This window comes from Mya arenaria, chromosome 17 (assembly GCF_026914265.1).
Source record: "Mya arenaria isolate MELC-2E11 chromosome 17, ASM2691426v1".
Taxonomy (NCBI): Eukaryota; Metazoa; Mollusca; class Bivalvia; order Myida; family Myidae; genus Mya; species Mya arenaria.
In genome coordinates this window covers 34,850,692-35,139,049 of record NC_069138.1, presented here as the reverse complement: position 1 = coordinate 35,139,049, position 288,358 = coordinate 34,850,692, and the positions used below count along the sequence as shown (strand labels likewise).

General features: G+C 36.1%; 16 protein-coding genes, 1 long non-coding RNA gene and 1 other non-coding gene across 28 annotated transcripts in view; 11 read left to right on the top strand and 7 right to left on the bottom strand.

Annotated features, from left to right (window-relative positions):
* Positions 1 to 3,820, top strand: part of LOC128224354 (uncharacterized) — a 4,091-nt gene extending 271 nt beyond the window's left edge. The window contains exons 2-3 of the mRNA XM_052934171.1: positions 618 to 1,525; positions 2,186 to 3,820. Of these exons, the coding sequence (XP_052790131.1) occupies positions 625 to 1,525; positions 2,186 to 3,009 (1,725 nt within the window). The 5' untranslated portion in view covers positions 618 to 624 and the 3' untranslated portion in view covers positions 3,010 to 3,820. The remainder of the gene's footprint in view (positions 1 to 617; positions 1,526 to 2,185) is intronic.
* A 3,762-nt stretch (positions 3,821 to 7,582) lies between these two features.
* On the top strand, positions 7,583 to 16,805 carry LOC128224530 (uncharacterized). The gene is made up of 3 exons (XM_052934407.1): positions 7,583 to 7,746; positions 13,165 to 14,072; positions 14,744 to 16,805. The coding sequence occupies exons 2-3, from the start codon at positions 13,172 to 13,174 to the stop codon at positions 15,565 to 15,567; spliced, it is 1,725 nt and encodes a 574-aa protein (XP_052790367.1). The 5' UTR covers positions 7,583 to 7,746; positions 13,165 to 13,171; the 3' UTR covers positions 15,568 to 16,805.
* An 18,610-nt stretch (positions 16,806 to 35,415) lies between these two features.
* LOC128223055 (uncharacterized) lies at positions 35,416 to 39,378 on the top strand. Its single transcript, XM_052932292.1, has 3 exons — positions 35,416 to 35,588; positions 36,299 to 37,206; positions 37,934 to 39,378. Exons 2-3 carry the CDS (start codon positions 36,306 to 36,308, stop codon positions 38,758 to 38,760), a joined length of 1,728 nt encoding a protein of 575 aa, XP_052788252.1. The 5' UTR covers positions 35,416 to 35,588; positions 36,299 to 36,305; the 3' UTR covers positions 38,761 to 39,378.
* Positions 39,379 to 42,980: 3,602 nt separating this feature from the next.
* On the top strand, positions 42,981 to 45,796 carry LOC128223420 (uncharacterized). Its single transcript, XM_052932700.1, has 3 exons — positions 42,981 to 43,059; positions 43,374 to 44,269; positions 44,973 to 45,796. Exons 2-3 carry the CDS (start codon positions 43,381 to 43,383, stop codon positions 45,794 to 45,796), a joined length of 1,713 nt encoding a protein of 570 aa, XP_052788660.1. The 5' UTR covers positions 42,981 to 43,059; positions 43,374 to 43,380.
* A 5,154-nt stretch (positions 45,797 to 50,950) lies between these two features.
* On the top strand, positions 50,951 to 55,048 carry LOC128224463 (E3 ubiquitin-protein ligase TRIM71-like). Its single transcript, XM_052934303.1, has 3 exons — positions 50,951 to 51,145; positions 51,856 to 52,763; positions 53,492 to 55,048. Exons 2-3 carry the CDS (start codon positions 51,863 to 51,865, stop codon positions 54,313 to 54,315), a joined length of 1,725 nt encoding a protein of 574 aa, XP_052790263.1. The 5' UTR covers positions 50,951 to 51,145; positions 51,856 to 51,862; the 3' UTR covers positions 54,316 to 55,048.
* Positions 55,049 to 58,017: 2,969 nt separating this feature from the next.
* LOC128223419 (tripartite motif-containing protein 45-like) lies at positions 58,018 to 60,895 on the top strand. Its single transcript, XM_052932699.1, has 4 exons — positions 58,018 to 58,137; positions 58,453 to 59,348; positions 60,051 to 60,343; positions 60,680 to 60,895. Exons 2-4 carry the CDS (start codon positions 58,460 to 58,462, stop codon positions 60,893 to 60,895), a joined length of 1,398 nt encoding a protein of 465 aa, XP_052788659.1. The 5' UTR covers positions 58,018 to 58,137; positions 58,453 to 58,459.
* A 10,618-nt stretch (positions 60,896 to 71,513) lies between these two features.
* On the top strand, positions 71,514 to 111,338 carry LOC128224573 (hemicentin-1-like). 6 transcript variants are annotated; one of them, XM_052934470.1, is made up of 29 exons: positions 80,368 to 80,385; positions 81,057 to 81,328; positions 83,665 to 83,899; positions 84,309 to 84,478; positions 85,268 to 85,429; positions 87,977 to 88,099; positions 89,377 to 89,534; positions 90,052 to 90,190; positions 91,685 to 91,806; positions 92,194 to 92,329; positions 92,731 to 92,856; positions 93,122 to 93,283; positions 94,108 to 94,259; positions 94,479 to 94,599; positions 95,732 to 95,866; positions 99,741 to 99,878; positions 100,288 to 100,481; positions 100,801 to 100,891; positions 101,200 to 101,460; positions 101,892 to 102,134; positions 102,653 to 102,973; positions 103,332 to 103,427; positions 103,875 to 103,982; positions 104,321 to 104,431; positions 105,684 to 105,882; positions 106,823 to 106,948; positions 107,753 to 107,819; positions 108,130 to 108,506; positions 108,779 to 111,338. In XM_052934470.1, the coding sequence occupies exons 3-29, from the start codon at positions 83,718 to 83,720 to the stop codon at positions 109,425 to 109,427; spliced, it is 4,869 nt and encodes a 1,622-aa protein (XP_052790430.1). In that variant the 5' UTR covers positions 80,368 to 80,385; positions 81,057 to 81,328; positions 83,665 to 83,717; the 3' UTR covers positions 109,428 to 111,338. The 6 variants fall into 6 exon arrangements, with proteins under 6 accessions (XP_052790432.1, XP_052790426.1, XP_052790431.1 ...); XM_052934469.1 differs by lacking the exon at positions 80,368 to 80,385 and adding an exon at positions 80,420 to 80,455; XM_052934467.1 differs by lacking the exon at positions 80,368 to 80,385 and adding an exon at positions 80,690 to 80,835.
* Positions 111,339 to 113,141: 1,803 nt separating this feature from the next.
* LOC128224220 (protein SET-like) lies at positions 113,142 to 125,130 on the bottom strand. The gene is made up of 7 exons (XM_052934007.1): positions 124,972 to 125,130; positions 123,945 to 124,126; positions 118,194 to 118,316; positions 117,664 to 117,777; positions 116,529 to 116,696; positions 115,991 to 116,101; positions 113,142 to 114,136 (listed from the first exon to the last, which is right to left on the bottom strand). Exons 1-7 carry the CDS (start codon positions 125,039 to 125,041, stop codon positions 114,080 to 114,082), a joined length of 825 nt encoding a protein of 274 aa, XP_052789967.1. The 5' UTR covers positions 125,042 to 125,130; the 3' UTR covers positions 113,142 to 114,079.
* A 1,654-nt stretch (positions 125,131 to 126,784) lies between these two features.
* LOC128224268 (interferon-induced protein 44-like) lies at positions 126,785 to 131,307 on the bottom strand. The gene is made up of 3 exons (XM_052934072.1): positions 128,341 to 131,307; positions 127,536 to 127,707; positions 126,785 to 127,225 (listed from the first exon to the last, which is right to left on the bottom strand). Exons 1-3 carry the CDS (start codon positions 128,611 to 128,613, stop codon positions 126,921 to 126,923), a joined length of 750 nt encoding a protein of 249 aa, XP_052790032.1. The 5' UTR covers positions 128,614 to 131,307; the 3' UTR covers positions 126,785 to 126,920.
* Positions 131,308 to 133,369: 2,062 nt separating this feature from the next.
* LOC128223418 (uncharacterized) lies at positions 133,370 to 135,680 on the bottom strand. Its single transcript, XM_052932698.1, has 3 exons — positions 135,675 to 135,680; positions 133,996 to 134,167; positions 133,370 to 133,674 (listed from the first exon to the last, which is right to left on the bottom strand). Exons 1-3 carry the CDS (start codon positions 135,678 to 135,680, stop codon positions 133,370 to 133,372), a joined length of 483 nt encoding a protein of 160 aa, XP_052788658.1.
* A 9,136-nt stretch (positions 135,681 to 144,816) lies between these two features.
* On the bottom strand, positions 144,817 to 151,692 carry LOC128222726 (interferon-induced protein 44-like). Of its 4 annotated transcripts, none has more exons than XM_052931819.1 (7): positions 151,639 to 151,692; positions 149,603 to 150,166; positions 148,247 to 148,296; positions 147,842 to 148,039; positions 146,948 to 147,085; positions 145,885 to 146,056; positions 144,817 to 145,664 (listed from the first exon to the last, which is right to left on the bottom strand). In XM_052931819.1, the coding sequence occupies exons 2-7, from the start codon at positions 149,712 to 149,714 to the stop codon at positions 145,381 to 145,383; spliced, it is 954 nt and encodes a 317-aa protein (XP_052787779.1). In that variant the 5' UTR covers positions 149,715 to 150,166; positions 151,639 to 151,692; the 3' UTR covers positions 144,817 to 145,380. The 4 variants fall into 4 exon arrangements, with proteins under 4 accessions (XP_052787779.1, XP_052787780.1, XP_052787782.1 ...); XM_052931820.1 differs by having other exon boundaries at positions 151,613 to 151,689; XM_052931822.1 differs by having other exon boundaries at positions 151,672 to 151,689.
* Positions 151,693 to 151,715: 23 nt separating this feature from the next.
* LOC128222725 (uncharacterized) lies at positions 151,716 to 157,117 on the top strand. Its single transcript, XM_052931818.1, has 2 exons — positions 151,716 to 151,815; positions 153,778 to 157,117. Exon 2 carries the CDS (start codon positions 153,797 to 153,799, stop codon positions 155,129 to 155,131), a length of 1,335 nt encoding a protein of 444 aa, XP_052787778.1. The 5' UTR covers positions 151,716 to 151,815; positions 153,778 to 153,796; the 3' UTR covers positions 155,132 to 157,117.
* A 10,713-nt stretch (positions 157,118 to 167,830) lies between these two features.
* Positions 167,831 to 213,992, top strand: LOC128222966 (neuronal calcium sensor 1-like). The gene is made up of 7 exons (XM_052932161.1): positions 167,831 to 167,982; positions 169,559 to 169,583; positions 177,107 to 177,155; positions 209,013 to 209,102; positions 209,876 to 209,954; positions 211,520 to 211,686; positions 212,735 to 213,992. Exons 1-7 carry the CDS (start codon positions 167,919 to 167,921, stop codon positions 212,840 to 212,842), a joined length of 582 nt encoding a protein of 193 aa, XP_052788121.1. The 5' UTR covers positions 167,831 to 167,918; the 3' UTR covers positions 212,843 to 213,992.
* On the bottom strand, positions 188,997 to 206,310 carry LOC128222965 (uncharacterized). Of its 3 annotated transcripts, none has more exons than XM_052932160.1 (3): positions 206,291 to 206,310; positions 196,272 to 197,606; positions 188,997 to 191,632 (listed from the first exon to the last, which is right to left on the bottom strand). In XM_052932160.1, the coding sequence occupies exons 2-3, from the start codon at positions 196,991 to 196,993 to the stop codon at positions 191,056 to 191,058; spliced, it is 1,299 nt and encodes a 432-aa protein (XP_052788120.1). In that variant the 5' UTR covers positions 196,994 to 197,606; positions 206,291 to 206,310; the 3' UTR covers positions 188,997 to 191,055. The 3 variants fall into 3 exon arrangements, with proteins under 3 accessions (XP_052788120.1, XP_052788118.1, XP_052788117.1); XM_052932158.1 differs by lacking the exon at positions 206,291 to 206,310 and adding an exon at positions 200,997 to 201,121; XM_052932157.1 differs by lacking the exon at positions 206,291 to 206,310 and adding an exon at positions 198,964 to 199,022.
* A 3,000-nt stretch (positions 213,993 to 216,992) lies between the features above and the next one.
* Trnas-uga (transfer RNA serine (anticodon UGA)) lies at positions 216,993 to 217,065 on the top strand. The gene has a single exon. It is a non-coding gene; the product is annotated as a tRNA-Ser (tRNA).
* Positions 217,066 to 244,254: 27,189 nt separating this feature from the next.
* Positions 244,255 to 248,507, bottom strand: LOC128223417 (adhesive plaque matrix protein-like). Its single transcript, XM_052932697.1, has 3 exons — positions 248,471 to 248,507; positions 246,034 to 246,825; positions 244,255 to 245,555 (listed from the first exon to the last, which is right to left on the bottom strand). Exons 1-3 carry the CDS (start codon positions 248,505 to 248,507, stop codon positions 244,255 to 244,257), a joined length of 2,130 nt encoding a protein of 709 aa, XP_052788657.1.
* On the top strand, positions 248,502 to 251,776 carry LOC128224620 (immediate early response gene 5-like protein). Its single transcript, XM_052934544.1, has one exon. It carries the CDS (start codon positions 248,628 to 248,630, stop codon positions 249,564 to 249,566), a length of 939 nt encoding a protein of 312 aa, XP_052790504.1. The 5' UTR covers positions 248,502 to 248,627; the 3' UTR covers positions 249,567 to 251,776.
* Positions 251,777 to 260,071: 8,295 nt separating this feature from the next.
* LOC128224490 (uncharacterized) lies at positions 260,072 to 265,663 on the bottom strand. Its single transcript, XR_008259490.1, has 4 exons — positions 265,464 to 265,663; positions 262,337 to 262,539; positions 260,970 to 261,176; positions 260,072 to 260,491 (listed from the first exon to the last, which is right to left on the bottom strand). It is a non-coding gene; the product is annotated as an uncharacterized LOC128224490 (long non-coding RNA).
* Positions 265,664 to 288,358: the final 22,695 nt, after the last annotated feature.

The window sequence follows — 288,358 nt, the reverse complement described above, 5'->3', positions numbered from 1 at the left end:
ATATCACGCACCTAGAGCGTATTGAGTGCTCGAAGCTGCTAAGGAACGACACAAACAACGCTACCGTACAGACATGTTCCGCACCCAGAAAAAAAAGGTGGTGCGAATGGAGCAGTTGTTGTTGATGTCATGGTGACCTTCAGCAGAACGGCGCTCTCAATAAGCAATGAATCCGATTCATGGAGTTCTAGTTGATGTAAACACAATAAATCATTAAAGACAACTTGATTTGATCGTACCATTAAACTAAATATCTTTTTCGAAATACCTCATGCATGAACACTGGTATTGATTCTCTTTTTGAAGTAGGATCATTCAATTTGCTTACTTCCCCTGGCGCGTTTTGTGTGCGTGATTGAAATGAACCCTATGGTGTAATATGATATTATTAATGTTCCGTCTGTCCTTTAGAGATAATATAATGAACTGTAACTTAAACAATTACTTATGACGATATATTTATACATAAAATATGTGTGAATCTTCATTGTGGCACTGATATTTATCGTTCAGAATACTTTGAATGACTTTGATCCCTATCCTCATTGTTAAATGTATGCCTGTTTGGCCTGTTCCTACAGTCACCTGTGTGTAATCAACGGAAACGATTTTTACAGGTAAATCATGGAAGTTGATGGAAGAAAGTCAGACAATGACAATGAGAATGCCTCAACAGAGTTCGTTTTACATTGTCAGCCGTGCCTGAAAGACGGTAGGGAGATCAGCGCCAATGGTTTCTGCAATATGTGCAAGGAGTTTATGTGTGATCCTTGTATATCTGCCCACAAGAGGTTCGCCATGTTAAGAAATCATGTAATCCTAACGAAAGATAAAATGCCTTCTTTTTATATGAACAAAGACAAAGCTGATTTTCTACCTACCGACCCGTGCCATAAACATAGTAGTGAAATGATAAAGTTTTATTGTCCAACCCATGATGACCTTGGATGCTCAGACTGCGTTGTGTTACACCACAGAAACTGTAAGGTTGAGTATTTGTCAGAGACAGCAAAACAATACAAAGACTCCGAGGAGTATAAAACACTAAACGAAAACATTGAACACATGAAAACTGTGCTTTCCGCTTTACACAACGAAGTAAATTATTCCGAAGCGTTCATATCAGAAAACATACAAGAAGAAATACAGAAACTGAGGACATTTAGGGCACACATAAATCTTGTTCTGGATACAAGAGAAAATATGTTGCTGAAAAGTATGAAAGAAAATGAGATCAAACAAAAAGAAATACTTTCAAAATTGAGAGATGGAATAAAAGGCTTAAAACAGACTCTAGCAGAAACGACAACAGACATGCAAACGACAGAAAAACAGTCACACCAGCACTTCATTCATGCGAAAATGGCCAAGAAGCAACTTGTGAAGCTGCAAGGAGAAATCAATAAGATCAACGCAGACATAATTTTGGACACGTCTGTTTGTTGCACATTTTGGACAGACAAACACACTGAAGCTCTGATCAACTCTTCAGACTTCTTCGGACGTGTCGACTTCTCCAATAAAGGTTTAGATCTTAGAAGTATCAATAGAAATCTGCATTTAAAATTAATAATTGTGACGTCGTCTGCCAAAATGAGTCATGAAGTGGCAGTCATATAATTATCAAAAACTAGATTTAAACAAGCGACAGGATTATAACATGAAACAATGAATTACATTCGAATAAGAGATAACTCCCAAATACTTATAATCCAAATAGTATAGTCAAACACCGTTGGCTCGAATTCCTCTTTGGCTCAAATTGGATGTAAAGGACCGATTTCTTTAAACCGAATGTAAGCATTCCGGGTTGGTTCGAAATTTCCAACGGGGTTTGACTGTACTGATTGTCTGCTTATGAGACACAATAGTTTGCAAAAGTGAACATGCTGCCGCTGCAGGACTCATTTGAGCGGTCGATGTCACGTATCTGAAAAGCATCATTGGACATCTGCATTTTAAATACATGTATATCTAGTACGAAACAATTCTTATAAAGCGGAGAACTCGGACTATAATATTGTTTCAATACGCACCAGTCGATCTCCGTCAAATGGGGTCGTTCGGCGAATGCTGATTGAATTTCTGCAAGAAAGCCTCTAAATATATAACGACCTTTCAATTTCATTTACTCGTGAATTTTTCTTACTTTTAATTGAATTGTCTACGCTTTTTTTAATTACAGGAATAACATCAGAGACAGACATCGATCTATCTACTGTGGAATGGACAAAAGATGCCGAGCTGGACATTTTATGCACAGAAGACATACTCAGACCCGGGATAACAAGTTCCGCTCTTGTGGAACCAGGAAAATGTCTTCTGGTCGACGCTTTTAATAAATGTCTTAAACTTGTAGATATCAACGACAACAAGATCTTGTCACGCACTGAACTGCTTGGATCCCCCTGGCAGGTGTGTGCCCTCCCTAGCGGCCACGCAGCTGTTGCTCTTCCAGATAAATGCAAAGTACAATTTGTGAGCCTTAAAAACGATTCAGTAGTTGCTGGTATACATTTTGACGTATCCGGTTCATGCTATGGACTAGCTTACACTGATAAAAGCCTTTTTGTGTCCTACAGACAAAAGAAAAATGCACCAGCACGCTCGTATGTAGAAAGACTATCGATGACTGGAGAAGTGTTGCAATCGATGATAACAAATGCTTCAGCTCCGCGTTATCTAACCGTTAGCTCTTCTTCAATTTACTTGTCTGATTCTGCTGTTCAACAAATCTATCAACTTGATTTCAATGGAAGTTTGCTGAGCATGTATGACGACCGGTTACTAGCATTGCCATCTCAATCCATCAACGTCGGAAAGGAACGAATCCTAGTGGGTGCTCGCCTTTCTGATCGTATAGTTTTGATAAATGGAAAGAAGAGGAACCTAAAAGTTATCATATCTTTAAAAGACTTTGGGTCCCAGAATGACCCGCGCAATTTATCATTCTGTCCAGTGAGCAGAAAACTTCTGGTTGGATTGGAGGTCTTCAGTGCTGTTATTTAAACGTATAATTAAAACTACTTTGATTGGTTCCGTATGACTGTACATGTAGGATGGTTGGTACGTTACCGATTGTTTTAATGTTTGATGTTAATGGAAGATACAATGCAACGAAATTTTGTATTCCATTTATTCATCTACATATGTACAACAAGAACGCAGCAAGTCAACTGTACGTCTAGCAGTATAACAGTATAATTAAACTCTAGAGAGGGGAGTACATGTATCATATTACTTAAGCTAAATATTAAATATCAGAACACCGATCATGTTGGGAAAAGGACATGTTACGCATCATCGTAAAACCGTACGTTAAGAAGAAAAGAAACGTGAACTATCAGATAATGTTATTTATCTCTTTCAAAAATACACAAAAAACATGCCTTTGTTTGAAAATAAAATAAAAAGAAGATATAGCTTATATTAACAAAGTAAATCTGCGACATCAATGATGTTTACCTGTTTCTTGACTTTTAGAAAATCATTTATATTTCTCTAGAAACTGAAGTGTTTATTATGCACAGAAAACATCTGATAGTGTGTCGATATGTAAGGACACAGTGTAAATAAGCGTATAATATCTAGACTCTAAGTATCACTTATTTCGTTCATGTTTTCTGTGAATTGAGGTGTTTTATCAGTGAAATTAAACAGTGAACATTTTCACTGCCAACTAAGAAGCGAAAATAACAATTTTAAGAACTACTTTTAAAATCAATTGCTGTTACTTCCCTTTGATAAAAACTAAGTATCTCATTTTTAAAACAGCAAATTATGTCAAAAATAATAATTATATAATAAAATGAGCATTGCTTACATTTGTTACATAATGGGTTACCCCTTTTCCAAACGTTTTCATGAAGCTGAATACTCGAACATTAGCTTATGTACACAATCAGGACAAACGAATACAAGTGCTCGAAAATAAATTAAATTTACCTCGACTTTTCGAAGAATTATGGGTGCGCAGTTTGGTTATTAATTTTTATCCACGTGTCTTGTTTACCCACAGTGGACGAGAAGATATCGGAGGCGGAGTTCATCACCATCTGGTTCACCCTCTCCACGTGACCACTCCAACCCTCCGACCACATATCACATGTTACGTTTTCAATCTATAAACTTGATATGAACTAACCATTATAAGTGTATCTTTTTAAACCTGTCAGGTAATCATTACTGCTAAAGAGAATCCATGAAACAAACTTAAACACGGCATGTTCAAGTATGAATTAATCTAATTTAGTTTGCAAAAAAAGAAGATATTGACGTCATTACCAAACGTCTAAAAACGGCGATGTCAAATAGGCGATGCATTTTAACATTACACCGATGCGCAAAACTCACCAATCTCATTAATATAGGCTTTCCAATTTTCGCTTTAAAACGTAGTCTGTATGCTTCGATGCGTTACGCAGCGTAAATAAAATGAAGCAAACTTCACCATTTGATATTAATAAGATAACGAAGGTCAAACCGCATCGAACGTCAGTCTAACGTCATGCGCAAGTTCGGCAAGGTTTAATGCGTACCCCTTTTAGTAGTTCGACACTTTCGTGAGTTTTGCACATTAAGTAAGGTTAACAAAATGTTTTACTCGATATATATTTTAAACCTGACTTTAGAGTGTTTTCTTTGTTTTCGATTATTTATATTACACCAGTTGGCGGAGCTAAATGTTTGCAAGTTAAACAGATGGACATCAATCACGATCATATTCAGCATTATGTCTTTACGCGTTTAAATTCATCAGAAGTACAAATGTGAACCTGAGCGTTCTGAATTTGTTTATTTTTTAACAAGTATAAGGTAATGGGCTTTTGTTCAGAAATGTGTTAAAGTTAATAACGTAATTAACTACATCCCTGTAAACGTTTAAACGTGGAATGTGTGATGATGAGCTCACATTCACTTTGGGCCTCTTCTAACCCGACACTTATATTATTCGATATAACTAGATCATTTGTGAGTGGGCTACGTCCGAATTTGGAATATAAGTAGTTTAACTCATCGCACGTACTTCATAGAAATTAAATTAAATTGACGTACTTCAATTGATCATTAAATACATATTAAACTAAAACCAAATTCACAAAATGACAAAACAATTTAAAAAGTCACTCAACCACAATCATATCCGTACACCAGAGTAAATAATTCCTTGTGTGTCTTCCCATGACGTTTTTACACGTTTGTCTCGTTGGCATTATGTAGCTTCGTAATGGGTATGAATCTTTGAGAATATTCCTCCGTTCAAGATAATTGCGAGGGGATGCCGGTCGCCTCCGTACTCGCCTGTCTGGTTCGTTCCACACATGCTCAGTGACGTTGAAATCTAGCGACGTGGAAGGGAAAGGCAGCCACCGAACATTCTGCTGCTCTAGTAACGCCTATGTCGCAAGCGCTGTTCGGGCCGAGGCCATCCCGCAGCAAAATACCATGCCACATCCACCGCCTCGTAGGTGAGGAATAACAACCGGTATCAAAATATCATGTTTATATCTAGCGGTGTTATGGTTCTCTTGAACAAGCTTCAAGTTTTTCTTTGTGTGTTACAGCACTCCGGCCAATGTATCAGCCAATAAGGTTGCATTTTTAGTAAGTTAGATGACCTGAAGTAATACCTTAATGACCAAGAATGGCTCGTTCGCTACGCTCAGTCCATCCATTTTTAATTAAAACGAAATTACTTCACGCCATCTAACTATTAAATAATGAAGTTTATGTGCATATAATGAAAATTGAGACATCATAGACGTTATATTAACTTGGTTCATGTACATTGATGTAGTTGCTTGTATATTGTACTACAGTTTCGTCGTGCCTTGTCCAAAACTGTATAATGTTGAAAAGCCTTTTTTGAGCATCAGAGAATCATGAACACCACCATCGTATGCACACATAAGGTTGTATAAAGTTATATTTTTCTAGATCTAAGACCTTGTTCCTGCGTAGTCACGGTGAAAGTGCGTTCTCTCAAATCTGTATAATTGTATACTAGTACCATTTTTAGATATAAGAAAATCAACAGCAGCTGAGCTGATCTATTTGTTGATTATAACATTTACCCATCCAATGAAACATAATCAAATTGATTTATTTTGTGATTATTAATTTCCGTATTAATATTAAATAATAATTGGGTTACCAATCATTGGACAAAATAGTCCCAATGAGATTTACTTATGACTATATGAAGTAAAAGCCTGAGTGAGTAGGCCGCTGCACTTGACGCTATTGTTACTTGAATAAAAAAGGTTTATTAGAAAATAAAACAGTCAGTGTTGGTATCAAGGTTAATTTATCTCCCATTCTTAGTTGTCCACAATCAGAATACCTCGGCCATTATCCAACAGAATTGACAGTAAAGTTCTGCCAACTTAGCTAACTCGGCTTTGGTACACTACCCATTAAACTAACTGGGTGACTAGTCCCCGCCCCGTCCCCACCCACCCCCACTTGACTCGGTACACCAAACATGTTCAGTATGCAGCCCAAACCGCTTTTAATACTGAATCAAACACATGAATGGCAATAAAGCTAACTGGGCAGCTAGCTCACCCCGACCAACAACCACAAGTCACACAGTTCGAATAGTAATGTTGTTTTCATGGCAAGGAAAGCTGAAAAATAAGCAAACTATGACTTAAACCCACAGTTTGAAGAGTATTCCTACTCAAATTGACAGAATGCTGACATTTATTCCATATATACATGCATTAAATCCGATGTTTTATTTAAGCTTAATACAATTAAAAGTACAGGGACTATGAGTTTGTTTTATGCATGCTATGGACGGTTGATTTCGATTACTGTCATGTACATTTTGTGTGTGCTCACGATTTTACTTGTGAAAACAAAGTGCTTCAAGTAAAAGAAAAAAATAATCTGAAAATTAAAATTCGAACATACATTGATGTTACAATTAATATCTTCTCTAAAACAAGCACATATAATATATTAATACAATCCATTTCCTTGTTGTTTATAACAGTACAATGGGCCTTCTTTATGGGGATTGAAAATGGTATTTATCGCCGGCGGCCTCATCATATTTTCCATTCGGAGCTCCTCGGCCATTTTTTCCAAAAACAACCTCGGATGTATTTGGACGGTTTACATACTAAAAAAGTGGTACGTTTAAGTCCGCTGCAAGTAGATCGCGTAGTAATTATATTTAGCAGTTAAACTTTGTGACTTAACTCTTGTGATATTTAATTATGTTTGCAATAATACAATTCAATGACAATCAATTTAAACTTAGATCAATAAATACAACTATAACACACTACATTTAATTAATGATATAATTCAAAATTTTACGAACTACTTCAACTGATATACCTGCATACATCCGAGGTTGTTTTTGAAAAAAATGGCCGAGAAGTTCCGAATGCATATTTTCGTATAACCTCACTACTATTTACGGGGTCTATCTGGAAGCTTGCCGGAGATGGCCGATTTGTTACGATTCAGTTGCACCCTCCGGAAAATACCGAGTAGCTACGAAGCAAAGATTTTTATATCGACCAATGAAATCGTTCATAGTACAAACAGGTGACGTCTGTTTGTTTTGTCGTGTCTATGTGCGTAGTTTCTAGTTGTTTAAGCCAAAATTACAACACGAAATAATTAATTAAAATGATTATTACATGAAAAGTGTGTATACATTTGTAAACTGAGTGGAAGTGTACTAGTGAGCTATCTGATATAAGTGATCTATTTGCAGATTGAAAAAAGGTAAACAAATTTACTTCCTGCTTGATATTGCTGAAGTCTAAGTTACAGTTTATTTTACACTTTAATGTTTGTCTTCAGAACGGGAAGCCATTCCAATATCACGCACCCAGAGCGTATGGAGGGCTCTTAACTGCTAAGGAACGACTCAATGCTACGGACGTGTTCCGTTAACTAGAAAAAAGGTTGCGCGAAAAGAGCAGTTGTTCTTGATATCATTGTGACCTTAAGTACAAAGGCGCTCAAAATAGGCAACGGACCTGATTTATGGAGTTCTAGTTTATTGAAACACAATAAAACATAAAAGACAACTTATTTATTTAATTTGACTACACCATTTTACTTAATAACTATTTGGAAATACTCGTCACGCATAAACACTGATATTTATTCTCTTTTTGGGGTAGGATCATTCAATTAGCTTACATCCCCTGGCGCGTTCTGAGTGCGTGATTGGAATAAACCCTATTGTGTAATACGATATTATTATTGATGCACTTTTACTCCTAAATGATATTTACCACAATTAATACAAATGTTTTAATCTACTAAAAAGGATGAATAAATGTCAAAAACAATGGTTCTTATGAAACGGACAATCTTGAAGCAGTTTGGGCTGATATATTATTACCAAAACCAAACCTATTTTAATAGGCTCATGCTATCGACCACCTAAACAAACTGATTTTGTTGATATTTTTGAAAATGTTTTGTCTATGGTTAGATCTGACACAGAATGGTACATCCTAGCTGGGAGTAAGATTACATGGAGAGGAAACCAAGCTATACAGCATAAGTCAGTCTGAATATGCTGTTGATTTTATCACTGATAACAATGATTCGATCGATATCAGCGCGAGCTTTAAGATTTACAGCGATGTGGTATCGAGTGAAATGTGCTTGCCTTCACAAAAAGTGTCATTACTTAAGTATTAAACTTAACATTTTTACAATTTATACACCGATAAAAAGCTGAATACATTACCTTTACTTTGATATCAAATGCGTTAATAAAAAAATGCATGGCGTTAAAACGGTGAATTAAAGAGAGGCGTTAAATAAAAATCGGCAGTATTTGACCACCAGAACAGGTTTAAAAACAAGGAGTAGTCTAACGAAAATCATCATTTATTTAGTTTTAAAAATGATATTTCAATAGTTTATACGTCGATATAAAGCAGAATATTATTATTATTATTATCTGTATTATTGGTCCCAGATCCTAGGTGATTTTAATATTTGTTGTTGTTTTTTTTGCAAAGAAATCAGCTCTTTTTAAAAGGTTTGAACAAGTTCTAAATATCTTTAATCTAAAACAGATCATAAATTACCATACCAGAATCTCGGAGTCCTCCTCTTCTGTGTTAGATCACATTTTATGTAGCCATCAAGACAAGATTGTTCAGTCTCGTACTCTTCCGATAGGTCACAGTGATCATTTGCCTGTATTTTGTACGCGTAGAACACAGAAAGTGACGTATAATATGCATAAGAATGTTGCTATCAGATCTTTGAAACATTACAGTGTAGATAATTTTATTCATGGCTATCTTTCAAAGAAACATTTCTGTCAGTTTTGAACACTGTTGCTCCTGTTTAGGAAGTCAGACTGAAACAAAGAAGTGAACCATGGCTAGATTCTAACATTCTGGAACTCATCAGCAGAAAAGATGCTTTTTATTTCAAATTCAAAAACCACAAAAACACAGAAACCTTGTTCAGAAAGAAGTCATTAAGGCCAAATCAGAGTATATGTCAAACAAGCTGGAAGAAAATAAAAATGATCCAAAAAAGCTGTGGTCAGTATGTTATGGAGGATTTCCTATAAATATAAGAACGACACTAAATGTGCTCTAACTATTTATTGCGACAAGTATTGTACGATATCTAAGCTAGAACTGATAAGCATGTGGCTGTGCCTAGGTATTTAACTCACTAGGGCATATAACCCTTAGATGATAAAGCTATTATGTAACAAGATTTAAAAAATCTTGGATATAGTAGTAAAAGTAAATCTTCTCCAAATACTGTTTTAAACATTGATGATGAAAACTGTTTTGAACCATGTAAGATTGCAAATCATTTTAATACTTTTCTTATTACCTTAGCCTCAACTTTAGTAAAAAAAACTTTGCCCTTCAATTTGTTTAACTATGAGTCTGACTGTTTTAAACGATTTTAAGATAGAAATCCTGACTCGGTTAAATTTAAACTTCACACTGCTAGTGAAGAATACATTTACAAGGAACTATGTAAACTAAATTGTTCAAAAAGCACAGGGTTAGATAACATTCCTGCAAGATTTTTAAAAGATGCTGCACTATTTTTAAAGATACCAGTTACATTTCTGATAAACAGCTCTATCACAAGTAACATTGTACCATCTGAACTAAAAAATACTCTAAAGTTAAATCATTGTTTAAGAAAAACAACAGATCTGATGTTTGAAACTATCGACCTGTAAGTATACTATGTATAGTTCCACAATCTTAGATAGAGTTGTATACAACCAACTTGAATCTTTTCTTGTTAAACAGGGACTATTATACGAACTTCAGAGTGGTTTTAGATGTAAACATTCAACTAACTCCTGCCTAATTCATTTGACTGACCATATAAAACAACAAAATTCCAAAGGATTATATACAGGGATTATTATGTTGGATCTCCAAAAGGCGTTTGATACTGTAGATCATACACTTATATGTCAGACGTTAAAAGAAATTGGTGTGGATTCAATTGATTTGTTTCAATCATATACATCTGGACGTAAACACGTTGTCAATGTAAATAATACTACGTCTGAATTCATGAACATCTCTTGTGGCGTTCCACAAGGAAGCATACTTGGTTCGTTACTGTTTTTATGCTATGTCAATGATATGAGTATAAGCATAAGTGAAAAATGTAAATTAATTTTATATGCAGATGATAGTGCTATCCTTTTCTCACACAAAAGATCCTTTTGTTATAAATAATGAACTCGGCAAGGAACTTGACCACTGTAGTAAGTGGTTAGTTGACAACAAACTGTCTTTGCATCTTGGAAAAACAGAATGTATTTTATTTGGGTCTAAAAGGAAACTAACAAAAGTTGATAGCTTCAATGTTAACTGCAATGGCCATATCATAAAACCTATAAAATCTGTTAAATATCTTGGAAGTATACTGGACAATGATTTCAGTGCTGCATCTATTGTTAACAATATTGTCAGTAAAGTTAATTCTAGGTTAAAATTTTTATATAGACAAAGTCGTTATTTTAGATATGAATCTAAGAAAAATGTTATGTAACTCCTTAATACAATGTCATTTTGACTATGTATCTACATCATGGTACAGTGGTATATCTAAAATATTCAAGAATAGATTACAGGTCACTCAGAACAAAGTTGTCAGATTCATTAATGGCTATGATTGTAGAACTTCCCTAAAAGCCTCGGCTTTCAGTGATCTTGGATGGCTTCATATAGAAAATAGGATAAAGCAACTCAGACTTAACCTTGTACATAAAATCTTTAATAGTAAATGCCCACCATACTTACATGAACATTTTACTTTAGTCTCATCTATACATTTTTACAACAGTAGACATAGTGCTGGCAATTTTAAAGTGTCGCAGGCTGACAGTTTTATATTAATTACTTTCTTTTATCAAGCAATCCAGGACTGGAACAGTCTTCCACTAAAGTTAAAAGAATTGAAAAATAAAAATACTTTTAAGAAAGAAATGAAATCACATCTCATTGCTGGTATGAAGTGTGCAGAATTAGAAAAAATTATCTTTTATTAATTGTTATTCATTTAAGCTTGCATATCTGTTATAATTTTTTTGTCATATTATGCTAAAGTGTCAAATAGTTTTTACAGTTGGTTGCATTACATTGTATAACTGTAAAAGAATTACGATCTCAAAACATTAATCATTCTTTAACTAGTCAGAGTACATGTATGTTATTTTTGTATTATAAAACCTAATTTAAACAGCTTACAACTGAGATTTTGGCAAATAATTATATATGTCATAAGGACCCCATTGGAAATGAGTTGAATAACTTTAATGGGTTATCCGGTGTTATATATTTGTCACATTGAATTAAATCTTTATTAACGGACGTACACGTATCCAACGCATTCTAATGATGTTGTGAATTAGTAAAGATATCATCACTAATACCTTGTTAATCAGTCTGTGATATAACTTTAAATAAATATTTGGTTTGTTACTATGACATATATATATATATATATATATATATATATATATATATATATATATATATGCACGAATAAATCTGAGATGTGTGAAGTTGGCGCGTAGCTCGTAGAGCGTGCATCAACTTAAAAATAAATAAATTGGTCGACCTGGATCGTAGATCGTAGATCAACAATGCATTGTTGACCTAGATCATACATCGTAGATCGACTAAAAAACGGAAATATGAATCAGTTGATCTGGGTCATAGATCGTAGCTCGTCAAACTAAAATACATGAAATATTGTCGACGTGGATCGTAGATCGTAGATGGACAACCTGTTATACATACAAATATTGTTCACCTGTATCGTAGATCGACAACCTGTTATACATAGAAATCGATTGACCCGGATCTTAGATCATAGATCGACAACCTGTTATACATAGAAATATTGATGACCTGGATCGTAGATCGTAGATCAACAAAGTAAAACAGCATCAAAAATATTGTTGACCTGGATCGTAGATCGTAGATCGACAACCTGTTATACATAGATATATTGTTGACCGGAATCGTAGATCGTAGATCGACAACCTGTTATACATAGAAATCGGTTGACCTGGATCGTAGATCGTAGATCGACAACCTGTTATGCATAGATATATTGTTGACCTGGATCGTAGATCGTAGATCGACAACCTGTTATACATAGATATATTGTTGACCTGGATCGTAGATCGTAGATTGACAACTTGTTATACATAGATATATTGTTGACCTAGATCGTAGATCGTAGATCGACAACCTGTTTTACATAGAAATCGATTGACCTGGATCGTAGATCGTAGATCGACAACCTGTTATACATAGAAATATTCTTGACATGGATCGTAGATCGTAGATCGACAACCTGTTATAGATACAAATATTGTCGACCTGGATCGTAGATCGTAGATCGACAATGCATCATAAATATACGATCCAGGTCAACAATACAATTGATGATGTTTTAATTTTATTATCGATCTACGATCGATGATCTAGGTCAACAATGCATTGTCGATCTACGATCTATGATCAAGGTCAACAATACTTTTGATGTTGTTTTAATTTTATTGTCGATCTGAGCTGTTAGAAAAGAAAGTGCTCATTGCTAAATGTATGACTGTTTGGCCTGTTCCTACATTCCCCTATGTATAATCGATTGAAACGATTTTTACAGGTGAATCATGGAGGTTGGTGGACGAAAATCAGACGATGCCAATGAGAATGCCTCAACAGAGTTTGTTTTAAATTGTCAGCCGTGCCTGAAAGACGGGAGGGAGATCAGCGCCAATGGTTTCTGCAAAATTTGCAAGGAGTTTATGTGTGATCCTTGTATATCTGCCCACAAGAGGTTCGCAATGTCAAGAAATCATGTAATCCTAACGAAAGATAAAATGCCTTCTTTTTATATGAACAAAGACAAAACTGACGTTCTGCCTACCGAACCGTGTCATGAACACACTAGTGAAATGATAAAGTTTTATTGTCCAACCCATGATGACCTTGGATGCTCAGACTGCATTGTGTTTCATCACCGAAACTGTAAGGTTGAATACTTGTCAGAGACAGCAAAACAATACAAAGACTCCGAGGAGTATAAAACACTAAACGAAAAGATTGAGCACATGGAAACTGTGCTTTTCGCGTTGAACAACGAAGTAAACGATTCCGAAGCGTTCATATCAGAAAACATACAAGAAGAAATACAGAAACTGAGGACATTTAGGGCGCAAATAAATCTTGTTCTGGATACAAGAGAAAATATGTTGCTGAAAAGTATCAAAGAAAATGAGATCAAACAAAAAGAGATACTTTCAAAATTGAGAGATGGAATAAAAGGCTTAAAACAGACTCTAGCAGAAACAACAACAGGCATGCAGACGACAGAAAAACAGTTACACCAGCATTTCATTCATGCGAAAATGGCCAAAAAGCAACTTGTGATGCTGCAAGGAGAAATCAATAAGATCAACGCAGAGATCATTTTGGACACGTCTGTTCGTTGCACATTTTTGACAGACAAACAAACTGAAGCGCTGATCAACTCTTCAGACTTCTTTGGAAATGTCGACTTCTCCAATGAAGGTTTAATTCTTAGAAGTATCAATAGAAATCTGCATTTAAAATTAATAATTAAGACGTCGTCTGCGAAAATGAGTCATGAGGTGACATTCATATAATTATCAAAACTTATTTAAACAAGCGATTAGATAATAACATTAAAATGTATGAAACAGTACAGTCGAAGCCCGTTAGCTCGAACTCGCTTGGGGCGAATTCGTCGTTGGATCGAACTGGATGTAAAGGACCGAATTCTTTATACTAAATGTAAGCATTCCCGCTTGGCTCGAAATTTCTTACGCTCGAGGTATTTTCGCCAGTCCCTGGGAGTTCGAGCCAACGGGGTTTGACTGTACTGATTGTTTGCTTATGAGACACAAAAGTTTGCAAAAATGAACATGCTGCCGCTGCAGGACTCATTTGAGCGGTCGATGTCACGTATATGAAAAGCATCATTGGAGATCAGATTTTAAATACATGTATATCTAGTACGACACAATTCTTTTAAAGCGGAGAACTCGGACTATAATATTGTTTCAATACGCACCAGTCGGTCTCCGTCAAATAGGGTCGTTCGGGAAATGCTGATTGAATTTCTGTAAGAAAGCCTCTAAATATATAACGACCTTTCAATTTCATTTACTCGTGAATTTTTCTTACTTTTACTTAAATTGTCTACGCTTCTTTCATTGCAGGAATAACATCAGAGACAGACATCGATCTATCTACTGTGGAATGGACAAAAAATGCCGAGCTGGACATTTCATGCACAGAAGACAAACATGGACCCGATATAACAAGTTCCGCTCTTGTGGAACCAGGAAAATGTCTTTTGGCCGACTATCAAAATAACTGTGTTAAGCTTGTAGATATTAACGACAACAAGGTCTTGTCACGCAGTGAAGTGCTTGGAGACCCTTGGCAGGTGTGTGCCCTCATTAGCGGCCACGCAGCTGTTGCTCTTCCAAATAAAAGCAAAGTACAATTTGTGAGCGTTAAAAACGATTTAGTAATAGCTGGTACACATTTTGACGTATCCGGTGCATGCTATGGACTAGCTTACAATGATAAAAGCCTTTGGGTATCCTACAAACATAACGAAAATTCATCAGCAAGCACTTGTGTAGAAAGACTATCGATGACTGGAGAAGTGTTGCAATCAATTACAAAAATGGCTTTAAAGATAAGTTATATAACCGTTAGCTCTTCTTCAATTTACGCTTCTGCCTGTCCCGGAAGGCGTATCTTTCAATTTGATTTCAACGGAAGTTTGCTGAACACATATAACGACCCGTTACTGTCATTGCCATCTGAATGCATCAACGTCGGAAAGGAACGAATACTAGTGTTTGCTCGCCGTCCTGCTAGTGTAGTGTTGATCAATGAAAAAGAGAGGGACCTGAAAGTTATATTATCTGTAAATGACCTTGTGCCCCTGTATAACCCGTACAATTTATCATTCTGTCCCGTAAGTAGAAAACTTCTGGTTGGACTGGAAGTCTTCAGTGCTGTTGTTTAATGTTAATTAAAACAACTGATTGGTTCCGTACCACTGTAGGATGAATGGTTCGTGAGCCCGCATGCGTGAAATGTACGTTTTACGTGATTTCGTAAAATCAACGTTAAAGGTCTTGTTAAAGCCTTCTATAAGTGCCCCCCTCCTCAAATCCGTGTATAGTACACAACCTGTGTATTGATCGTTATCTTAATTGCCTTGTACTGCTTATCAGATCACCGATATGAGTGTCCAGCTTTGCAGTTATATAGAAATGGACAATACAATCTTCTCTTTTAGTTGTTGTTGTTGTTTTCAAATGATAATAATATTATTATTACAGTACCTTTGAATAAGAATACGAGTTATATGGTATATAATAGCCCATTAATATAATTTAACAAGGATGCTTCACAATTTTGATATTCCAATTGTGACTTCATTTCAAATGGAGTTTAATATTAATGTTACATAACTATTTTAAAACTTAACACTCTTATTTGTTTATTTTTTATATCCAATCGGTTTTATTAATAAATGCATTAGTAATGCATATTGTTTATATGTTTTAGTGAGTCTATGAGATTATCTTACTCGAAAAGTGTACACCCTTAATGGCCCTAAGCCAATAATCAAATGATAAAGTTACCCCCCCCCCTCCTACCCTTAAAAAACCCAAAAAAAACCAGTCCAATTTGCAGGAGATGCACAGCAGGGGATTGTCATGCCAAACAGTCCATAAACTAGGCCTTTAAATTAAAAGGAAATTTGTTTGAAATGAAATGAATAAGAAAATAATGTTGAAAATAAATAAAGCTGTGACATCAATTCTGTTTACCCTTTTCCTTTTTTTGGAAAATCACTTATATTTCTATAAAAACTCTGTAAGCCATCTTTTAGTTTTTTGATGGTTTATCGTTTTAATAAGATGCACAAAAACAGCCTGTTACATGTAAAGTGTTCATGGATAGTACTTAATACTAACTATAGTAAAGTAAATTGAAAATGAACGATCCAAGTATCACAGCAAACAAAAACATCTAAAAGTGCGTGGTCATATGTAAGGGGACTGTATAAATAAGCGCACTGTAGACCATCTAGACTCTTAGTAGATCCTTCTTCCGTTCATGTTTCTTCTCTATGAAATAACGTGTTTTATCAGTGAAATTAAAAAGTGCAAGCTTTCTCTGCAAGCTAAGAAGCGAAAATAACAAGTTTAAGAACAACTTTTAAAATCAATTGTAGTATATTACTTTTAACACGGAAAATTATGTTAAAAAATTATAACTACATAATAAAATGAACATAACTTACCATTTGTTTCGTATTGGTTATCCCTTTTCCAAACGTTTTCTTGAAGCTGAATGCTCGAACATTTGCTTTCGTACACAATCAGGACAAACGAATACAAGTGCTCGAAAATAAATTAAATTTACTTCGAATTTTCGAAGAATAAGGGGTGCCCAGTTTGGTAATACTTTTTTATCCACGTGCCTTGGTTACCCACAGTGGACAAGGATATATCGGAGGCCGAGTTCATTACCATCCGGTTCACCCTCTCCACCTGACCATTCCAACTCCGACCCGACGACCACATATCACATGTTACGTTTTCTATCAATAAACTGGAAATGAACTAACCATTATAAGTGTATCTTTAAAAACCTGTCAGGTAATCCATACTGCTAAAGTGAATCCATGAAACAAACTTATACACTGCATGTTCAAGTATGAATTAATCTAAAATAGTTTGCAAAAATGACAAGATATTGACGTTATGCAAACGTCTGAAAACGGCGACGTCAAATAGGCGAATCATTTTAACATTACACCGATGCGCAAAACTCACCAATCTACTTAAAATAGGATTCACAGTTTTCGCTTTAAAACGTTACACTTGGCGCTTTGAGGCGTTTAACTGCGAAATAAAATGAACCGAACTTCACGATTTGATATTAATTAGATTTCAAATTAACGAACGTGAAACGGAATCGAACGTCAGTCTTACGTCATGCGAAAGTTTCGAAGTCATACCCCTTTTAGTAGTTCGGCACTTTCGTGAGTTTTAAACTACATGTTTTACTCGAATGTTTATTTAGAGTGTTTTCTTTTTTTCGATTAAATATTACACTAATAGGCGAAGCTAAATATTTAATAAGTAACGGAATGTATATTTATATAAAGTTGCAATTTATCTGCACTCTACATACTATTTTTAATGATGTTTTTATTTCTGAAATCCAACTAAGAAAGAAATCAAAGCAAAACAATAAATAGTTTCTTGTAACTCTACGGTCGACCGACAGTTCAACCACTAGTAACTGATTTCTTACCGTTCATTAAGTATCGTGTGTAACTCGGTATATTGGAATATCGCTTTAAGTTATCCACACGTTAATCCAATATGTTGCAAATGTTTTTTAGTCACAGTAACTTATTTATTTATGTGTCCATGAATTAAAGCTCGTTTAATAATTGTTACTTTTAAGGTCATTCCAAATTAATTACGAGATATTCCTAAAGTCTGGGTGAGGTCGATTAATGTTTTGTCTATCATTCACGTAACGTTTTACAGATGGTCAACAAACACGATCATATTTAGCGTTATGTCTGTACGCAGGCAAAGTCAACAAGAGTACAAATATGAACCTGGGCGTTCTGAATTTATATATATTTTTTAATAATAAGGAGATGATGGGCCGATTGTTCAGACTTTTTGTTAAAGTGAATAATGTGATTAAAGACATCGCTGATAACTTTTAAACGTGAACTATTTGGTGATGTAGTCACACACGCATTGGGCCTCTTCTAACCCGAGACTTATATTATTCGGTATAACTAGATTATTTCCCGGCGAATAATGTCCTTTTTGGAAATGTAAAAAAAGAACATCACTGTAAAATCCAAATTCACAAAATGAAACTAGAACAATGGGAAAGTCACCGAATCACAATCATATCCGTACATCCGAGTAACGTATACCTTGCGTGTCATCGAATGGTTTACGACGTGCATATACCTTTTTCTCACACCTCAGATAAGTAGATCCCTAGACACCCTACTCTCGGGTCGGAATGAACCTATCTTAGGGCGTCTTTGGGCGCTTGTTTCCAGGATAGAATCGAGTCGATTCGGAACGTGTAACTCGAGTAAAACGCCCTAACATCGGGAACCGGTAGTAGAGTTGTTCGCTGTAAATCATACTCGCGTCGTTCTTACATTAACTTTCCGCCATTTTGTTCTCGTGTAGTTCTCGGTCCTCCCGGTTTGTAGGTAGTGTGGAATTTTGACCCGAGAACAATGTTCTTGAACCTTGTTCGTGTCGTTAGGGCGATTGTATCAAGGATCGGACACAGTAGAACAAGAAGAACGAAGCGCCCAAAGACGCCCTTACACTCTCGGCCATGGAAGATACTTATAGTCTCTTTGTCTCATGGACATTATGTAGTGCAGTTATGGGTATGGAACTTTTGGTTCCAATCACGTAAACTGCGAGAGGGTGCCGGTCGCCTCCTTAGTCGCCTGTCTGGCTCGTCCACACACATGCTCAATGACGTTGAGATCTGGCGACATGGAAGGGAAAGGCAACCGCCGGATGTTCTGCTGCTCCAGCAACGCCTGTGTTGCACGCTCTCTTTGGGCCGCTGCCCGCCAGTAGCAATACCATGCCGCATCCACCGACTCGTAGGTGACACGATTTCTTGAGGCAAAATGGATCACATTTGATAAACAGTTAAGCATGAAACTGTATTCATAGGCCAAGAAAAATAATCTGTAATTTATCATGCACCTATTTTAAAAACGTCGTTCATGGTTTAATAATAATCTTTGCATATACTTTAAAAGCATGTTTTGGTTGTAGGTATCTGTTTCGTCTCAATGAAACCTTGAGTTAATACGGTAAACAGCGGATATATAAAATAATGAACAATGAAAAACCATCCAGCGCCAGTTGCAAATTGTTTATATTGATCGTGGCGAATTCCGTCAAAAAGGGTAATTTATGAGAAGTTTTATGACACAGGTATATATAAACCCTTACTCAAGTCATTTACGACAAAACTATTATTTAAGAGTAAGGAATGCGCCTATATAAGTTTTACCCACCTGGTAAGAGTCGGGGCATTGTGTGTTTGGCATGAACTCATAGGATATTTAGACAACCTGATGAATGCGTAAAACGTCTAAGCACACAGAAAGTCCAAGGATGGCGTTCTCAACCCCGACCGTGGTCACTTTTTCGGTTAGCTTATTCATACATCTGAAAATCTTTAAAAGTAATAATAATAATAATAATAATAATAATAATAATAATAATAATAATAATAATAATGATAATAATAATAATAATAATAATAATAATAATAATAATAATAACAACAACTTTATTTAACGAAGGTTACATACTAAGTGTATAATCATTACAGACATACTACTTATTTCCAGCATAGCCTTCACACAAAAAGTATTACAAAAACACAAATACTAACTTACATATTAAGCAACATACAAAACATACAAAACATACAATCACACTATCCCTATCATACTTTTCTCATGTAATTCAACATAATTACGCATGTATTCAACATTTCTTCTTCAAACACAACTCAGTATGATATGATGATTATAATTTACTATAATTTCATCTGTAAATAATGTCGATATATTCAGTAAACACATTCAATCAATAATTTTCAACATTTACACATTTGGTAGTATCCATCACAAGTTGTTGCAAGAATGTCATATACGTACATTAACACAATTCTTTGAAAGCGTTAATGAGACAACAACGTCAAAACATGAACCCTTTTTGATGTAAAAGAAAAAATTACAGATGCTTTTCATGTCGATCTCAATATCAATTACATAAATGCAGAAAATAATATTCAATTTAGTTTTTCGACCACCCGTTTCAAAACCATTCCGTCCTTGGACTCTTAACGGAATTCCGATTTGGCAATTCCAGATTTAAAATCCTTGCATTGTGTACGGTAAACATTAATTCTCTAATCATAAAAAAATCGTAATTGAGTTAAAACAAAATACGCACTGTCGGTATTTGGATTTTATGAGTCTTTAGATTGAGGAACAAGAACCAAACCTCCTCGCTTTAGTTCACGTGGTCTAAGTCGGACAGTCACCTCGAGGACTTATCTATGACAAATATACCCTCGCTACGCTCGGGTATATATATAGATACGTCCACGCGTTGTTTATCCTATACGTATCTCGCTATTGGTTATTCATTCGAACACATAAATACAATTATTTACGTTTCGAAAAATATATACATTATTGATTTCATGAGATTGGTTCAAGTACCAAATACTTCAGTATCCAGGTGGATTAGTTTGGCGGGACACGAGTAACATGATTTCCTCGTGTTTTTGTTGGTTATATGGGGAAAATTATTCTGTTTTCGTCACTCGAGGTTTTGTATTTGGTGACATTAGAAGGTATTTTACGATGTCTGAAAGTGAAGATATAAATTTGAAAAGTTCTTTGGTTAAAGAATTGCAGGGTATTTTGACAAGAAATTTGACCAGCTGAAAAGGACTGTGGAATCAGAAACGGAATGGGCGGCTGAGTCGGCTAGAAAAAAGGTGAGAGTTGAAAATTCTGTCTCACTTAAAAGACCTGGCAACAAAAAACAATATGAATTTAACTGGGAAGTTCTCGATTTAGTTGACTCTTGTGATAAAGCTATTACTTTGAGAGAAGCTGACAGAGCTCATCAGTTCATAAAGGAAATAAAGTCTAAAATTGAGAATCGAAACAAAATTATTAGAATTGCCGATAACTCCGCTGCCGGGAGGAACACTATTGCCGAATATCAGTTGTATGATGTTGCTAGTGATTCCGATGATGATAAGAGGATTCGAAAGGCTGAAGAGAAAGCTCTCGTTAAAATGGAAAAATCTAGAAAGCAGTCGGCTTCCTTTGTTAATAATGGCCCTGCTGGGCAGCCTTCTTCTTTTCGAAGCTTTCGAGGAGGTCGAGGCCGTGGATCCCTGGCTGAAGGACGTTTCGTTCAGTGTGGAACAGTCATCTGTTTCAAATGCGGCTCAGAGGGACATTTTGCCAGCGGTTGTGCCGCAGACCTGCAAGGAACCACCAACTCCCTGGGTGTCGGGCGTGGCCGAGGAGTTACCAGACCGGTGGCTACAGCAACCGCCTCTCAACAGACGCAGCAGTTCTTCCCAGCCAATGGCGGACAGTGACTACGATAAGTATTGGTTATTATCAAATGAAAACTGTTTCACACCGACTGATCTGCAGACTCTTTTTTCTGAAAATTTTGAAAACTCGGTTGATATTTCACAACATTCTGTTAAAGGAAGACTAAAGAATTGTTTTATATTTTGGAAAGATATTTTAAAGGCTGATAATGAAATATTGGCTATTATAGAAAATGGATACGTCTTACCTTTTATTATTAAACCACCAAGTTTTATAATGAAAAACAATCAATCAGCGTTACGAAATAATGAGTTTGTTACTTCAGCAATTCTTGATTTGATTGGGAAAAAAATGTGTTTACGAAGTTCCTTTTATTCCACATAATGTTAATCCTCTTTCGGTTGCAGTTAATTCTTCGGGTAAAAAGAGATTAATTTTGGAGAGAGTGTTGTGAACACTTTCTTGAAAGACGAAAGAGTAAAATTTGAAGATCACAAAATAGCAAAAGAGTACGCTGTTCCGGGGGGTTTCATGTTTAAATTTGACTTAACTAGCGGTTACTATCATATTTCAATCAAACCAAATCATCACACGTTTTTGGGGTTTTCTTGGAGGTTTGGGTCTGAAACCAAATATTTTGTTTACTCAGTTTTAGCTTTTGGTATCAAGTCAGCCCTGCGTACATTCACAAAATGTCTTCGTCCTTTAGTAAAATATTGGAGGAAAAACGGTCTAAAAATAGTTGTGTTTTTAGATGATGGTTGGGGAATTAACACTGATTTTGAGAAAACTTTAACAGACTCAAACTTCGTTTTAAAAACACTGAATGATGCCGGTTTCATTGTGAATTTAGAAAATCTATTTTTAACCCCACACAAAGTTTAGAATAATTAGGATTTCTTTGGGATTTAAAGAATGGGTGTCTAAAGATCCCTATTAGGCGTATTGAAAATACAATTCAATGTCTGGGATACGTTTTGAGCAACGTCACTGTGGTATCAGCTCGAAAGCTAGCTCAGTTATCGGGTAAGATAATTTCCATGTCTCCAGTTTTAGGAAACGTTTGTTTATTGCAAACGAAGCCAATTTTCAAACAAATTGAATCAAGGAATAGTTGGTATGCCAAAATGGACTTTTCTTCTTGTATTACTTTTTTAAATTTTTGGAAAGATGTTTTGCAGAAACCTTTTTCAAAGAGCATGTTTCAAGATTTTTTGCCGGAAGTATTTGTGTTTTCTGACGCCTCAGCTGTTGCCGGCGCCGCCTTTATAGACCACGAGGGTTCTGTGTCCCATAAAACTTGGTCGGAATTTGAAAAAGCTCAAAGTTCAACTTATAGAGAATTTTTGGCTATAAGGTTTTCCCTTGCCAATTTTCTTGACAAATTAGCAGGTAAAACTGTTCAGTGGCATACAGACAGTCAAAATTGTGTGAGTATCGTTGAAAAGGGTAGCACAGTCAGTTCCCTTCACGAAATAGCGTGTGATATATTTTCAATGTGTGCTTCTAAAGGTGTTTCATTGAAAGTTGTATGGATACATAGATCACTAAATTCGTTGGCCGATGAGTTAAGTAGAATTGTTGATTACGATGATTACGGGATTTGTCAGGACTTTTGTAATTATCTCAATACTTTGTATGGCCCGCATGGTATAGACAATTTTGTTAATTATTACAATCATAAGTTGCCAAGATATAATTCATTGTTTTGGACCCCTTTCACAGAGGCAGTTGATACTTTTACTGTTTTTTGGGGAAAAGACAACAATTTGTTGGTACCTCCAGTTTATTTGATACCAAAAGTGTTGAATCATTTGGCATATTGTAAAGGTGTGGGGACCTTAGTTGCACCCTATTGGCCTTCGAGTCCCTTTTTTTCTATGTTGATAGGTGAGAATGCTTCATTTAAGAAATATTTTTATGAAGTTTTGGTGTTTAGAAGAGACAATATTTATGTTCAAGGTAGAAATACTTCTACAATATTTGGACAGAAAGATTTACAAGTGATGTTCTTGTAGTAAGATTGGATTGTGATGTGTAATGCGTACTCATGGAATGTGTAATCCTAATGTATGATCTATTGTTAAAGCCAACTGATTATAATTGATAATATCATATAATAGTTGTTTTATTTGTAATAAGATTTGTTTTTGTATACAGGTTGTATATTCGAATCTGTTAGATGGCAGGAAACAGCCAGCATTTGTCAGACTGTCTCAAACAACTCAAGAGGAGCTGTTCACAGAAGTTAAAGATGTTATTTCATCTGGGAGAGAACATTCTACTGTTCGTAACTATTCTTTAGTGTTTAACAAATTTAGAGCATGGTGTGAAAAATCAAATTTAAAAAGTTTACCAGCTTTACCTGTATCGGTGGCATTATATTTAGTGACCGTTATTCAGGAAGATAAAGTGAGTAAATCAAAACTGAATTCTATATTTTATGGTATCAATTGGGCTCATGTTGTTGCTAATGAAAACAATCCTTGTGATGATTTTTGGTTAAAGCTCTGTCTTTCCGGTTGCATAAGGAAAGTGGTAAAACCGGTCAATAAAAAGGAGCCTAATACAAGTAAAATTCTAAAAAAATTGATTTTAAAATACGCTTTAGTTTCTGAGAACCGTTCGCTGGGAGACTTAAGAGATATTACTATTTTCGTGCTTGCATTTGCAGGATTTTTTAGGATTAATGAAGTTCTTTCTTTAAGACGTTCTAATATAGTATTTTTGGACACACATTGTGAAATTTGCATTGAAAAGTCCAAGACTGACGTTTATAGAGAAGGAAATAACGTTGTTATAGGTAAAACCTATACTGAATTTTGTCCAGTTCAATTGTTAAGTACTTATTTGTTAAAATCTGGCATAGCCAGTGATTCATCAGAATATGTTTTTAGAGCTGTGCAAATTTGTAGAAAAACTAATACTTATAACTTGAGAAGTCTGGATAAACCAATTAGTTACACAACTGTACATGATTCCTTTAAGACAAAATTAGTTGAATTAGGTTTAGATGCCAGTCAGTTTTGTTTACATTCTTTTCGTTCTGGTGGTGTCACAGCTTGTGTTGAAAAGAAACTATCCGAAAGACTATTACAAAAACATGGACGGTGGAAATGTGCGTCTTCCAAAGACAATTATGTAAAAGAAACCTTAAAAGAAAGGTTGTCAGTGACACTGAATTTAGATTTATGATATGTTTATTTGTCATTTACAGATATTCATTCAAGGTTTAATGAAGAGAGATATTAAGAAATTACTTTATTATTTGTGTTTTCTTTAGGAATGTAGAATAAAAAGTTAATTTAATATAATTATGTTTATCTCTTTTTGTGATATTTGGCTTGGATAGCCAGGGCTAGCTGCCCTTTTGTGATACTTGGCTTGGATAGCCAGGGCTAGCTGCCCTTTTGTGATATTTGGCTTGGATAGCCAGGGCTAGCTGCCCTGTTGTGATAGTTGGCTTGGATAGCCAGGGCTAGCTGCCCTTTTGTGATAATTGGCTTGGATAGCCAGGGCTAGCTGCCCTTTTGTGATAGTTGGCTTGGATAGCCAGGGCTAGCTGCCCTTTTGTGATAATTGGCTTGGATAACCAGGGCTAGCTGCCCTTTTGTGATATTTGGCTTGGATAGCCAGGGCTAGCTGCCCTTTTGTGATATTTGGCTTGGATAGCCAGGGCTAGCTGCCCTTTTGTGATAATTGGCTTGGATAGCCAGGGCTAGCTGCCCTTTTGTGATAGTTGGCTGGGATAGCAAGGGCTAGGTTAAGGCCGTTAGATGATATCTACCTGATATAGCTAGAGTTTGAGACCTTTTGTGATAATTAGCTTAGACAGCCAGGGTTGGGAGAACATTGTGATGTTAAGCATAGTAAGGTCAAAAACGCTTTTTGTGAGCGTTAGCTTAGATAACTCTGGATAAAGGTTTGGATAGTCAAAGCTAAAGGACCATTTGTGGTATCTTGCTTCGGGTTAGAGTCTCTTTTGTGATATGTGATGTAAATAGTTAGTTAGACGCCCATTTCAGATATTTAGCTTTGATAGCTAGGGATAAAGACACTTTGTGATATAAAGTTGATATTATTAGGGATAGAAACCGTTTGTTATACTTAGGTTAGATGTTAAGTTATAGAGACAATTTAGTGATATCTAGGATAGATAGTTTAAAGGTATGGATACACGTTTCTCGGGTTATATAGGTTGAAGACTGTCTTGAGGATTTCGATTTGGTATGGACGTTTTTAAAGGTAGTATTTGTTTTTATTTTTAAATGTTATACATATGTATTTATTTTTAACATCAATTATAAGAAAATATAATACAATAATCGATTAAATAGTACCCTCTTTGTTTGTCTCGACATGTTCACCAAATACATTGCCAATTCCTAAACTGTTTGTGTTGTTGTATTTTGAGATTAGTGAATAATTAGTTTACTCACGTATTGAGTGAGTAAATGGTTCTTTTTACGATGGAGTAATATACAGATAAAATAATTCGAAAGTTATGGTCACTTACATTTCCTCGTGCAAAATTTGGAAATCGTACCTCCACCACGTGTAAAACGGACCCGATCGTCGCAGTTGAATGACTTTACAGTTTTGTATAGCTAAATATCTTGAACAATATTCGAGAAAATCGAATTCAAAATACAGATTCAGGAGTTATAGCTGAATTGCGAACACAGCCAACATTTCAGCCAATTAAATCGCAGATAGGCAATCATTAAGTACTAGACATAATCATTAAGAATTTTAACTTTCTCGGGTGTTTAAAGATCCGCCATCTGCCACTCATCCGATACACACTCCTGCGTTAGATTTTGCGTTGACGATGTATCAGCCAATGAGGTTGTAATCTAAGTCAGTTAGATGACCTGAATTTATATCTAAATGATTAAGAAGGGCTCATTCGCTTCGCTCAGTTCGCCCCTTCTTAATCACTACGAATTTACTTCACGTCATCTAACTATTAAATAATGAAGTTTATGTGCATATAATGAAAATTGAATGTATCATACAGGATAGACGTTCTATAAACTTGTACATTGATGTAGCTGCTTGTAATTGTACTACTATTGCGTAGCCTCGGTAAAGTGCCTCGTCCAAAACCTGTACAATGTTTGAAAAGCCTTGTTTTAGCAGCAGAGAATCATGAACACCACCAGCGTATGCACACATAAGAAAGTACTCAGTTAGATTGTACTATATCACAGACCTGGTTCCTGCGTAGCCATGGTGAAAGTGCGTTGTCTCTAACTGTTCAATAGTGTGCTAACACCATCTTCAGACATAAGAAAGTCAATAACAGCTGAGCTAATTTATTTGTTTGTAATTACATTTACCAATCGAATAAAACAACAATCGAACTCGATTGATGTTGTGATTATTAATTTTCGTATAAGTATTAAATAACAATTGGACAAAATAGTCCGAATGAAGATTATTTATGACTCCATGAAGTAAAAGCCTGAGTGAGTAAGCCGCTGCACTTGACACTATTATTACTTGAATATATTATTTTATTTAATAGAACAGTCATTGTCAGGAGCGGGTCCAGGAATTGACATTAGAGGGGGCTATATTTACGGGCACACCTTGGACATTCGCCCCTCTCAAAACCTTAATTGAAATAGTCCTAAACGTTTGTAGGGTGACTTGGAGGTATTCAGCCCAGATAATTTAAACCTTTTTCCTATCCGTAGTGTTGAATTTTGCGCCATTTTTATTACTTTTTTCTCCGATATTGACTTTGACTCCAAAGTTAACTTGGAATTCTTTTTTCCTTATTTTCGGTGAGGGAAGAGCATTCTCACCCCCCCCCCCCCGGTCCGCTAGAGACTGTTGCTGTCAATTTTAATGTATCTCCCTCAGATGGCTACATTAGAGTCGGCATTCGAAACTCCTCGACGATTTTCTACGAAATTAACCTCGGATATTTATGGACGGTTTACAATGTCAGAAATCGGGACACTTTAACTACGCTGCTAGTAGATCGCTAAGTCATTTCATTTTCACAGTTAAACTTAATGACTTAACTCTTGTGAATCTTTTGTCGTGTCTATGTGCGTAGTTTCCAGTTGTTCAAGCCAAAATACAACTTAATATAATATATAAAAATATGTATCATATGAAAAGTGTGTATACATTTGTAAACTGACCAAAATCAGACGATGCCAATGAGAATGCCTCAACAGAGTTTGTTTTACATTGTCAGCCGTGCCTAAAAGACGGAAGGGAAATCAGCGCCAATGGTTTCTGCAAAATTTGCCTGTTCCTACATATCCCTATGTATAATCAATGGAAACTATTTGTACAGTTGAATCATGGAGGTTGGTGGACGAAAATCAGACGATGCCCATGAGAATGCCTCAACAGAGTTTGTTTTACATTATCAGCCGTGCCTGAAGGACGGACGAGAGATCAGCGCCAATGGTTTCTGCAAAATTTGCAAGGAGTTTGTGTGATCCTTGTATATCTGCCCACAAGGGGTTCGCTATGTAAAAAAATCAAGTTTTCCTAACGAAAGATAAAGTGCCTTCTTTTTTTATGAGCAAAGACAAAATTGATTTTCTGCCTACCGAACCGTGTAATGAACACGCTAGTGAAATGATAAAGTTTTATTGTTCAACCCATGATGACCTTGGATGCTCAGACTGCGTTGTGTTACACCACCGAAATTGTAAGGTTGAGTATTTGTCAGAGACAGCAAAACAATACAAAGAGTCCGAGGAGTATAAAACACTAAACGAAATCATTTCACACATGGAAACTATGCTTTCCGCTTTGAACAATGAAGTAAACGATTCCGAAGCGTTCATATCAGAAAACACACAAGAAGAAACACAGAAACTGAGGAATTTAAGGCCACAAATAAATCTTGTTCAGGATACAAGAGAAAATATGTTGCTGAAAAGTATGAAAGAAAATGAGATCAAACAAAACGAAATGCTTTCAAAGTTGAGAGATTGGATAACAGGCCTAAAACAGACTCTAGCAGAAACGACAACAGACATGCAAACGACAGAAAAACAGTAACACCAGCACTTCATTCGTGCAAAATGGCCAAGAAGCAGCTTTTGAAGCTGCAAGGAGAAATCAATAGGATCAACGCAGATATCATTTTGGACACGTCTGTTCGTTGCACATTTTTGACAGACGAGCACACTCTTCAGACATCTTAGGACGTGTCGACATCTCCAATGAAGGTTTGGATTTTAGAAGTATAGATAGAAATCTGCATTTAAATATATCTGATACGAAACAATTCTTATAAACGCAGAGCTCAGACAATACTATTTATTATTGTTGCAAAACGCACTAGTCGACCTCGGTCGCATGGGGTCGTTCGGCGAATGCTAATTGAATTTCTGTAATAAAGCCTATAACTATATAACGACCTCTCAATTTTATTTACTCGTTTATTTGTCTTACTTTTATTTAAATTGTCTACGCTGCTTTCATTACAGGAATAACATCAGAGACAGACATCGATCTATCTGCTGTGGAATGGACAAAAGATGCCGAGCTGGACATTTCCTGCACAGAAGACGCATACGAATCCTGGATAACAAGTTCCGCTCTTGTGGAACCAGGAAAATGTCTCTTGGCCGACAATAACAATAAATGTGTTAGCTTGTAGATATTAACGTCAACAAGGTCTTGTCACGCAGTGAACTGCTTGGAGACCCTTGGCAGGTGTGCGCCCTCCCTAGCGGCCACGCAGCTGTTGCTCTTCCAAATGCATGCAAAGTACAATTTATGACTGTTAAAAACGATTCAGTAGTTGCTGGGACAAATATCGACGTGTCCAGTTCATGCTATGGACTAGCATACAATGATAAAACCCTTTTTGTATTCTGCAAACACCACGAAGAAGCAAACTGGTATGTAGAAAGATTAACGATGAATGGAGAAGTGTTGCAATCATTTAAAACAAAGGCTGTATATGCACAATATATAACCATTAGCTCTTCCTCAATTTACGTTACTGATTCTTGCGGTATGCATATCTTTAAACATGATTTCATCGACAGTTTGCTGAATACATATAAGGACCCGTTACTAGCATTGCCATATGAATCCATCAACGTCGGAAAGCAACGAATCCTACTGTTTGCTCGCCGTCCTCGTCATATAGTTTTGATAAACGGAAAGGAGAGGAACCTGAAAGTTATCTTATCGTTAAAAGACATTGGGTCCCCGTGCAATTTATCATTCTGTCCAGTAAGCAGAAAACTTCTGGTTGGTTTGGAGGTATTCAGTGCTGTTATTTAACGTTAATTAAAACCTATTCCGTATGACTGTATGATGGTTGGTACGTTACCGATTGTTTTAATGGTTGGTGTTTATGTAAGAAACAATACAACGAAATTTTGTATTCTATTTTTTCATCTACATATGTACAATAAGAATGGAGCAAGTCAATTGTTTGTCTACCAGTATAACAGTATAATTAAACTCTAGAGATGGGAGTATCATAAATAATGAATACCAAAATACCGATCACCAGGAAAAGGACATGTTACGCATCATCGTTAAATCACGTTAAGATGGAAAGAAACGTCTGATAGTGTGTGGTCATATGTACTAAAGGAAACTATATAATTTAGCGCACTGTGTACTATCTAGACTCTTCGTAGATTATTCTTTCGTTTATGTTTTTCTGTGAAATAAGGTGTTTTATTAGTGGAAATAAACATTGGAAGTTTCACTGCACTGCAAGCTTAGAAGCGAAAATAACAACTTCAAACACTACTTTTTAAAACAATTGCTATTACTTCCCTTTAATCAATTGAGTATCTCACTTTTAACAAGGAGAATATTGTACAAAATATAACTACATAACAAAATGAACATTACTTACCATTTGTTACGTTTTGGCTATCCCTTTTCCAAACGTTTTCTTGAAGCTAAATGGTCCGGAACATCTCCTTTTGTACACAATCATTTCAAACATAAACAAGTGCTCGAACATTTATTTACCTCGACTATTTGAAGTATAATGGGGGGTTATACTCCTCGACCTGGTGTCAGCGTCAGCGTCCGGTTAAAGTTTTAGAGCTTATTGGCATTTTCAATACATTGATAACATCACGTGATAATGTTAATCAACCAATCATGCAACACGCAACAACGAAGCGTTCAAAGCCGTTATAAAAGCTGCATTCTCACAGATTGAACGCTATTTTTTTTCTTGAAACGAGCCAATTTATGTGAAAATTTATGATCGCTTGTTATACATGCAAACTCCTTGTTACAATACGAAGTAGTCATCAGAACTTCAAATAATAGTCCTTTTGTTCTAACTTATTTAAAAATATAGCAAAACGATTTCATCTTGCCGGAAGGGAAGGTTTGGGTTGGATTAATAAATTCCCGTTCAAAAAATTATATGTCACTTTAATATGGTAACCCGTGTCTAAGTGTATGTTCACAGATATCGATAAGGTAACTCATTTAGAACACGTTTTGATATCAATTATAGCAAACATGAACTCTGTGAGGGCTTATCTTTAAAGCTGCACTTTCACAGATTGAACGTTTTGACAACTTTTTTTTTATTTTTTGTCTTGGAACTAGCCAATGTTTGCGAAAATCCATAGAAACCAGTTATATTAGACTGCTGACAAAAAAAAGATCGCAGATTTTTATATGTACGTTCAAAAATTGATGTTTTATGCATTTTTCTTAAACCGTTAGTAACGGTTTAAGCCATAACACATTAATTTTCGAACAGAAATATGAAAAACTAATTATTACTGATTATTTGTCAGCAATCTTGTATCATTGGTTTGAAAATATTTACGCAAAAATGCTCTTTCCAAGACAAAAAATAAAAATAAAGTTGTAAAAATGGTATATCTGTGAGAGTGCAGCTTTAAAGACCGTGGTTTTACTGAGTGCACGATTCTGAGAACTAGTTTATGTCCCCTCTATACATGTCTTCTTCATAAACCACCATGTTATATTTTAATTATACCCAAAGAGGCCACTGTGTGACCGTCCATGCGGTATCATTTCGTGCCCCCTTTTCATGGCTTCTTCATAAAGCACTATGTGGCATTTTATTCTCTCAAAAGGGACCACTTTGTCCATATGCCCGTCCATCCGCCAACCGTTTGATGTCCGCTCTATAGCCCCTTAACCGATTGAAGAATTTCAGATTGACTAAGCAAAAAGGTCCTACCTGTCGAGCGGACACTTCAAGGTCTAGGCCACACATAAGTATCAAAGGGTGGGCCACTTTGTGACCGCTTCATAAATACTCATAAATACAGTGTTTCAGTCACACATCTTCAAAGTTATGGTCAGACGTCATATATAGCCATTTCAAAATATCATTTGCCTTAGGTTACCTATAACCTGAACACTTTCCCAAAACTTGTACTTAGTATTGTGTGACAAAAATTGTTCAGATGTGGGGGTTTTCTTCGTTCTAAATCTGAAACCTCGGGGAGCATACACACACAGTTTTGAGTGTAAGTGGTCAAGTGGTGTATGTGTACGCCTCTTAGCCAAGAGCCTAGGTGTTCGAGCCCGTTCAGTGAAAATGTATCTTTACTTCTGAAAAAAATGTCACCAGTTCTGGCTTCTATGCATCAAACAATGAATTGAGAGTGACGCCAAGTACAAGTATAGCTGTCGTTCACAATTGACCTTATAACAACTGAGGCCCCAAATTGTGTTATTATCGAAAACACTGTGATCCTAGACTCTGACAAAGCCGGTGCCAAATTTGCACATATTGTATAATCCATGTGCCATGTTTACCCACAGTGGACGATAAGATATTGGAGGCCGAGTTCATCACCGTCTGGTTCAGCCTGTCCACGTGACCACTCCAACCCGCCGACCACATGTCATATGTTACGTTTTCTGGCAATAAACTTGATATGAAATAACCAATCTAAGTGTATGTTTTAAAACATGTAAGGTAATCATTACTGCTACATGTGCTATAGTGAATCCAAAACTGATACACTGCATGTTCAAAAAATAAATCTAAATTAGTTTACAAAAAATGACAATATGTTTACGTCATGTAAACGTCTGATAACGGCGTCGTCAAACAAACGGTGCATTTCACCGATGAGCAAAAATCAGAGAGGATTCGGGTCGCCTCCTTAGTCGTCTGTCTGGCTCGTCTCACACATGCTCAATAACGTTGAGATTTAGCGGCTTGGAAGGGAAAGGCTGCCGCCGGACAATCTACTGCTCTAGTAACGCCTGTGTCGCACGCGCTGTTTGGACCGGTACCCTCGTGCGGCATTACCATGCCACATCCACTGCCTCGTAGGTGCGAAATATCAACTGGTACCAAAATATCATGCTGATATCTAGCGGCGTTAAAGTTCTCTTGAACAAGTGTGGCTAGGTGTAATGACATTCCGGTCCTCACCATCACCGAACCACCACCATGCTTTTCTCGCTCTTGATTATTTATTTGAACACACAAATGATTCTATATTTTTACGATAGAAAAACTTAAATGAGAACAAACTTCGATATGTTTGCTCACCTACTTTTCCTCGTGCAAAATTGGGAGATCTTTCCTGCACCACGCGTAAAACTGACCCGATCGCCACAGTTGAGTGAGTTTATAGTTTTTGTTTAGCCAATGTTGCCAAACAATAGTGTGTTAAATTAAAACTATTTTTCTTGAACAATAATCGAGAAAATCGAATTTGAAAATACAGAAGTTATACATGAATTTAGAATACAGCCAACATTGTCAGCCAATGAAATTGCAGATAAGCAATTGTTAAGAACTAGACTATATCATTAAGATTTTCAACTTTCCCGGGTTTTTAAAGGTCCGCCTTCTGCCATTCATCCGATACACCTTTCCTGTGTGAGATTTTGCGTTGACAATGTATCAGCCAACGAGGTTGTATTCTTAGTCAGTTATATGACCTGAAGTATAATCTTAACGATTAAGAAGGGCTCGTACGCTACGCTCAGTTCGCCCATTCTTAATCACTCTTTAATTTACTTCACGTCATCTCACTATAACATAATGGGTATATATTGAAAATTGAATGTATCAGACAGTATAGACGTTCTATAAACTTGGTACATTGATGTAGCTGCTTGTATATTGTACTACAATTTCGTAGCCTCGATGAAGTGCCTCGTCCAAAATCCGTACAACAGTTTAAAAAACCTTGATTTAGCAGCGGAGGATCACGAACACCACCAGCGTATGCACACATTAGGTTGTATAAAGTTACATTGTATTATATCACAGACCTGGTTCCTGCGTAGCCACGGTGAAAGTGCTTTGTCTCAAAACTGTATATTTGTGTACTAACACCATCTTCAGACTTTAGAAAATCAACAACAGCTGAGCTGATTTATTTTTTGGTTATTACATTTACCTATCCAATAAAACAACAATCAGACTTGATTCATTTGGTGATTATTAATTTTCGTTTAAGTATTAAAGGGGCTGTCTCACGTATGATAAAAAAGCGGGATAACAGAGAAAATTGTCGAAAACTGACATAAACTTGGCATCGTGAACAATGTATTGAAACTTACTAACTAAGTACCACATAGTTTACAATTTATATAAGTTTAGCAGTTATTTCGTATTTTTCCATTAAATTTCCATTGAGTATGTCTACCTGGTAGAATTCATTCCTTATGCGTGATTGGCTAGTCGGTGTTATCACGTGATATTACCGAGGTAGGTTTATTAGCTTAATTATGTCACCTGATTAGAATAAGCCTATGTAGCGCAGTGAGTAAGAAGCTAAACTACAATTTTGGCGACGCGGGTTCGAACCCGGTCTCCGACACCATTTTTTGTTTTACATTTTGGTACTTTTTTACAATTATGATAACAAAGCGTAACACATTCTATTAGATAATTGTCCTGAGATTCGTTACAGAAAAAAACTGGTGCCAATCTGTGACACAGTCCCTTTAATTAACAGTTGGACAATATAGTCCCAATGAAAAATATTTATGACTTTATGAAGTAATAGCCTGAATGTCAGAGTAAGCCGTTGCACTTGACACTATTATTACTTGAATAAAAAGGGTTTTTTAATAGAAATAAAAACGGTCATTGTCTGGAGCGGGTCCAGGAATTGACATAAGAGGGGGCTATATTTACGGGCACACCTTTGGACATTCGCCTCTCCCTCAACCTAAATTGAAATAGTTTTGAACGTTTGTAGGGTGACTTGGAGGTACTCACCCCAGACAATTTAAACCTTTTTTATCAATAATGGTGAAATTAGCGCGTATTTTATTACTATTTTCTCCGATATTGACTTTGACTCCAAAGTAAACTTGGAATGTTTTTTCCTTATTTCCGGTGGGGGGGGGGGCATCGCTAGATCGCTAAGTCATTTCAATCTAGCAGTTAAACTTAATGACTCAACTCTTGTGAATCTTAATTTTGTTTGCAATAATACACTTCACTGGCAATCAATTTAAACTTAGATCTACAAAAACAACCTAAAACACTACAATTTATTAATAATATAATTCAAAATTTTACGAACTACTTCTACTGATGTACCGGCATACATCTGAGGTTGTTTTCGTAAAAAAGGCCGAGATGCTCCGAATGTAGAGTCGGAGTTGCCAACCCCGGAAATTACCGAGTAGCTCCGATAGCAATGATGTTTATATCGCCCTATGAAATCGTTCATAGTACGAACACGTGACGTCTGTTTGTTTTGTCGTGTCTATGTGCGTAGTTTCCATTTGTTTAAACCAAAATTACAACTTAAAATAATACATAATAATGTTTATTACATGAAAAATGTGTATACATTTGTAAACTGAGTGGAAGTGTACTAGTGAGCTATCTGATATAAGTGATATATTTGCAGATTGAAAAAAAGGTAAACAAATTTACTTCCTGCTTGATATTGCTGAAGTCTAAGTTTCAGTTTATTATACACTTCAAGGCTCATCATTAAAATGGGAATCCATTTCAATATCACGCACCTAGAGCGTATTGAGTGCTCGAAACTGCTAAGGAACGACACATACAACGCTACCGTACAGACATGTTCCGCACCCAGAAAAAAGGTGGTGCGAATGGAGCAGTTGTTGTTGATGTCATGGTGACCTTCAGCAGAACGGCGCTCTCAATAAGCAATGAATCCGAGTCATGGTGTTCTAGTTGATGTAAACACAATAAATCATTAAAGACAACTTGATTTGATTATACCATTAAACTAAATATCTTTTTTGAAATACCTCATGCATGAACACTGGTATTGATTCTCTTTTTGAATGAGGATCATTCAATTTGCTTACTTCCCCTGGCGCGTTTTGTGTGCGTGATTGAAATGAACCCTATGGTGTAATATGATATTATTATTGTTCCGTCTGTCCTTTAGAGATAATATAATGAACTGTAACTTAAACAATTACTTATGACGATATATGTATACATAAAATATGTGTGAATCTTCATTGTGGCACTGATATGTATCGTTCAGAATACTTTGAATGACTTTGATTCCTATCCTCATTGTAAAATGTATGCCTTTTTGGCCTGTTCCTACAGTCACCTGTGTGTAATCAACGGAAACGATTTTTACAGGTAAATCATGGAAGATGGTGGACGAAAGTCAGACAATGACAATGGGAATGCCTCAACAGAGTTCGTTTTACATTGTCAGCCGTGCCTGAAAGACAAGAGGGAGATCAGCGCCAATGGTTTCTGCAAAATTTGCAAGGAGTTTATGTGTGATCCTTGTATATCTGCCCACAAGAGGTTCGCCATGTCAAGAAATCACGTATTCCTTACAAAAGATAAAATGCCTTCTTTTTATACGAACAAAGACAAGGCTGATTTTCTGCCTACCGAACCTTGTCATGAACACACTAGTGAAATGATAAAGTTTTATTGTCCAACCCATGATGACCTTGGATGCTCAGACTGCGTTGTGTTACATCACCGAAATTGTAAGGTTGAGTATTTGTCAGAGACAGCAAAACAATACAAAGAGTCCGAGGAGTATGAAACACTAAACGAAAACATTGTACACATGGAAACTGTGATTTCCGCTTTAAACAACGAAGTAAACGATTCCGAAGCGTTCGTATCAGAAAACACAAAAGAAGAAATACAGAAACTGAGGACATTTAGGGCACGCATCAATCTTGTTCTGGATACACGAGAAAATATGTTGCTGAAAAGTATGAAAGAAAACGAGATCAAACAAAAAGAGATACTTTCAAAATTGAGAGATGGAATAAAAGGCTTAAAACAGACTCTATCAGAAACGACAACAGGCATGCATACGGCAGAAAAACAGTTACACCAGCATTTTATTTGTGCGAAAATGGCCAAGAAGCAACTTGTGAAGCTGCAAGGAGAAATCAATAAGATCAACGCAGAGATAATTTTGGACACGTCTGTTCGTTGCACATTCCTAAAAGACATACAAACGGAAGCTCTGATCAACTCTTCAGACTTTTTCGGACGGGTCGATTTCTCCAATGAAGGTTTAGATCTTAGAAGTATCAAATCTGCATTTAATTAATAATTGTGACGTCGTCTGCGAAAATGAGTCACGAGTTGGCATTCACATAATTATCAAAAACTGAATTTAAACAAGCGATTGGATTATAATATAAAAAAATGTATACAATTCGAATAGGAGATAACTTTTAAATACTAGTAATCCAAATAGTACAGTCGAACCCCGTTGGCTCGAACCCCGGTTGGCTCGAACTCACTTGGCTCGAATTCCTCGTTGGCTCGAACTGGATGTAAAGGAGCGATTTCTTTTTACTGAATGTAAGCATTCCAGCTTTGCTCAAAATTTACGACGCTCGAGGTATTTTCGCCGGTCCCTGGGAGTTCGAACAAACGGGGTTTGACTGTACTTATTGTCTGCTTATGAGACACAGTAAGTTTGCACAAATGAACTTTCTACCGCTGCAGGACTCATTCTCGCGGTCGACGTCACGTATCTTAAAAGTATCATTAGACATCTGCATTTTAAATATGTCTAATACAAAACAATTCTTATAAAACGCAAGCCATAGGGCAATTATATGTAATAGTGTTTCAATACGCATTAGTCGATCTCTGTCAAATGGGGTGTTCGGCGAATGCTGATTAAATTTCTGTATCAAAACATATAACTTTATAACGACCTTTCAATTTTATTTACTCGTGTATTTGTTCTTACTTTTACTTAAATTGTCTACGCTTCTTTTATTACAGGAATAACATCAGAGACAGACATCGATCTATCTACTGTGGAATGGACAAAAGATGCCGATCTGGACATTTCCTGCACAGAAGACACAAACCGATTCTTGATAACAAGTTCCGCTCTCGTGGAACCAGGAAAATGTATTTTGGCCGACATTGAGAATGAATGTGTTAAGCTTGTAGATATCAACGTCAACAAGGTCTTGTCACGTAGTGAATTGATTGGAGACCCTTGGCAGGTGTGTGCCCTCCCTGGCGGTCACGCAGCTGTTGCTCTTCCAAGTGCATGCAAAGTACAATTTGTGAGCGTTAAGAACGATTCAGTAATTGCTGGGACAAATTTCGACGTTTCCGGTTCATGCTATGGACTAGCATACACTGATAAAAGCCTTTTTGTATCCTACAGACATAAGAAAAATGCACCAGCATGTTCGTATGTAGAAAGACTATCGATGACTGGAGAAGTGTTGCAATCGATGACAACAAATGCTTCATCTCCACGTTATCTAACCATTAGCTCTTCTTCAATTTACTTGACTGGTGATTCTGCTGTTAAACGAATCATTCAACTTGATTTCAACGGAAGTTTGCTGAACACATATGACGCTCCGATACTATACTGGCCATATGAGTCCATCAACATCGGAAAGGAACGAATACTAGTGTTTGCTCGCAGTCATTGTCATGTAGTTTTGATAAACGGAAAGGAGAGGGACCTGAAAGTTATCTTATCTTTAAAAGACCTTGGGTTCCAGAATGACGGGTACAATTTATCATTCTGTCCAGTGAGCAAAAAACTTCTGGTTGGATTGGATGTCTTCAGTGCTGTTATTTAACGTTGATTAAAACTACTTTGATTGGTTCCGTATGACTGTAGGACGGTTTGTACGTTACCGATTGTTTTAATGTTTGGTGTTAACGGAAGATACAGTACAACGAAATTTTGTATTCCATTTATTCATCTACATAATAACGCATCATCGTTAAACCTACGTTAAGATGGAAAGGAACGTGAACTAATAATTGGTTCCGTATCACTGTAGGCTGGTTGGTACGTTACCGAGTGTTTTAATATTTGGCGTTTCACGAACTAAATTTTTTATTCCATTGATTCATCTACATAATTATGTACACCAAGAACGCAGCAAGACAACTGTATATGCCTAGCAGTATAACAGTGTAATGAAACTCTAGAGGCGAGAGTATCATATTACTTACTCTATACATTAAATACCAGAACACCGATCATGCGGGAAAAGGACATCTTACGCATTATCATAAAATCTGTAATAAGATGAAAAGAAACGTCTTATATGTGTGGTCATATGTACTAAAGGAAACTATATAATTTAGCGCACTGTATACTATCTAGACTCTAAGTAGATTATTATTTCGTTCATGTTTTTCTGTGAAATAAGGTGTCTTATCAGTTAAAATAAACAGTGGAAGTTTCACTGCAAGCTTAGAAGCGAAAATAACAACTTCATTTACTACTTTTTAAAACAATTGCTTTTACTTCCCTTTGATCAACTGAGTTTCTCACTTTTAACACGGAACATTTGTACAAAATTATAACTACATAATAAAATGAACATTACTTACCATTTGTTACGTTTTGGCTATCCCTTTTCCAACGTTTTCTTGAAGCTGAATGGTCCGGAACGTCTGCTTTCGAACACAATCATAACAAACATAAACAAGTGCTTAAACATAATTTTGTACCTCGACTATTCGAAGCCTGAATAATGGGGGTTATACTACTCGACCTGGTGTCAGCGTCAGCGTCGGTGTCCATTTAAAGATTTAGGGCTAGCCGACATTTTCAGTTATAACTTCAATATTATAGAAATAAATGCGTTAACCAAAATTTATCGGTAAATTAAAATGTTAATAAAGTATCTCATCTGAAGCGTGAGGGGCGTCCCATGAGTAGCATTATGCGTGAGGGGCGTCCAACAAGTAGCACTACGCGTGAGGTGCGTCCCACGAGTAGCAAAGAGGTATGCCATAATGGGACGTTTTGAAAAATAAATTTAGCAACTAATATATTATCTCATAACTTGATAAGCATGAACGGAACTAGAAATTTGTTTTTTTTTCAGTGTACATCGTATAATATTTTGACTCGTGATTAATCGTGGATTCACTAATCGTGAAAAAGTGTTTTTTTATGAGACTCATGAAATAAATGACGATCTTACACTGAAATCAACGAATATCTTCTATATGTATTATCTTTGTATTACTTAATCATTACAAGCTTTTGAGCGCCCATGCAGAACATGCCTGAAATTTATTTGAGAAAATAACTCCAGAAAGGGGCTGTTTGGGACCAAAAAAGTATACATGGTAAGGTATTTGAAAAAAAAAAACCTAATTTTATCATTACTTTATGATATCGAACCTGTAGAAAAAAGTACAATTGTAGTATAAAAAGTATTTTGGTTTTGCAAACCAATGCCGGTAAATTCAAGAGAAAAAGAAAACAGACGTTTTTACCCACTGGGCCACTAAGACTTATACGAAGAACATGGACGTCAATACATTGATATTATCACGTGGAACACGGAACACGCAACAACGAATCGCTCAAAGCTGTTTGCTAATGAAAATTGTGGTCTCCAAAGATGATAAATGAGCAAATATTAACATTTACTGAAGGGTTCGAGCTTAGTTTTAACACTAACACTCATAATGATTTGCTACACTTTATTTCGTCATACAAAACGTGCCTTTTACAAAAAAAACATTAGCGAATCCCTTTAAAGATCTACACTTATTCCCTAATAAGATTTACAACAATTAATACTATTGTTTAATATTCCAAAAAGGATGAATAAATGTCGAAAACGATGGTTCTTATGAAGGATGCCGAGTTAAATTTGAAACAAATGAGCATAAAACACGGTATTTCTACCATATGTGACTATAGTTGACCACAGTCAATCTTTTAGCATTCACCATTCATTTAATATTTTTACGCTTTCTGCTGTTAAAAAGACGGCTACAATTGTGTTATCGGTTAATATATTTTCAATAAATGCATTATTTAGTAAGATGTTAAAGGTTTATCAGTCAAAATTTATGTTGTTATACATGTGTATATATTGATTTTAAATAACAGTGTCACTTTAATCTCTGACTTCCTTGTGTTTTTAAAGATACTACTTTGTTAACTAAACATATTTTGATGTTATTTTATTTTTCATACTCATCAATAAATGAAAAATCGCTTCGTGGATGGTTCATCTATTGAGTGATTCAGGTATTTACTTAAGATAGGGAATGGCAGGGGTAAGAGTAATTACAATTGTGTAAACAAACAGTATGCTATACTGTTTATATTCAATGCGTACAATGTAATGCTTAAAAGCACATGTTTTTACTCCTAGTGGCACAAATACTTTAACAAAGACTAGCATTTCGGAGCATTCAAGTATCTTGCAGTATTTTCTAAAAAACATGTGTGCATTGTAGCATATTGCAAAAATATGCACATTGTAATATGATACACAAAATGATCATGCACTGCTGGGTGCTGACTATATAAAATGACAGATAAGAGAGGTATCAATATTAGCTCTAGCTATTTGCTCAACCCGTACTTATTATGTATGTACTTTTTGTCTTTGCCTAATGTACTTATATACATTAAATACGGTTTAAACCAAAATTATCATCGTAGAGATCTAAAATCAATAGATATATATTTATATAATAAATACTATATGTATCTATACTAAAGTTAATAAATATATATTTATATAATAAATACTATATGTATCTATAATAAATACTATATGTATTTATACAAGTAAGCCCTTTTCGTAATGTAAATCACTGTATTTCAAATCAGTGCTTCTTTTGTCGCAATGTAAGTTAACACATGTATACTAAACTATTCAAGTTTTGCAGACTTCAAAATCAGAATGCAACAAATGCAACATCCATTTCATATTTATAAGATTTTTTTCTAATGAATTTAAACAAATCACATAGAAACGTTACTAGCTATAACCAATCAATGAGTGCGATTATCGATAAAAAGTTCATGTACTGGTTCCAGATTAACATAGAAGAATAATGCACGGTTTTTGTAGCATATACTTATTTGGTAAACGGAACGCATTTACATGTTTATGAATTGCCCCGGCAGATTATGAAAGGTTGTGAATATGTCACTCCTGTGGTCAGTCTTTGTAATGGGATATTCAAAGTTGAAATGGCTGAATCTATTCCTCGTGGTGGATCCCGGGTCACAAAATAAAACGTGCAACTTTAATGAATTTATCATTGCCTTTCCTTATGTTAATGAAAGAACTTCGGAAGAGCAGTTACCACTATGCAGTTCCTTGAATATTGTACTACAATGATAACCTGGTACATGCATAGCCTTGGAGAAACATGTCTTGTCTTAAACATGTACAATGTTGTAGAAGCGCCTACTACTAGCATCAGATGATCATAAACAGCACCATCGTATCCAGACAATAGTCAGTTGCATAAATTGAATTAGATCACAGACCCGGTACATCGAAAGCCTCGGTCAAAATTTCAATGTCTCAATAACTACAATAATGAACTAGCACCATCTTTAAATATACGATGGACTTGGACAGATGAGCCGATTTATGTTCTAGTAAAAATAATGAGCGCTCATGAATACTTTTTTATCATTTTGACATTTGTTATTGTATTCCTGTATCTCCTTTGTACGCTCGAGTCTGCCAAATACAAACATCGTGTGAATTCATAAGTAAAAGAGTGAGCCAGCGGCTGCAGTTTACAATTAAAACATTTCATTAGACTTGAACACAGTCATTGCAATATAAAGTTTAACCTCCCTTAATGTAATATTTCCCTTTATCTAATCAGAGACCGGAAATTGCCGAGTAGCTACAAAATAAACGATGTATGAATGTCATATTATCGACCAATAAAATCGTTCATAGTACGAACATGTGACGTTTGCATGTTTCGGCGTCTCCTTGTTTTGTAGTCTCCAAGTGTTATAGCTTTAAATACAACACTATATAATTGGAAATGTTTATTATATGAATCGTTTGTATACGTGGAAATGTATTAGTAGTTAGTGAGTTATCTGAAAGAATTGGTATATTTGCAGATTGAAAAAGGTAATCAATTTTACTTCCTGCTAAATCGCTTAATATTTCTAAAATCTAAACTACAGACAAGATAGCAAGTAACCCAGTTAATTTCTCAAAGATAAACTCACGACCGGACGGTGTACGTCAAATAGATCTGACACTAAAATATTCCTTTTCAGTGCTAGTCTCTGTTTAAATAGAAATAATAATACTATCTAAACAGTATCAAAGGATTGAAAGGCCTTATTTTAGTGTCCAGGCTATGTGTCGAACACCTGTTGTTAAACTGTATGACTGATTGGCGTGCCTGTGCATATTATCAACGTAAACAAATTTTACAGGTGGATAATGGAGGTTGCTGGACGAAAATTAGACAATGCCTCAACGGAGTTTGTTTTACATTGTCAGCCGTGCCTGAAAGACGGGAGGGAGATCAGCGCCAATGGTTACTGCAAAATTTGCAAGGAGTTTATGTGTGATCTTTGTATATCTGCCCACAAGAGGTTCGCCATTTCAAGAAATCATGTTTTCCTAACGAAAGATAAAATGCCTTCTTTTTATATGAACAAAAACAAAGCTGATTTTCTGCCTACCGAACCGTGTCATGAACACAGTAGTGAAATGATAAAATTTTATTGTCCAACCCATGATGACCTTGGATGCCCAGACTGCGTTGTGTTACACCACCGAAATTGTAAGGTTGAATATTTGTCAGAGACAGCAAAACAATACAAAGAGTCCGAGGAGTATAAAACACTAAACAAAAACATTGCACACATGGAAACTGTACTTTCCGCTTTGAACAATGAAGTAAACGATTCCGAGACGTTCATATCAGAAAACACAAAAGAAGAAATACAGAATCTGAGGAAATTTAGGACACATATGAATCTTGTTCTGGATACAAAGGAAAATGTGTTGCTGAAAAGTATGAAAGAAAACGAGATCAAACAAAAAGAGATACTTTCAAAATTGAGAGTTGGGATAAAAGGCTTAAAACAGACTCTAGCAGAAACGACAACAGACATGCAAACGACAGAAAAACAGTTACACCAGCACTTCATTCATGCGAAAATGGCCAAGAAGCAACTTGTGAAGCTGCAAGGAGAAATCAATAAGATCAACGCAGAGATCATTTTGGACACGTCTGTTCGTTGCACATTTTTGACAGACAAACACACTGAAGCTCTGATCAACTCTTCAGACATCTTAGGACGTGTCGACTTTTCCAATGAAGGTTTAAATCTGAGAAGTATCAATAGAAAATTAATAATTGTGACGTCGTCTGCGAAAATGAGTCATGTAGTGGCATTCATATAATTATCAAAAACTGAATTTAACAAGCGATTTGATTATAACATGAAACAATAAATAAAATTCGAATTAGAGATAACTTTCAAATACTTATAATCCAAATAGTACAGTCAAACTCCGTTAGCTGGAACTCGATAGGCTCGAATTCCTCTTTGGCTAAAATTGGATGTAAGGCACCGATTTCTTTATAATGAATGTAAGCATTCCGGTATGGCTCGGAATTCCCGACTCTCGAGGTATTTTCGCCGGTCCCTGGGAGTTCGAGCAAATGGGGGTTGACAGTACTGATTGCCTGCTTATGAGACACGATAGTTTGCAAAAATTTGCCTGCTACCGCTGCAGGACTCATTTTCACGGTCGACGTCACGTATCTGAAAAAGTATTATTAGACATCTGCATTTCAAATATATCTAAAACGAAACAATTCTTATAAAACGCAGAGCTGGGACAATAATATGTAATAGTGTTTCAATACACACTAGTCGATCTCTATTTCGGTCGTTCGGCGAATGCTGATTGAATTTCTGTATGAAAGCCTCTAACTATATAACGACCTTTCAATTTCATTTACTCGTGAATTGTTCTTACTTTTTCTTCTTGAATTGTCTACACTTCTTTCATTGCAGGAATTACATCAGAGACAGACATAGATCTATCTACTGTGGAATGGACAAAAGATCCCGAGCTGGACATTTCATGCACAGAAGACAAACATGGACCCGAAATAACAAGTTCCGCTCTTGTGGAACCAGGAAAATGTCTTATGGCCGACAATAATAATAAATGTGTTAAGCTTGTAGATATTAATGTCAACAAGGTCTTGTCACGCATTGAACTGATTGGACGCCCTTGGCAGATGTGTGCTCTCCCTAGCGGCCACGCAGCTGTTGCTCTTCCAAATGCATGCAGAGTACAATTGGTAAGCGTTAAAAATGAATCAGTAATTGCTGGGATAAATATCGTCGTATCAGGTTCATGCTATGGACTAGCATACACTGATAAAAGCCTTTTTGTATTCTACGAACACCACGACAAAGCACCAGGATACTCGTATGTAGAAAGATTATCGATGGCTGGAGATGTGTTGCAATCATTTTCAATGCAGACTAGAGCTGCACGATATATAACCGTTAGCTCTTCCTCAATTTACGTTATTGAGTCTGGCAGTAGTCGTGTCTTTCAAGTTGATTTCAACGGAAGTTTACTGAACACATATGAAGACCCGTTGCTAAACTTGTCATCTGAATCCACCAAGGTCGGGAAGGAACGAATACTAGTGTTTGCTCGCAGTTCTCGTCATATAGTTTTGATAAACGGAAAGGAGAGGAACCTGAAAGTTATCTTATCGTTAAAAGATTTTGGGTCCCAGAATGCTCCGTTTAATTTATCATTCTGTCCAGTGAGCAGAAAACTTCTGGTTGGATTGGAGGTCTTCAGTGCTGTTGTATAACGTTTATTAAAACCTACTCCGTATTACTGTATGATGGTTGGTACGCTACCGATTGTTTTAATGGTTGGTGTATATGTAAGAAACAATACAACGAAATTTTGTATTCCATTTTTTCATCTACCTATGTGCAACAAGAACGCGCCAAGTCAACTGTATGTCTACCAATATAACAGTATAATCAAACTCTGGAGGCGGGAGTATCATAGTGTACACAAGAACACCGATCACTGGGAAAAGGACATCTTGTGCATGATCAGAAAATCTACGTAAAGATGAAAAGGAACATCTTATAGTGTGTGGTCATATGTACTAAAGGAAACTATATAATTTAGCGTAGTGTATACTATCTAGACTCTTAGTAGATTATTATTTCGTTCATGTTTTTCTGTGAAATAAGGTGCTTTATTAGTGGACATAAACAGTGGAAGTTTCACTGCAAGCTTAGAAGCGAAAATAACATCTTCAAACACTACTTTTTAAAACAATTGCTATTACTTCCCTTTAATCAATTGAGTATCTCACTTGTAACACGGAGAATATTGTACAAAATATAACTACATAACAAAATGAACATTACTTACCATTTGTTACGTTTTGGCTATCCCTTTTCCAAACGTTTTCTTGAAGCTAAATGGTCCGGAACATCTCCTTTTGTACACAATCATTTCAAACATAAACAAGTGCTCGAACATTTATTTACCTCGACTATTTGAAGTATAATGGGGGTTATACTACTCGACCTGGTGTCAGCGTCAGCGTCAGCGTCCGGTTAAAGTTTTAGAGCAAATTGGCATTTTCAATACATTGATAACATCACGTGATAATGTTAATCAACCAATCATGCAACACACAACAACGAAGCGTTCAAAGCCGTTAGAAAAGCTGCATTCTCACAGATTGAACGCTTTGACAACTTTTTTTATTTCTTTTCTTGAAAATAGCCAATTTATGTGAAAATTTATGATCGCTTGTTATATACGCAAACTCCTTGTTACAATACGAAGTAGTCATCAGAACTTCAAATAAGAGTCCTTTTGTTCTAACTTATTTAAAAATATAGCAAAACGATTTCATCTTGCCGGAAGAGAAGGTTTGGGGCTTCGATAAAATAACTCATTTAGAACACGTTTTGATATCAATTATAGCAAACATGAACTCTGTGAGGGCTTATCTTTAAAGCTGCACTCTCACAGATTGAACGTTTTGACAACTTTTTTTTTATTTTTTGTCTTGGAACTAATTATTACTGATTATTTGTCAGCAATCTTATATCATTAGTTTGAAGATATTTACGCAAAAATTTGCTCTTTCCAAGACAAAAATAAAAAAGTTGTAAAAATGGTATATCTGTGAGAGTGCAGCTTTAAAGACCGTGGTTTTACTGAGTGCACGATTCTGAGAACTAGTTTATGTCCCCTCTATACATGGCAACTTCATAAGCCACCATGTTATATTTCAATTATACCCAAAGAGACCACTGTTTGACCGTCCATTCGGTATCATTTCGTGCCCTCTTTTCATGGCTTCTTTATAAAGCACTATGTGGCATTTTATTTTCTCAAAAGGGACCACCTTGTCCATATTACCGTCCATCCGCCAACCGTTTGATGTCCGCTCTATTGCCCCTCAACCGATTGAAGAATTTCATATTGACTAAGCAAAAAGGTCTGACCTGTCGAGCGGACACTTCAAGGTCTAGGCCACACATAAGTATCAAAGGGTTGGCCACTTTGTGACCGCTTCATAAATACTCATAAATACAGTGTGTCAGTCACACATCTTCAAAGTTATGGTCAGACGTCATATATAGCCATTTCAAAATATCATTTGCATTAGGTTACCTATAACCTGAACACTTTCCCAAAACTTGTACATAGTATTGAGTGACAAAAATTGTTCAGATGTGGGTTTTTTCTTCGTTCTAAATCTGAAACCTCGGGGAGCATACACACACAGTTTTGAGTGTAAGTGGTCAAGTGGTGTATGTGTACGCCTCTTAGCCAAGAGCCTACGTGTTCGAGCCCGTTCAGTAAAAATGTATCTTTACTTCTGAAAAAAATGTTACCAGTTCTGGCTTCTATGCATCAAACCGTGAATGGAAGGGGACACCAAGTACAAGTATAGCTGTCGTTCACAATTGACCTTATAACAACTCAGGCCCCAAATGGTGTTATTATCGAAAACACTGTGATCCTAGACTCTGACAAAGCCGGTGCCAAATGTGCACATATTGTATAATCCATGTGCCATGTTTACCCACAGTGGACCATAAGATATCGGAGGCCGAGTTCATCACCGTCTGGTTCAGCCTGTCCACGTGACCACTCCAACCCGCCGACCACATGTCATATGTTACGTTTTCTGGCAATAAACTTGATATGAAATAACCAATCTAAGTGTATGTTTTAAAACATGTAAGGTAATCATTACTGCTACATGTGCTATAGTGAATCCAAAACTGATACACTGCATGTTCAAAAAATAAATCTAAATTAGTTTGCAAAAATGACAATATGTTTACGTCATGTAAACGTCTGATAACGACGTCGTCAAACAGACGGTGCATTTCACCGATGAGCAAAAAACAGAGAGGATTCGGGTCGCCTCCTTAGTCGTCTGTCTGGCTCGTCTCGCACATGCTCAATAACGTTGAGATTTGGCGGCTTGGAAGGGAAAGGCTGCCGCCGGACGATCTACTGCTCTAGTAACGCCTGTGTCGCACGCGTTGTTTGGACCGGTGCCCTCGTGCAGCATTACCATGCCACATCCACTGCCTCGTAGGTGCGAAATAACAACTGGTACCAAAATATCATGTTGATATCTAGCGGCGTTAAAGTTCTCTTGAACAAGTGGGGCTAGGTGTAATGACATTCCGGTCCTCACCATCACCAAATCACCACCATACTTTTCTCGCTCTTGATTATTTATTCGAACACATAAATGATTCTATATTTTTACGATAGAAAACTTAAATGAGAACAAAATTCGATATGTTTGCTCACCTACTTTTCCTCGTGCAAAATTGGGAGATCTTTCCTGCACCACGCGTAAAACTGACCCGATCGCCACAGTTGAGTGAGTTTATAGTTTTTGTTTAGCCAATGTTGCCAAACAATAGTGTGTTAAATTAAAACTATTTTTCTTGAACAATAATCGAGAAAATCGAATTTGAAAATACAGAAGTTATACCTGAATTTAGAATACAGCCAACATTGTCAGCCAATGAAATTGCAGATAAGCAATCGTTAAGAACTAGACTAAATCATTAAGATTTTCAACTTTCCCGGGTTTTTAAAGGTCCGCCTTCTGCCATTCATCCGATACACCTTTCCTGTGTGAGATTTTGCGTTGACAATGTATCAGCCAACGAGGTTGTATTCTTAGTCAGTTATATGACCTGAAGTATAATCTTAACGATTAAGAAGGGCTCGTACGCTACGCTCAGTTCGCCCATTCTTAATCACTCTTTAATTTACTTCACGTCATCTCACTATAACATAATGGGTATATATTGAAAATTGAATGTATCAGACAGTATAGACGTTCTATAAACTTGGTACATTGATGTAGCTGCTTGTATATTGTACTACAATTTCGTAGCCTCGATGAAGTGCCTCGTCCAAAATCCGTACAACAGTTTAAAAAACCTTGATTTAGCAGCGGAGGATCACGAACACCACCAGCGTATGCACACATTAGGTTGTATAAAGTTACATTGTATTATATCACAGACCTGGTTCCTGCGTAGCCACGGTGAAAGTGCTTTGTCTCAAAAATGTATATTTGTGTACTAACACCATCTTCAGACTTTAGAAAATCAACAACAGCTGAGCTGATTTATTTTTGGTTATTACATTTACCTATCCAATAAAACAACAATCAAACTTGATTCATTTGGTGATTATTAATTTTCTTTAAGTATTAAAGGGGCTGTCTCACGTATGATAAAAAAGCGGGATAACAGAGAAAATTGTCGAAAACTGACATAAACTTGGCATCGTGAACAATGTATTGAAACTTACTAACTAAGTACCACATAGTTTACAATTTATATAAGTTTAGCAGTTATTTCGTATTTTTCCATTAAATTTCCATTGAGTATGTCTACCTGGTAGAATTCATTCCTTATGCGTGATTGGCTAGTCGGTGTTATCACGTGATATTACCGAGGTAGGTTTATTAGCTTAATTATGTCACCTGATTAGAATAAGCCTATGTAGCGCAGTGAGTAAGAAGCGTAACTACAATTTTGGCGACGCGGGTTCGAACCCGGTCTCCGACACCATTTTTTGTTTTACATTTTGGTACTTTTTTACAATTATGATAACAAAGCGTAACACATTCTATTAGATAATTGTCCTGAGATTCGTTACAGAAAAAAACTGGTGCCAATCTGTGACACAGTCCCTTTAATTAACAATTGGACAATATAGTCCCAATGAAAAATATTTATGACTTTATGAAGTAATAGCCTGAATGTCAGAGTAAGCCGTTGCACTTGACACTATTACTACTTGAATAAAAAGGGTTTTTTAATAGAAATAAAAACGGTCATTGTCTGGAGCGGGTCCAGGAATTGGCATAAGAGGGGGCTATATTTACGGGCACACCTTTGGACATTCGCCTCTCCCTCAACCTAAATTGAAATAGTTTTGAACGTTTGTAGGGTGACTTGGAGGTACTCACCCCAGACAATTTAAACCTTTTTTATCCATAATGGTGAAATTTGCGCGTATTTTATTACTATTTTCTCCGATATTGACTTTGACTCCAAAGTAAACTTGGAATGTTTTTTCCTTATTTCCGGTGGGGGGGGGGGGGGGGGGGCATCGCTAGATCGCTAAGTCATTTCAATCTAGCAGTTAAACTTAATGACTCAACTCTTGTGAATCTTAATTTTGTTTGCAATAATACACTTCACTGGCAATCAATTTAAACTTAGATCTACAAAAACAACCTAAAACACTACAATTTATTAATAATATAATTCAAAATTTTACGAACTACTTCTACTGATGTACCGGCATACATCTGAGGTTGTTTTCGTAAAAAAGGCCGAGATGCTCCGAATGTAGAGTCGGAGTTGCCAACCCCGGAAATTACCGAGTAGCTACGATAGCAATGATGTTTATATCGCCCTATGAAATCGTTCATAGTACGAACACGTGACGTCTGTTTGTTTTGTCGTGTCTATGAGCGTAGTTTCCATTTGTTTAAACCAAAATTACAACTTAAAATAATACATAATAATGTTTATTACATGAAAAATGTGTATACATTTGTAAACTGAGTGGAAGTGTACTAGTGAGCTATCTGATATAAGTGATATATTTGCAGATTGAAAAAAAGGTAAACAAATTTACTTCCTGCTTGATATTGCTGAAGTCTAAGTTTCAGTTTATTATACACTTTAAGGCTCATCATTAAAATGGGAATCCATTTCAATATCACGCACCTAGAGTGTATTGAGTGCTCGAATCTGCTAAGAAACGACACATACAACGCTACCGTACAGACATGTTCCGCACCCAGAAAAAAGGTGGTGCGAATGGAGCAGTTGTTGTTGATGTCATGGTGACCTTCAGCAGAACGGCGCTCTCAATAAGCAATGAATCCGATTCATGGAGTTCTAGTTGATGTAAACACAATAAAGCATTAAAGACAACTTGATTTGATCATACCATTAAACTAAATATCTTTTTTGAAATACCTCATGCATGAACACTGGTATTGATTCTCTTTGTGAAGTAGGATCATTCAATTTGCTTACTTCCCCTGGCGCGTTTTGTGTGCGTGATTGAAATGAACCCTATGGTGTAATATGATAGTATTAATGTTCCGTCTGTCCTTTAGAGATAATATAATGAACTGTAACTTAAACAATTACTTATGACGATATATGTATACATAAAATATGTGTGAATCTTCATTGTGGCACTGATATTTATCGTTCAGAATACTTTGAATGACTTTGATCCCTATCCTCATTGTTAAATGTATGCCTTTTTGGCCTGTTCCTACAGTCACCTGTGTGTAATCAACGGAAACGATTTTTACAGGTAAATCATGGAAGTTGGTGGACGAAAGTCAGACAATGACAATGAGAATGCCTCAACAGAGTTCGTTTTACATTGTCAGCCGTGCCTGAAAGACGGGAGGGAGATCAGCGCCAATGGTTTCTGCAAAATTTGCAAGGAGTTTATGTGTGATCCTTGTATATCTGCCCACAAGAGGTTCGCCATGTCAAGAAATCATGTATTCCTTACAAAAGATAAAATGCCTTCTTTTTATACGAACAAAGACAAGGCTGATTTTCTGCCTACCGAACCTTGTCATGAACACACTAGTGAAATGATAAAGTTTTATTGTCCAACCCATGATGACCTCGGATGCTCAGACTGCGTTGTGTTTCACCACAGAACTTGTAAGGTTGAGTATTTGTCAGAGACAGCAAAACAATACAAAGAGTCCTTGGAGTATAAGACTCTAAACGAAAACATTGTACACATGGAAACTGTGATTTCCGCTTTAAACAACGAAGTAAACGATTCCGAAGTGTTCGTATCAGAAAACACAAAAGAAGAAATACAGAAACTGAGGACATTTAGGGCACACATAAATCTTGTTCTGGATACAAGAGAAAATATGTTGCTGAAAAGTATGAAAGAAAACGAGATCAAACAAAAAGAGATACTTTCAAAATTGAGAGATGGAATAAAAGGCTTAAAACAGACTCTATCAGAAACGAATACAGGCATGCAGACGACAGAAAAACAGTTACACCAGCATTTTATTTGTGCGAAAATGGCCAAGAAGCAACTTGTGAAGCTGCAAGAAGAAATCAATAAGATCAACGCAGAGATCATTTTGGACACGTCTGTTCGTTGCACATTCCTAAAAGACATACAAACGGAAGCTCTGATCAACTCTTCAGACTTTTTCGGACGGGTCGATTTCTCCAATGAAGGTTAAGATCTTAGAAGTATCAAATCTGCATTTAATTAATAATTGTGACGTCGTCTGCGAAAATGAGTCACGAGTTGGCATTCACATAATTATCAAAAACTGAATTTAAACAAGCGATTGGATTATAATATTAAAAAATGTATACAATTCGAATAAGAGATAACTTTTAAATACTGGTAATCCAAATAGTACAGTCGAACCCCGTTGGCTCGAACCCCGGTTGGCTCGAAATCGTTTGGCTCGAATCTCTCGTTGGCTCGAACTGGATGTAAAGGAGCGATTTCTTTTTACTGAATGTAAGCATTCTCGCTTGGCTCAAAATTTACGACGCTCGAGGTATTTTCGCCGGTCCCTGGGAGTTTGAGCCAACGGGGTTTTACTGTACTTATTGTCTGCTTATGAGACACAGTAAGTTTGCACAAATGAACTTTCTACCGCTGCAGGACTCATTCTCGCGGTCGACGTCACGTATCTGAAAAGTATCATTAGACATCTGCATTTTAAATATGTCTAATACGAAACAATTCTTATAAAACGCAAGCCATAGGGCAATAATATGTAATAGTGTTTCAATACGTATTAGTCGATCTCTGTCAAATGGGGTCGTTCGGCGAATGCTGATTAAATTTCTGTATCAAAGCATATAACTATATAACGACCTTTCAATTTTATTTACTCGTGTATATTTTCTTACTTTTACTTAAATAGTCTACGCTTCTTTCATTTCAGGAATAACATCAGAGACAGACATCGATCTATCCACTGTGGAATGGACAAAAGATGCCGAGCTGGACATTTCATGCACAGAAGACAAAGATGGACCCGAAATAACAAGTTCCGCTCTTGTGGAACCAGGAAAATGTCTTTTGGCCGACGCTTCTAATAAATGTCTTAAACTGGTAGATATCAACGACAACAACGTTTTGTCACACATTAAATTACTTGGAAAACCTTGGCAGGTGTGTGCCCTCCCCAGCGGCCACGCAGCTGTTGCTCTTCGAGTTAAATGCAAAGTACAATTTGTGAGCGTTAAAAACGATTCGGTAATTGCTGGGACAAATTTCGAAGTATCCGGTTCATGCTATGGACTAGCTTACACTGATAAAAGCCTTTTTGTATCCTATCGACACTACAAAAAAGCACCAGCATACTCGTATGTAGAAAGGATGTCGATGGCTGGAGAAGTGTTGCAATCATTTACAACAAAGCCTACAGATGTACGGTATATAACCGTTTGCTCTTCCTCAATTTACGTTATAGAGTCTGGCAATAAGCGTATCTTTCACCTGAATTTCAACGGTAGTTTGCTGAACATATATAAAGACCCGTTTCTAAACTTGTCATCTCAACCCATCAACGTCGGAAAGGAACGAATACTAGTGATTGCTCGCAGTCGTTGTCATATAGTTTTGATAAACGGAAAGGAGAGGAATCTGAAAGTAATCTTATCCTTAAAAGACTTTGGGTCCCAGAATGCTCCGTTTAATTTATCATTCTGTCCAGTGAGCAGAAAACTTCTGGTTGGATTGGAGGTCTTCAGTGCTGTTATTTAACGTTGATTAAAACTACTTTGATTGGTTCCGTATTCCTGTAGGACGGTTGGTACGTTACCGATTGTTTTAATGTTTGGTGTTAACGGAAGATACAGGACAACGAAATTTTGTATTCCATTTATTCATCTACATAATAACGCATCATCGTTAAACCTACGATAAGATGGGAAAAAACGTGAACTAATAATTGGTTTCGTATCACTGTAGGCTGGTTGGTACGTTACCGAGTGTTTTAATATTTGGCGTTTCACGAACTAAACTTTGTATTCCATTGATTCATCTACATAATTATGTACACCAAGAACGCAGCAAGACAACTGTATATACCTAGCAGTATAACAGTGTAATGAATCTTTAGAGGCGGGAGTATCATATTAACACCGATCATGCGGGAAAAGGACATGTTACGCATCATCATAAAATCTACGTTAAGAAGGAAAGGAACATCTTATAGTGTGTGGTCATATGTACTAAAGGAAACTATATATTTTAGCGCACTGTATACTATCTAGTGTCTTAGAAGATTATTCTTTCGTTCATGTTTCTGTCAAATTAGGTGTTTTATCAGTGAAAATAAACAGTGGAAGTTTCACTGCAAGCTTAGAAGCGAAAATAACATCTTCGAACACTACTTTTTAAAACAATTGCTATTACTTCCCTTTGATCAATTGAGTATCTTACTTCTAACACGGAGAATATTGTACAAAATATAACTACATAATAAAATGAGCATTACTTACCATTTGTTACGTTTTGGCTATCCCTTTTCCAAACGTTTTCTTGAAGCTAAATGGTCCGGAACATCTGCTTTCGAACACAATCATAACAAACATAAACAAGTGCTCGAACATATTTTTTACCTCGACTATTCGAAGAATAATGGGGGTTATACTACTCGACCTGGTGTCAGCGTCAGCGTCAGCGTCCATTTAAATATTTAGGGCTAGCCGACATTTTCTGTTATAACTTCAATATTATAGAAATAAATGCGTTTACCAAATGTTTCGGTAAATGTTAATAAAGTATTTTATCTGAAGCGTGAGGGGCGTCCCATGAGTAACATTAGGCGTGAGGGGCGTCCAACAAGTAGCACTATGCGTGAGGGGCGTCCCACGAGTAGCAAAGATGTATGCCATAAGGGGACGTTTTGAAAAATAGATTTAGAAGATGACCAATCTTCTAAAAAAGCATAAACGGAACAAAAAATATTTTTTTAGTGTAACATCGTATAATATTTTAACTCGTGATTAGTCGTGGATTCGCTAATCGTGAAAATGTGCTTTTCTATGAGACTCATGAAATAAATGACGATCTTACACTGAAATCAACGAATATCTTCTATATGTATTATCTTTATATTACTTTGTCATTACAATCTTTTGAGCGACCGTGCAGAACATGCCTGAAATTTATTTGAGAAAATAACTCCATGAAGGGGCTGTTTGGGACCAAAAAAGTATACCTGGTAATGTATTTGAAAACACAACTTATTTGATCATTACTTTATGATATCGAACCTGTAGAAAAAAGTACAATTGTAGTATAAAAAGTATTTTGGTTTTGCAAACCAATGCCGGTAAATTCAAGAGAAAAAGAAAACAGACGTTTTTACCCACTGGGCCACTAAGACTTATACGAAGAACATGGACGTCAATACATTGATATTATCACGTGGAACACGGAACACGCAACAACGAATCGCTCAAAGCTGTTTGCTAATGAAAATTGTGGTCTCCAAAGATGATAAATGAGCAAATATTAACATTTACTGAAGGGTTCGAGCTTAGTTTTAACACTAACACTCATAATGATTTGCTACACTTTATTTCGTCATACAAAACGTGCATTTTACAAAAAAACATTAGCGAGTCCCTTTAAAGATCTACACTTATTCCCTAATAAGATTTACAACAATTAATACTATTGTTTAATGTTCCAAAAAGGATGAATAAATGTCGAAAACGATGGTTCTTATGAAGGATGCCGAGTTAAATTTGAACCAAATGAGCATAAAACACGGTATTTCTACCTTATGTGACTATAGTTGACCACAGTCAATCTTTAAGCATTCACCAGTCATTTAATATTTTTACGCTTTCTGCTATTAAAAAGACGGCTACAATTGTGTTATCGGTTAATATATTTTCAATAAATGCATTATTTAGTAAGATGTTAAAGGTTTATCAGTCAAAATTTATGTTGTTATACATGTGTATATATTGATTTTAAATAACAGTGTCACTTTAATCTCTGACTTCCTTGTGTTTTTAAAGATACTTCTTTGTACTAAACATATTTTGATGTTATTTTATTTTTCATACTCATAAATTAATGAAAAACGACTTCGTGGATGGTTCATCTATTGAGTAATTCAGGAATTTACTTGAGATAGGGAATGGCAGGGGTAATAGTTATTACAATTGTGTAAGCAAACAAACAGTATGCTATTGTGTTTATATTCAATGCGTACCATGTAATGCTTAAAAGCACATGTTTTTACTCCTAGTGGCGCAACTACTTAAACAAAGACTAGCATTTCGGAGCATTTCAGTATCTTGCAGTATTTTCTAAAAAACATGTGTGCATTGTAACTTATTGCAAAAATATGCACATTGTAATAAGATACACAAAATGATCATGCACTGCTGGGTGCTGACTATATAAAATGACAGATAAGAGAGGTATCAATATACTACTAGCTATAACCAATCAATGTGTGCGATTATCGATAGCATGTTCATGGACTGGTTCCAGATTAACATAGAAGAATAATGCACGGATTTTGTAGCATATACTTATTTGGTAAATGGAATGCGTTTATATGTTTATGAATTGCACCGGCAGATTATGAAAGGTTGTGAATATCTCACTCCTGTAGCCAGTCTTTGTAAGGGATATTCAAAGTTGAAATGGCTGAATCTATTCCTTGCGGTGGATCCCGGGTCACAAAATAAAACGTGCAACTTTAATGAATTTATCATTGCCTTTCCTAATGTTAATGAAAGAACTTCGGAAGAGCAGTGATCACTAGGCAGTTCCTTGAATATTGTACTACAATGATAACCTGGTACATGCAAAGCCTTGGAGAAAAGTGTCTTGTCTCAAACCTGTACAATGTTGTAGAAGCGCCTACTACTAGCATCAGATGATCATAAACAGCACCATCGTATCCAGACAATAGTCAGTTGCATAAATTGAATTAGATCACAGACCCGGTACATCGAAAGCCTCGGTCAAAATTTCAATGTCTCAAACTACAATAATGAACAAGCACCATCTTTAAACATACGATGGACTTGGACAGATGAGCTGATTTATGTTCTAGTAAAAATAATGAGCGCTCATGTATACTTTTTTATCTTTTTGACATTTGTTATTGTATTCCTGTATCTCCTTTGTACGCTCGAGTCTGCCAAATACAAAACATCGTGTGAATTCATAAGTACAAGAGTGAGCCAGCGGCTGCAGTTTACAATTAAAACATTTCATTAGACTTGAACACATTCATTGCAATATAAAGTATAACCTCCCTTAATGTAATATTTCCCTTTATCTAATCAGAGACCGGAAATTGCCGAGTAGCTACAAAATAAACGATGTACGAATGTCATATTATCGACCAATAAAATCGTTCCTAGTACGAACATGTGACGTTTGTATGTTTCGGCGTCTCCTTGTTTTGTAGTCTCCAAGTGTTATAGCCTTAAATACAACACTATATAATTGGAAATGTTTATTACATGAATCGTTTGTATACGTGGAAATGTATTAGAAGTTAGTGAGTTATCTGAAAGAATTGGTATATTTGCAGATTGAAAAAAGGTAATCAATTTTACTTCCTGCTAAATCGCTTAATGTTTCTAAAATCTAAACTACAGACAAGATAGCAAGTAACCCAGTTAATTTCTCAAAGATAAACTCACGACCGGACGGTGTACGTCAAATAGATCTGACACTAAAATATTCCTTTTCAGTGCTAGTCTACTGTTTAAATAGAAATAATAATACTATCTAAACAGTATCAAAGGATTGAAAGGCCTTATTTTAGTGTCCAGGCTATGTGTCGAACACCTGTTGTTAAACTGTATGACTGATTGGCGTGCCTGTGCATATTATCAACGTAAACAAATTTTACAGGTGGATAATGGAGGTTGCTGGACGAAAATTAGACAATGCCTCAACAGAGTTTGTTTTACATTGTCAGCCGTGCCTGAAAGACGGGAGGGAGATCAGCGCCAATGGTTACTGCAAAATTTGCAAGGAGTTTATGTGTGATCCTTGTATATCTGCCCACAAAAGGTTCGCCATTTCAAGAAATCATGTATTCCTAACGAAAGATAAAATGCCTTCTTTTTATATGAACAAAGACAAAGCTGATTTTCTGCCTACCGAACCGTGTCATGAACACAGTAGTGAAATGATAAAATTTTATTGTCCAACCCATGATGACCTTGGATGCCCAGACTGCGTTGTGTTACACCACCGAAATTGTAAGGTTGAATATTTGTCAGATACAGCAAAACAATACAAAGAGTCCGAGGAGTATAAAACACTAAACAAAAACATTGCACACATGGAAACTGTACTTTCCGCTTTGAACAATGAAGTAAACGATTCCGAGGCGTTCATATCAGAAAACACAAAAGAGGAAATACAGAATCTGAGGAAATTTAGGGCACATATGAATCTTGTTCTGGATACAAAGGAAAATGTGTTGCTGAAAAGTATGAAAGAAAACGAGATCAAACAAAAAGAGATACTTTCAAAATTGAGAGTTGGGATAGCAGGCTTAAAACAGACTCTAGCAGAAACGACAACAGACATGCAAACGACAGAAAAACAGTTACACCAGCACTTCATTCATGCGAGAATTGCCAAGAAGCAACTCGTGAAGCTGCAAGGAGAAATCAATAAAATCAACGCAGAGATCATTTTGGACACGTCTGTTCGTTGCACATTTTTGACAGACAAACACACTGAAGCTCTGGTCAACTCTTCAGACATCTTAGGACGTGTCGACTTTTCCAATGAAGGTTTAAATCTGAGAAGTATCAATAGAAAATTAATAATTGTGACGTCGTCTGCGAAAATGAGTCATGAAGTGGCATTCATATAATTATCAAAAACTGAATTTAACAAGCGATTTGATTATAACATGAAACAATGAATAAAATTCGAATTAGAGATAACTTTCAAATACTTAAAATCCAAATAGTACAGTCAAACTCCGTTAGCTGGAACTCGATAGGCTCGAATTCCTCTTTGGCTAAAATTGGATGTAAGGCACCGATTTCTTTATAACGAATGTAAGCATTCCGGTATGGCTCGGAATTCCCGACTCTCGAGGTATTTTCGCCGGTCCCTGGGAGTTCTAGCAAATGGGGGTTGACAGTACTGATTGCCTGCTTATGAGACACGATAGTTTGCAAAAATTTGCCTGCTACCGCTGCAGGACTCATTTTCATGGTCGACGTCACGTATCTGAAAAGTATTATTAGACATCTGCATTTCAAATATATCTAAAACGAAACAATTCTTATAAAACGCAGAGCTGGGACAATAATATGTAATAGTGTTTCAATAGACACTAGTCGATCTCTGTTTCGGTCGTTCGGCGAATGCTGATTGAATTTCTGTATGAAAGCCTCTAACTATATAACGATCTTTCAATTTCATTTACTCGTGAATTGTTCTTACTTTTTCTTCTTGAATTGTCTACACTTCTTTCATTGCAGGAATAACATCAGAGACAGACATATATCTATCTAATGTGCAATGGATAAAAGATTACGAGCTGGACATTTCATGCACAGAAGACAAACATGGACCCGAAATAACAAGTTCCGCTCTTGTGGAACCAGGAAAATGTCTTATGGCCGACAATAATAATAAATGTGTTAAGCTTGTAGATATTAATGTCAACAAGGTCTTGTCACGCATTGAACTGATTGGACGCCCTTGGCAGATGTGTGCTCTCCCTAGCGGCCACGCAGCTGTTGCTCTTCCAAATGCTTGCAGAGTACAATTGGTAAGCGTTAAAAATGAATCAGTAATTGCTGGGATAAATTTCGTCGTATCAGGTTCATGCTATGGACTAGCATACACTGATAAAAGCCTTTTTGTATTCTACGAACACCACGAAAAGGCACCAGGATACTCGTATGTAGAAAGATTATCGATGGCTGGAGATGTGTTGCAATCATTTTCAATGCAGACTAGAGCTGCACGATATATAACCGTTAGCTCTTCCTCAATTTACGTTATTGAATCTGGCAGTAGTCGTGTCTTTCAAGTTGATTTCAACGGAAGTTTACTGAACACATATGAATACCCGTTGCTAAACTTGTCATCTGAATCCATCAAGGTCGGGAAGGAACGAATACTAGTGTTTGCTCGCAGTCCTCGTCATATAGTTTTGATAAACGGAAAGGAGAAGAACCTGAAAGCTAGATTATCGTTTAAAGATTTTGGGTCCCAGAATGCTCCGTTTAATTTATCATTCTGTCCAATGAGCAGAAAACTTCTGGTTGGATTGGAGGTCTTCAGTGAAGCCCAGTATTACAGGATAATTAATCCTTAGAGATGGGAGTATCATAAATAGTGAATACCAAAACACCGATCACCAGGAAAAGGACATGTTACGCATCATCGTTAAATCACGTTAAGAAGGAAAGAAACGTCTTATAGTGTGTGGTCATATGTACTAAAGGAAACTATATAATTTAGCGCACTGTTTACTATCTAAACTCTTAGTAGATCATTCTTTCGTTTATGTTTTTTTGTGAAATAAGGTGTTTTATCAGCGAAAGTGGAAGTTTCAGTGCAAGCTTAGAAGCGAAAATAACAACTTCGAACACTACTTTTTAAAACAATTGTTATTATTTCCCTTTAATCAATTGAGTATCGCACTTTTAACACGGAAAATATTGTACAAAATATAACTACATAATAAAATGAACATTACTTACCATTTGTTACGTCTTGGCTATCCCTTTTCCAAACGTTTTCTTGAAGCTAAATGGTCCGGAACATCTCCTTTCGTACACAATCATTACAAACATAAACAAGTGCTCGAACATTTTTTTTTTACCTCGACTATTTGAAGAATAATGGGGATTATACTACTCGACCTGGTGTCAGCGTCAGCGTCAGCGTCCGGTTAAAGTTTTAGAGCTAGTTGTCATTTTCAATACATTGATAACATCACGTGATAATGTTAATCAACCAATCGTGCAAAACGCAACAACGAAGCGTTCAAAGCCGTTATAAAAGCTGCATTCCCACAGATTGAACGCTTTCACAACTTTTTTTATTTCTTTTCTTGAAACGAGCCAATTTATGTGAAAATTTATGCAAACCAGTCATATAAGACTGCTGACAAAAAAGATCGCAGTTTTTATATTTATGTTCAAAAATTGATGTCTTAAACCGTTGGTAACGGTTTTAGCCATAAAACATTAGTTTTCGAACGGAAATATGAAAATCTGCGAAATGATCTTTTGTCAGCAGTCTTTTATCACTGGTTTGCAGATATTTACGCACATATTTGCTCATTCCAATACCAAAAAAAATGTAAAAACGATCGTGAATCTCTGAGAGTGCAGCTTTTAGGCCTTATGAAAATTGTGGTCTGCTAAGATGATATTTAAACAAATATCCACATTTGCTGAAGGGTTCCAGTTTAGTTCTGATTCTAACACTCCTAATGTTTTGCCACACTTCATTTCGTCATACAAAACGTGCATTTTACAAAACAAAACATTAGTGAGTCCCTTTAACTCCTGACTTCCTTATGTTTTCAAAGATAATAGTTTGTACTAATTATTTGTTTGATGTTACATGTATTTTCTTTTTTATACTACAATAAATGAAAAATGACTTCGTTGATTGGTCATCTAGATACTTACTTTAGACATGAAATGGTGGTGTAAGAGTAATTACCAATATGTTAACAAACATTATGTTTATGGTAAATTTTTTTTATTTAGGTGTACATGTTTACTATTTTATACTTAAAAATACGACTCAGTTTGCTGAATGAAAACATGTCACTTTGCCAGTAGCAACAATGCTTAAAGAAACACTAGCATTTCGGAGTATCAATTATTTTGTAGTAATGTGTAGAATACATGTATGCACATGCTACATATTGCAAAACAATGAAATGAAACACAAAATGATCATAGGAGAGATCTAAAATCAATAGAAAATACGTTATGTTTGATTTCCTTATTCATACAAATAATTCTTTTTTTCCATGTTAGTACATATACTTGTATTTTAAATCAGTGCTTCTGTTGTCACCATGTAAGATAACACGTGTAAACTTAACTATTCAAACTTCAAAATCAGAACGCCACAAAAGCACCATCTATTCGATGTTTATCAGATGTTATTTTCGAATAAATTTGAACAGCTCACTTAGAAATGTTACTTATTTCGACCAATCAATGTAAGCGATTATCGTGTCGATGACATGTTCTAAAATTAAACACAGAAGCAACTGGCTCCAGATTTTCACCATTAGTTTTTAGGCTTGAGCGCTAGGTCAGGACTTTTGTAATAGACCACAAAACTCCACTGAGTACATGTGGAGTTGAAAATCATACTCGAATGAACCAGGTTTCAATGAAAATCAATTCATGAAACATACCTGGAAAATCCTTCATTTACAAAATAAGTTCATGTTTAGTTAAAAGTAAGAGTGTGTAATATTTTGCGTATATTAACAGAAAAAAACATTTATAAAACAAGGATATGAAAGGGAACTCTTATTAACTGGAAAACTCATGGCAGTTCTGGGTTTGAGCTTATTGGAATAAGATTACATAATAATTCTAAAAATAAGTTACTACAGGGGATGTAACTCAGATATACAGTACATAATTAATTCAATGCGATTTTCTCCCTTCTGTACTGCTCTAGCAGTAAAATAAGCTGAATGGTGAGTGAGTGAGTGAGTGAGTGAGTGAGTGAGTGAGTGAGTGAGTGAGTGAGTGAGTGAGTGAGTGAGTGAGTGAGTGAGTGAGTGAGTGAGTGAGTAGTGAGTGAGTGAGTGAGTGAGTGAGTGAGTGAGTGAGTGAGTGAGTGAGTGAGTGAGTGAGTGAGTGAGTGAGTGAGTGAGTGAGTGAGTGAGTGAGTGAGTGAGTGAGTGAGTGAGTGAGTGAGTATTGCGGGAGCGCGGGCGAGCGAGTATCCAATAGAAGGAATCGTCGCTCAAACCGTTCAGCACTATCCGTGCATTCATTTACTATGAAATCAGAAATAAATCATTAAGGTATAAGTAGTTAAAACATTTATTCTTTTCTTTCCAAAAAAATAAAATAAAAAATAAACAACAAGAACTGTTTTCTGAAGAAAACCCCCCCACAAATCATGAATAGCCGTTTATAACAACCGTCCCCTACTATGAGCAGAAAGATGTATCATTCCATAAAGGCGCCAATTGTGAATTGGATACACATGTTCGAGCATTTACCTATATATCGGACTTAACATATGCTATTTATGGTATTTTTTTTTCAAGATTCAACGCATTTATTAAGTAATTTGAACACGATCATATTACATGATCAAAATATAATTTTATTACATGTATACATGTATACAATGATAACACAGTAAGTTTGAATGTGAGACACGACAGATATAATATGATCACTATTGATCAGTATTTTACACATTAAATATGTATTAAACAATTATTGAAAATGTTAGAAATGCTTTGCAATATTGTTTTCCAATGTTGATGAATCGGAAAAAGTGCTCAAAACAATTAGTATAACAGTTGAGATCCCGTTGGATCGAGACTATTCTATATTCCAAGAAACGATACTGACCAAAAACTATCAGAAGCAATTGTTCCGACCAGTTTAATTGTTTATACTCACGAAAATACAGGAATGGACACTAGAGTGATCGCTTTTTAATTCTTATTACACAAATACTTGAATTTTGGTATGATTTTAAAGGGACTAGACACAAGATGATACAATTACAAGAAAAAAAGAAAATTGTAAAAAAGTTACATGAAATTGATAGCATTGTGCACAACTCATTGAATCTTACTTACTTATGTTTCGCATCCATAAAGGCATAGTTTAAGGAATGTTAATTGCACTGATGTCACAGTATGGACCAATTCCCTGTTTATTCGTTTATTGGCTCAGGGCCATTTAGGGTCCACTTTTATAATAAAACTTCCAAAACTGCACAGCAGGATATTCAGATCAGAGCTCTGATAAGACAATAAGGCAATTCGATTAAGATCAATACACAGAGGTTGTGTACAAATACACGGTTTGGAAGGAGGGTGGGAAGGAGGGTTTGGGGGGGAGGGGGGGAGTTCACTTATAGAAGGCCTTTAACGCCACATGTATCTTTCGCAGTTTTTTGCGTATTCTTCCAATTTGGAATTAACTCTGTTTGTGCCACGTAGATACCAGCATCTTTTAAAAATAGCGTAGGTATATTTATCTGTACTAATCACGTGACTTTCAAATGCTAAATTTACACACTTTAAACGGGGAAGCCGTTATTTTCTTTAAACGGATAATCTCAGCTGAGACAGCGACACAATGTTGTTTTTATAATGTTATTAGTGATGTATTATCGGCCTTATACCAGCCCGTATTGACAATTATAGAACATTTTGAAGAAGTAATGTATTTTTCGATTTAGGGACTATTAGGTGTCTAACCCCTTTAAGAAGATTTAAGATGTTAATGGCATGCTAAATCCATGAGTCAGTTCCGTCTCTTGTTTGCGATTGACAGTAACTTGACCTGGAACCAAGTGATACATTATCACAGTGACTAAAATAGGCCTTTAACCCCTAATTTGTCCGTTATTTGTCGATTGAATAATTTTAGAATTAGAGATCTCAGGCAATTGACTCCCCCGCCCTTGAATTACAATGAGCCACGGAGTTGATACTCTGTGGAAGTAATTTAAGATGGATTGGGGTGAATCACTATGTGCACGATATCTATCAGGTAATAGGTTTTGTTACAAGCGTAAGAATGGTAAATAAATCAATGGATATTTTTTTTGCTTCTATATTCTACAATTGTAATTTTGAAACCTGAACGGCACGCAATATGATATAATTACATACTAAGTATAATGCAATGCAATGTGTTATATCATATAGCATTATAATATAAAAACATAATAACAATAATAATAATAATAATAATAATAATAATAATAATAATAATAATAATAATAATAATAATAACAATAATAATAATAATAATAATAATAATAATAATAATAACGATAATGATAATGATAATAATGATGGTGATACTACTACTACTATTACTACTGCTACTGCTACTGCTACTGCTACTGCTACTGCTGCTGCCACAGCCACTGCTGCTACTACTGCTGCTACTACTGCTGCTACTACTGCTGCTACTGCTACTGCTACTGCTACTGCTACTGCTACTACTACTACTACTACTTCTAATAATAATAATAATAATAATATTAATAATAATAATAACAATAATATTAATAATAATAATAATAATAATAATAATAATAATAATAATAATAATAATAATAATAAATAATAATAACAATAATAATCAAATTATAAAAAAAAAAAATATCCTGTAAAAGTATCCTGTAATTTATTTGAAAAAAACTATGATAGTTTAATCGGTGATCTGAATTAATTTCTAACACTAGAGTTTCAAACATCAATTTGAATTAAATAATTATCCGAATCACGCGTAACCCGAACCCGATACAGATCAGAATGTGACGTTTAAATAAATGGAAATTCATTTAAGCATTAGATTTAGTGGTTGATCCCAATTTTCTGGGCGATTAAATAATTAGTCTCCTGATACCGGAGGTCTAGACTTTACGTATGCAACAGGGTGGTCCGTCCACATATGTCCCAGGGTACTTGTATATCAATCAATGTTGGATGTTTCTTCCAGTCTTGACACGTTCCTGGTAACATTTAAAATATTTTGGCCGAGGATGCAGCGTTATACAAGGGACACTATTGGAATGAAGTGTCACCTGACTGGAGGGATCATGCCCCCCCCCCCAAACACACACACGCACACATACACAAACAAAATACATTTACGTGTCCCCCTTTTTCTATGCACCAATCAATTGTAACCACGCCCCCCCCCCCCCCGGTCCGGGGCTATACCGGGGATGGCGGGGGAAATGGGCCGGGTTGTTTTTTACCTCCGAGGTGGGCCCACACTGCCGAGTGAGTGCGGTGGTTTTGTTTTCGCGCCGAAAATAGCAGGGAATGCTTATCTAGGATTTCCCGGGTGTGCGGTGGTCATTTATCGGGGATTTTACCAGCAGTGTGTCCCCGCAGGGCGGGGATTTTATCAGGGATTGGCTGGACCAAAAGTCAAAGTCCCCACTATTCCCCGGACTTGGGGGCCGTGGTTGCGTAAGGGTAATTATGAATTCATCTGCTGTGAGAGATGGGCAGAAGACAATCTAGGGCGGCGTCCACTAAGTTGTCCGCATTGTTACTTTATAACCTTTTATCCGATCATCACCAAAGTATGGGCAGAATAGGATTATCTCTGCAAAATACGATAACCAGCCATATCACTTCAGAGGTATGGCCTTTAAATATTATAGTTATAATTCTTCATAATAACCATTCACCAAATGGCTCGATATGGACATGACACAGGTGAATAACAATTTGCCACAAGGTGTTTACACCGTTGTACGATTCACAACAAGGTGTGCGTGCTAGCGTTTTTAATTTGGAAGTTGGTATTTTCACTGTTTGAAACAGTAAAATATATTTTATTATCGCACTACTTAATCTCCATACCCCTCCCCCCCCCCCCCCCATATATAATGATTAGAAATACATTATAATTATTTCAGATTTGACAAAAAAAATTGTTGGCTGTAACCAATAATCAACATAGTCGCTTCCCTTGTTTCGAAGTAAGCCATGAACTCTCCAAGAAATCAAGAAAGTGATTGACAGATTAAGCGTCGTTAGAAATGTGAGTTTACACACAACATTCGATCAAACATAGTGCAAGCATCTTAGACTTTTTCGTTCATTTGGCTCCAGACTAAAAAGCTTACATCAGGCCCAAGTACATAATATGCAGGGGCGGTTTCAGGATTGGCGTTAGACTTAGAAGGGAGGCGGTATGAGAGTGCTTATTCCCAATAAGTAGGAGCAATTCATGATTTAAATGAGTTAATTGGGGTTTGAGGTCGTCCCAAAGTAAAGATTCAGCCATTTTAGTCTGACATAGTGCATTCAATTGCATTTTCTACAAATTGTTGCCTGGAAGTAAACTTGTATAATTTTAAAATCCTTGCTAGTGATATATAAACCATTTATATGTCTGTGTCACGACAAGTCCATAATTGACGGCAGGAGTCTTTATACAATTTTTGGTTTGGCAGACTCATGTCAGGGAAACATGAAAATGTCTGAATGATTACGTTGGTATCCTTGAACATCAATTCATATAGTTGCTAGTGTCACAACTAGATTAAATTAAGATTATTTCATTTTAAAATAGCAGTATCAATCAAATTGCTAGTCATACATGGGAGACATTGATTGAGCATGTTTCCATTCAAGTTCTTCATTAGCAAGTCTCTAGGGCTTATCAGAAAAGAACGCCACTTATCAGCCCAGCCTGATAATGAACTGGCCAATTAGCTGATTACCTGTGGGATTTATTGATGCTTCTTAGTTCATTAACAGAGCTGCCTATACACCTTATGATCAGTAATAATGTGTGATTCATTAGAAAAATGATACTACAATCTATTCTACCAAACCTATAAATATAATAATGTGTATATGTCTGTGATGATTTTATGCAGTGGATCCTGTTTTAAGCAGCATTAAGTTATTTTAATTTAAGCAAATCAATAATTGTAATTCTGCTGATGTAACGCACATTGTTATACCGTTTGCTATTCAGTCCTGACAGTATGCGTATTTTCTATATTAATACTTTGTATAAAATAATTAGAAACTTGGCTGTAAAATGATCATAAAGTTATCTGATTTGCTTACAAATAAATCATTTAGCTGAACATGAAACTGTGAAATGTATTATTCTTTCCTGCTTTCAGTGTGGCTGTAACATAATCCCTGGTTTCAATAATCACCATTACCTTGGAATAATGGAAGACAACAGGCCAGGTACTGATAATTGTGAGATTGTCAAGTGATGCAGGTGAATTAATTAGGCACCCAGCTGTGAAGTATACCCTCCCCCTGCCCACATAGAGGATAGACTGGTGGTATAAAAGGTGTAACTTCACAGAGGCTCTATAAGAATGGGCCACACATTTATATTTACAAATGGTATGTTTTAAATATCAATTTTGAATTGAATATGCCCAAAAATATTCCTGTTAAACCCATTCTGGAATAAATGTTTTCCCATGGGACTCTCCTACTAGGTGAGCCCTACCATGTCACTCATTGTCTTTTCTATTCAAGCCCTGCTCTGAGATGTTGACAATGGCAAACAGACGCGCATGTGTCATTATGGCTCAGGGTAAATAGAACTGTACTACTCATATAAGCCCAGCTGTTGCATGGAGTTCTTTTATAGCATAATTGATTGGTAGAATCATGAATCATTATGCCTGGTGTATAATATAATTTAAGATATAAATACTGGTGCCATCAGACCCCAATTTCTCGAACCTTCTTAAGCTTAACAGGCTTAAGTAGCTTATTGCAATTGGCCGAAATACATACTTAAATTAAATTTTGATAAACGAAAAAAGATTAATTGTGATTATCATAAAGATAATTCCTTTCTAAAGTATACACTCATAAAGAAATAAACATTAAGCATATTATTGAAAAACAAAAATAGTGAGCTTAGCTTAATGCTTTTATAAAAGACTTCTTTTTTTTATATTTCATTTATTGACCACTATATAATATACAATGAACATCATAAAATTAAACATTATCATGTGTAAGATACAATAATATTAAAAAAGACTTGAGAAGTTTCGAGAAATTGGGGCCAGACGCTTCTCTGAGTCCATTTTGCCACTTCTTGAAAATTTATTCCTATGTACATGTATCCTTATCAGTGGCGGATGATTGAGATACAAGATTTAGGGTTAGAGGGGGTACTTTCAATGTACACCCCTTTCCTGAAAAATGTACAGCTTGAATATGGTTAGGGGTCATCTCCTGAGAAATATTTTGCTATTTCAAGTATTAAAGGGGCATACTGGTGTAATCAGTACATATTTTTTCGGATATTGATATAAAAATGTTCATGATAATTTTAGGGGTATAAGCTAGTTCTTATCAGCTTAAATGATAAAAAGCTTATTTGAGGTAAATGATTTTGTATTGATGTTGTTAAATCATGTCAATCTTCTTCAGTGTTAGATATTTTTTATATGTTTGTTTTCAATCTTCAGTTTTATGAACATACTCTCGTTTGCTTTGAAATTCCACTTCACTACAGTACTAAAACCTAAAACAATACTTATCTTTTTCAGCCTGGTTGATGTTTTATGGCCATCCCCTGCAAAATCAACTTTGTCACCAAAGGTAAAGTAGCACAGTAATTTATATTCACTTCAAGAAGTACTGTGCATTAATCACACACAGGTAACCAGTCTATATTGGTCAACATGAGTAATATGCTGTTGCCACAATTCTTGTGGTTTCCTCACATTTAACAGATTTAGGACACCACTTCTACTACTAGTGAATGCTTTAATAGAAATAAATGAGTCTTATATTATAGCTTTTCACAGGTTCAAGTGATTCACAGATTTTTTTGTGGTATTTTTTTCTGAGTTTTCAAATAGTTGTGGCTACTTTCATCTAATATCTTCGAAAGAGCAAACATTAAAGAAAGAGCAAACGATTAAAGAATACATATGAAATAGGGAATAAAAAATACTACAAGGTAAACTTTTTTCATTGAAAATTTATTTTTATCTGATAAATGAAATTTCATCATATGTCATTCGCGAATAATTATAAAAATAGTAATAATATACAATTTGACTGGGTTAAAATAATTCTCATATATTTAAAAAAACTCTTATGTTTTCTTTTCATTGTTTTAGATGAAGTATTCTTGTGTTCAATTTACATACAGTATACGTTTTTTATAGAATTTTACACTCCCAAGAGTACATTGCCTACATCTTATGTTTTAGACATTTTTTTAATAATTGATATCAAATTATAAAGAGTTCTGCTGAATTTCTTATCTATATTTGCAGATGTATGATAAATTGTTTATCAGTTCATCGCCATAGAGTAATAATAAATCATGTGCAGTTCTGCAGAGAAGGTTAATACTCCATAAAAACTACATATTAAAATACCTCTTCATATTTAGGTATGAATTGAGGCTGCTAGTTTATAGTTGATAATGAGATACCTTCTTCTTTGTTTTAATAAAATAGAGATAAAATATAGGAAAATACAGAACTTGTCATTTTGTACAAACATTTATGAAACAAATTAAGGAAATGATATAAAGCAAGCCTTTGGCAACGAATGTAAAATTATTTTTATCACATGACACACTCGTCGTCACAAAAAAGGAGGATTTAATTCATTTTATTCGATAAAATGTTAGATGGGGGAAATGATGTAAATTCAAGTTAGATTGCACTAGTGTAATACAAAAAAATATGCATTGTTTATATACTACACTCGAAACAAGGAAGGTCATTTGATTAAAATTTAAAGATGGTTCTTAGGAAAGATACAGAGTTTAATTTGAAAGAAAGGTGCAGAAAACACTGTATTTTTACAGTAATTGAGACAATAGTAGATCACCGTAAATCTGTTAGCTCTCACCAATCATTTAATATGTTTTCAGGTATTAAATTAGAATGTTGTTATCAGTAATTAATACTTTCCATAAATGCATTATTTAGTAAGACGTAAAAGGTGTATCACTCAAAATTATGTTTGTTATACATGTGTATGTATTGATTTTGAATAAGAGTGTCACTTAAAGTTCCTGCTTTCTCATTTGATTCTAAAGGCTATATTGGTATTTTTGTATTGCATAGTTGATGGTATCATTTTAATTTATTTCATTTTTATTACTTTTTTTTACTTTAAAATATGAGCAGACTTATTTTTTTTTCCTATAAAAGGAAATTTTATATAACAATCAAAAGTTTAATTGATGATGGGGAACAACCTGGTTATAAATATTCATAACTGTTAAACAAATTTGCTAGTGATGGAATGGCATGCGACAAACGAATGCATGTGGAATTGGATCCAATATATAATTTGGTTAACAAAGCAGGTAATTATAGAGGGCTATTTAAATCTGATTTAGTGTCATGTCAATTACCTGTAATTTGTTATTTAATTTGCTTTTAAATTTGTAACTTGCCCAATTTCGTTGTTTTGAATTTGAACAAGTCTTGAAACATTTAAATAATGCGGGATTGTCTAGTTAGTAATAATTTGACCACTGTATTTAACTTTAAAATGCATTATTATCATTAGAAAAAGTACTTTTTTTAATTTTATTTTTTATGGAACCAATTAAATTGTGAAATATCTTAAATAAAGTATTAATCTACCAAAATAGGTATTGCAGATTACGGAAGAGTGCACTAGTGATAAGTTTTCTGCCTCTTAGCCAAGAGGTCATAGGTTCAATCCACAAAACTGTAGGACATGTTCTCATGGCCTTTCATGGAGGACACCCATAATGGTTTCTACCCAGGACACAGGCTCCAGAATGATCCACATCAGCTTATAACAATTTTCATGATAAGCTTGAATTGACTGATAAAAACTAACATTTTGTTTGAAGTTTTCCAACTGATAATGAGATATGAAATTAAGTTAGTGATTTTTTCATTCATAAAGATGATAACAGCTTGACCTGACAGTTCAAGGAAAATGTTGAGTTCTGGCTATCAGTACCAGGGTATGATATCCCATGTTTATTGTGATTGGAACAGGCATGTTTATGGGGGTAAAGTGCACAAACATCTGCCTGCTATCAGGACGGCATCTCCCAAGGAGATGTTTCTTGTCAGTCTTGCTTATGTCAACCCCGAAAAATGAGCAAAAAACCCTTCCTGATGAAAATGTGCACTGGGCAGGTTCATGTTTTATCATGTTACAGGAAACATGCATGATGTGTGTGTGTGTGGTGGGGGGGGATTGGCATTACCTGTACATGCCTGTTGGAGATTTTTGTTTCATTCTTGTTAAATTACTTCACCAGGAAACATTGCATAGTTAATATCAACCCTCACTGGACTATATTCTTGGACTGTGTATATAAATGTATACATGGTTAAAGGATTCTAAAATTCATATAACAAGAAACTGAAATGTCATTAGTTATTGTCTATTTTTTGTATGGTTCTTTTAAACCAGTTCAATAAAGTTGGTATGTGTTTTTTGCTAGAGTTTACAATGGTCGGCCACTTTGATTTCTAATATTTAACCATTCATAAATCAAAAAACAATTAAGGAAATTTATGTTATTATTATTTTAGGGTTAGGGTAAGGTGAGTTATTGCAAGGGTTTAGTTGGGGGTAGAAAAGGGTTAGTTGAAAGGCATACAAAATGTGAAGGATCAAATGTTAAAGCTGCACTCTCACAGATTAACTGTTTCACTTTTTGTTTTGGAACGAGCATTTTTTTTGCGTAATATCTGGAAACCAGTCATATTTAACTGCTGACAAAAGGTCTTTTTCTTGATCACACTATTTCATATTTACGTTTAAAAATTATTAAGTTTTATGGCTAAAAGTTTCTACTAAACGCTTTAAGAAAAATGAATTTTTGGCAGTATCTGAAACAATTCAGATCTGTTCTATTGTGACATCTCTTATATGACTGAATTGAAAGCATTTATGCTAAAATCAGCCGATTCTGACACAAAAATAAATAACAAAAAATACAAAACTCCCAATCTGTGAGAGTGCAGCTTTAAATTACTCCTTTTGTTGAACAAACTTTAATCAGCATCTTAAGTTGTCACAGACAAAGGAGATTGCTTTTTTTGCTTATGAATGGAATAAAAAAAGAGACACATTATCACTTTTAAGCTCTCTCTTCTCACAGAAATGAGTTTTACCTGGAAGTAATCAATAAGCAATCATGTCACATGGTCTATTGATTGTCACCAGCATCTCTGTTTAATGTCAATCAAATTGTAGAATAATTACTTGGAAAACTTATACTTCAAAAGGACTTGCTTGGAATGATGGAATGATTTTCTTCATTCATCCACTCACAGGTGATTGGTTTTGTGGCACTTTTGAATGTATTGCATGCATAGATTATCATAACACATTAGAGAACAAGGAATTTATTTAATGAAAGCGAAATTTATAAAAGGTATGTCTTTATGTTTTGAACACATAACTTCCAAAATTTGTATTATTTTGACAAATATGTGGATATTTTTTATTTTTTTATTTTTAATATTCTGTCACAAAGATAATTTCATGATCAGTCCACAGATGCCAAATTATCACACATTCTCGGATATCTTTCATGATTGTAACTTAAAATGAGCTGAAAGAAAGCAAATAATAATACACTGTTTTGTTGTCATGGTAGCACTGTTGTCATTTCAGTGTCATCGTTATCGTCAGGCAAACGTTTTAATGTTGGGCTTAAATATAAGGATTTTAAAACATGTATGAATGTTCGCTGTGACAATATACTGACTTAAGCAAGTCTAATAATATTTTGACTAAAATAGTCATTGACTCAGCTTTGGTCAGCTTAGAAAAATATAAAGTTGTTGGCATGTTTGGTGGATTCTCACAGTTATGTAATAATACACAATTTGCATGGTTGGTACATTCTCACAGTCATGCAATAATACACATTTTGCATGGTTGGTACATTCTCACAGTCATGCAATAATACACATTTTGTATGGTTAGTACATTCTAACAGTCATGCAATAATACACATTTTGCATGGTTGGTACATTCTAACAGTCATGCAATAATACACATTTTGCATGGTTGGTACATTCTCACAGTCATGCAATAATACACATTTTGCATGGTTGGTACATTCTCACAGTCATGCAATAATAAATATTTTGCATGGTTGGTACATTCTAACAGTCATGCAATAATACACATTTTGCATGGTTGGTACCTTCTCACAGTCATGCAATAATACACATTTTGCATGGTTGGTACATTCTCACTGTCATGCAATAATACACATTTTGCATGGTTGGTGCATTGAATTTCTCACTGTCATGTTATAATACACGTTTTGCTGGATTCTCACAGTAAAGTTTATAATATTCGTCAGCAGTCATTAAGAAAAAGCACCACCAAATCTCAAAATCATAAAAAATAAAAATGTTTACATCTCAATCTAAATCTGCACTGATCCACTGCAATGTAAACCATCTTTTCCAAGCAATCTGCCACAAAAATGTTTATATAAATAAGAATTTATGTAATGGAGTGCCACTGCCTTGCTGCGTTCTAACCCTGGACTGTTTTTTTCTTAGAATGTAGTGCCTGTTATAGCCTTGGTGTTGACAGCACTAGTAGATGTTATTGTGCAAAATCTTCTGTTGGCTGTGCAACATCAAAATTGGAGCCAAGGGGACACAGAAAGCGTGTGCACCCCCTAAAAATGTCTTAGTGAACAATTCATGTCAATATGGTAGAGAGATTATGCATAAAACACCAAAATGTATCATAGACTAAAATGAACTCAAATCTCCCTTTGCTTACCATTTTGCTATTTAGAGCCATTTTGAGGGTTCCTTAGGAAGAGTGTGCATCACATGTCTTTTGCAGCGCACCTCTGAAACATCAAATTCTAGACCCGACCCTGAAATCTGCAGGTTTGTTTGTACAGGATGTATATTGGTGGTGTTTTTTTTTGCTTTCTGACTTGCAGTCGTTTATTCCCCTCTCGTTAGCATTTGTAAAGTAACATCTTAGGATTTCATGCCGGTATCCATTAAAAGCTTTTACTGTAAGTTTATACCCTCTGCTTCACTTATTGTGGTTTCCTTTTCAAACCATAAAGTTGTTTTATATTTCTTAAAGTATCTGGGCCATTTTTGCGTGTGAGTGTTTTCAGGTGTTAAATATCTGAATTTTGCATGTCTGATATTTATAATAAAATCAGATCCGCAGCAAATTTTCAAAACAAGTAAAAGGGAGAAATAAAATATCAGTTTTCAATTTATTGGGAAATATAATATTAGTTATCTGTGCTTGCTTTCATTTTAGTGTATATCATGTGTTAATTTAATAGCTTTTGTGTGGTTTTCATTTTTCTTCACACTTTGATAAGAATTAAAATTTAACAAATACAAGTTTTATATTAAATAACTATTTATATCTGCAATGCATGAAAATAAAGAGTATTCTTTCTACCTAATGTGATTGTATTCGTACAATTTCACCTCATTTCCATTCCGAATGTATAACTCGATGCTCCAAGGCAGATGTGTCAATTTTGACGAAATTAATTTACATTTTACTCATTGCCGGCCCATATTTCCATATTTAAACCCTCTTATACCTGGTACTTTTGCCGGTCAAATTGTTTGATGTAATAGTTGAGGGGAAGATCTAGTATCAATATAGGAAGTATCAACAATCTGTGAGGGGTGACTCATATTGAGAGTTTAAGCTAGCTAGGTATTTGATAACCAATTAGGGTCTGAGTCAAGTGCCCGATCACTTTTAACTGGATTTGATGGAGCTAATGAGGGCTTACTGATCACTGTAAGTATATTTATTTGACACTTAATCACTTTCTAATTTATAACCCAGTGTTAATTTACATATCTTGTCTATTATTTATTTTATTTACATTTTTTAGGTATTATCCAATTTTGGACATATAACTTTTACTGATTTTATTATTTATTTTAATTTTGTACCTAAATATATTCTCTCAAGAGATCATTTGCCTGTTGATGACAAATGAGGCAATGGCCCAAGCATAAAATTATGTGCCATTGTCTTCAACTACTAGTCATGCTAAAACTATCCCCACCCCCACAATGTTATTATGTATACACCCTGGGGTGTGTTTGTTATGACACTGGTCAGCTCATGAGAGGTTTATGAAGTGTTTATAAGGCTGGAATGATCCTACCATCTCTGTACATTCTCACCATGGATTGGCACAATAGTAAACACTTCACTCTTAGACAGGAGCTAAGGAGCAGGTTCCTCAGATAGAGCCATCGACAGTTTTATTTAAAATTATAGATAACATCTTTACTAGATAGTGAAATACTATTCAGCCTTCATAACTTCCATGACAGAATAGACTTCTGGGTTAACTTAATTGTGAGCCTTGAAAATAGTATAGAAAGTGGTATAGACTATGCACTCTGCCCTTCTTTTAATTTATACTGAATGATTGTGGGAGGAGAGGGGTGTGTAAGATTGTTAGTCATTTTAGGTTTTTGGAGCATAGTGCACAGACAATGTAACTCTGGTTAGAGCTACACTGGTTGCTTTAACTTGCACCAGTGTAAAGCACTGTCAGGCAGGACCCCCATTTAACCTCCTTCTCAGACAATTAGTAATTTTTAAGTGGTGGGGCGGGGAATCAAACCTGCTACCCCTGGATTAACAGTTAAGTGTGTTATCACTAGACCACAAATCTGCCACCTGTGGGAGTATAGGGGTGTGGATGGGTTATATATCAATTACATTACACCGATTTCATCTGTGCACTTGACTCATTGACAGGCATTTAAATTTTGTTGCTGATATGGTTTGCTCTTGCCCTATTTTTTCCAATATAACTGATGTGCAAAATGGACCTCTTGTAAAACCAATTTCTATGGTCAATTGACAGCAGGTCTATATATGTTGTAGTGTTGAGAGAGGAAGATTAATCTTATTGACATTGTGTAATTTCCCTTTGTTTCTTATACACAAATGTCTGAAGTTATCAGAAACAGAGATGACAGCATTTATCAAGTCAACTCAAAATATAGGAATTCTTTTGTGTTTTAGCATTTGCTTATATTATTTGTTGAAATATTCTGATTGTGATATCAGTAATGTACTCACATTGTTGATAAGTGTACCATCCTTTATTAAAACACCAGATCAAAGCTTGCTTTTCAAGACCTATTAAAAAAACAGTGTCTTTAGACAAAGGGAGGGGTTAGAGCGATATGGGAACCGTGGACCTACAATAAAACTCATGGTAAGGTAAACTCTGAGAGGCTGATACATCTATGAGTGTCGCTACAGCTCTAGTCTCGGCAGTGGCTTGCACGAAAGCTCCAACAAATCATTTTAAGAAAATCAAGTGGAACAGAAGTTAATAGTGCACTCAGATTGCACCATCCTGTGTGAATATACAAAATAAATGCAGGTAACTCTTTTTGTTTATTTTTTTACAACTGAAGGATTTAAGATAATAAAAGGTAAGGAACTGGATAACAGAAACTTACCGTGTTAAGTCGAATGCAACTGAAGTATTTGAAAGAGAATAAAAGAGAGAAAATGGAAATCATATTACCAACTTATAACTATTACTAAATAAAGTTATTAGATAAAGGTATAGTCATTGTATATAATTTCAATTATCAATATTTGTATTAATGCAATCTTTACATTTTTTATCACACTTAAAGTTTGATTTTTTTTTAATGTTTCAATTATTATTATCAATTGTATTTACAGAAACTTATTTGTAAGCACTATTTGATATGTTCTTAATGCAAAACATATTCATGTGACATAAAAAGTCATCTTAAATGGTATAAGAAATACTGCGAGTTGACATAATGTCATTTATTTGATTAATTAGAAAATAATTGCATAATTGATTTTATTCTTAGATTTTGCTTTTGAAATAATTATATTTTATTCATATAGAGAAGTAGGTGACTGCAAGTTGCATGCCATGTTTTTCTTTAAAGATGCACTCTATAATAAAATACTCCCAATTAAGATGTTCCACAATTAATACAATTGTTTTAATTAACTGGAAAAGGATGAATAATTATTGAAAACAATGATTCTTATGGAGGAAACCATGTTTACTTTGAAAGAAAGGTGCAGAAAACATGGTATTTCTACATTATGTGACGATAGTTGATCACTGTAACTCTTTTGGACCCACCAGTCATTAAATATTTGTGCATTTTTAACTATTAAATACATGGTAACAATCTTGTTATCAGTAATTAATATTTTCCATAAATGCATTATTTAGTAAGTAGTTAAAGGTTTATCACTCAAAATTTATGTTTGTTATACATGGTTATGTATTGATTCCAAATACAAGATCACTTTAATGTTCTTCTCTTGTAAATGGTGATTTTTATGCCAAAAGAGCATATGAAAAGCATGGTTATACAATTTCTGAAAAAAAGTGCATGTTACTTCAATGCATAAAACACTTGAGAACAAGGCTGTGGGTGTTAGGGTGTGTGCGAGCCAACCTAAATCCTGGTACTCATTACTCTAACAAGGCAACAAGCATCCTGGCTCTGGGCTGGAAATGGATACACTTCCGACCAAATGTTGGTGCAAAATCCTTCCTAAATGGTGGCAACTTTAGATGGAGTTACATGCTTTTGGTGTTTGTTGTTATGTGTCTTAAGTGCTGCTTGTTTTGTCTGGACAAGAAAACATGTACTGCATTTTTCTGTGACTACATATACACTGTAAGATTAAATGCAAGATTATGGCACATGTTCTTGGGGAATAAATTTCAGTGTTTGTGCTTTGGATTCTATGCAGAATTAAATGTTGTTTGGACATTATTTGACCATCAATTAAAAAGCAGCTGAAAAGGTTGTTCTTTTTGTTCTTGGCTATGTAATATAATGATAAATTTGATTGTTAGTGGAAACTTGCTTGGTATAACTCGCAAATTAAGAGCAGAAAATCTAAATCAATTTTGAAATCATGGTCCTTCTCAGCATCTGTAGCCATGCAGCATTGAAATGTTGTTTGACCATGTGCATAAATTGAAAAACAATTGAAACGGTTGTTTTTTATTCTTGTGTATGATAAATTTGATTGTTAACGGAATCCTATCTGGTATTATAAGCATGAATTATAAGAGCAGAAATCTAAATCAATTATGAAAACATGGTCTTTCCAGCATCTGTTACCAGGCATGGTCAATATAAACTGTTACGCCTCTGGTCATGGGGCGGTGATAATATTTAATATTGCATTGATTTAACATCAGTCATGCTTTATATCGCAGGATAAGGATCCAGCATTCTGCTTTTTAGTATTTTTAAATGTCATTTATCCTATGTATGACTAAAGATGGGTTGGATTTTTTTTCTGAGAACCGTATTTTGAAAACCTAAACCAAATGCAAGTTTTATAGCTCTTTAAAGGCATACATGCCATGGTTTTCAATAAGCTTGCGTGTACACTGTAAAACAATGAAAGCTTAGCCTTAAAGGGACTAGACACCGGATGAAACAATTGCGAAAAAGAAGGAAATTGTTAAAAACTTACTGATATTATTGTGATATCATTGTGAACAGCGCGTTGAATCTCACTGAATGATGTATTTCATCATTTTTGACACATGCATCTTTCGCAGCAAAAACTGCGTATTTATCCAATTCGAAATTTACTGGGTTTACCACAAAAATTCCTGAAAATTAAAAAATAATGTTGGTATATGTACCTGAACTATTCATGTGATTTTTACATTCTAAATACACCTTTAAACGGGTAGACACAGCTGAGACAGTGACAAAAAAATTCTTTTAATCATATTAATTATGTATTATTGGCCTCATACTAGTTCGTATTGATAAGTCTTAAGGCTGTTTTAAGGAAATACAGTATTTGTTGATTTTTGAACCATCCCTTTAACTTGATAAATATTCAATATTGCTGAGAACCAAGTCTTGGCAATAAAACAAGATATTTCTCTCCATATAAGCCTATTGCATGACTTTCCGATGACAGCTTGTTTCAGGTTTAATACTGAATAACTTACCTCCATGGAAACTGGATGGAAGTTATTATTAAGCCATGATTTCTCCAGCATTGGTGTTATGTAACACACCACTATTGTTTTGCCAATCTGTGACGTACACTAATATTTATTATTTGTTTTCTGGAAATTTATGCACATATATTGCATGCTCTGAGAGTGTCTATGTAAGAGCTTTCATTTAAGGATTTTGAAAGATTTATAAATGTTATTTGTCTGGTTTTTGTGTTGTTGTTTTTCAGAATGATTGAAAGATAGATAATAGACAATAAGTGTTTTTTTTGTAGAATTATCGATGGAATTTTATGTGTACAGTGTAGGAATTATATTGGTGTAAATTGTTGTTGTTGTTTTTTCATATCTTTATCAGGAACACATCAAATATTATTTAAATTTAATTTACTTTTTTGTTCTAAAATATGTGTATATGTTTAATACTTCTCTGAATGAAATCAATTCCTTATGCATGACTTTGTATAAGATTCAATATTATATATACCTATGATATGCTTTTAAATTGAGTCAAAGGAATTCATCTCAAGTACTGGTATGCTAAATATTTGGAATTATATTTTACTATATTGTTATAAATACTTTGACATATCATTGTTAACTCTTTAAATAACTAACGTCATACTGGTATTAAATTGAAAATTATAATAATTCAATATTTTGTTATGAATTTGGAAAGTAGATTATTAATAGTTTTTCGTTAAAAATATTGAAAAAAAATAGTCACTGTTTACAATTTTACATATTTTCTATCAGGGTTGAGAATTTAAGACTATTTAATTCTATAGACGTCATCTTGTTTGTTTTTTTAAACTTGATGTGAAAATACGGAGAAGTTAAAAACATGAGGTCAGCAACATATATCTGAATAAAAACGGAGTCATATTTCATCTGGACCAGTGAATTGTAACTAAACTGTGACCATGGTTTTGATATTCATTTACATGAAAAAATTAGTGAAGTTTTCCTCGGAGTTAGGTTTAGAAAAAAGTTAAAAGGAAATCAAAATATTTAACATCAAATTAAAGGTAAGTTGTGTTTGGAATGTAAGAAGTTGATAAAATGTATTTATCTTTTTTTTGCTTTCCAGTCAATATTTAAATCTATAACTTTTAGAATGTATTTATCTTTTTTTTGCTCTCCAGTCAATATTTAAATCTATAATTTTATTTCTCCTTTTTTCTATTTTGTGAATAAGGGAAAATATAAAAACTGTTGTTTCAAGTCAAGCCAAGTCAACACCTTTATTTTCTAAATTTCATGTACAGTAGGAAAATATTGATGGAAATAATAACAAACTTGTTACGGGTCAAATGAATCATTGAAACTGTAGGATGTTAACAGATTAACATATATCTGTATCAGAGATGTTTAAAGCTGCACTCTCACAGATATACCATTTTTACTTCTTTATTTTTTGTCTTTGAAAGAGCAAATTTTGGTGTAAACATCTTCAAATCAATGATATGTGAATGCTGACAAAAAATCAGATCATAGTTTTTCATATTTCCGTTCAGAAATTAGTGTTTTATGGCTTAAACCGTTACTAACGGTTTATGAAAAAATGCATAAAACATCAATTTTTAAACTCAAATATAAAAATCTGCGAACTATAGTTTTGTCAACAGTCTTATAACTGGTTTCCATGAATTTTCGCAAAAACTGGCACGTTCCAAGACATAATATAAAAAAGTTGTCAAAATGTTCAATCTGTGAGAGTGCAGCTTTAAAGTAATGGTTAAGGATTGTTAGTATGTTCTTACAAAAATAAATGGTTTGAAGCCACACAATAGCTTAACCATTTATTATGTGTTAGTACATTATACTAACAAACCTTTTAATTAAGTGTTCTTTATCATATTGTGTAAACACCCACTAAGTAGGCCAGCCACTGTTTATGTCTACCACTTCACTTGATTAAAATTTATAGCAGATGACTGCTGATTTACTGGATTAATGTATTTGAAAACTTGAGAAATACTCACAGCCTTCTCATTGGACAAAATAGAATGTTGACCACCATACCAGTGTTATATTGATTTCTTTCAGATAGTTACTTATCAGTTATGTTAGTAGTTGTATTTGCTATACGCATGGTTTTATGTTTTATGCAATAAATTGAGTTGAGTTGACTTGTGGTTGGCTAAATTATAAGGTATATATAAATGAAACACATAATTGTATGAAGTGGTATATCAAATATCCTCTAACCATTTAATAGAGTTTTTCAATTAAGCAATTAACATGCTGTTATATGATAATTAATGAACACATTCTAAATAAGCCAGAATATAAATGAACAGCATTTACTTTTTTGTCGTTTTTCCCCAATGTTATTAATAACATTTCCCAGCAGTTGGTCTACTTTAAAAACTGTCACCAGGAATTTGAGATAAATAATTAATTGCATGAAACTTTAGCAGATCAAGGAAACAGGCACTAATGTATGGGTATTACATGGTTTAGGGGGATAATTGTTCATTAGTTAAAAGTGCTGTTTGTACGCACGTGGCACGTGCCGTTTGTACGCACAAGTTACTGTTGTAAAGTGTTGTTCAATTATGTGCCAATGAAAAAAGAGTGTGAGGTACATTGTATGTTACAGTCATGTGCTAATTTTGTTAACGGAAATACTTGACTTGGGTTGGCCTTGTGCATGTAATGTGGTTTGGGGAGGGGGTTGAGTGGCTCTTAAAGTCTGTCACTATTTTGGAAAATGTCATGGAAGTATGTGTTCTTTTTGTGACGAAGTGGATGAACGAGATATTATTGGCTGCAAAGAGACAGCCTTGGTTTTAATGGATATTCTGCATTTGATATGACAGCTGAGGCACCCAGATATAAATATTCATATTAACTGTTAATTTTAATTATGGAAAGATTTACTTGTCACGTTATAACCCTGGACAAGTAAATGCACGAGGAGTTGAATTCAATAATTAAAAGAAGTTTATTATTGAGGGCAGTCTTAATCTGTTTTAGGGTCATGTCAAATGCTCCAGATTTTTTCCATTTTGCAGACATTTATGGGTCAATTGTTCAGAACTTTGTTTCAGTTAACAATGATCTTGGTTAACAACTTCATTGTTAACTTTTAAACGTGAACTATTTGATGATGTGATCACATATTAAAATATAAACAAGTACAGCTGTAACAGCTGTCTTAAATCTTGTTATAGATACATCAGATAACAAGTGTATCCATTAATCTTCCAGAGCAGTAAAGATTTGAAAGTAAACAAAGATGATGTTAACTTTTATATTTTAGTTCTGAAAAAAAAGCCCTCTGTATCCAGTTCTGTTTGAATATTGTTAAAATCCAAGTTGTACCTTAAATAACAACTCTGTTCAAATCTTTTTTCAGGTTACAGAGTAAAGGTGCCTCATTCCATAGTATGACAGTGATATTAGCTGACCATGTGCCCAGCCTTGTTCATCACCATGGTAACCACACTCCCCACCCTGGTTCTCCTGTCCCTGGTACCTGGGCTCATGGCGCTGCAGTTCCTGGAGGAGCCCACAGGCGCTGTTGTAGAGTTTAACAAGCCTTTCTGGCTGCACTGTAGAGCTGAACACAATGGTTTGGAAATCACTTACAAGTATGTAATTTTTCACTTTTGTTTATTATTTTTAGCTTTCTTGAAATTATAACTATCTGCATTGGAATTGCTCAAGTCTTAAGCGTTCTTTTCTATTCTGAAATACCTACGCATGTCCATTATGCATTTTTCTATGTCTAATTTGTTTAAATATTTTTTCGCTGTATTTGCATGATCAGGTGTAATGGTTGTATTTGTCTCATGTACAATTTATTTAAATAAATACTGTTTAAACCAAAACTAACTGTATTAAAATATATTTATACACTGAAATACTATAGAAAATGGAATGCTTGAAACACATAAAATAATAATTGACTGAGAGACAAATGGTAGTCCATGGAAACCCTTTTTTCTTTCAGATATTTATATCCAAAATATAAATCTAATGTCCAATTTTTCTTGACAGCTGGGAACACAACGCTCGACTTCTTCCGTTTCATGAGAACCAGGTTATTTATAGTAACGGGACCCTGTACCTCCGCCGTGTAACATATGATGATGTTGGCAACTACACCTGTTCAGCAAGATACAATGGGGTATACATCCGCAGTAGAAATGCTTCATTGGATATTGCCAGTAGGTCCTTGTTTGGTTATTGAACTTTTTTTTCTGGAAGAAATATTGAGGTGTTGTCATAGGCTTTGTGTTAGTGCCATTTGTCAAGAAAATCTTGGACTATTAAAACTTTAAATGATTTTTACAGATTGCTTAAAGCTGCAGTATCACAGATTGACCATTTTGACTTTTTTTATTTTTTGTCTTGGAATGAACAAATCTTTGTATAGATATCGTAAAACCAGTGATTTAAGACTGGTGACAAAATATCAGATCACAGTTTTTAATATTTACGTTCAAAGATTGATGTTTTGTGGCTAAAAGCGTTAATAGTAATGCTTTAATTGAGAAAATGAGTTCTTTAGCATAAAAAATCATATTTCTGACGTAAATAAATATGAAAAACTGAGATCTGATCATTTGTCAGCTGTCTTATATCACTGGTAATCTAAGACATTTAAGCAAAAATTGGCTCAATCTAATACAAAAATTAAAAAAGTACTCAAAACGGCACATCTGTGAGAGTGAAGCATTAATGCACAAAATATAGTCATACATGCATAAAGGCTATGAAATTGAAAGCCTAATACTGACTGGTTAAAATGTTTCTGGAATAAATCTCCATCTTCTCGGAAAAAAATGAGTGTTTGAATATGCTTGTTGTTGTTGTTAATTCTTTTATTTAGGTTGTAACATTGTTCCAAAGTTCATGGAATTAATATAACGCATATAGTTTATACAGAATATTACTAATTCTTGTTCTGAAAAATTATATTTTTAGAGATATATTTCAATTTCACTATTTTCCAGCCATCAGTCCCACATTCAACATCCACCCGGTGTCACGGACTGTGTTGCTAGGCGACCGCGTGGAACTTGTATGTGAAATCACCAGTCTGCCACCTGCAAATATTACTTGGACACTCGATGGTGAACTAGTTTCACAAGACACAGTCAACATTGGCAACAATGGTAGGGGGAATCTGTCCATTTTTTCGTAATCTTTTGCAATCATATTTTATGCCACCATCTTATTTTGATAGCCAATGAAGATGAATCTGTTTTGGTGTTCGAACATTAATAGGATGAATGTTCACCAAAGGCTTTATGGGTTTCAACTTTACCATGGCTTCTTAATTTAGTGTCATTTTACTTGATTTATGCATGAAATCAAGCTTGATAAAAAATTATAGCTGTCTGAAGTTAATCATTGTCTTTCTTCTGTTTTGGTAGAAAAGTCAAAACATTCAAGATATTTAAATGAAACTTTGTTCACATATTGCGAGAGAAAACATGCATGTGTACAGGCCCATAACCCTTGGGTTAATAAATATTTAGTGAAGCCACTTCCTGGCTGAAAATTGACAAAAGGCGATGGTGTTCATTCTGCGGCACTATTTTGTGCCTCAAAAATGAACACCAGTCAAAATGTACTCACAATATTTTATTTTTGTATAATTAAGTTATTCTTTGGTTTAAACATTTTATTTCAATAAAGCATTTTTAAGATACACAAAGTTTCAGCAAAATCAAAGAATTCACTTTGGTAATAATACGTGAAAAATAAACATATGATAAATTTTGTTTATGCACAAAACAAAATAATCATGACGGAATTGAGAAGGGAGCTTTGAAAGTTATACTCTTGACTGATGCTTTTTGTACATTCTTTCTTTTTCTACATACTTTTCTTCACATTTATTAACATAAAGCTATAGAAGGAGAACTTAAAATGAAATTGATTAAATTGGAATATGAGAGTTGTTAGTTTAATAGTCTTTTGTGAAAGATGTTTATAGGAATATCAGGGTTATTTTGTTTACTGAAACCTAGCAAGGTAACTGATATCAAAAATCAAGTATCATAGGATATGATACATACAAACGTTTATTATATTTCAAACATGAAACTGAAGTGATGAAATCCAGAAGGCCTGAGTCTCACTTTTTACAGTTACTCATAATACTTGAATTTCTTTTGTTCTGTTCACCTGATATATTGCTAATGTCAGGCACCATGCTCCCCTCCTGCTATCTGGTTTTATCTCATTTCATGAAGAATTATGATAAAAAGGAAATACTTCAGGGCGGCTACCATTTTTCTGTACACTTGATCTATTGGGGCTACCATCTTGTGACCACAAATATGTAGAAATCATGGCCTAGAATGTCATAAAGGAATTAGTTTACCACAGGTGTCGATAACCGGTCATGAAACAGTGATAAAAGTGAGGAGATGCATGAAGGCTGGGTCGAGTAGGGGGATATTTTCATCTGTTACCTGGGGTGGGGGGTTAACAAGATAGATAACCCCTCAGATAGGGCTGATATGTGTAATAAGAAGTATCTTGTTGAATAACTTGTTATATCACCTGTTTTTATCACCTTGTTGAGAGCGCCTCTTCAATTAACCATTATTTATGGGTGGTTCATGTGATTTTTTCATGGTTTTATGATGAAATTGATGTTTATTTTATCTACCTTAATGAAACAGGAATGCAGAATAATATCTCAAAATTTAATGTATTTATATCTTCTGTCATTTTAACAATTTAAAGAATATTGTTATTGATTGAATTTTAATTGTATATATCATCAGAATTAAATATAAAATTCCACAAACTTAAATCCCTTATAAATAATGGAAATGCAGTGCACCAGCTTGGCCTAAATAGCCAGGCCCTTGAATATGAAAATATATACATTATTTTAACACTAAAGTAAAGATAACAGCTAAGAAAGTCATAACATACTATTTATAGTATTGAAAGCAGTTTAAATACAACATACACAATAATAATTGAACATTGTCCCTTGCAAGTGTCAATTCATATCAAGAATGCCCTTTCGGTCACCTAGCTTATAAAATCATGATTTAGGTGACATCGATGTCTGTAACATATTATTTATTGGGTGCTTCCATATATATACCAGCTCTGGTGTCCTTTCTGGTAGGTCAAGAGAACATGTTCCTGGTGGGTTCAACCAACAACCTCTTAAATTAGTAAAAGGCTGACACTTACACCTATACAACTAAACCACATCAAGAAGATTTGTGGGTAATATAATCAATAACATCTGGAGTCTCAGTCTAAAACTCAGAAATGCTTTTTTTTTTAGATGTAATGAATGGTTAAACAGGGCACCAATTTCTCAAAAAAAGATCTTATTGCATTTATCCAAATGACTTACTTAAACTTGATTGCCTATTTCAGGGGAGAGCATCATTGTCTTGTATCCATTCATGTATGACTGGGGATATAAATTACTGAGAGTCCACATTGTCCGTTTCAGGGGAGAGCATCCATGCCTTGTCATGTATGACCAGGGATATGAATGACATTGTCCTTATTGCCTATTTCAGGCGAGAGCATCCATGCCTTATCTCCAACTATGTATGACCAGGGATATGAGTGACATTGTCCTTATTGCCTATTTCAGAGGAGAGCAACCTTGTCTTGTCTCCGGTCATGTTCAACCAGGGATATGAATTACTAAGTGTCCACATTGTCCGTTTCAGGGGAGAGCATCCTGGTCATGGATCCGGTCATGTACGACCAGGCAGGCCGGTACAAATGTATGGCTACCAACTCTGTGAATCACGTGCACAGATTTAGCTTGGAGGGGAAACTCACAGTGCAAGGTAGGTGAATTGAGTTGAGTTGAGTTGAGTGGCATTTGAGTTATTGTGATACGACCTCTTGTCACCTTGCATTCAGAATTCGGAAACTATGTAAGCCACTTAAACATATACAGCAGAAAAAAATGGAACACTTAAAATAAAGGCTGGGCAACCCATGGGCTAGAAATTGTATTTTTACTGTTTGTGGTAAGTTCATGTTGATTTCTTGACATTGGTTATACACAATTCTGCTGGCTGGTACAAATGCTTTGGCAGGTATACATAAAAAATTATAAGACCTTTCCTAACTTAGGTCATTTCCTAATTTACGTAATTCCCATTACTGAAGTATCTATAGTTTCTTGATTATGTTAAGAATGATTTATTTTCGTAGGCTTTAATCAAAATTATTACTTTTACATGAAGAAAAACACTTCTGCCTATTTCTTTTTAAATTGACTTAAGAAATAAGAAATAACTTCTTGTGAATCTCGTGGGCAGCTATTGTAAGGAAGGGACACTCAAAGGAGAGCCAATGTTAAAAAATTGTGGAGATAAAAAAAGAAGTTTCGTGGAGTTGGGTGGCAATTTATAGAATCACTTTTTGTCGATTGTCATGAAATAGTCAGTATGTAATGAGGTGACATCATTTGCACAGGGACAGAATGAAGTTTAGGGAAGGTGGAACTGTAAAGTTAGAATAGTAAAGTTGAGTTGGATTTGGTGACAGCTGATTAAAATTTTTTTGTCACTGTCAACAAACATGGTGGCTGAAAATGCCGGACAATTTTGACATTTTTTCTATGCGTCTTTTAACCAAAAACATAGATTAAAAGTTTTTTTTCTCGGACTTTTCACAGATTTTTTTCCCTGCGTCTAATACCCCCTATCGTCTTATACCCAGTCATTTACGGTATCACTGTTTAGCTCTAACCCTAACCCTGTTTAGTTGCTAAAACTGACAGTAGTCATTGGATATAGTTTCTTGATGGTGTGGACATTACTGACAAAATTAAAGTGTTGGTTTATTCAGTTACATATCGGTTCAAATTTAGGACATGGTAAAAATTGAAAATGGCTTAACTATGAAAATAAAAAGTATATAATTATATAATGAAATTTTTATATAAATGGCCACATTTTATATTAACTGAACAGAGAGAACTTTCAGCAGTCATTGAATGTGAGTTTGTTTTCTTCAAACTTAAATAATAATTTAAGGAAAAATATTTTTAACATCAACTTACTATTATGCAGACTTTTTGTAAAATTTCTCTATTAAAAATATTTCGTCCCAGGCCAGCCTGTGTTTCTAGCGTCCCTGAAGGCTGTGAGTGTTCCCCTTGGATACACGGCAACCTTCACCTGCAGTTACCATGGCAACCCCGACCCAGATATCACATGGTACCGGCACGACCTCAGCGACCTTGGTGATGTCACAAGCATGCGACTGAATGTGAGGGCTGTTGTTAGCTTGTTTGTTTCTACAAGAGAAATGTCAATGAATTGTCATAATAGTTTACAGTGTCATAGGAACACTTTAAAGGCCTGAAATAGTTTCAGTGAATACAGGATCAATATTCACAATTGTCTTGAGTCTCAGTTTGAGGCTCAGAAAAGCGATTTTTTTCTAATTACAATAATTATCTTTGATAATTAAATTGATATTTTTCAAGAAATATTTTTTTCATACTTAATGACACAATTTAGATCAATCGGTTTAGTTCTTGTATTGTAAACTGTTTAAAATACAGGAAAGGTGGCCTTCTTCTGCTTTCCACTCTATTATACTACTATACCATACTCTGTTATTCTCTTGAAACTTGGTACACATAATGCCAATGAGATATGCTGTATCTGTGTAGCAAGTGCCATTACTTGCTGAGTTATCCCCTTTGCCAAATGAAATGACATTAATGTCTTAAGAATCAAACATTTCTGCCATATTTTGAATTAATCATTCTAACATTCAGAACTCCTCGAAATATGCTGTATACCCAAATGGAACACTGCAAGTCTATAAAGCTACATATGAAGATGAGGCGTTCTACACGTGCACCGCTGGAAATGTTTTCGGAGAATTATCTGACTCAGCAAAACTTAATATAACTGGTAAGATTTCTTACTGTAGGCCTGTTTTGTGGTGAATATATATACAATTGAACACCACTATTCGGAACACTGTTGTTCCGAAATTATCGCTATTTCAAAATTATTTTTCGGTCCCGAATTTAGTCCTTCTAAGTTTAATTTCAATTTTAATCTTTAATCCAAACTCACTAATCTGAAAAATTAATTCAAAGTAAAAATTACGGTCCCAATTTGGTATTTTTGGTATACCTATTGATCAATCCTTATTTCAAACTCCGTCATCTCATAGTTTTTTACATCATACTGCGAATGCACTCAGGCATCGGCTTGAGGTTACAATGGAGTACAATTAGCGTTTTAAAAAAATGACATTGGGCATGAGTATGTTACAGACATCGATGTCAGAAAATGAGCAATTCATTTAGGTGATGTAGTGTTATTGCTGGTTAACACGACCCAAATATTATTTGAAAATGTCTATCTCATCAAATTTGAACGCCGCTTTGTCACTCAAACCGCTACCGTACCGAGAAGGGCCCGGTAACCAACTGTCCTATGTTCCGAATGCATACATGTGCTGTCATTTTGTTTTAAATGTTTAATATTGTTTTAAGTAGTATAAATGTGGTAATGTGTAACCAAGGTCTTCACAACTGAATATTTCAAACCATCTTTTATTCGCGAAAGTGAACGCTGTCATTTTCTGAAAATTGTTAATCTGAAATATTGCAATTTGGAAATAAAATTTTGGGTCCCTATGATTTCAGATTAACGGTGTTCAGCTGTATAAATTGATTATGGCATAATTTTGGAAAGAAAGGTCAAGGAAGTGTTAAAGCCTTGGTGTTGATATTGGAGATGAGATGTAACCATGAAATTCAGTAAACTTGATACCAAAATAATGACCCTATGTGTAACGAGGTCTTTCACTCTGGCAAAATACATTGTTAAAGATGCACTCTCACTCCAAAACGATGTACTACAATAATACAATTGTTTTCATTTACCGAAAAGGATGAATAAATATTGAAAACAATGTTTCTAATGAAGAATACTGTGTTAAATTTGAAAGATAGGTGCAGAAAAAACATTTTTTCTACCTTATAAGATGATAGCTGATAACTGTAGACTTTAAGCATTCACCAGTCATTTAATATTTGGGCGTTTTCTGTTATTGAATACATGGTTACACTCTTGTTTTCAGTAATTAATATTTTCCATAAATGTATTATTTAGTAAGTAGTTAACGGTTTATCATTCAAAATGTATGTTTGTCATACATGTGTATGTATTGATTTTGAATATGAGTGTCACTTTAAGTAATGCCCCTTGGTTACTAAAAAAGGAGAGAAAGGTGAACGTTGGCACCCTCATGTTTTGCTCGTGTGTGAACCTCTACTACATCTATATGTGTATATTTACAGGTTTCAATATCTCATAATTTTATCTTAAAGGTTGTGCTTATTCTTTTTGATTGCACTTAATATCATATAATAAGATGTACAATGTTGATAGGTAAGGCCGAAGCCCCGCTGTTTATCCAGGTGCCGCAAAATGTGACTGTAACTAAGGGAGATGGGGCTAGTCTTTACTGTGACTGTGGAGGGAAACCTGACCCCCTCATAACATGGCGGAAGGTAGGAGGAGTGTGTGGGCTGATCTTGTTTATTAGGTAGACATACTGCTAGGGAATTAACAAAGGTTATATAGCTGGTTTTTAATGTAACTGTTGCTAAATTCCGACCCAATCATAGCCTAGAGGAAAGTATGTTTGGGGGAGGGGGTTGATGTGTGATTTTGTAGTCATGGAATGCAATGATGACTGAGAAATATGTCTGGTATTCAGTGTGACTGTTTTGAAATTCTGACCCTCTCATTAACAGAATGAAGGTTCACATTTCATTTAAGGTAGTGGTAATAAAATGGGGAATCCTTGTATTACAAGTGCTAGTTTTGGTATAGGCAATAAAATTATGATATAATATACCTATACTATATCAGTAACTGTATACTCTTCTTTTCAGGGCCAGAAGGAGGTACCATCAGACAACGGAACTCTGACAATACAGAGTACCCAGTCTACTGACACAGACTGGTATACATGTGTCTGTGCAAATGGAGAAGGTTCAGTGAACCAGTCTGCTTTTGTTGATGTACAAAGTGAGTACCCTATTTTATTTTTTTCCTATTTTCATTACTTTTTCCAAAAATCCTTGTGAGAAAGCAATTTTAACTTAACTGTATTGTCTTTTTTAACATGTTCAGACTTCTGTTTTTAAATAATTGCATTATTGAAGAAGGTTTTGGTACCTAAATATATAGTGTACAGCAGAGGGCCACCACATAACATGGCATGCTCATAATAACGAAAGACCTGAAGTGACATTTCAATCTCATTATCCAATTGTTTTACAATTTCAATTACTGTGAATTACTGAAATTAAAATCTTGAAATTTGAAGTAGATATGTCCCCACAGATCTGTCATACAAACTTGTGTTTTATAAATGATATTTTTTTTAATATTCAATTACTTTTATTGTTTACAATTTTCTCTTTCAGCCCATCCAAGTTTCCCCTCCTTACCCCCGGCTAGCCAGATTGTCCTTAAGGGTGAGGAGTTGACCCTGGATTGTGTTGCAGAGGGAAACCCGACACCGACCATAACCTGGGACACACCTAGCAGAGGTAAGGTGGGAGTGTTCAGTACACAGTGGTTCAAGGTTTATGTCAATTAACTTTCACTTGCTTTTTGAATAGTACTTTATTTTCAACTTTAAATTATGTGAGTTCCCTTGCATTTTGCCTTTCAAACCAGTGTCATTTTGAAAGACCCTAAACCTGAACTGACTTTACAAAAAGGGTACAATGTTTCACATAGAGCTAAAAAAAAGGGCACTTATCATGTTTTTTCTGATGCTATGATCTAACTTCCACCTGATCCTTATTTCAGGTCAGTCTTTGACAATGGCTGATTCCACTGCCAGTGTGACCTTGACTTCAAGTGGCAGTTTGAGAGTGAAGGTTATGACCTTGGCTGATACTGGGGAGTACACATGCACTGCCAGCAACCATGTGGGAACTGCCCTGGTTTCTACATTAGTAAGAGTGGAAGGTATGAAGAAATGTTACAAATAAAATATTCTATAATGCTTAAAGGTGACCTTGACCCTTTAAGGCTGTGTAAAAGGTAAAGTTGTGACCTTGACTGATACAGGGAAGTAGGCATGTACATGTACTACCAGAAACCATTTGTGAACTGTCCAATCCTCGACCTATGTTACATTTCAAGGTATATGTAGTTGTTTTAAAGATGTTTATAGATGGAGATATTGTGACCTTGAGCAGCCTTGACACATGATTTATAGCCAATAACCACATGTCAACCAAGGTCACAGTGGAAGATTTGGAGTTCTAGAGGTGCTGAATGTCTAGAACTAGTTAAATGTGACTGGTTTCATTTGCCCTTCTGAAATTTGAAAGGATTCTTCAGTGAAGTATTTGTCTATTCATACCAAATATTGCTGGACATGCCTTCTTATGAGTTTTCATGCATGTTCTTTGGTTGGTTTTAAAGTTAGGATCTTAGGCACATGATATATCTCATATGAACATTCCCAGGATGCATCTCATTATAAATTGCAGCTCCTTCAGTGACAAAATCAGGGGCATACCTAGGCATACTCCAGTATGCCCAGACGTACAAATGAATTAAGGTTCCCGCAAAAATGGCCAGTACAAAAGTCACATGTCAAGGGATATCGGTCCCGCTCTAACTCCATATATCATATTGGGACTAAAATATAGAAATACCTTTCCTTTTTTCACTGCTCTCAAGTGTACAGGCATACATTTCAAAATGCTTCAGGTACGCCCCTGAAAGTTGACAAGTTAATCAGGGTTAACCAGTCTAGTAACACTAGCATTTCCCCATTACAGCACCTCCAGTGATGACAGTGCGACCAGTCAGCCAGGGTGTTGTTGTGAACCAGTCTGTATATCTTCACTGTAATGCTAGTGGAGTGCCCTCTCCAGTGATTAAATGGTCAATTGATGGCCGAGGGGACATTTTATCAACTATTCACACACAGGTTTGCTTCTTAAATAGATTAAAGACTATATTGTTTCTTTGACTGATGGTTTTAAATACAATGTAGTACTTAAGTTGAGAATCTGAACATGACTGACAAGCTTTATAAGCTGTTGAATTTTGTAGGAAAAATAGTTTTCCAACTGTTGTAAGATATTGATAAATCAGATTCGACTAAACTTAAATATTCGACTAAACTAAAAAAAATATTTTGCTATAGGTGTTTATGAACCACAGCCTGGTTGTACGAGATGTCGCTGTGTCAGACAGCGGAGTATACAGATGTACAGCCTCTAACCCTCATGGCCAGGCACAGGCTGTGGCTACTGTCACCGTCACAGGTAATGTATGATTATGTCCTGCCAAAAGTAAGATTGAAATTTTTATTGGGTTTTTGGTAGAAGAAAAACATTACCGTACATTGTCATACAAAATCTTAAGATTTCCTTTCATTAGTCCCATAAAAATTCAAAGCATTCCCATGAAACTAAGTAGACATGTTACTAATGGTGCTTAAGCCTAAGTCACACATTCAGGATTTTTACTGCCGTCCTTGATAGGACCATTCCCGATTAAAATGTGTCAAAAGTCTGATCAAGATCCTGTGATTCGTGGCTGGAAATTCAAACTTTTATTAAAATTTGTAAAAACATTTATTTAATCACGACAACATATTGTTCAGGAGGCGTCCCGATCCAGCCGTTTCCAGCAGAATTCGTCCAGATTATCCCGTTCTAAATCCGATTCTGATCCGATTTGTATCTTTGTCATGGTAAAAAACGACCGAATCTGTCATGACATAGTCACGATTGTAATCCGACTAGACAAAATCGGCTAAGTTTCCCGAATGTTACGGGACGCACCTAACTGTCGGGAGTGCTTGGCCGACCTCTCCGGACCATTCCCGATCTGTAGGACTCTGTTACGAACATATACGACTGCGTTCAGACAATGATAGGACATTCCAGATCATTGAGGATAGTAATCCGACTTTTTCGCTTTTCGTGTCGTAGCGCTGTCTGATCTCAAACGGGAGCCATAATCAGCACTGTGTGAACGCCGCATTAGAAAGGCCCATCACTCTTTAAGAAAATATACATTATTTTATACAGATGAATGTTGGAATGCACTGGCACTACTTTTGTTGTATTGCATGTGTTGCCTTGCAAATATACAGACATCATTTCTTTGTTGTCGTCAATCTGTATTTACCATGTAAGGGTCTTCACAGTGACCTTGTTTTGTATAGAGTATTTTGAAATAAATTGGTGCAAATGTTCATCAGAATCCAATGATGCCACTTATTTACAACCTGTATTTAAGTTGCTTACTTATTAGTCAAGATCATACATAGAGGTCAAAACCTTATGTAGTCCTGTATATGGTTCATGCAGTTTTGCTGTTGACCATTTTGAAACAAAAGTGCACAGATCTCACAAGCAAGATCAATTTTTACTGTATGCTTGTTTTCAGTTCCCCCAAGCTTCAGTGTGGTTCCCAGCAATGCTACAGTTGAAGTTGGAGAGAGTGTTGCCCTGCAGTGTCGTGCTGACGGGGAACCGGTACCAGACCAATGGTGGACCAGAGATGGACGGCAGCTTGTGCTGGGTGAGTTATTGGTACATCATACCCATCATTTCCCAGGTTGGGGCAAATGTGACCCTACAGTAGTTAACGAACAAGGGACCAGTACCAGAACAGTGGTGGACCAGAGATGGACGACAGCTTGTGCTGGGTGAGTTATTGGTACATCTTACCCATCATTTCCCAGGTTGGGGCAAATGTGACCCTACAGTAGTTAACAAACTAGGGACCAGTACTGGACCAATGGTGGACCAGAGATGGACGACAGCTTGTGCTGGGTGAGTTATTGGTACATCTTACCCATCATTTCCCAGGTTGGGGCAAATGTGACTCTACAGTAGTTAACGAACAAGGGACCAGTACTGGACCAATGGTGGACCAGAGATGGACGACAGCTTGTGCTGGGTGAGTTATTGGTACATCTTACCCATCATTTCCCAGGTTGGGGCAAATGTGACCCTACAGTAGTTAACAAACAAGGGACCAGTACTGGACCAATGGTGGACCAGAGATGGACGACAGCTTGTGCTGGGTGAGTTATTGGTACATCTTACCCATCATTTCCCAGGTTGGGGCAAATGTGACCCTACAGTAGTTAACAAACAAGCGACCAGTACTGGACCAATGGTGGACCAGAGATGGACGACAGCTTGTGCTGGGTGAGTTATTGGTACATCTTACCCATCATTTCCCAGGTTGGGGCAAATGTGACCCTACAGTAGTTAACAAACAAGGGACCAGTACTGGACCAATGGTGGACCAGAGATGGACGACAGCTTGTGCTGGGTGAGTTATTGGTACATCTTACCCATCATTTCCCAGGTTGGAGCAAATGTGACCCTACAGTAGTTAACAAACAAGGGACCAGTACCAGAACAGTGGTGGGACAGGGACAGCAGACAGCTTGTGTTGGGTGAGTTATTGTTACATGTAGATGATTCCTATTCCTGAAGTTAGTGGTCATTGTGTTCCTGCAGTATTATGCAGACAGAGAACAAGTATCCAATAAGTGGTGTACTTGCATACATGCCATATCCCCCGGAGGGGGAAAAAATCCCCCGGAATTTCGGTCCATCCCCCGGTCTCCCGGCGGGAGATGCAAATCCCCCGGAGTTTCCAAAAAAAAAAATATTTTTTTTTTAAACCTCCGCTTACGAGTGTGTTGTCACTGGTTTTATTACCCGAGATTTGATCCGCGTGTTTACGGTAAGGAATTTGATGCGCTGTATTTTACATCTGGATTATCCATTGATGGTGTGTATACAGCCTTGCACAAACTGCCAATCAGTAGGGTACATGTTTTGATTGTTACACAGTGTGCCATAATAGCGCCTTTGATCTCTGCGTTATACGAAAGGTCGCAATAAATTTGTATAGGTGTCACTAATTGTTTGTTTGTTTTAACCCTGTAAGGGTGTTGACATTAAATTACAAATGAAGATATTAACACGCAACTATTGGACAATTTTCCGACGTGTGAAAATGTTACGGTATACTGTACTGTTTCTGATAATGATGGATTATTCTAAATTCATATCAGTACAGTCACCATCAAACTGAAACGCTGAGCGTTGTTTCAGCATATTGAGAAAAATTCAGACAGACTCAAGGTCAAGATTGACTTCAGAAACAATTCACAATCTGCTGAGTGTAAAGTTTAATAAACATAACATTTGCAGCTCATTTGTTCCTTCCAAGGACATGCTATATAAATCAACCAATTCATGCAATTAATTGTGCATGTGTTTGCTATCATGATTGTCATGTGGACCTAGTGCTGTGAAGTGCCTAAAAATGAATTTTTTTAGTAGTGCTTACTGTGAAGTGCCTAAAAATTCATTTTTTTAGTTGTGCTTTTTGTAAAAATTTACTTTTTTTATTATTTAACATTTTATATAAATACATTGAAGTGTTATATGCATAATATATTATGAATTGATGTTAGTTCAGTGGTCATTGCAATATTGAATGAATATTTTTATATAATTATGTGAATAAAATACAAAAATTTGATATTTCGAGAACTTATAATTTCGATATAAAATCCCCCGGAATACTTTCCAAATCCCCCTAAATTTTAAGCCTTTTGCCCAAATCTCATGGAATGGTCTCCAAAAAATATGGCATGTATGTACTTGGGATGGTAAATACCGTAAATGACTGGTTATAAGACAAACATTTTTTCCATCACATTTCGATGTTAAAAGAATGCCTGCGTCTTACAAACAGTCACTAGCTTTTGACATATTTTTCTGAGGACTATTTCAGGCCGAAATTGACTCTTCAGAGAAAAAAATGGTGAAAAAACTAGTTTGTTTAGATTTATTTAGAAGGGATGTCACTCACATCATCTCGTTTGAATTTATATGGGTTAAAACTGCAGTTTAAGGTCTGGATACTGTGTATCGTTAAACGTTTATTATTTTAAATTTTCATTATTGTATGATTAAAATTATTCAATTTTTTTTGTAGGTGGTATAATAAGGGGTGAAAAATTTGCACTGCCTTTAAGCAATTAACATACCAATAGTACAAACTGATGCGATAATAGTCTTTGTTTTTCGCACACATTGTCACGTTCTTTATATCTTCCAGTAGGTGTTGACATTTTGAGAACAAACACGTACAATACAAGGTTTTTGCTTTAGAAAACTTTTCATTCTCGACAGGTTATCGTTTAGGATGCACCGTCAGAAAAAATATTTTGCTTTGTATACATGTAAGTGTTGCATGGTTTAAAATAACCATTGCCATTTGCTCGAAAAAAGTAATACTTTGTCACTGTAAACAAACATGATGGCCAATGGTGGCAGAGGATTTAAACATTTTTTCAATGTGTCCTATAACCCATAACATTGATATAAAAAAAAATCTCGAGATTTTCATGGATTTTTTTTGTTGCGATTTATAATCCCTATCGTCTTGTAACCATCGTCATTTACGGTGGCAAGTGCTGGTACATGATACCCTCTCAAGTTTGAGGGTGAGTGTTGCCCTGCAAGTCATGATCAGCATAATTATGATCCTTGATTTTGAGGTGATTATTTCAAAGGTCACAGAAGCATTGACCTTAAAAAACTTTGGTGTATTTGATAAAAAGAATGTGCTAAAGTCCTGTAGCTTGTTGGAAGGTTGGTCAGGACAAGCAGACCCTTATTGAAATTTAGATCAGTGAAAGGACACATTCACCATGACCTTGAACACACCTTGTCTGATTGATAACTACAGTAAGCTATGGCCAAAAGTCCACATACTTTGTTGGGAGGTTGGTTACGATCTGAGGATGATTTTTTAACAGGTCATAGGTCAAGGTCACTGTAACCTTCAACACAAAACCTTTTTATCATCAAGAAAAAGGGAGCCCTTGCACATAAGGGCCTTGTGGGGAGGTTGGTCATGACCTGTAGATCCCTACTGTTGAACCCTCTTGGATTTAACATCAAAGAAAAGTCGAAGGCCAGTGTAACCAGTTTGTATTATACTTCTACTACAAGAGGATGCATAAATGATTAACTGGAACCTATTACTCATCAACCCCACATACATTAATTGCAAAAGTACTAATTGGCTGCCAAAAGGGGCATGGTAAAACAAACATCTCTTGATAAAGGTAAGAGCTCAATTTACCAAGTACATCGAATCAAGAGATATATAGAAGAGAACATGTTTCAGGTCAGTGCCAGACTGACAAACTTTATGTCAATTGATCATTTCTGCATCCACTGTTAAGCTGTTAAAACTGCATAAAGCTGCAAAGAATTTTACCACATGAAAAAAAACCTGCAGAGCAGAAGTGTCGTGTTCCAGCAAGGTTGCTGCAAAGGATCATACTGTTACTGGATGTCAAGGTTTAGGTTCATGTATGTAAATTGTTTAACCCAACTTCTGCTTTTTTCAGATCACAACATGATAATGTCTGTTGACAAGACTGGTCTGGTTATCCTTGCCATCCAGCCAGGTCAGTTTGGTCAGTACAGCTGTCAGGCTTCAAACCTCGGCGGAACAGCCTCTGTGTCTGCATGGGTCACAGAGTTCGGTAAGGGGAATATTATTTTGATCAATGTTTAAGTCCTTTCGTGTATGCAGCAGCTTACTAAGACTGTCATGTTGACCATTGATTTGAAACTTACATAACAAAACATAAACATGGGAAATAATTCACGTGTTTAGCAAGTCACATAACTATTTTCTAATGCATTTGTTGAGTTATGCTCTGTTAGTGACTGAAAAAAATCAGCAAGCATTTGAATCCACTTGTGCCACTTTTGTATATTCTATCAAGCATGTTTGTATTTTACAGATTTAATAAGGGCATATAATTTGTTGATTGGACAAAAAGTGGGTACTGCCGGAGGAAAAAAATAAGTCGACTGTTATTGCGATATATATTTTTTTGCACGAAGATTGTACAAGTACATGTAGTTTGTTTGCTTCCTTTCTTACAGATGTTCCTGTGTTCATCAGCCCTCCTCAGAATATGACTGTGAACCAGTCTGCTAGTGTTACCTTGACCTGTACCGGAAGTGCCCGGGAACCGCCCTCCACAGACTGGTTTAAGGGACAATTAGGGCAGGCTATCCAGAGCCAGGATGCTGGGGGCAGAGTTACTGTTACTGGAGAGGGAAATTTAGTTATTCAGGTATTGAAGCCAGAGACATGTTCATCTTTTTTATGCTATCCATACAAATAAGCCGTAATTCTAACCTACTGGTGACTTGTTCTGTGGTTTGGTATTTTAAAAATAAAATGACAATGGACTATACATGTATTAGTTTCATCGTTTATGAGGTTCAAGGAATTGAGATAATTCTGACTGTTTAAAATTTGTTAGTAAGAAAACCCTAAGATCAAAAATGATAATAAAAAGCCTTATCCATTACAGTCCATTTGTATGCATGGCAATATTCAGAAAGGTATCACCCTAATATTAAAAGAGGAAAACAATTGATATTTTCCAGGGTGTATTGAAGTCTGATGAGGACTGGTACACATGTGTGCTGAGAAACTCTGCAGGCAGTGTAAACCAGTCTGCCTTCATACATGTACAGGGTATGGTAATATCTGCATCTTCATAATGACATGGTTGGTGCAACATGTGAATAGGTTGAATTATTTTCCAAAGGAGCTTCTATGTAATCAGTTAATAATTTACATGACTTCTTTACATGCGTTAAAATATTCTGAAAGGATTTTCACTAAGCTGTGTTCGATGACATTCACAGTAACCCAAAAGCACCTTTTGTTAACATTTCATTGTGTTAAAGTCATGTGTTATACCTGCTTTTCTAACTTACATGTATATGAACATTGTCCAAAATCAGAGATAAATTGATTATACTAATTTCCATTTTTTTTAGTTCCTCCAAAAATCACAAGCACAAACACCCCACAACTCACAACTGTCCAATCAGCAGTCACCCTCACCTGTCAATCATCTGGTGATCCCGTCCCCACATATGAATGGCTCACTCCCATTGGTCAGCTGGCCACATCCACGCGTGTTACACACAACACGCACACCATACAGGAAGTGAGACAGGAAGATGCTGGTGACTGGACTTGCCGGGCTTGTAACCTGCTGGGCTGTGATACAGCTGTGGTGGCCATCATTATTGAAGGTACTTAAGTAGTCTCTTGGCTTTTTGAGTTAACAGAAAGTAATTTATATTCATTGAGTTACAGTGTTTGACTGTGTTAAATTTGTTTTTTTTATTTTTATTTCATTGCAATACGTTGAATCTGGACAAGCAAAAATAGGTGTCACATAAAAAATGATGTACTGTAAGTAGAAAATATGGTGAATTGCCATGTGGTGGTATAGAATGTGGCTGCCTGGCATTTCATGTTTTGAAGGTCATTGATGCTTTCCTTGTAGTTTTTGGGAGGGTCACACTTAGGCTTATTGCCAAAAACTGCTTTTTGGGGTTCAGGTCAAATGTTTACCAGAACCACAGTGACATTGCAATGGCTTTTTTTGCCCAAGAACAAGTATGCATAAATTGTGTTATAAGCTACAGACACCTTAAAAAATTGCCTGATACAATTCCAGGACTGCCAGAGATCCAGGGCCTCACAGGTGAGAGGTCAGGTAGTCAGGTGATATTGGAATGTTCTGTTGCTGGGCAACCACCTCCAGCTGTGACCTTCACCTCCGGGGCTCAACTGGTGACCTCTGACACGGATAGTCATGCTGTCGAGGGCAACAGACTGGTTATAGAGGGAGAGAGTGTGAGGGAGGAGTATACATGTGTTGCCACTAACAACCAGGGAACAGCTACCAGGGCTGTGTCAGGTGAGGTGATCTTAGTTTTGATTGATATCATCACAGAGCTGGTTTATAGGTCCGTGATATCATCATCATCATTGTTCTAGAAAATATTTATTAATGATAAGAATTTAAGATGGTCATATTTGTTGGGATCATTTTCAATATATTTTCCATAAAAAGAAAAAGAAACTATCTAAGAAATACCCAAGGCTTCAGCATGTCCAACAATGAATGCCTTCATTGATTTGCAGTCCCAGGAAACTATGATGTCATAATTCCTGCTTACACGTATTTTCTTATTTATGCTTGTCATGGTTTAATTAGTACCCAGTACTTTCTTTGTATCTGAATAATGTTCATGTATAAAGTTACTCTTATAATAATGACTATTGTTCTTCATTATCTGATAGTTTGCAAATTTCACATGCAACAGTCTGTTTCATTAATAAGGTAAGTCTACTTACATCTTTTTATGTTTATTATGTGTCAATATAGAATGACAAAAGCTTATAATATTTAAATGGCTTTTTTGTTGGTTTTAGTGGCATCAGAAACACCAGCCCCTAAAGTGTTGGACAAGGGCTCAAGTTGGGTAACTGTGCAGTGGACCTTGCCTGGGAGTGAGGGTAACCTCCCATTATTGCAGTTTGTTGTACAATATTCCTCCAACGGAGGCAGATCTTGGACCGATGCCATGACTATGCCCTACAGTGGTGGTCAAGGTGGAAGAAACCTTGGTCAGTGGGAAGGAAATGTAACAGATCTGGGCGCCTACACAGAGTACAGTTTTCGAGTGCTGACTGAAAATGTGCTGGGTAGAGGACAAGGCAATGCTTCCTCTAGTGTTCAAACTGTAGCTGGAAGTAAGTAGTTGAATGGTGTTCCTGTGTCTTTAGGTCCAGATGGACTTTCTGTATTAGCAAAGCTTCATTTTACTGATTAGCTGTTATGTTTACAAAGCACTGATGTTGTTGTTTTTGTCATTGTTCAGGCTGAGTCGCGAAAAGATATTAAAGCTACAATAATCTTTCAAGGTATGCACATGAAACATAGGCAACATGTTTTCAATGTATTATTGTATATTTGTGTCAAGACCCATAACTTTGGCTAAGAGTATTATTGAGTTAACCTCCTTTACCTATATGTGGATATGAACAAAGTTAGGTAACTCTGATATACAATAAATATATTTCTATCATTATGTGTATGTGTGTATTCCAGCGCCTTCCCCACCCACCAATGTCCTGGGCCTGGAGATCAAGCAGGGAACCATCCTCTTCATGTGGGACCCACCGGCCAAGCTGAATGGACCCAAAGGTTAGGAAAATTTTAATCACATAGATGTTACAATAGAAAGCTCTGTTCAGCTTAAATGTAAGTTACTTGAGTATTCAATACACATACAGTAGCTTTTATATTTTCTAGCTACTGAATCAGCTTTTTTAGTCAAGCAAAAGAGAGTCAGTCTCTGATGCAAAAAGGTGTTGGTATTGATTTCCATGAGATGCGCATAGTAACCATTGTTAAAAAACAACTCAGTCCCACAATCCATGCCCTAGTACAAATCACATGTTTTATGTATTTGTACTACTGTTTCATGGACTGGACAAATTCATTGTCAATGTCATGGTGAAGTATTTGACAAGCTTACTTTTCAAGAGGGGTATTGTAACAGTTTTAAAAACAAGTAGGTACTATCAGAATTTGGTCTTAATTTTTATGAGTAAGCAAAGTATGTTTACACGGGTTACATCTCTGCTACAGGTGACATCCAGTTCCCATACACGGTGATTGAGGTGAGGGAAGGGAGGCGACTCTTGTTGGCACAGGGAGTAGTCAACAGTAACCAGACATACCAGGTTGAAATCAATGGTAATTTTTAAACATTTGTTTCTTTGTCACTGTTTAATAATTTGAGGTGCTGCAATAAATCCAATATTTTCCATGTTTTAAAATACGGCGCCTTTTACTGATTTCAGGTGGCATAAAGTCAATACTCAGAGTAACTTTGAAGACAACATGTTCACCTTAGTTTACACCTTTCTAATTTATACAATCAAAAACTATTTCTTGTCACTCTTAAAAAACATCAGATCTTTTATTACTAGTCCATCAGTATGACTTAAGATGTGTGTATATCTTCTTATAAGTAGTGGTTGCCTCATAGATGCTAATTTAAGTGTTGATATAATTTTTTATATATCCTCTAGGTCTTGGGGAGTCCACCTACAAACTGTCAGTGTGGAGTCACAACACGGCACTTAACCTCTCCAGCGAACATGTTTCGTTTGACCTTGACATGTCCTCCGGGGTTATTGTTAGTAAGTATTCTTTCAACTTTGACCATGAAATGACCTCCAGGATTATTGTTAGTAAGTATCCATTCAACTTTGACCATGAAATGACCTTGACATGTCCTCCGGGGTTATTGTTAGTAAGTATTCTTTCAACTTTGACCATGACATGACCTCCAGGGTTATAGTAAGTAAGTATCCATTCAACTTTGACCATGACATGACCTCCTGGATCATTGTCAGTGAATTTTCAATCCATTTAAATTTGACCTGAAGGTCATTTTCTGTAATTATCCATTCAACTTTGACCTTGACATGATTTGAGGGGTCCTTATCAGTAGGCATCCATTCAACTTCGGCCTTTACTTGACCTCAGGGGTCATTGTTAGTGAGTTTCCTATCTATTTAACTTTGACCTTGACACGACCTCAGGGATCATTAATAGTGATTGGCATTGAACTTTGATATGTCCTTCAGGGTCATAGCTAGTAAATAGTCATTTAACTCTGACCTTGACATGGCCTCAGGGGTCAATGTCAGTTTGTATCCATTCAACTTTTCAACTTGACAATGAAATGACCTCAGGGGTCATTGTCAGTAATCATTTATTCAACTTTGACCTTGACATGACCTCAGGGATCATTGTCAGTAAATATCATTTTACTTTGATCTTTACTTTTTCTCAGGGGTCATTGTCAGTATCCAGTTGAAAGTTTCCATTCATTTTCGACCTTGGTATGCTCTAAGGGTCAATGTCAGTAACTGTCCATGTCTTATGTACAATTATGTGAATTTTGAATGTTGTTGTATACCTATTACTCTGTATCATTTGAGTTTTATGAGTAATGAAATAAATGTAAAAAAGGGGAAAATGAATAATATTACAAACTTGAAAGAATGCAAAATAGGTAATTTCACATCAGATTTAAGTTGAATCAAGAACACAGTACAAAAAGCTATTACTATTTATAGTGTATTTTTGTATGTTTATTTTATTTATTTGTAATCAACAAGCACTTCACTTTCAAATGATCACACTAGTTTATGCAGTCACCAGGCAGCCAAATATAACAGTATTATCAAGGGATGAATCAATGAAATTTATATTTACCAATGTTGCTTTTGACAAATTTTCACATGTTAAGCATTAATAAAGGCTTTAATAACTGTTGAGTAATACTCATTTTTTGTCGTTTTTTTTAGTGCTTTTGATAAAACTTAAATCATAAGTGAGGTCCCTTGACTAGTGAAAAGCAGTTATTTTATTTGAATTTCCTAGATCCCAATTCTACCCCTGGTCAGTCCACTCTGCCTGCAGAGAAGATTATAGCCATCATATTTGGTGGACTAGGCGGGCTGATACTGGTTGCCGTGGTTATTTTCATCATTCTACGTGTCCGACACCAGCGCAAGTCCAAGTCTCTGTCACTTGTGAACCACCAACTCTCGCTGGACCAGTTCTACATGGAAAACCCCAGGTGAGGCTTTGTTTTAGCTTTATTTTGTAACGTTTTATTAAAACAAACAAATTATTGCTGGCTGTCAACTGTAAAGAGAAATGAAATTCCATGTTGATTTAAAACTTGACGGAGCTGATGTTGATTGTAATCTTCAAATAAAATTTATGTTTCCGAATACATGTGCCTTTAGCACTATTACATTAGCCATTCTAGCTAAAGTGGTGTTGAAATCGACCAATCTTTGTAATGTGAGGGTTATACATATACCAAGTAATGGTACGTTTGCATCACTTTGCGAACTTTTGTTTGCAAGAGATTTGTATAAAATATAAATAAAAGTTCTTGCAGTTTGTCGCAAGTATATTAATATTTTTTCAAATAACATTATATGCTTAAACATTTATAATGCTGCCAATAGAGATGAAATCACTCATTTCTAGGAGGTATTTATGTTGCATGTGGTTACAGGAATAGAAATATATTTTTCTAATGTTACTCTGTTTATAATTTCAAACTTTATTTTTAGTTTTCGTTATGGGACTATGTTACCTTTTCAGTTTTATTTGGCAAAGCTTTGGCGTAGTTATGTAACACTTGAAAGGTGTCGGGGGAGTTTCAATATTGGTTTGATTAGTGATGTTTTGAAATAAAGCACAACAAATGCAACATAGACGTTAATGAATTGTCTACATTGTACTTACAACTTTCCACTATTATCTTTTAAAATACACTTATACTAGAATGTACTACACTATTTTTTGAAATTATTTCATAAAAATATGAAACACTAGTTTCATTGTGATAGTGTTCTACATAATTTATATCACCTAACTTGGAAGTCTTTGTCATATAGCGCACACTAGCATGTAATCCATTAACAGTTGGATGTATTAATAAGTTATTGAATAGATATATATGAAGCATTGACCATAAGCCCTGACTTAACTTTTTATTCCAGATCGCTGTATGATGAAGACACCAAATCATCAAAACGAATCAGCCGTATCAGCTTCTACAGTTTTGACGAGAACTTCCAGAGTAATAGATCCCTAAACAAGGCAGGGAAGGGATCACCACATCGAGAGTAAGTTCAGAATAGTTTCAAGCTGTTGTTTTTAGTTGTATGCCTAAAATAACTGCCTATACAGCTCATAATAAAGCACATTTATGCTTTAGAACGCCTATGAGAATATACGCCAAAAGGTGTCGGTACACTACAGAATTGGAAGAAACAGAAGGAGAAGTTAAAATTGAAAATACATGTGTAATGATTCCCTATATGCAAAGCTTTTTGCATAAAATGGTTAATTTGTTAAATTGGTTATAATAATATTAAAGTTATTAACTAAATTACGATGTTTATCAATTGGTCAATATTTATCCATCAATATTTACCAATCTAAGCAATTTAATATGCAAACTAGCCTAAAGATAACGTATGTGGACAATTTGTCATCAAAGTGACATGCTACTGGCTGATGCTGCCCTTAATTGGTTCAAGATTTGTAAGTTTGGTAATGTTGAAAGTTCAAAATGAAATGCTGTTCTGTTGGTTGCATTAAATAAGACTATTGGTAAGCTTAATAGAGCCACTGGTTTGCATTGATAGCTGTCAGTTTCTTAGGTCAAGCAGTTGTTTTTCTAGTCTACGCTTTTTGCTGCTAATGCCGTAGCAATGATTGCAAAATCATGTGAATAGATTGCTGGATTAAGCTTTTGTTAAATGTCTGCTAGGAATTTTAGTTGGTTTACTAAATTTTGTTATAGATTTTCTATTTAATGCTATTGACTTGCTAGTTACTGCTATTGGTTGGCTAGTAATGCTATTGGCTTGCTATTATACTTCTGTTGGTTGGCTAGGTAATGCTATTAGTTTGTTTGTTTTCAGCTCTTTGATACAAACTGACGTACAGCTGATCTCAAGGAGTCCCCTACAAAATAACTATGATAAACAAGTAAGCAGGATTGTATTCCACAGAAATGAAATCCTTTGTTCTTACAAATATAAGTTACTATATAATAATTATGTAGTCATTACTTTTTGAGACGACAATACACGATGCCAAAAAGCAGCTATTACGTGAGGCTTCCTTTACTGTGGATATATATATATTCAGTGAATGTCAATATCTTAACTTAATAAATGCCAGACCCTTCTTACTTCAGTGATTTTAAGATTGACTTAATTCTGAATGAGATACATGAAGGGTACACGTTAAAAGGATATTCACTGTTGTTTTTTCTCAAAGACAATTTTATTTCCAGGCATCATTGAACAAAAGCATTTCATCCCTTGTTGAAGCTTCTACCTCTACAAATGGCCGCAAGCCAGCTCACCGACTCTCATGTACGCCTCAGAAATCCCTGGAGAGTATTCCAGACACCAGTGCAATAGAAGAAACAGATAGTAAAACATTTAGTGTCTCAAATGTGAAAAGCTCAACTCCATGTAGTAAAGCATTGAGGTCTACAAAGAGACCCCTCAGCCTACCTGTGGAGACCATTAGGTATGAGAAGTATGGGGAGAAGGAGGGGGAGTCTATTTGTGAAGAGTATTCAAAGGGGGATCACTCTGAGAGAAGGAAATCATTAACTCCCCTGTCTGCCAAAGATCTGGAGGAGGACCTGTCTAATATATATGGGTAAGTTCTTAAAAGTCAGAAATAAGACATTTGTCAATTTTATTCAGATCATCTAAATCCTCCATCATTGTGCTTGGATTGTGCCACAACTTGGAAGCAATGGGGCTAGGATTTGTATCAAGCTTCACATACTATGTATAAGCAAGACATAATCACTATAATGAACCTATTTCTTGTTTATGCCTCTAGACCAATATTGAAAAACATTAAAGTTCTAGAGCTCTTCATTCCAAATAAATGTAGAGGATGTTATATTAGAGCCTAAATTTCAGATCCGTTCAAGAAATCCAGTCTGTGAATGGAGTGAACAAGTCCCTGGAACATATTTATTCCAGTGTCCATAGCAACAGTCCTGTGACTTCAGTGCCTATACCTAAATCAGTGCCTGATGACCAATCAGAACACTCAAATAGGTCATGTGATCCAAAACCACCAATCAGAGTCATTTCACCAGCATACTTAAATGGTTCAAAGAAAACTTCTCAACTTTCTCAAAGCAAAACAGACAAAAATAGTAATTACAAATACGCATCAAACAAAGTGAAAGATATGGACTCAAGATTTCCCAGGGAAACTAGATCCATGTCTCCAAAAGGAGAGTATTTGAAAGATAAACTTCCAGTCAGAGTTGTTTCCCTTGAACATGTTGGTGATGAGGGTTGTTATGCCAAGATTGAGAAAGGGCCGATAAAAAAGCACTGTGCTTTTGATGGAAACTGTGATTTAGGGCTGCACTTTCACTGTTATGGCAAGAGGCAAAGTGGTGCTAGTGATGAAAAAGATACTGACGTGAGAGAACGTTTACTAAATGGCAACAATGTTGAGGACAAAAACAAGAAAAACAAGAAAAATGTGGTAGATGACAATTTCCTTTCTGAGGAAGAGATTCAACTTGAGGTAGAAAGTGCACAATTGTATTAGTGGGTAATAGTGTCTTTAAATGAAAAAATATGTGCAATTTCCCAGATTGAATGCTTAATTCTGTCACATTTATGTTCAGCATAATCCTAGTATATATTGATATTGGTACATTTATTTTGTTAATAATACTCAAACAATTACAATAGAAAATGAATACAAAAAGCTGTTCCAGGATTATGCTCAGCCATGTTCTTGCTTACAGTCCTTGCAATGTGTTCAGGATGCTGAGATTACTATATGGTGTTCCGAGTGGCTCAAAAGTTTACTATCAACAAGAGTAAGACAAAAGATACAACTACAGTTTAGGCTATAAATAGAATACAACAACAGTCATACATTACAGCTGAAGCTATATCCATAGCTATAATTAAAATCAATCTGTAGTGAATATACAGCAGTAGCTGGTGGCCTTTGTCAAATAAACGTATGAAATTGAATTGAATACAGCAGTAGCTGTATTTCGGCGCCAGACGATAAGCTATAGCTTTTTTTCATTGTTCTTGCTTTACTTGAAAATACAACAACAGCTACACACTACAGCCATGGCTATAAATAAACAGCTGTAGCTGTATGCCAGCTGTAACTGTATGCTCTATATTCTATCGGTCAATGTTGTAATTTTGTAACTTTTGGGCCACTCACTACACCATATTACTGGGTATTAAAAACTGTTGTTTTTTTTTAGTTTATTTGATTTGTAATTAATTTCATATACATTATATACATCTCTGATCATGTTAGTGCTCATTTACAAGAAATAGAAGTTTTATCTGTATATCCATTTTAGAATGGTATTATTATTGTTTACATTCTCATTTTACATGAACTTTTTCATTCAGGCATGTCTTTTTGAGATTGCAAAATTGTGCATTGTTTAAATGTATGTATATAGGCTGTGATAACATTATTTTGTATACTATTGACTTGTTTTGATCAGATGTTATAGTTTGTATTTATTGATTATTGACACAGTTATTTATTGTCAAGGTTAATTTATTTCTGGACATGAGAAAGGTTTTGGGCTTCTTTTAGCCCACCAGTGTATGGATACAACCTAGTTTTGAAGTAATCAACAAGTTTTATACAGTCATCCAGATAAGACTTTTGTATGAAAAAGCTCAAATTCTTTCATTATTGCTTGGCATCAAATTTTTTGAAACAAGCCCTGCTGTATAAAATCCAGAATTTGAGCAAGCCAGGAAAGCATTTTACCAGTACAGGGCTTATGTTCTTGTGCTAATTTCAACCAGTTTATGAAGCTTTAAATTAAATGAATTGTTTATAAGAAACATGTATGTTGTAGTTTGCATGCATTACTATAAACAGATTTCCCAATTAACTGGGACATGAATTAAGTATCATTCAATCAAGAGTTATGGTACCCGATTAAAAACTTGCACAAAGCTGTTAATGAACCAGGTAACATCTCTCTTCATTTAATCAAGTTCAAATTATTGCCTTAAGTACATGTCAGGCAAAATGACATATACGCAAAATCCATTAAGATTGGCCTCGTTAATTACCTACTTTGTTTTACCAAAGAATGTATTTAATTTTATTCCATGTGCGTTTGCTTATCAAGGGTTAGCATGTGACTAGTAAATATCTACATTAGTTCAACAGTTGAGTTTTAATATCAGGGTGCTTCCACATCATGTCAATTAATTTTTGTAGCAGTGAAAAAGTGCAGCTTCTTTTTTCAAACAGCTGGTTTTCTGTTCAATTCAAAACAGTGTTTCAGTGCATGTACATCCCACTTATTTACATAAATTATTTTTTGATGAGCATAATATATTGATAAGATCATGTAATAGGTAATTCAATGCCTGCTTCATGTAAAATAATGGTTGTTGAAAAGTGATTATTTTTGTACTTTCAAGAGAATTCAATAAAATACTCCTCAATCACAAATGACTCCAGTTTTGTTTTTAATAAATCAAAATAACTGGTAATTATGTTTCCAAAAGCCAAAAATGTCTGTTTTGTTCTAGTCGAGTTGATTCACCACATACTATTACACATATTACAACCTCAACATACCCCCTCGTATGGACAGCATTTCATTCTAGTTATCAGCCTGCTTTGCATGGCATATATTTAAGGGTAGTCCTTTGCATCAGATTTATGTCCTCTTACAATATAGGTTGCAGTATCAAAATTCACTCTCATATCACATTCACCTATCATGTCCATTCTTTGAATTGAGGCAGTATTCATACTTCAGAATCAGTATAATATTATGTGCGTGGATGCATCTGTCCATCTAATGTTGGCTATCAGGGCTGTCACTCCGCAATGCATTGGGAGATTTGAAAACATTGGCACAAATGTTCACCAGGAGTATCTGGTGTCGCGGGCAAGATGCAGGTCCATCACATTTGGGAAACTGGTCATAACTCCTGCTTTTTTGTGTCAGTGTTTAAATACGACCTAGTATTATGGTATAATAAGAGTATTTTGACACAAATGTTCAACATAAGAAGCCAGCATGTCACTTGCAACCCTGTCTGTAGGTCAAAGGGAACACTTGAAAAACATAGGCCAAAATTTCTTTGATCTGGCTTGTCCAGACTTTGCTAAATTTTGAATAACAAGCATCAGTCAATCTTAGTATCGCATAATATTAACATTGGTCGCAGTACTCATCAAATTATCTAAGCTGATAAAGGTTGTTGATTGACCAAAATTCCAATGTACATACTCGGACATGTCCGATTGAAAACAGTTTGAAGAAAACTTCTTGGATGGATCAAGTCTGCATGTGCTTGCAAAAGGTATGTGATTATCGATCCAATGTTGAACTTTTTCAAAGTTGTAGATAACTTTCCTGAAGTATTTGCATCTTTAATTTCAATAAATTGCGATCCAGCAGCTGCAGCAGACATGTTTGTCTACTAGCACGAATTCTAACAGCATTGGACTGGCGAATAGTCATGTGATAATTTGCCAGGTGACTAACTACCGAATTTCTCCCAAGTTTTACGGAACCACTGTGAAATGGGCTATGCTGACCATAGGAAGGGGGTATGTTGAGGTTGTAATATGAGTAACACTCCAATAGTTGTAGCCCGGAATGATATTCAGGTTTTCTCAAGGTAATCCCCCGGTACAAACAAAATTGTTCCGTTCTAGTATACACGTTATTTTGGAAACAACAGAATCATTGATCTGCTACATTAAATTCAATAGCTTGTATTTCACCTTTTTGTTTGTACCGCCAGGGGATGACCCAGTTATGTGAACTCTGAGTAAAATATATTATCTTCAATCTCTACGATCGTCACATATGGCAATACACGTTGGCTCATGAATAAATAACACAAATATGTAGCAAAATAATGAAAATACAACACTGAGATAATTTGAATTTACAAACAAATCAACTTCGATCTTTATTGAAACAGCCCCTAAAGGGTTGTACTCAATCTAGTTCTTATCCTTAGACATGCCTCAGTGATTCAATTCGGTCTTGTCCAATTAATTATACAGTCAAATCACTCAGATTCTACTCTTAAATTTAAGATCGATCCAAGTTGTTTATTGAATATGGCGCCTGGACTTATTATTCAAAACAATTATTTCTTCCTTTTAATTTCAATTACTTATTTAATTGGGAACCCTAAAACCAAGAATCCACTTGATCATATTAAGGTGAAGCCTATATTGGCTGTTGGCGCTACAATAAGGGTTTAATGTGAAACAAGGACAAATACATAGGCTACCTAGATTTTATTTCTGCTGCTATCCATTTAGAAGTGGCAGTTCCATCTACATAACACATTCACTTAACAACACATTGTGATAAAATCGTTCGCATGATCTCGGGTAAACATAAATAAAGGTCAGATACAAAAACAATATAGTCACAATCCTTTCCAAGGAATGGTTACCCAATGCAATTTGATGATGAAATAATGTAAAAATGATGATGATTGTAATTATAATGATGATGATGGAGGTGATGATGATTGATTATAATGGTCACTGATTGGTGATGATTGATTATAATGGTCAATGATTGATAATGATGATGATGATAATGGTCATTAACTGATGATGCGAATTAACTAATCATGATGATGATTATGTTGAGCCAAATAAACATGAAATTACTTTTGACTGACAGAGGTAACTTCTGGTACTTATATGAAGATCTGATGCAACAAATGACTTAAATACACACAGGAGAGAAGCCATACAAGTATGAGGACCTGAATCATTTGCGAAAAAAACCTTAAAGATATGCCATACATCATTATTATATATATATAAATATAATAAGAAGTCATATAATTATTATTTAGAAATATAATAAAAATACTTTTTTTTTAATTTAATAACACACCTGTCTGACAGTCAATTAAAAAAGAATTATGAGTATGGTAAAATAACATGAAGGATGAGATGAATGCATTGATACCAGTATATAAGAATGAATATTGAGAATTTTGATGTCACATGAATCATTGTACATTTTTTATATTTAACACAAGTCTTGTCAAGTGCAATTTCAATATAAGTCCACCTGCAAAAATTGAACTGTTAACTTATAAACTGGGGCATAATGTAGCATCTGTCTCCATTCTGCTTTAGAGGCCCGGTTTCCCAGGTAATGGTGTAATGTAACTGTTGAGCGTACAGTAAGGTATGATCTATCCTTCATCCTCTCCCTCATCGTCCTCACCACCTTCGTCATCCTCCTCTCCCTCCTGAAATCATGAGTACCACATTAGTCAATAAACTGCCATATAGGCCTTTAATAAATAAGAGTTTTTCCAAGAAAAAGAAGTTCCAAGTACGGTACTTTGTGTCATGCAAGAACTTCTGACACCAGTTTAAAAATGTTTAACACTTTTTTTATCGTAAGGTCGAGCCAAGTTTTGTTGACCCAATCACATGACTGTATAATGATATAACAGCCTTCAATTAGTTAATAATGGTGTCAGGAAATTACACTCCTATATCAGAAACTTTTTTTTCATCTCTGCTGTCAGTGAGAGAGTTCAAGTATCATCATTTACACCTCATAACATGTATTATAATTCTGGTCCCTTGCTTGACAAAGCCAGTACAACAGTTCCTCTTATTTTAACAGTATTTGATTCAAAATCAGTAAGAATTTTTGAAAACAACAAAAATTGGTACCAGTATCTACATCCTTATCATTAAATTTCTTTGCTGTGGAATCACTTCGATTGGAGTTTGGTATGGTGTTAAGTAAATAATTTAAGTGAATTTGGTGATGGTGGTGGAAGTAAACAATTAAAGTGAATTTGGTGATGGTGGTGGAAGTAAACAATTAAAGTGAATTTGGTGATGATGGTGGGCTTAACAATTATTGCATCTGGTTGAAAAAGACACACTTCAATGTGGGTTTAAAGACAATGGGCCCATTGTTCAGATCATTATAAAAGTTAACAAATGATTTAACCTTCCAGAGAATTTAAGATTTGAAAGTTAATTTCAAATCTTTGATTCTCTGGAAGTTTAATGGATAAACATGTAATCTGCTGTATTTCCAACAAAATTATAGACAACTGCAGGGATAATTCTATGTCATATTTTTAATGAGAGAATTGCTCCCATTTGTCCAGAATAGGTGAGAGAATTTTAATTTCAGTGAGATTTTTATAATACATGGATTGCAGTGATAAACACAATGGATAACAGTAACTTGTTTCATGAATATCAAAATATTAACAAATTTACAATATATAGATATAATATATATACACTTGTTTGCCTAGAAGGAAACACTTGTTAACAAGTCAGATAGCATGGACATTTATACTCATTATACTTCAGTTGAGCAAAAAATAGGATTTAGCCCTTTTTGCTGAAAGGTGCATTGACTTTTTTCGGGAAATGAAGGCTTTCCATTGTTGTTTTTCATCTGAACCTGGTATTTTATTTTGGTCCAGAGGTTTTTTTCAAGAAATGCAAACGTGACTACGATGCTTTATTATGTAAAACAACAAAAGGGAAAAGGCACAAAATACACAAACTGCGATCAAGCGCGAGAATATCTCACATTTATGTGATTTGGATGCGATTTGAGCGATTTTTATGCGAGAAATCACGGAAATCGCTTACTAGAATTATCCCTGCAACTGTTTCAGCTGTACTCATTTTGAGCACATTATCAAAAATTTCATGTTTAAAAGTTAATTAATGACATTGACAATATAAACAAAGTTTTGAACTATCTGTCTATTCTAGATAAAGGAATGTTCCACAACACAAAAATTTAAACCAATTTGCAAAATCGGATGCAAATACTATGCGTTATTTATATTTGCAGATATTGCAAATCGAATGGCATTCCCTGTCACTTCAATACATGATCAAAGTAACTGTGAAAAAATGAATGACAAAATAAACCAGATTAGAATTAAAAACAGTAATATTTTGTGTACAATGAAGCCTTTGTATCACATGATAAAAATACTCTTGCAATTTTATTATTTTCCAAAATCTTGCCATTTCCCAAAGTCTGAATGTGGAAAGCACATGTGGTTCACCAATATCTACCAAAATCGGTACCTAGATATACTAATGCTCACCTCATCTGGATCCTCCCCCTCAAGACCATCCTCATCCTCCTCCTCATCAATATCCTCGAGATCTTCCTCACCACCAGTTCCCATACCACCCTCCTCGTCAATTTCAGAAGCCTGCAAGTGATAAGGTTTTTATATATCATTTAGATATTCCCTTCCACTAGTTTCAATCCCACCCTTCGTATCTAAGAAGCCTTCCATCAAATTATAAAAGTATTGTATGCATCTGCCAATTTAATTTATCTCGCTTGTTTTTAAAACATAAACATTAATTATCCTCGAGATCTTTTCATCCCTGCCAGTTCCTGTCGACCCTCCTAATTGCAGATATTTGAAAAAACATTTAAACCAACTTTGAATTTCAGATATGAACACTTTGAATAAGTTAATTATAAATCAAATAATGTTGTTCTTAAAAGATTCCCAAGGCTGCTCCAAATTTAAATAGCTGGCCTGGCCACCAAGACTGCTACTTCAATCAGATCCTAACAAAACGCATAGCATCTAGGGAGATTTTCGCACACATTGTCTCTGCACCTACCAGGTAGTACTGTAGAGGGTTTGGCCAAATATCATCCTTGATCACCTCTCCCAGTTCGTCTGCGCCAGCATCACCATGGTCAGAAAACCAGCAAAAGAAAGACTCCTGGTCCTCGGGGCTGCGTTTCCGGCCTCCCTTGGCAGGTGAGGTAGCTTTTTTTGTCAAATCCTGAAGGGATGAAACAGCTTCCTTATAAATGGTTTAATACAAATACCATCAATTTGCTCTTGTCAAGGCAGAACTATGCCTTAAGGTTTGGACACAACACATGGGTTTGAACAAACTAAATTTCACAGAGATCCCCAAGGGACACCACAAATTAAAATAAAGTATCCCATGACAAATTGAAACATTATAAGCTCTCTTTTCGTTTTAATCCGATTCATTATCAGTGATTTATTGGAGGATTATTTTTTACTGCCTGTACCTTGCAAATTGGGGGAAAAACGTCGACTTTAGGAAAAATACAAAATCGGGCCAAAATGGCTAATATAATGGCAAATATACATGTTTTAACTTTTTTATGCATACATGATGCTGTGAAAGAGTAAGTCTTGTCAAGATTTTGTTTATATTTCAAGAAATTCATTGCTTTTTTAATCATAAATGTCATCTGCATTTATCAAATTGGGATTTTTTTTTTATAAAATTTTGGGAAACAGCCTTTAGAAGGCATTAAATTGCATAAAAAAAAATCACTGATTATGTCCTGTATATAATATCATTCCAAGTTGCAATGTATGATATTGTTGAATAAAATATGTTTTAACTAAGTGTGCCATATTGAAGTCAGGAGTCCATTTAACCTTCTGTGCTTAATGTTTGTCCATTTATTATTCTGTTCCACCATAGTTTTCTGCTTCTTCAATTTAACATGTATTTTGGGTTCCTATTAATCTTTCTGTTAAAAGAATTATGGTGTCCTAATGGGACACCTGACTTGGGAACATCTGGTGTACCTCCATGAAATGTGGTGTCTTCGGGATCCCAGGACACCAGAAGTGTCGAGTGCTTATCATAGATAATACAATGATTTTGGGCTTGTTGCTGAATATTCCGATGTCGATGACGTCTCCCAGAGTTGCACATAATTGTTAGTATTATCTTACAGTATTGATATAGAATAACCACTCACCTTGCCCGCACACCATTTGATGGGTGTTGACTTTGATGAAGGCTCTCCAGTGTCGTTCAAGTGAAATTCTTTAGAGATGACGTCATTCTCAAAATACTGGTTTTGGTCGAAGTACTGCAATTAAAAGATCCGGTGTTTAAAATTCATTTCTGGTTTCTTGCAGTAATATGCTGTAAAGCAATGCAATATTCCATATCTACAGCAATATTTAAAGCAATAGCAAGAACTAAAAGTATTTTATTGAACTAGAGATAAGGTGACATCAGCAACTTGTTTTCATCTCTGCTCTCAGTGAGAAGGGTTCAAGTGTCATCATGATTATCATTTCTATGTTAGCTGTGTATTCCTGTCTGAGTACCTATTTTTTCTCAAAAACATGTACATCATCAGATTGCACTGTTTAAAAATAATATGTGTATTAATTTATGCACGAGACTCACAACTTATACCCTGGACCCATTTCTGACTTGGAAGAAAGTCCAAGGGACGCATTCTATCAAATTTCAAAACAAGTAACTGGTTGTACTCACGAAGTTGATCTTGTATCCTGACTTGATGTCCTCGAACTCCTGTACCTCCACCTTGGTGAGGAATTGTAATGCCTCCTCATCCTCCTCGTTAAGCAGGGCAGACACCTGTGGGTGGTTCACGAACTGACCCGAGTTAAGGTTTAAATTTACAGTACGAATGTTTGTTGCTTTAAATTCACCAGCTCAAGCACAGACAGGTGAATTTGAGTGAACTTCAATGCTTAGATTAACTATTTACTAAAAAAATGCAATTCTACTGAAACCATGCATAAAAGCTATACTCTAAAGTATAAGTTGTGTTACACACCACCAATAACAGAGCAAAACATGTCTCATTTTGTTTGAAGTTGTGTTAAGATATATTACAGTCACATGTCCCTAAGTGTAAGTTATGTTACACACAACTAATAACAGAGCAAAACATGTCTCATTTTACCAAAAGTTGTGTATTGATATAATGAAGTCACATGTTAAGTGTACCATTTTATTGACTTTCACACCAGGGGGTGTATACACCAACTGATAAGCCTTAAGGTGATGAGTAATTGCAACAAGCTTAGTAGGTAATTTATATTTAGGGCTATATGACTGAATTTTTTAGCCCAGTTTCAAGTTTGCTGAACAGAGAAAAGTTTCTTTTACAGCGCATGGGCTCTTAGACACGCACAAAGAACATCTGATGGAAAATTTATGGTACTTTGTGATAATCTTGGTACATGATCATGCATGATTTTCAGAACAAAGACTTAGAAATTTATCATCAGAAACTTGTTTTCATCCCAGCATTCAGTGAGAAGGGTTCAAGTGTCATCATTCGAATTATACTAAATTCTGGTAAACCACAATAGTTCAAATCAATAAAACACAAATTACCGGTAATTTAAACCAGACCATCAGAAACTTGTTTTCATCCCTGCATTCAGTGAGAGAGTTCAAGTGTCATCATTGAAATTCTGGCACAAAAATCATCATAATAGTTCAAATCACAAAAAAAAATGTCAGCGGTTGAAAGTTTGTTGACAAACAATTATCAGACATCTTGTTCAGGTTTTTCTTTAGCTATTCACTTAAAAAATAAGGACTTAAATTATAAAATCACTCGTGTCCCGAAAGATTACATGAATGGGGAGTTTTGGGTGCAACTCTGGATCCCAGGACCCTGTTTGTGCCAAACCCTGATTATTTTACCAGGTTAAATTGACTCATCAGAAACTTATTTTCATCTCTGCATTCAGTGAGAGAGTTCAAAGTGTCATCATTCAAATTTTGACAAAGAACCAAAGGTTACCATAATTATTTTTTTGGTTATTATAATTTCCAAGGTATTCAAAAAGTACAAGTCAATTGATTACTGTGAACAAATTGAAACTTAATACTCCTAATTAGTCATCAGAAACTTGTTTTCATCCCTGCATTCAGTGAGAAGGGTTCAAGTGTCATCATTCAAATATTCATAAATCACAATGCTTGTGGTTACTGCCAGAAGGAAACTAAGCAACATTAAAATAAAGATTTAAGTACAAAAGTCCCTCAGGCTCTACCAAACTTATGATTCCCATCTAGCAATTTAAACTTTGAAATATAATGGATAATATCACCAATAAATAATGCATTTTAGATTTTACAACAATTAAAACTTATTTCTAAATAAGCCTTGACATCAGTAACTTTTTTCATCCTTAGGCCTAAAAAAAAAAAATTGTTTGGTTAGGGTTACATCCTTAAAAAAAATAGGTAGGGTAGGTAGGCTTTTTATTTTTTTTTATTTTTTTTTTTTATTAGGTTTTATATAAGAAAATAATTTTCATCATTGGAGAATGGTGTTAAAGCTATCTTCTGTATAAGCATTTAAGGTTTAAACTTAATATTAAAAAGCAATTTAAAAAAAAAAAACGAGATTTTTTTTTTTTTTTAATTTTTCATTTTTTTTTTTTCAAATTGACTATAAAAACGGTAGGGTCGGCGCCTATTCCGTAGGTAGGGTCGGGTAACCCGAACCAAATGTATTTTTTTTTTAGGCCTTACATGCAGTGAGTTCAAGTATCACCTTTCAAATATTGATAAACCACAATAGACAATGCCTGCGGTCCATGCCAGAAGGTAACCAAGAGATATTAAATTATATATTAAGGATCTGTCTGAAGTCATTCTGACATTTACTCGAATTTAACAGTGTTCGAAATTCGCGGTAGCCCGATAGCCCGAGGCTACCAAATTTCAGCTGGGGCTACCGATTTTCCACAGAAACTAGCCCGACCGGGCTACCGTTTTTTCCTTGTGATTTAAAAAAAAACTGCCAATTAAACGTGTTACGCATCGTGTTTTTTTATATGCAAAGCCTTATTATTCAAGAATGCGTCCTTCAAGGCGACTGGAGTGACAACGGCGTAGTCGGATTCGCCGAAATTTACGATGATAAAAAGCTAATTGCTCTGCTATTCAGGGCTCAAGCCATGTGCTCAATGTTTGTTTATTTAATCAATAAATATAAACATATGTCAAAATTAATTAACGCCAAAAGTGACAAGTAATTATCGATCAGTTTCTAACCAGTAACTGCGTCTAATAGCAGCAGTCAAACTCTATGACGTCATTGAAACTCCGCCCATTATGTAAATTAACGGATAAAGTCGGCAGTTTTTGACAACAACGATGGCTATGAAAATCAACAATGCTAAAATAGCAATATCAACATTGATATTTTGTTTATTTCATTTAAATATATTTTATTTATTAGCTAAAATAAAAAGAAAGATATTGAAGTTTTTAATGCGAACAGAACATAAAACATTCTACAAAAGTTGTCTGAAATGCGGAGGAAACAGGTGCCCGCTTACTTCCTGACAAATTTAATCAAAGTGAAAGGAGAACTGTCGGATATAGTTAACTCGTTGTCTGTGTACAGTACAGTAGGGTTTTACGTGTTGTATTTTATACCTTTGAATAGCTTTGCCATTAATTTTTAAAGAACAATTATAGGAATATTGGCAATATGAACATCCATATATTTTTGTTGATATTTGTGAAACTTGAAAGTGAAACTGAAAGTTGAAAAGAGAAAAATGTCATTGCACAATCGCTGGTGCATATCGGATTTGACAAAGATGCATTGGATAACAGAACTTACAGTACATGCATAACTCTTTCCATTAAATAAATGATATGTTCAGAAAATATTTTTCTCTTTTTTCTCGTAATACCTTTTTGAAAACTTTATTAGTTAATGAACTTTTGATGACTACACTAATATAAGTATGACTATAATTTATTTTTGACACATTGTTCAGATTGGGGAGCATTTATTGATACTGTATGAGCGTGCTAGATTAGATGATCGGACTCGTTGCGGAATCGTAATTAAACTTCCAAAAATTATTCCGAACGAGTGAAATTTTTAAGTGTTTAAGTTTGGGCTAGTGAAATTGGTTTCGGGCGAGTAAAATTTCCTATCTGGTAGCCCGAATGGGCTAGTGGATTCAAAGCCGAATTTCGTACACTGGTATAAATGATTTTCATGAAAAAATAATACATGTTCTTAATCCAATTAACAGTTTTACACCACATCGGGGTTCATGTATTTTGTATTTTAATTTAAATGTTGTTACAACAATTTCAAAATGCACATCAAATTAGCTCATCAGAAACTCGTTTTCATCCCTGCGTTCAGTGAGAAGGGTTCAAGTGTCATCATTTATTTTTTTGCAAGAAATAAAAGTTTTTATATCAAATTAAAACATTCTGTTCAGTTCTTAACTGTTTCCAGACAATCATTCCCGACACACAGTCTACTTATCATGTATAACTCCATTTAATACTCGTGGCAAATGACAGTAGAATCATCTGATCATATTTATGAAATATTGATGAAGTAAAATCCGGATTTTTGATTTGATGCCCAAGACGCACACACTGCAGGCAATATGGAAATAGCCGAGAAAATAAGGATGCATATGAATATTCACGCAGTACAAGTTTCGCTAACCTTTTTCCATGATAGTTTGTAAAGAAATAGGAATAATGTAGTATTGGTTTAGACGATGCAGGATAAAATGCATCAAATGAAACTTTGTAACAATTAAACAATTATCAAACTTACTCATCAGAAACTTTTTTCATCCCTGCTTTCAGTGAGAGAGTTCAAGTGTCATCATTTATTTTTTTGCAAGAAATAAAAGTTTTTAAATCAAATTAAAACATTCTGTTCAGTTCTTAACTGTTTCCAGACAATCATTCCCGATACACAGTCTACTTATCATGTATAACTCCATTTAATACTCGTGGCAAATGAGAGTAGAATCATCTGATCATATTTATGAAATATTGATGAAGTAAAATCCGGATTTTTGATTTGATGCCCAAGACGCACACACTGCAGGCAATATGGAAATAGCCGAGAAAATAAGGATGCATATGAATATTCACGCAGTACAAGTTTCGCTAACCTTTTTCCATGATAGTTTGTAAAGAAATAGGAATAATGTAGTATTGGTTTAGACGATGCAGGATAAAATGCATCAAATGAAACTTTGTAACAATTAAACAATTATCAAACTTACTCATCAGAAACTTTTTTTCATCCCTGCTTTCAGTGAGAGAGTTCAAGTGTCATCATTTATTTTTTTGCAAGAAATAAAAGTTTTTAAATCAAATTAAAACATTCTGTTCAGTTCTTAACTGTTTCCAGACAATCATTCCCGATACACAGTCTACTTATCATGTATAACTCCATTTAATACTCGTGGCAAATGAGAGTAGAATCATCTGATCATATTTATGAAATATTGATGAAGTAAAATCCGGATTTTTGATTTGATGCCCAAGACGCACACACTGCAGGCAATATGGAAATAGCCGAGAAAATAAGGATGCATATGAATATTCACGCAGTACAAGTTTCGCTAACCTTTTTCCATGATAGTTTGTAAAGAAATAGGAATAATGTAGTATTGGTTTAGACGATGCAGGATAAAATGCATCAAATGAAACTTTGTAACAATTAAACAATTATCAAACTTACTCATCAGAAACTTTTTTTCATCCCTGCTTTCAGTGAGAGAGTTCAAGTGTCATCATTTATTTTTTTGCAAGAAATAAAAGTTTTTATATCAAATTAAAACATTCTGTTCAGTTCTTAACTGTTTCCAGACAATCATTCCCGATACACAGTCTACTTATCATGTATAACTCCATTTAATACTCGTGGCAAATGACAGTAGAATCATCTGATCATATTTATGAAATATTGATGAAGTAAAATCCGGATTTTTGATTTGATGCCCAAGACGCACACACTGCAGGCAATATGGAAATAGCCGAGAAAATAAGGATGCATATGAATATTCATGCAGTACAAGTTTTGCTAACCTTTTTCCATGATAGTTTGTAAAGAAATAGGAATAATGTAGTATTGGTTTAGACGATGCAGGATAAAATGCATCAAATGAAACTTTGTAACAATTAAACGATTATCAAACTTACTCATCAGAAACTTTTTTTCATCCCTGCTTTCAGTGAGAGAGTTCAAGTGTCATCATTTAAATTTTGATAGAACCCACAATATAAATAATGTTTTTTCCTATTTTATCAGATCAACATTAAATTAGCGCATCAGAAACTTGTTTTCATCTCCGCATTCAGTGAGAGAGTTCAAAGTGTCATCATCTAAACAAAAAAAAAAAAAATATTCAAACAACAATACTTTTAACTAGAGCACCAACTAGTCAGAAGTCTTGGCAAAGTATGCAAGGATACAGCAGTCACCCAGAAGTTGGGTATTTTAGCAATGAGATCAGATCGCTTCTGGAAAAATGGCTGTCTTAATTTGTTGTATTTCTGTTCAACTTTTAAAATCTCTTCACTCGCTTGTTCGTTCAGTCGGTCGATTTCGTTCTGGACCTCGTCAATTTGCTCAATGGCCTCCTGTTGTTCTTTGTCTGCAAATGTAACATTTACAGTGGGGAATACAAGATAGCTCTTACTAAACATGTGTTTACCCTAACATTTTGGGATGATTTTCAGGGCCTTTTTGATGGGAAAACTGCTTCATTTTAACAAAAATCAGAAAATCAATTTTGTCCTACAAATGAACAAAAAACTTTAAAAGAAAAAAATGAAATGATTTATAAGGTTTGTTCCTTTCATAACGCCCAATATTTTCAATACAAATTCATGGGGGGGGGGGGGGGGGGGGGGGGGGGGGGGGGTATCAAGAGAAAAAAATGAGAATAAATATTTTCAAAATTTGCTGCTCAGGCATCACACCACAGTTCTGCAATAAATGCAGTCTAAACTTTAGTACCAAGAACACAAAAAAAATCTAAATAATATGGCCTTAATCTAGTAATACTTTATTAGAAAATATAACCGTTATAAATTAAAAATGCAAAAACACGATTTTCTTTGTTTTTTCTTTGGGTTTATAACGCCATGTGTTTTGTGACGTCATTTAACAATTTTTCAAACGCTACTTTCGGTTTGATAAAATCTACAAATGATCTCTTTTTTCGATGAAAAATACCAGTGATTGTTAAAAGCAAAAGGCAAAATCAGTATAAACCATTCAAACGCATGTTTTTTGCCGGATCCGACCCAACACCTAAGTTATCTTTTACTACACGACCAAAAACAAAAGAAATCGTGGTCGTCGTTTTCTCGTTCAGAAGCCATCTCTATTTGTCGAACGATTTTTGAAGTACCTACACGCCTAGGTCCACAAAATGTTGTTAAGAAAATCAAGAAATAGGATAATGTAAGGATTTCAATCAATTTAAGCACTTACCGGCCTGTTCATCGGCATTTTCAGCCCCGTTCTTTTCTTCGGTCTTAGCTTGTTTAGCAGCGGTAGCCATCTTTTCGCGAAAGAGAATGAAGTGGGCATGCGCGCTGTGAAATTTCGCATTTGGCGGCACTGAGCGGAAAGAGATCGTGAAATTCCGATTTTTGTGACAACCAATGATATTGTTCGGCAAGAAACGCTGAAACACGGATTGCGATTTTGTAGACCGGTTACCTGAATGAAAATTATTTAATTTACCGATAGCGCCAATCTGTAAATAGATTTATACACTGTAGACAAACTATCTCGCTATAGATCTAGGAATAATATATTCTGTCCGTTTCCATTATTTTTTTAAAACGGCATACGACGAAAAAATGGTATGTTTAATATATTTACCTTATTAAAAAAAATAGACTGGCTTATTTGAATAGAACGTCTCTTTCTCAGTCGTGGGTGCGGGGTTGATTTTCGTGTAAACCTCATAAAAATGAAATCCACTAATATCTTCTTTTTTAACAAATCATTTTCTTTATTGTACACAAATTGGAATATGCTTCATAAATGACTGATAAATTCAAATTTTATTGAAAATGATAAAAAATGTAGAAATTTTAGTTCTAACCGGTTTTGAAAAATGATTAGAAATCGACGCGAAATCCAATTTTGTAGAATTGAAATCCACTCATAGCCATGATAGGGCATCTATTCTTTTAAAAAAATATTGAACATACATTGGAAGATGCTACAAACTTTTGTTTTATTGCATAAATGTAAGACAAGATAATATGGGGATTGACGATTTCAAAATACACATAAGAAAGGCGAAATCAGTCCGAAAAAAATAGCATTATAAAAATACAGAAACTTGATGGGTGTCGATTTATTCCCAGAATTGGTTAGTGCCAGATCAGTACAATATCTGAAATGGGCTGGACGATTATCCCGATATCTGGTCAGAAATGGCTACTGATCTAATGACCCAGTACGTTTACGGGCTGTCAATACTAATAATAGCTGTCAGTTATGGAGTAACTAGCCAGTCCTAGGCAATTATAGGACACACATCTGTCGGTAATGGTCAGTAACGGGCTGCATCGGGCCAGTGACCATTCCGGTAATGACCCGAACACGAACGTCGTTATTTGAATTAAGGTTAGCTAACCTACCCCCGTGCACCCGACTCCATTCTAGATCCGCAAGTGAATATTTAACTTTGTATTAATTTGATAACATGTAAACAAGGTATTTCCTCCTTTTGTTCGAAATTCAACTGTCAAGGGACTGCGGCTCATTTCACCTTGAGAAAAATTAAATGCGTTCTTCGTTATAGTTGAAAAAACAAACACGCACGCACGCACGCACGCACGCACACACACACACCCGTTGTATATAAATCTTATCATCAGATAACTAGTCGTACAAGGGTGCTAATGAAAATCAAATCAACACCACTTTCGCTACCTCCACCACTTGTCTTCGCGCACGTGGGGTAAGGTCGCACAAATGCTACGTGACGCTGGCTGGGAGACGTGTGTCATTAGCCACTTAAAGTAGATCATATTTGTTTTACAAACAATCACTATTACGCTTCGGAATTATTCGCCGTTATATTTTAATGATGAATGATTATCCAAATAACACTGGTTAGAAACAAATCGTGCAAGAGTTATATATCTCTAAAAATAGAACTAACTTCAATGGTCTGTCCATTAAGTTGGACTAGGAATAAAAACACGGCGTCGCGTTCTTTGTAATAACCTCAATGTCGTTAATTCATAAAGCCTGGGATAACGCGAGTTATCAATCTAAAATGAACACGATAAAAAGGGTCATTTATGGCACGGCACTGTAATCAATATATGTACTCGCTGCCATTCTTACTACATACAGAAACTATAATATAACTGCACATAGTCATGCTTTTTTACAAATTTGCATGTAACGAGTGTTTAAAGTACATCAGATTCAGTCGTTTCCAAAGCAGCAGTGTGGGTACACTGGTCGCCGACAGGCTCCATTCCATCCAGTGCGCGATAAATGATGTGTTTCAGTATGATGAACGCCATATTATTAACGACCTCGTCAATTTCTACTTCGTCTTCGTAGTTTTTCAATGGGAATATATTGTTACGAGATATGCCGAGCAAAGACGAAGCAGTGTCCACAGCCTCTTTCACATCACTGTTCTTGTATACACGGGAAGCATCTTTGCACAATTTGTCCACTTTTGTAAGAACGACGACGCTTGGAATCCCTGTAATTTCAAAGTATTTCTTTTTTCTGATAATCAATAATAATGTTGCATTTAAAACATCACATCGAATGCAAAGGGAACTCAGTCACTTGAGCAAAGTTTGTCGAAGATGATGTTAAAGGCCAACTATATATTACGTGTAATGCCTTAATAAAATATTGAATTGAATGTTTAATGTGTTCCCTTGTATCGCTATTAGAGAAACGCAGTTATGTTGCCCTTGGTGATTCAAGGCTATAGTTATTGCCCTACGGTACAAGACAATCTGATATGAAACTTATTACAACAAAAAACACACACTAAAATCTACCTTTCTCTTCCATCAGTTCCTTTTGACTGACAATTTTCTTAAATATTCCACGTCTGTCATCTTCTAGATCTGCTGCTGCAATCACAAACACTCCACATCTGACTTTGTCCCCCGGCTTTGGGCTCACAACAAAGTCACCAGAGTCCGTCTGGATGTGCTCCCGGTCGGAAAACTGTTCATAAAAGAGTTTGTTAACTTGAAATTAAATGCTTAAACTTTTAGTTTTTAACACGATGTTGTTGCTAGCATCCTATCACAAAAAGGATAATCAAAATAATCTCTTGGTCAATACTAAATAACAGAACAGAACAGAACAGAAAATATATTAAGACGTATCAACAAAGCATCGTCTTTATACATATAGGTACAAATATACTGTTGCCAGGTGTCAAAATATATACTATGAATTCTTTAAATATATTTATATAAATAAAAGGCATGTTCTGAAGCTATAGACGACAGATAAATAACCATACAAGTATTTCAAGTTAACAAAATTAATGCAGTGTGAAAAAAAATCAACATTCGTTTTTATTATGGGGAATTGAATAACCTGTATATATATATATATATATTTCAATTATTCCAAATTTGTGTCAAATATTTAAATTTTCTGTCTTGTCAGCTATAGAGTCAGTTATTTATCAACGTAAACGTAAAACGTAATAAACATTGAAATAGCATTTCATAATAGATTTTTCGTAGTTAAAAATAACATCGATACATGCATAACATACTATGATAGTATATAGAAATACGTTGTTCTTTTTCAGTCCTATTATACCTTATACCTTACTATTAATACCTTAAAATTCTCTTTAATGTGGCCATCCAGTATGTAGTTGCACTCGATTGCATCAGGTCCGAAGTCCTCCGAGTATCCGGAAGTGTCACACAGTCGGATTGGTAAGCAATATCCAAAATTCGTCCGAGGAATAAACGATGTGTACTGAAATAGTGCATTGCAACGCGAGAAGCAAATTCGAATGGTTTTGCAGTATGTGAATAGTAAGGAGCTACTTAAAGTTTCACTCTCACAAATATTGTCAGTTTTGACGCTTTTTATTTTTTGTCTCATAATCAGCTTATTTTGGCATCAATGTTGTCATTTCAATCATATTCGACACCTCACAATCGAACAGACCTCAATTGTTTGGTAAACTGCCGAAACTTTCATTTTTCTATTAGATACTCTTTTAGCCATAAAACACATGAATTTTGTTTAACGTCAATTGGATAAACTGCGATCTGATCTTTAATCAGCAGTCTTATATTACTGGTTTCCAGAGATTAACGAACGCATTGGCTCATTCAAAGACGAAACAAGTTGTCAAAACGATCAATCTGTGAGAGTGCAGCTTTAATGTAAACACAATTGAATACATATATTTATTTTACATTTATTTCATTTGAATGCGACCCAGTTTTCATCTACGAACAAAAGTGTATAAAAATGGATTGATCAACATAAACATGAGCGTGACATAAATTAATATCAAGTAAATGTCTACATGTATGATCTTTAAAAAGGACGGGCAGCATTATGGTTTTGACAAACAACAACTTCAAGCACTATCTTTTTTGGCATAACAGCATTTTTCAGTATTAGAGTATCAACATGAACTGTAAGATATTATCTGTAAACGCTGTGATTTATTTATGTATATTGTACCGTACATTAATGTGTCCCTTCTTTGTGTATAAATTTAAAAGCTTTAAAGCGGTCCGTATATCAATGTATTTGAATAAAAAAAACAGTTTGTATGACGTCAGCGGTCTAAATCATGTTTTTAGTCGGTCCGGACCCCGCCAAAAACATAACATGGACCGCTAACTTCATATAATATGGACCGCTGACGTCATAAAAACTGGTGAGTGCTGCTTGCAATTTTCACAACGACATTGTTGTCGCAAGTAAACACTATTAGATGTATTCAATAAAACACATCAAAAGCGAAAGAAATATAACACACCACTTCAGGTCATATGGCATTGTGGGGTATTTCCTAAAACATCAGTGAATATACAATTGAAAAGTTGACTGTACATACGCTTCCGATAAAACAAAAATTCGATGTACATTTTCAATGTATTTGAGCCCTTAATTATATTGTTTTAAGCCATTTTTAGGTCATTATCAAACACATTTTAAATTGCAACTTTGTAAACAAACTATCCCTAACTATTGCATATCGGAATACAGTAGATTGAGATGTTGCAGTATAAAAACATTATATTAATCACTCTAACACGATTTTACGCGAGAGTGTGGTCTTGTATTTTGGGAGAAACTAGAGTACACGGAGAGCACCCACATGTCCGGCTTGGTGACCACATACCAAACTCACATTAGCACAGGCCGGGGATCAAACCCGGGTCGCCCAGGTGAGAAGCGAATGCGCTAATCACTGCGCTAACAAGTCAAGTCAAGTCAACACATTTATTCACTCAAATTCATGCACAACATGAAAAAATTGAGGTAATTGATAAAGATAATACATTTCAGCTAACCGAACAAACCATTTACTTTGGTGACAGGGCATGTGGTGCAACGCCTAAGAAAATACCCAAAGGACTTACAAAACACCGTCATTGGAGGAATAATCAATTTTGGCGACGATGGAACACATTTTTTTAGCAATACCTTATTAATGACTTGGAACCAAATATATTATATAAACAAACATTATACGCTGTGGTTTAATAGAAAGATGTTTAAAAAATCACGTAATTTTAGAATGTTCGTGGCCTCGCGACATGAAAAATAGTCCACCATATCATGGTTTAATTAGTGGCCTCGGATTCAGAAACACCAGTTTAAAGTCATTTTTCATACATCACCAATTTGCTGAAGACTCCATTTTCATCAATAATGACATATACATTTATTCTATATTCGGGCAATTTTCCACATTTTATAAATGGCTTTATACTGGCGTCAAATTTGTATCAATTATTTGAAACTAGTTGCTTCTATAGTATCGTCGATAAGTGAAGCATACACCACAAATAGTCTAAAATAATAGACGTGTTATACGGGATTCTTCCAATCCCTAACGTCTAAACGGGAATGTGCAAAAAACGGGGGTGTTTTAAAAATATTGAAATTGTTTTAAGTGAAGTATTTTATGGTTGAAATTGATCATAAAGAGTTATATTCATATTTTACCATGTAAGTGAAATGTTATTTTGCACAAAACAAGCATTTAGTGCATTAAAACAAGTTGTTTACCTTTCCAATAAAACGAAAGCTGATTGACACAGACAACAATTATGCGAAGGGGAACAACTCGATACAATCGTAATAGCTCGGCCTCCTCCGACAAAGCTTCGAGATAGACCTCGTTATACAATCGTAACAACTCGGCCATGGCCGAAATGTTCCGAGCGATTTAAAACTGTGCCCTAAAGCCTTGCAGGTGCCCTTCATGTATATATCGTTATGTTTTGACAGAATGAAATGAAAAAAAGCCGTCAAACTCATAATTATAAGTTGGATATTTATTTTTTTGTGTACGGAACTAATATAAAATAACATTATCTGGTAATATTTCTTGTTTTTATGATATTTTATAGACGCTATATGCTTTAACCCGGAATCCTGATCGGAACAACTACCCACTTTTGATACTAAACAATTTGTACGTGAAGGATTTGCCATATCAAAAATCTAAAAAAAATCCGTCAACGTACAATTATTTGGACTAACACCACAAACAGCAAAGGGTGGAACCAGGAATCGACGCCAACATACAGGGGGTGTAACTTAGGGGAGCGTCCTCTTGACGTGCGCCCCTCACTCAGATCAGAAATTTAAAACGGGAAAAATATAGGCCGTGGGGTGTCGCGGTACTCCCCAAATTAACTTTTATGGACATCGGTTAACATTAGCGAAGGTTGCATCATTCATGAACGGAAAACGAAAGTAGGTTAATATTGAATAAATCATTTCTTACACCATCTTAACGTTTGGCAAACGTCACTCAAATACAAAGGAATAACTATGTAACAAATAATACAAACTAATTAAAACGATGACACAAACTTAATTTGTCGCATATCATTTTTTAATTGTATTTTTCGTACTTCACACCTCCTTCTGCGTAGAAAAAAGGGGAGTTATTACTATCTCCCGGGACCTGGGACTGATAATCAGAAAAAAACGGGACTTATGATATCCGTCCCGGTCGGGACTGACCAATAAAGAATATACATATATATGCCGGGATCGCTACAGTCGGGACCTTTTCCCCGGGACGGAAACAACAAAGTGATATATCCCGGGATTGCTACGGCGTAAGCTCGGTGGTTAAACACCCGCTTCAGAAACAATAAAGTGATTTATCCCGGGACCGCCCCGGAATCACGGTGATAAAACATCCGCTTCGGATGCGAAGGTCCCCGGATAAATGCGGGACTGTTTCACACCAAAAGACGTGCAATATGGTAGCAGTTGCTCGCTTGCCTGGCGTTAAGCATTGGAAGGTAGTACAAAGAAGCTTGTAGTACTTAGTACTGGGTCAACTCACAGGTTAAAAAGTTGTTTCCTGTGTTAACACATTTACTTTGACCGCTCACTTATAATCATTCTTTGTCCATTTTATACTACAACTGGTAATACTGTTTGAGGTGGGGTTTTTTCTCAAATAAGTTTGATCCTTAAGGTGTCAAACATTGACCAAGTTCATATGCAATTGCCTGACCACTTATTCTCAAGCATGTTTTACCCCTCCCTTTTCAAATGCGTATAACATCTCCTTTGATTTTCGCAAACAATCATATTGTTTTATTTATTCTAGAGTTAAGGTCCATAAACTTGAAATTCTTCGCAAAATTCACTTTAGTAGACAATGCCATACAATCAGGACCATTTTTCGATTACATCCCTTCACCAAGCAATGTTTGACTAGCAATGGCACACTGATGACAGCTGCATTGTACTGTTTTGTCTATGTTATTACAAAAATGTATTACAGAACAGAACATAATGTTTATTTAACTTAAGCATATACAGCTCATCGTTTTAAACACAGAATGAAAACAATGAAAAAAGCATGCATGTGATAAATAAGTAATGCATGTAACAAGTAAATAATGCATATGGATGTTTTGGTAACTACACCAACAATACATATGCTATAGATCACGCTTTGGCAAACACATACAAAACATCTCTAACACATGGGGCACCTACTCCAACCGGCTCCTCATGTCCCTCGTGCACGCCTTACACACATGTGGGTGTGGCCATTCGGAACTTTTCGTGGCCATTTTCCATCGAGAACAACCTCGGACGTATGCCGGTTTATCAGTAGAAACAGATCGTAACATTTTAAACAATACTACTAAATAATAGTAGCGTTTTAACGTATATTGTGTATTATTTAGTTTAAATTGATTGCCATTGAAGAGTATGATTGCATAAATAAGATTCCCAACAGTAAAGTCGTAACGTTTAACTACATACATTTTGTAATTGAAATCTCTACGCGATCTTTTGCATTGTAGTGAAATGTAAAGATTACTGGTATTCTTAACCGGCCATATACACATATATACAGGTTCGATAACCTGCTGCATTACTACAAAAATAATAATCGTCTTCCGGGAGAGACGTTAAATAGGGGTCCCATGTGACAGAGCTGTACACTGGTGCACGTTAAAGAACCGGGGAAGCTCTAACCTGTGTAACAATCTGTATCTGCACTATGTTCCAACCTAAAATGACTAACACTCTCATCTGAGCACTCGCCGAATGGCACCCCTAATTAAGTCTACTGCAAATAGTAGTGCTTTGTTTCTTTTTACATTTTTTCTAAAATTACTCCATGTGTTTAAAGAACATCAGATTCGGTCGTTTCCAAAGCAGCAGTGTGGGTACACTGGTCGCCGACAGGCTCCATTCCATCCAGTGCGCGATAAATGATGTGTTTCAGTATGGTGAACGCCATATTATTAACGACCTCGTCAATCTCTACCTCGTCTTCGTAGTTTTTCAAAGGAAATATATTGTTACGAGATATGCCGAGCAAAGACGAAGCTGTGTCCACAGCCTCTTTCACATCACTGCTCTTGTATACATGGGAAGCATCTTTGCACAATTTGTCCACTTTTGTAAGAACAACAACGCTTGGAATCCCTGTAATTTCAATGTATGGCTTTTTAGTTTTTACTGAGAACAATAAACAATACCGATGTTGCATTTAAAACATCACATCGAATGCGAAGGGAACTCAGTCACATGAACAAGATTGGTAAAAGATGATGTTAAATCCAAATAAAATCTTAATGTACGCCTAAATAAAATATTGAATAGAATAATCAATGTGTGACCTTGTATCGTTATTAAGAGAAACGCGGCTACGTCGCCATTGGTGATTGAAGGCTATATATATTGTCCCTTTGGTGCATGACAATCCGAAATGAAATTTATTACAAAAAACATTCTTTAAAAATCTACCTTTTTCCTCCATCAGTTCCTTTTGACTGACAATTTTTTTAAATATTCCACGTCTGTCATCGTCTAGATCTGTCGCTGCGATCACAAACACCCCACATCTGACTTTGTCCCCCGGCTTTGGGCTCACAACAAAGTCAGCAGAGTCCGTCTGGATGTGCTCCCGGTCAGGAAACTGTTCATAAAAGTGTTTGTTAACTTTCAATCAAATGCTTAAAGTTTCATTTTTTAAGACGACGTTCTTGCTATTATCCTATCACAAAAAGGATAAGCAAAATCATCTGTTGGTCAATACTAATTAACAGAACAGAACATGTTATCAAGACGTGGATCGACTTAATACTCATGTGTATACATATATTCTTGCCACGGGTGTCTACAAATATAATACAACTCATAGTTAATATAAATACATGTAAAGTGAATGTTCTAATGGTATAAACTACATATAAATAAATTATTATAAACATGTATGTGTTTTTGTTCACAAAGGCAGTGAGAAAAATCAATGTAACTTAGTTCCATTAACTTGTATTATTAGTAATTGAATGTTTTCATTATATATTTACAAATATCCAAATGTATGTTGAAGTTGAAACCAGTTATTTATGAAACTGAAACACCGATGGGTTAACATAGAAATGACGTTTCATATAGGGTTTTCGTGGTTGAAAATAACATCTACATATTCTGTAAAATAACATGTACGATTAATTAATATGATTACACTTTATTATTTTGCGGCCCTATTAAACACCTTAAAATTCTCTTTAATGTGGCCATCCAGTAAGTAATTGCACTCGATTGCATCAGGTCCGAGGTCCTCCGAGTATCCGGAAGTGTCACACAGTCGGATTGGTAAGCAATATCCAGATTTCGTCCGTGGAATAAACGATGTGTACTGAAATAAAGCTTTGCAATGTGAAAGCAAAGTCGAATGGTAATGCAGTGTGAGAACATAAAGAGAAACCCAAAAGCAGTAAAGTTTGATTTATAACACATCTATTTCATTTTAAAGGCATTGTTTAAGGAATGTTTGGCATGATAATTCCCTGCTGTGCACCCCTCGTTTATTGTACTGGTCTCACAGCAGGTGTCATTTCCTGTGTATATGTTTATTGGTTCAGGGTCATTTAGAGTTGATAATCTCATAATACCTATCGAATTCTTGAACATACAATATATTTGAATTATTAACAATTTAAACAGACTATAAATATGTATATATAACTGATATATTTCAATCTACTTTAAATGTAATATCCATTTTATGAGGCATCATGTATAATCATATTAATGGGCTATTCTATATAGCATATCACATTATTCTTATTCTAAAGCATTGTTATAATAATCTGATTATTATTTGAAAAAGTAAACCTAAAAAATAACATTAGCTTATCATTATATCATTTCTATAATACAACCTCCAGAACTGCACAGCAGATCTTATATATGATAGATAGCAGCCAGCAATTATGATAAAGATCAATACACATAAGTTGTGTACTATACACGGATATGTTTTTTTAAAGTAGACTACCAGCAACAACAACCTTATTTGGTATAAGGTCTTTTGAGGTATAAAAGTATCAACATCTACTGTAAAAACTATCGGTAAACGCTTCAATTTATTTAATTATGACTCCACATCGGCCATCACCTTCTGGATATTTATTTACCCGCATCTTGAATCTATATCAACAAGCACCGTATCTTGGCATTTACTTACCCTTCTTGTGACACTGTGCCTTCCAGTGCCACAGATAGCCTTTTGTACAATTCGCCCCAAAACCGCGGAGCAGGAAGTGTTGATAAAGCTCGATTTTCCGCTTCCAACTGGACCCAGCAAAAGAATCCGATTTTCGATCCAGGCTGATCTTTATCTAGTTTCAGTGACGATATCTCATCAATAAAACCGTCCACTGTCTTTGAAAAAACTCTGATAATAAATCAAAGGATGACACAAACCAAAGGTTTGGCTATATCAAGTCTGGAATGGGTGAATTCTGATGCATTCTATATACATTTTTTTACTGCGATATTTTAATAAAAAAAGTTCACTTCGATTTTTTTAAAGGCAGCCATGCCTTCAACAATTTACCTGATAACACATATTATTACAAGAACATCATGTTCCTTCATTGAACATATTATTACCAGAACAACGTGTTCCCTAATTGAACATATTGTTACCAGATCATCATGTTCCCTCGAAGAATATATTGTTACCAAAACGTGTTCCCTCATTGATCATACTGTTACCAGATCATCATGTTCCCTCAAAGAATATATTGTTACCAAAACGTGTTCCCTCATTGAACATATTGTTACCAGATCATCATGTTCCCTCAAAGAATATATTCTTACCATAACATCGTGTTCCCTCATAGAATATATTATTACAAGAACATCATGTTCCCTCGAGAATATATTATTGTTACCAAAACATCAAGTTGCCACATAGAATTTATTATAACCATAACCACATGTTCCCTCATATATAAGAATAATAAATAATCTTACGTCGTTGGATATCTTCCTCCACGAAGTGTCGATGGCTTGTCTAGACTCTAAATAAAACATTGCATAGCGCCATTAATGCAAATATAACACAATAACACCGTAAATAAAACATGTATATAACATTTATCAACAAATAAAATGTTTTTACTCTGAACTAACATATATGAACGTTTCTTCTGACAATTTGACACGTGACATATATGACATACTAGTATGGTATATGGCATAAAGCTCAAATTACCTGTAACAAGGTAAACTTCCATATCAAAAACTGTCATATTGTTATTGCAAACGTCAATTGTGCTTGTACCTCCGCAATCAAACGTGGAACCAAATGAATACATTGAACCGTTTCGCAATATTCCCCGTAAACGTTGAGAAATCCGCACCTTTTTCCCCAAAAGATGGACCTCGATCGTTGCCGTCGTAAACTGCATTATTTTTATCATTGACTGGGAACTTATTGGCTGTAGCCTTTCCATCAACATAGAGTTGAAACAAAAAAGCGGCGTTATCTTGTACTTGCCGGTAATCGTAAAAAGAATCCCGTGAAAAACTGACACTTGTATAGCCTCCAAATACCGACCCTTGTGTGTTGTAAAGCACGGTCACAGTCGGTCCTTGATTGTCGCACCGCTGATGAAATGTGGCAGGGCTACACCCATCTCGAAAGATGCTATGTATCAACGTAAAGTGTTTTGATCCTGTTTCTATCCATTCTTCGAGTTGTATCATATCTTCCTCTTTCAATCTTCCAGGCATTGCGTTTTTTTTTCTGAAAGGCATTGTCATTTAAAAGTATTGAATATACCGTGGCATTTTATGGCTATACATATATACTATTCATTTCTTGATTGTGACATTCACTGTGAGAAAACAATAGTTAATGTACCTTTTCAATGTAAATAAGCGCCTATTTTCCTGCATTCTCAAGGCCATTTAAGAACACATTTTAAACAGCATTTTTGTAAACAAATTAACCATAATTATTGCATATCAAGTCAAAGTTTTATTAGCAAATTCAATTAGAACATTGCCAGTACACAAAGAACATACGAGATGGCATTAATGACAACAAAATAGAGTGAAAATATGAGATCATTTTTACAACATTTAATCTTAAGGAGAAAAGTATGAACTATAACTATGCATGCAATGTATTTAGACATGTTAATTATGCTAAGCAGCATTTCTTCTATCCGTAGCGAATGATAAATAAGTAGCAATATTATTCAATATTTTATCATTATTACAGGACATCAAGTTATTAAATTTGGTCATATTAGGCCAGTGAATATAATACCTGGGTATATATTTTGTACGTAAATCCAAATAATGAGGACACACTAATAAAAAGTGATATTCATTTTCTACCACATTCATATTACATTTATTACCTTTTCTATCTTCTCGGTTTATATTTCTATATCTTCCTTCTTCAATATTAAGGTTGTATGCCGAACATCTAAATCTAGTAAGAAGTATCCTTAACTTATTGCTATTATTGCAAATTATATATTTTTCAATTGCAAAATCTTGTTTAAAATTAACATAACACTGTAGCTTGTCTGAATTTCTAACATTTGTATACCATTGTTGTAAGTAAGTATCATATATTCTTCTAACGACAGCTTCTATCTGTATATTCGTTACATTATCACATGTAAATAAATAAGCAAATCCAAGCTCGTTCAACAACTGTTTCAGATTAACTGTCCACGTGTTTATATATTCGCCATTAACAGATTTCATATTAAATACCTTATACATAAGAGACTCGGGATAACGTTTAACCTTGAACCAGTACGTGATAATTCGTATTTTCCTAAACAAACTTAATGGGAATCTTGCTAATTCACCATAAACTGCAGCATTGCATGATTGCTGTCTTACACCTAAAATTTGTTTTAAGAATTTTAGTTGTACTCTCTCGATATCTTGGGCTTTATGAAAGCCCCATACTTCAGAACCATAATTAAGAATAGGAATTATCATACAATCAAATAGTTTCAGTTTATCACGTATATCTAAAAGCATAACATCAAAAAGATTATTCAATGAAAACAAGGCACGAAGTGCCTGCTCCGATAACTTCGTTTGCGCTTGCAAATAGGTTCCATTTTGTGATAAAGTAATACCTAGATAGATAAATTTGTTAACAGCATCCAATTTATGACCATCATATTGCAAATTAACATTTTCTATTCTGTTTCCCTTTTTACAAACCATTACGAAACTTTTGTCTATATTTACAGATATACCCCAAATATTACATCAGTCGTGTAATTTGTTAAGTAATTGTTGAAGTCCATTTTCTGTATATGAAAATAAAACAGTATCATCTGCAAACAACAACATGAATAGTTGGATTTCTTCGATAGTGATAAAGTCAATATTATCTATTTTTAGATACTCTTCCATATCATTTATAAAAAACAGAAATAAAAGTGGTGAAAGGGGTTCATCTTGTTTGACACCCATATTACTGTTAAAATAATCACTATATTGCGATTTAACACGTACACATGACTTTACTTCTTCATAAATCTTTTTAAGCATTGATACAAGTTTTGTAGATGCACCATATTGTAATAATTTGTACCATATACCATTTCGACATCGAATGCCTTACGAAAGTCAATAAAGGCACAGTACAACTTTCGCTTATCATAGTGTATAACCTTATTAATAATAGATGACAATACAAAAATAGCGTCTACAGTACTTCTTTTGCCTCTAAATCCATATTGACAATCTGTGAGAAGGCTAACATCATCTGCCCATTTCCGCAATCGGTTATCCAGCAATATAGAAAATAATTTAGAAAATATACTTGTAAGGGTTATTCCTCTATAATTGTTAACTTCATTAAGATTTCCCTTTTTAGGCAATGGTACAATTATACCTTTTGTCCAGCTTTGGGGGTAAACACAGTTTACATACATATAATTAAAAAGTTTACAGAAAATTGGTGCGAAAACATCACTGCATTCAATAAACATTTCAGGCGTTAAATCATCCACACCACCGCTTTTACCTCTTTTTAATGAACTTATTTCTTTTACAACTTCTTCTAACGTAAAATCATCATCTAACTGATCTATATTAACGTTTTCATCATTTTGACCGTTATCAATGACATCATTTGAGAATGTTTCACCATCAAGAAGATTTTTAAAATGATTCATAAAATCATCGGAATTATCGGAATTTGATACAGTGGATTGAAGTTTTGCAGTTTGTATATATTTAACTGCTGAAGGCATATAAATACTGGCTTGGTATCTGTATCCACAAAGACAAAAAATATCGTTGCGGAGGAATAACAAAATAAAAAATAAACGAGCTTTAAGCATTCAACAAAGAACACGCGGGTACCAGGGCATGTGGTTCAATACCTAAGATAATACCTGTGGTTTATGTTACTAGTGCAAATGACCTACAAGACACGTACACTTATGGGAGAAACAACCGATTCTGACGAAATTGGAACACTTCCCTGTTTGGAAACAGATCTATAATATTAAAAACAATATTAGCCGTATAACAAAAGTAATCGATGATTAATAAATAAATAAATAAATTATAGAATTTTACCTCACAAAATGCAAAAAAGTAGCCCTTCCAAGACCTATACTACACATGCATGTACATAAAAGGTCTAGTCATTCTAAAATGCCGTCCAGGCTTTTTTTATGATGGTTAGCCTAGTCATTCTTAAATGCCGTCCAGGCTTTTATTTATGATGGTTAGCCTTACCATCATAAAAAAAGCCTGGACGGCATTTTAGAATGACTAATAAAAGGTCGTGGATAAAAAAATTACTTTTTGATGTCACTTTTAGTATAGCAGCAATCGGCTGAAGTAAAGGTTTCCATTTCATTCCAACATCGCACAAAACATCGGGAAATATTTTCAACAACTTGTAATAAAATAGCGTCAAATTCGTATATATTTTTTTTTAAATTCGGCTGTTGCTATGGCAACCTCCACGATTGCAGCAAACAGAGGTCATATGAATATCATGTATAAACACGTTAACAGTGATGGGTTTTGCTGCATAAAAGACGCTGATGAAGAAGTATGGAGACAATGGAGATCGGTTAACATTGGCAAAAGGTTGCACCCGTCTTCGTCGAAATCGAAAGTAGTTTAAACAACAAATCAAATAGTTGTTTTCATAACCTTAACCCCGAGCCTGGCAACATTTGTCAATTTCAAATTCAGAATAATGCGTAAACACTGAAAGGAACAATTTTAAAACGATCAGATAAACAGCATTGCACTGCACTTGCCCTCAATGAGATGTATCTAGCTATGAAGTTTCAAGTTGATACCTCTTATATTCTTCAAGATATGCCCCGGACAAAACTTTAAGCATGATAATTAACAAAGGGCAATAATTTTAAAAATATGGAAGCAAGAGTTACTGTTATTGTGCACTGCACTTGCCCTCAATGAGATCTATCTACATATGAAGTTTCAAGTTGATACCTCTTATATTCTTCAAGATATGCCCCGGACAAAACTTTAAGCATGAAAATTAACAAAGGGCAATAATTTAAAAAAAAAATGGAAGCAGGAGTTACTGTTATTGTGCACTGCACTTGCCCTCAATTAGATCTATCTACATATGAAGTTTCAAGTTGATAACTCTTATATTCTACAAGATATGCCCCGGACAAAACTTAAAGCTAAAAAATAACAAAGGGCAATAACTCTAAAAATATGGAAGCAATCGTAACAGTTCTTGTGCACTGCACTTGCCCTCAATTAGATCTATGTACATATAAAGTTTCAAGTTGATACCACTAATAGTTTAGGAGATATACCCCGGACAAGCGAAAATGGGACGCGGACGCCGCCGCCGACACCGCCGACAAAAGTAACCCCTATATGTCGTCTTTTCAGGCGACACAATAACACACCATACATGTGAACGCAATTTTATTTTGCTTTTTAATCAACAACATTTAACAGGTCAGCAAATCGACATATTTTTTTTAAAGGGAAAGTAGTCACTTATGTCATAAATAACTTGTGGGCCAACCGCTTTTTGCATAAACACAAATTTGATTTAAATCCGGATAATTTAAATGAGATGGAAATAATGTTGTATGTATGTGATTATTTTATATTTGTACAATACCATCTTATTTATTATTAGATATATAATTTAATTTTGACAGTTGCTTTCCTCATTGCATTTTTGTTTCTAATATATTCGGAAAGTTGTCTGCCATATTATCCGCCATATCAAATTATCCAAATATTCATACTTCTAAAGACCAAAACTTTCATACATCCAAACCATCCCCTCCCCTTCAAGCCATACCGCCACTCATAATTAAATCAATCTTGAATCATGTGACATAGTCTCGTGAGTCTGGTGCCTTTTTCGATGGTTTATCGGTTTACAAAATTTATAAGATGTAATTAACTTTGAGACATCATTACTTGCTTTAGTGACAGGCAAAGAACTTAGGACGGAATCTAGTGTTTTATATTTATTGATAACAGGCAACTAACAACGTACTCTGCTTAAAATACTGATTTAAGGTTTACAAAATATTTTGAAATAAACCGTGCAAAAGCATTATTACATAATATATGGATCCAGACAAAACACAAAAACAAATATGTCTGTAAACATATTAATACAAAATCATTAGTATGCACATGATCAATGTCGTATGGAAAACATCAGGGTCCGTATCCATAAACTGTCTAAAGTCATTTCATAAAAAAGTACCTCTTGTTTAAGTATAACCCTTGCCAAATGCTTCAATGTTTTCAATATGTCAAAAAATACTTTCTTTTCATAGACTTTAATCTAAATAACAGAAAAATCAAACAATATTTCTTTACTAGTATCTAGTAAAAACTTTTAAAAATGACTTAAGCTGTTTAATGAATACCAGCGCCGTACAACCAGTTTAACAGTTATTCTAGCTATGGAAAACACACTATTTCATCAGCAACTGTTCATACACTGAATGAAATCTACAAATGTGTCCAAACGACAAAGATGCCTCACTTCCCACCTTTGTAACAAAAGCAAAGGCCATAATTTCGCCCATACTGCATAGTCGATGAATGTTCATCAAAAGTACAGGTTGTACTTAGAAACAGTAACATATTATTTACAAAACTATCACGGGAAATAAATATACTTTCAGAGCCACAAACTCAGATCAACAACTTCATAACCGGTAAACATTCTTCTTAAGATTCATAGGTTCCATGATTGTTATGCAATCTTTAAGTCAATGCCATAACACGACTCTTAAGACGCACCCAGACGCAATAAACCAGGTGGTGAGTTAAAACAGTTACCAAGAATAACGCTTTGGCAAAAACATAATTCTTACAAAAAACACAATTCACAAGAACACTGTATATTACTCAGCTGGAACCCGGGTTAAAAAGCATAGACAGTTTAAAAATAAATAAATAACGCTATAACAAAGACATCATTTGAACACAATTATTCACAAGAACACTGTCCTATACTCCAGTATTGTTCTCTGACACACGGGGCACCTGCTTCTCCCGGACACCATCACATTCCTCGTGCAGGCCTCGCACATGTGGGTGTGACCGCACGGGAAAACGGCGGCGGCCCGTTCATTGTCCAAACACACCACGCACAACCCATCGTCAACGTCATCATCTAACATTGGTGCAGTAGGAGTCCTTGGTCTATGGTTTCCATGGTAACGGTTGCCATATGTATCCTCATTATATCCGTTCGTATCTCGGTTACCATCAACATTTGACAGATCTGGATACAATCTTTGGTGTCTGTTCCTTAAATTAGTATCATTATTTTGCACATCACCATGGTGATGATCATTGTTATTTTCGTTAACCACCGGGCCTTCCTCTGCTGGTCCGTGTGTATGCCCATTGCCGTAAATTAACAATGAACAAAAAGCTAAAGCTGCCGCCCATGCACCTAAGAAGTATTCCGGTGTATATCTAATACAATTCCATATTTCCACCCGTACGAAGTTTAGCCAACTGAAGATTACCTGCACAATAATAGGCGCTGCTTCACACAGTTTATTCCAGGCACGAGAAAACTGAGGACTAAGCACTTGACATATACGGATTGTATGCTCTACAATGTCGATACACACACTGCCCAAAAATATAATTATTTCAAACCAGAAGTACACAAGTTGCTTAAGAAATTCTACTATATATAGAAGAATCGTGCACAAGTTTTGAACCAGTCCTGGTACCATGAAAACGGCAGACAGGGCAAGTGTAGAGACTGATACGAAAAGGAACATGAATGAACAAAACAAAAACACAATCATGTTTGGAAATGAACTGATTCCAGGAGAATTCCAAAATTAGAATAACAGTTATAGTAATATATAACCCAGTCCGGCGATTATTTTATAATTTCCTTTCTGTCTATTTTAACGCGTTCCATATTATATAAAGTTATTTTGAATAAAGACTCAGAATGCTTCTTTCGATTGTATGCATCGTCCGTAAATCTAAAATGATCCTGACGAATTTCTATTTTTAATCAATTCCTACGTGTCCCTCCATGATTTAGTGTACTGTAGCCTGCAAAACACTGTGTCATTAGCCACTTCAAGTAGGTCAGATGTGTTTACAAATAAACAACGCTCAAGGTATGCTTCATTTGGCTTGAATATTCCTTTAACCACAAAATACTACCCGTCAGAAAATTTTCACGAAGTACAATATCCTGAATTCATACAAATCGTCAAATATTTCGACAAGAATTAAGACGGAACTGTTTCCTTGTAACACTGATCTGCGTCGCTAGACGATTGAGTGGGTCTATAGACACGGCGCATATACTAAGTCCAAATAATTGAACGTGGAAGGATTTATTTACGAGTTTTTATATTGCAAATTCTTCAAAGGTTATATCCTGTGTTTAATGCATTTTATGCTTGTTTCGTACATAGTACTCTTGCACATACATGGAAAAATATGAATATAACCCTTTATAATCTATTTCAATCATCAAATACTTCACTAAAACAATTTATACCCCCCACCCCACCCCCACCCCCTCTGTTTTAGCACAAACCCGTTTAATAGACGTTAGGAACTAGAAGAATCCCATATTCAACGTCTATCATTTTAGACTACGTATAAAACTATGACTGACTTTACTTTTTCTAGAGAAAGTGAGAAGTATATAGTACTCACTAGTTTACATTGAATAACCGGGCATTTATCTTAACAGTGACCAAAGATGTTAAAATTAATTGTGGTGGGGCGTTCGAATAACAACCAACATTTCACATAGTTCACGATCAAAGTTTTATTTTAGTATCCAGTAAAAAAAGTTGGTATAATTTACTGCCTTATAAAGGCTGTTTCCCCTAGTGAAAATATGTTCATTTTCCACAAAAGTTCATAATAATTTCCAATTCATTGAATATTGATCCTGTGAATGACAAAACAGCAATGAATTTATTAACAAATAAACAAATTTCTTGATAACTTTAGCTATTGAACAGCATATGTGTGCATGAAAAAGTAATAACATGTTTATTTGCTACTGTATTTGCTATTTTAGTATGATCTTGTAACTTTCCCAAAGTAAAAAAAATCCCAATTGTGAAAAACAGGCGGTGAAAATAATTCCCCCCAAAAATCACTGATAAATGTCATACAAACAAGTCTTAAATACACTTTCTTACTCTAATTCGTAGGAGACATATTGTGGTGATATATGCCGAGCGAAGATAAGAACGAACTTTAATACAGCCTTAAAAAAACTGGACACACGATACTTGTCACTATAACCTGGGACTAATAACATTAAATCCTACTCCCAGCTAAAACGTGTCATTATATCACTGTTTAAATCACATCAGACTCGGTAGTCTCTCCAGCACTCTCCGCGTCACTGGCATCTGCCGCGCTGTACAATATATGCTTCAATGATATCAAGGCAAGAGCTCCCACGTGTTCGTCGAGTTCAACCTCGTTCTCATAATTCTTAACGGGAAATACGGTATTGCGCGATACCCCTAGCTTGACAGCAACTTTTTCCACCACCTCTCCGACGGCTGCGCATTTGTAGATGTCTTCTGTGTTTTCACATACTTCGTCGATCTTTGTCAGAACAGTGTTGTACGGTATACCTGTAAGATAAGGGGAAAGTATACTTTCAATATAATTTTTATTTCATAAAAGGGAGGATATCTCATATCATAGCAAATTGGGATCTTGGCCGTCTATTTAAGCAATTTCTAAATACAGAATCGCAGGATGGACCAAAAATCCAAATTATGATGAACTCAATTTTCGGGACCGTAGTCCGTGTAATATATGTGTGTATTTCGGTTTGTTGTTAGTTGTTACCCTTTCCATTTAACATGGTCTTTATTTCCATCAGCTTTTCAAAGAGACCCGTGCTCGGATCATTGACGTCACTAACAGATAACACAAAGACGACCGAGTGGATTTTGTTTCGTGGTTGTGGCTTCTGTACAAAGTCGCTAGACTCGACATCTATCTGGTTGGCAGCAAAGAACTGAAATCAAACAAGAGCACGCTGAAAGAACGACAACGCTTGTATGTAATTTTCATTAACAAAACAGCATTACTCGGCGATAATCAAAGCTGGAGTTATGGTTCTTGTTATACATGCAGGGCTGTTTCCAAGCATAATTTGGGGGGGGGGGGGAGTCTCCGTCAGTAATATTAAAGTATCAGTCAACACGTACCATGTCCTCTTCAGGATGGTATTTTATATTCATATATATTAAACAAAATGTGTGATTGGTAACAATCTCTAATGATTGGGTAACATTTAAACTTGATTGCTTTAAGACATGCTGCCGATATTCGGCACTTATAAAAGGGCCGAAAAAAACCCGGACATGTGCCTATCCATGGTCTCTGGCAACTTGGAACGAAATTTCATTTGAATAACTGGAAACTCAAAGTGTTTGAGTTAGTACAAAGGTTAACGTTTTTGCACTTCGATGACGACGACGCCGCCAACAACGATACCAAGGCAATACCACGACTTTGTTTCTGCGATTATTTTGTTTTAGAAAAAGCCTAATAAAAACCCCTGCCATACTAGTGTTTATATCCATAATACAATCTGAAAGTTGAATTAAACAAAATTGTCAAAGATATATTCATGTGAAATGAATACATTATTTTCACCATCACTACAAAGAGTAACATAATTCCGAGCTCATAGTAACTGAAAATAGACACTTTATATAGAATCTAGTGCGTTAGTGAACGTTTGATATTTTACGTCATCTATAATTCGCGAACGCTGTCATTTTCTATGAATTGTTAGTCCGAAATATCGTTTTTTTAGAAGTTTTTATCTGGGTCCCGACGAGTTCGGATTAACAGTGTTTAAATGTATATTCGAATACTATAATTATGCAACTAAACTCACCTTATGGTGATCTTTCACATGTCCCCCTAGTAGAAAGGCAACATCTACAATTCCCAGATTTTCTGTGAGTCCCGGAGTGTCACACAGGCGTAGGCTTAAATTTTTTCGATCCTTTGTCTGCACAGTGTATGGTGTGTACTACAAGCAAAAAGGTCAGTGATAAGCAGATATATAAGCAGATATATAACAGGGGCGGATCCAGGATTCGTCATTAGAGGGGGCGTAACTTAGGGGTGTAACCTTTTGACTTGCGCACCAACCTCAGGACTGAAATTTATTTGGTACAAAGTGGTGCATTGGTGCATTATGAGCGTATTTTATTACCTTTTTCATAAGGGAAATGATCAAGAATGCCGCGAGACGGAGTATTACTTGTCCTTAAATGAGAGGTTTCAGAATTTGCGTTTTAAAACATATCCGAAACAACATGCCTAAACAGATTGTAACATAAGATCTAGAAATCATGCCTTTACCTTGGTCAAGAGTCGATGTTTTATTTAGGGAGAGGTCAGTGCTAATTTCTCAAAAACAAAACAAAAACAATAATACACAGTGTGCATCGACATCTTTGAAATTACGACTGAATTATTGGTCCGGGTTTTACCAGTTTTAGGTAACCAGTAACCACCCAACACTGTTTGGAAAATTTAGCCCGTTTTGCTTTCCAAATCATCATCTGGGCATAGGACTGGGACTGGGCATAGGACCCAGCGCATAGGACTGGGACACAATATCATCGACGTCACCAACGATCGTGCTGGAATTTTGTAATTCATCGTCAGAAGGCCATGGTCTACTAGTTTTGGGTATACCACGTGGTAAGGTCACGGTCTTGACAATTTTTCTATCAAAGCATCCAAAGAGTGAGACCAAGTTCATGGTGTATGTACTTACAGCAAGGGTACAGCCTCTTGGACCCAACCCACAAGCCGCCTTTTGCGACAGCCGACCCATGAAAGTAGACCGGACCGTGTTTACAAAGCTGGACTTCCCGCTTCCTGTCGGACCAAGCAGCAAAACCCGAAAGTCAGAAACACCCTGCTCTTTGCATGGCTTTAAAGATCCGATCAATTCTGACTGGGCTTCCAGTGACTAAAAAATGGGAATCGATCACATTTTGAAGCTATAACATTGTTAAACCAAAAAATCGGCGAATGGAAATTTAATGTTTATAATAAACAGGCGTTACAATTATATATTCAAATAGAAGTACAATACATACATGAATACACTTACATTCTTATGTGTTCAAACTAAACATACACATTATTTTATTAAAACAATAAATCAATATCTCACCTCCTCTTTAATCTTACGCCATGGAGCGGGCGTTAATGCCTGTAACTGTTCTGAAAAATTATTGACCTTCATTAGACAAGTGGTGTATAAACTACTTGTACTATGGGTAGTGTACGTGGACAACGTTTGGTGCACTATGTTATCCAGGGGGGAGGGGGCATCTCACCAAGAATCCAAGGAGCGTGTTCGAACCTAGTAGAGATTTAAACTAGTTATGATCCTTCCTATGTACATACTTGCTCCTATGATTATTAATGAAACGCTCCCCTGGTATATGTACATTGAAAACGTTTATGAAAACGTTTTGTTAACTTGATAAAATAAATACTAACATAATCTCACAAACAACTTTTTTCTTAAAATGCCACTCTTATTCAAAACCAATACATACACATGTATAACAAACATACATTTTGAGTGATAAAGTCATAAAACTTTAACTACAATTTTGAGTGATAAACCTTTAACTACTTACTAAATAATGCATTTATGGATAATATCAATTACTGATTAAAAAAAGTTTGTAATAGTGTATTGAATAGCTGAAAGCGATTTTTTTTTAAATGTTTGGTGAGTGCTAAAAGATTTACTATGATTTACTGTCGTATCATTAGGTAGAAATACCGTGTTTCCTGCACATTTCTTTCAAATTAAACTCGGTATCCTTCATAAGAACCATTCTTTTCTACATTTATTCATTATTTTGGTATATTAAAACAAATGTATTACTTGTGGTAATTTTACGTGCGAGTGAGAGTGCGTCTTTAACATACACAACGCTGGTTATCATTCGATCATTGATTGGTCCAATAAAAGGATTATATGTCGTCAATATATAATATCACGTGCTTGTATAATTCAATTGATTACTTTGACCACCTCCGACAAACAACCTCCGACAAGTAACCAGACGGAGCTAGGCTTTCATTCGCATCACGTTAACTGCGAATTCTACATGCAAACGTAGCCAGGGACCATGCTTACGAAAATTCTCAAGTCCAAGTCTAGACTCTAATTTACTGAAATGCATTTTCATTAAGTGGCGAAATACAAAATATATTTGAATAATAAAAAATAACTTCAAAAAGAATTTTACTTCAGCAAAGTGTATCACCAATGCTCTGTTAAAAGGAAATTATCAATGACATGAACATTTGCAGTTTTTTGTCTTGAGTCTGGACTCAGACTTGAGACTATTCGAAAACACGACCCCAGAATATGTTCAAGCACGGGTAGAGTGTCGTATTGTATAAGTACTGTCGGTCATGAAATCGGACCTGTCTATTACAAACCAAAGTAATCAAAACTGCATAATTTCTTAAAAGAAATATATAAAGGATGCAATTAGTACGGTACCTGTTACTTTATACACTTCCAGTTCAGTCACATGTAGGTCGTTATTCATAATGTCTCCCTTCGATAGAACACCTTTGTTGCCATAGTCTAACCAGTCTTGTGGAGTTTTCATATACCCATCCAATTTAAATTTACCATTCTCTTTGGATATATGACTATCAAACGTAGCAAAGTCACGATTAGACCCAAATCCGGGGCCTTTGGTTGCACAGGCTTTCAATGCCTTTGGGGAGTTTTTTACCGGAAACTTTTTTTCCGTTCTTTATCATTTAAACGCAGTTGAAACAAAAATGCATTTTCATCTTGCACTAATGTATCCTTTGGTGGGTTTGTCCAGCTACTGCTTGCATATCCCCCGAACACAGACCCATGCGTATTGTATAAAACGGTCAATGTTGGTCCCTGGTTGTCGCAAAGCTTGTGAAATATTTCCGGACTACACCCATCCCGGGAAATGCTATAAAGAAGCTCAAAGTCCCTTGGCCCTAATCCTATCCATCTCTCAAGTTGCTGCCGATCTTCCTTGCTGATTTGACCACTCATCGTACGACCGTGTGACTTGTTCTAAAACGCATAGAACAACACGTACAACATATAAATAAGTTTCTTCTTGATTGCTTTCATATGTGGACGCTTTTTCGATGACCACAAATGATATTTTACATACAGCATGATAAAACGATGCTACCAGAACTATCATATTATTAATTGAAAACCCTGTACACAATATTTGTATTGTTTTGATCGTAAAAGAATTACTGATGCTGTGTCCGCATGGCTTGCTAGCAATTAAATCTAGCTAGTGAGGTTTTGATAGACACATTGACATATCTACACACTAAAGTAAACCCGGAAGAAGCAGAAACCGGGCGGTATACAGCCTTACGGTTTAAGCAAAGTTGAAGAAAGTGGTGAGACATACACGGAGATCCGGGCCTTTTTAGGTCCGGAAAAAAGACGAGTATTAAAGACTGGTCGGTCTGGAAGGTGAGTTAAAATAGGAAAATATGTATTGTGCTGTGAAGTGCAGTTAAAAATCGAATGCAATTTGTAAACAATACGTTCAAGTTAACGTTATGCAACAACTGAATGTCGTCTGTTTTATGTATACTAATTACAAATGATCAAAGATCGGTTGCAGATAATGATAGCAAAACTTTAGTAATAAACAAAAGTGATACATTTGAACAATTATTACTTTTTAAACGTAGTGGTTCCGTGAAATACAGTAAAGTAATTTGCGCCAAATGTGTTATTGATCATTGCTTAATTGACTTGTACATTTATGTGACCTATTTTTGATGTACCTTTCTCTGTATGGCTTTTTTTAGTGTTATACTGTTACACGATGCCTTACCAAAACATTAACAAGAATTATATGTAAGTTATGTTTTATGTATTTAATGATAATATGTAATAAGTTGTGAATTGTTGTTTGTTGTTGTTATTATTATACTTTTAATAACCTGGCATAATAAAGTTTACATATTATGATTTGATACAAAGATAATAAATTAAATGATACATTAATAAAATACCCGTAAAACAGATAAATGCGTATTTGTGGTTTGGTACGGAAATGGTTTGGTCCGACCAACCGGCTTTCCGAACGATTTCCGGACCGGTACGCACATATCCGTTAGCCTGGACATGGTCCGGTCCACCCAACCACTGCGTGATAAATTTCCCAGTACTACACCGCGCTAGGCGGGGGAGTCTCCAGTACCAATTTTAACGTCCTACGGTAACTACCAGTACGCTGCCTTCAGATGCGGTTCAGCAATATACCGCCTGAGATAACCACGTAACAAATTCTACAACCCGTTTCGCCTACTGTAACGTTTCAATAGCAATGGTCTCAAAACCGAAAGTAGAACATATTTCCTTCATTTTGGAAAGGCATGAAACAAATCTATACCTAATATCCGGTCTACACTGTACCAAGTAAATCAAAGTTCACAATACGACTAAATTATAAACTCACGTTTTATCACCATATTATAAACTTACGTTATATCACCATATTATAAACTCACGTTTTTTATTGACAGAAATTATTCGCTACCTACTTGAACCGACCCACTTCGATTTATCTCTGCGTGGAAATAGCCGAGGGAAACCCGCGTTTGGACGACATAGATCAGCCTTTTGCAGGAGAAAAAATGTCGAATCGAAATTACAACTGGTTGTAAATGCAGCTTCAAATTTACTCGGTAATAATGCAAATAATTCTTTAATAGTGATATTTTTATATAGTTTTACTCATCAACTACACTCAGATTTGAACGAGAGGATATTTTACCACAAAGTGTGTAATTCGGATACAGTATTTTCGGATACTGATATCTAGTGTACTTACTTTAATGCTAGATAAATGTCAGTGTGTTTAAACTTGAAATATCCTCTTAAATCATAAAAAAAACCCACATCTTTCATGAGTTTTCATATTAAACACAAATTTATTTAACAATTTTAGAATACTTGTTGAGCCTTTGCTGTGCTTACTAACTGTATTTCGTGGAACTTGGACAGAAGAGTTGAATAAAATGATGGATGCTATGATGTCTGGTTGTTTTTAACACAAGTCCAACTTAATGGCCGTTAACGAGTCTTTTGACGATTTCTTTTACTATGGCAGACCCATGACGTCCACCATCCCAGCAGAGTAGCCAACAGTCCTTGCGCAGAGAATCCTCGCGGCCACATTTTGATTTTATCTCTATTATAAATTCAAATTTCTATGAAAATATTATTGCCTGCTATTAAACACATATTTATATGTGTCATTATGCCATAAAACATGTTCAGATATAAAAAAACCCACTTAATACATGTTTATCAAGTATCCCGATATTTATCTGCAAATCTGGTCGGACAAATCTGACAGGTTGTGTACATGTATAAAAGGACATTTGTGACCTAGTATATATTTATGTGAAAATAACGACTCAATTGACAAATTCAACCAGTTTAGATCACTATCTGGTATATATTGAATAATTTTGTCATTATTATTCAACATCGATGCATAATATTACTATATATTTTTTCACCCGGTGTTAAATTGTAGAGAGTTGTAGTGTTACGAAGATACATAAGCAATGACAATGACAGCTATTTTTCATACATGCTTTTTCCATTAAAAAATAACAAAAAAGACCTTCCTGTCTCACCTGCGCTGATGATGCATCGAATACAACAAACTGAAAAAGCAATGCCACTTTCCATGCAAAGTTTGATGCCAAAATGTAGTACCCTGGATATTTTTAAAGATATCTTTCTGGTCATAATAATTCTGTTTGAAATTTTCAGATGATATCCAGTAAGAATCACAACATAAATACTGTGCCTTTTCTTTTATTTGCATTCTTTCAAAAGGTGATTTTACATTCAGTAAGGTGACATCATAATTTTGTTCACAACATTATTTCCTGTTTAAATTCAGAAAGCGTTGAAAGTTTCAAGTGTTTTACATGAATTGGAGAGGAATCATCATTTTTTCCGCTTTGATTAAAAAGGATAAATTTGATTTATTTGAATCAATCTTGATTATAAAATTGTGAAAAACATGTATGACTGGAATATAACAAATTATTAAAGCAATTATTGTTTTCAATTAAATTGTTAACAAACATGTGGAATGATAATGTTGTATAACACGTGTGCAATTGACAGAAAAATATATAATACACAAGGATAGCAGAGCGGTTAAGTTTATGCTGGTACACAAGAATTTCACACAACTTTGGTTCGACTTATTGGATGTGCATCCCCTCCCCCTGAATCATAACAATATATAGTTTGGATGATGTAGGAAGGTTTTGGGGTCCCAACCTCCTTTGAGCAAATGTTGGCTATTTTTAGGGTGAAATGGTGCAATCTAGTGTGTTTATTTATTCCGATGTTAAACATGTTCACTTTGATTTTTATTGGGGGGGGGCGAGGAGGTGTGTGGGGGGATGCTGTGCTAAATCTGCACTAGTGCACATTGCACATTAAACTTTTACATGTACTGAAAAGATCATGCTATTGATTCAAAATTAATAGCTCTGATAATTAAAAATTTAAAGTACTGGTTATTGATGTTAATAGGAATCAATCAAACATTACTTAATTATTTGTTGTTAACTTTTCGTTATTTATGATGTTGTACATCTATGTGTCTACTTTTTCAGGAATGAGGGAAGCTGTAACATGACTACTGGCTACATTGTAGATACTTTCATTAGTCTAGTGAATGGAATATCAGAAACTATAACAGCTGTTAAAGAATTCCTAAAAATCATTCTTGAAGTCAACAACAACGTCATGGCCATCCTCATTCAAAGCACCGCAAACTTCTTGTCTGGCATTTGGGCAGTGCTAAAATTCATATATCTTGTGATCTATACTTTAACCGTTTGTGTAGGAGACTTTGTAATGGAACTTGTAAATTTTATGTCTGCATTTCTTTACCTTCTTTGGAAAGTTGTGCTTTTGTTCTACAGTTTGCTCGACTTAGCATTCCATTTTGTAGAATGTTTGTGCTACTTCATATGGACTGGTGGCAAATGGACAGCAGAAACAATTAAAGTGTCCGGACAGAATCTGACAGAAAACGGTCTTAGTACCTGGAAGTATTTTGTGCTATCACTACAAGAATTTACTTCATCCATAATCGGTGGTTTTGCTATGATAGGTGCCTGTGTTCAAACTTCTGCCATTCATATTTTCCAAGGCTTTTGCCTGTCATACAACTACGTATGTGAACTGATGTATGATATAGATGGTAAAGTTAAAGATATGGTAAGATTATGCACTGACAATATTTACTTTTTTGTAAAGGACTATTTGCTCAACATGCCAAGGGAAGCATATTTAGGGATGTTGGTAACAATATTGTGTGGCATTATCTGTACAAATATTTACCGAATACTTTCATCTGAAGGACTGACATTTCCAATGCAAGGATGGTTTCAGACCAGCATTATCAGTGATTATGATGATGATGATGATGATGATGTTGAGTATTATGATGCCAATGCACGAGCAGAGTTTTCTGACGATGAAGATATTTGGGATATAACTGTACGTGATGTAGATGATGAGTTTAATGATGAGTATAATATGACCACTGATGTCAGTGATAGTTCAGATAGCAGTGATGGGGAATTCTCAGATGAGGAGTTAGAGATTGATTCTGATTCAGATATCGACAGTATTGCAGCTAGTGAGAGCGAGATGAGTGAAATTAACATCCAGCTTCCAGATGTGAGCAATCGTAAAAACATGCAACGATCAGCCACACCAGCTAGGTTTAACAAGGAAATGTCACCTGAAGACCTTAAAAGATGTATTGCTTTGGAAAAGGAAAAACGTATTTGTGTAGTTTGTCAGGACCAGAATAAATCAGTGCTAATTCTACCTTGTCGACATATGTGCCTGTGTGTAGATTGTGGGGACCAAATAGCTAGGTCAAGGTCAAGGTCAAGGAGAGTATGTCCTCTGTGTCGGACAAAAATCAACACTATCATGAATGTTTACATGTGAAGGTGGTGATGTGAAAAAGTTACCAGTGATCTTTGTGATGTTCCTTATTTACTTACTGTTGAAATGTAGGAAATTTCATATGGCGACCTTTAAAAATACATTGATTCCAAGATGGAATAACATTTGTGTGTGCTCTTTCAGGACCAGAGTAAATCGGTGCTAATTCTTCCTTGTAGACACATGTGCCTGTGCGTTGAGTGTTGGAACCAAATAGCTTGGTAAAGGTCACGGGCAAGGGACCTTTATGTTAGACAAAAATCTACTCTATCATCTTTCATATATTGTTAAAATGTTTTATAAAATAAAAGCACATGTACTGTTCACACACAACTGTATGGTACTCATCAGTTGTTTGAAGCAACACAGTTGAAACTATCAGAATCTCTTGAAGCAGTTTTGACAGTGTTTTATTGGGCATTTATTGTATCATTACAGAGCCATAATTACAACTTCTGCAGCCAATTGTATAAGCTTTTTAAAAGTTATATTTTGATAAGTTGATACATTAAAACAAATTGATTGGTTAGTTATCTTATTTTAGCGTTTAGATTGGTTAGTTGACTCATTAAAACATTTTGATTGGTTACTTATCTCATTGAAACAATTTGATTGGTTAGTTATCTCATTAAAATGATTTGATTGGTAAGTTTACCCATTAAACCGATTTGATTGGTAAGTTGACTTATTTAAACGATTTGCTTGGTTAGTAGTTATTACTTGGTAAATATATTCACCAATCGATACAATTGGCTACTGAGGATGTTTTATCAAGCAGTTCATTCACATTTCACGTGAAATCTTTTGCATTGTCTTCCCTTTAAAATCTTGAGAGAGTCCTTTTTATTAAAGATGTTTGATATAATATATATGGATATTTTGCTATAGTGATGTTCTAACAGCATTGTAGCTGTATGGTGTATGGTGTATGTTGTGAATGTTTAACATTTATCTTAAAAGCTAAATTTTTGTATTGCCAGTATGTTTAAGTATAAATTATTATGTAGCTTGCCATAGCCTGTTTGTGTATTATTGTTTAGTATTATTTTTGATTGGGAAAATGACATTTTGACTAAAATTAGGAAATCCAAAGATGTCAAGGAATGAACAAGAATGGTTATTAAAAATAGGCAGAAAAGATAAATGTGTAACAAAGTTTATTTTTATAAGAATACACCAAGTCTTCCTTTATGAAACAGTTTGAGGGTCGAAAACTTTTATAAAATAAAAAAGAATAAAAAAGAAAATGGGATTATTTTAACATTTGGGAGAAAAGTTGTTTTTTATAGCATTTTAAATGGGGTTGAATTTGGTGCTAAATTCTTCAGAAAAAACAACATTTTTAGTGTTTTTATTTTAAAGCATATAACTAATGATTATGGAAGAGGGAAAAGGCAGCTATAATGTCTCCTTTAATGCATGTTAATAAAGGTGTCAATATGTTGGGCAGATTTTGTTCACCTTGTTTTCATATTTGCATGCTGTAGTGCACAATGTATGGACTACATTCTGTACAACTGTATATTGTGACTTTGTGTAAGTATTTCATTGAAGTGCACAAATTGAAATTAAGTGAAATATTGATATGATAGATATGCTCTACTCTCACTAGATGTTAATAAACCACTTGATATTTTTCATGTTTGATCAAATTGCTGTTTCATTACCCACAATAATAACACCCCTACCAATCTCATTTATTTTGTACATGATATATCGTAAAGATAAATCAGAGCTTACCAAATAAAGATGAAAGGAAGGATTTTGATTCATTAGATGGTTTTATATGAAGACTAGTTGTAGTACATTCACAAAATGAAGTAAGGCTTAACATCGTTTTTTGTTAGTTTTGAAAATGTTTCCAAAACTACACATATTTTTACCACCTATTTTTTAAGACATAACTCTGTTTTAATCTGACCATTAATTTTTTCTGTATCTTTCGGTATATCTTTTTTTGGTAGTTTTGGTATTGGGGGAGGGGGTATTGAAATCTGCAACCAACATTTGGGGGTGGGGGGGAAGGGGGGGCTGGCTGGAGGGGGTGGAAAGCCACTGAGTAGTTTTGAAGTTTTTCACTATGTTTTTATTTCTTTTTAATTAGGGAGTTCATTTGTATTTTCCCATTTGATTTAGATGATAACAATGCTTTTTTCCATTTGTCATGCGAGAAATGCTAGTTACAAATGAGATTAAAGCAGTATTTTAACTTTTTATCAGATATTGCAAGAAAAAAATAGATGATATTTTGTTTTGTTGGAGTTCCTGATTTGATACAGTTTTTGTTTATATTTTTTATGCCCCCTTTTGAAAAAAGTGGGGTATATTGTTTTGCACATGTCGGTCGGTCTGTCTGTCGGTCGGTCGGAATACCAAATGGTTTCCGATCAATAACTTGAGAACGCTTTGACCGAGGGACCTCATACTTGGTATGTGTATTGGTCATCACCAGCAGATGAACCCTATTGATTTTAAGGTCAGTGGGTCAAAGGTCAAGGTCAGTGTGACCTTTACATGAAAAACGGTTTCCGATCAATAACTTGAGAACGCTTTGACCCAGGAACCTCATACTTGGTAGGTGTATTGGTCATGACCAGCAGATGAACCCTATTGATTTTGAGGTCAGTGGGTCAAAGGTCAAGGTCAGTGTGACCTTAACATGAAAAACGGTTTCCGATCAATAACTTGAGAACGCTTTGACCCAGGGACCTCATACTAGGTAGGCTTATTGGTCATGACCAGCAGATGAACCCTATTGATTTTGAGGTCAGTGGGTCAAAGGTCAAGGTCAGTGTGACCTTAACATGAAAAACGGTTTCCGATCAAAAACTTGAGAACGCTTTGACCCAGGGACCTCATACTAGGTAGGCTTATTGGTCATGACCAGCAGATGAACCCTATTGATTTTGAGGTCAGTGGGTCAAAGGTCAAGGTCAGTGTGACTGTAAGCTGAAAAAAGGTTTTCTGATTGTCCATATTTATGCCCCCTTTTGAAAAAAGTGGGGTATATTGTTTTGCACATGTCGGTCGGTCGGTCGGTCTGTCTGTCTGTCGGTCGGTCGGAATACCAAATGGTTTCCGATCAATAACTTGAGAACGCTTTGACCGAGGGACCTCATACTTGGTATGTGTATTGGTCATCACCAGCAGATGAACCCTATTGATTTTGAGGTCAGTGGGTCAAAGGTCAAGGTCAGTGTGACCTTTACATGAAAAACGGTTTCCGATCAATAACTTGAGAACGCTTTGACCCAGGAACCTCATACTTGGTAGGTGTATTGGTCATGACCAGCAGATGAACCCTATTGATTTTGAGGTCAGTGGGTCAAAGGTCAAGGTCAGTGTGACCTTAACATGAAAAACGGTTTCCGATCAATAACTTGAGAACGCTTTGACCCAGGGACCTCATACTAGGTAGGCTTATTGGTCATGACCAGCAGATGAACCCTATTGATTTTGAGGTCAGTGGGTCAAAGGTCAAGGTCAGTGTGACCTTAACATGAAAAACGGTTTCCGATCAATAACTTGAGAACGCTTTGACCCAGGGACCTCATACTAGGTAGGCTTATTGGTCATGACCAGCAGATGAACCCTATTGATTTTGAGGTCAGTGGGTCAAAGGTCAAGGTCAGTGTGACTGTAAGCTGAAAAAAGGTTTTCTGATTGTCCATATTTTATTTAAGTGTCCAAATCCTACTAACAATTTGGCTCCCAAGGGGGCATAAATGTTTCACTAACATCTCTTGTTTATTTTTGTAATACAAGGGTCAGTACCCTCGGTACCTACAGTTTTTGTAGTTGTTTAGATTGCAGTTTTTATATGATTGCTAAAATTTATGCATAATATTGTATTTGTTTTGTATACATATATGCATTTCAGTACATGGCATTATTATGTTCCTGTATTGAGATCAGGCGTGTAACCTTTGTGTACTCTACACTAGGCCGATTGTTCAGAAGTTAACAATGTGATTAGTGACATCTTTGTTAACTTTGTGATATATTTTGATGATATGCTCAAAGGTTTAAATAGCACAAGACTTTAGTACACCTGGAACAGGTTGTCTGAAAGTGTTTCCATTTTACTTCCAGAACACTAAATATTTGAAAGTTAACGATGATGATGTTAACATAATTGTTAACTTAAACAAAGTTCTGAACAATCGGTCCATAAAATAGGTTTTTTTTTTAAGATTAAAATACTTTAAGCAGACTTTGTCTAAAATCATGTTGTTTTTGTAATTACAATCTGTTATGTTTCATACAGGCTCCCAAATTTGATTTTTTATTAGTTTAAGTTTTAGGTCCATGGTTATATATTAACTACGCATTTTGCTCTCTGTTTTGTTTTCTTGTGTTTAGATGAAAAATTCTCTCAATAGTTTGTTTTCTTATACAAAGAAATATTTAAACTCAAAGAAATTAATGAAAAATAAACAAATTCTGTCTCTAAAATTATGTTTGAAAAAACTAATATCTTATAACTGTAACAATGAATGATTGGATGGGACGCAGGCATAATTGCTGTAATTATTTTTTTTCTGTTGAAAAAGTTGAAAATCAATCAGTAAAAAATTGAACCGAATCGTTTGAAAGTTTTTATATCTGAATTTTTTTATGTATTTTGTAATAGATATACAGTTTATTTAAGCATAATATTTACATAAATGACCCTTTGACTTGTTAACAAAGGTGAGATATACATGATAAATCAATTTAACACGACAGTCTTACATTCGGCTATCATCGTGATGACAAACCTGCTTGTTTTAATTGCAAGATGAGTGACAGGTACTTTCTTTCATGTTGAGACATATTAACTTTATTTAGTCTTAAATAGTTCATTACCCTTTCATATGAAAATGAAAGAAGACCTGAGGCCTCTTTCAAGGAAGGATTTTAGTCATAACTTCAATTATCTAAAATCTGTATAAACACTAAATGTCACATAGGCAACATTTGTTCTGTTTATTTCCTTAACTTTGTGTTCATTTATGATATTGGCTAAAGTTCAAGTTCACACATTCACATAAACAAGCAGCAAAATATTATTATTTTTTTATATATTTTTTTCATGGAAGTATATTTATTATTTCAGCAAATATGTTATCACATTATTATGTAGCATAATATTGAATCTATGACACTACGATAATAATTTCAATTTATGACTAAAATCGACATGGATCTTTATCGAAACGTTCCCTTGTTGTTTTTTTGTGTAGGAAAAAGATATCTTTAAGTTTAATAGCTATTTAAGTTCAACTTAATATTTTTATACATTACCTAGCCAGCCAATAACATAAATAGCAAGCCAATAACATTAAAAGGAAAACCTATAAAAAATAAGATATCTTTGTTTGCTATTTAAGTTCAACTTAATATTTTTATATATTACCTAGCCAGTCAATACCATAAATAGCAAGCTAATAACATTAAACAGAAAACCTTTAACAAATATTAGTAAACCAACTACTTTGGGGCCATATCATCATTGTTAATGCTACATTATATCACTACGTCAAGATTTTCAGTTAAATTCTTTGTTTATTCACAACTAAAAACAAAACGTTTTTCTTGCAATTTCACTTGCAAAAATAATCAAGTTTTTACTAAGAAATACACCTATAAATTATTACTACACAAAAATAACGTTTGAAGAAATGATTCTAGGATACAATCATTGATTAGATGGGGCCTGTTTTTGAAACTTTTTCTGATCATATCTTTAAATTGCATACCGTATTTTCTCGACTATAAGACGGGGAAATTGGGTCCCGATTTTTACCCCAAAAGTAGGGGACCCGTCTTATAAGCGAGTCGATAAAATATTAAAAAAAGATTCAAGTCAAAATCAGTAAATGTTTACATAGTGTATTCGTCTATCCAGTATATCGTCTGCTGATACAAGTATGGGGCAATTAAGTAAACAACAACACGAAATCTCTTCACCGCGCGTGCTCTGACGTCACACAGTGTACCGTTATATCTGCATTTTTTCTCATGGCGCGTGTCAGTATAATTAGTTTGACAGATATATCAAATCAATAAATTGGAATCTTAATATGATGTAGGTACCTAACTGTCAATTTGATTAAGCAAACAAATGACAATGCGAATATGAATCCTTTATGTTCGTCGCCAATCAAGGGACACTATTGCCTAAAGCATTATTGCTAAACAAACACCTATTCATGCCTCGGCTTTTCGCAGTTATGTTTTTGAAGCCATTTATTTTGCCGAAGAACTTCATTGGTGTCTTCAATAAAAAAATAAACTAAAACAAACATATGTTGTTATTGATTAATTATTAAAATTCCGATAAGTAACGACCTGCAAACTTAAACGCGTAACCATGTACTCATTTTTAACCTACCTCCAAATAGAGAGCTCACACGCCATTTTCTTTGAGTAAAACAAAAACAGTTACCGCGAAAGTCGATAATTGTCCGTTGAGCTTGAACATTTTTACACATTAGGAAGAATTTTAGCATTTTAGATTTGCTTAAAAATTGACCCCGTCTTATAAGCGAGTCGAAACAAAAAGCACCAGATTTCATGGGCAAAGTTAGGGGGCCGTCTTATAAGCGAATCGCCTTATAGTCGAGAAAATACGGTATCAGAAGGAGAGAAAAAAAATCATGTTTTGAGAAGATTTCGAAAGAAATCCTCTATAATATATAGATGACCCAGCAAATTAAAGGTCAACACAAATGACCTTTTATCATCCAATTCACAAAGCATTCATTTCATTTGTTGATTTAGTACTGTCATATTTAGAAAAACAGAACCTACTTGTATTATTACAATTAATGATATCATGTATATGAAGGAAACAACATCATTATTGCCATGTATGTTATGGACAAAACTTTGCTTTCACGTTAAGTCATTCATTTAAATGTATGCAATATTATATATAAAAGAACAATTACAAAATTTCTGCATTGAGAAATGTAAATAGTGTTTGAACAATTTGGTTATTCTTCTGTTCGATGTATTCAACAAATAATATCCTGAATCTAAAGACTTAACTGATTTATTAATTTTAATGCAGGCTGTCCAGCGGCCCTAAAATTCCTAAAAATTCCAAATTTGTTTTAGTTTTGCTAGCTAATAAAACTCAAAATTCAAAGGGTATTCCTAAAAAAGCTCTTATTTTTATGTCAATTCCTACTTTTTTCATTTTTCTTCTCTAATTGCCTTAACAGTTTTGAAAATACAAACTAATACACTCACTATTTTATGTTTAATGTGTCTTTAATGTAGTTTACAGTTCTTATTCAGAGTATATTCAATACAGTGAATGGCAGATGACCAGTGGATCCATGTCAGCCAATTAACAGCTGAGACAATGGAACCCTGGTGTCATTCCTGTACTTAAAGTATGTGAGTTTGTTTCTTGTTAAATTTGCAGAGGTACGTCCATTATGATGTTTACAAGCACCATATTTAGCCCCTAAATGTTTAATTTTAGCCCTAAATTAGCCCTAAAGTTTCTCTTTTTTATACGCCCGAAGGGTCGTATTATGTTATGGCCTCCATCGTCTGTCTGTCTGTCTGTCCGTCCGTTAGCAATTCCGTGTCCGGGCCATAACTTGGTAACTAATAAAGCGATTTTCAAATAACTTTATACAAATCATCACTACATTAAAAGGATGTGTCGCGCGCAATTTCCAGGTCCATACCTCAAAGACTAGAATCACCATGGGGGTGCATTAGCAAATCCGTGTCCGGGCCACAACTTGGTCACTAATAAAGTCATTTTCAAATCACTTTATACAAAGCATCATTACATTGAAAGGATGTGTCGCGCGCAATTTCCAGGTCCATACCTCAAACACTAGAATCACCATGGGGGGGGGGGCGTTAGCAATTCCATGTCCAGGCCATAACTGGGTTACTACTAAAGCAATTTTCAAATAACTTTATACAAATCATCTCTACATTAAAAGGATTTGTCAAGCATGCTTTCCAGGTCCGTACCTCAAAGGCTAATTTCACTGGGGAGCGTTAGCAATTCCATTAGCAATTCCGTGTCCAGGCCACAACTTTGTGTTACTACTATTAAAGGAATTTTTAGAAAACATGTCCTAGCCACAACTTTGTAACCAATAAAGCAATTTTAGATAACTTTATACAAATTATTGCTACATTAAAAGGATGTGTTGTGACCACTTTCCTAGTCCTGCTACTTTTAAACTTGTATTCTCAGATTTTCTAAGGAAGTTTCAGATATTCTATTTTTTTTATAAAAATATTTCATTTCATAAAATCTGATTCCATATTTGTACATCCTTCATTGCACTACTTACCAGTATGTATGTTGTTTTACAATTATTCTATGTTGTAAAAAAATACTGTTGAACAAAGGTTTTTTTTTATTAGCACTGCTAACTTAAGTATCATTAAAGTTTCAATATTGGAAGTTTAAGCCTTTGTTGTAAACACTTCACACCTAGTAAGCAGTATACTAGCATAACCTAAATGTTTATTAAAGACCTCAAGCCGAATCTTCTTCGAGCGTATAATGCTCCGTTTCGCGGTTCTCTGGTTTATCCCTAAAATTAGCCCTTATTTCTTGCCAAAAAGTTGCTGGACAGCTTGTTTAATGTTGTGAATGGCCATTTTGCTTAAGTAGCGAGAAAACCATCTCGTACACTCAACATGAATGTGAAAAACTTCTATCTCAGACTATCTACTTGTTTTCTTAATTTAATTAGTCAAATCATGAGTCATTGAACCTAATCACTGCATAGTTAGCAGTATCAGTTGGGGTTGGTGAAAATTCATAGGTTATTTAACATTGTTCTATACAATATGGAGATATATTTGGACTTTGTCAGCTGGGAAAACAATTCAGCTGAGAACAAGTTCAAATATATCCTGTATAGTATAAAACTATGTTAAAAAACTGATGTATTCTATACCTTCATTATTTCAAATATTTTGAATATATTTTATAAATGGATTGATATCAGGTTTTTTTACAACATTTTGACGTTTTGTTTGCAAACAAAGGAGAATTCATCATTGTTATAAGAGGGTTTGTGTCACTCTAACTTTAGAGCGTCTGTCAATCCGGATTTTCATTAAGAACCATTTCATACGTTTTGGTCGTTATTGTAGGTTTAACATGGAACATATGAATTATACAATGCAGAATTTTTTTAGGATTTTTTGTAAGTGCCTGCGTCCCGATACAGAAATATATTGTACTGTCACATGTTGAAAATGAGAGTCTACGCTAAGACGTATAAATTAGGTATAGAATAATAAGATATATTTGTATCATACACGCACAGACTTATAAACCATCCATGATACATGTTATAAGTATATAAAAGTAAAAAATGACCATTCCTGAAACTGAGACATGTTAATCAATGTGGATTTGATATTACTTATATTACAGTCATTAATCCTGTAGAGTAGTATTAATTCTTAATTATTCACCATGACAGCATTTATTGTGATTTGTTAAGACATGATGAATCAGGGCCTGTATTCTCTGTCACATCTGGAGTCTCAGTTGCCTCGGACTCAGAAAGCAAAGATTTTGTTGTAAGAACGCTTTGATAGGAGCAAAAATGGAAAAAAAAAAATAATGCTGTATATGTTACAAATAATCTGTTACAAAATCAGGCACACTTCTTTAGTCAAATTTAGTAGTTTTATTTATATTTTGTAACATATAAGAATTCACTTTTCTGAGCCTGAGTCGAAACTTAGACTCAAGACGTTGGTGAATTTGGACCCTGCCCTAGCTAGTCATAATTTATTCGTACATATTTAGTTATGTTCAAAATATATGTTAGCAACATTTATCTGGAACCAAAAAAATACCTTATGGTAGGGTGTCAGTGTTAATAAATGTTATTAATTGTAGAAAATATTAGTTGCCTTGGAAACAATGAATACCTCATTATAATTATGAACAAAATCTGCGGCTGTAATAAGTATTCAAACTTTTAAAATAGCAGCTGTAAAATTGTGTTATAAAGGAATGGTGGATTTCTTTCTGAATGCTTGTTTTTCAAGTAAAATACAATTGTACTGTTAGTGTATTTTTGTTTAAGTTCCCATGTTAATTATTGTTGATATTATCTGCTAATGGTTCTGCACATTGTTTAAACTGTTATCTGTTAATTGTTTAGCACATTGTTCAGCTTTGATAATCGGTTTAGCAGCAACATACATGCTGCCTTTAGTTCTTTAAACTGGGAAGCACCTAAATCCCTCCCACACCTTGTTGAGCGCTTCTGAACTGTGGAATCATTCATATTTAAGCAATACTAACACAGAGAGAGTGTGTCAAAACATGTTTAGATCAGCTTGAACATCTTTCAGTTTGTTCTTACTTCTTTTTTGAGGATCCAAAGATTGTCATGCCAATTTCACTGGAAGAATGTTTAAGAAATAAATAATCAAATTGAACAAAAACAACGAAAAGTGGCCGGATTTAGGTACGCGACCAGATTTGTATTATCCAAACTGTTTATAATAATTGTGATATCCATATATATGTTAATTATTGGGCTTGATTGGCTACTTGATTTTTATTGTGTGTTTTTATGTTTTCTGCTTCATGTACCAGGTAGTACAGAGTTTGGGGCTTTATAACAATTACTTTAAAATCATAATATATATTTATAATCTTGTTCCCAAGCAATATTGTGTTCATTTAATTTCTGCTTGTTAATTATTAAACTGTTTTTGCGTTGCTTTCTGTTTCCATAGGATGGAAGAAATAATAATTATTATTATAAGAAATAAAAGTTTTAAAATAGTTTATTACTGATTTTCTACCAAAGAAAGACAACCGAGAATTAAGTTTGAAACATTATTCTGCAGTTGTGTCCCTTGACCCAGACGATATGCTAGACAGTAGACATATATGTCTTATTGGAGAACACAATTATCAGAGAAGTAAGATTTCTTTGATCGTAAGACAAACAGACAAACATATATGGCGGACATACATGCATTGCTGTAAAGACGAGGTAAGGCTTACATGTTGACAGACAGACAGTGACAACAAATACTCAAGTGATGTGACACACAGGTTTTGCTAACCAGAATATTGCAGGTCAAGCTCCTTAGCGTCTTCGACAAAGTGACCTCCGTCTGCTCTACCGAAGACTCCTCTCATTACAGAACGTTGTCGCTTATTGAGCGTGGGATCCCGCCGCTGTATAAGTGATCATTTCCCAGGCGATTTTTTTAAACCAAGATTTTTTTTTTCGTCAGCCACCGCTATTTCTTCGTATTTAAAGACGATAAATTGGTGCCGTATAACACCAGCATTAGAAGAGAAGAAGCGCCTATGGCGGGAAAGATATGAACTGTGTTAAATTGAAAGGTTTAAGCACTCCTAGGCCGGGAAAATTACCGTATTGTCCGTCTGTTATATCGTCCGTCCTTATATCGCTAGAGCATTCGATGTGTGCTCCATAACTCCATATTTTCAAATAAATGCGCATGTTCCAGGAACATCGGTTCAACCTCATGGCTCTACTTTTAGCCTCGGAATCAGCGTGCATTTTAAGGTTTCGACATAACACGGTAGGTTGTTTTCGTAAATAAATGAAAAATTGGCAGTTGTAATCTGCTTAATGGATTGTTGGCTCTTGTAAATGATTCGATGTGAACCTGTTCGAGGATCCCATTGACGGTTGCCTGAGCATTTACTTAAATAATTAATATATTTAAGTAGTAAGAGTGCAGACATGAACATGGATTAATGTAACATTTATCCATTTTCATTTCTGCACTCTTACTACTTAATTATATGCATTATTTAGGTAAATGCTCAGCCAACCGTCACTGATTGGGTCCTGTAACAGGTTATATCATGGTACACGTGTAGGTTTGATCCCACCATTCCTGACGACGATGTGCCGGGCGTATGTTTCTTTGAAGTAGCTTCGGATCGTCGCATCCCAGGTACGGACACGGCAATCTATTTAAATTCGAAATCACTGAATTGCGTACATTATAATGAATTGATTAATTTGTTGCCTTCTAAGAAAGATACGTCTGTACTCGGTGATACGGATGCCGTGTTTTGTAACAGAAAACAGGTCAATGCCGCGGTATAAAATGGTCTATTGATCGTGGACATTTGATGAATGTTTCGGGAAAAATCTCTTCTGTTACTGATACTAGGTAACAATCTTCCGACAATGATGTATGCCTCATACTATCCTCACCTCTCCGCCGCCCTTTATGTAGTTCCATCTTAATTGTCCACTCTTCCGCTTGGCGACAAACTCGCGCTGTCGTGGTTTGCGGCCTAATCAATGTTTACCGATGTCTCATAGACAGAGAAACGCACATTTCTCATGCGTGTGAGGCTGCTCTCTTGTGTTCAAGGAATTGCTACGTGGGAAGGTATTCTATTACATTGGAAACGGGAGATTGCTTTTCCACAATATGACAATACCATATTGACAGATTCTCGCGTTCTCAGACGGATATTTTAGATTCCTTGAAAGTAACTAGCAATAGATGAAAAATAGAACGACGTTACAGTAACTGAAATATTTGGAATATTCGTGTAGTGTCCGCTCAAAATTACTTTTTAATGTTTGTTCGCGAATTGACAGATTGGCGGGAAAGTGCACGCGCTTTTAGCTGCTGAGCCAGGTAATTTGTCACGTGACTGTCATATGATCAATAGTTGACAATTAAAATGGCTGCAGGTGGCCAGGAAACCGACGGCCGTCGTGTGGAATGGCTGGATAATTAATCTGTTCTGCGTGTTCCTGGCGAGAAATGAAGTCATAACATGGGGAAACGCGCGAGTAAATTAAGTTCCTCAGAAATCAAGGATCTCATAAGCTGCACATACTGTAAGTTGTTCCAATGATGCTCGTTTTAATCTCTTGCTAATTGCCAATTATGGTGAAGTATAATTATCAGAAAAAGGTTAATCGGAATATAAGCGACACAATATAATAAAGTATGCCCTCCAACTGGGAGTAGGATTTGTTATTGGTCAGAGCCTCAAATGAATAATTCATAGTCTTTAAACTTAAACAGTATCTCTGAGTATTTGCTGTTTCACTCCTTTTTGTCATACATTCATTCACCATTTATTATTTAAAAAAAAATACATATCAGACATATATATTTATGTAAAATAAATATAGATATTCCAGTAAATGCTTTGTTTTTACATACTTTTGAATGTATGTATACCATTGAGAGTAGATTTAGCCCTAGCATATTTTTTGGATGTGTTTATATACAAATTTGGAAAACAAACAACTTTTTTAATTAAAAGTCAATAGTTTGTTTTGAAAAAATATTGATCAAGATATTATAAGTGACTTGTAATAGAAGTTTATTTATATTTCATACTGTTTTTATTTTCACATTATATCTTGTAGACAATTAAGAGAAACCAATATCAAAGTCCTGTGTCCTCTTATTGAAAGATTGAGAGAAAACTTTAAATTTAAGCTGTTGTTAGAATTTTTTTATTAGAACAAAATAAAAATCTAATATTTTTTTTAAATCATACATGCCATTTCCCCAGGCAGAGGGAAAAATCCCCAGAATTCTGACGCATCCCCTGGTCCCCCGCCAGGGGATCCATATTCCCTGGAATCTAAAAAAAATAAAATAAACATTTTTTTTTTTTAAACTAGCAGATTAGGTTGACAGTGGAAAGCATCCATAATATTATGAATGTGAAATTCCATGAAGGACCATGATGACTAAGTCCAAAAATTAATTGTAATTTAAGTGAGTTTCTGTATTTATTTCTATATCATAATCGTAGATATTGTGCAAAATTTCGCTGTGTAAAAATGTAATCAGAATCAAAATCCCTTGGAACTCAGACCAAAATCCCCTGGGAAGCCTCTCAGAAATATGGCATGTATGTGAAATGCATTTGATGAATTAAGGGCTTTTAACATCAAACAGATCAAATATCTTAATACCAAAAAAGAAACAGTCTATTATGATGCTTTATTGACGTAAACATTTTATTAAAGCTGCACTCTCACAGATATACCATTTTTACAACTTTTTTATTTTATGTCTTGGAAAGAGCAAATTTTTGCGTAAATATCTGCAAACCAGTGTTAAAGATTGCTGACAAAAGATCAGATCCAGTTGTTCATATTTCCGTTCGAAAATTAATGTTTTAAGGCTTAAACCGTTACTAACGGTTTAAGAAAAACGCATACAACATCAATGTTTGAACTTGAATATAAAATTCTGCAATCTATTTTTTTTTTAAAGTTGTCAAAATGTTCAATCTGTGAGAGTGCAGCTTTAAAAAAGTATCGGTCGGATTTTGAGAAATATTTTGCATGGGAATTTCAACAAAAAACATAGTAGGATAAAAAATGATGTATTTATAACATTGAGAAATTCACTATAAAACAACATATATATATTTTTTTTTAATTTCAGTTAACAAGAAAGAACTACAGCATTGGTAAGTCCATACTTGATATATCATAAATCTTGATTATAATGCCTCAATCTCATAGGTTGGATGGGTGGGGATGGGGTAGGGGTTGGAGGGGGGGGGGGTTTGGTGCTGGGAAAGCATCCAATTTACATAGAGCTGCTGTGTGTGAAACATTAATTTTTGCTTAGATTATTTCTACATATATCCAATGAGAGCATGTATATTAAGTTGAGATTGTCCAGTTTGCACAATTGTTTGTGCACTCGCTTCTCACGAAGGTGACCCAGGTTTGATTCTTGGCCTGTCACTCTTTGATGAACAAGCCCAAATTCTTACACTTGTTTTAACGGTGGCATCATTTTTTTTAACAAGCTCTGTGATATAAAATTCAAAATTGGACCAAGCTAAAATAAATGGAGAGCATTTTACCAGTGCAGAGCTAGTGGGCTTCTGCTAATTTTGAGCACGGGAAGTGTTCTTCAAATCATTGTTGCTGTATGTCAAAAAAGGTTTGACCAAAGCTCATGAAACTATGAAGGTCAATTGTTCAATATAGGAAGTTGAATAATGAGTTATACAGTTATGGCCCTTAACTCTGCACTCTCACAGATTTACCATTTTAACAACTTTTTTCTTTGAAAAAGCAATCTTTTACGTAAATATCTACAAACAAGTGATATAAGACTGCTGACAAAAAATCAGATCGTACATTTTCATATTTCCGTTCGAAAATTAATGTTTTTTGGCTTAAACCGTTACTAACGGTTTAAGAAAAATGCATTAAACATTAATTTTTGAACTTAAATATACAAATTTGCAATCTGATCTTTTGTCAGTAGTCTTATATCACTGGTTTCCATGGATTTTCGCAAAATTTGGCTCGTTCCAAGACAAACAATAAAAAACTTGTCAATACGTTCAATCTGTGAGAGTCCAGCTTTAACTCTGAGAGAAAGCATGGCTTTTTATAGGGTTAATACACCTTTTTGAGGTTGTTACCATCGGCAAAGGTCCGCAAAAAGGTTTACAGCCAGAGTGCGTAGCCATGAGTAACTTATGTGTTAAAACAAGCTGTTAAATGTCACAAAAATACAAAAACAGTTAGTTCAAAATAACCTCAATAACAGGTTCTTGTGTGAAGTCATGAGTGATGTCATTGAAAAAGTTTTACATTAAGCTCGATTAGAGCCGCAACATAACTAGACAGTTTCATTTCTGTTTCGACGCCATTTTTTTCAGTATTCAGTCAATTTGAAAGTGTTTTTTTTTTAGAAATTTACTTGATTACTTGGATTATCTACACAATACCTATCGGGTAATCGAATAATTACCGATATATTCCTACTTTTACATTTATATGTGTTGGCAACTTATTTAAACCGGAAAAAAGTAAAAATGTTCTGGATAAAATGTACAACATCTTCAGCATCAGAGAAAAAAATATTTTAAAACTCTTTGTTCATTGCATACGACGTAATGGAATAAAATCATCAGAAATTACTAAAATTAGGAGGAGGTAAACGTTTTAGACTTAATTTAGTGCTTTTGAAGCAAACAAATAGTCAAAACAACTGCAGCAAGTACTATCTAGTAAACACACCTCAACTTGCCAGGAAAAGACAACTCAGAAGTTATATTTATTATTATAGCTGGTTTATTTCATTTCTTTAATATTTGTATACAGCTATATATGCTGAAATATGTTTTTGTGCAAAAGTTTGCTTTGTTGACCCACTTTCGGTCAGAAACCAGGTCGCTCAGTCTCCATTGTTATGATGCGGGCCCTGATTGCGCTTATGTAAAACAAAAAGCCGGGCATTAACGACATTTTCTACCGATAACGCCCGGGTTTTTGAGTTTTAACACACCACGATAACGGACCGAAAACACATATTTTATGCAATAATAATAATGATATTTAATCACTTTTAGCGAAAAACCTTAATGTGGGGTCACCGTGTGTCTATTTTATTTTGTATACTTATTAAAGCTGCACTCTCACAGATTAAATGTATTGACAAGTTTTTTTATTTTTTGTCTTGGAACAAGCCAATTTTTGCCTAAATCCATGGAAACCAGTTATATAAGACTGCTGACAAAACATTAAATTGCAGATTTTTATATTCAAGTTAAAAAATTGATGTTTCATGCATTTTTCTTAAACCGTTAGTAACAGATTAAGCCATAAAACATTAATTTTTGAACATATTTCCGTTCAAATATTGGCTTGCAGATATTTACACAAAAATTTGCTCTTTCCAATACAAAAAATAAAGTTGTAAAAATGTTATATCTGTGAGAGTTCAGCTTTAAGCTTTCCAATTCCGTTCTTTTGGAACAATTTGTTTGGTTGACCTTGACTACTGTTTGCAAAATAAACTTAGCAAAACATACTTCATCAATTAGTTAAACAAAGCAAGATGACAATGCAGTTTTGCACCCTTGAGATGTCAATTTTACCATCCAACAGCGGCTTCAAAGAGTTCCAGCACTTCAAAGAGTTTTGCTTGTCATGGCGCAGTTCTCTTGAGCATTAAATCAAAGCTACAATTATTATTAGTCAATTTAAATGATACAATGTACTGTGTTGCTTTGCAGATGTATGAGTTGCCCTTCAGTAGGTAGTTCAACCTTATATTTTGAAGTGTATTCCACATTGCTGAGGGCTTTAGTTAAAAAAAAATTATGTGGAGCTATAGATCTTGTACTTGATTTAAATTCACATTATGGATAAGGTTGACTTCAAGCCACAGTCTTTCAATGCTTCAGAAACTTGAATGCTAAGTTCATTTGCAAACAGTTGTATTGTTAATGAAGTTCTTACTTCAAAGGTCAAGAACGTAAACCAAACCATTTGTCTTTCATTAATTAAAGCACAAACAAACTGTCTGTCTGATAAAAGACAAATTCTAAAGGTTCCGCAAACATTTAATTAATAGAATTCTCCCAAAAACGTTGTTTTTAGTAACATCCAATCAGTTCTGTTGCCACAACACACAGATGCTCAATTTCCATTGTTTGCATGAAGGAGGTGGACATCTTGGTTTAGGATTGTCTGTGTGTGTAGGAACAAATATCATGAAATATGTAATCTTACAGTGCATCTTAAAGGGACTCGCTCATGAGATGGCTGCAAAAATAATTTTTCCTGGTGATGCTTCTGAAAACAATTATAATATAATTATTTTACTCTTTGATACTGAAATTGCAGCAAAAATACAATTATACAGAAAAAATGGTTGTAGTGGAGAGCGAATCTATGCAAGTGCAATCAAGAAAAACACACAAAACAGACACCTTATCCACTCGCCCACACGGACTCATATTAAGCTGATGGATATCTAAACCTTTATTGAAAACATTGGTTGCATCAAATGATAATGTCAATCAAACAACAACCTTTTGTTGAATCGTGCTTGTAATACATTTCAAAATTGTGGACTTTAAAGACAATATTTGAGCAAATATCAACATTTGTTGAAGGGTTACAGCAGTCAGAATTTTAATTTTAACACTCCTAATAACTTTCCACACTTTATTTGGTAATTAAAAAATGCATTTTACAAAACATAAATGACAGAATGACTCCCTTTTAAGTCTTAAATATCCCAGAGCCGATTTTTCAGAACTTTGTTAAAGTTAACGAGGTGATAAACGACGTCATTATTAAATTTAAAATGGGGAGTTTTTGATGATGTGCTTATATGTAAATATCAACAAGAACAGCTGAAACCGTTGTTTCAAATCTTTTTATAGATACAGCAGATGGTAAGTGTATCCATTAAAAATCCATGGCAGTAACCATTTGAAAGTTAACAACAATAAATGATGTTTATAACATTGTTAACTTTAAAAAGTTCGGAACAATTGCCCATTGTTTGTTAAGATTTATACTAATTTATTGATTGTGTATTATTCGTGAATTAAAGACAGTTAAAAGTCTCTTATGTCAGAGTGTTATCTAGGCAGAAACAAGTACTGGTACTGTGTCCTTTTTGGAAAGCAAAGAAGAGTAAGTTTCTCTGGTGGGGATTTAAACTGTAACTTCTGGGATGAGAGGCAGACGCCTTACTATAAGACCACTCTCACCCCTAACAAAATATTTTATATTCTAGAGTTTCTGTGTAATTCATGCCAACCTCGTGAGTTCCTAATACTCAGTAATAACCTCTTGAACTCAATGATGACATATAAGCTGCTTACTCTGTATGTAATATATTATTATGTTTCAGAGGTTCTTCATCCAATCTTAAAATTATATATCATTGCATACTGTCTGCCTAGCATACTACCTATCCTAGCATACTACTTACACTGCATAATATCTATCCTTGCATACTTTTTATTTAAGTGTAGAATATATCCTAGCATACTATCTTTCTTAGCATACTATCTTTCTTAGCTACTATATATCCTAGCATACTATCTATCCTAGCATACTATCTATCCTAGCATACTATCTATCCATGCATACAATCTATCCAAGCATACTATCTATCCTAACATACTATCTATCCTAACATACTATCTATCCATGCATACAATCTATCCAAGCATACTATCTATCCTAGCATACTATCTATCATAACATACTATCTATCCTAACATACTATTTATCCATGCATACAATCTATCCAAGCATACTATCTATCCTAACATACTATCTATCCTAACATACTATCTATCCATGCATACAATCTATCCAAGCATACTATCTATCCTAGCATACTATCTATCATAACATACTATCTATCCTAACATACTATCTATCCATGCATACTATCTATCCAAGCATACTATCTATCCTAACATACTATCTATCCTAACATACTATCTATCCATGCATACAATCTATCCAAGCATACTATCTATCCTAGCATACTATCTATCATAACATACTATCTATCCAAGCATACTATCTATCCATGCATACTATCTATCCAAGCATACTATCTATCCAAGCATACTATCTATCCATGCATACAATCTATCCAAGCATACTATCTATCATAACATACTATCTATCCAAGCATACTATCTATCCATGCATACAATCTATCCAAGCATACTATCTATCCATGCATACTATCTATCCAAGCATACTATCTATCCAAGCATACTATCTATCCATGCATACTATCTATCCAAGCATACTATCTATCCTAACATACTATCTATCCATGCATACTATCTATCCTAACATACTATCTATCCTAACATACTATCTATCCTAACATACTATCTATCCATGCATACAATCTATCCAAGCATACTATCTATCCTAGCATACTATCTATCCTAGCATACTATCTATCATAACATACTATTTATCCATGCATACAATATATCCACGCATACTATCTATCCTAACATACTATCTATCCTTACATACTATCTATCCATGCATACAATCTATCCAAGCATACTATCTATCCTAGCATACTATCTATCATAACATACTATCTATCCAAGCATACTATCTATCCATGCATACTATCTATCCAAGCATACTATCTATCCAAGCATACTATCTATCCATGCATACTATCTATCCAAGCATACTATCTATCATAACATACTATCTATCCAAGCATACTATCTATCCATGCATACTATCTATCCAAGCATACTATCTATCCATGCATACAATCTATCCAAGCATACTATCTATCCTAGCATACTATCTTTCTTAGCATACTATCTATCCATGCATACAATCTATCCAAGCATACTATCTATCCTAGCATACTATCTATCCTAGCATACTATCTATCCAAGCATACTATCTACCCTTGCATACTATCTATCCTAGCATACTATCTATCCTAGCATACTATCTATCTTGGCATATTATCTATCCTTGCATACAATCTGTCTGAGCTTATTATCTATCTTAGGGTAATATCTAGCCTATCCTACTATATATCTTAGCATACTATCTATCCAAGCTTACTATATATCCTAGCATACAATCTATCCAAGCATACTATCTATCCTAGCATACTATCTATCCTAGCATACTATCTATCCAAGCTTACTATATATCCTAGCATACTATCTATCCTAGCAAACATCTATCCTAGCATACTATCTATCCTAGCATACTATCTATCCTAGCAAACATCTATCCTAGCATGCTATCTGTCCTAGCAAACATCTATCCAAGCTTACTATATATCCTAGCATATTGTCTATCATAGCAAACATCTATCCTAGCATACTATCTATCCTAGCATACTATCTATCCAAGCTTACTATATATCCTAGCATATTGTCTATCATAGCAAACATCTATCCTAGCATACTATCTATCCTAGCATACTATCTATCCAAGCTTACTATATATCCTAGCATATTGTCTATCATAGCAAACATCTATCCTAGCATACTATCTATCCTAGCATACTATCTATCCTAGCAAACATCTATCCTAGCATGCTATCAGTCCTAGCAAACATCTATCCTAGCATACTATCTATCCTAGCAAACATCTATCCTAGCATACTATCTGTCCTAGCAAACATCTATCCCAGCATACTATCTATCCTAGCAAACATCTATCCTAGCATACTATCTATCCTAGCAAACATCTATCCTAGCATACTATCTATCCTAGCATACTATCTATCCAAGCTTACTATATATCCTAGCATATTGTCTATCATAGCAAACATCTATCCTAGCATACTATCTATCCTAGCATACTATCTATCCTAGCAAACATCTATCCTAGCATGCTATCAGTCCTAGCAAACATCTATCCTAGCATACTATCTATCCTAGCAAACATCTATCCTAGCATACTATCTGTCCTAGCAAACATCTATCCCAGCATACTATCTATCCTAGCAAACATCTATCCTAGCATACTATCTATCCTAGCAAACATCTATCCTAGCATACTATCTATCTTAGCAAACATCTGTCCTAGCATACTATCTATCCTTGTATACATCTATCCTAGCATACTATCTATCCTTGTATACATCTATCCTAGCTTACTATCTATCCTAGCATACATATATCCTAGCTTACTATCTATCCTAGCATACATCTATCCTAGCTTACTATCTATCCTAGTATACATCTATCCTAGCATACTGTCTATCCTTGTATACATCTATCCTAGCTTACTATCTATCCTTGTATACATCTATCCTAGCTTACTATCTATCCTAGCATACATCTATCCTAGCTTACTATCTATCCTAGTATACATCTATCCTAGCTTACTATCTATCCTAGCATACATCTATCCTAGCATACTGTCTATCCTTGTTTACATCTATCCTAGCTTACTATCTATCCTTGTATACATCTGTCCTAGCATACTATCTATCCTTGTATACATCTATCCTAGCTTACTATCTATCCTTGTATACATCTATCCTAGCTTACTATCTATCTTGGCATATTATCTATCCTTGCATACTATCTGTCTGAGCTTATTATCTATCTTAGGGTAATACCTAGCCTAGCCTACTATATATCCTGGCACATTATCTACTGTAGTATTTGGTAATGACAAGGCTGTTTTACTTTTCAAGGTACAAGGATTTTCTACGAGAATGTCCAAACGGAGCCCTGAAACAAGAGGTTAGTGTTGCTGTGTAAGTCTAACATGTTCAAAAACAAGTAAGAGTTGTCCCCCTTTTATCTTTGTTTTTTAAAAACAATTATAAAAAAGTGTCCCCCCTTCAAAGAGTTTTAAAATGCATATTTGTTAACAGTAAGGATGTGTTATATTGGCAAAAACAAATACATGGAAATTAACATAGTTTTCATGTTCACATAATAACTATAATGCATGGAAATTAATAAAGCTTTCATGTTTAGATCATTACTATGATACATGATAAAATACATAGCTTTATGTCCGATCATCACTATTATGCATGGAAATTGACTTAGTTTTCATGTAAAGATAATAACTATATAATGCATGGGCTTATCATAGTTTTCACAATTAGATTATTGCTATTTCTCCCTCTTTTTGGATAATCTGTGATAAAGAAGTAATGCATTTATGTTTTACACACCTCTTGTCAAGTTGCAGGTTTAGCTACAAGACAGATTTAATGATGACTATAATTCATGGATTTTTTCTGTAATTGTTCAGTGTATACAAAACAAATAGCTGTTAGGAATGATTACAAAAAAATCAACACAGGCAACACATGTCACATAATATTCACATGATTTATCCTACATTCAATACATATCCCTTTTGATATGTATCTCGAATTAATAGTTTATAGATAATGTCGTATATACCTAGTTTTATGTAGAATATTAAATCTACATCCCCCTGGCCATTTAGAATTTACAGAAAGTGTTTGACAGAAAAAAATGCAATATGATAGTTTAATTGTATGAAAGATTCTTGAATAAGCACTGACCATAGTTTGATAAAAAAATATTTAGACACAAAAGAGTGCGTTGCCAGTCTTGGGGTCTTCAGATCAAACCTAAGGCTGTTTCTTGCCAGTCTTGGGATTGACCTTAGGCTCTGCTTGCCAGTCTGGAGATCCTTCTTTCCAGTATGGAGATCGAACCTAAGGTCCCTGCTTGCCAGTCTGGAGATGGAACTTAAGGTCCCTTCTTGCCAGTCTGGAGATCAAACTTAAGGTCCCTGCTTGCCAGTCTGGAGATCGAACCTAAGGCTTAATGGCCCCTGCTAGTCTGGAGATGGAACCTAAGGTCCCTGCTTGCCAGTCTGGGAATTGACATGAGACCCCTACTTGCCAGTCTGGAGATCGAACCTAAGGCCCTGCTTGCCAGTCTGCAGATTGAACTTAAGGCCCCTGCTTGCCATTCTGGAGAGTAAACTTAAGGCCCCTGCTTGCCACTCTGGAGATTGGACCCAAGGCCCTTACTTGCCAGTCTTGGGATCAAACCAAAGGCCCATGCTTGCCAGACTTGGAAGTGACTTGAATGCCCCTGCTTGCCAGTCTGGGGATAGAATGGTAAGCCCCTGCTTGCCAGTCTGGAGATTAAAGCGTAGGCCGCTGCTTGCCAGTTTCGGGATCAAAAATCATAAAGTACTAATTTAACTACTGCCTGTGCATACATGTCAGGTGCTCTACAAACTGAGCTAAATTGTCCAGATATCTCACATAATTTCTGAATAGTGCAAGTCACTGCTGTGTCATAAGTAAGGATAAGTGACTTTTGATCTTGATTTTAACAGACTTCTTTTTACAGCTTAGTGCTCTTGACCAGATGTAATCCGCTAATGGTTTAATGTGCTATTGTCTTGAAGTAAACAAGTGTTTAATTGGTCACCTAGAATAATCAAAGCAAACTTGTTGTATGTTGGTCTCTTGCCACCATACTAGTACAACAGTTTTGCATTGCCTGTAGACTTATTAATCTTACACACAAAAGTTGTTTAAATATTGAACTATTTTAACATTTCTGTCTCAAGTGACCTTAGATCACTATGCCTTAATATCATCTAAAGCTTCTTGTTTATAAAAATAAACTGTAAATTATGACAACTAGCTAGGGAAAAAAGTTTATTTTAATCTCCCTTGTAATCATCATTAGACCACCAAAATCCACCGCTGGAATACCACTGCAGTACCGTTGGTACCAGCGGTAAATTTTGGTGGTATTCCATTACAAGTTTACAGCTGGTATTCCAGAGGTATCATGGTCCAATACTGCAGTAAACTTTTAGTGGAATACCACTAAAATTTACTGCTGGTATTTCAGTGGTTTTCCACTGGAATACCAGTGATAAATTTTGGTGGTATTTCACTAAAAGTTTTCTGCTGGTATTCGAGTGGAATACCACTGAAATACCAGCGATAAACTTTAAGTGGAATACCACAAAAAATTACTGCTGGTATACCACTGAATTACAGTTATTTTATTATGTTTTCCCCAATGACCAGAGCCAAAAAAAAAAAAAAAACTGAATAAATTCATTTCTTACTGTTACTCTTCTGAATAGTGCATGAAAGTGCGTTTTGACTGGTATTTTAACCAAACTAACAAACTCAAATGAAAAGTGACTTGGCATGGAGGAATTCATCAAACTTTTAACTGGTTTTCCGCTGCTATCCCTTGTGGACTCAGTTAGAGTCAAGGCTTTCAAAGCAGCACTGAAGTACATTAGGATCATGTACTAATACAGATACAACAAATGAATGACTCCCGTGAATAGGACCTAGACTTTCGCTTTTCATCGTTTGGGTTCTTTTTGGCTAAGTACACGGTATAAATTCAAAATGTGAGTAAACAATTAATCCAGTATTTCAACAACAATGTAAGAACTGTGAATAATTGTACCAGTATTTTATCGGCAATGTAAGAACTTTGAACAATGTACCAGTATTTCATCTACTATGTAAGAACTGTGAATAATTGTACCAGTATTTTATCGGCAATGTAAGAACTTTGAACAATGTACCAGTATTTCATCTACGATGTAAGAACTGTTAATAATTGTACCAGTATTTCAATGGCAATGTAAGAACTTTGAACAATGTACCAGTATTTCATCTACGATGTAAGAACTGTGAATAATTGTACCAGTATTTTATCGGCAATGTAAGAACTTTGAACAATGTACCAGTATTTCATCTACGATGTAAGAACTAAGAGTAATTGCACCAGTATTTTATCGGCAATGTAAGAACTTTGGATTATGTACCAGTATTTCACCTACGATGTAAGAACTGAGAGTAATTGCACCAGTATTTTATCGGTAATGTAAGAACTTTGAACAATGTACCAGTATTTCATCTACGATGTAAGAACTAAGAGTAATTGCACCAGTATTTTATCAGTAATGTAAGAACTTTGGATTATGTACCAGTATTTCACCTACGATGTAAGAACTGAGAGTAATTGCACCAGTATTTTATCGGTAATGTAAGAACTTTGAACAATGTACCAGTATTTCATCTACGATGTAAGAACTGAGAGTAATTGCACCAGTATTTTATCGGTAATGTAAGAACTTTGAACAATGTACCAGTATTTCACCTACGATGTAAGAACTGAGAGTAATTGCACCAGTATTTTATCGGTAATGTAAGAACTTTGGATTATGTACCAGTATTTCATCTATGATGTAAGAACTGAGAGTAATTGTACCAGTATTTTATCGGCAATGTAAGAACTTTGAACAATGTACCAGTATTTCATCTACGATGTAAGAACTGTGAATAATTGTACCAGTATTTTATCAGCAATGTAAGAACTTTGAAAATTGTACCAGTATTTCATCTACGACCTAAGAACTGAGAGTAATTGCACCAGTATTTTATCGGTAATGTAAGAATTTTGGATTATGTACCAGTATTTCATCTATGATGTAAGAACTGAGAGTAATTGTACCAGTATTTTATCGGCAATGTAAGAACTTTGAACAATGTACCAGTATTTCATCTACGATGTAAGAACTGTGAATAATTGTACCAGTATTTTATCAGCAATGTAAGAACTTTGAAAATTGTACCAGTATTTCATCTACGACCTAAGAACTGTGAATAATTGTACCAGTATTTTATCGGCAATGTAAGAACTTTGAACAATGTACCAGTATTTCATCTACGATGTAAGAATTGTGAATAATTGTACCAGTATTTCATCGGCAGTGTAAGAACTTTGAACAATGTACCAGTATTTCATCTACGATGTAAGAACTGTGAATAATTGTACCAATATTTCATCGGCAGTGTAAGAACTTTGAACAATGTACCAGTATTTCATCTACGGTGTAAGAACTGTAAATAATTGTACCAGTATTTCAATGGCAAAGTCAGAACTTTGAACAATGTACCATTCATCTACGATGTAAGAACTGTGAATAATTGTACCAGTATTTTATCGGCAATATAAGAACTTTGAACATTTGTACCAGTTTTTCATCCACAATTGTAGTCCAAATAATTGTACGTTGACAGATTTTTTTACTATTTTTTATACAGAAGAATCCGGTATAACACGTCTATTATTTATGACTTAAATCCACAATGTACTGTATGTCAAATAAAGAATCAAGAACTTGACTGTGCATGAAGTCTGATGGCTGATCATTTTTATTGCAGTTTTAACAATTGAAAGATTTTCTGCAAATACATTTATTCCTAGCAGCTAGCACACATCATAAGCATCACGCGTGTAATGAAGTATTAATATCAAATCAATTATCAAGAATAGACATTCAAATTTTGCATTTCTCAGACTTAAAATTGTCAGAATCTTCGTGTGTAGAGATGATACAGAAAAGATTGCATAATTACTTTAGCATCCAGCAGGCTTAATGTTGCTCCCAAACTGCAACTTCAGGCTTTGGGCTTTTTTCTGCTGATGGCATTATCTGTCATTTTCTCAGCAACACAAAATGCATCTCATTCTATCAGCGATATTAAGATCCCATTGGGGCAAATATTGTCGGAAAATTAATATTTCTAGATAAAATATTCCCTCTAGGGACGCGTATTACGTGTGTTATACGGCAATGTACTTTATTGCTATGTGGAAAAGGTTGTCTGTTGTTAATGGGGAGTTAAGTTGCATTACTGAAAAAGGAGGGAAAGAATGATAGCATTTTTATATCAGGGCAAAGATTGTACAGTCTTCAGGGAGGAATAGCTATGTGACAATATCTCTTCAATCAGAAGTTTCAAAACATCACAATTAAAAACAGAATTCTTTGAAATTATAAATCAAGATCAAACATTTATATCACACATGTGAACTCTACTGGATGTATGTAAAATCTACTGCTTTTGAGACCCTCCTACCGCTCTACCACTCTCGTGCTCCTCCGATGAAATCTACCGCTCTAAAAATAGATAAATAATACATTGGTTATACAATCATGCCAACTATATTTTTCCTTACATGCCCACATAATCTAAAAGATGTGCATGGATTGAGGGGGAGGGGGTCCTATTTTGAGTACTACGTTATTCAGTCTGATTCTGAGCCAATAAATGCAACAACACGTGTATGTGAACGCCATTTTGTTTCCGGTGCACCTGTTGACATTCTTTATATAACCCTTGTAATAGTTTTGGGCTCATATACATGCAAACTTTTGGCTAAACCTTTACATGCACATTGTGTATGTAATATTGTGTTTTTTTAGTTACATACTACAAACTTGTATTATTGAAAAAGAACAACATAGAAAGGAATTTCTAGTGCTTCGTGCAAAACTTTTGTAACGTCTTTTATGTCTATACCGAGTTTTTAACGGTCTTGCACTTTCAGTCAGTGATTTGTCCTGAAATTTGAAACATGTCTTGTACGGTAGACACTTTTATTTGATTTATATGTAATCCTATGAGTTTCTGCAAGCTCAAGTTTGTTTAACAAGGTTTTCTAAGAGATAAATATTGATGCTTATATTGCTATTAGTTGGTCCCAAATATCTATCTTGAGTTTGATTTTCAGATACAGACGTTGTAAATCATGTCATTAAGTTAAATTATTTCCTTGTAGGGGAGTGTTCTTAAACTTCAATAAATGAAAAAAAGTAATACTTTATTTTGAGTATTTTTCTTGATTTACAACGTTAAATTACAAAAAGACATTATTTATTAACAACTCTTGTTTAAACAAAGCCAGGAACGTTGAGTGTAAGTACTTGATTTTTGTCCTTAATCAATTTTTAGTCGACTGATTTTAAAAAGGTTTTATTTAACATGCTGTTTGGTGATATGCAGTCTTTTATTGGCTCAGGGTTGCAACCATCTAGGAAATAGGCTTGGCTGATTTTTTTTCAAAGAAAGCCAGGAACAAAATTGCCCAAACCCAGGGGATTTTGACAAATGTCCTTACCCAAGGGTAGGGATTTAGATAATAAGATTTGTACTTTGTCTGAACCCTGAACATTGATAGATGCATTATTTCAGTACCAAATAAGTTCAAAAGTTGTATAATGAGATATTGCTGGTACATACATGTACCAGTAATCAACTGGCATCAAATATATTCATGGTGGCAAGACACAAACATTCTTGGAAGAATAAGTCCCTCAGATTTGAAGGTTTTTTTCTTGCATGGAAACTGGTAATTTGCCTGGAATGGAAAATGTGTCATTGTCACCCTGACATGTTTTTGACAGCAGTTGGAACATTCTCCGCTATGGCTTCCAGCTATACAATTTTATTCAGAGTGTTATAATCTGTATGAAGCAAGCTTTTCCCAGAATAATATCCAATTTTCCGATTTTCCGTATTAATCGTCTTTAAGCAAGGTTGTTCAAGAACTGCATTACATTAGCACATCATTTAGCTGGTTAATTCCTGGCTTTCAGACAATCAATATGTGTAACAGAGCTATAACCACGGTCTAAGTAGTCAGAAAAAAATCTGGTGTCTGCATCCCTATGTCATTAAATGCTGTTTTCACCAGCATCTAAGCAGTTCAGCGGACAGCTCCATGTATGGAGGTCAAAATGTGAGATATTCCAGGTTGTTACCAGACAGATAGCATGAGAGAGAGAAGTTACTGCTGTTTGATGTGTTTGTTTATTTATATTAAAGATAAAGACAGATTGGCTGAGAGAAGTTACTGCTGTTTGACATTTGTCTGTATGTAAATTTAGTCAATGTCATTGTTACTTATTCAACTAACTGAAGTATAATGAATGTATTTCCAATTTGCCCTTCTTATTTTTGGCTTACTATGAATGAACCTCTGTTTCAGCAGAAGGAAGAAGTTGTATCTTTTAACTTAGACAATTGACCGAAGTGCTTTATTTGTGCTTGCCAATTGCATAACATTCGTAGGAGATAAGTTTGTGTCAATATATATGATTTGATGGTGTTTGTCAACTATTCTTTAAGAGGTTTAATGGTCCACCGCAATATGGGGCGTACTGTGATTATTTTTGTAAGTTTGTAGTATGATGTGACATTTACGTCCAATTTGGTTTAAATTGTTTTTCATTTTGACATAACGCATAACCTTTTGTTATGCCCCCACAGAAATGGGGGAGCATAAATTTTTTCCCTTGTCTGTCTGTGCAAGAGTCCATGTATTGTGCACCTGGGCTTACCTTTCCGCCTTCACCAATAGAACCAGAGTTATGGCCCTTGAATAAGCAAAAGTTGGCATTACTGGACTTGTGTCACTCAAAACTCCAAAACTACATGTATATTACCTTGAGTCATGAAACCTAAAGGGAAAGAAAATGGGGAGATATATGTAGTTGTGCACATTGGGCTTCGTTTCCCACTGCACTTAGTAAAACCAGAGTTATGGCCCTTAAATTTGCCAAAAAAGTGCACCTGGTGTGTTGTTTCCAGCTGCATCTAGTGGTGAAACCACAGTTATGGCCCTTTAATTAGCAATAATTGGCATTTCTGGACTTGTGTCAAACAAAATATATTACCTAGAGTCATGAAACTTGGGGGAAGGTTTTGTTTTGTTTGCCACTGCACATAGTTCATCTAGAGTTTTGGCCCTTGAATAAGCAAAAATTGGCCTTTTTGAACATGCGTCGCTTATAACTTAATTATTAGTCAAACACTCATGAGTCTCGGGAAGGTATTTTATTAAGTTGTGAAACTCATAATTATGATGCACATTTATCAAGAATAGACAAAATGATGGCCCTTGCTTTTGTGACAAAGGTGGCACATGGAGGCATCCATGACCTATAGACACATTTTTAGTTACCTAAATTCTGATAAGCTCTGTGTTGACTTTCAACCAATGAAACGCATCGTAATAGCATGACTTTGGTAGTGTTGTCGAAATGGCTGAACTACAGTACTATGATGCGATCAAGTTGAAAACACTCTCAGAAAGTATATGTTAGGAATATCCTAGTGAGCGTGTATTTTCCACTACTGGTGCTGTTGTCATTGTGCCAAGAGCTTCTTTCAACAATGACAAATGTTGATATGCTAGTGTTTCCTAAAAGAACATAAAATACAGTGATTCGGCCTTAGAAATTATTTAGTTTGTTGAATACCATTGTTGACTTCAGCTTCAGCCATTGTACAGTGTAAGTTACACGATTTGGTCACGTGCATCCAACATTCTACAGTGTCAAGGTCAATATTTTGATTAAGTGCTTCAACCATTTAACACTGCAAATATTGATGATTTGATGACATGGTTTAACCATTTTACACTGCAAACATCGATGATTTGATGAAGTGCTTCAACCATTCCACAGTGTAAAGGTCAGTGATTTGATGACGTGCTTCAACCATTCCACAGTGTAAAGGTCAATGATTTGATGACGTGCTTCAACCATTCCACAGTGTGAAGGTCAATGATTTGATGACGTGCTTCAACCATTCCACAGTGTAAAGGTCAGTGATTTGATGACGTGCTTCAACCATTCCACAGTGTTGAAGGTCAATGATTTGATGACGTGCTTCAACCATTCCACAGTGTAAAGGTCAATGATTTGATGACGTGCTTCAACCATTCCACAGTGTGAAGGTCAATGATTTGATGACGTGCTTCAACCATTCCACAGTGTAAAGGTCAGTGATTTGATGACGTGCTTCAACCATTCCACAGTGTAAAGGTCAATGATTTGATGACATGCTTCAACCATTCCACAGTGTAAAGGTCAATGATTTGATGACGTGCTTCAACCATTCCATAGTGTAAAGGTCAGTGATTTGATGAAATGCTTCAACCATGCCACAGTGTAAAGGTCAGTGATTTGTTGACGTGCTTCAACCATGCCACAGTGTAAAGGTCAGTGATTTGTTGATGTGCTTCAACCATGCCACAGTGTAAAGGTCAGTGATTTGATGATGTGCTTCAACCTTTCCACAGTGTAAAGGTCAGTGATTTGATGACGTGCTTCAACCATTCCACAGTGTAAAGGTCAGTGATTTGATGACGTGCTTCAACCATTCCACAGTGTAAAGGTCAGTGATTTGCAACCATTCCACAGTGTAAAGGTCAATGATTTGATGACGTGCTTCAACCATTCCACAGTGTAAAGGTCAGTGATTTGATGAAATGCTTCAACCATGCCACAGTGTAAAGGTCAGTGATTTGTTGACGTGCTTCAACCATGCCACAGTGTAAAGGTCAGTGATTTGTTGACGTGCTTCAACCATGCCACAGTGTAAAGGTCAGTGATTTGATGATGTGCTTCAACCTTTCCACAGTGTAAAGGTCAGTGATTTGATGACGTGCTTCAACCATTCCACAGTGTAAAGGTCAGTGATTTGATGACGTGCTTCAACCATTCCACAGTGTAAAGGTCAGTGATTTGTTGACGTGCTTCAACCATGCCACAGTGTAAAGGTCAGTGATTTGATGATGTGCTTCAACCTTTCCACAGTGTAAAGGTCAGTGATTTGATGACGTGCTTCAACCATTCCACAGTGTAAAGGTCAGTGATTTGATGACGTGCTTCAACCATTCCACAGTGTAAAGGTCAGTGATTTGATGACGTGCTTCAACCATTCCACAGTGAAAAGGTCAGTGAGTTGATGACGAGCTTCAACCATTCCACAGTGTAAAGGTCAGTGATTTGATGACGTGCTTCAACCATTCCACAGTGTAAAGGTCAGTGATTTGATGACGTGCTTCAACCATTCCACAGTGTAAAGGTCAGTGATTTGATGACGTGCTTCAACCATTCCACAGTGTAGAAGTCAGTGAGTTGATGACGAGCTTCAACCATTCCACAGTGTAAAGGTCAGTGAGTTGATGACGAGCTTCAACCATTCCACAGTGTAAAGGTCAGTGATTTGATGACGTGCTTCAACCATTCCACAGTGTAAAGGTCAGTGAGTTGATGACGAGCTTCAACCATTCCACAGTGTAAAGGTCAGTGAGTTGATGACGAGCTTCAACCATTCCACAGTGTAAAGGTCAGTGATTTGATGACGTGCTTCAACCATTCCACAGTGTAAAGGTCAGTGAGTTGATGACGTGCTTCAACCATTCCACAGTGTAAAGGTCAGTGATTTGATGACGTGCTTCAACCATTCCACAGTGTAAAGGTCAGTGATTTGATGACGTGCTTCAACCATTCCACAGTGTAAAGGTCAGTGATTTGATGACGTGCTTCAACCATTCCACAGTGTAAAGGTCAGTGATTTGATGACGTGCTTCAACCATTCCACAGTGTAAAGGTCAGTGATTTGATGACGTGCTTCAACCATTCCACAGTGTAAAGGTCAGTGAGTTGATGACGAGCTTCAACCATTCCACAGTGTAAAGGTCAGTGATTTGATGACGAGCTTCAACCATTCCACAGTGTAAAGGTCAGTGATTTGATGACGTGCTTCAACCATTCCACAGTGTAAAGGTCAGTGATTTGATGACGTGCTACAACCATTCCACAGTGTAAAGGTCAGTGATTTGATGACGTGCTTCAACCATTCCACAGTGTAAAGGTCAGTGATTTGATGACGTGCTTCAACCATTCCACAGTGTAAAGGTCAGTGAGTTGATGACGAGCTTCAACCATTCCACAGTGTAAAGGTCAGTGAGTTGATGACGAGCTTCAACCATTCCACAGTGTAAAGGTCAGTGAGTTGATGACGTGCTTCAACCATTCCACAGTGTAAAGGTCAGTGATTTGATGACGTGCTTCAACCATTCCACAGTGTAAAGGTCAGTGAGTTGATGACGAGCTTCAACCATTCCACAGTGTAAAGGTCAGTGAGTTGATGACGAGCTTCAACCATTCCACAGTGTGAAGGTCAGTGAGTTGATGACGTGCTTCAACCATTCCACAGTGTGAAGGTCAGTGATTTGATGACGTGCTTCAACCATTCCACAGTGTGAAGGTCAGTGATTTGATGACGTGCTTCAACCATTCCACAGTGTGAAGGTCAGTGAGTTGATGACGTGCTTCAACCATTCCACAGTGTGAAGGTCAGTGAGTTGATGACGTGCTTCAACCATTCCACAGTGTGAAGGTCAGTGAGTTGATGACGTGCTTCAACCATTCCACAGTGTGAAGGTCAGTGAGTTGATGACGAGCTTCAACCATTCCACAGTGTAAAGGTCAATGAGTTGATGACGTGCTTCAACCATTCCACAGTGTGAAGGTCAATCATTTGGTGATGTGCTTCAACCATTCCACAGTGTAAAGGTCAATGATTTGGTGATGTTCTTTAACCATTAATTAGTATAAAAGTCAAGTTTATTTCCAACAAGTCTGTGATTTGCAGACATTTATAGGAGTCTTATGCCATTTTATTTTTCCTGTCGTGTTTCATTCACCACATGCCAAGTTAAGTAGAGAAAATAGATATTGAACTACAATGTTTTCAACTCATCTACACTTTCTATTATTGAGTGCTAAATATCAATAGTTAGCTGGCTTATTCGTGTGTCAAAGACAAAAGTCGAGGTAATGTTTTAGTGTTGTCACTGCTTTATTTAATACTGTCGCTATTTAAGGCATTGTACAAAAACTGAAATGTCATTAATTTTGTTAAAGATATCTACATGAAACTTGGTCCAAGTGTTTGATATGACAATGTGCACATAATTATGTGACAAGTTTCATCATTCTGGATATAATAGGTTTAGAGTTAAGCCTCTTGACAACTAAGAAAACAGGAGCATTAATTGGCATACTGATGGCTCACAGTGCTCCAATTGTTAACAGGCATGGCTAGTGACACCACTATCAAACAGTTTGGTTTCAATTGGTTTCAGAAAAAATAAGAAATAAACACAATGAGTTATTGTTTTAATACCTTTATATATAAACTTGAACTTTTGTCTTTTCTTTATTAAGTATGTTCATATTACAGTCAAATGCTTGTCAAGTTTGTTAAATGCACTGGAAAGATTAGAAGCATGATAAGATTGTAAGTGTGAAGGAAAGTTTTGTAGTTTACCAAATTGATTTTAAATTGTCTTTTCATAAACATAAACAATTCATTTTTAAAGTATTAACTCGATTTTCTTACTTTTTTTGTCTATGAAAGATAAACTTTTATTTCATTATAATACACCAGTTTTCCAGCATAGTATATACCGTATTATGAATGAATATATGTACTGAAATTTTCTACAGACCTGTATAATATCCATTATTTCCTTAATTAACTTTGCATTTGTCATTTTGATAAAATTGACACTCATTGAAAATGTGCTATGTATCTAGCTAGCTGTAAATATACATGAAATTTTGTGGGAAATTTATTTATTCCTATATTTGCTCATAAATAAAACAATGACCACCGCAAAACATGAAAAAATAAAATGTTAAAATGGTTGGACTAGTTTAACCATTTTGAAATGTTCCTGATATAATAAGTGGCAATTAAATAGTAAATTCTAACAATAAAAATCACAAAGATCATTACTACATCTAAAGTAACAAAAGAGAGAAAGTTTAATAAGCATTCACTTATAAATAGAGAGGATGCTAAACATGACTTGTAGGGGTACATGTGGACTACTTTTTTTTGACTACTTTTTGTGCAATACGTCCTCGGGGTATATGTTCATTGTAAAGGTTAAGAGTGGCATATAAGGAAGCAGGAGGAAAATAATTTATACAAGTATGAGGGAGTATACGAGTTCAAGTTTAAATTGAAGTTTCACAAACAACTTTTCAACTCTACTGCACTTTAAAGCTGCACTTTCACAGATTGAACTTTTTGACAACTTTTTTATTTTTTGTCTTGGAACGAGCCAATTTTTGCAAAAATCCAGGGAAACCAGTTATATAAGACTCCTGACAAAAAATTAGATCGCATATTTTTATATTTAGTTAAAAAAAAAGATTTTTTATGCATTTTTCTTAAACCGTAAGTAACGGTTTAAAACCATTAAACATTAATTTGCGAACAGAAATACGAAAATCTACGATCTGATTTTTTGTCAGCAATATTATATCATTGGTTTGCAAATACCTACGCAAAAATTTGTTCTTTCCAAGACAAAAAATAAAAAGGTGGAAAAATTGTTAATCTGTGAAAGTGCAGCTTTAAACATCCTGGATCCACTCCTGTGTACATGTGGCTGCAAGTACAAGTTCACGTACTCATCTTGTTTCAACACCTAATGTTAGTAAAACTAATCTAAATAATAAAAAAGTATAAATAGCATTCTGGCACACTCAAACATTTAAACTTTCTCACTGCATTATATACATCTATTTATATATCTGTTATTTCAATAAGACAGTTTTAAGGGATAAGCATAAATGCAATATTTGCACGGTTAAGTTTGTCACATCAACTTTAATTAAAACAGTCCACTTGTATCGTACAAATTTAGCTGAGGTGATACTGAACTTTTCATGTTATTTGTCTCATCAAAAAAATGTTCCAGCTCCAAAGTTTTTTTATAGTTCATCCCGTCAAACAAGCCAATCACAGCCAAGTATTGAGCACACTCTATTTTCTTTATTAGCCTCATTGTATTCCTTTCAATATGTTTGAAATGACAGTTTTTATGGCAGTAAATCACTGTGAATGGTGTTCGTAATTTTTCAAGGTAATATTTGTGTCCAATGTGATAAAAGTGCAGTATTACGCAGCAATAGTTCAAATTAGTTTCCGAAAGTCTTGTGTTACGTAGCAATACTCTCCCTTTGATGGGCTGGGCCTGTTCGTGCAGATTCGTCCTGCCATACATTTGGGTTCACTGCAAACTTTGCCTTGTAAGCTGGAGTCAGTTGTGTAAGACGGTCGATTATTTCATTGAGTTCGTCAGATGATATCTTCTTGCGTCCTATGAACTTTTTCTCAAGTCCTGGAATAATGATGTTAGTTTTATTCCTAGGTTGTTGTAGATAAACAAAGTTTTTATCCTTAAGGTCGACAGCCCCGTTGCTAGAAATTGTTGGTTTTGTCATTCGCTCTATAATTTCCTTCATTTCTTCTTTGGAAACCTTCTGTTCACCATACACAAAATCAGTGTACGATCTGTTGGCGCCCGCCCCTCCTGAGCTAGCGACAGTTGGGCGTGTGACCCGATCAACGATGTCGTCAAGCTTTTTTGGCTCAACGGATTTAGAGCCATAGACGTAATCCTTGTTTTCGAACTTCTCTGCAATGTCCTTCCCGCCACGACTTGAGATGGTCGGTTTAGTGATGTGCTCAATGTTCGGTGTGCAAGACCTCGACCCATAAACATAATCCTTGTTCCTGAAAATTTGAAAAAATCAACATAAAATATAAAACAAAACAAAAACATTTGTGTCCGTAGCCTACCATAAGATATATTTAGGGCATTTAAAATGAGAAAAAGAACATACATTTTTGCTAATACCCTTTTCACTGAAAAAAAATAATCTTCTTGAAATATTAAGGGCCCCATGTAAGGTTAGACAAAAAACCTATTATTGCTTATCTTCACAAGTCAAGTAAAGTGTCCCATACTGGGGGCTCTTCTCGCTTACAGTTACAATTTTTGTGTCTTGAATTTTTTTTTCCGATATATATTTGGCTTAGTCATTAAGAAGTTTATAAAACATGGTTATTTTTTACTAGCAAGTGGTTATTACTTTTTATTCAAAAACGTTTAATGAAATGAAAGTTTAAGTAAGATATATATACATATATATATTAGATTTCAGATTCTTCTTAAAAGAAATTACAATGAATAATTTCAAGTGAAAAGAAATATCATTTCAATCAAGTCACAATTTACATGATAAATGGTATGGAAGACAAACATGCTAAAAGTCTTTACTTGAGATCAGTTAAAGTAACCACTTTATTTTCCCCATTTTAACTACTGCAGTTAAGATTTCTTGGCAGATTAAGGTACTGGTAGACTTAAATCAATAGGCGTCCTATTCTGCTGTACTTCACATTAAAGCTGCACTCTTACAGATTGACAGTTTCGACCACTGGCACCGGATTTATTTTTTTACATGTTTGGTATTATAATTTTTAGTAAGGAATTATAAGATTTTTTTTTGATTTTTTTAAAAAATGATTAAGTTTGAAAATCTGGTGCCAGTGGTTTCGACCATATATTTTGTTTTTATCACAGAATCAGCTGATTTAGGTATCAATGCTTATAATTCAGTCATATTCGATTACTCACAAGAGGACAAATCTCAATGTTTGGATAACTCACAGCCAGAATTTTATTTTTCTTTAAGTGTTAATAAATGCAAATATAAAAAGTCTGCGATCTGATCTTTTGTCAGCAGTTTTGTATCACTGGTTTCCAAATATTTACTCAAAAATTACTCATTCCAAGACAAAATTTAAAAAAAAGGTTGTTAAAACAGTCAATCTATGAGAGTTTAGCTTTAAGATGTACTTCATATTTTTTTTCCATTTCCTTAACTGTTCATGTTTTGAATGTTATACTTAATCAATTTCTTGTTAAGGATAGATAATTACTGCCTGAACTTCACATGAGGAACATTTAAAGTTGTTTCTTTTTATCACATTATTTTCACTGCTCTCATAGACTTGGGTGCCAAGGTTGAAACATAATTGAAACATTATAATGTTTCTTGTGTGAAATTTTGATTAAATAACCTCTATTTCTTAGTCATCATTTGTTATCATTTTCACTTCGTTTTCTTTTCGCCAAAGTACATTGGTAATGTATTTTTTTTCTTATCCTGACTAATATATTTAAATAGATAATAGCATTATGATATTAGAGGGGTTGTAAAACATGACATGTATATGAGTGCATGTAAGTGTAGGTACACATACAGGCAATGGTCGCCATGTACGTGAACTTGTAAGTGTAGGTACACATACAGGCAATGGTCGCCATGTACGTGAACTTGTAAGTGTAGGTACACATACAGGCAATGGTCGCCATGTACGTGAACTTGTAAGTGTAGGTACACATACAGGCAATGGTCGCCATGTACGTGAACTTGTAAGTGTAGGTACACATACAGGCAATGGTCGCCATGTACGTGAACTTGTAAGTGTAGGTACACATACAGGCAATGGTCGCCATGTACGTGAACTTGTGAGTGTAGGTGCACATACAGGCAATGGTCGCCATGTACGTGAACTTGTAAGTGTAGGTGCACATACAGGCAATGGTCGCCATGTACGTGAACTTGTGAGTGTAGGTACACATACAGGCAATGGTCGCCATGTACGTGAACTTGTGAGTGTAGGTGCACATACAGGCAATGGTCGCCATGTACGTGAACTTGTAAGTGTAGGTACACATACAGGCAATGGTCGCCATGTACGTGAACTTGTAAGTGTAGGTACACATACAGGCAATGGTCGCCATGTACGTGAACTTGTAAGTGTAGGTACACATACAGGCAATGTACGTGAACTTGTAAGTGTAGGTACACATACAGGCAATGGTCGCCATGTACGTGAACTTGTGAGTGTAGGTACACATACAGGCAATGGTCACCATGTACGTGAACTTGTGAGTGTAGGTACACATACAGGCAATGGTCGCCATGTACGTGAACTTGTTAAGTGTAGGTACACATACAGGCAATGGTCGCCATGTACGTGAACTTGTAAGTGTAGGTACACATACAGGCAATGGTCGCCATGTACGTGAACTTGTAAGTGTAGGTACACATACAGGCAATGGTCGCCATGTACGTGAACTTGTAAGTGTAGGTGCACATACAGGCAATGGTCGCCATGTACGTGAACTTGTGAGTGTAGGTACACATACAGGCAATGGTCGCCATGTACGTGAACTTGTAAGTGTAGGTACACATACAGGCAATGGTCGCCATGTACGTGAACTTGTGAGTGTAGGTACACATACAGGCAATGGTCGCCATGTACGTGAACTTGTGAGTGTAGGTACACATACAGGCAATGGTCGCCATGTACGTGAACTTGTAAGTGTAGGTACACATGCAGGCAATGGTCACCATGTACGTGAACTTGTAAGTGTAGGTACACATACAGGCAATGTACGTGAACTTGTAAGTGTAGGTACACATACAGGCAATGTACGTGAACTTGTAAGTGTAGGTACACATACAGGCAATGGTCACCATGTACGTGAACTTGTAAGTGTAGGTACACATACAGGCAATGTACGTGAACTTGTAAGTGTAGGTACACATGCAGGCAATGGTATTGTACATGTTATTCTAAACTGGTACAATGTTCATGTACCTGGATGATGTTGTGAACAAAAAGAAGAAAAAAAACACACTGCATACGAAGGATGATCCAAATGAATGTAGACTTTTCCAACAAAACCCAAATTTTTATAGCTAAGACATATGGTACTACAAAATATATACATCATTGTAATTTGGAATAATTATTGAATAGACTAATACATATACAAGTCAGGGGCAGGTCCAGCATTAAATTGATGTTAGAGGGGGCATATCTCTGGGGCAAACCATTTTGACTTGGGCCGCTCCGCCCAAACTGTAAATTTATTTTTAAAGGGCTGGGGGGTCTGGAAGTACCCCTCAAGAAATTTTTATTCAGTTCTACTCTGCAACAGTGCATTTTGGGCGTATTATTTTTTAATTTTATTTCTCCTATATTCTAATAAAAAGTAAACTTTGATGATTTAAGGGGCGGGGGGGGGGGGGCAAGTTGCTACCCCCTGGATTTGCTAGTGCAAGTACAAATGGTGTTTTGTGACATTTCTTTTATCTTTTCTATCTATGTGACTTCAATTGGCATAAAGCAATAAAGCAGTGTCAGGAATGAATAAGATATCTATTCATTTGATTAAATAGATATATTGTAAAATCTGACTATTAAGATTCAAACATTTTTATCCTTGTATCGGTTTTCAAAGGTATGAAATTACTTTATCTAATGTTTCAATGAAACGTTTATTAAATAAAGTCGTTACAAAGATATATTGAATCAACGTTGAAGGTTTTTGTCTGTATCAAGTTCTTTTTTGTTCCATTCTACAAAATCAATGTTTCATTTATAAGGTATTTACAAGTGTTTATATTTAAAAACCCTGCTTTAATAAAGGATTGATCTTTCAACTCTTAAGCACAAAGATCAATCCATTTATAATAACGGGATATTAACTGATTAATGTATGTCCTAATTAAACATTTCACAGTTTAGCATTGCTTCATATAGGAATTAAATTGAAATACAATCGTTAAAAGTAGCACTTAAATTCTAATTAATTACTCCGTAATCTACTGTTTCTGAACTGAAGTACAGAAATACGTCTTTATAAAGTAAGATTTGATTGCAGATCAGGGTTTTGGTTATAAATTTAAAAAATCATTAGATTCAAACATCAAACAGTAAATAACTCTTTGAGGTAGAAATGTATTAACTAATAAAATAAGAATAAAAATACATTATTTGAAATTCTCCATTAAAGCATCAAATTTAATGAAACTTAATCCATGTTAAATGAAGTCATTCTCTTACATTTTGATGTCAGTTTAGAAGAAACTGTGATTGTAATTCTTTTATTAATACAGACATAGCTTTTAAGAGCAAGGGCCATTATACAAATTCATGAAATTTACAGTTTGCATTTTATAGGCTCAAATTGTCTTTGAAATGAGAGAGAAAAAAAATCACCAATTTTTTGGATCATAATCATTTTAGCAAATAAAATACTCAGAAACAAATTATTAAACTGGCAAATACCAGAATTAAATAAGAAAGAATGTTACTGAAGTAAAATAACCATGATACCTTGTTTCAAATTAATTGAAGTATGATAATTATAATGTTCATGAAAACACAATTAAAAGACCCCAAAGATACCATAATAAAATGATTAATTTTAAAATAAATGATACTGCATTTTTAATCGTTGAAATTACTAACATGTAAAACAACTGTTTTATAAAATGTATGTGCTAACCTATATTTTTCCCGTAGATCAACGCCTCCTTTACTAGCATGTGTAGGCCTAGTTACTCGTTCCACAATCTGCTCCAGCTCCGACGGACTGATCGATGTTGCGTATGGGCTCATCGTGTAGCGATCCTCCCCTGCAGTACTGGGGCGTGTCAACCTTGACTTTGCTGTTGACTGGCGTGTAGTAGCTGACCTCGGCAGACTTGCAGATTGCATGCGATCGTACGTTGGATCTGGAGGATCATCACAGATGAAGTTCTTTTTCTTTGAGGGTTCCATTATAATCCAAGGAGATGGTTTAGGGATCACCTGGTACTTTCTTGGAATCGAATATTTGTTCTTTGGCGTCTTCGGTGGTTTTGGTGTTCTGCTCTCGCTGCTGGTGTTGAGCGCGGGAGTCGATGTGCCACTTTCTCCTGGCGTTTCAGACTCTGAAACTGGGTTGTATTTTAAGATCGTAGGTCCTGAGATATAGTCTGGGTCCTCCACACACCACAAGCCCTTAACGTGACCCCTAGAACAGGGTCGTGGGTTAGGGGCTGCTACACGCTCAACTATACGATTCAACTGTCGAGACTTAACCTGGTGCCAAGGTCCTAGAGTGTGGAAGTGTTTAAGTTTACCACTGTTCAATAAATACAGCCGTTCAATAGTTAATAAGTATTCTTGATCACTGGTGGTTAAGTACTCAAAATCTCGATGATTTATTTTAATGGGTGAATTCATGTTTAAGGCTTAAAAATTTACCTAATTTTAAACTCTCTATTAGAATGCTGTTGTATTGATCAGCAAAAAAAAAAAATGGCTTTGGAATCATATAGTCTTTTTTTAACAAAACTTCCCCTCAAAGGGCAGATTAAGGCAGTGTTTAGCTTGGGCTTTCTCGTAATCCCTTAGATAAAACCAAGTGATATGTATATGAAATGCAATTGTAGTCAGCTTTTTTCACTTTCCTTGTCCGGTTAACGGCCAGTCAGGTGGGATTATGTTTTCAATCATTTATTTTATTTTGCGATTATGTCATTTACATATAGCAGGTTTGCGTCTGTATTCTGTCTGTAAGCGCCATCCAAAGTCCACTTAGACAGTCTGCCAAACACTTACTTAACAAAGTTCACACTCGCCAAATGAACTTGAATTTTTTGCTTAATTAAACTAATGGTTTCCTTTTGGAATTTTGATGCTTCGTTCCTCTGATGGAAAATGTCCTCATTAAGTTGTGGAGATCTTGTCAGCAACAGTTGTCTGCAACATTTAGGGTTTCATTAGGGGTTTCCACTTTAAAAGCTGTGTCATTTCCCCATAATGGTAGTTGTTTTATATAATGGTGGTGATCTGTCTGAAAAAAAAGGAGTTTCATTTCTCGAGAAATATTTTGAACTAAAAGGTATTTTTGGACTGATGCCGAAGAGCTAAATTAAATGTAAGGTAAAAATAAATGAAAAGTTGAAAACTTTAAAATGGCAACTTAATTGAGGGTAATATATGATAACAGGAGTGTTAAAACTAAGGGAGGTAAAATTCTGTGATGTTCATCCCTTAAGTCTCATTAAAGCAAGGGAGATAAGGGAGATATTATTCTTTTATCTGAATTCCTTTAGTCACACAAAATCAAGGGAGATAATTCCCTTTAATCTTCACTGTTTAGTCTCATATAATCAAGGGAGATAAAAAAAGAATTTTCACTCCTTTAGTCATAGAAAATCAAGGGAGGTAATATTCTTTTATCCTCACTCCTTTAGTCATGAAAAATCAAGGAAGATAATATTCCTTAATCTTAAATCAAGGGAAATAATATTCTACCATCTTCACTCATTTAGTCACATAAATTCAAGGGAGGTAATATTCTTTTATCATCACTCCTATTGTCACATAAAAAGAGGTAGTATTCTGTAATCTTCAATATTCTTTTAGGCACATTAAATCAAGGGAGATAATCTTCTTAAATATTCATTCCATTAGTCACAAAAAGGAGGTTATATTCTTTAATTATTATTCCTATAGTCACATAAAAAAAACCAAAGGAGATAACATTCTTTTATCCTCACTCCTTTAGTGACTTAAAATCAAGAGAGGCCATATTCTTTAATATTCACTCATTTAATCACATAAATTCAAGGGAGGTAATGTTCTTTAATCCTCTCTCCTCTAGTCACATAAAATCAAGGGAGGTAATATTCTTCTTTAATTATTACTCCTGTTGTCACATCAGATTAAGATTAATCTTTACTTGTTTGTCACAAACAATCAATAGAGAAAATATTACAACTGTTTCCATAAAAAAAATACTTTCAATAATATATAGCTGCTCTAGGACCATATTACAGAAACATCTCAAGAACATTTTAAGACATTTTCCATATACTTAATTGCAAAATGTACAATAGCCGTACCACTATTTACCAGTGAAATCAAACAATTGAGCAAACTTAATTTAAGGCAAAGGTACACTTTTAACTTAAGCTGCTTCTGCAGTGTAACACGGCCCCAAGAAATCTCATTCCTCTTCATCTTTCACAAACTTAAATTCCATATTTATAAAAAGCTGCAGTGTTTAATTTAAGAAACAAATCAAATTAAAATATGTGTCTTCTCACTTAACTCTTTCCAGAAAAAGTAAAAAGAGTCACAAAGAGGTCTTGCACCTCTCCGTTTATATCTTGGAAAGTCTCCCCAATTAAAAAAAAACTAAGTACCTATTAACTAATCATTTTACCACAGTTTTGCTAAGTAAAAAAGTTCCATTGTATTCCTGCTTGTTATGTCCATGTAAAGTTTGTTCATCTTATTAAAGACAATGCCATAACGGGTTAATGTATTTGTATTACAGAATGGTATATTTGAGCAGGGTCTAAGGTTTTGGCTCTAATTAAGTTTCAATATTTATTTGCCAATTATATCATCAATATTAATGTTAAGCCTGGGAACAGGTTCAAAATTTGTATCAGATAAATTCACGTCAGATGAAGCTGCCAAAATAAGAATTTATTTATGTGACACTATCATATGTATTGTTCAGATGATATATGCTTCTGATTTAAGTTAAGTGCTTGCTTGCAAAAATGCATGTGCACTTATCTACCTTTGGTTTGTATGAGTAAAGATAGCTTTGTAAGGTGACAGTATAATGTTATAAGAGATAAGTGAAAAATTTAGGTTGATGTCCCACCCCACCCCCCTTTTGTTCGCAATATTCATGCATTTTTCAAAGAGAACTCTGAGAACTTAAGAGAGTAATTTGTGGTCGCAGAAACAAATATTTGGTATTATTTGGTAAGGCGACTCCTAAAATAGTTCAATGTTATTTCCTATGCAGCTTTCAAATGTACAAAGGAGTATTCCTTACAGAAGGGGGTAGGGTGGTTACTTTCTCATAAGTATGTATACATGTATGCCAACTACTTATTTCTAATCCTATATAATTATGAAAAACATTAATGACTCGTACAAAAGTCAGATTTTATATAGGCTAACGTAATTTAGAGCTACTGGTGAGACTCATTTATGCAACCTCCTGGGTTAGAAGTGCATTGTATACCAACTGTAAACTATCTGGGACTGGTCACTGGTTTGATCCCCATTGGAAGCAAATGAAATGAAGGAAATTTCTCCTCCTTAATTCTGTATTTAAAGGGAATGTTGAGGAACTGTTCAAGACTGGAGTGTCAGGACTGCTTTCTTTAGGTGTGGATCCAGCATTTTGTAATGGTGTTGGTGCATATTTGGGGACCCAACTCAATGAAGGGTCTCCTAAAGAATCTGAAGTAAATAGCTTCTGGCTTTGTATCTTCTCATGTTATAATTGACCCATATCATAGGTGGCTGTTTGACCCATATCATAGGTTGCTGTTTGACCCATATCAAAGGTGGCTGTTTGACCCATATTATAGGTGGCTGTTTGACCCATATCATAGGTTGCTGTTTGACCCATATCAAAGGTGGCTGTTTGACCCATATTATAGGTGGCTGTTTGACCCTAATTATAGGTGGCCGTTTGACCCATAGCATAGGTGGCTGTTTGACCCTAATTATAGGTGGCCGTTTGACCCATAGCATAGGTTGCTGTTTGACCCGAAAAATAGGTGGCTGTTTGACCTGAATCATAGATGGCTGCTTGACCTGAATCATAGCTGGCTGTTTGACCTGAATCTTAGGTGGCTGTTTGACCCAAATCATAGGTGGCTGTATGACCCGAGTCATACATCAAAACATTGTCCGGTTAGCGCAGTGGTTAGCGCACTCACTTCTCACCTAGGCGACCCAGGTTTGATTCCCATCTTGGGCGCATGTGAGTTTGGTTTTTGGTCAAATTGCCTTACACCGGGCACTCTGGTGTCCCCCACAACACAAGACTGCAATCTCGTGTAATTTTGTGCCAATGAGAGTGATATAACATTGTATGACTTGTTTCACAATCATTGTAAAATAAATATGTTTAAAGTAAACATCAATCTTTATCAGTCAGAGATGATGAACAAAATCATTGTTGTTGTATAAAAATGTTAATTTTGAATCCACATCTCTGACTTATACTGCAACCCCTGCTTCTGCTCTTTCCACATCTTTTTATAATGTTGCAATATTGATTTTAACCATACACACATTTTTTTTGAAAGAGAAAAACTCATAATGTATATTTTTAATCAAAAAATGAAAATTCAATATATATATATATATATATTATTATTCAATAAACAAAACTTATAAAGAAAACACTGAAGCAACTTACAATTTTCAGTAATTTCTCTAATTTCCGGTAAGGTTTAAATTATGAACTTAAAGTAGTGTTTTTCTGAACAAAATCTCTAATGAAACCCTTTCCTTGATATAGCTTTAATTCACAATCGGCATGCATTATTAATTGCTACTTTAATGAATTTAAACTCTGGGGAATCCAATTTGCCAGATAAGATTAAAAGATTTATTCAGATTGTTATCTGTGTTGATCCCATTGTTTTTAAAATTTGATTTTGGTCCAAGTTCGGTTTTGTGTATCAAATTAAATGATATCAAACTGGGTATGTAATTGTTAAGTGTATGGGTATGTGTGTGTTTTGACATTTACAGATCAAAGGATCAAAGATTGATCGGCAGCCCATTTTGGTCTGACAACCCTCACAAGAAGGGCTTAACTTGTGTTTTACGCCCAGATATTCAACAATTTAAACTAATTCAGGTTGTTTTTATGCACTTTAAACCTTGATGAATGCATGAACAGTGGTAATGATAAATGAAATGTTGACATGCATTTTGTGAAACAGATCTGTGCAGTTTAGTGCAATCTTGGCTCAGGTAACTCTTTTGTGAATTTTTGCAGAGTTGTGTCCCTTTTATTAATCAGGTTATGAATGATGTGGATTGATAATACATGGAAATTACCAAACTCAAATGGATAGCATTTGGGGTTGTTAGGGAGAATGTCAAGATTGCTCCTTGTATTCAGATACAATTAATAAACTTTGATTTACCTTAATATTACTAATATAAACCTTGTTCGGAGGCGGCAGATTGTTGAGTGTCAATTTGAAGTTTTAATAAAGGTTGTTTACTATATTGAATTTCCTTTTATTGCTTCCTCATTTTAAAAACTTGTAAAACCTGAATTGTTTTCAGTCACGTAACTGCCCCTATGAAGACAAAACAGTTAGGCCAGGAATTCATTAATGCATTAATAAAAACTCAAAAAGATTGCTAAAGGTTTAAAGGCTTTGCACTTTATTTGATGAAATTGTGCACTTTCCAAGATCAAACCCTTATTTCAATTAGACAATGCCATCAATTCAATGTTGTGGTGATCACTGATAAGATTAATTTTTTTGCTGTAGTGATATATTTGTCCTTTGGGCTTAAGTGGTTAAGTAGAATTTACTTTGAATGTGAATTAATTGTCAGCTTCTTCAAAATACCACAAAGACTTCTTACCAACCAGTTGATTGCTTTATGAGAGTGTTTGTTGGCCTTGTTTTAATGCAATTTCTGAATCATTAGTTTTCTCGCAATGTTTGTCCAACTGGTTTGTAAGTAGAGTTTTAGTCCTTTGTTGTCTGGGCTATGTGGTCCTTAGTTTACTGATCTATGATAAAGTGGATTGTGGTCCTTGATTGACTGATCTGTGAAGAAATTGAGTTGTGGTCCTTGATGGACTGATCTATGATAAAGAGGATTGTGGTCACTGAATGACTGATCTATGATGAAGTGGAGTTGTGGTCCTTGATTGACTGATATAAGGTGAAGTGGATTGTGGTCCTTGATTGACTGATCTATGATGAAGTGAATTCTGGTCCTTCATTGACTGATCTTTGATGAAAAGGAGTTGTGGTCCTTGATTGACTGATAATGATAAAGTGGTTTGAGGTCCTCAGTGGACTGATCAATGATGAAGCAGAGTTGTGGCCCTTGATTGACTGATCTACGATAAAATGGATTATAGCCCTTGATTGACTGATCTGTGATAAAGTTGAGTTGTGGCACTTGATTGACTGATCTATGATGAATTGGAGTTGTGACCCTTGATTTACTGATCTATGTGGCCTGTGGTTTAGTGCGGAATTAAATGTCACACTTTACGAGCAGCCCTACTGATCTATGATTTATTAAAGGGGTTGCCTTCTTATTACTGATCTATGTGGCCTTTGGTTAACTAATCTATGATTAAGGGGAGTAGTGGCCCTTGGTAGACTGATGTATGTGGCCCTTGGTAGACTGATCTTTGATTAATGGGGAGTTGTGGCCCTTGGTAGACTGATCTATAATTAAGGGGAGTTGTGGCCCTTGGTAGAGTGATCTATGATTAATGGGGAGTTGTGGCCCTTGGTAGACTAATGTATGATTAAGGGGAGTTGTGTCCCTTGGTAGACTGATGTATTTGGCCCTTGGTAGACTGATGTATTTGGCCCTTGGTAGAATAATCTATGATTAAGGGGGGTTTAGGCCCTTGGTTGACTACACTATAATAAAGGGGAATTGTAGCCCTTGGTAGACTGATAAATTTGGCTCTTGGTAGACCGATATATGATTAATGGATGAAGTAGCTCTTGGTAGACTGATTTATGTGGCCCTTTTTAGACTGATCTATGATTCAGGGGAGTTGTGGCCCTTGGAAGACTGATGTATGTGGGCCTTGGTAGACTAATCTGTGATGAAGGGGAGTTGTGGCCCTTGGTAGACTGATGTATGTGGGCCTTGGTAGACTAATCTGTGATGAAGGGGAGTTGTGGCCCTTGGTAGACTAATGTATGTGGCCCTTAGTAGACTGATGTTTGATTAAAGGTTCTTGGAACAAAAAATATTTTTCCAGGTAATGCATTTGAAAACATGTATTATATGATAATTATAGTCATCTTTGATACCGAAATTCAGAATAAAATAACAATTAAGTATAAAAAAAAATCTTGTTTTAGACAGGATCAAACCCATGCTGGTACAGAGAAGAAAACCAGAGAACCGATATCTTATCTTAAATCATGTTTAAGAAAGTTATTTGTCTTAATAAAACAAGATACTTCAGCTTGTTTCACTTGTTATACTTTTGGAAAATCGTGGCAAGTTCAGGAGTTTACCCAGAAAACATTCTTGTGTGTCTGTCTTCAATCAAACTAAAAGATGTTTACCTTTTTTCGTCATATTTCATAGAATTACAAATATTAATGATTAAATCTCACTTACTTATGTTTGTATCTTTACTTCTTAAGTAGAATAAAATCAAAGGGAATATTCTTTAATATTCAGTCCTTTAGTCCCATATAATTAAGAAAAGTTTTATTCTTTGACACTCCTTTAGTCACATGAAATTATGAGAGGTATATTCTTTAATCCACACTCCTTTAGTCACATTTAATCAAAGGAGGTAATACTTTTTAATTCTCACTCATAAAGTCACATAGAAACAAGGGAGGTAATATTCTTTAATCCTCACTCATAAATCACATAGAAATAAGGGAGGTAATATTCTTTAATCCACACTCCTTTAGTCTCATTTAATCAAAGGAGGTAATACTCTTTAATCCTCACTCATAAAGTCACATAGAAACAAGGGAGGTAATATTCTTTAATCCTCACTCATAAATCACATAGGAATAAGGGAGGTAATATTCTTTAATCCATACTCCTTTAGTCTCATTTAATCAAAGGAGGTAATACTCTTTAATCCTCACTCATAAATCACATAGGAATAAGGGAGGTAATATTCTTTAATCCATACTCCTTTAGTCTCATTTAATCAAAGGAGGTAATACTCTTTAATCCTCACTCATAAAGTCACATAGAAACAAGGGAGGTAATATTCTTTAATCCTCACTCATAAATCACATAGGAATAAGGGAGGTAATATTCTTTAATCCATACTCCTTTAGTTGCATTTAATCAAAGGAGGTAAAACTCATTAATCTTCACTCATAAAGTCACATAGAAACAAGGAGGTATAACTCTTTAATCTTCACTCACTCATTTAGTCATATACAATCAAGAGAGGTAATACTCTTTAACCCTCACTCCTTTAGTCACATAAAAATAAGGGAGGTAATACTCTTTAATCCAAACTCCTTTAGTCACATTAAAATAAGGGAGGTTATAATCTTTAATCTTCTCTCATTTAGTCGTATACAATCAAGAGAGGTTATACTCTTTAATCCTCACTCATTTAGTCATATACAGTGGAAACTCACTAAACCGGACAAGGTCCGGACTGGGCAAAATTTCCGGTTTAGTGAGGACTCCGGTTTAGTGAGGATTTGATGTAAGGAGTAAGTTTACTCAAAATATTAACTGAGTTAACCTTTAAAGGCTTTTGTCCTCTAGGGACAGTTCAATTCTCCAACGTTTAGACGGAGGTTTTGACATGATTAAAGCACTTGCAAAAGTGATAAGTATAATTAAACATTTCTGCGTTTTTATAGTCATCTTTTTTCCAAGTCTTGAAATGAAACAACTCGCGTAATTTAATGTTTGTTTAGTATGTTTGATAGTTTAATTAACGCAACGCTCTAACAACCCTCCAAAATGATCACTAAATAACCGTTTCTAGCTCTTTATTTTCTGCAACAAACAAATTAGTGTTTCAATCAATTTTCTTTTCACAAGTTTGATTATCGTTTGATTATCACGCGACAGTCAATCCACAGCGCAATTATCATTATCGATTATCGAGTTAACACAACATCATAGGTGTAATATTTAACGACGCACCGGCTGTCAAAAGAAAGTGTCACATGATTCGCGAATTCCTAATACACAAAATTATTTTGACATGTTTGAGCAAATAAATGTCCGATTTTGTGAGGTAAAATTACGTTGACAACGAACAAATTTTCTCGATTTTTTGTCCGGTATCTGGAATTCCGGGGTTCCGGTTTTGTAGAGATTTTTTTACATTGAAAATAGAAGAGGAAAACCGGGACTCTGAAAAAAGTCCGGTATCCCGAGGATTCCGGTTTTGTGGAGATCCGGTTTAGTGAGTTTCCACTGTACAATCAAGAGAGGTTATACTCTTTAATCCTCACTCATTTAGTCGTATACAATCAAGAGAGGTTATACTCTTTAATCCTCTTTCATTTAGTCGTATACAATCAAGAGAGGTTATACTCTTTAATCCTCACTCATTTAGTCACATAAAAATAAGGGAGGTAATACTCTTTAATCCTCACTCATTTAGTCACATAAAAATAAGGGAGGTAATACTCTTTAATCCTCACTCATTTAGTCACATAAAAATAAGGGAGGTAATACTCTTTAATCTTCACTCATTTAGTCACAGTTAATCAAGGTCGGTAATTTTCTTTCATTCTTACAACTTTAGTTCCATAAAAATTAAGGGAGGTAATACTCCCTAATCCTCACTCATTTAGTCATATACAATCAAAAGAGGTTATATTCTTTAATCCTCACTCAGTTAGTCACAAACAACCTAGAAAATTTATTCTTTATATTTACTCTCTAGTCACTAACGATCAAGGGAGGTAATATTCTTTATAATTCATAGAATAATATTAAATTATTAATATTAAAGGTTAGATAAATTTCACTTACCTGTGTTTGTATTGTCCAATTAATATGAAACTAATCTGCTCTTTAATTGCAATTTTGGTACTGATATCTAAAAATATTTATAAAGCAATGCATTGAAATCTATTTCATGTTAATGTATGTCATTTTATATTATAATTAACTCCAATGATGCAAAAATCTTTTGCTGTAAATATTATTACAGCTTCACAATTAATAAAATATTATTTCAAATTATATTTGTAAATTTGAAAAACAATTTTCCTAATGGAATTATGTGGCCAAGTAAATACAGGTTATCAGAAGAACATAACATTTGTTTGAGGGTTTTGATTGTATCACTTACCAGTTTCATTTATAGTTCGCAGTTTTCAGAAGAGTATTTGTATAGCCATTAACATAAAAGTATGGATACTTTGGCAAATGTTTATTTGACATGGGGTATTATGAGACTCTCTTGACTTTTCAAACAGGAGGGTGATATAAACATTTAATATTTGTTTTTGCTGTCATTTTTTCTTATCTAATATGGTTATATAGGTTATATAACAATCTTCATGATTATTTGTTGTCTGCATGGATCCAAGGTGACTGTCAAGATTGTAATTTTCCTTTTATAGATATTGATGGAATACAAATTGGTACTTTGGGCGAAACGAAACACTGACTTATCTGTTTTTATAAATTAAGGATGTTACATTAGTGTTGAAAGCAGTTCAAATCGAAATTTGTTTGCAATATTTTCAGAATTCTCTTTACATTATTATATATATATTGTCACCATGGAAACCGTGATGAAATATAAGATAATATGAAGTATTGATGTTAAGCCTTTCAGCAAACATTTCTATGGAGATATTAATTGAAATCTGTGTAAGCATTGATTCATTCTTTGTTACCGGGGTATATGGCTGAAAAGATCCCAGTAGTAATTTATAGACACAATCGCTCATGATTTTGTAAAATGCACTTTTTTTGTATGACGAAATAAAGTGTGGTAAATCATTAGGAGTATTAACACTAAGTTACAAAAAGCTTGAACCCTTCAGCAAATGTTGATATTTGCTTAAATATCATCTTTGAAAACCACAAGTTGCGTTAACAACGCTATTTATTTGATTTTTTTTCTTGACAATACAAGCTTTGGTTTGCACCCCACTAAAACCAAAATGCTTTCTTTATACTGTAACAGTTTTTCTTGCATACTGGACGTGTGTTTCCGGTCATGTGACTGGTGCTGGAAAAACTCATCTTACACCCCCCATGTAATATGAGTCACGCGCAACAACGCGCCACTTCTTATTTCTTTTATTGTATGGTTTATGACAAGTATATTATGCAATTTCATTACAGCGGATTCAAATGAGTAAGTTTTCAATACTTTTAATTAAAATTGAAAATAAATAATTGTTAAAGCGCGATATTTAAAGGAACTATTTGACGTCGATGAATTAAAATTACTGCGCTTTATGACATCAGTACACAACGTCGCACGGGCCTTTTGGTGTAATGTACAAAAGAGCATTTTCTACGTGAATTTTTCCACAAGTTCATAATTTTCGGTATGCAAGGAAAAATATACATCATGATTTTACAGTCCGGATCAAAAAATCGGACCCTCGGGCATGCTGCGTGACCAGTAACTTGGCAAGCCTCATTACCGGTTTATGCGCGTGCCCTCGGGTCGGTTTTTCTATCCGTACCGGAAACACATGATAGATACTTATATTCTTTCTGCCATTCCAGTAACATAGAGTAAAATAATGATAAAACGAGTGTTTTCAGATGCATTAACAGGAAAACTATATTTTGGTCCAAACACATGAGCAAGTACCTTTAATCTGAAGTATCATGGCCATATCTTATTCTCATTTTTTTCTTTACATGTTTAAAATATGAATCAATTCTGTTCTGTTTACACTTTTCTAAACATTTCAAAGTCACCATCAGGAGTTACTGTTTTGCACAATGCAAAATAGTTTTCATTTTACTAATGATTTCAGTTACAGTATAAAAAAGTACAATGCATTCCTCAGAATTTGTTATGGTAAAATTGTATGCAGTGATGTTGGTTGTAACAACAGAAATGTGAGATTTACAATTGTTTCCCTGGCAACAAAGATGTGATTGTGTTTCAATGTGAATTGTTATTTACATGGTATTAGTGATACATTATATTTACATGTGTTTCCATGGTAACATATATGCTCCATTTAAAGGTGTTTCCATGGTAGTAGATGTGTTCTGTTAACAGGTGTTTCCATGGTAAAAGATGTGCTCTATTTAGATATGTTTGCATAGAAACAGATGTGTTCTGTTTACAGGTGTTTCTATAGTCGTATAATTATTTGTTTCATTTACAGAAGACTCCATGTTGATAGTGATGTGTTCTGTTTACAGGTGTTTCTGTGGTAAAAGATGTGCTCTATTTACACATGTTTCCATAGAAACAGATGTGTTCTGTTTGCAGGTGTTTCCACGGTAATATAATTACCAGATGTTTTATAGTAGGAGATGTGATTGTTTGTGCAGATGCTTCCTCAGTAACAGTTATATATTGTATCTGCAATCATTCCTTGGCAGTAGTTTGTATTATTTACAAATGTTCGTCGTTGCCATGATAAAAGTGAAGTGTTCCTTGGTAATGGTGGTGTATGTAATCTTTTTAACTATTTAAATTTCCATGGTGACAGTGGTGTGTTCAATTTTCATATATTACCATAACATGGGTGTTTTCTATTTACAGGAGTTTGAGGCGATCTACCAGCAGTTCTTTCCTCATGGAAGTCCGAAAAAGTTTGCTTCCTATGTGTTCAATATATTTGACACAAACAAGGTATTTTATTGACAATTTATGGCTGAATGATTACAACAGAGGTTTCCTAAAGTACTGTTTAAACACAACTTAGAGTTTTATAATCAGAACAAACAAAATGCCTCCGAAAATAAGATAAGGTCAAAACATGGAAGGTGCCATAAAAATTCCTACTTCTCCATCACATATTTTCATGGCTAAACATGGGCATCTATATATTATAAGTAATCCTACAATGCTGTTAATCCAGAAATGTTTATTTTGATGTTAAGGTTTACTTTGCTCTTCAACTTTGAAAGTTTTTGGCTAAATGGTACGGTCGCATATCCCCGCCTTATGCGAGGAAGGATGCCACAGCTCCCTCTTAATAGCAACAATACCCATGCGGCTGCCTTAATTTGATAATTTTCCCTGAAAATTTTGGATTTTACAGTGCTTTATCAGTGGATATATGACCAGGATTTTAGTCCTTGAAAACTTTTGGTATCATAATCTTAGTATATTGTATGTTTAACAGGATGTGTAACTCTATAATAAAATACAGATTGTAGTCCCTACAAACACTTAAAACTATGTGAATGTTTTAGGTTTTATAATTTTATGCAAATCATGTTTGTATAAGTGAGATTGATTGCAAAATCACTTGTGAAATATAGCTTGTGAAATATAGCTTGTGAAATATAGCTTGTGAAATATAGCTTGTGAAATATATCTTTTGGTGCTCACTTAGTAGACTATATTGCTATCTTGCACTGAAACAAACAATCGTCGTCTATATTCTTTTTTCATTTCAGGATGGTCATATATCATTTAAGGAGTTCATCTGTGCATTGTCCATAACGTCCAGGGGAACACTGGATGAAAAACTTGACTGTAAGTTTCCATAAATTTTATGCATCGTTGGCAACCTGGTACCTTATTCCTGTTACATTACACTAGTACCATTGGAAAATTAACAGACAAATTCTTCTATTCATAAATATTAATGAGGTAAGGGAGATAAATCTTCTTCCAATGAAATCACAACTTCTACTGATGTATTGGCATACATCCAAGGTTGTTTTTGATGGAAAATGGCCAAGGGGGTCCAAATTGAATAATCTCTAGTTTGGAAAATTAACGTTGACATCATACAGGAAATTTCTTTCTAAATATAGAAAGAACGCACAACATAATTTCATTATCTTCGGTCCTGAAGAGGTCCCTATTTGGCAACCATGGAACTGTTTTATTAAATATTCAGGATGGAGAGATTTTCTTGGTGACATGATCCACGTTTTTCAGTGAATATTAGAGTAACAGGGGTATCAGGCAATGCCATTAAGAACACTTTCATTACAATACATGTTTATTCCCAGCAACAGGGGACCAAAATGATAAAGCGTCTCATTTGAGATAGGATGTGAATTCACCCCCAACTGGGTTGCTTTTTCATAGTACCCATTTTGACTGTAGATAATATTTAAGAAATATTACACGACTGAGGGTCATATGACAATATAAGGACTGGCCGGTCAGCCCCCAAAGGTGTATGTGGACCAAGGCTTTAGCCGAGGTCCATTTATCTTCGGGGGCTGACTATTATCCTTATAATGCCATATGGCCCAAAGTGATGTGTTTTATTTCTTATATTATACCGAACACTTTTTTACCATTTAATAACTTTAAAGTGCCTTTGATGTCATAAAATGGGTGAGTGCTGCTTGCAATTTTTACAACAACATTTTTTCCCAAGTAAATATTATTAGATCTGTTCAATAAAACACGTCAGCGGTCCATATTATATTTTTGGCGAGGTCCAGACTGACGTCATAAAAACTGAATTTTTATTAAAATACATTGATATACGGACCGATCAACTTAACATACACAAAGATGGGACACAATTTTGTTAGGTATAATATACTATGGTTGGTAATATGCAGGAGAAAATAGTGTCAAAACACTTAACACCAGAATGTGAAGCGCACAGAAGGAAAAATGAAATTGAAACAAAAAATTTCAAGTTTATGAATAAGATCTATATAGTATGCATGCAAACATCTTAAAAATATTTTAGGGAGGATAATTCCACATTATATACAGTAAAATTTGCCATCTCAGAATGGATTCATCGAATTGGATTTTGTGCAGCAAATGAATTTCACTACGGTTATGAAATAATCAGTATTTTCTGATAATTTGTTATATAACATTATATTGATGATAAATTATACAGCTGAACGTTTACAATTTTGTATCTGTGAAAAAGAAAGGAAATAGAATAACTCTAAAACAGGCAGCATAAATAAGTCTTAAATAAATTCCTTGATTTACTCTAAAACAGGCAGCATAAATAAGTCTTAAATAAATTCCTTGATTTAATCTAAAACAGGCAGCATAAATAAGTCTTAAATAAATTCCTTGATTTTATATGCATGAAATCTGTTTGATCACAGGGGCTTTCAGTCTGTATGATGTTGACAGTGACGGTTTCATCACTCGGACAGAGATGATCGAGATCATTGACGCTATTTATAACATGGTGGGGAACTTGATGGACCTACCAAATGATGAAAACACGCCGGAAAAACGGGCCAACAAGATTTTCCAGCAAATGGACATGGTAAGATAAGATATGCTTCTCTTGAGGGCATTTATCCAGTCTTGGATTCATAAATTAAACTGCAATACCATATAGTATAAAGTCGCAGGTTTCTTAATTGTATGCATGTACACATAAGCAAACCATCAATATGGAAAAGTCTAAGGTGAATATAAATTAAGAGCAAGATTTTCATTCCCACTCAATGCCTCTTTTTCCCTCCACCCCATAAATTTTGTAGACTAAAATAAAAGTGTTGAACTGGAAAGTGTATTTGTGTATTGGTTCAGTACTGTCTGGTGTTGATGGGAACATTTACATTTAAAAAAGGATAATTGTTACAATGGGGTTCATGCTTTGTCTAAAGAATATGTACACATATTGAATGGTTTAACAGTCATCTACGAAAATAAAAGAATAAAAAATATAATGTCACCCCCCGTCCCAATTTGAAAATAATGGATGAAAATCTAGCAATTAAGTTATATTGGCCTTACCTAAGTTTGGCCTAAATATGTTATTGGGATAGGAGCTACATCATCTAAACCTTGCCATTTTGGGGGAAACCAAAATTGATTTGTACGCCCGTGTGTTCTGAAGTATGTGTAGGAACACCACTGGTCGCCATTGCATTTTGGTTGTGGACAAATTCAGACTAACTTCAACAATAAAGAACTGCAGCCAATTGGATAAAACTCCTTGGTTTGGTTAATGATAGTCAAGCATGTACTGATTGGCCAATATCATATTCAAATATTTCTGTTAACCAATGAAATCATATATATGTGCAAACTGACCAATAGACAGCCTGATGATACCTGAGCAATGTTTTGTACCGGCAGGGGAGCAGGTGATGGGTCAGAATTACATGGGATTTTTCCCCCCCGCCGGGGGATATGGCATGTATACCTTGCTTATTATGCTGACTACATTCAGGGATTTCATGTTTTGTTTTCAGAGAAATAGTCACATCAGAGTGGCCTTAGATCACCTAAAATCGCCTTTTAACATACATATGACAGTATACTCCTACGCATGTTTTGACAATGTGACTGTCTTTATTCTACAGAACAATGACGACATGCTGTCGAAGGATGAGTTTCGGGAGGGCTCAAAAAGTGATCCCTGGATTGTGCGGGCATTAACCATCGACACGGGGCCTCAGATGACCAGTTGACCCTCAGCTTGACCACTGGCCTACATGGCAGCCTTGCTCCCTCGTGTCACCATGGCAACCAAGTTCTTCACTGGAATTCTTGTTTGGAAAGAAAATTTGATACAGAATCAGTGACTGTGTTTTGCTTTCATTTATAAAGTGGAGTTCTGTGGAGTGTTATGTTCATCATGAGCTTAAACCCATTTGTCACACTTCATTGTGCAGCCTTTTGATCTTATTTCAATTCAATTCAATAGTTTATTAGCACAAACATTCAAGTTCATTGCCTTTACTTCTGGCGGTAACATTTATTTACATACATGAGAAGAGCATGATATTATAATACACAGATTAATAACACTATTAGGATATTGATAATTCACGTAAAAAAGTAATCATTAACGTGAAATTGCTTGAACATTGGCGTACCTTAATCCTTTACAGAACAATATCTATAAATTGACCACCCTCGCTAATGCGGTCAGGCATGTTTTGACAGTAACGGGTATGTTAGTGATGAAAAGTGATCGTTGTAAGAGCATAATTATTATTTGTTTTAGTTCACTGATCAGACTTAAGAAGAAAAAAGAATAAAAACAACAACAACAAAAAACCAAAAAAAACCATTGTTTCAAAGCAAGCAATAATAGCAATATAAGAAGAAAAAAAAGAAATAATATAAAATAAACATTTATTGGTTTATGATACTTTCTCGTCTTAAAGTTGAAAGATATACATATTTAGCAAGTTTAATTTGTGTACTATTCTGCTTAGCTGACATTAACAATTTAAATTTTTGCATTGTGGGCCAATGACAAAAATATCTAGGTAAGCATTCAATCCGTATGTCTCTGTAAAAAGGACATACAAGCACAAAGTGAAACTCATCTTCAACAACATTCATTTGACAAAATATACATTTACGTTCAGATTGTTCTATATTTCTAAAACGGCCTTCTTCGATTGCAAGTTTGTGAGCTGAGCATCTTAATCCTGTTAGCGAAATACGATGCTTGTCGTTTTTAATACAAATAAGATAATTCTCGTAACCAAACCTACACTTTATACTACAATAAGTTTTTAATTTGGATGACGTGTCTTATAGAGAAAACCAGTGTTGGCAATACTGATTATGTAATCTTTGTATGACACTGTTTAATTGAAGAACGGAAATGTCATTATTGTTCCATATGTTACCCAGGTTTCATATTCACATTTTATTAAGTTAATCCCTTAAGGAAAAGAGCAGGTTTATTTAACATGTGAACTCAAGTGTGACTGAGTGGTCAGTTGTGTTATATATGTATTGTGTTGTCCACTGTCTTCATGGGTATGTGTTTACAAGAACTGGTTTTTCAACTTATGTATTTTTATTAATAGACACTTACATTTTTGCATATTTCCCGCTCTTATTTTCACAAATCACTTTCGAGTCAGGTTTTGAGGTGTCAACATCTCAAAAGATAACTTTTCCATATTTTATTCCACTGCCTGGTAAGTTGTTACTTTACAGTACTTTGTTTTATTGGAGATGTATTGTAATTGCATTTGAATTTATCTCGTGCTTGATGTATTAGATAATTATTTATATTATCTGTATTGTGTAATTTATTACCTTTCCGGTATTAAGAAGTTAATTGGATTATTTTGTATATTTTAGGATTTTGTCAAAGTCAAACCTTTGGAGTTTAAATAAAGTGTAAACCTGAATCCGTAATCTTCCTTATAAATACTAAGAGACGGGGCACGGGTAACTGACTGCGAATCAGGAGATTGCAGGTTCGGGTCCTGCCGGGATCGCCATTGTTACCCGTGCCCCGTCTCTTAGTATTTATAAGGAAGATTACGGATTCAGGTTTACACTTTATTTAAACTCCAAAGGTTTGACTTTGACAAAATCCTAAAATATACAAAATAATCCAATTAACTTCTTAATACCGGAAAGGTAATAAATTACACAATACAGATAATATAAATAATTATCTAATACATCAAGCACGAGATAAATTCAAATGCAATTACAATACATCTCCAATAAAACAAAGTACTGTAAAGTAACAACTTACCGGGCAGTGGAATAAAATATGGAAAAGTTATCTTTTGAGATGTTGACACCTCAAAACCTGACTCGAAAGTGATTTGTGAAAATAAGAGCGGGAAATATGCAAAAATGTAAGTGTCTATTAATAAAAATACATAAGTTGAAAAACCAGTTCTTGTAAACACATACCCATGAAGACAGTGGACAACACAATACATATATAACACAACTGACCACTCAGTCACACTTGAGTTCACATGTTAAATAAACCTGCTCTTTTCCTTAAGGGATTAACTTAATAAAATGTGAATATGAAACCTGGGTAACATACTCCCTCCCAAAGGAAAAAATGACTCCTGGCATTTCAGAATATATGAACATATACATTATTACATAATAATACCTAACTAAAAAAAAAACAATTAGGAAATTTCCATAGAACATTGAAATCTGAGCTCAAAATACCTAAATATGACATTATACACAATGAGGTACAAAAGGTAATAATAATGAGCAAAAAGCAAAAAAACACACACACAAAAAAAATGTCAAAGTAAAACCCAATGCATTATCTGCAGAACAGATTCCTATTCAGTTTAGACAAAAAAAACTGTAGGAGTCTCAGCTGCTACCTGATCAACCCACTTCCCATATCGTTCCGGTGGTTTACGGACTCTAGTTGGCCTGTTTGGGGGTATCTCAGCTAGACTATTAGAGGGTACCTCAACTGAAATGTTAGGGACTACCTCTCTTGGTTGTTCTGAAACAAATGGAAAACTAGAACTTCCTATTATTGCTGGCGTGAAATCGTATAGCGCTATGTCAGTCTGCTGCGTCTGTTGTTCAGCTAGATCACGAGATGGAGTTCCATTGAGTTGAGTAGTGTCTTCGGCCTGAAAATCACCTATGGTATTAGTACTAACAGTAGATTTCAAACTATTGTTATACCGGATAGGCCTTCTCCTTTGAGGTATGACATAACGCTCAGAGGACTCAGAACTCGCGTCAGACTCAGACTCAGGCTGTTGAAGTACCACACACTTGGACTTAGTTGTTCTTTTAGCTCTCTGCGGACATTGGACATCAGACTCCCTAGGTAGACAACTAAATTGCAGTAACATATTACGATGCAGAGTACGTGTCCTGCCCTGACCATCTTCACGCCTCACTTCATACACTGGGATATCCTCATTAGGGATGCCCACTACAATGTAAGGATGTTCTTCCCATCGGTCAGCTAACTTGTGTTTACCCTGATGACCTACTGACAAAACAAGAATTCTATCTCCTACTTCAAATTTGGAAGCCTTAGCTTTCCTATCATAATAGCGTTTACCCTTTGCGCCCTGTTTGGCGGCCTCATTTGAAGCTAGTTTGTATGCAAACTCCAGTCTCTCCCGCAATTTTGCAACATAAGTCTGACGATCAGCAGATCCTCCTTTGGACCCAGTACCTAAATAAACATCAATGGCTAATCTTGGGTGCCACCCAAACATTAGATAATGAGGAGAAAAACCAGTTGAATCACACTTTGTAGCATTGTATGCCTGAACAATAGGCGCCAAGTATGTCTTCCAATCAACTTTCTGCTCTGCTTCTAAGGTACCTAGCATTTTGATAAGAGTCTGATTAAACCGTTCTGAAGGGTTTGATTGCGCATGATAGGGTGTCGTGCGAGTTTTTTTCGTACCAACGAGTTTGCACAATTCCTTTATAACATTACTCTCAAAATTGCGGCCCTGATCACTATGGAGCTTCTCTGGAAATGAATAAAATCTGAAAAAAATGTCATAAAGAGCTTTGGCTGTTGTGCAAACTCGTTGGTACGAAAAAAACTCGCACGACACCCTATCATGCGCAATCAAACCCTTCAGAACGGTTTAATCAGACTCTTATCAAAATGCTAGGTACCTTAGAAGCAGAGCAGAAAGTTGATTGGACTCACCCTGTGACATTTGGCGCCCAATGTGGGGCCGTGGCAGCACTGTTTGGCAGCATAATGCGCTCTCAGTGTTAATTATGTGCATTCCTTAGCACTGGTGTTCCTCAAATTCGAGGACGACTTTTCAGTTTGCGGGGAAGTATGTCACGGTACCGATACCTCCACATGTGGTGAGGAGGTGTGTAAGCGGTCCGGTAGCTCAGTCGGTAGAGCACTCGCCCTGATAGCGAGGGGTCCCGGGTTCGAGCCCCGGTCTGGCTGCACACTTTTCTCACCCTGTGACACATAAATAAAAATAAAATAAAAGCTAAAACCCAAACTATTAAGCAATTGCTTTACCTCTAATGCCCATGACCCACGAATATTATTATTCACTTGATCCCAATACACTTCGTGTACCAAAGAACCGTGGTGCTTGGTTAAAATTGTGTACCAATATTTCAGAATTCGCTCTTTACGTGCAATATCTAAGGGAAACCTCCCAAGCTCACCATAAACAGAAGCGTTTGTGGTTTGAATTCTCACCTTTAATACCTGTTTAAGAAATTTTAAATATATTCTTTCCATGTCAGGGGCTTTATGAGAACCCCATATTTCTGCTCCATAATTAAATATAGGCATGATCATGCTGTCAAATAGTTTAAGTTTTTCATTTATCCCCAATGACACAACGTCAAAAAGTGAATTCAGTGAATAAATAGCCTTTAATGCCTGGTCGGCTAAAGCCGTTTGCGACTGATAAAATTTGCCATTTAAAGATAGGGTGACTCCTAGATATGTAAATTTTGATACACAAGTAAGCCTATTATTATTGTAAAATATATCAATGTTTTCAACTCAAGTTCCCAATTTGCAAACCATTGCTACAGTTTTCTAGGTGTTAACAGTGAGATTCCATTTTTTGCAATAATCATGAAGCTTGTTTAAGAGTATTTGTAGGCCAGAAGCAGAGTATGAAAACAAAACAGTGTCATCTGCAAACAACAGAAGGAATATCTGTAATTCGTTAAGTGACGCAGTATCAGCATCATCATCATATATATGGGTAGACATATCATTTATAAACATAATGAACAGAAGTGGCGACAAGGTTTCCCCCTGTTTAACACCCATATAACTTTCAAAATAGTTATTATGACAAGGACAATTAGGTGGAGTTGTGACCAAGTTGCATTTCTGCTTCGACCTCAATTGGAGTCAAATGACTTGCATGACTAGTTTCAGTCACTGGACTATACATTTTATCCTAGACCAGATGAGATTGGAAATCTTTATTTGGTATTTTGCTGTACTTATTTTAATGTTTGTACCAATTTAACAATTTTCTGTTTTGTTTTTTTCATTACTTATTTTACACAGTAATGAGATTTGCCTCATTTTTTGTTTCATTTTTTTTGAGAAAAAACATCCCATAGATATATCCATCAATATTTGTTGTTCAGTTTATTGCATGATTTATTCATTTTGTACCTTTGTTTATTATATTTATTATATTTATTTAACAAAATACCATTTTAACATATTTGCTGTTTTGAGAAATACTCATTATTCCGATGAACATTTTAAATTGTATAAAAGAGATTCATATTGTATATATTTAATAATATTTTATTTTATTTTATTGTCTGTTTGTAACTGTTTTGTATGCTGGCATAGAGGTGTGAATTGTTTCGGTAAACCTCGTTTCCGCAAAACACCCTACGCTCGGGTCAGAATGAATCTTACACACTCAGCCATGGAAGATACTTATAATCTTGTAGCCACGATTTAGTTATGCTGTGGACAAAATTCTCACATTTCAGCTCTATGCCATCATAATTTTGTTAAGGAAAATATTCTACAATAGTACTTTGATTTTGAATTATTTATTTTTTAAAACAATATATGATTCAATTTTGCTGAAATTCCTTAAACAGTGTAAAAAAATCCTTATTGAGCCCTAGTTTTTCTTTGAAATTCCTCATTTCCACATTTTCTGTCAAGGCGCATACATAATCCAAGAATGCACCAATTTAGGCTACATTGAGCCAATATTATTTTCAGGGAGGATTCCCAAACCTATCCCGCCCCTATGATGTTTGGAGGTTAAATTTTTAGGTTCTAAATAAGGTTCAAGATGGAGATAAAAATCTATCATCGACATGTTGTGTTAGGTAACATTTGACTTTGAGAAAAGGACACTAAAAGTAAAGTGTATTTTTGTACTCAATGGAGTATATTGTCAAAGACCTTAAGCAAGCATATGGTATAATCAGGTTTTCAAAACTTTTTTTTGCGACGCAATATAAGTGTGTTCAAATTTGGGAAGAAATATTAGAATTTTAAAGATATTCTTTAGTTATTGTGGCTGAGTGAAATATGCTGTGCACCGAATGCGCGATATTAAAACCTTTAAACCCTGGAAGTCAAAAAGTTTCTAGACTGTTTATATTGTGAATTGAATTATTAAAAATAATTGACATTTTTTTACATGCACTTATTTTTCTCGAAAACAAGTGCACCAGTCATGCTCTATTGCATTCATTTTGTTGATACTTCAGCCAGATTCTCATTCAGGAGTATGTATAAATAAAATAGTGAAGATTCAATATTATAGTATTGTGGTTCATCTGTTCATGAAAACAATTGGTCAGTTAACAGATGAATTTGTGAAGTTCGACAGATTTCACTGTTCGTGTGCTGACCTAAAGAACAACAATGCTGAAACATTCTGACCTAATCTGTAAGCATTGCGTCTACAAACCTGCTTGTGGCATTACTTATTCATTAGTTTGAAGGCTGTGTTGCAAATCTAGGAAACTATAGCTTGCATAACTCAATTTGAGCGGATTGTTGGGAGTCAAGTGGACAACATATGGAATATATTAACCGGAATTCATGATAGCTAGTGTCTTATGGAAGGCTTGAATATGTTGACCATATTTTTTTGGTTAAAGGGAAGTAACCATAGGATATAACCATAAAATAGTTTTCCGTTTTGCATTCCCCTTAGTGTCACTGTTGTGATTGAAAGCATCCTTCATAGTACACAAGTTTTTGAGACCAAGGTAAAATCTAGTTGTAGATAAACATACAATAAGGCATGACCATTGGTTACTTAAAAGATATCTGGATAAATAAACTATGAGGGCCTCCATGATCATAATTGCAGCACACTTTGTGAGGGTGTAATAAAATCAACTTGCAGATCAACACACTATAGGCTATGGCCATTGGTTATTAAAAAGATATCTGTATAAATCTGCTATTTGGGCCTCAAATATGGGTGATGGGTGAATTCCATAAGATTGTTCTAATTGCTTGTGACCATAGATCTATTCAGGGACAGTTTAAAGATTTGGTGTTGGAGTAGGCGCTTTTTGGGAGTGAAATTTACAAAGTATGCCCCCTTCCCCAAAAATATGAACAATACATGGTTTCAATGAGCTAACAGGGGCTTCAGGGGGTTCCAAAGGAGAGATTGAGGCATTTTAGTCTGAAAAAGTGCATTCAAGTATATTCTTTTTATATTATTTCTCGGATTATTAACAGAAATGTTAAACTTGAATAAATTGAGAGTGGGGGCGCACTGGATGTGTCCCCCTCAAAATCTGCTAGTGACCTTGACCTTAAAATGTTTGGGTTACTTGGTGGGCCATTCTGTAACTATTGTTTTACATTATGATTTAGCGTTTTGGGGGCATTATGTGTATTGTAAAGATTTCTTGTACTTTGATATTTATATTAACATGTAATTTTCATATTTTTTTTATTTCCAAAATTTTGAAATGAAATCTTCTTCATTTTTATATCAATGTGTTTCATTTTAAATATTAGCACTTTTTCATCAGCAATTTTTCATTGAAACACCCAAATTGATGATATTTTTGAAAGAGAAAATGTTTGTTTATATTTTGAAATGAATGAAGGTAGCGATTTGTACAGCGTTATGACAGGAAATAAGAAACTAAATTGTCTAGTCAGTGTCATTGTTCATTTTGATTTTAGTCATGTTTGTCATTCAGTTTTTTTGAACTTTTAAAGAGCAATGCATCAATTCATATTTGCCAAAAATATCACCAGTAATTCTTTTATATATATTTTCTCATTGCTGTTGTTGTAATTGTTAACTTGCATATTGACAGCTACTAATAATTGTTTTGAATCTGTGCACCTTTTGCTTGTGGTTGTAATAGTAAAATGTAAAATGTATGTGAATTATCTGCATAATAAACATTCCTAAAACCATGTATAAGTCCTTTTGTCTCTCGTTTATACGAAAAAACAATCACAGAATATACATGTAGGTAAAATTCTTTTTATGTTGCAATGAACATGTTAGACAAGCTTGGTAGAGCTTCTAGCAACAAACAGTTTAAAGTTGTGAGTAAGATGTATAGATCATTTAACATTCCTGTGTGAAAAACAATACTATGATATTTATGATGCACTGGCACCAGGAATGTAGATGTCCGCCTCTCACACAAGATGGTATAATCCCTATCACTGACACCAGGGGAATAGTTGTCTGCCTCTCACACAAGAGGTTGGTGGTATTATCCCTATCAATGACACCAGGGGAATAGATAACTGCCTCTCACACAGGAGGTTGGTGGTATAATCCCTATGACTGACACCAGGGGAATAGATGTCTGCCTCTCACACAAGAGGTTGGTGGTATAATCCCTATGACTGACACCAGGGGAATAGATGTCTGCCTCTCACACAGGAGGTTGGTGGTATAATCCCTATGACTGACACCAGGGGAATAGATGTCCGCCTCTCACACAAGAGGTTGGTGGTATAATCCCTATCACTGACACCAGGGGAATAGATGTCTGCCTCTCACACAAGAGGTTGGTGGTATAATCCCTATCACTGACACCAGGGGAATAGATGTCTGCCTCTCACACAAGAGGTTGGTGGTATAATCCCTATCACTGACACCAGGGGCATAGGTGTCTGCCTTTGACCCATGAGGTTGATGGTTTGAATCTTTCACTCGTTCCAGGGGAATAGATAACTGCCTCTCACACAAGAGGTTGGTGGTATAATCCCTATCAATGACACCAGGGGAATAGATAACTGCCTCTCACACAGGAGGTTGGTGGTATTATCCCTATCAATGACACCAGGGGAATAGATAACTGCCTCTCACACAAGAGGTTGGTGGTATAATCCCTATCAATGACACCAGGGGAATAGATAACTGCCTCTCACACAAGAGGTTGGTGGTATTATCCCTATCAATGACACCAGGGGAATAGATAACTGCCTCTCACACAAGAGGTTGGTGATATAATCCCTATCACTGACACCAGGGGAATAGATGTCCGCCTCTCACACAAGAGGTTGATGGTATAATCCCTATCAATGACACCAGGGGAATAGATAACTGCCTCTCACACAGGAGGTTGGTGGTATTATCCCTATCAATGACACCAGGGGAATAGATAACTGCCTCTCACACAAGAGGTTGGTGGTATAATCCCTATCAATGACACCAGGGGAATAGATAACTGCCTCTCACACAAGAGGTTGGTGATATAATCCCTATCAATGACACCAGGGGAATAGATGTCCACCTCTCACACAAGAGGTTGGTGGTATAATCCCTATCACTGACACCAGGGGAATAGATGTCCGCCTCTCACACAAGAGGTTGATGGTATAATCCCTATCAATGACACCAGGGGAATAGATAACTGCCTCTCACACAGGAGGTTGGTGGTATTATCCCTATCAATGACACCAGGGGAATAGATAACTGCCTCTCACACAAGAGGTTGGTGGTATAATCCCTATCAATGACACCAGGGGAATATATAACTGCCTCTCACACAAGAGGTTGGTGATATAATCCCTATCACTGACACCAGGGGAATAGATGTCCACCTCTCACACAAGAGGTTGGTGGTATAATCCCTATCACTGACACCAGGGGAATAGATGTCCGCCTCTCACACAAGAGGTTGGTGGTATAATCCCTATCAATGACACCAGGGGAATAGATGACTGCCTCTCACACAAGAGGTTGGTGGTTTAATCCCTATCACTGACACCAGGGGAATAGATAACTGCCTCTCACACAAGAGGTTGGTGGTATAATCCCTATCAATGACACCAGGGGAATAGATGTCCGCCTCTCACACAGGAGGTTGGTGGTATAATCCCTATCAATGACACCAGGGGAATAGATGTCCGCCTCTCACACAAGAGGTTGGTGGTATAATCCCTATCAATGACACCAGGGGAATAGATGTCCGCCTCTCACACAAGAGGTTGGTGGTATAATCCCTATCAATGACACCAGGGGAATAGATGTCCGCCTCTCACACAAGAGGTTGGTGGTATAATCCCTATCAATGACACCAGGGGAATAGATGTCCGCCTCTCACACAGGAGGTTGGTGGTATAATCCCTATCAATGACACCAGGGGAATAGATGTCCGCCTCTCACACAAGAGGTTGGTGGTATAATCCCTATCAATGACACCAGGGGAATAGATGTCCGCCTCTCACACAGGAGGTTGGTGGTATAATCCCTATCAATGACACCAGGGGAATAGATGTCTGCCTCTCACACAAGAGGTTGGTGGTATAATCCCTATCAATGACACCAGGGGAATAGATGTCCGCCTCTCACACAGGAGGTTGGTGGTATAATCCCTATCAATGACACCAGGGGAATAGATGTCCGCCTCTCACACAGGAGGTTGGTGGTATAATCCCTATCAATGACACCAGGGGAATAGATGTCCGCCTCTCACACAGGAGGTTGGTGGTATAATCCCTATCAATGACACCAGGGGAATAGATGTCCGCCTCTCACACAGGAGGTTGGTGGTATAATCCCTATCAATGACACCAGGGGAATAGATAACTGCCTCTCACACAAGAGGTTGGTGGTATAATCCCTATCAATGACACCAGGGGAATAGATGTCCGCCTCTCACACAAGAGGTTGGTGGTATAATCCCTATCAATGACACCAGGGGAATAGATGACTGCCTCTCACACAAGAGGTTGGTGGTTTAATCCTTATCACTTACACCAGGGGAATAGATGTCCGCCTCTCACACAAGAGGTTGGTGGTATAATCCCTATCAATGACACCAGGGGAATAGATGTCCGCCTCTCACACAGGAGGTTGGTGGTATAATCCCTATCAATGACACCAGGGGAATAGATGTCCGCCTCTCACACAAGAGGTTGGTGGTATAATCCCTATCAATGACACCAGGGGAATAGATGTCCGCCTCTCACACAAGAGGTTGGTGGTATAATCCCTATCAATGACACCAGGGGAATAGATGTCCGCCTCTCACACAGGAGGTTGGTGGTATAATCCCTATCAATGACACCAGGGGAATAGATGTCCGCCTCTCACACAAGAGGTTGGTGGTTTAATCCCTATCAATGACACCAGGGGAATAGATGTCCGCCTCTCACACAAGAGGTTGGTGGTATAATCCCTATCAATGACACCAGGGGAATAGATGTCCGCCTCTCACACAAGAGGTTGGTGGTTTAATCCCTATCACTGACACCAGGGGAATAGATGTCCGCCTCTCACACAAGAGGTTGGTGGTATAATCCCTATCAATGACACCAGGGGAATAGATGTCCGCCTCTCACACAAGAGGTTGGTGGTTTAATCCCTATCACTGACACCAGGGGAATAGAGGTCCGCCTCTCACACAAGAGGTTGGTGGTTTAATCCCTATCAATGACACCAGGGGAATAGATGTCTGCCTCTCACACAAGAGGTTGGTGGTTTAATCCCTATCACTGACACCAGGGGAATAGATGTCTGCCTTTCACACAAGAGGTTGGTGGTTTAATCCCTATCACTGACACCAGGGGAATAGATGTCCGCCTCTCACACAAGAGGTTGATGGTTTAATCCCTATCACTGACACCAGGGGAATAGATGTCCGCCTCTCACAGAAGAGGTTGGTGGTATTATCCCTATCAATGACACCAGGGGAATAGATGTCCGCCTCTCACACAAGAGGTTGGTGGTTTAATCCTTATCACTTACACCAGGGGAATAGATGTCCGCCTCTCACACAAGAGGTTGGTGGTATAATCCCTATCACTGACACTAGGGGAATAGATGTCCGCCTCTCACACAAGAAGTTGGTGGTTTAATCCCTATCACTGACACCAGGGGAATAGATGTCTGCCTCTAACACAAGAGGTTGGTGGTATAATCCCTATCACTGACACCAGGGGAATAGATGTCCGCCTCTCACACAAGAGGTTGGTGATATAATCCCTATCACTGACACCAGGGGAATAGATGTCCGCCTCTCACACAAGAGGTTGGTGGTATAATCCCTATCACTGACACCAGTGGAATAGTTGTCTGCCTTTGACCCATGAGGTTGATGGTTTGAATCTTCCACTGGTTCCAGGGGAATAGGTGTCTGCCTCTCACTGAAGAGGGTGTTTATTTGATCCTCTCCACTAGTTATAGGGGTTTAGGTGCCCCGGTCTCACCCAAGAGGATATGGGTTTAACACTACTACTGGCACCAGGGGTGTGGGAGTCGGCCTCTCTCCCAAGAATTTGGTGATTTGATCCCCTCCACTGGCACCAGGGGTATAGGTGTCGGCCTCTCATACAAGAGGTTGGTGGTCAGATACAAAACACACCTAAAAGGTTTTGTGTTTAATATCCTTCCCTTGTACCATGAGTATAGGTGTCCCCCTCTCACCAAATATTTTGTGGATTTAATCCCCCACACACCCAAGAAGTTGTGGGTTCACTCATGACCACTGGCACCAGGGGTGTAGGTGTGTTTCACCCAAGAGGTTAATTGTTGGTTCGATCTTCTCCACATAGGGAAAATAGGTGTCTGCCTCTCACCCAAGAGGTTCTCAACACTGACAACCAGGGTAAAGTTGCCGCCTCTTATCCACAAGGGGTAAAAAAAATCCCTATTCATGACTTGCGTTGGGAGACGAACGTCGCAGTACGAGTTTACACCTGTAATGGCAACAAGAAATACACTTGTAGCCAGTCTATAATAAGAACTGTAGCTGCTCGTGTTAGAATAATCGTGTTTGACGTCATTATGAGCGACTTGCCCCAAAGCTCCAGAATGATCGAGTTTGACGTCATTATGAACAACATGCCCCAGAGCGAGTCCAGAATGATCGTGTTTGACGTCATTATGAACGACATGCCCCAGAGCGAGTCCAGAAATGATCGTGTTTGGCGTCATTATGAGCGACTTGCCCCAGAGCTCCAGAATGATCGAGTTTGACGTCATTATGAACGACTTGCCCCAAAGCTCCAGAATGATCGAGTTTGACGTCATTATGAGCGACATGCCCCAGAGCGAGTCCAGATTGATCGTGTTTGGCGTCATTATGAGCGACATGCCCCAGAGCGAGTCCAGAATTATCGTGTTTGACGTCATTATGAGCGACTTGTCGCGGAGGGGAAATGATCTTGTTTGTCGTCATTGTGAGCGACTTGCTGCAAAGGGGAGAAATATCGTGTTTGACGTTATAATAAACGACTTGGCTAAGAGGGGAAATGATCGAGTTTGACGTCATTATGAACGACTTTTAGTATGGAAGGGAAGGAATCCATCACGATAAAACACTACATATTTTCTAAGTTACTTCCCTTTCCACATAATCAATTAATATACTGATACACAATTAACAATAACATTGAAAACAGCAATATTGTCACGTAATCAATTATGTTTTATTACACGTTACCATGTGAGTGTTTTGTGTGAGTGGGTTCATTGGGGCGTAACCCACGTTTAGATACGATGTCTAAGGAGAATACGTGACACAAAATCGGGTAGTACGCGAAATGTGGCTCTATTCGGTATTACGCAGAATTCGGGACGAACTTAAAAGCAATATTCGGTCGCAAGGCGGAGTGAGGAGGGGGTGGCGGGCCGTGTGGAGGGATGTCAGCGATAGCAAAATGAACCTGACCCTCGAGGTCACTTTCATAACATCTTGCATGATTCTTTCAATTTGCTTGTAACCGTTGAAGATCAGGGACAATAGTGTACTTAAGATTGGTTGTACAGGACGTCCTTATTCCTAGAAACTGACCCGGATAATTGTTCCGTGCATTGAAAGATGCTAATCATGTTTTTCGTGGATTTTGTTATCTTAAAGTTATATTTGATTTTAACAAAATTCACGACCCAAGAAGTATTTATGCAGATTTCAGCCACTAGAAATTTGGTATGCAGAATCCCAAAACGGCTACAATTTTTGTTACGCAGGATTCAAGTAGAACACTGACGGAGTATTCTGTACGCAAAGGGAGAAGGTTAGAGCATGAAGGAGTCTTCGGTACGCAATGGGGGGATAGAGCTTGAAGGAGTATTCGGTACGCAAAGGGGGAGAGTTAGAGCATGAATGAGTAGTCAGTACGCAAAGGGGGAAGGTTAGAGCATGAATAGTATTTTGTACGCAGGGGGGTAGATAATGAATTATTGTTCGGTACGCAAGGGGGGGGGGGGGTATAACATGAAGGAGTATTCTGTACGCAAAGGGGGAGGGTAGATCATGAATGTTGTTCGGTACACAAAGGGGGAAGATTAGATAATGAAGGAGTATTCTGTACTTAAAGGGGGAGGGTAGATCATGAATGTTGTTCGGTACACAAAGGGGGAAGGTTAGAGCATGAAGGAGTATTCTGTACGCGGAGGGTGGGGGGAGGGTAGATCATGAATGATTGTTCGGTACGCAAAGAAGGAAGGTTATAACATGAAGGAGTTTTCGGTACGCAAAGGGGGAGGCGTAGATCATGAAGGATTATTCGGTACGCAAAGAGGGAAGGTTCGAGCATGGATGAGTATTCGGTATGCAAAGGGGGGAGGTTGGAGCATGAAGGAGTATTCTGTACGCAAGGGTATGGGTAGATAGTGAATAGTGTTCGGTACGCAAAGGTGGGAGGTTAGAGCCTAAAGGAGTATTCGGCACGCAAAGGGGAGGGATAGATAATGAAGGATTATTCAGTGCGAAAATGATGGGTAGAGGTATGGGTAAAAATAAAGAGTATTCGGTATGCAAAGGGGAAGGGAAAATAATGAAGGATTATTCATGGCGCAAATGGGTAGAGTAATGGGTAAAAAATGAAGGAGTTTTTGGTATGCAAAGGGGGGAGGGGTTGATAATAAAGGATTATTCAGTACGCAAATTGGTAGAGTAATGGGTAGAAGATGAAGGAGTATTCGTTACGCAAGGGGGGGGGGGGGTAGATAATGAGGGATTGTTCGAAACGCAATGGGGAAGGGTAGAATGTGGAGGTCGCTACATCCTTGTATATGATAATTATGTTCATCGCCCATTGTGTAAAATAGCGTATGGAGTTGATGAATGTGGACACTGGAAACCCATATTACGACAACTTATATTGTCATATGCATACGTGCAGGGCTGTTATTTAGATGTTTCGAACCACTGAATGAAAACACTGTATCCGCAATGTCAATGTTACTGTTAGTTACGTTCATTCATTTACCGTTGCCACAAGACGTTGTACTCTAATTAGTATTTGGCCGGAAGATTAATTCCTTCCAATGACGTACAGATGAGACTGTGGTTTGACTAAACTGTTTCTAGTGGCTAAATTAACGTTGGAAATGAAAGGGCAACTGAATATGTACTTAAATCACTTTTAATTTCGAAAAAAAAAAACTTTTAAGTGACAAGCACTAAGTTTAAGTGCACAGAGTACAGTTTGTAGACTTTACAAGTAAGAGTTCAGTTGAAGTGTATAAAAATGACCGCAATGTTGGCCAGTTGCCACTATTTTCTACACTTGTACACCTTACCTAACAAATGATAATAATTAGTGTAGCTTTAAATAAATGAGACGTCATTGCAAAACTAGGACATGAATGGAGGTTAAAAATAGAACCCGGATTATGAAATAAAGGACATTTCAAAAGCTGTTAAAATCTTCCGAATGTACGTTATCAGTAAAATGATGGTTCTAATTTCATGATGAGTTAACTGCGCGTGGTCAATATTTCCACTCCTGCCTTGTAATAATTGTTGGCTTACTCAGCATACATGCAGATACTCTATTGCGTTTCATAAGATCTGCACCGAACCCAAGTCCGTGGTTTCGTGTACTCTCACCCGAGAGGTCGTGGACCCACGCTCATAACAAAGATAAGCCCTGTATAGTGGGTGAGTTGATGGATGGGAGGCAGTGGTTCCGTGATAAAGGTGTCCGCCTCTCATCCAAGAGGTCGTGGGTCCATGCCCCTAACAAAGATAAGCCCTGTATAGTGTGCAAGTTGATGGATGGGAGGCAGTGGTTCCGTGGTTAAGGTGTCCGCCTCTCACCCAAGAGGTCGTGGGTCCATGCCCCAAAGAAAAACCCTGTATAGAAGCCAAGTTGAGGTATGGGAGGTAGTGGTTCCGTGACTTAGGTGATCACCACCTCTCACCCAAGAGGTCGTGGGTCCATGCCCCTAACAAAGATAAGCCCTGTATAGTAGCCAAGTTTATAGTGAGAAGCAGTTGTTCCGTGTATAGGTGTCCACCTCTCACCCAAGTGGTCGTGGGTCCACGCCCTTTACAAACATAAGCCCTGTATAGTGGGGAAGTTGAGAGATGGAGGGCAGTTGTTCCGTGTATAGGTGTCCACCTCTCACCAAAGTGGTCGTCGGTCCACGCCCTTTACAAACATAAGCCTTGCATAGTGGGGAAGTTGAGAGATGGAGGGCAGTTGTTCCGTGTATATGTGTCCATCTCTCACCAAAGTGGTCGTCAGTCCACGCCCTTTACAAACATAAGCCCTGTATAGTGGGGAAGTTGAGAGATGGAGGGCAGTTGTTCCGTATATGGGTGTCCACCTCTCACCCAAGTGGTCGTGGGTCCACGCCCTTTACAAACATAAGCCTTGTATAGTGGGGAAGTTGAGAGATGGGGGGCAGTTGTTCCGTGTATATGTGTCCACCTCTCACCAAAGTGGTCGTCGGCCCACGCCCTTTACAAACATTAGCCTTGTATAGTGGGGAAGTTGAGAGATGGAGGGCAGTTGTTCCGTGTATAGGTGTCCACCTCTCACCAAAGTGGTCGTCGGTCCACGCCCTTTACAAACATAAGCCCTGTATAGTGGGGAAGTTGAGAGATGGAGGGCAGTTGTTCCGTGTATAGGTGTCCACCTTTCACCCAAGTGGTCGTGGGTCCACGCCCTTTACAAACATAAGCCCTGTATAGTGGGGAAGTTGAGAGATGGAGGCCAGTTGTTCCGTGTATAGGTGTCCACCTCTCACCAAAGTGGTCGTCGGTCCACGCCCTTTACAAACATAAGCCTTGTATAGTGGGGAAGTTGAGAGATGTAGGGCAGTTGTTCCGTGTATAGGTGTCCACCTCTCACCAAAGTGGTCGTCGGTCCACGCCCTGTACAAACATAAGCCCTGTATAGTGGGGAAGTTGAGAGATGGAGGGCAGTTGTTCCGTGTATAGGTGTCCACCTCTCACAAAAGTGGTCGTCGGTCCACGCCCTTTACAAACATAAGCCCTGTATAGTGGGGAAGTTGAGAGATGGAGGGCAGTTGTTCCGTGTATAGGTGTCCACCTCTCACCAAAGTGGTCGTCGGTCCACGCCCTTTACAAACATAAGCCCTGTATAGTGGGGAAGTTGAGAGATGGAGGGCAGTTGTTCCGTGTATAGGTGTCCACCTTTCACCCAAGTGGTCGTGGGTCCACGCCCTTTACAAACATAAGCCTTGTATAGTGGGGAAGTTGAGAGATGGAGGGCAGTTGTTCCGTGTATAGGTGTCCACCTATCACCAAAGTGGTCGTCGGTCCACGCCCTTTACAAACATAAGCCTTGTATAGTGGGGAAGTTGAGAGATGGAGGGCAGTTGTTCCGTGTATAGGTGTCCACCTCTCACCAAAGTGGTCGTCGGTCCACGCCCTTTACAAACATAAGCCCTGTATAGTGGGGAAGTTGAGAGATGGAGGGCAGTTGTTCCGTGTATAGGTGTCCACCTATCACCAAAGTGGTCGTGGGTCCACGTCCTTTACAAAGATACGCCCTGTATTTTAGCCAAGTTGTGAGATGACAATCAGTTGTTCCGTGATCTAGGAGTCCACCTTTCACTCATAGGTCGTTGGTACATGCCCTACAGCAGAACCTATTACTCTTGTTATCTCTAGGTAGACTTACCATTAAGGAAACCAGCCTAAGCCGGATTCACCTCAACTACACAAACAAATTCAGGACGTAACATGTCCTACTAGCTGTGGGTAAATATATCTTTGCGGTTCCTATTTATAATACATTTACAAACACCGTATCCATAAAATATCTGTAATACTTTATTTTCTTTCGTTTAATTGAATACATGTTAAAACGCATGTATTTTCCTTTCAGTGTGACTTAAAAAATCTAAGGAAATCGAATTAAGATGTCTTAGGAATACCGGCCTTGCAACATATTGTATATATATATGCGTCAATGCGAACAAAATTCGACTCCAAGAGTGGCCGAAAGTTCATGTTCTGTTAAACAATATTGTAGTTAATATAAAAGTACTAGTTTAAGGGTATAGCTTGGGGTTCTTTTTCACATCCTAGCCTGATCTTCACATCCTTGATTTGGCAAATTAGCTGTTTACATCCGCATTTAAGTTAATGATTATATGAGTGCAAAAGGAAGTTATATTTAAAAACAAAACTACAAACAACCGGGATTTTATGAATATGGTTTCGCATTTCAAACGCATTGACCGAATTTCTACTATCGGCTGACAAGGAAGCTTTTCGTGAAAAAGAAGGTTTTGTTTCGAGGAAAAATGCTTACGTAACTGCAATAATTTATAAACCTATATATCGTCAAGTATTGTGAAGTATTGTTTGAAAGTTATTCGAAGTGAAATTGTTCAAGACACACACTCGGCTCCGGTCAGTTGTCGCACTCTCGGCTTCGGTCAGTAGTCGCACTCTCGGCCCTGGTCAATAGTCGCACTCTTGGCTTCGGTCAGTAGTCGCACTCTCGGTAGTCGCACTCTCGGCTCCGGTCAGTAGTCGCACTCTCGGCTCCGGTCAGTAGTCGCACTCTCGGCCCTGGTCAGTAATCGCACGCTCGCCTCTGGTCAGTAGTGACACTCTCGGCTGTTGGCAGTAATCGCACTCTCACCTCTGGTCAGTAACGACACTCTCGGCTCCGGTCAATAATCGCACTCTCGGCTCCGGTCAGTGGTCGCACACTCGGCTCCGGTCAGTAGTCGCACTCTCGGCTCTCGTCAGAAATCGCACTCTCGCCTCTGGTCAGTAGCGACTCTTTCGGCTCTCGTCAGTAATCGCACACTCGCCTCTGGTCAGTAACGACACTCTTGGCTCTGTACTCTCGGCTCTGGTCAGTAGCAGTGACACTCTCGGCTCTGGTCAATAGCCACAGTCAATATAAACTAAACCTTTGTCATTATTATGTACGCATATATACTCGTAAATTATTTTTGCTACGCAGGATTCGAGGGGAAAATGAAAGAGTATTCGGTACGCAAGGTCACTCCCTCCAACATTTGAAGAATTGTGATTACATTACTGCTTTTGCTTTTTTTATTTGCTTGTAAACGCTTAAAACAGTAGAGATGTTGCAGAACACTAATTGTACGTGTACGTGTGGCCTACGGCATCCAGATATGAGTACAGTGTACAATATTTGAAGGTCATTTCCAATCGCATGAGAAATGGGATTATGCGAGTATCAGCGAGCCTTTAAGTACAAGATTATATTGAGAAAATCACAAACTTTCGTTGGCGGATCTAGGAATCGACGAAGAGGAAGCGTAATATGGGGTGCATTTTCTTGACAAGCTTCCCTCCCTCGTAACCGAAATTGATATGGTCTTTATTCGCAGGGGGCGGGGTCTCCCCCACAAAATCTTCAATTATTCAAGTAATGGTGCATTTTGAACGTATCTTATACACTTTCTTTCTCCGATATTGGCGTTAGAAGTAAACTGGGGAATGCGCGCCGGGTGCATCCCCCCTCCCCCCTGGAATCCTCCGCTAATGACTTTAACTTTAACATGTAGGTGCAGTTACATCGCGGACCTACAAACGTGTATAGGTCCGTGCTTACATGCACAAGAACACGTACACGTCCTGGTGCGCAATCACTCGATTGTATTGAAGATTAGTTTTACAGGGCGGCCTTGTTCCCGGAACTAACCAAGGTTACTGTTAAATACAGTGAATCAAAACTCCTTCTCATACGTGTGTTCTGGATTTTGTTACCCTGTTATTCCTTTAATAATCAGCTGATCTCAACGCTGGAATTATGTTTTATCAATCAAACCATCAGGTGACATCAGATTTAAAGTAGAAAATGACAGTATATTTCGCAATCATTATTCGGGCGTTTAACAAAGACTTAATCCGGGATATAGGTCAGTTAGCTTATATACGCAACAGCATAACACTTGTAAACACTATGATTCACAATGCGCTTCCATATATGGTGAATTATACTACACTCACTGACTGTATATATATATACTATTCGGGTATAATCGGGTACATTAAGGAAGATTTAAACAGCTGAGATGTGATATGATTCAGTAACATAAGCCCACGAAAAATTCACGGGGGAGTTTAGGTGGAGATTGGGGCTCATACTTAGCTGTCCGAAGGTCAATGTTGATTTAGGAATGACAGATGCGATATTAAAAGGTTATTCCACTATAATCTGAAAGTCATGGTGACTCTATAAATAATATGTTTTTTATACTTTCACTCAACAGTGCCATAAACCCCACAATAATTAGTTGCAATATACACCAAGACATTGGTTGTAAGTTAGTAATCATAACGTTAAGTTTTGAGCAGTGGTGGAAATTAATCATGCCATATCAAATACAATATATTTATATACATGTATATTGTATATATAAACGTGTTGCACCTATATACTGTACATCCTACCTATATAATGTGTAACCGCATTTAAAGATGCATTGTTCAAGATAAAGGTCTATTTTTAGAGAACGGAAGAACGAGGCGCGTGCATTTATTTTCTGCACCGACTGACCATTTTTGGAGCTTTCATATTTCATTTTCAACAATTGAGTGCCATTATGAACGCTGGTGTCCGTTTTCTTATCGTCTTTCATTGGCTTTTATCAGAGAAGAATTTCATATATTTAAAATGGTTTCCCTTATCCGTCTGTGATTACGGAAGTAATAGAAGCGGTCTAAGATAAGTAGCAGGCATGCCTTTTGTTAAATGTTTTACACTCATTCAATACTTAGTATTCTGTTACTCTTTGATAAGCCGGAGCCGCGGTCTAGTTTATGGCCTGATCTTTGTTTTCAAGTTGGCAAGGAACAAGCTGCCGGTTCTTTGGGTCAATAAAAAGAAAATCGTGACACAGTGTCAGTGTGCGCATTATTCAGAGGTATGCTATTGAATTTGCCTTTATCACGATCCAAAGGCCGAGTTTTCATGTTTTCATAACGTGCTTTTTGGGGCGTTTTACTGATGAACGGCTGATAAAACTTAAACCTGCCTTGAAACACGGATATTGATATAAAATTACATATGAAGCATTTCCCCAGGCGTTTGCATAAAAAAAGACCACGAATAACATGAAATTATTAGATTTTCATTGCAACAATGTAAATGAGTTTTAACAATCTTCTATGGGAACGTTTGACGTATAATCACGCGCCGATCATTGCACGGAAAGTTGCCGGGCGTCTCTACGACGAACGTACATGATCTTTCATAGGGCCGTTTAATGCGTGATCTCACACGGGAACTTGGACTTCACCATGACTTGCGTATATGATCTTCCCAAGGGATGTTTAATGTATGATCTCGCGCTGGTCAGTGCACGGGAACTTTGACTTCACTATGACCGGCGTAAATAATTTTCCCTCGGGACGTTTAACGTATGATCTCGCGCTGGTCAGTGCACGGGAACTTTGACTTTACTATGACTGGCGTATATGATTTTCCCTTGGGACGTTTAACGTATGATCTTGCGCTGGTCAGTGCACGGGAACTTTGACTTTACTATGACTGGCGTATATGATTTTCCTTTGGGACGTTTAACGTATGATCTCGCGCTGGTCAGTGCACGGGAACTTTGACTTTACTATGACTGGCGTATATGATTTTCCCTTGGGACGTTTAACGTATGATCTTGCGCTGGTCAGTGCACGGGAACTTTCACTTTACTATGACTGGCGTATATGATTTTCCTTTGGGACGTTTAACGTATGATCTCGTGCTGGTCAGTGCACGGGAACTTTGACTTTACTTTGACTGGCGTATATGATTTTCCCTTGGGACGTTTAACGTATGATCTCGCGCTGGTCAGTACACGGGAAGTTGTACGTCACTATGACAAAAGTACATGATATTTCTTTAATGAAGAACATCCCTGATTAATTACGTTTGAGCAAGATGCATTATTCTCTGTAAGCCTCTGTAAGGGACACACCTCTCAGTGCCAAACCGTTACTCGTGTATTGTTAATATTAAAGCTTCAGTCGCAAGCTAAACAGTCATTGACCCGCCCTTTCCCATCCGCCTTTACATAAACAACTATTCTTAGAAACAGTGACCATCCTTTCAGTAAGTTAATTACCAGATATTTTATATTATGTTTTTTTCTATGGAGGTGATGCTTTATCATGATTAACTTCCAGGAATCATGTTTAACCATGTGATTTTATTACGTAATATAATTTTGAGGAGCCATGATAAAACACGTGATTTTAACGGCGCACCTACAGAGCGTCACGTTGTTTCCCTATGTGCAAAAATACCATTAATCAGCTTTAAAACGTATATAATAGATGATTCATTATTAAATAAGATTTTGCTTACTGAATTAAAGATGTCTTATCAACATGACCGTTACAAAATAACACAAAAGTACAGTTTCTTTCATTTAACGTAAGCATGTTTGCGTATCAAGCACATTGGGCGGATATAACGCCGTTATTTCATGGGTGTCGTTTTGTTTATGTCAAAGAAACAGGAATGTTCTATGATAGCATCAAATTTTAAACTTAAACGAATACATATATATGAGTGGTGTTACTGCATCTGTATGCATGTTGTTAGTGCTTTTGGAAGGAAAACAACTTTACAGAATTGAGATATCGTTATGAAAAATACAAAACAACTGTTGTTCCTCCAGTCTTCGATTTCGTCCATGTCTTACACTCACTTCGGTAATAAAAGCTTGATTAACAGAACGTTTGGTTCATATTTGTTTATTATTTTTGCATAGTAATTAGTATCTACTATAGATTCATTATATGCATTCAGTCACAACGTTTGGTAATGTTGAATGCTTGTACAGTCGAACTTCGTTGGCTCGAATTCGCTTGGCTCGAAATCCTTTTTGGCTTGATGTAAAGGACCAATTTCTTTATACTGAATGTAAGAATTTCCGCTTCGCTCGAATTTTCCGAGGCTTGAGGTCATTTGGCCGCTCTCCTGGAGTTCGACCAAACGCGGTTGGACGGTATATGTATATGTGGCTTTTTCACATACAGCCCCTTTTTAAATTGTATGCCCCGTCGTTGCATTCTATTGTTAAGAACAATTTTCAAAGTAAAAAGTCTTGCACTTTCTTTAAAAAGAATACCTAAGTATATTCTCACCAAGACGTAAAAATCTTGAAGTCATACCGAAAGTCTGCTCATTTTTTGAATGGCCCACGTATTACCACGAACATTTTAGCATGCAATTTTCGATAAAGTTGCAAATAAGATAGAGTGACCTTTTACTTAAAAAACCCGATTGATGTTTTGTCATATTAAGAAGAACGTGGTTGGCATGGCATCATGTATATAATTACATGTTACTCACTCGAATTAAATTCCATTTAAATAAATCATTGCCGATAAATAGGAAACATAGCTATTATGTAAACAAATAATGCTGTCATTGTTTGAGGATATACGTGGGTAGGTATTGCGGCTTTGGGACAAAAGAGTTGAATGTTCGCCAGTTCAACCTACCCTGTTGACCGCGACACTCACTGAAACTATTGCTGATATTTCCTTAAGTGGGCGAGGTGGCTGACTTAATATCTCATGTAATGAGTGTTCGAGGTCTGAATGTGATGCTGATCTAACTAAGATACAACTCCAATAATTATAAGAATGATGAATACAGGAGTGATTTTTGTGAGTCATGTTCCTTTTAAACCACTTGGTCATAAATTTAATTAATGTATGCCCATGTGCGACGTATAAAGGCAATGAAGATGGTATTGTGGCTAAACGGGAAACCCGTTAAAGATCCAAGGTTATTAGCTCTAACCATGGTTACATTCGGTCTGGGCATTCTGCCGCACAGTCTAACACGACTGATGCTCTCATTGGGCCCGACGCCCGTGGATACGGGCCAGGGGCATCGTAAACGAAGCCTTTCCATCCCCACGCCCCAGCACACCCTGCCACTTCCCCACCCCCAAATGTTCATTTGAATAAGTAAAGATACAGCAAAGAAAAATGTTACTCTTAATATGGAGGGTAAACGATTGTGGTTCGGTGAGGAAATTCACTTGAGTCAATCCATTCACATTGATATTATTATCTGGGGCGTAGCTAGCCCTCTATTCACGTGGATTCATATTTGTGCTTGGGGTGTTCGTGGGCATGTCCCCTCGGAAAATTTGAAAATCATGGTGCAATCTGGTGCATTCTTGACGTTCTGATGTGCCTTATTTAGTATTGGAAATATGACAGTTTTAGGATCATATAGTCAAGTATGCATACTGCAACTTTGGCTGATTTTTGTATTTGTTTTCAGTCACAATCATGTGGATTCAGTCGCGCCTGATTATATTAACAAAATGATGTAAGACAAATTTGTAAGACAAACAATATTTCATTGGCAATGACGTTGGATTTATATATATATATATATATCAGTATCGGCATTAAGCGAAAAAAACTATGACGTGGCCTCTTTATATAGTTTCAAAGGATAACATTTCACCACAATGTCTGTAAAGTGCCTTATATCAACTTAATAATTGATTATATTTGTCATGGCTCGCATCCAGGAGACAAATCTGAGACAATGCCAAGTCTGGTCTCCTTTTTACTGATCTATCCTTGTCGGTTTCTTTCAATTTCTTGTTTGTTTTTCGGTGAACTTAAGTCTAATGACAGACAGCTTATAGACATCCCTAAAATGAAGTTATTCCATCATGCAGACTCAATCCATTTCTCCAGAGCAGTGTTTATTAACAGGAGTGTCGTTAGCTGCTGTAACTATTACTCGCGCCCACTCCCCGCGCGCTCTTGACGTCATTACAACTATCATTGCGAAAACCGTTAAATGGCAGACGACAGTTCTTGTTTTCCCCGCAATCTTCCTTGTTAAGCACTAAACTTAAGTAATGCGAAAGTGCATTCGTATACGACAAATAGTTAATACTCTGCTAGTCTGATGATATGTGGGCTTGTGTCACGCAAAGTCCATAAATAGTATGTAGTTTTACGCAAGCAACGAGAAGTGATGTACATTATGTTGTACGAATTTTTATGTTGAAATCATGCAATATATTAGGAAGAAATTAAACAGGTAAAGCTTTTTGCCCGGGCATAAGGGCTTCCTAAGAAGAAAAAGCTTCTAAAATAACATAACATTTGAAAATTTGAGTCAAAATATTACAAACAAGTTTTTCAGTGTTGAAAGATTGAACACTTGAAAGCTCACGTCCGAGTGCAAAAATACAAACTTTAATCACTTTCATTCTCAGCCAAATTTTACAAATTAGCAAGCGAAACCCTTTAAAATTGTACCAAAGTGCATCAACATTTAACATAATCGCCAATGACACGACTAAATAAGACAAAACTTTGTGTATATTGGATACCCTGACAGCAATAACATAGTGATACATCAGTCGAAACTTGGCTACACTATGTCGTCAAAGTCTCGAAACGTTGTGAGCAACTTCGAGGAAACTCTTCACGTGAAGCACCAGCTCACTGGTTACCATTTTACAAGGAAAAACAAACACGCTGCACGAGTATTATACGTCGAAATGCTTCATATAATTAAACGACGCCGTAACGTCTAACGGCTTACGCTATATACGACCTCAACACGACGTCTGTCTCTGATAGCGAGCCACCAGAAGGTCTTTAAGTTGTGTTGCTAGGAGACGCCTGTGTACGTGCAGTTTATCACATTGTCATGCGTTTTTAAGGCCTGCGCAACTTGTTATAATGTGGAACGTCAATATTGAAAAAAATGTGACTGTTTTTTTTTCTCAGATAAATAATTTCATGGATTTCATCATACATAAGCGCTAAATCATCCCACGTCTATCTGTAGATAATTACACATCAGAAGGTCTTTAAGTTCTTTAAGTTAAGTTGTTGACGTGCTGAATGTAATACTTTATTCGTCATTGAACTTCTAAGGCTTGTTCGACTTGTTTCAGTAATGTGCGAAATTGTGGAATACTGTGATTTTTATCCCAGATATATGATAAACCATGGGTTCCATAAGCGATAACTGTTAATTCGTTGTACGTGCATTGGTATTCGGAGACGTCATTGTCGCATTGTGTAACAATAGAGAGCTTGCGAAGCTAAAAGCTAGTCTGCATATACGCTGTGTATGTATAGAAATGTGTTCATTTTTCTGTACACTTTAAATAACTCGTAAAAGCACCTTTTCACGTGCATTCCATGTGAAATTTTAAACTAGTACAATATACGCATGTTTTGATGGCGTAGCAGGGGCGATCCAGGAATTGACGTAAGAGGGGGCGTACCTTAGGGCGCAACCTTTTCACATGCACCCCTCCCTCTGAACCGAAAGTATATGGCATAAACTGTTTGCATGGGGATTTGGGGTTACTCAATCATGAATTTTTAACAATTTGTAGTCGAAAATGATGCATTAGGGGCGTATTTTTCTCCTAAATTGACATAAAAAGTAAAAAGTAAACTTAGACGATTTAGAGGTGGGGGGCGCCGGGTTCACCCCCCTCTAAACCCGTAGTAAAGTAGTCCACAGGTACACATATACCCGTACAAGTTGCTATTCCGGAAATCTCTCTAATTAACCGTTTTCAAGGGCCACACTATATAGGCTGATGTAAAACATAAATAAAAATAAATTATGTTTAACTCATTTGACTAAAATGACCCAACCAAAAAAGCAAATGATTTGTGCATAGTAAATGATATTAGCCTTTATCTATTTTTTATAATAGCTACAGCGCGAAAACATCACTTATATTTTTTTATTTGTACACAAATCATGTGACTTTTTGCTTGCATCATTAAAGAAAAAAGAGTTAATTATATAGAGGCATTTGAATTTAAAAAAAATGTTTGTAACAACCTATGTTAGGCCCCTATACAGGGCTGCTCACATGATATCCTGTCATCTATAATTGGAAATAACATTAACTGCGAAACAGCACGTCCACACCCGGACATGAAGTTTCACAAATAGAAATACTACTATCGCAATAAAAAACGTTTTTCGTCTTAAGAACCTTTTTTTATTGTCGTATGATACTTGTATAATAAATGATATAATCTCGTAAAGAAAATAGTACATGCATACGTAATACTTTTTTCTAGTCTTGTTAGGTTTACGGACGGGTCCTTCACTACAAACAGACTCATGTTTGAGTCTAGACACAGACTGAAAAAGCACTTCTATTATACATACAGAAAAAACCCGTTGGCTCGAATTCGTTTGGTTCGATGTTCTTGTTCGTTCGAACTGGATAAAAAGGACCGCTTTTTTTCTACACTCGCTTGGCTCGATTTTTCCGGGGCTCGAGGTATTTTAGGAGTTCGAGCCAACGGGGTTCGACTGTTTATTCAAAAGTCATATTTTTCAATCCGTTTTACAAAAATAATGGTAAGTAAATGAGAAATTTGAAAAAGTATTAAAAATCGTCAAATTTCATCATCAATTCTCAAGTAGAAGAAAAGTTTTAATGAAATGAAGATTTGCAATTTTGCCACTTTATAACAGAGCATAGTATTATATATTTCTTATGTATTACTCTTTTATAGAGAACAAACTGTACTTGAGTCAAGTCAATATTTCTTGAGCTGTAACTTAAGTAAAGTTTGTGCTCTAGAGAAAATGCCTTTAGAGTACTGAACAATGATGTAAATTAAGATAATAAGTAAAAGAATGCCCTTTCAAAACTAAAACAACATAATTATTTTTGAATCATGCCATGCTGTGAATGAGATGTAATTAATTTTCATCCATTTATACAGAATAAGGAGTGTTAAATTCCTCCTATCGTTCCTAGTGAATAGGAAATTATGTATAATAATCTTATTTCTTGGAAAAAGTTTAGCTTTAATTTTACATGAAAAAGTGATTTTTATCACAGCAGATTTTCCTTCACGCGCGATTCGTGCTCAAAAGATGTAGCCAAACATTACATAAAACGAAATATGATCTCTTATATTTATAATTATTTGATAATTTTGCCATGTGTATCGTGACCATAAAAAGAAACGCCCGTTTTCCGACCAATCCTTGTGCTGTACAGTCATCAACAACTGTGCCCATACAAGAACCGCCCGTTTCCAGTCAATCCGTGTTAGGTAGGGCCATCAACAACTGTACCCATACAAGAACCGCCCGTTTCCAGTCAATCCGTGTTAGGTAGGGCCATCAACAAATGTGCCCATACAAGAACCGCCCGTTTCCAGTCAATCCGTGTTAGGTAGGGCCATCAACAAATGTGCCCATACAAGAACCACCCGTTTCCAGTCAATCCGTGTTAGGTAGGGCCATCAACAACTGTGCCCATACAAGAACCACCCGTTTCCAGTCAATCCGTGTTAGGTAGGGCCATCAACAAATGTGCCCATACAAGAACCACCCGTTTCCAGTCAATCCGTGTTAGGTAGGGCCATCAACAAATGTGCCCATACAAGAACCGCCCGTTTCCAGTCAATCCGTGTTAGGTAGGGCCATCAACAAATGTGCCCATACAAGAACCACCCGTTTCCAGTCAATCCGTGTTAGGTAGGGCCATCAACAACTGTGCCCATACAAGAACCGCCCGTTTCCAGTCAATCCGTGTTAGGTAGGGCCATCAACAACTGTGCCCATACAAGAACCGCCCGTTTCCAGTCAATCCGCGTTAGGTAGGGCCATCAACAACTGTGCCCATACAAGAACCGCCCGTTTCCAGTCAATCCGCGTTAGGTAGGGCCATCAACAACTGTGCCCATACAAGAACCGCCCGTTTCCAGTCAATCCGTGTTAGGTAGGGCCATCAACAACTGTGTCTATACAAGAACCGCCCGTTTCCAGTCAATCCGCGTTAGGTAGGGCCATCAACAATTGTGCCCATACAAGAACCGCCCGTTTCCAGTCAATCCGTGTTAGGTAGGGCCATCAACAACTGTGCCCATACAAGAACCGCCCGTTTCCAGTCAATCCGTGTTAGGTAGGGCCATCAACAAATGTATCCATGCGAGAACCGCCCGTTTCCAGTCAATCCGTGTTAGGTAGGGCCATCAACAATTGTGCCCATGCGAGAACCGCCCGTTTCCAGTCAATCCGTGTTAGGTAGGGCCATCAACAACTGTACCCATACGAGAACCGCCCGTTTCCAGTCAATCCGTGTTAGGTAGGGTCATCAACAATTGTGCCCATACGACAACCGCCCGTTTCCAGTCAATCCGTGTTAGGTAGGGCCATCAACAATTGTGTCTATACGAGAACCGCCAGTTTAAAGCCAATCCGTGTTGGGTAGGGCCATCAACAATTGTGTCTATACGAGAACCACCCGTTTCCAGTCAATCCGTGTTAGGTAGGACCATCAACAATTGTGTCCATGAGAGAACCGCCCGTTTCCAGTCAATCCGTGTTAGGTAGGGCCATCAACAATTGTGTCTATACGAGAACCGCCCGTTTCCAGTCAATCCGTGTTAGGTAGGACCATCAACAATTGTGTCCATGAGAGAACCGCCCGTTTCCAGTCAATCCGTGTTAGGTAGGGCCATCAACAATTGTGTCTATACGAGAACCGCCCGTTTCCAGTCAATCCGCGTTAGGTAGGGCCATCAACAATTGTGTCCATACAAGAACCGCCCGTTTCCAGTCAATCCGTGTTAGGTAGGGCCATCAACAATTGTGTCCATACAAGAACCGCTCGTATCAAGTCAATCCGTGTTAGGTAGGGCCATCAACAATTGTGTCCATACAAGAACCGCCCGTTTCCAGTCAATCCGTGTTAGGTAGGGCCATCAACAACTGTGCCCATACAAGAACCGCCCGTTTCCAGTCAATCCGTGTTAGGTAGGGCCATCAACAACTGTGCCCATACGAGAACCGCCCGTTTCCAGTCAATCCGTGTTAGGTAGGGCCATCAACAACTGTGTCTATACAAGAACCGCCCGTTTCAAGCCAATCATTGTGAGGTACAGCCATTAACAATTGTGACCATCAAAGAACCGCCCGTTTCTAGTCAATCCTTGTGTCGTAAACCGCCTGTTTCCAGTCAATCCCAGCTATAATCTCGTGCTTTCTGGAGATATTTTTATTGTCTTATTGATAAGGGCATGCCCGCGTCCATTGACTGCATAATGGGCTGACCCCGCCCTTTTTCCCAGCACGATCAGTGCCGTAGCTACACTGAGGCACACCGAGGCAGCTGCCTCGGAGTTTTTTTCGAGCATTTAACAATTTCTATAGCTCTAAAAATAACTCTTTTCGACTCACTTCATTTGCCTCAATGTACACAAACCATCGACGAAAGATGCAGGAAATCGCTTCTTGCTAAAAAAAATCCGGGGGGAGGGGGGGGGGGCACATGCCCCGGACCCCCATAGATCCTTCTGTCTCGGTGTTTTTTTTTTAAGTCTGGCTAGGGCACTGACTATTTTAACTTGTTATGATATGAACTTGCCCAAAAGCGACATCTGTAATAAAAGTGATTGAAAATCACACTAAACTTCTTTTTGGTTGTATTTTTATACAAAATGAAACCTTACAATTGTGTTGGTGTGGTCTTACACCAACATATAAGAACAAACCATGTTATTTGTTGATGTTATTACGTGTTTAGTGAAAGGTCCTAAGTCAAGGCCGGCTAGAAGAGTGACGTCTGTGGTAAAACATTGTTTATGTGTGTAAATAAATCATTTTTCAAACCCGTCTAAACTAGTGACGTCTCTGGAGTTTAATATAGTATAACTAATTCTTCAATATTATAACAACCTTTAGCAAAGTTAATGTCGCTATTGAAAGGAATGTATGTAGTAACATCCATGTACGTGATGGCACCGTGCGACAAAGATAACTAACTGTCATATGTATAAAAACACGATTTTTAACAACTCTTTAGATTATTTATTTAATGGAACACTTGAAAAGTTGAAAGAGCTATTCCCATGACTTCAATATATTGTGGGTTGATATGAATTGGATAGTGATAGAACTCTTCATATGACTTAGGTACTTGACCGAGCTCTATATATGACATGGGTAGTTTATAGAGCTCTTTATATGACCTGGGTAGTTGATAGAGCTCTTTATATGACCTGGGTAGTTGATAGAGCTCTTTATATGATCTGGGTAGTTGATAGAGCTCTTTATATGAACTGGGTAGGTGATAGAGCTCTTTATATGACCTGGGTAGGTGACAGAGCTCTTTATATGACCTGGGTAGGTGACAGAGCTCTTTATATGACCTGGGTAGGTGACAGAGCTCTTAATATGACCTGGGTAGGTGACAGAGCTCTTAATATGACCTGGGTAGGTGACAGAGCTCTTAATATGACCTGGGTAGGTGACAGAGCTCTTAATATGACCTGGGTAGGTGACAGAGCTCTTAATATGACCTGGGTAGGTGACAGAGCTCTTTATATGACCTGGGTAGGTGACAGAGCTCTTTATATGACCTGGGTAGGTGACAGAGCTCTTTATATGACCTGGGTAGGTGACAGAGCTCTTTATATGACCTGGGTAGGTGACAGAGCTCTTTATATGACCTGGGTAGGTGACAGAGCTCTTTATATGACCTGGGTAGGTGACAGAGCTCTTTATATGACCTGGGTAGGTGACAGAGCTCTTTATATGACCTGGGTAGGTGACAGAGCTCTTTATATGACCTGGGTAGGTGACAGAGCTCTTTATATGACCTGGGTAGGTGACAGAGCTCTTTATATGACCTGGGTAGGTGACAGAGCTCTTTATATGACCTGGGTAGGTGACAGAGCTCTTTGTATGACCTGGGTAGGTGACAGAGCTCTTTGTATGACCTGGGTAGGTGACAGAGCTCTTTGTATGACCTGGGTAGTTGATACAGCTCTTTGTATGACCTGGGTAGTTGATAGAGCTCTTTGTATGACCTGGGTAGTTGATAGAGCTCTTTGTATGACCTGGGTAGTTGATAGAGCTCTTTATATGACCTGGATAGGTGATAGAGCTCTTTATATGACCTGGATAGGTGATAGAGCTCTTTCTATGACCTGGATAGTTGATAGAGCTCTTTCTATGACCTGGATAGTTGATAGAGCTCTTTGTATGACCTGGGTAGTTGAAAGAGCTCTTTGTATGACCTGGGTAGTTGAAAGAGCTCTTTATATGACCTGGGTAGTTGAAAGAGCTCTTTATATGACCTGGGTAGTTGAAAGAGCTCTTTATATGACCTGGGTAGTTGAAAGAGCTCTTTATATGACCTGGGTAGTTGAAAGAGCTCTTTATATGACCTGGGTAGTTGATAGAGCTCTGTATATGACCTTGATAGTTGAAAGAACTTTTTGTATGACCTGAATAGTTGAAAGAACTTTTTGTATGACCTGGATAGTTGCCAGAGCTCTTTGTATGACCTGGGTAGTTGATAGAGCTCTTTGTATGGCTTGGGTAGTTGATAGAGCTCTTTATATGACCTAGGTAGTTGAAAGAGCTCTTTGAAAGACCCAGATGGTTGAAAGAGCTCTTTGTATGACCTAGGTAGTTGATAGAGCTCTTTGTGTGTCCTGAATCGTTGAAGAGCTCTTTATATGACCCAGGTAGTTGAAAGAGCTCTTTATATGACCTTGGTAGTTGAAAGAGCTCTTTATATGACCTTGGTAGTTGAAAGAGCTCTTTATATGACCTTGGTAGTTGAAAGAGCTCTTTATATGACCTTGGTAGTTGAAGAGCTCTTTATATGACCTAGGTAGTTGATAGAGCTCTTTATAATACCTAGGTAGTTGATAGAGCTCTTTGTATGACCTGGGTGGTTGAAAGGGCTCTTTATTTTACCTGGATAGTTGAAAGAGCTCTTTATATTATGACCTGGGTAGTTGAAAGAGCTCTTTATAATATCTGGATGGTTGAAAGAGCTCTTAATATGACCTGGGTAGTTGAAAGAGCCTTTTATATGACCAAGGTAGTTGAAAGAGATCTTTATATGACCTGGGTTGTTGATAGAGCAATCTATATTCTTCAGATCATCGTCGGATGACGTGGATAGTGGATATACCTCTTCGGATGACTTGGATAGTTGAAAGAGCTCTTCGGATGACTTGGATAGTTGAAAGAGCTCTTCGGATGACTTGGATAGTCTATTGAGCTCTTCGGAAGACTTGGATAGTCTATGATAGTCTATAGAGCTCTTCGGATGACTTGGATAGTCTATAGAGCTCTTCGGATGACTTGGATAGTTGATAGAGCTCTTCGGATGACTTGGATAGTCTATAGAGCTGTTCGGATGACTTGGATAGTCTATAGAGCTCTTCAGTTGACTTGGATAGTCTATAGAGCTCTTCGGATGACTTGGATAGTTGATATAGCTCTTTGGATGACTTGGATAGTCTATAGAACTCTTCGGATGACTTGGATAGTTGATTGAGCTGTTCGGATGACTTGGATAGTTGATAAAGCTCTTCGGATGACTTGGATAGTCTATAGAGCTCTTCGGATGACTTGGATAGTCTATAGAGCTTTTCGGTTGACTAGGATAGTCAATAGAGCTCTTCGGATTACTTGGATAGTCTATATAGAGCTCTTCAGATGACTTGGATAGTCTATAGAGCTCTTCAGTCGACTTGGATACTTAATAGAGATCTTCGGATGACTATGTTATTTAATAGAGCTCTTCATGCCCATGACTTTGTTACTTTATATAGTTTTGGACACAAAGCCACAAATAACATTTTTCGCAAACTAGAAAAATATGGGATCACGATTTTGACCATAAGTACCAGTAACAATGTCCACAACAACGACATCATGGCCATCATTATCAACATCATCATCGCAATCATCGAACTATAATCATAAAAAACTACAAACATCACAACCACTGACAACAGAAACACCAGCAGATCGTAATGAAATATCATCATTAGCTACAGCAGCACTAGCAACAGCAGCAGCTGTGTACTGTAACAGTATTTACATAATTGTATACTCATTGTTCCATATTAACGTACAATGAAATACATTGTTATTTCATAGCTCTAGGAATTTCATGCATGTGATGTGGGAAATGATAGCACGGATAATCACAGATATTTTGTTATTCACCGGCCGGTATTTACACCATGACGTAAGTATCGGTTGTTATTCTGTCCAGTGGTGTCCGGAATCATAAGTGACCATCCCGTTGTGAGATACGTATATCTATTTAATTGAAAGATTGTCCTATTATGGTAGAACGTTGGTATATCACGGAGATCTGTTATCATAAATGTTGTTTCCAGTTTAAACCGAATTTCACGGAGTGGTCAAGATCATAATAAACTGGTTATTTCTTGAAATAAATATACTTTCGGTATAGAGCGTATATTTATTATTAGATAATGATTTTAACCAGATTGATGCAATGGAAATCTACACTGCCATATTCGTGAAAGTTTACGCTGCATGATAAATTTAATATAACAGCAGCCCTGCTAAATGTTTAACAACTGGACATCACAATATGAGCAACTTTAAGTTAATTAGTTACTCAGCAGTATTAAATTTGCATTGTCTTTTTCGGGTTATCCAGTTGCTATATTTAGAAGTGCAAGCAATACACAATGTGCACCATTTCAAGGACAAAGTAAGGTCTTATAAATGTCTGGTTTGAACATGCATAAGTGCTGACTTAATCACTTCCCTGTGTCAGTGTAGCTTATCTCAAAACCCGTAGGCTTGTCCTAGTTTATTCATAAATTCCCCACATAACTTTGGGAAAACTACGTACACCCATCAATCTATAATTAGACCAGCCAATTTCCTAACCTTACAAATTAATCGTCTGCAGCTACTACTTCAAATATTGCTACCAGTCCATATCATCAATAAATCTCAACAAAGCCACCAGGACCATCTGTCCTGGGACTCCTGTTTGTTTCCAAAGCAACAGTCAAACATAGTACCGCTAAATCGATTGTTTCAAGACTTTCTTTGTTTGTTCAATAACAAAGAACGCATCTTTCACTATTTTAATCAGTTTGAACCAGATCGGGCACGACGCCATATTGAAACCACGTGATCAATTTGAGTGAATGCACCGTGACTCAATATAAATCGTTCATAGCACTATGACTACATTTTACATGTTTCATCTTTATTTGGCGGGTCAAATTTATTAATAGATTCATACTATCACGCGCAATATAAAGGTTAACTGCCATTCATTGGCTAGTGCGAATGACGTAGAGGCGAACAGTGCAATTTCATTGGTCGATCGTACTCCGCTGTGACGTACCTGTTTCAAAACTAGATGTTTTACTATTAATCGGCATTGTAGTAATCGACACGCTGCGAGTAACATCAATACTAGTCTCGCAGCTATTAAACTTTGATTGATATCAGGATTTTAGATCTTTATTATACATACGGAGCTAGTGTAGAAACTGGACATTATGAATTCTTCAGTAGAAGCTCAGCGATTAATCGCACTTTCCTTGGGAAAGATCACGATGTCCCGTCAACAGCGTGGTGGGATAAACTTGCATAGGAACTTACTAGTTGCGAGTGTGTTGCATAAAGCTCGGACAACGTATATGATGGATAACTTCCAGACTTTACTGGCCAACAAACGGGCCCAGGCGGAGAGGGAAGCAGCCGCTAAAATGATCGTAGAAACCCCGGTGGCGAAATCAGAAGACACGACGTGCAGCGAATCAATGGAAAAATCGTTTCAAACGCGTGGGGTCATTGAATACAATAAACCTGCCGCGGATGGGGCACCCAACGGGGGCCAGACGGAAATCCGAAATAAAGCCAAAATGGACAAAGAAAATATTGTTCCGACTTATGTAAACAAGGAGGATATGAATAATAATACACCTTGTGATAAATCTGAAGATCTCGAACAGAAATCCTGCTCCAGAGACTTGACAAATTCCACTCCGATGGTTTTTGGTAAACAGCCATTGTCAGCCAATAACGGTTCTACTAATTACGTCAGCCAATTACCGTCGTGCAGGTGCGTAGGGAACAAAAGGCAACGATCGGTCGTGAGTGAATGTGAGTCAGCTACGGAGCCAAAGAAGCCTCGTTATGATGATGAGGATAGTAAATATTGTGACTCAGAGAGCGAGTATGAGAGTGACTCAGGTGAACATCAAAGAATGCAGACTGATTCAACACAGGTGACAAGTTTGGTGGACATTTTCAGCACGGGATTTAACGGTTTGTGTAAAGACAATGAGCTCAAGCAGCCCTCGGGACAGATTAACGTGTACGTGAGTGCGGACCGCCCGGTGTCTGGACACCAGTATGTGTTGACGGACATGAGCTGTGGGACCCAGTTAAAGGACAGTGTAGCCATACCCACTGGCATCGCGCTAGCTGTTTGAGTTTGCGGAACTATTTCATTCAGGGATTTACAGTTGTATTATATAATAACTTATATAAAATGTGAGGGATCTTAATAGAGTTTTGTCATGAAATGAACAAAATCTTTTATAACCCATTTTGTGAAAAAAATCTCCATCATAGATGTGCAATCTAGAGAATACTTCAAATGTGTACAGCATAATGATAAATGGTTTACAGTGGTACATAACTTATATTGTTTACAAATTATTTGGAACTAGATTGAATGTTATATAAACGCCACTATGTGATATTCAAACATGACAACTTCCGTTGTTTACATCCTGCCATTTAATCGAGCGGATATGCTAATTAATACGCCTTTTGCTAACATAACGTACTTCTTTTTTGTATGACATTACTAGGCGTTTACATAAACTGTACGCCCCCATTACGTCATTTACCATAATTGGCAGGTGACCTAATTCGCCTTTCATTATTAATCATGTGTCACTTTCATTAGAAATTTGTAACCACTGGGGTTTTATGAATTGTTTTATCAAATAATTAACTTTTGGTTTCACGTTTTATCAGCTGTTGTTTATTGATTGTATAGATTGTGTTTCACACCTTTCTTTGTTTCAATCGAAACAGGACATGGCCTAAAGCCATTTTACTTCTTTATTTTGATAAATCTTATCAGATTGTTATTTTATATAAACACGATTAAGCATATTTTAAATTCTAACACCTTTTAAACTTTAATAACGTATCAAGTTATTTTTATTTTTGCACACTGTTATCTTAAGGCGTTTAATCATGGAATATTTTCTTTGTTGAATGAAATCTGGGTCAAATCTTATCTTAACAAGAAATAAGTTACAACATGTCAGGATTGTTATGTCATCCAGCCATGCGTGTGACGTTCAACTCATGTCATGAAATAATTGGTTATAATCTAATTAACGTTGGCTACGAATAATTATGGTAACTTAAAATTATGTTTACTGTTATCAACAGTTACACAAGCAGGTTCAATCCGGTTTCACGGAGGATTTAATCCGGTCAACTTGAGAGAAGCTGCTTATAACTGGTCTCCTGCTAATTATATCCGTTGTTATAATTATAGACATGTTTTTTTTTTTCTCTGAACTGTCAACAACAAGCCCATGTCTTATTACTATAGTAACAAGTTTGTATTGGACTTTGAACACAAATATCGGGCGGGGAGTGGTAGTTTTCCACTCCTGTCGGTGCGAGGCTGGTGCTGGTATTGATTTCCCTCATTAAATCTGTTAAGAAGTCACTAGTAGCAGTATTTTATTCGGGCTATCGTTGATTCATTGAAAGAAATCAAATACGCGTGACATGACGCGACTACATTTCTTTGTTAGATCTCTTGTCAATAGACGAATCATCCGGGCCCGGCCTTGTCAGTGTGTGTGTATCCATGGTATTAAGGAAATTTGTTTTGTTTATTGTAGGAGTGCAGATACACTTTCTCGTTCAGTTTTGTTATATCGATTATGTCTACGGTCTTATAAGGCAATTGCTTTGTACTTTTATTGATTTGTCTGGGTCGAGTTTAAACCAGTTTTTGAGTTAAGCAAGATTATTAGGTGCTTACTTAATAGTCGCCATCCTATTAGTTGACTGTTCGGTAAAGTCACACACTTTGATGACTATCCTTGATTAATAATTAACCACATGTCTTAATCCTATTTAAAGGTCAACTTTGTAAACAAGTCATGTAAGTGCAACAGTTATACCAAAGGTTAAGAACTTTGAGACTTGAGTGTTTTTGTAATTTTAAGCATTATTTTGTGTTGACGCTGTTTGACTTGACTTTGACAGGTTAGATTAAAGAATTAAGGCATGTGTTATGCAAATGAGATTTTTAGAATGGGTCATTTCAGTTATGAAATAATATGAGTGATTGTCCTATCGAATGAATGAATGAATGAACATGTTTATATTCATTCAAATGAGCAAATGTTATTTATTTGAACAATATTTTGAAATGACTGATATATTGTGAAAGACTTTGTGAATGATGTTTGTATATCACTAGTATGTTGTGACATTGCTATTGTATCATGTCTCATAAATATGACTGTATATAGATATGTATATATATAAATTGTACTTGAACAATGTTTATGATCATGCATGGAAAGAACCATGCCATGAAAAGAAAAAAGTTATAGAAAAAAAACAATTAAAGAAAAAATAAAAAAATCCTGAAAATATATACAGCCTTTGTGTTCGTTGAACGTTGTTGTTGATGATGGTGATGATGATTATTGCTGTGAACAACGATGGTAACTACGGATGATGATGATGGGTAATGTCGTTAATGATGGTAACTATCAGGGATGTGATTTGTTCGCGTATTCGCGGATCTAATGGCCCCAGAGACCCCCCCCCCCCCCCAAAAAAAAAAATCAATCACATCCCTGAACTATGGATGATGATAATGATGATGATGATGATGATGATGATGGTTAATACTGTCAACAACGATGGTATCTATGGATGATGATGATGGATGTGGCTTAATTTGATGCTTACATAACTGGAAGGCTATATACTACTGGGCGTTGAACCTAAGAGTGCATTGATCTATATAGAATGGAAAACAAACATTTAAAATATCCAGCAAATTGAAAGCAGTGCTTCAGCTTAGGCTTGGCTTCTAAACCTAGGTAATCAGAATGTGACGTAGATGTGTGTAAATAGATAAACATCTGATCATAAAGAGTTATATATATATTTATGTAAGTGTATTTGTGTATGAGAAATTACCGTACTTAAAATGCACTTGAAACCAGATGAGACGGGAAGCTGGGAAGATGCTGGAATGTGTGTATTGCACTATCCCAGGTTTTCATGAATGAGGTTTGTTGGAGTTAACTCAGAGGATGTGTTGCCACTGGTAACCTGTTATATTTCCGGAAACGATAGCTAAATTACTTTGATTTGAGTGGTATTCTCCATTTCATAAATAATTACGAAAACAAGCCAGCTTTATTTCCTGTGGTAGATCGTGTTTCTATTCGAAACATCTGGGTGTGTCCTACAAATTCTTACTGATGTGTGGTTTTTCTTTTCAACCACCAACCTCATTGTGTGTAATTTTTTAAACTGGATTTTTTAAAAATACTGAATATATTTTTCGCCTCATTTGTCATTGATCAGATATAAAAATTGATTTTGGAATCCGATACTCTCAGATTGAATTTGAAATAATACGAAATGAAATTTTTCGTAAATATTGACTGGTAATTATCCACACCCATGTACATACCAGTATTTATTTACGTGGATCGTGATTGACAGACGGTCACATTGTAAACAAATACATATTGACCATTGACAAGGTTGACCTCGGGCCAACCGGTACTGACCAGCGTGTACAGTAGCCGGAATTAACTGGTAAACACTCCAATAACAACTTGATGGTATGTGGGATGATCAACTTTGAGGACTGGCCAGTTCGTCAACAACCCACACACAAGCCAATACTTTTGTAACGTGGGAGACGATTCATTCCCATTAATTACTATAGTTTTATAATGTTGAATTGCGATTTTAATACATATAAGAGATCTCGCGTCCAGGGGGTACTGGTCAGTTAGCGTAATAGAGATAAAAATAATTGGAACGGCCACATGTAAACATTTAATTACATCTAGGAGACCGACCATTCCCCTTTATTATTGTTTTCATCTTCGCTGAGTAAGTCTTTTCCAGAACTGACCGAATGTAATTGGCCACCGATTTTAGTAATTGAACCTCGAGCCCATCTTATAATAAGCTTTAGTTATAGGTTCAATGAAAGCCCGAGTGCTATAGTAAAGCTTTGGGCCCTTAATACATGCAGACGTAAAAGTTCATAAAATAATAAATGAAAAAAACAACACTTTTTTTAAAGAAAACTTTGCTATATATAGTGAAAGTTATGAGTGGATATATGATTATCATTATACGGCATTATGTGTCCAGTATTGTTGCTGGGAAGGCAGAAAGCCATCGAGACGGATAGGCTCTGACATTCCCGGAGCATAGCTTGTTGGCATTCCATTCCGGTAATCGATTTTTTTTAAAGAAAACAATGCAAAATGTTCCGCTTGTTTTGTTGGTGAAATTTGTTTTACATTTCAAAAGCCAAGTTCCCCGGCAATCCCAGTAAGAATGTACTACTAAATTGTTTTAAACTAAACTTTACTTTTTTAGCATAAGTAAGCTATAGTTAACCGCTTTCCATTGTTCCTTTGTTGTCATGTGTCTTGTATTGCATGCACGACTTTCCGTAATTCGTTGAATAAAGTTTCAAAGTTTCACATCTCTGCCTTCATTTATAAGGTTCAAACTAAACTCCAGTTGTTTCAATGAACAATAAGCTAATTGATTTTGTGAAGGAAACTGGCCACACCTCGAATACGCCTCGGGGTATTTTATTACAAAACTCTCATTCATGTCCTTACTCGATTTCTCATTTGTAAAGAAGTATTTCCTTGTTCATTTCTTAATAATTTGGTATCACTCGCTTGTAACTTGATGTCTTATTATCATGACAAAACTGGGAGCTCTACTTATCTCCACGTCTATTTTTCCTACAGTATGTTGACCTACATACGTCAATAAAAATAGTCGTTTAACATTCGGGCGAACATTGACCCAGAAACTGTCCTAATCGATTTTGAGTAAAAAAGGTGACTGCCACGAGATGATATTTGATTACATTAATTATATGAATTGCAAAATAGTTACTTCGCATTCATGTGTATTCGGAATGGGTGTGTCCCCGAAGTGCGGTTTAGTTGTTTATGAAAACAAACTACTGGCTTTTTTACTGCTAGCGTTCTCAAAAAAAATGTAATTTAGATTATATTATGCAGATGATAACTGCTTGAAGTTCACGATTGAAACATGTGAGATTTGAATTCCGAGGACTAAAGATCTTGTTGTTTTCTGTTAGTCTAATGCACCAGTCAATTGTAACCACGGCCCCCCAGGTATGGGGGTATACCGGGGATAGCCGGGGAAATGGGCCATGTTTTTACCTTTCTTGTGGCCCCGCAGTGCCGGGGGAATGCGGTGGTTTTGTCTTCGCGCAATATATAGCGGGGAATTTGCCTTACCTAGGCTTCCTGGGGTGCGGGGGCATTTGGCGGGGATTTGACCGTCAGTTCGTCCCCGCGGAGCGGAGATTTTACCCGGGGATGGCTGGACCGAAAGTCAAAGTCCCCGCTATTCCCCGGACCTGCGAGGCCGTGGTTACAATTGACTGGTGCCTAATAACTGCTTGAAGTTCTCGATGGAAACATGGGAGATTTGAATTCCGAGGACTAAAGAATTATGTTGTTTCAAATACCGTGACTGCGTCTAGTAACCTTTTTTAAATGTCGTCTGGGAATGTTATACACACAGTCACTTAAAAAAGGCTATTTGAAAGATGGTAGCATTGTTTAAATTTTATCGTAGACGGACACAAAATAGGTTGATGCAACATTTTTTTAAATTAAAATGCATTATTATGTGTAACTCACTTGACTTTAATAATCTAAACAAGAAAGACATAAAAGCCATATGATTTGTGTGCAGACAAAATAATACAAACGATGTTTCGGCGCCTTTTTATATTCGGGAATTTGTGGCCACGTAGTTATTCATTACAAATACAAAGGCTTATATATATTTTCTGTACACAAATGATATGATTTTTTTACTTAATCAAAAGAGTCGAATTTCAAATGAATGGTGCATTAAAAATGAATAAATAAAAAAATGCAACAACCATATTATGCCCCTTCATTGTGCCGACAAATTATGCATGGGGCACCAACTAGCAGAAGACCTCTAAGGAAAATTCTCTTACTAACAAATTAATATGCATGTAAGTTGGCCGATAGTTGACGTCTAACGTCAACCAACGCAGCTGAAAGCGCGAATTGTTGAAATTAAGGGGATTTTGTTTGGGAATGTTTCCCGTTTGTATAACCATACAATTTCTACACGATTGTTATTCACTTGTTCATTTTATATTCCATTTCTGATTCGCAGAAAAGGCAAGATGTCGCAGGCGCTCCTCGGGTAAGCATAAGCTTCGACATTACCGAGAGCATTTCTGAATATTCACAGGCAATGCCCTTGTTGGACGTCACTGACCGCGGGGACTGGTATAATCTACGTCCAGTAAGGGCGCTCCTGGAGTATGCTCACGTGGCTGAAAGTCTTATAAACATGGGCGAAGGGACGGGTAACCTACGTCAAAACCGTTCCTAGTGTATTGTATATGTGGAAAACATCCGCTCCCTTCAGTATGCGCACTTGGTAGAAAGTTTTATAAACATGGACGAGGGGACGTGTAGCCTACGTCATAACTGTTCCTTATAGGTATGGTATACTAGTATGTGGAATAACATCAATTTCATTTAGCTTAAGGTCTTGTAAACACGGGATAGTAGTTATCAAGGATCGGACTGAGATAATTCGCAAAAACAGTCCAAATTGCACACGTACTAGATAGCTGTAGGGGGTCGTGTATCCTACGGACAAACCGCTCCTGAGATATGATATATGTGGATAACATCATGGTGAGCTCCTGGAGAACGCGCCTATAGCTAAACGTGTTTTAAACATGGGCGATTTCTTGGTAAAGATCGAAATGAGATAATTCGCAGAAACTGTCACAATTGCACACGTAGGCTGTAGGGGGTCGTGTATTCTACGTCAATAACGCTCCAGGGGTATTGAAGATGTGGATAACACAATGGGCGTGAATAAGAATATGCACATAGGAGTGAACGTTTGAAACACCATGGGCGAGGTGTGGATGCTGTTACATGCATCTGCAGGAACTCGTGGACAAATTATAAACTTGAAAAGCTTTATTGCACATTCTGAGACACTGGGAAAGGAGCGTAAGTATACCTTTATGGGCTCTGACTATACCCAAATACAAGAATTACATTTGCTTGGACTGCTCATATGGCAAATACAAGCACAACCTTGCCCCTTATTGCCCATACACCCAATATAAGGACTACCTTGGCTCTGATTGTCTATACACCCAATATAAGGACTACCTTGGCTCTGATTGTCTATACACCCAATATTAGGACTACCTTGTCTCTGACTGCCCATACAACCAATATAAGGACTACCTTGTCTCTGATTGTCTATACACCCAATATTAGGACTACCTTGGCTCTGATTGTCTATACACCCAATATTAGGACTACCTTGTCTCTGACTGCCCATACACCCAATATAAGGTCTACCTTGTCTCTGACTGCCCATACACCCAATATAAGGACTACCTTGTCTCTGACTGCCCATACACCCAATATATGGACTACCTTGGCTCTGACTGCCCATACACCCAATATAAGGACTACCTTGTCTCTGGCTGCCCATTCACCCAATATAAGGACTACCTTGTCTCTGGCTGCCCATTCACCCAATATAAGGACTACCTTTTCTCTGGCTGTCTATTCACCCAATATAAGGACTACCTTGGCTTTGACTGCCCATTCACCCAATATAACGACTACCTTGTCTCTGGCTGCCCATTCACCCAATATAAGGACTACCTTGTCTCTGGCTGCCCATTCACCCAATATAAGGACTACCTTGTCTCTGGCTGCCCATTCACCCAATATAAGGACTACCTTGTCTCTGGCTGTCTATTCACCCAATATAAGGACTACCTTGGCTTTGACTGCCCATACACCCAATATAAGGACTACCTTGTCTCTGACTGCCTATACACCCAATATAACGACTACCTTGTCTCTGACTGCCCATACACCCAATATAAGGACTACCTTGGCTCTGACTGCCCATACACCCAATATAAGGACTACCTTGGCTCTGACTGCCCATACACCCAATATATGGACTACCTTGGCTCTGACTGCCCATACACCCAATATAAGGACTACCTTGTCTCTGACTGCCCATACACCCAATATAACGACTACCTTGTCTCTGACTGCCCATACACCCAATATAAGGACAACCTTGGCTCTGACTGCCCATACACCCAATATATGGACTACCTTGGCTCTGACTGCCCATACACCCAATATATGGACTACCTTGTCTCTGGCTGCCTATTCACCCAATATAAGGACTACCTTGTCTCTGACTGCCCATACACCCAATATAAGGACTACCTAGGCTCTCACTGCCCATACACCCAATACAAGTTGACCTGGATTCTGAATGCCCGTACACCCAATATAAGATTACATTGATTCTGACTGCCCATACACCCAATATAAGGACTACCTAGGCTCTGACTGCCCATACACCCAATACAAGTTGACCTGGATTCTGAATGCCCGTACACCCAATATAAGATTACATTGATTCTGACTGCCCATACACCCAATATAAGGACTACCTTGGCTCTGACTGCCCATACACCCAATACAAGTTGACCTGGATTCTGAATGCCCGTACACCCAATATAAGATTACATTGATTCTGACTGCCCATACACCCAATATAAGGACTACCTTGGCTCTGACTGCTCATACACCCAATATAAGGACTACCTTGTCTCTGACTGCCCATACACCCAATATAAAGACTACCTTGTCTCTGACTGCCCATACACCCAATATAAGGACTACCTTGTCTCTGACTGCCCATACACCCAATATAAGGACTTCCTTGTCTCTGACTGCCCATACACCCAATATAAAGACTACCTTGTCTCTGACTGCCCATACACCCAATATATGGACTAACTTGTCTCTGACTGCCCATACACCAAATATAAGGACTACCTTGCCCCTAACTGCTCTTACACCCAATATAAGGACTTCCTTGCCCCTAACTGCTCATACGCCCAATATAAGGACTACATGGACTCTGACTGCCCATACACCCAATATATGGACTACGTTGGCTCTGGCTGGCCATAAAAGGTTTCAATGAAAACCAGAATAAATATTTCCAAAACTGTTTCTTTGTTAAATCAAAGCGCTGAAAGCGCTGCAAGACTGTCGGTGACGTAACTGAAGCAAGCAAACACTACCGCAAAGTTCTTTCAAATGAAACGTGATAAAATGATTTCATACAAATGATGAACACTCTTTAAGGTAGATGAAGAATGACAAATGTGATTATAGTAAGCACAAATATATTGGGCCTACTTAATCATGTATCCAATGGCCTACAAGATTCTTAATTCAAATTTCCTAATTTTGAACCGCTTTAAATTAGTTAAATGCATATTCATAATGTTAAAATTGCTTCAATTTATGACGTCGCTTATAACAGTTTCAGTAAGCAATTACATTCCTTCATTTCATTAGGGTCTGTTGAAGCCAATGTCTTTAAAATGCAAATACAATACAAACTATACCCAAGATTCAAGGGACATAATAAAAATATAACTTTAAAATGATGCTCTTTCAAGCCTAAAAATGACTCCCAGAACTTCTATCAACAGAGTCCACATATCTACAAAATTTGTGCTCGAGTTACTTTCTTTGATATAAAAGTGAAAACAAATCTGCATGGTGCTGTGGCATCATACCATGAAAAAAACTAATATCTTTAAAATTTGTTTTCTAGTTTGTTTTTATTATGAAAGTGTTAATAAATCTGCATGGTGCTGAAGAAAAAAAACTAATGTCTTAAATTTCAAACCTGCAGCATTAATTAGCACCATGTTGTCAAGAATATCTGGACAATTGAATGAAATATGCATGGACCAAAATGACAGCTGGTTTTTCATTGACAAAAGATGCCTTTGAGGCAGTTTTAAGATTATGCTATTCAAAGTATGAGGGTAGTTGGTACAGTTTTCACTCATATTCAGATGATGGCTGATATTTGCTGATAAACATGTATCCTCTTAGCAGCAGGGAATAAGTAAATGACATAGTTTTAATGACCAATATTGGAGATGTGACCTTGACCTCCAAATCCAAAGGGGTCATCTGCTGGTCACCCCAAACCTGAATTTCACGTTTGAAGGCCATGGGTGCAGACTTTGTCGAGTTGTCACACAGGCAAGCTTTTTGCATTCAATGGTCTGTGACAAATCAATAGGGCTCACCTACTGGTCAGGCCCAACCCCAAAGTCAAGTTGTTCAAGGGCCATGGGTGCAGGCTTCGTCCAGTCATTATTAGTACAACCTTTTAGCATTCAAGGTGACTGTGACCTTGACTTTTGACCCAATGACCCCTTAAATCAATAGGATCTTCTAATAGTCAGGCTTAGCCTCCATGTTGAGTTTGAGGGCCATAGATGCAGGCATTGTCAACTTATCAGTCAGATGTATGGTTTGACACCTTCCTGTTCAAGGTCACTGTGACCTTTGACCATATTTCCCCTAAAATCAAAAGGGGTCATCTACTGGTTAAACCAAACTTTCATGTCAAGTTTGACAACAGGTCTAGGAATTGTAGAGTTATCACCCGGAAAAGCTTTGGGTACTGTCAGAAAGACGGACGTAGCGGCCAACATGTGCAAAGCAATATACTCCTCTTCTTTGAAAGGGGCATAATAAATTGAAATTGATTAAATATTTTTGTTTATTACGTTAATTAACTTACACTACATACAACAAGTACCATTTTGATATTTTCGAATGCTCATTTGGGCATGTAAATGGGTTTTGATCTGACTATGAACATGAAACTACATAGTGATGTTCCCTCCTATCAATTCTAAATTTAAATAACCATGAGAAAAAGAGAATGTTTTCACTGCACCATGAATAAATATGTCAAACAAAATAAATGTCAAGTTATTCAAGATTAATTTAACACTGTTCTTTTGATGATTTCCGTGCATTCCTGACTGCAGGTTTTTCCCATTTTCCCACACAGTTATTTCATATTGGCCTTACAAGGTCAGATCTTGAGTTGGGTCTTCATTGCTGGACACTATCGCTTTATCTCCACAGAAAACACACTGGTGCAAGTTTCACTGCAACAACTACAAAAAAAGTTATATTATATTCTAACTGAACTCTGCATCAATATTCAATTATTTTTTTATTGGATTTAGGAAATGTCTTTGTTTTAAAGGGTTCATATAAATTAATGATTTTTTTCAATTTAATGCATTATCATGCTTGACTCTTTGACATTGATGGTTAAAACAAAGAAGGCATATGATTTGTGTACAGATTAAACATTATTAATTATAAATGTGTTCTTTAATTAATAGACAAGTGGCAACAATTTCCCCAGTTAAAAAAGCTTACATTTGTATATCTGCAGATTAATCATTTGCATTTCTTTTGCTTTGATCATTTAAGTCAAATGAGTTAGACATGATAATGCATTAAAATAAGAAATATATTTTTGGGCATCAATCTATAGTGTGTGCCTTCAATCTAGAAATAAATTTCTTCTCAACAGATGCTAAATTATAATAAAAAATATAAACCAAGATTTTGATTATGACATACCTGCATAGTTAGTGGTCTCCATAACTGCTCAGAAATGCTCCCTATGACAAACTAAGTGCTGGTGTATGGCTGGGTAATAGTGCTGCTCCAACCAATAGCGCAATTCTTCCTACAGGTGGACCAGCTCCTCAATATGGTTTCTGTCATGGCAATGATAACAGTATGTAACATGCCCTTTTCTACTTTCCAGAGAATGAATCTTCCAATCTAAATTACAAATTTAAGAACAAATTTATACATATGCATGTGTAATGTTGTTAAAAACATACCATTTAGGTGCAACAAAACTATAAGATTTTAGGTGAAAATTGAGCCAAATCAAAACATTTAGTCATTTAAAGCTGCACTCTCACAGATTTACTGTTTTTACAACTTTTGTATTTTTTGTCTTGGAATGACCTATTTTTTTGCTAAAATATCTGCAAACCAGTGATATAAGACTACTGACAAAATATTAGATTGCAGACTTCCATATTTCAGGTCGAAAACAAAGGTTTTATGGCTTAAAGCGTTACTAACGATTTAAGAAAAATGCATAAAACATTTTGAACTTAAATATAAACATTTTCTGACAAATTTATTGTCAGCAATCTTATATGAATGGTTAACATGCATTTTCACATAAATTGGCCCGTTCCAAGACAAAAAATAAATAAAGTAGTCAAAACATTCAATCTGTAAGAAAGCTGCACTCTCAGTCACAGATTAAAGGTTTTGACAACTTCTTTTACTTTTTGGCTTGGAATAAGCTAATGAAAAGCAGTATGAAAACTGATGAAATAAGACTGCTGACAAAAGATAAGATCATGTTTTTTATATTTTCATTTGTAACTATTGGTTTTATGGTTAAAAGCATTACTAACGCTTTACTAATAATGAGATTTTTGGCACAGAACATCATCTTTTGACCGTATTAAAATAAGAAAACAGCGTTCCAATATTTTCAGTTGCCTTTTTTGACTGAATTAATATAAGAAAGCAGCGATCCCCTTTTTCCAGTTGTCTGTTATGTCCAGTGTTCAGAAATTCGCATAAAATAATTCCTTACAAGACCAAGAAATAAAAAAACAGTTGGTAAAACAGACAATCTGTGAGAGTGCAGCTTAAACATATGATATGCATTATCAGACCTACTCACATCCTGGCTACACAACCAGTACATTCATCAGCTTTACTGATTCGAACCAGGCACATTTATATTGGTAGACTAGCATTTTACCATTCTGTGCTGGCCAGTAAAGTTCTCATTTGAATTAGAATTCAAAATGTATATACCTTTGTTCATTTTCTTTGCCAACTCTGTTTCAACTGAACTTTTTAAATGAATGAGAAGTTTCAAAAAATAATTACAATATCTCAGTAAATACCTGCATTTATGTGTTTCTTGTGCAATCTGTCAGCTTTGGTAGGCTCAGGTTTCATTTTGTCCACCTCAATACTTGTAATCTTCTAGTCTGATGTACTGCCATCCAATTTTTAAGTCAGGTCAGGCAGCCATTTCAGCTTTGTTCCAGTTGATTGTATCAGATGATGTTAACAATACTAGCCTTGTATCCAGGCACTTCTCAATCTGAAAGTTTACAAAAGAACATGGCCTGTAATATTTAATAAAAAAATCATAATTGTTTACTCCTGGATGATGGGTTCTAAAGTAAACCTTTGAGAAAAGATGCTACTGGTATGGTGCTTGAACCCACGACCATGTGAACACTTGCATGGAGATCTGTCAAACTGAGCTAACTGGGTAACTGATTTTTAGGCAGCTCCCAGCTTGGCTCTACAATTGACAGGTGCATTATACATTATAGAGACAATAAATCAAACACTTGAAGCACTAGTCCAAATAATAGTAACTTAACTGATCTTTTTACAAATTTTGAAATGGCATATCCTTCACATACAATTTTTTTGTACCAAAAGTGGGTAGCTATTCCGATTGGGATTCCGGGTCAGATAATTATATATATCTAAAATATGAGTTATGTACACAAAAAATAAAAGCTGACAAATTATTATGAGTTTGATGAGTGTTTTTCTTCATTTCATACTGTCAAAACATAATGATATAAACTGTTATACATGAAGATCACCTGCAAGGCTGCAGTGCATAGATTTACATACCCCGGTAGATGTAAAATGTTTGTGTTTAAATGCATTAAATGCTTGTTTTGTGAAAAAAATCTTTGCACTTACATGGTAATAACTAAAATACGAATATAAACCTTTAATATCTATTTCAAACATATAATACTTATCTAACTACGATTTCAATATCTTTCAACCCCCACCCTGTTTTGCACAAACCCGATTAGACGTAAGGGATTGGAAGAATCCCATATAACACGTCTATTTTTTTAGACTATTGAAGCATATATGTTCTTTTTTGATGGTTGAGACGTTTCAGGTTAAACAACAATTAAAAATGCAAAATAATTTTAGTGAATAATCAACTCTGAATTGAAAGTAACATGAAGATGTTGTAGTGAAGGATTTGCCATATATATATTATATATATACATTTTTTTTAATCGTAAAAAGAGTCCGTCAAAGTACAAATATTTAGACTAAGAGATGTAGATCAGCTAGATGTACCTTCTAGTCCAAATAATTGTACGTTGACAGATTTTTTTATGATTTTTGATACAGCAAATCCTTCACGTACAAATTGTTTTGTACGAAAAGTGGGTAGTTATTCCGATCGGGATTCCGGGTTAAAGCATATTGCATCTATAACATATCATAAAAACAAGAAATATTACCAGATAATGTTATTTTATAAAAATTCCGTAACCAAAAAGTGATATCAAGCAAATAATTATGAGTTTGATGGTTTTTTCTTCATTTCATTCTGTCAAAACAAAACAATATATACATGAAGGGCACCTGCAAGGCTGCAGTTCACAACACAGTGGCTTGATGACAAAGGCTCATTAAAGTCACAATAAAAAAATTCAACCAGCCAAAATTATATTTTATACATACTTGAACATGTATATCATCAATATAATACATTGCCATAAACATAAAATGAGATTTGAAAAAAAAAAAAAATACCCTATACTGTAATATGAAACAAGTGAAGAATGTTCGCTCGGCGAAAACGTAAACAAAGACCAATTCTCGTCGAAAATGATAACTTCCAACTAAGCTACAAACAAAATACCTGGCTCATATATGCAGCGACCAGTTATGTGCAGGTTAACACCGGTATCCTTGTCGAGAGAAACAGTATACGACGAAAATGCTTCAAAATGCGAATTATCACAAGCGCTAGGAAGAGATTGTGCTGTCAAAATGACGTAGAACCCGGCTCGCCTTCATCGATTAGCCAAAGCGACCGAAGGACGGGAACCACGGGAACACTCAACACTTTTACATAGACTATCGTTACCTTATCTCAAAAGGCACTCCTGTCAAATATTCAACCCCTCGTATAGTTTGCATTTTCTCAATTTAGTACGCTGTTTGTATCATGATTATTACTTTATAGTAAAAACAACAACAAAATAGCATACAACAAGCGTAGTCTATGTAAAAGTGTTGAGTGTTCCCATGGTTCCCGTCCTTCGGTCGCTTTGGCTAATCGATGAAGGCGAGCCGGGTACTACGTCATTTTGACAGCACAATCTCTTCCTAGCGCTTGTGATAATTCGCATTTTGAAGCATTTTCGTCGTATACTGTTTCTCTCGACAAGGATACCGGTGTTAACCTGCACATAATTGGTCGCTGCATATATGAGCCAGGTATTTTGTTTGTAGCTTAGTTGGAAGTTATCATTTTCGACGAGAATTGGTCTTTGTTTACGTTTTCGCCGAGCAAACATTCTTCACTTGTTTCATATTACAGTATAGGGTATTTTTTTTTTTTTTCAAATCTCATTTTATGTTTATGGCAATGTATTATATTGATGATATACATGTTCAAGTATGTATAAAATATAATTTTGGCTGGTTGAATTTTTTTATTGTGACTTTAATGAGCCTTTGTCATCAAGCCACTGTGGTTCACAATTTTACAACAATCGGAACATTTCGGCCATCAATTGTAACAACTTGCCATCTTTGGTAAGCTTCGAGATAGTCAATCCCTGTTGGAAACTGGCTGAGGTGTTCAGATTGTTCGGCCAAGGCTGAGTTGTTACGATTGTATTATCTCGAAGCTTGTCGGAGGTGGCCGAATTATTACGATTGGGTCAAGTTGTTCCACTTGGCATAATTGTTGTCTGTGTCAGTCAACTTTCCTTTTAATGAAAAGGTGAATAATGTGTTTTAATGCATTAAATGCTTGTTTTTTGCAAAATAGCTTTGCACTTCCATGGTAAAATATGAATATAAATCTTTACTTTATTATCCATTTCAACCATAAAATATTTCACTTAATACAATTTCAATATTTTTCAAACACCCCCGCTTTTTGCACAAAACCGTTTAGACGTTAGGGATTGGAAGAATCCCGTATAACACGTCTATTATTTGAAACTAATGTACATGTACCTTCGTGTCCGAAATCGATCACTTCCTGGCAGCTCATTTCTGGATTGTCTCCATCTAAATTTAACATTTTTAGACGCATACATTGATGCCATTTTTGCTTCGATTGATGTTAAAGCAATAGCACTAAATACAGGTAGGTTATTTTGTAGAAGAACGTGTTCGAAGTAACATTCAATTTCATTTCCGCATAATCGCCGCCATATTGTGTATGACTTTAAAAACTACACCCTATAGTTCAAAATAACAATAGGCATAACGTTGACACACTGTGATAGGTATAATCCAAATAATTTACTCAAACAAATACAATAGTTCGATTGCTGCTGAAAAAAATCATTTGAAACATAAAAGCTATTTAACAAAATATTACATGACATGAACTCTTTAACCGCGTATGATTTATTTCTTAATAGCTTTCATTCATAAAATAAGTTCTTTGCCGGGGTTTGCCGGGTCAGTCTTGAATGCCGGGATATGTGTGACGTCACACGGGGTGCAAACATGTGGTGTAGCTTACTATTGGATGTAGGGTAAAATGACTTCGTATGTAAATGCTATACTTTCATTATTTTTCATTATATTGTTCAATAAAACTCACCAAATTGCAACGGTACAACTATACTAAGAGTAACACGCAATGTTTGTCATAAAAAAGGCAATAACGCGTTAAATACACATAAGCAAGTACTTGACGCCCCACATTAACGTAAGTAGTTCTGTTGCTACGCAGGTGGTGTGTATTAATATATTCATGTTCAATATGTCGTGTCAGGCGACTAGTCGCGTTTCTGAAATACCGCTCTCTAAAGACTGTCGGCTTGCAGCCGACAGTCTAAAAACGAGCCGAGCAGGAGAAAGACACGCAGTTGTTACAAACAATTCTTGTTTTATCATTATTGGTTGGGCTTTCTGGCGTGCATGACAAACCCAGCATCGACAAGCACATGTAGTCGGCGTACGTCAACATAATAACGCATCTTCGACACGCTAACTTCCAGTAACAAGTCAACAATATGTTGTCGTCATGACATTATAAAGTGCGATTACTAACGATCTCTATCTCACCTTCACATCCATCATTTGTTTACGTTAAATAGAAACGATACACAACACTAAAGCAATCTAATGTTGTGGTATCAATGCAAAACAAGGCTAATAAACTTGCCAATAGTTACTTAAACCCGCGTCAGTCTGTATTAATTCATAACAGTAATGACTAAAATGTTAATCAATGATTCTCACAGAGATCAATATATAGGTGTTTATGCAACAAAGCATCAAATAGTGTTTAAGTATAGAAGGTGTTGGCCCTTTATGGCATTCAAGATACGGATAGAGGCTGGTGAAATGTTTTGTCCATGTCGTTGACAATGAAAGGGCGGGAGGACCGCTATGTTTGGGATCAATACAAGGTCAGTAAAGCAGGACAGATAGTGGGCTCACAATCTGTCGGGCCCGGACAAAGGGAGCCCGCCGCTGGACAGCCCGTTTGCCTGACTCATCCTTTCCTAATGTTGGTCCATATTCCCGCCCGGGGACAAAGGGTTGTCCTCGGCCATCTGGGTTTGTAAGCGCGGGTGTCGACTGGACCGTAACGTATCATCTTATGGTTGTTAGAAGGTCTTGCTACGGAGGTCGAATCAAGTTTGTCTGGGGTTGTGGGTGATTTAACGCGCGAATCAGGGTATTGTTAGAGGTGACAAACCGCCGTCTTTAAGGATATTTGAATTACATCATCATTTATCGGATAGTTTCATAAATCAAACACGGTTTGAAAGGTTAAAAACCGCCTTTTTATCAATTATTCTAGACAGTATAGTATTTACTTAAAAAGTAAACAAATGCGTTTCCTTTTAAGTTCTCAATCAACAAATAGTTGCTTTACGATCAAGATCTATTATGGAAATGAGGCTTCTGAAAACAGTTACTGTTGTACGTACAATGTAGTTACTAGTATTCGCCATGATAGTATGGTACAATTGTCCCGGTCTCTTTGTTTTAAGACATAAATACCCTTCATTCACATTTCGAGGTACTCGTTCACGTTTGATAGTGTCCGACATAAAAAAAATGTTTTTGTATGTTATGTGCAGAAAAGTATGCTTTCAATAAAAAAAACAACTCTATACTGATATTATTGATCATTTATTATTTTGGTATTACAGAAATTGCTCTGTTACGCCGAAAAGTGTCAAAAACGCTATGAAAAACGAATTTCTTTTGGATTTTATTTACAAAATTATGTAAAAATAAATACCTGCTAGATGCTGTTTGGTGTTTGTTTTAAAAGTCAGAAAAAAAAACTCAATTTGAAGAAAAAAAGTTTTGAAAAGATCTGTGAGCGATTCTCTTTATGAAAGATAACGCAGTTTAAACACAGTTACACATTAAAGAGTTTAAATTGAGACTAGATTTAAAACGCCCGTCTGCAGGTGCAAAATCACATCTTTAAACATTTCGTTCCCATGGCAAGAGCATGACACTTTCCCACCTGTCCGTCAGCCGTCATGGAAGCGTCTGAGTGATCATGATTTTGAAAGCGTCTGAAAGACACACAAAGGGTTCCCTAGCGTCAGTTGAACCACTGAACAAAGGGCTAAAGGGGGCTATTAAACTTAATTTAAGAGAAAGAACGTGTCGTCTTTCAAAATATTTAAAAATCACAAAGGAGACGAATGGGCACGCGCTTTTGTTAGGGAACACTTGGCAAGGTTAGAAGGAAACTGCCTACTTTGTCCTTTTTTGAGTCAATCAAATATTGAATACACTAGCGGATCCAGGGGTAGGGGGATGGAGGCGCACTAAAATCATACAAGTTTACTTTTGATTTCAATATGGGAGAAAGAAATGACAAGTAATTAAATACACCATTTCGGACTAAAAATGCTTAAAATTGTCTTGGTGAGTTCCCCTCCCCCGCCGACACTTTTATCCAAAAAGATATTACGCCCCTTAGTTACGCCCTCACTAACGTCGAATCCTGGAGCCGCCACTGGAATGCCCTTTTAAAAATGGACGATCTTCATGTCAATATTTTTTTGTTCTTTTTAATAGAAAAAAATGTGCGCATTGATATTGATACAGTTTATATGATTAATTGTAGATTTTATTCTTTAACGAAATCTAGTATTTAGGGGATTCGATTGGGTCAGCTCATTTTCGCACATCAGAGTGATGATGCTATGCATACCACATTATTAAATTAGATTTAGCATTGTCGAACCTCTGATGAATGAGAATAGGGTTAGCTTTGAAACCTCTCAATCATTTAAATAATTCGAAAACATTTCCCATTTATAAAAACCTTTTCCAACAAATGATGGTAAATATCGAATCATATTTCTCGATGAATGAGTCATTTGATCTTTCTTTTTGCAGAACACGTATTAAATATTGTCGAGGATATTGTTTGTTCAAATGTATGCTTTCATATATCATTTTTTTGCCGCGTCATCCCGATCAATTCTAAAACATACCGCAAATACGAGTAATACGTGTCTCACTTGCATGTGATTGGCCTTAAAGTGCATTTATTGGTTATATCGAAATAATTTGTTGCACAGAAGTAGGTTAACATTTATGCAAAGAGGAATATGAAGGTTATTTTGAAATAAGTTTGCAAACAAATAAGCCATTAAATTACTACGAAAATCTATAACTTGACGTCTAATGTCAAAATTGTTTGTTAATATTCACATCGTGACCGCGCTTCCTTTGAAATGCACTCTGACCCCCAAATAAGCAGTACCATTATTAATTCATTTTGTTTTGGTTTACCGAAAAGGACGAATAAACATCGGCAACAATGGTTTTTATGAAGGAAACCGTGTTTAATTCGAAAGAAAGGTGCAGAAAATAGGTATTTCTACCTTATGAGACAGACAATAAATCTGTGAATTCATGAAATATATCCTTAGCAAAGTTAACTTTAGAATATAATGTACTCTTAATGGTAGGATGGTGCATGTAGTTATTATGGTTAATGTACACTTTTAAAAGCCTTTCTATGTGCATAATATGTTCACTGTAATGTTCATTTTGTCATGCATGTATGACATGAGTTTATTGAACAATCTTGAAACTTGACTCTTGATCGTTGTTAATTGTTAAGCACTCACCAGTCATTTTATATTTGTGCGTTTTCAGCTATTAAATACACGCGGTTACAATCTTGTTATCAGTAAATAATATTTTCCATAAATGCAATATTTATTAAGCAGTTAAAAGGTTTATCAGTCAAAATTTATGTTTGTTATACGAGTATGACTTTAAACTTTTAAATGTTACTAGTTCATTTAGATAACACAATAATTTGTCATTCTCCTGACATTTAGTACCGTACTTTTGCATTCAAACAATAGCTGCAGAGTTAGTCACTCTAGTTATAACTGCAGTAGTCGCAAATTTCAAAGCATTATGTTTTGAAATGTGAAACCGTTTGTTGAGTCAACCGGTCATGCTTTTGTCATCATAAGAATGTAAAACATTACATAACGGAATGAGTCATCGAGCTTCTGAAAGCATGTGTCGACAAAGTAGAACATGGTAATATATTCATAATTGCGGAATATATATATCCAAATCGTTAAATGGGCGTCTGTATTAATGTGTCAGAGCTGTTGTATCCTTTTTTTCTATCTATATTAATATATGATACTATTAAATTTAATGAGGTGGGATTTATTGGATGTTGAATATGGTTAACTTCAAACAATGTTTTTATTTTTATATGTTTTGAATTCAAATACTTAGGTAATCGATGTACCGTGATATTATTTCGATTTCACTTGAAAGGGTTTTATGAATATAAAAGGAAGATCTAAAACTAATACCAAACGAGATTTAATGTCCATTGAAGAATATAGAAAAAATATACCATTTAGTTTAAACTTTATTTTATTTTATAACGATTGTGAAAGAAGTTATATAACTTATATTGATCACTCTCGTTGGCACGATGTTGTGCGAGAGTGTGTTCTTGTGTTGTGGGGGAAACCGGAGAACCCGGATAAAACTCACTTGTCCGGCTAGGTGACCTCCAGCCACACTCAGATGCGCCTAGGCCGGTAATCGAACCTGGATCACCTCGCTGAAAAGCGAGTGCTCCAACCACTGCGATAAAAGGATCATAATACTAAAAAGACCTTTCGGGTCCGATCCCTGTTGAAATTAATTCAACAATTTCCATCTTTATCAATATTTGTTCACGAACATTTATTTTTACACTTTTCAGGTACGGGGTCCAAACAAAAGTGAAGGGTCGGTTTGAAAAAGGGTCGGTCGAGTTATTGGAAACAATTTTTTTTACGCCTCATACCAACAGTGTCACTAGGCATCATAACATAACATTATCATCAGTTTACATTATAACCAGTGACTCAATAAAATGGCAACCATTTTGTGTATCAGATTTCTTAAAGCCACGTCCTTCACATATGCATATATGAATTGTACGCCCATGCATATACTTGACTGAGTCGTCCACATATGACCACGTGGAGGTTTATCACTAGTTTGTCGTCTGCATTATATATGAGGTCGGTACGGGAGGGTGTAGGATTTATTTAAAGTAAATAACTGAAACGTATTTTCAAGCATTCTGAACCACATTATTTAGTGAATTTTCACAACATTTACTCAGTCAAATGTTGCATTTTTATACAGCTTTATTCAACCTCTCAGTCCTTTTTTGTGTCCTGATTTCGTGATTTAAGCACTTTCCTTTCCGAGGGAACAAACATTATTTGTACGCCCGGGCGTACTGGAATATGCCCCCAAAAGTGCAAAGACAATCTTAGCCGTACATTGAAAATATCAGATACTAGTAGCTTTGTTATTTTGCTTTGTGTTTTTGTATATTTAACTTTAGCCAGAGTTAAAGATAATACTAAGTTAAGGAGATATTAGATATAAATGTGTTGCCATATAATAATAAATTAATATGTTACCGTACTACGACACGAACCCCTGAGCCGTGGCTGCGGTATGCGTCATTCACTGGAATCCATCAGGCAGGTTTTCACCATTCAAACATTTCTATATGTTCTCGCCTCCAAGAAGCTGGAACTATTCTGACGTCATAGGTCTAAAAATACACCATTAACCGGGTAATCCATTGCCTATTTTCGTGATTATGTTCCACGCTATCTATTTATAGCCTACTTAGAAACAGAAATAGAGGTTTGAGTATTTAGGAACAGCAGCTTAATTTCCCTTTCACGTGAAGACAGTAGCTATTACACGAAGGTTTATTTAGGAGCTGTATTTCAAAGATTCAAACCTTACTAAAATAGACTGTGGTATGAACTATCCTTATTAAGGCACTTATGAGATATTTTGTTTAACCGATATGCTTGGCATGTATATATTTATATTTCGATGTTTAAATATGTATGAATGCTTTTTTGCCGCCATTTAGTACAATAATCGGCCAGATTGTTCTATGACCTTGAAAATGTAGTAAATTTGTTCTGGGCTTAATTGTGCCCATTTTATGATCGAAAAAAGGCACCTTCGCACGCTTAAATGTGTCAATTAACGTAAAACATGTATTTAAAATTACTGAACTTCTGACAAGTATTTTTCGTGAAAACTGTGGTACAAAAGAATGCAAAAATAAGCTACTGACGTTGCCATCGTAACGCTTTTTAAGCAATGCGTGCCCACAAATTATGCAACGCTCGCCTAATTTACACCAGACACGGAATAGATAAATTTAATGGCCGATGAAATTCACAAGAAAATACTTATAAACCCTCTCTGTGGAAATTCCAGGATAGATAGTCATTTATCTTGCCAACGAGCCAGGAAAATCATCTCCGAATAGTTGAACTGTTACATGACAGTCTGTGCTCTCCAAGTACGCGGTTATTTATTGTTACGATTGTTAATGGCCTACATCATAGTTAGGGGTCAATAGGTTTTTGTCTGGAATATTCTTAGGGTAAACCATACAAAGACGAATTGTAGTTAGTCATTCATCGTGTCAACAAGCCAGCAGAAATTTAGAATTGTTGAAATCTTATGCCAGATGTGTTCTCCCAGTATATTTGATTGTTATGATAGTTCGTGGCTTATTTCACAGTCAGGGTTGTTGACGTTTATTTATTGAGGATTTGTCAGGTTGTACAGTACAGGTGAACTTGTATTGTACCAAGTGGCGCTTTGTGGCCTTTGTATTGCAGAAAGATGAGTAAAGACATTCTTGGCAGTCATTTCTTGAATTCTATGTAGGCCTACAAAGCAGTGCAAGTTTTGAAGGAGGTTGGCAAAAGAAGATCTATAACATGTTTAAGGCGGGGGATTTCTGTATTTTCTACAGTTGTTATGGTAATTCAATGACATGCTCCGATGAAAGAGACGTAAATGGCGAACGTCAATAAGGCGCGTTACGCGTTTTCGTTATATTTCACAACGTCCTCATACATCAATGCGTTTAAACCTTCTGTAGGACATAGTCATTGCATCCACTTTTTCACATAATTAACATACAAGATATGACACATTGAACACAAGTCAAGTAGCTAGTTTCCCACTAAAAATCTGTTCAGCCTGTATAAAAGCTGCGCTCTCACCGATTGACCGTTTTGACAACTTTTTATAAAAAAAACCCTTGGAATTTTTACATTTTTTGTGAATGTCGGGAAACCAGTGATATAAAGAAATAAAACTGAAAATGAGTTTATCGGCATAAAACATAAATTTTCGAACATATATGAAAAAAAATGCGATCTGATGAGCAGTTAGCAGTTTTTAATATCACTGGTTTGCAGACATTTACGAGAAAGGCTTATTTCAAGACAAAATAAAAAAGTCAAAACAGGCATTCTGTGAGAGTGCATCTTTAAAGATGATCACGAAGTTGAGGAGATATCAGATATAACCTTATTGCCATTGGTGATGTTCCTACAGATTTAAAATAAATACATAGTTAAGTAACGATTACGACGCCTTAATGAGACAAACCCCTGAGCCGCGACTGCTGTATATGTCATCAACTGGAATCCATCAGGCAGGTTTTCACCATTCAAACATTTCTATATGTTCTCGCCTCCAAGAAGCTGGAACTATTCTGACGTCATAGGTCTAAAAATACACCATTAACTAGGTAAACCATGCCTATTTTCGTGATTATGTTCCACGCTATCTATTTATAGTCTACTTAGAAACAGAAATAGAGGTTTGATTATTTAGGAACAGCAGCTTGATTTCTCTTTTCACGTGAAAACTGTAGCTATTACAGAATGGTTTATTTTGGAGCTGTATTTCAAAGATTCAAACCTAAATAAAATGGACTGGAATGAACTATCTTTATTCAGGCACTTTAGCGATATTTTGTTTAACCGATGCTCTGTCATACATTATTTTTTTTTATAATTATTATTATTTCCATGTATAAATGTGTATGAATGTTTATACTTTTTGTTGTCGGCATTTTGTGCAATACACGGCCAGATTGGTCTATGACCTTCTGGTAAGTAGATGGTCTGTTATATTCATTGTTGAATTGTGTCCTTTTATGATCGGAAAAAGGTATCATGGCACTCCAAAATGTGTCGATTAACGTGTGTCAATTAAACATACATTTAAAATTACTGAACTGAGTATTTTTCATGAAAGCCGTGGTACCAAAGAATAAGAAAATAAGCTACTGACGTTGCCATCGTAACGCTTTTAACATAATGCGTGCCCGAAAATTATGCAAAGCTCGCCTAATTTACACCAGACACGGAATAAATAAATTGAATGGCCGTTGAAATTCACAAGAAAATACTTACAAATCCTCTGTGGGGAAATTCCAGGATAAATAGTCATTTATCTTGCCAACGAGCATGGAAAAAAATCTCCGAATAGTTGAACACAAACATGACAGGCTATGCTCTCCAAGTACGCGGTTATTTATTGTTACGATTGTTGATGGCCTACATCAGAAGGAGGGGTAAATAAGATTTTTTTCTGGATCATTCTAAGGGTAAACAACACAAAAATAAATTGTAGTTAGTCATTCATCGTGTCAACAAGCCAGCAGAAAGTTAGAATTGTTGAAATCTCATGCCAGATGTGTTCTCCCAGTATATTTGATAGTTATGATTGTTCGTGGCTTTTTTGACAGTAAGGGTTTTTGTTGTTTATTGCTTGAGGATTTGTCAGGTTGTACAGTACAGGTGAACTTGCATTGTACCAAGTGGCGCTTTGTGAGCCTTTGTTATGCAGAAACATGAGAAAAGAAATTCTTGGCAGACGTTTCTGGAATTCTATGTAGGCCTTCAAAGCAGTGCAAATTTTGAAGGTGGCTGCCAATAGAAGTTCTATAGCATGTTTAAGTCGGGGATTTCTGTATTTTTATATAGTTGCTATGGAAATTCAATGACATGCTCCGATGAAAGAGACGTAAATGGCGAACGTCAATAGAAAGACGTTACGCGTTTTCGTTATATTTCACAACGTACTCATACATCAATTCGTTTAAACTTTCTCTATGACATATAGTCATTGCAACCACTTTTTCTTCTAACAAAGATATAAGAAATTTAATAAGTCAAGTAACTAGTTTTCCCCCTGAAGAATCTGATCTTTGCATTTGTAGGCTATAGTCTATAAGCGTCCATTCATTTTGTGGTTAGCATTCTAAATCCGTTAAAAATACCTGTGTTCCCGCTTTACACCAACGCAGTTTATCTATGGCTGTCTCCAGCCAACGAATTACTCTGCATTTTAAATTTCCAAAGACCCCATTTATTCCCAGGTCATTTGATGGCGTACATGCCATTAGAATCACTCAAGAAATCCATTTAAAATTGTCTCGATAGCAACAGTAAATGTCAAATGGTGTTTCCCTCGCCTTGATTATTTTACATTCTATAGATACGTTAAAACTAGGGATGGAAACCGGATACCAAATCGGTATCCGGATATTCGTATCAAGTATTCGAATACTATCCGGATACTCGTATCAAATTGTTTTCATAATAAGTAAATTTCCTATTATATGTCACCCACCTTCTGTTATTTGACATAAGTGTCCACGTTTAACTTAAAACGTGCTTGAATCTTGAGGATCTGTTATACGAGATACTTAGCCGTTCAATAGTAGCGGGATATTGAGTCGGTATTGTGGGTGGGTGTGTAAGCTTATTTATACTCGCACTCGGGCCTTGCCGATTCGGCGAATGCTCCGTTAAGATTGTTAGTGATTTTAGGTTTTTGGAGCATAGTGCACAGTCAAAATGTAACCCTGGTTAGAGCTACCCTGGTTCTTTAACGTGCGCCAGTGTATAGCACTGTCAAAGGGACCCCATTTAACGTCCCTCCCGGATGAGGATTAGTTTTTTTTTAGTGATGCGACGGGGGATCGAACCTACGACCCCTGGATTGATCGTCATGACCACGGATCCGCCACAATAAGTAGGTATACAAGTTACTTAGACTTTAATATAGTTTCACGTTACGCTTATTGGATTCCGTGGATATTGCTATATTGATTGAAATGAAACAAACGCATTGTTGTAACAGCAACACCACCACCAACAACACCACCACCAGCAACACCACCACCAGCAACACCACCAACAACAACCACAGGGGCCGTATTCGTATAGCTTCTTAGTAAAAAAATTCCAACATTCAACAATGCGTATTTTAATACCTTCTATTCTTTTTTATAAAATTTAATTTCAAATCTTTGTTGTAAAATATTGTTTGTTTTCTTAAAAAAAATATTTTGAAAATTTTCACTTTATATAGAAGCTTTTGAATACAGTCCCAGTTAAATGGCCTAGTTTTAAGACATTGCTATTATAATGCAATATACAACATGCGCGTAGCTAGGGCCAGTTTGGGATTACGCAGATCGATGACGGACAGCATATTACCCTCTTCACTCCCTACCCCATTTGGTTTGTATTTCAAATTCGGGAGTTTGGTATGACAAAAAACTTCGACTTGTCAAAATTTCATTATGCAACTGCGTATTTGCGTACAGTCAGTTTCGCGCCTGTACATGTTCAAGAATACGTATTTTACATGTCAATGCAATATCAATGTTGTCTTCAGTTTAACTGCAGGTTTTCCGAAAATCTGCAACCATCCTCATGAGTAGACGAATGACCAGCCCGCGCCTTCCCCCTCTATAATTCTTCCCTGGTATTAAACCATATGGCACTGCGCTACATCACACTCACAACAACGTGACAGATATTATTATTATTGGCATATATCTGGTACAAATATTGATTCTTACAACAAGCAACAGCCGTTAGAATACAAGGAAGTAGAGATAAGTGAAATAAAGGTTTTCTTGCAGTGTTTCTGTCATTTCCTTACAAGTTACAATTTACTGACACTTGAACGGATAAGCACACTACTGGTTTTCTTGTTGTTTTTCTAGAACCCCCTACCCACGCGCCCACAGCTCCAAACTCCTACTCACTTTATCGGGGTTATATGCCTATTTCTAAACTTCAACTTTTACTTGTGCACGTAAGTGTTTCCGGCATCTTCCTTGTGTTCCATTTCCTCGATAATCGATTTTGTTTCCCCGCCACCGTGAACCCTAGACCCCCCCCCCCCCACACACACACACTCCCCCACGCACGTCTTCCATTTCCTCACGCAACTTTCTTGTACGTCAATCACGTCGTCCGCCTTTTGGTGTGAGTGGTGATCTCATGCTATATTCATCCGGTACAGATGTACGGTTATCAAGGTCAAGGACGTCTGGTTACTAGAATAATGGTCCATGCACCCATATCGATGCATGTAATTTGCAAATAAGTTTAACTTGTCTAACCATTTGCTCAATTTCTGGTATTGGTTTTAAATTTATGAAGAATATTAAATGAAGCGCACCAGGACTTGGCTAGAAGTCATAATTGATAGAGAAGTTTATAAATCTGGGCATTGTTGAGGTGGTTGTTTACATTCCGTCTTAAACCATTCCACTCCGGTACCATCTGATATGATGTAATTTGTTTATATAGATCCATGTTTATGTCGGTCTGTCCGTGGGCGATTAAATGCGACATATTCTAGAAGCAGGACATGGCAATCCTTCAAATGTTGGCGCTTGCTGTTTTTCTCTCGCTAAAGATTGAGTGCCTAATATCCTGTATGAACGATAAGTGTATTCCACAATTTTGTGTCATCCCGCTCCCTAAATAACATGGCGAACTAAATGGATAGTGTACTGTCAACAACAACAGTAAGAGGCACCAAAAGCTTTGTTTCCACAAGTGGCGTGTTCACGAGTGAACTATTTGCATTTGGTGCTCACCGGAATCTATAAATCACCGAAAAGCATATAATACACAGCTTTATTTTATAGGTGTTGTTGTTTTCAAAAGTACAGCTAAAGAGTAGCTTTATATTATTAGCTATAGTTGTTATTAACAGCAATTTAGGTGTGTAAGCTGTTTTATACTGGCACTCGGACAAGGCCCATTCGGCGAGTGCTCCGATAAGATTGTAAGTCGTTTTAGTTTTTTTGGAGTATAGTGCGCAAACAGAATGGAACCCTGGTTAGAGCCACCCTGGTTCTTTAACGTGCACCAATGTATAGCACTGTCACACGGGACCCCCATTTAATGTCTACCACGGAAGACGATTATTATTTTTTAAGTGGTGCGGCAGGTAATCGAACTTGCGATCTGTGATTGATAGGTTCCAGTTGTCATTGTCACTTGGTAAGCCATACCCTAATAATAATAGTACCATCTCAATAGTTGCAGCGACCAGAACAACAACCTTTAAAGATGCACTCTTACTCCCAAATAAGATGTACGAAAACAATATGGTTCTTATACATGAAATCGTGTTTAATTTGAAAGAAAGAGGCAGAAAACACAGTATTTCTACCTTATGAGACGATAGTTGATCACAGTAAATATTTTAGGACCCACCAGTCATTTAATATTTGTGCGTTTTCAGCTATTAAACACACGGTAACATCTTTTTATCAGTTATGAGTATTTTCCACAAATGCATTAGGTGTATGCTTGGTATACATCATAACATGTGTATATGTTGATTTAAAATACGAGTGCCATTTAAATATTGCAAGTGCCATAAGAATAGTTGCATCGACCAGAACACTAACCTTTCATTATTGCATAATCGATTATAAATCGCAACAGCAAACATTGGCTCCAGTCATAATAGCATGAGAGTATCGAAAACAAAAACCCATGATAAATACAAAAATGTTATATTGCAAAATCCTGGAGGGGACAATGAAAGTGAATATTTGATGTTCAAGTTTTAATATTATTTCTTTAGCAATTGAAATTTCACAAAGATCACATGAATATAATAACTTTTTAAATTAAAATGAAAATAATACCCATTTTTCTGAATAGCATCATGCATGGTAATAGATATACTAATATAACTTTTTAGCAATTGAAGTTAATTACGCATATTTTTACAATTAAGACATTTAACTAAAAAACAACAAAATGTGGTGACTTAATCATGCAGTTGCAGACTGAACATATATTCATCACACTAACCGCTTGACAGGCTGTAACCGACTTAAATATACTGTCTTATTCAAGTCATATCGTTACATACGACACTTCTAAATAGAGTAAACATCCTGATATATCTTTTCTTCTTTGTAATGACGGTTTTAACTGATTTATATTTTCATCTGACGTATTATGTGTTGTATTACTAATTTATTCTAGCTCGATTGTGACGAAAGTTGGTAGTATGATGTTCGACTCTATTTCCTGTGTAGAAATCAGGGGCCATTCTAAGAACAGTCTCAAGTCTGAGTTTAGACTCAAGTGGCCACACTTTAAATCTTCATTTCAATGTAACTTTCTTTCTAGTTGAGTTTTGATGATGAAAAAAATACTGAATTTTATTATAATTCGAAATTGTATAAAACACATTAAATAAAGTTGATTTTTTTAGTAAATAATTAAAGGGCTTTTTTTCTGCGGTCTGAGTCTCGACTTGGACTTGAGACTGTTCGTAAGCATGTCCCAAGAACTGACCCCAATTTATCGAAAAATCTGAAACATAACAGGTTTATGTATATAAAATGCATTTGCTAATTGTCTTACTTGCACTTTACTTAATAAGAAAAGAATGGTATCGTGGTTAACCATTAAAAGTCTCAATGTACTTTAAAAAGAGAACAATACACAAATTATACGAAAACAAAATGGTGAGCTTAGCTTCATTCTCTTATGAGCGACATAAGCTTGTTCGAGAAATTGGGGCTGGGTGATGTTCATTTTAAGAAAAAAATGAGAAAGTATACCACACACCTCCCACCCCTCTTCCACCAACCTCTCTAGCGACAAACCAGTGTTATGTAATTAAAATGTTTCATAGACAACCAAACCACGTTTGTCTCTTTCAACTCCTTTTAATAGTGACAAGATAAAAAAAAAATGATTTGAACCTAAATCCGGATAGTGAATATATTCTTGACCAAGGTCTCCCATTGTTAGCAGCTAAAGGCAGTCTCGGCCTATGACGTCATTCAGTAGGCGGCTGTGTATAATTATAGAAGGATTGTTGAACTCCGCGATTTGCAGAACAAGGAGTCACGACTTCGCGACTTTCCCTCCAATGCTGCCATTCCTATTATTAACATCATACGGATTTTGAATGGCCTCTCCTGTTTTAGGAAAATGTAATTATCGCTGTACGAACCTAGTTTTCTTCAAGAAGTCATTTGTCCCAAACTATTTAAGGAATCTTTAAGTCAACGTTCTAAAATAATTGGAATGCGTGACATTTTGGTTATCTATCCTCCGCGTTTTGAATCTATCCCCAAGCTATTCCACGAACAGGTAAAAGTTGGAGTTACTAAGAGCCAACTTGGTGCCAACGTACTATTAGGAGTATGCGCCAAACGTTCTCTATGTTGGTTAATTATGACGAACGTTACCCAGAATGCCTGGTTGTAATATTTGCTTCAATGTATTTTGTCTGACATTTAAGAAATGGTTAAAGATGTACTCTTACTCCGAACTAAGATTTACCACATTAAATAATATTGTTTTTATTTTCCAAAAAGGATGAATGAATGTCGAAAACAATGTTTTTTTATGACGGAAACCGAGTTTAATTTGAAAGAAATGTGCATAAAACATGGTATTTCTACCTTATGAGACTATAATAGATCACAGTAAATCTTTTAGCATTCACCAATCATTTAATATTTTTGCGTTTTCTTCTATTAAATACATTGTAACAATCTTGTTATCAGTTATTAATGTTTTGCATAAATGCATTATTTAGTTAGTAGTAAAAGATTTATCACTAACATAACTTAGAGATGCAATAACATGATACACAAATGTATTCAACTGCTTCCGTTATAAATATAACGGATCTTTTATAAGAATAACAGACAGCGAGTGACTTCAATGCACCACAGTGAGTCAAGTCGAGTCACGCCACGTCACGTCACGTCACGTCACGTCACTTCAAGCCATGCCAAGCCAAGCCAAATTAAATCAAGTCAAGTCAAGCCAAGCCAAGCCAAGCCGAGTCAAGTCAAGCGCACTTTTTTAAAAATATCTTATCCACTTAATGCGGCCACCTGAGCAGTGCACCTAGACAAAGCAGTAATAGCACAATCGAACTACTAGTAACATGATATGACAATGTTAATCAAGTATAAATACCAATACAGGTGATGGGAAAAAAACAAAAGCGAAAAGAAATATTCTTAACATCCATTTGTGTTTTAATGGCCGGGTATTTGGCAGTTTGTTTGTTTCTAAGTTTCATTGTTCGCCAAAGGGCGACGCCTCTTTTTGTAAAACTTTTATACACGCATGGCATGATGCATGTGGTAATTTTTAATGCATTACTTGAAAATCTAATATACGCACCTGATTTGAAAATCATGTGCCCATGGGTACATCTGGATATTTATTGCATCATACAAAAACTCACATGAATAGTCAAACATTTAGCGGCTCTATGCTATAATACTATTCCGCGGGCAATCAATGTTTTATTGCTGTATATATCTGGCTCATTTATAATTCAAAACCATGTTAATACAAAGTCACTCCTGTCTGAATTTATTAACCACAAGATATGACCATAGAGTATAACCTGACTTACAACTATCCCAGTTTTGCGGAGAGGGCGTCCTTATTCGGATGTAAGGCGTTTTCACGTTAGTTCTCACACAAGTAAATAAAGTAAAGAGGTTTAATGCAAAAGTACTAAAGAGGTTAAGTCGTCCGTGGTTACGGAGGTGGGACATCAAAGAACCAGTGTGAGTAGGGGCACTTCCCAATGAAGCATTCCAAGGCGATTATAGCAAGTTATCAAAATTGCCAAAAATTCTTCTTATCAATCTGGTGAAATGGTTAAAAGAAAGATATCGTGTTTTGTCTGCTTTTAACACAATACTAATAACTGTAAACGATATGTAAGCACTATGAAAATAACAAAGCATTTTGAGAAATCATTGAGATGTGCTTACATTATAAATATACTAATCAATCCAACATTCACGTGATATATGTTGATTATCAATGAGCACATGCTAAACACTGTGTCGTCAACGTGTAAGATGTTGAGGGTTAATGAACACAAGTTATAGACGCTGTGTTGTCCACTTGTAAGATGTTGAGGATCAAACCTGGTAGAGTACATGATAGACGCTGTGTTGTCCACGTATAAGATGCTGAGGATCATACCTGGTAGAGTACATGTTAGACGCTGTGTTGTCCACTTATAAGATGTTGAGGATCATAGAGTACATGTTAGACGCTGTGTTGCCCACTTGTAAGATGTTGAGGATCATAGAGTACATGTTAGACGCTGTATTGTCCACTTGTAAGATGTTGAGGATCATAGAGTACATGTTAGACGCTGTGTTGTCCACTTGTAAGATCTTGAGGATAACACCTGGTAGAGTACATGTTAGACGCTGTATTGTCCACTTGTTAGATGTTGAGGATCATAGAGTACATGTTAGACGCTGTGGTGTCCACTTGTAAGATGTTGAGGATCATACCTGGTAGAGTACATGTTAGACGCTGTGTTGTCCACTTTTAAGATGTTGAGGATCTTACCTGGTAGAGTACATGTTAGACGCTGTGTTGTCCACTTATAAGATGTTGAGAATCATACCTGGTAGAAAACATGATAGACGCTGTATCGTCCACTTGTAAGATGTTGAGGATCATACCTGGTAGAGTACATGTTAGACGCTGTATTGTCCACTTGTAAGATGTTGAGGATCATACCTGGTAGAGTACATGTTAGACGCTGTGTTGTCCACTTGTAAGATGTTGAGAATCATACCTGGTAGAGTACATGTTAGACGCTGTATTGTCCACTTGTAAGATGTTGAGGATCATACCTGGTAGAGTACATGTTAGACGCTGTGTTGTCCTCTTTTAAGATGTTGAGGATCTTACCTGGTAGAGTACATGTTAGACGCTGTGTTTTCCACTTTTAAGATGTTGAGGATCATAGAGTACATGTAAGACGCTGTATTGTCCACGTGTTAGATGTTGAGGGTTAATGAACACAAGTTAGACGCTGTTTTGTCCAAGTGTTAGATGTTGGGGGTTAATGAACACAAGTTAGACGTTGTGTCATCCACGTGTCAGATGTTGGGGGTTAATGAACACAAGTTAGACACTGTTTTATCCACGTGTTATATGTCGAGGGTTAATGAACACAAGTTAAACGCTGTGTTGTCCACGTGTCAGATGTTGGGGGTTAATGATCACCAGTTAGACGTTGTGTCAACCACGTGTTAGATGTTGGGGATTAATGAACACAAGCTAGACGCGTTGTCATCCACGTGTCAGATATTGGGGGTTAATCAACACAAGTTAGACACTCTGGTGTCCACGTGTCAGATGTTAGGGGTTTATGAACACAAGTTAGACGCTGTGCTGTCCACGTGTCAGACAAATTAGGTGCTGTGTTGTCCGCGTGTCAGATGTTGGGGGTCAATGGACACAAGTTAGACGCTCTGGTGTCCACGTGTCAGATGTTAGGGGTTAATGAACACAAGTTAGACGCCGTGCTGTCCACGTGTCAGACAAATTAGGTGCTGTGTTGTCCGCGTGTCAGAGGTTGGGGGTTAATGGGCACAAGTTAGATGCTGTGTTGTGCACGTTCCAGATGTAGGGGATTTATGAACACAAGTTAGACGGTGTGTCATCCACGTGTCACATGTTGGGGGTTAATGAACACAAGTTAGACGCTCTGGTGTCCACGTGTCAGATGTTGGGGGTTAATGAACACAAGTTAGACGCTCTGGTGTCCACGTGTCAGATGTTGGTGGTCAATGAACAGAAGTTAGACGCTCTGGTGTCCACGTGTTAGATGTTGGGGGTTAATGAACACAAGTTAGACGCTGTGCTGTCCACGTGTCAGACAAGTTAGATGCCGTGTTGTCCACGCGTAAGATGTTGGTTGTTAATGAACACAAGTTAGACGCTGTGTTGCTATACACTGGGTCATCAACGAATTAGATTTTGTGGGCTAATGAGTACATGACGATGTGTCGTCCACGTTTTGGATGCTGAGGGTCACCGAGCTAAACATACACGCTGTGTCAACCCCGTATTAGGTAATACGGGTCAGTGAGCATAAGTTGAACGTTGTGACCATATCAACGCATGTTGGATTTTGAAATGGTCCATGAGCAAAAGCTAGACGCTGTGACCTTACCACCGGAGCAAAGTCATCCAACGCGGTTACTGTGGTGAACAAACACAATTTCCTCTTTTGTGATCAACCACTCTCATGGTTTTATTACGAAAACATACTTTTCATTCTGCGGTCAGGGTGAACACACAGGGAAGTATTCAGTTCATAGATATGAGCATACCTCCTTTGTTCAAGTTTAAACTGGGTTTCCGATACAAGAAATGATTAAGGCTGTCTGACATTGCAAGGTTATGAAAATGATCAATTATTTGAAATCTGAAACTTGGTTCTTGAATTTCATGCACACGGTGCACTGTTATGCCTATTGGAAATGACAAATAACATAATTTAGAGAGGCACGGAATAGGTTTACACTTGATATATGCACACAAAAACCGTATCAATTGTAATGCATTATTATTTTTAACTCAGTTGATCTTAATTATCATGTACATGTAACAACAAAAACCTAATTGCATCTGTCAAGCGTATAATTTTATTGTTCGCCTTTAAAAGATTACAAAATACGGTCAGAGGTACGACCACTGCACTGCCTGAGACAATTAAGTCATATCTATGTTCAGTGATAGATCCAGGATTTGACGTTAAAGAGGGCGTATCTAAGGGGCGTAGCCTTTTGACTTGCGCCACTCTCTCGAGACCGAATTTTAGTTGGTTCAAAATATTGGCAGAGGGGTATTGGGGTACTCCACGAAGAATGTTTTAACAGTAACCAGTCCGAAATGGTGAATTTGAGGGTATTTTATTACTTTTTTCTCCTATATTGCAATGAAAAGTAAATTTGTACGTTTTTGAGGGGGGGGGGGGGCGCTGCGCCAGGTGCCCTCCCCCAGTGGTCGCTAGTGATCAGCATACTCAGTTTGACCGGATCTAAGTCTGTAGTAATTTACCTCGTAACTGACATCAGTATGTTTTATATTTCGACATGATGTATTGTTGTTGCCTTTACAACACACATTTTGTTGCCATATATACCGATTTGTTCTATAAACGGCTTAAATAGAGATATTTTTATCAAACAAAGTATATCTATATGACAAATACAGTCAAACCCCGTTGGCTCGAACTCTCAGTGACCGGCGAAAACCTCGAGTTCGAACCAACGAGGAAATCGAGCCAAGCGAGTTCGAGCAAACGGGATTCGTCTGTAGTTGTTTTGTTGTATAAAGGAACTGTATATAAAGTGAAGAATATAGGTACAAAAAATTCATATATATTTGTAAGATAAAAATAAAACAATACGTAGTGCTTGAGCCTTCTTGTTGTGTAATGAATTGAAGAGTTAACCGTATATAGAGATGGTTTGATCATATAGTAGTGTCAACTTGTTCGCCATAATCCGGCAGGTCGCAATATTTATGTCGGCGTATCTAGTTAATAAGTAAAATAGTCGACACAACTATTGCGGCGACATGTCGTGTTATAACTCGCTTGTCGACAAAAAACAAGTTTGGATTACTAAATGATCACACCATTTGTGTATACGGTCAAAACTCGCTATGTCGAAATCGTTGAGTCCCCGGGAAAAATATCGATATAACGAACATTCGATATAACCGAAATACAAAAAGTGTATAACTTTACCAACACATTCTTGACCATGAAAGTTCGACATAACCATAATTAGAGATAACAGAATTCGACAAAGCGAGTTTCGACTGTTCAATGTTCCCTTCCATAGTAACGAACCCCTTGCATTGTATATTTATATACTAAGTCTTGATATGAATGTTAAATGCAGTGAAACATACCGATGAGATTGTTTAAGTATTACCAGGTACGTAACATCCAGACAGTACAAGCAGTTTATTTAGTTTAGTTACACCGGTGTTTTTATTGAAATACCCCTGCACGTTAAAACATGTGAATGCACATTAGTATAAATGACATTTATATTTCCCTCGAGGTATCGATGCGTGCAGTAAACAAGGATTATGAAACAGACAAACAGATAAAAGTACACGGCATTTGTAGGGAATTCTATACAGCTATGATTTTCTTTTCATTATAACAACGCAATAATGCTTCAAACGCTCTTATTAAATAAAATTATGTCATTGTCAGCAGGTATGAAACAAGAAATTTAAAGATCAACACAAACAAGTCAACAACATCAAATGTCATGGGTTCAGTGAATGCGACTGCATCGTGCACAGGAGCTTACTCGAAGCACCTGTATATGTACGCCCATATTGATTGAGATGAGCTGTCGACCATGGTTGGGAGGTATTTAGCAGTGCATGTACAAAATGTTGCATGGGGTGCGAGCGTGGCGCGTGCCCCACCCCACTCCAGACTACAGGTTATGACATAACTGGACGCTCACATTCAGTGAAATTTAAATAAAATCAACCTGTAAAAAGTTGCATGTACCAGTATACGAGTTCTCGGACACATTTTGATGCGTTTTTTTCAAGTCGCCTTGCTTAATTGTTCAACCATACAACCCATTAGCCTTCTTTTTTGTAATTCCTGATTTTGGAATTTATGCACTTGCCATTTTGAGGTAACCAAAATAGAATTGTATTCCCGGGCCTACTAGAGTATGCATGAGCGTATCCTAAAGTCCACCATACGTAAAAACAATGATTGAGACACAAATCACACATAGCCCGGCCCGGGGAGGCGGTGTCCACGGTAGTTTCGATAAAAGGTAAAAAGTATATTTGTTGTTTAAGTCTGAGTTTAAACTCCCCGAGTCGGGAAAGCGGATGCCCCGTTAGGGAGGGGTAGGCGACATCGAAGGGAGTTTAGACAGTTAGTATAATTGCATGAAATATTGTGTTGTCTGAGTCCTCAGGATGATTTATTTATTTTCCTAGATTTTCAGCACAGGCGCGGGTGTATCATGATCGCACCGCATGTTAACTGCTATCACTCATGCATAGTGCGCATTTTAAACTTTACAATATCGATAATGTAAAGGACAACTGAGTATCAACATTTATTGTCAGCTGGAGCTGCAATGTTTCCAATGCAGATAAAACAACTGATACAGCAGACGCTCAGGGTGTAAACCCCAACCCCCTTGTGCGCCGAATACTCCTTAATTTTCAACCCGAATCCTGCGTAAAATTTCGATTACCTGCCTACTGAATAATGCCATATTGTAAGGTTTTGCATACCGCATTCCAAAGGAAGTGGGGAGAGGGCGGGGGTGCGAGTAAAACATGGGGCACCAGTCTCTCATTCCCAGCGTTATGCATTTTTTTGTGGGTGCACCGAATGCAATCTCACCTTTATCTATACCGCCTGGCAAGCGATCAACTCATTTGGATGATTTCATCATAAATATTCCCCAGGAATTCATAAATTTGGGCGTTTACTACTTAAAATTCCTTTAATCAATTTTTGTGAAGGTGAACCGACTTTCTGACGCGCTCCACTGCGTATCGGAGTCACACCCAAAGCATCAATGGGTTCTTTATTGTTATCAAACTTTGGTACGTTAATTTGGATAATACACTACTTTAATCAACAATGTTTATCGGTAACTAAGGCCTCAATGTCGGCTTTTTACGAAGAAGTATGGACAAGTGTGTTCGTACTTGTTTTCTCCATATAGTTTGATTTAGAACATTGTTTACATACTTCTTTCCATTAGACCGCAAAGAAAAGCGGGAGCCAGTAAGGAATCCCGGTGAAATGTAGGTCACTAGACTAGTACCACATGCTTCTCCGCTCAGCCAATCCCGTTATAGAGGCGCCTAAGGGGTTTTGTTTACGCCTGCATTCTTTGTCGTCTGGCGTAGTAAAATCACTCGATCATGTCAGAGCCGATAAGGTGACGGAAAGTTCCGAAGCGCCTCGTAACTTTCCGCGGCATGTTATTTTATAACATGTGGACTGGTCTGTTTTAAGATAGTAACATTCCTGCAGCAAAGTTAATACATTGTTTCTTCCAAAATGTGAATTAATAAGATGATCAAAGCCATCCTTTCCCTTCCTAGTATATTAAACTTTCCTGTAAATGCTGATCTCAGTGATTCAGTCGTTGTTTGTTGATATTCATTGATTACAACAGTGTTGACAAGTTGGCAGACGAAAATAACTTGTTTTGCTGACGTAGTCCAGGTATATTGACGCACTCCATGCGACCTTCAACTTGGCACTTTTGCTTTTGCATTGAATGTATTTTTTATTAATCTGCATCATTTGAAGCGTTTCCAGGAAAGCAATTGTTATCCTAAAAGAGAATTTAAATTACAGAAAAAACACCGCAT

Coding starts and splice junctions, on each gene's coding strand:
- LOC128224530 (XM_052934407.1), top strand. CDS start 13,172: ATGGAGGTTGGTGGACGAAAATCAGACGATGCCAATGAGAATGCCTCA. Junction 14,073..14,743: donor TGTCGACTTCTCCAATGAAG/GTTTAATTCTTA, acceptor CTTTCATTGCAG/GAATAACATCAGAGACAGAC.
- LOC128223055 (XM_052932292.1), top strand. CDS start 36,306: ATGGAAGATGGTGGACGAAAGTCAGACAATGACAATGGGAATGCCTCA. Junction 37,207..37,933: donor GGTCGATTTCTCCAATGAAG/GTTTAGATCTTA, acceptor CTTTTATTACAG/GAATAACATCAGAGACAGAC.
- LOC128223420 (XM_052932700.1), top strand. CDS start 43,381: ATGGAGGTTGCTGGACGAAAATTAGACAATGCCTCAACGGAGTTTGTT. Junction 44,270..44,972: donor TGTCGACTTTTCCAATGAAG/GTTTAAATCTGA, acceptor CTTTCATTGCAG/GAATTACATCAGAGACAGAC.
- LOC128224463 (XM_052934303.1), top strand. CDS start 51,863: ATGGAAGTTGGTGGACGAAAGTCAGACAATGACAATGAGAATGCCTCA. Junction 52,764..53,491: donor GGTCGATTTCTCCAATGAAG/GTTAAGATCTTA, acceptor CTTTCATTTCAG/GAATAACATCAGAGACAGAC.
- LOC128223419 (XM_052932699.1), top strand. CDS start 58,460: ATGGAGGTTGCTGGACGAAAATTAGACAATGCCTCAACAGAGTTTGTT. Junction 59,349..60,050: donor TGTCGACTTTTCCAATGAAG/GTTTAAATCTGA, acceptor CTTTCATTGCAG/GAATAACATCAGAGACAGAC. Junction 60,344..60,679: donor ATGCTTGCAGAGTACAATTG/GTAAGCGTTAAA, acceptor GAATCCATCAAG/GTCGGGAAGGAACGAATACT.
- LOC128224573 (XM_052934472.1), top strand. CDS start 83,718: ATGTGCCCAGCCTTGTTCATCACCATGGTAACCACACTCCCCACCCTG. Junction 102,135..102,652: donor AGCTACCAGGGCTGTGTCAG/GTGAGGTGATCT, acceptor TGTTGGTTTTAG/TGGCATCAGAAACACCAGCC. Junction 104,432..105,683: donor GTCCTCCGGGGTTATTGTTA/GTAAGTATTCTT, acceptor TGAATTTCCTAG/ATCCCAATTCTACCCCTGGT.
- LOC128224220 (XM_052934007.1), bottom strand. CDS start 125,041: ATGGCTACCGCTGCTAAACAAGCTAAGACCGAAGAAAAGAACGGGGCT. Junction 117,778..118,193: donor CAGGATACAAGATCAACTTC/GTGAGTACAACC, acceptor TTTTAATTGCAG/TACTTCGACCAAAACCAGTA. Junction 116,102..116,528: donor ACCCTCTACAGTACTACCTG/GTAGGTGCAGAG, acceptor TATCACTTGCAG/GCTTCTGAAATTGACGAGGA.
- LOC128224268 (XM_052934072.1), bottom strand. CDS start 128,613: ATGAGACAAAAAATAAAAAGCGTCAAAACTGACAATATTTGTGAGAGT. Junction 127,708..128,340: donor ACATTAAAGAGAATTTTAAG/GTATTAATAGTA, acceptor TTTTATGAACAG/TTTTCCGACCGGGAGCACAT. Junction 127,226..127,535: donor GGAACTGATGGAAGAGAAAG/GTAGATTTTAGT, acceptor TTGAAATTACAG/GGATTCCAAGCGTCGTCGTT.
- LOC128223418 (XM_052932698.1), bottom strand. Junction 133,675..133,995: donor GGAACTGATGGAGGAAAAAG/GTAGATTTTTAA, acceptor TTGAAATTACAG/GGATTCCAAGCGTTGTTGTT.
- LOC128222726 (XM_052931819.1), bottom strand. CDS start 149,714: ATGAAAACTCCACAAGACTGGTTAGACTATGGCAACAAAGGTGTTCTA. Junction 147,086..147,841: donor CAAGAGGCTGTACCCTTGCT/GTAAGTACATAC, acceptor TTTTGCTTGTAG/TACACACCATACACTGTGCA. Junction 145,665..145,884: donor GACCATGTTAAATGGAAAGG/GTAACAACTAAC, acceptor CTTATCTTACAG/GTATACCGTACAACACTGTT.
- LOC128222725 (XM_052931818.1), top strand. CDS start 153,797: ATGACTACTGGCTACATTGTAGATACTTTCATTAGTCTAGTGAATGGA.
- LOC128222966 (XM_052932161.1), top strand. CDS start 167,919: ATGGGGAAACGCGCGAGTAAATTAAGTTCCTCAGAAATCAAGGATCTC. Junction 167,983..169,558: donor TCTCATAAGCTGCACATACT/GTAAGTTGTTCC, acceptor TTTTAATTTCAG/TTAACAAGAAAGAACTACAG. Junction 209,103..209,875: donor ATATATTTGACACAAACAAG/GTATTTTATTGA, acceptor TTTTCATTTCAG/GATGGTCATATATCATTTAA.
- LOC128222965 (XM_052932160.1), bottom strand. CDS start 196,993: ATGAATTCACCCATTAAAATAAATCATCGAGATTTTGAGTACTTAACC. Junction 191,633..196,271: donor GATCTACGGGAAAAATATAG/GTTAGCACATAC, acceptor TCAAATTTTCAG/GAACAAGGATTATGTTTATG.
- LOC128223417 (XM_052932697.1), bottom strand. CDS start 248,507: ATGCCGATTAATAGTAAAACATCTAGTTTTGAAACAG. Junction 246,826..248,470: donor AACATCTAGTTTTGAAACAG/GTACGTCACAGC, acceptor ATCTCTATTAAG/TATCCAAGTCGACTGAAGAG. Junction 245,556..246,033: donor GAGCTCTTTCAACTATCCAG/GTAAAATAAAGA, acceptor TCAACTATTCAG/GTCATACAAAAAGTTCTTTC.
- LOC128224620 (XM_052934544.1), top strand. CDS start 248,628: ATGAATTCTTCAGTAGAAGCTCAGCGATTAATCGCACTTTCCTTGGGA.